Consider the following 235790-nt stretch of genomic DNA (forward strand, 5'->3'; position numbering starts at 1 on the left):
GTAGGTTACTCCAGCATGTTTTCATCTTTCCTTGGTAAACCAGCACCTGCAGATCCATGTTCCTTCCATCCCAAGTTATTTCCAGCATTCCACAGGCCAACATTCCTCTACAATATAAGGTGCTCCCCAGTATCCCACTGACATCACAGGCTACAATTGTCAATCGCTCTCACTCGCTGGACACATATGGGGCGCAAAGGGCTCGGGGTATCTGAAAGTGGGGGATGAGAGCGGCGCTATAGAAATCCAAATTTCGTCTTGGTAGTGTTTTTAAAAAAAAAGTTTCCAATGTCAGTCGCAGTCACTGTCGCCTCCAAATCCCACACACACAAACATACACAAACTCCTGGAAAATCTCCCGCGGCGTCGCTTTATTAATAGCCGGCATCAGAAATAGTTCTTGCTGAGCTGTTTGTTCCTGAGAGGGTTAATTATTAAACAGCGGCACTTGGTACAAAACCCAGCCCCATGGAGCCGAGGGATCCGGACACAGCCCGGAAACTATCTGCCTTATGCCGGCTGCAACTACCAATAAAACATTAAAGCAACTGCAATCAATCTGCAATGAGCAGACAGCGCCCGCCTGCCCGCCTGACACTTGTTGGGAGTACACAAGTCAGGGAGCTTGTTGGTTTGTACTTACTGAGCTGCTTGTCAGCCGCCGCTCCTCGCAAAGGCTGGAGTCCCTGATAAAGAGTACTCGCTGCGACTGAGTTAGCACGTTGAAGTGTGTAACTGCGGACAGCACAGTGATATGGAGAGGCACTGTCTCCTGCCCTCTCTCACACACACACACACACAAACAAGTTCCTCCCTCCCAGCTGTGCACTTTCGGGTTGGGCTGAGAGCAGTCACAAGGTGGGAAGTCTCTCGTATGCAGAACAGTACAACACAGGAACAGGCCCTTCGGCCCAAAGCGTCTGTGCCGAGTGATACCAACCTCCGGCTCAGACGAATCCCCAGTCTGAACAAGTCCCGACGCGAACTGTTGTCAGTCCAATCCCCCCAAGGATGCTGCCTGGGCTAGCCCGGCCCGGCCCGGCCCGGCCTGCTGAGTTCCTCTAGCACTTTGTTTTTTTTGCTCAGGATTCCAGCATCTGCAGTCTCTCCCGTCTCCATTAAACTAATCTCCTCTGCCTGCACGTAATCCAAATCCCTGCATATCTATGTGCCTCTCTAAAAGCCTCTTAAATGCCACTAATATTTGCACCCACCACCACCACCACCTGATCGAGGCACCCACCGCTCTCTGTGTCAAAGAAACTTTCCCCTCGCCCCTTAAAGATATGCCCTCTAGACTTTGACATCTAGTCTTTACATCCTGGCAAAAAAGGTTCTGATTGTCTACCACATCTATGTCTCTCATAAGGTAGATAGAAATGCTGGAGAAACTCAGTGGGTGAGGCAGCATCTATGGAGCGAAGGAAATAGGCGATGTTTGTGAAGACATTATGTCTCTCATAATGTATGTTCTTCTATCAGGTCTCCCCTCAACTTAGAGAATTTGCAGTAAAAACAATCCAAGTTTGTCCCGCTGAGTTACTCCAGCATTTTGAGGGGAATCCGTATCTAGGAGCTGCCAGAAGAAGCTATAGATGTAGATATAATGTAAATTATATTCAAACAAACATATGGATAGGCTTTGAAGGGCTGTGGGCTAAATTCAGGCAAGTGGGACTAGCCCAGCAAATTGGACTAATCAACTTGGTCAGCGTCTACAAGATGGGCCGAAGGACCTGTTTTCATGCTGTGTGACTCTTTGGGGTAAAGAAATTCCTCAGTTTGGGCAGCGCTAGAGACCCTGGTTCGATCCTGACTACGGGGGTTGTCTGTCCAAATTTGTACATTCTCCCTGTGACCACATGGGTTTTCTCCAGGTGCTCAGGTTTCCTCCCACACTCCAAAGATGTACAGGTTTGCAGGTTAATTGGCTTTGGTAAAATGGTAAATTGTACTTACTGTGTAGGATAGTGCTAGTGTACACTGGTTGGTGCGGACTCAGTGGGCTGAAGGGCCTGTTTCCATGCTGTATCTCTAAAGTCTAAAGCCTTGTATTTAAGTTTTCCCATGTCCTGGCCTGTACCAGTTGTACAGGGAGCAAGAACGGCCACATTGAGGGGGAAGGAATTCACCCAAGCTTCTCACTGTCGGGCACTTACCCCAAAGATGTCAAGTGGACTTTATTACCATATGCACAAGTACAATGAGGTCCAGGTGTAATGGAAACCCTTGCTTGCACCAGCTTGCATCACAGGTGCTTAGATTCAGGCAAGCACACAAAAACATAAATGATACATAAAATGAGCAAGTGAAAAGAAAATAACTGCAGGCACAACATGAGTGCAAAACACAACGAGGGAACATGTACCTGGCAGTGCAAGAGGCACTCTCAGTGTCACTTGTCAACACAGGTGATGCTATACTGAAGCTATTTCAGTCGTTCCCCACCACCACATCAGTAAGGTGCACGCCGCTCATGCAGCTGATCATAGAACACACATACAGCAAGGAAACAGGCCCTTCAGCCCAACTCGTGCATGCTAACTAAGATGCCCCATCTAAGACAGTCCCATTTGCCGGCTTTTTGCCCCATCCCTCTAAATATATCCTCTCCATCCATGTATCTGTCCTTTATATACTGTTCCCGAACTGCCTCGACTACTTCCTCTAGCAGCTCGTTCCATATACCCACCCCTTTCTGAGTGAAAATGTTGCCCCTCCGATTCCTGTTAAATCCTTCCACTCATCGCCTTAAACCTTTCCCCTCTAGTTTGTGATTCTCTTACACTGGGATAAAGATTCAATGCCTTCACTTTAATTGTGCCCCTCATGATTTTATACACCTCTATAAGATCATCCTTCAGCCTCCGACCCTCCAAGGAGTAAAGCCCTCATCCTGGGAAAAGACTCTGTGCATTCATCCTGTCTTGGAACATAAGAACGTGGGGGGGGGGAGAAGTGGTTGGAGGTGCTCCTTTAAGGCGTTTCCTTTACTGCAGGAAACACAGGAGCAGGTTTGGCACAACAGGCTTCCCACAAACAGTAATTTATAATGAGCACATCTGTTTATGATCGCCGAGGGAAAGGAATACATTAGTGAGAATGTTCCTCCCCCCCGAAGATTCACCTGAAGGACGGGAGCAGTGGCGCAGGGCTGGAGTTGCTGCCTTCCAGCGTCAGAGACCTGGGTTCGATCCTGACTGGGTTCGATCTCCATACACTTACCTGTGGAATTCTCTGCCTCCAGAGGGCGGTGGAGCCAGCACCGCCATTCAATGTGAACATGGCTGATCATCCCCAATCAGTACCCCATTCCTGCCTTCTCCCCATATCCCCTGACTCTGCTATTTTTAAGAGCCCTATCTAGCTCTCTCTGCACCTATTGTCTATTGTCTATTGTCTACAGCTGCTGTCTGTACGGAGTTTGTACGTTTTCCCCGTGACCACGTGGGTTTTCTCCGGATGCTCCGGTTTCTTCCCACACTCCAAAAACGTACAGGTTGCATAGACTATAGACAATAGACAATAGGTGCAGGAGTAGGCCCTTCGGCCCTTCGAGCCAGCACCACCATTCTATGTGATCATGGCTGATCATTGCAGGTCGATTGTCTTCAGTACAAATTGTAAATTGTCGCTAGTGTGTAGGACAATGCTAATTTATGGGGATCACTGGTCGACAGGGACTTGGTGGGCCAAAGAGCCCGTTTCCACGCTGTATGTCTATACTAAACATAAACGAAACTAGGCAAGAGTTTGGTTTGACGATGCTTGAGTTAGTCAGAGTCCTGCAGTGCGGAGCTCCCTCAGCAACTTGCCCCAGGCATGGATCATGAGCCACACCTTCCCCGTCAGAACACATTAGCACCACCAGAGCTGTAGCCAGTGAGTCATAGAGCTCCTCCGCACGGAAACAGGCCTTTCGGCCCAACTTGTCCATGCTGACCAAGTTGACATTCTGGGCTAGTCCCACTTGCCTGCATTTGGCCCGTGACCATTTAAACCCTTGCTGTCCATATATAAATTGAAGATGAAAGACACCACAATTACTGACCTCTCCACCGTCGAAGGGATTCACAGGAAGTGCTGCCTCAAAAAAGCAGCGAATATCATCAAAGGCCTACACCACCCTGGCCACACTCTCATCTCGGGAAGAACATACAGGAACTGAAAACTGTGACCTCCAGGTTGAAGAATAGCTTCTGCCCAGCAACCATTGGTGTCTTGACCACTGAACAACACTAACCTCAGCAACCATGATCTTCTATGGACTGTGTCTTTGGTTGCACTACAGACATTAATTTTTGCATTATTATGGTTATCCAGTATCATGGTTATAAATGTTTAGTATTATTGATGATTATATATTTATCTGTTGGTTACTGTGTTTACGGGCCTGTTAAGCTGTGGCAAGTAAGAATTTGTAGGAATTTCAGCACCTGATTGTGCGACACAGTTGCGCAAGGGTAGAGTTGTTGCCTAACGGTGCCAGAGACACAGGTTCAATCCTGACTACGGGTGTTGTCTGTACGGAGTTTCTACACTCTCCCTGTGAACACGTGGGTTTTCTCTGGGTGCTCCGGTTTCCTCCCACATTCCAAATACATAGAAGCATAGAAACATAGAAAATAGGTGCAGGAGTAGGCCATTCGGCCCTTCGAGCCTGCACCGCCATTCAATATGATCATGGCTGATCATCCAACTCAGTATCCCGTACCTGCCTTCTCTCCATACCCCCTGATCCCTTTAGCCACAAGGGCCACATCTAACTCCCTCTTAAATATAGCCAATGAACTGGCCCACAGGTTTGTAGGTTAATTGGCTTCAGTAAAATTGTAAATTGTCCCCAATGTGTAGGATAATGCTAGTGTATTGGGTGATCGATCGCTGGTCAGTATGGACTCGATGGGCCAAAAGGCCTGTTTGGCACTGTATCTCTAAAGTCAAAAGTAAAGTAAAGTTCATTACTATGTTGTCGATACGTATATGATAATATGTACTGATATTATTTTTGCCTCTTATAATGATTCAGGGAGGATCGTACTGTGCTGAAAACAAAGTACTGGAGAAACTCGGCAGTTCAGGCAGCATCTGTGGAGGGAAATGGACAATGTTTTGGATCAGGACCCTTCCTCACTTGACTGACATGATTTTTAGTGAATGGGAGGGGCCTGGGAAGTGTTGTACAGCAGTGGCACCCAGCAAGACGAGTACATCGCTCACTGTAGGTGGTGAAGAAGACTTTTGGCACGCTGGCCTTCATCAGTGAGGGCATTGAGTGGAGAAGTGCGGATGTTATATTGCAGAAGAAGGATCCTGACCGACTGAGTTCCTCCAGCACTTTGTGTTTTGCTCAAGGTTCCAGCGTCTGCAGTTTCTTCTGTCTCCAGAGGAATGTGATGTTCTACTGAGTGTTGCCATCTTCATATTACTCCTCTTCCAGACTCCCCCTGTGGATAAACTCTGGTACCACAGCACTGCATCGACCATGGCCAACAAACAGGGAGCAATTCAACATAATACATGTATATCTCCATGGAGGAAGACACAGATTAACTCCTGGAAGTAATGGAGTGGAGTGAATGTGCGCTCAAGAGAATTAGCATCAGTGACATATCAGTACTGGAGAAATCAATGGGAGGAGAAGGGGATGATTTCCCAGATCGACTGACAAGGTTCTGCATGTCCGCTGCTCTGGAAGGTTGGATAACATGGGACCCAGAGCCAAATAATTGGATGCCCCATGGCCCTTTTGGTAGGAAGCAGAGGGTGGAGTTGGAAGGCCGTTTTTCAGCATCTGAAGAAGGGTCTCAACCCGAAATGTCACCCATTCCTTCTCTCCAGGGATGCTGCCTATCCCGCTGAGTTACTCCAGCTTTTTGTGTCTATCTTTGGTTTAAACCAGCATCTGCAGTTCCTTCCTACACAGCTTGTGACTAGTGTTGTGTCTCAGAGATCGGTGCTGGGCTCATTGCTGTTTGTCATCTGTATCTAGGCTGGGTTAGTAAGATCACACTTATCGTCAACAGTGAAGATGGTCGTCAAGAATTGCAACAGGATCTTGATCAGCTGGGCAAGTGGGCCGAGGAATGGCAAATGAAACTTAATTGCAATGAATGCGAGGTGATATATTTTGGACCGTTAAACCAGAGTAGGATCTTGTTTAAGAAGGAACTGCAGATGCTGGAAAATCGAAGGTACACAAAAATGCTGGAGAAACTCAGCGGGTGCAGCAGCATCTATGGAGTGAAGGAGATAGGCAACGTTTCGTGCCATTCGCTCCATAGATGCTGCTGCAGCCGCTGAGTTTCTCCACCATTTTTGTGTACCCCAGAGGAACTTCATGGCAGGACCTCGGGGAGTGTCGGAGGGCAGAGAGAACCAGGAGTATACGTTCACCGTTCCCTGAAAGTGGTGCCACAGGTAGGCAGGTTGGGTGAAGAAGAGTGTTGGCACGCTGGCCTTCATCAGTTAGGGAACTGAGTCTGGGAGTTTGGATGTTGTGTTACTGTTGTACATGGCATTGGAGAGGCTCGACGTGGAGTATTGTGATCAAAGTTGGCCGCCCTGCAGTAGGAAAGATGCCATCAAGCTGGAAACGGTGCAGAGAAGATTTACAAGGATGTGGCCATGACTCGATGGCCTGAGCTACGGGGAGAGGTTGGGCAAGCTAGGACTTTATTCTTTGGAGTGCCGGAGGCTGAGGGATGAACTTATAGAGGTATATATAATATATAATTACCCCTGTTTGCTGCCTGTACATAATTAACCACTCCTGACTCTTGATGTTAGGCAGTAACAGGGCACAATAGAAGCTGTGAACTATGTAGAATTGTCAGTGATTCACCCACAAGTGGCAAAATAGTCTCCAAACGATCTATTTATACAACGATACGTAATATCTTTAGAATAAACACGCAGGTTTGTTTTTAAAATGTCTATCTCGTGGCAACGGCAAAGATTGGAAAATGTTGTTGGTGGAATAATCAGATTAAGAGGCTAAATTCTCAGAAATGCTGAAACTATAATGACTAGCAAGTGGCTGAGATTTGTAGCTTGCCAAGTGAGACTGGCTTAGCAGGTGGCCAGCTGACTGTACAGCTTTCTTTGTCAATAAATTCCAACAGAATTTTCAAAACATTAAAATAAGCACAGGCGGAATAAAGCAGATCAAAGACTTAGCTTCTTAATATCACGTTCTGACATAGAGGTGAGGCCGTGCTGTACATTCTCCTCTTTGGCAACCCACCAGTCATTTAAACCCCCACCCTCCCCGCACCTTCCCCATAACTCCCGGGGTGTGGTGGAGATCCCCCCCCTCAAAATAAGGAAAGGGATCCCACGCCAGTAGGCCACATGAGTGGCAAGGGTGGGGGATAAATTTGTGAAATTTGAGCAATGTATGTAGACTGTATTGAACAATTTGTATAGCCTCCAAAAATGGCGGATGAATTTTTTTGCACGGTTCATGTATTGTGTATATTCATTTCCTGAATAAAGTCTATTTTAAAATAAATAAATAAATAAATAACCACCCCTCCCCCACTCTCCATAACCCCCCTCCCATAACCCCCACCCTCCACTCACCCTCCCACACCCCTCCCCTCCTCTTAACCCCCACCCTCCCATAACCCCCACCCTCCCATAACCCCCACCCTCCCATAACCCCCAGCCTCCAATAACCCCCACCCTTCCCGAACCAACCCCATAACCCCCAACCTTTTCACTCAGAGGGCGGTGTGTTTAGGGAACGAGCTGCCAGAGGTAATAGGTGAGTCAAGTACAAAAACAATTCAAAGACCTTTGGACAGGTACGTGGATAGGAAAAGATAAAGGGGTATGGGCCAAACGTGGGCAAATGGGACTGACTTCGACTGGGCATCTTGGTGGTCGTGGACAAGTTAGACCAAAGGGCGTGTTTCAGTGTTGTAGGACCCTATGACAATAATTCTCTTTGGAAAGCTTCTGTTGAACGTGCCTCCACCACCCTTGCAGGCAGCCCGTCCCCAATCACCGCAACAGAGGGCGGCACGGTGGCGCAGCGGTAGAGCTTTCTGCTTCACAGCACCAGAGACCCGGGTTCGATCCTGACCAACGGTGCTGTCTGTATGCACGTTCTCCGGATGCTCCGATGCTCCAACAGTCCAAAGACGTGCAGGTGTGTAGGTTAATTGGCTTCTGTAAATTACCCCTAGTGTGTAGGACATAGAACTAGTGTATGGGTGATCCATGGTCGGCGAGGACCCAGTGGGCCAGAGGTCCTTTACCACGGTGTATCTCTAAGCTAAGCTCCAACTTGCTTTATTTCCAAGCCCTCTGGCCCTTTTGCCAATCTCTCTGGTTACCAACACTCCAGTTTCTGCAAACACGTTGTCTTTTGCTTCATCGATCAAGTTCCCCCTTGGTTGTCAATGCCCCTATCAAGTATCCTCTTAACCTTCACTGCTGCACGTCACATAAGCAAGTTCTGCATTTACAAAGCTCGCTAAACAAGGTTGGTATTTCTAGCACTTGGGACACTGTTCAAGAACAGGAATTTCTGGCCTGCATACTCAAGATTCTTCCGTGCCATCACTTCTTTGATTGCCCTTCTCTATTTTCGGTTATATCTGCTAATGCAACACTCAGATTTGGGCTGTTGCCATTGAGACGATGCTTTGACCTTCTCCAGCTTTGCAAAGTCAATCTAAGGCGGGAAGAGGAACGTACCAGCAGTTCTCGGAAGTTAAAGCGAAAGTACGCAGCTGGTGTTTACCGCTCAAACAGGTGACTGGAGCTACGTACCAAGGCCAAGAATGTCCACCCATCTGACAATCACCCTCCACGGATCACTTGCCAGACTTTGTCCTGCCCCCACCTCTCTCCTCCAGCTTTCTCTCCCCTTTTCAAATCAGTCTGAAGACCCAAAGGATCACCTGCCCATTCCCTCCACAGATGCCGATGACCCTCTGAGTTCCTCCAGCACGTTGTTTCATGCTCAAGAAGTAGAACATGCTGCCTTAATCCATTGCCATGAGAAGGTAGGAGATTTATTGGAGATTTGATTCAGTTACCCTTAGGAGGAAGTAGCGGGGTAAAGGGAAGGGACTTCCTCAATCCTCAGTGATTGAGAAGGAACTGCAAATGCTGGAAAAATGAAATGCAGACAAAAAATGCTGGAGAAACTCAGCGGGTGAGGCAGCATCTATGGAGAAATGGAGTGGGCGACGTTCCCATAGGGAAAGGACAGAAGAATTGGGCCGATGGGCCACAGGTAATGTATGCTTTACATGAGTCCCTGGCAATGTCTACCTTCAACATGATAGTCTGACCACCAAACCAACCCTCCCTTAGTCCCCTAGCCAGGTTTCCCACCCTCAATGTTGTGGGGGTCACCATCAATGTCCTAGAGGTCAACGTCAACCAGAAACTTGACCGGATCAGGGATCCAGACCCTGTGGGTCAGAGGTCGGGTATCCCTCAGTCAGGGACTCGCCTGACATTCCAATATCATCAAAGTTCACACCACCCTGGCCACGCTCTCATCGTGCTGCTATCACTGGGAAGAAGGTACAGGAGCCTGAAGTCCGTGACCTCCAGGTTCAAGGGCAGCTTCTTCCCAATAACTTCAGGCTCTTGAACACTGCACAACGCTAATCTCAGCAACTAAGATCTTCTGTGGACTATCTTGGGTTGTACCACAAACTTTATTATGGGCACCTAATATTAATACCTAAAATGCATTTCGTTGTTATTCATTCATTGAATCTATTCTTGATTTTTTGCTACTTTACGCTTTAGATTTTAGAGAAATAGTGCGGAAACAGGCCCTTCGGCCCAACAAGTCCACGCCAACCAGCGATCACCCCGTACACTACCACCACCCTACGCACGGGGACAATTTAAATTTTGACCAAGCCAATTAGCCTACAAACCTGTACGTCTTTGGAGCGTGGGAGGAAACCAGAGCATCCGGAGAAAACCCACGCGGGTCAAAGGCGAGAACGTAGAAACTCCATACCGACAGCACCCGTGGCCAGGATCTAACCCGTTTCTCGGACGCTGTAAGGCAGCAACTGTACCTCTGCGCCACCATGCCGCCCTTAAAGCCTTCGTGACTTCAAACCAACTCAGAGCAGTCTCCAGTCAATCACCTATCTTGTCCTGAAGGAGGAAACTTCAGCAAGTAGTTTGCAAACATTTCAAAGTAATGACCAAGTTGTCAGTTCTACAGTCACTCAACCAAAGCATAAATATTGACCCATGTTCAGTGGAGATCTTTAACAGCTTCATATAATAACAATGGGTCTTTCATCCATAACTGGGATACCGGAAGGAGCCATTGCCTCATCTAACAATTCTCAAGCAAAACTAAAACCAATTGTTGTTAGTCTGCATGAAAGACATAGAGCTGTACAGCAGAGAAAAGACCCTCTGGTCCACCTTGTCCATGTCGACCAAGTTGGCATACGAGGCTGATTCCATTTGCCTGCATTTGGCCCTCTAAACCCTTCCTATCCATATGTCCCCTCAAATGTATTTTTTAAAGTCATAAAGGTATCCTCTTCTCCAGCTTCCTCTGGCAGCTCATTCCAGATATGGACTCTCCTCTGTGGTCCCTCTTAAATCTCTCCCCTCTCACCTTAAGCCTATGCCTTTTAGTTTTAGAATCCTCTACCCTTGGTACCCTTGGTAAACGTGTATCCATGCACCTCATGATCTTGTAGACCTCAATGAGGTCACCCCTCAGTCTTCCAGGCTCTGGAGAAAAACATGCCAGCCTACCCAACCTCTCCCTATAACTCAAGCCCGCAAACCTGGGTAATATCTGGCATAGAAAGGAACTGCAGATGCTGGTTTAAACCGAAGATAGACACAAAATGCTGGAGTAACTCTAGAGGGTCAGGCAGCACATGTGGAGAGAAGGAATGGGTGATGTTTCAGGTCGAGACCCTTCTTCGAATATCTGGTGTATCTCTTCTGCACTCTTTGCAGCTTATAGACGGGTGTAGACGGGTGCTCACAATACTCCAAGTGTGGTCGCACTGACCTCCTTGAGGAATCTCGCTACGACTCTAATACAGAATTTTGGCACACGCACATACACACAAACTCACACACACACACACGTACACACACACACACTCACTCACACACACACTCACACACACACACACATACGCACTCACACGCACTCATACACGAACTCACACACACAAATGCACACACACGCGCATACACACACTCACACGCACTCACACACACACATGCATTCACATGCACACACTCACACACATGCACACACACGCATTCACACACACACACACATTCACACACACACACACACACACACACACACACACACACACACACACACACACACACACACACACACACACACACACACACACACACACACACACACACACACACACACACACACACACACACACACACACCCCGGGCTGAAGTATTTCCCAAATTGCCACGCTGACCTCACTTCTGACATACTTTGTTGGCCGTAAGTTCGTTGAGACTTCCTGCAGAGGTTGGAAGATGTTACACAATGTCTCTTAAATTAAATGAAAACTTCTGAACGTGACGAAGATTTTCAGCTCCCTGTAGCCGGTCACAATGTGCTGCAGAATCTAATGACAAATCTCTGAGCAAGCTGATGATGAAGAGAGGTTATATCTGATGAGCCAGGAACTAGCTCACCAAGAAATGCGAATCCTGGCTCAGCATGAACATGGATCATTTGAGGTATCATCAGCATATAAACACATGTTTGGAAGATGAGCCTTCCAGAATGAGTAGTTGTTTTATCTGTCAGACATCACTGAGACCACCCCAGGGAGGTTGTTCGTCAGGCAGATCGTAGTCTCTGGTGAAGTGGGCTGCGTGCCAGGCATTGATAGTAGACGTTGTGGGCCGAAGGGCCTGTTCTTCTGCGGTACTGTTCTACATTGCATGGAGGAGGAGGGCTGTGGTTATTGGAGGTCAATTGACACAGATCTGGGACATCCCTGGGCGGCACAGCAGTAGAGTCGCTGCCTCACAGCGCCAGAGACCCGGGTTCGATCCTGACTACGGGTGCTGTCTGTACGGAGTTTGCAAGTTCTCCCTGTGCTCCGATTTCCTCCCACACTCCAAAGATTGTGGGTTAATTGGCTTCAGTAAAATTGTAAATCATCCCTAGTGTGTGTGTGTGTAGGATAGTGCGATTGTACGGGGTGATCGCTGGTCGGCGCGGACTTGTTGGGCTAAAGGGCCTGTTGCCGCGCTGTATCTCTAAAGTCTAAAAATGTTCTTCAGCTCAGTGTCTTGGCTGAAGGAGTGGGTATCTCTAAAGTCTAAAAATGCAGAGCAGCAGTGGTACAGTGTGGATGGGGACGGGAGATGTGAAGGCCATCCTTCCCCAGGCCTGACAAAACCCTCCCCCTTTCACTCAGTACTTGGTTTTGGGACATTTTCTCCACACAGGGATATAACTTGTTGATGTCACGCGTCTGAGGTTAGACTCCCAGAGTGCAGATCACTGACACAGGGGGTGGAAATCGCAGTCTGCGTCTGTCCCCACGAGAGATGATCTCATTGAAGCAAACACAATCCTTACAGGACTCCAAGTGGGAGCATGTGGAGATTGTTATCCCTGGCTTGCTATCTGCATCGAGCTGCCAGAGGAGGAGGTGGAGGCAGCAACAATAACATCGTTTACCAGGCATCTGTCCAGCAGGTACTTGGATGAACAGAGCAAGAGGAGATTAATGTAGGTAAATGCGATTGGTGTAGATAGACTCAATGGTGTCAGTATAGACACAGAGGGCCGAAGGGCCTGTTTCCATGCTGTACACAACAACATAGAACAGTACAGCACAGGAACGGGCCCGTCAGTCCACAATGTCCTGTACAAGTTGCCAAGATAAACTAATTTCAATTGTGTGGGCATTCCAGTTTCCTCCCACATCCCAAAGACATGCAGGTTTGTAAGTACAATGACCAATGTAAAATTGCCATTGGTTTGTAGCGAATGGCTGATGCTGGATGATAAGGAAAATGTGATAACATGGAACCCGTGTGAACAAGTGGTCGATGGTCGACATAGACTCGGTGGGCCGAAGGGCACATTCCCATGCTGCATCTCCCAAAAAATCTCATCTCTGCCTCTCCATGTGGCCCATGTCCCTCCATTCCCAGCAGATGCTGGAATCCTGAGGAACTCAGCGGGTCGGACAGCATCCCTGGAGAGAATGTTAGCGGTTCAAAGTCAGGGGTCATCCTGGGCGGAGAGGAGAGGAAATCTCTTCAGAAGAATGTGTTGAATCTCGGGAATTCTCATGGCTGCGAGTTCTCACACCCATTGCTTGCGTGAGTTTAAGACGACAATTTTTTTTTAACGTTGGAGGAATCAAGTCAAGTCAAGTCAAGTCAAGTCAAGTTTATTTGCACATACACATACGAGATGTGCAGTGAAATGAAAGTGGCAATGCTCACGGACTTTTGTGCAAAAGACAAACAACAAAACAACCAAACAAATTATAAACACAATCATAACACACATATTCTTTTACATAATAAATAATGGAAGGAAAAAACGTTCAGTAGAGTTAGTCCCGGGTGAGATAGGCGTTTACAGTCCGAATTGCCTCTGGGAAGAAACTCCTTCTCAACCTCTCCGTTCTCACCGCATGGCAACAGAGGCGTTTGCCTGACCGTAGCAGCTGGAACAGTCTGTTGCAGGGGTGGAAGGGGTCTCCCATGATTTTATTTGCTCTGGAGTTGCACCTCCTGTTGTATAGTTCCTGCAGGGGGGTGAGTGAAGTTCCCATAGTGCGTTCGGCCGAATCAGGAGATATGGGTGTAATGCAAGGGTTAAAACATAAGTTGCATTTCAAATAAAGCTGTTTGCTGGCAGCCCCCATGCCAGCCAAGCAAACCTGAGGAAGACAATTGGGTGCTTTGAAAAATAATATTGCTACTTAGACGACAAGCAAATCGTGCAGCTTCAAGGACATGAAAAATGAAGACATGACAAACATTTCTTCCCAGAGAATCATTTAGCTCAACTAAACAGCCCCTGCTCCCATCTCTAGTTGAAGAAACATAGTGGACTGTCGAAAAGACACAAAGTGCTGGTGACTCATCACACAGCATCACTGGGGAACATGTTTCAGTTCAGAAGAAAGGTCTCGACCTGACTCATCACCAACCCTTGTTCTCCAAGGATGCTGCCTGACCCTTCTGAGTTACTCCAGAATTTTGTGTCTTTCGTTGGTAAACCAGACACTCTGGATCTCCTTTGGAAGTCTCCGAATTGGAAGCCATGCGTTCAAATCTTGCAGAAACCAGAAACTGCAGATGTGTTTAAGAAGGAACTGCAGGTGCTGGAAGATCGAAGGTACACAAAAATGCTGGAGGAACTCAGCGGGTGCAGCAGCATCTATGGAGCGAAGGAAATAGGCAACGTTTCGTGCCGAAACGTTACCTATTTCCTTCGCTCCATAGAAGCTGCTGCACCCGCTGAGTTTCTCCAGAATTTTTGTGTAAGAAACTGCAGATGTTTGTTTACAAAAAAGACACTGGAGTGCTGGAGTAGCTCTGCAGGTCAGGCAGCATCTTAAGAATATTTCGGGATCAGTCTGAAGAAAGGTCCCGACCTGAGACGTCACCTATCCGTGTTCAGATGAGATGTTGCCCGACCTGCTGAGCTGCACCAACACTCTGTGTCTGCTTCAGTTCAAATCTTGCTCCTGGGACTTGTTTGGAGATACAGCGTGGAAACAGGTGCCTTCGGGCCAGTGCGTCTGCTCCATCCAACGATCGTCCTGTACACTAGTTCCATCCTACACACTAGGGCCAATTCACAATTTACAGACGTCAATTAATCTACAAACCTGCACGTCTTTGGAGTGTGTGAGGAAACCGGAGCACCCAGAGAAAACCCACGTGGCAACAGGAAGAAAGTACAAACTCTGTACAGACAGCAATCATAGACAGGATCGAACCCGGGTCTCTGACGCTGTAATGCCCCTGTCCCACTTAGGAAACCTGAACGGAAACCTCTGGAGACTTTGCGCCCCACCCAAGGTTTCCGTTCGGTTCCCGGAGGTTGCAGGTGGTTGCTGGAGGTTGCAGGTAGTGGAAGCAGGTAGGGAGACTGACAAAAACCTCCGGGAAACGCACGGAAACCTTGGGTGGGGCGCAAAGTCTCCAGAGGTGTCCGTTCAGGTTTCCTAAGTGGGACAGGGGCATCAGGCAGCAATTCTATAGCTGTGCCACTGTGCTGCCCCGAGAGAAGGTGTGTAATTGTGTAAAATTAACAGTTTGTGCAGAGGGAGTGAAGTGTTGTCCCTTGATCAGTCTTTAATTTGATGCTAGAAGGTACACAAAATTGCTGGAGAAACTCAGCGGGTGCAGCAGCATCTATGGAACGAAGAAAATAGGTGACGTTTCGGGCCGAAACCCTTCTTCAGACTGATGCTTTAATTTGATGCTGTCCAGCTGAATATAAATCTTCCATTGCTTGAAGGATACCGGAGGAACTTGCCCTGAGCCCAGCAGGTGCATGGTAACACCACCACCTGCAGGTTCCTCGTGGAAATACTTTAGCCTTCTCTCCGTACCCCTGCATCTAAAGTCTGGGAATAGTCATAGTCATACAACGTGGAAATAGGCCCTTCGCCCCAACTTGCCCTTACCGACCAACATATCTCATCTTCACTAGTCCCACCTGCCTGCGCTTGGCCAATATCCCTCTAGTCATAGAATGATACAGTGTGGAGACAGGCCCTTCAGCCCAACTCGCCCACACTGGCCAACAATGTCCCAGCTACACTAGTCCCACTTGCCTGTGCCTGGTCCATATCCCTCTAAACCTGTCCGATCCATGTACCTGTCTAACTGTTTCTTAAATAATGGGATAGTTCCAGCCTCAACTCCCTCCTCTGGTAGCTTGTTCCATACACCCACCACCCTTTGTGTAAAAAAGTTACCCCTCGGATTCCTATTAAATCTTTCCCCCTTCACCTTGAACCTATGTCCTCTGGTCCTCAATTCCCCTACTCTGGGCAACAGACTCTGTGCATGTACTAGATCTATTCCTCTCACGATTTTGTATACCTCTATAAAAAACTCCCCTCATCCTCCTGTGCTCCACGGAATAGTGACCCAGTCTATTCAACCTCTCCCTATAGCTCACACATATAGTTGTCTAGTCCTGGCAACATCCTCATAAATCTTTTCTGATCCCTTCCAAGCTTGACAATATCTTTCCAATAACGTGGTGCCCAGAACTAAACACAATATTCTAAATACGATCTCACCAATGTCTTATACAACAGCAACATGACCTCCCAACCTCTATACTCAAATACTCTGACTGATGAAGGTCAAACCTATCCCATCCATGTACCTGTTAAAATGTTTCTTAAACGTCGCGATAGTACCTGCCTCAACTACTTCCTCTGGCAGCTCGTTCTATACACCCACCACCTTTTGTGTGAAAAAGTTACCCCTCAGGTACCTATTAAATCTTTCCCACCCTCCACTCCTCACCTTAAACCTATGTCTGGTTCTTGATTCCCCTACTCCACGCAAGAGACTCTGTGTGTTTGCCCAATCTGTTCCCCTCACGATTTTGTACAACTTTATAAGATCACCAATACTTCCTAAGGACTTCATACCTCAGATCAGCAAGTGGTAGAATTGACGGGAAGGTGGAGGTTATGCCCAGTAAGCATGAGACAGGGGCAGATTAATGAACACGCTGAGACTGATCTGAAGTGTGACTATTTCAATGCAATGACCACAGAAGAGTTTCACCTGGATATCTAAAAGGAGAGAAGACACAAGGTGCTGGAGTAACTCAGCAGGTCAGGCAGCATCTCTGGAAACCATCGATAGGTGCTTTTTTGTCAACAATCCATGTTCTCCAGATATGCTGTCTGACCCTCAGAGTTCCTCCAGCATTTTGTCCTCTTTTGTAAACCAGCATCTGCAGTTCTTTGTTTCTTGCTGTAAGGAGAGGTTCGACAAGCTGGGATTGTTTTCTCTTGAGCTTCGGAGACTGAGGTGAGACCTGTTATGTTTATAAAATTATGAGAGACAGTAGATAGGGTAGATAGTTGGAACCTTTTTCCCATGGTGGAAATGTCAAAGAGGGGTGGCACTGTGGTGCAGCGGTAGAGTTGCTGCCTTACAGCGTCTGAGACCCAGGTTCGATTTTGGGTAATGTCTGTACAGAGATGTACGTTCTCCCTGTGACCTGCATGGGTTTTCTCCAAGCTCTTCGGTTTCCTCCCACCCTCCAAAGGCGTACAAGTTTGTAGGTTAATTGGCTTGGTATAAATGTAAAATTGTCCCCAGTGTGTTTAGGATAGTGTTAATGTGCAGGGATCGCAGGTCGGTGTGGTTCTACTAAACTCCAGGGCACAGCTTTAAGGTGGGAGAAGCACAGTTTACAGGAGATAAGCAGGGCAAATGTGTTTCACACTAGAGAGTGGGGGGTGCCTGGAGTGAACTGCCAGGGGTGGTGGTAGAGGCACTTACATTAGTGGTATTTAAGAGGCTTTTGGATGGGCAGATGGAAATGCAGGGAATGGAGGGATATGGATCAAATGCAGGCAGAAGAGATCAGTTGAACTTAGCAACATGTTTGGCAGAGAGGGAATTGGAATGGAATGAGGGTCGTCAGAACTACAACACAGGAACAGGCCCTTCGGCCCACAATATCTGTGCTGCACTTGATGACAAGTTAAAACTAATCTCTGCTGATCTATATCCCTCCAGGACAAGCCCCTTGGCCTTGCACCTGTCAGTGAGATCAGCTCATTCTCCAGTCCCTGGCCTGTGCTGAGACAGCATGTACTGACCCTGTCACCAAGCCTTCCCCAGTACCTCAGTGCACAGTACAAACCTACAGTCCGTTCAGAGGGCAGTCTGCATTTGGCTGCGAGAGGAAGCTATAGAAAAGGATTCAATTACCACTTTTAAGACATTTGGACAGATATATGGACCGGAAGATGTTACAGGGATATGAACCAAATGCAGACAAATGGGACTAGCCTCTGGGATGCCTCGACATGGACAAGGTCGGCTGAAGGGTTATTGAGCTCAATGTCTCTAGTCTTCCACTATTATAGCGCTGTTTCTGCACCCTTGTCGTTAAGGTGTACGACTTACTGGAGTTTGGGGGGGGGGGGGGGGGGGGGGGGGGGAGAAGTATAGGAAGAACTGCAGATGCTGGTTTAAGTTGAAGATAGACACAAAATGCTGGAGTAATTCAGCGGGACAGGCAGCATCTCTGGAGAGAAGGAATGGGTGACGTTTCAGGTCTGAAGATGGGTCTCGACCCGAAACATCACTCATTCCTTCTCTCCAGAGATGCTGCCTGTCCCGCTGAGTTACTCCAGCATTTGGCGTCTATTTAGGACCCGAAACGCCACCTATCCATGTTCTCCAGAAATTCAACCGGACCCGCTGAGTTATTCCAGCACTTTGTTCTTTTTCGTAAAGCCACGTCTCCTCCAGCATCTTTGCTCCTCTGTCTCTGTCTCTGTCTCTCCTTGAATCCCCGCACGTGGCGCTCCGGGCTCTGGCGGCAGCGCAGCTGATTGGCGGAACGGCCGGCGCCGGGCCAGTCGCTGATTGGCGGATATCGGCAGCGGGCGGGACTGTGATTGGCTGAGGCCGGCGGTGGCGCTGTGATTGGCGGCGACCGGAGGCTGAGCGGGGCGGTGATTGGCGACGGAGCGGCCGGTGGGCGGGGCTGGGTGGTAGCGGTGCGGGTCCCGGGGATGCGCTACCGTTCCCGGCTCCCGCTGCAACATGTCGGGCTCGGGGCCGCTGCCGCTGCCGCTGCCGCTGCTCATCCTGATGCTGCTTGTGGGTCACTCCCGGGCCCTGGTCCTGGCCCCGGAGGCCGGGCTGCGGGAGATGCTGCGGGAGGTGGGCGAGCTGACCGAGGACACGCAGCGCAAACTGCAGGGAGCCGCCCGGGAGGTGCGAACGGAGCCGGGGCGGGGCACAGGTGTTAGCAGCTGTGCGGGAGGGGGTGGGAGTGGGGGGGGGGAGAGGGGGGTGTGGAGTGGGTGCGAGCAGGAGAGAGAGAGGGTGGGTGCGGAGGAGGGGGGGGGGGGGGGGTGCATGTGGGAGAATAAAGGGCGGAAGGACGGGTGTGAGAACCAAGGGATGCGAGCAGGTGGCAAGGTTGTGCTGGAAGGGGGTGCTCTCTGTAGGGAAGGGTGCAGGGAGGGGTGGGGATGTGTGGGGCATCCAGCAGAGGGCAGGGGGTGTAAGATGTGGCTGGAGGGATGGGTGCAGGTGAGACAGGGTGCCAACGTGGGTGGAACGGTGGTGGAGTGGTGGGGACATGCAGGAGAGGATGACGGGGTTGGAGTCTGGCTGGAGGGTGTGCAGGTATGTGTGGGGTGCAATGGATGGGTGTGTGGGTGCAGATGGTGGAGGGTGGGGGTGTGTTGAGGGTTGTGTGAATGGGTGGGTGGGGGTAGTCTAGGGTGTGGCTGGAGCGGTGGGGTTGTGCCGGATGGTGTGCGGGTGAAGGGTAGGATGGTGGACGTGGGAGACAGTTCACAGTGCCCGTCACCCAGCCACAGAGATGTAATGTTGAGGCTCTATAAGGCGCTGGTAAGGCTGCATTGGGAAGACTGTGAGCAAATGTGGGTGGGTCGGTGGTGTGTGGGGTTTGAGTGGCTGGGTGCTGGATTGATGATGTTGGAGTGGCTGGGACTTGTAGCTATGGTGCAGAAGATGTGGGGTTGAGGTTGGGTTTGGGAGCGGGGTGGATGATCTGGTTACTCTGACCTGCTAAGGGGCCTTGTCTTCTGGCCACGGCCACAGATGGACCTGATGCCTGAGAGGCTGCCCTGGGACCAGGAGTCGGTGCCCAAGGAACATCGCAATGAACCCATCACCCTCCTGGGAACCGAAGACCCATCCACATGGGCTCAGCGGGAATCCGGCAAGGTAGGACCCGACCCGACCACCCCAGGGAGGGCGCTGCCCGGGGGGGGGGGGCGCGCATAGTCGGCAGCCTGGAGCTGTCTGCGGGGGTGTCATACTGCAGATGGGGTGTGGGGTGGTTGCTGCCTCAGACAGAAGCAGGCCATTCAGCCCATCTGAAGAGCTGTACGATCAGCTGCCACCACCCATCAGCAGCACCTGTGCTGGGGAACACTCCCCTCGGCTTCTCTGGCACATTCCCTGCTCCTGGTCACCCTCGTCCTTCCAGTGGAGCAACCCCTGCAGTACCAGTACTGGTGTTCCTGCTCCTTCCCAGGGTCGGGGGTGTTGTCAGTCCTGCCCCAGAGACTCCAGCAACTAATGATGACTGGTCCTCTAACAGAGATGCTGCGGGAAGGGTTTGGTGAGGGAGCGCGTTCAGCAGAGGGGTCAGAGCTAGGGTTGACGTAGCTCTGAGGGGGAGGGGGGCTGGCACTAAAAGAGTGCAGTGGTAAAGGGAGGGTCTGCACTGTTGGAGGTTACTTCAGCTTCTTAGCTAGTCCTGCACAACCATTGAGACACTGGGAGCAGTCCCTCTACAGTGAATACACAGAACCTGTTCCTTTACCCACATCCATGAAACTGCTCAGAGTCATCCTCCCGAACCGTGTTTGAGGAGCCTGTTTATAACGAATGGACCATCGCTACCTGTGGTTCAGACACGCTCGCTGGAACGTTGTGAAAAGAAGGGGTGGATTTTAAAACAGAGAACAGGGTACTGCACCAGAATTCTCGCTATGGCCCACAATGTCCGTGCTGAACCTAGCTGCTGCCAAGTTAAACTAATCTCTGCCCGCATGTGATCCATATCACTCCATTTCCTGCAGTTCCATGTAGAAATTTAAAACCCTCTTAAAGGACCCTTAGTATCTGCCTCCACCTCCACTCTAAAATAAAATGTGCCCCCACACATACATTACAGCGGAGGAACAGGCCTCTCGGCACACAATGTCCGAACACGATGCCGAGTTAAACTAATCTCGTCTGCCAGCACACAATCCATATTCCGTAATTTCCCTGCTTATCCATGTGCCTGTCCAAAAAATTCTTAGATGCCGCTATCGTACCTGCTTCTACCACCATCCATATAACCATATAACCACTTAACAATTACAGCACGGCAACAGGCCATCTCGGCCTTACAAGTCCGTGCCGAACACTTATTTTCCCCTAGTCCCATCTACCTGCACTCAGACCATTCCTTTCCCATTCTTGTACCTATCCAATTTATTTTTAAATAATAAAATCGAACCTGCCTCCACCACTTCCACTGGAAGCTCATTCCACACAGCTACCACTCTCTGAGTAAAGAAGTTCCCCCTCATGTTACCCCTAAACTTCTGTCCCTTAATTCTGAAGTAATGTCCTCTTGTTTGAATCTTCCCTACTCTCAATGGGAAAAGCTTATCCACGTCAACTCTGTCTATCCCTCTCATCATTTTAAAGACCTCTATCAAGTCCCCCCTTAACCTTCTGCGCTCCAAAGAATAAAGACCTAACTTATTCAACCTTTCTCTGTAACTTAGTTGCTGAAACCCAGACAACATCCCTGGCAATGTGTTCCAGGCACTCACGAACGCTCTGTGTGTGTGTGTATGAAAAACCTGCCCTGCACGTCTCCTTTGAAGTTTGCACCACTTGCCTTAAAGCTATGTCCTCTAGTCCTTGACATTTCCACCCTGAGGAAAAAGATCCTAACTCTCTATGTCTTTGTCTGAAGAAGGGTCTTGATCCAAAATGGTGCCCATTCTTTCTCACCAGAGTTGCTGCCTGACCTGCTGAGTTACTCCAGCATTTTGTGTCTTATCTTCTATGCCATTCATAATTTTATATACTGACATCAAGTCTCCCTTCAACCTTCCAATGAGGGTCCCAGCTGCAGTTCAAACGGCTCGCAGTTCGTTTAGCGGGACTACCATCCATCATCTCCAAGCTTCCGGCAGCTGTGAGTAACGCCTTGACTACTGGCTGCCGAGGGGTGGAAAATGTGATTCACATCTCTGTGGTTTCCTTCCAATAATAACAGCAGCATTCTGCAGGCCGGAAAGCCACAGGAATGATGAAACCGAGCCATCCCTAGACCAGTAATGTGAGAGAGGCTTCTCTACAATCCCCCACCAACTAAGTAGCACAGCATGGAAACAGGCCCATCATCCCACCCCCTCCACGCCATCTATGTTGGCATATTGGACATCCCATTAGCCTGCATTTGACACGTCACATTGCCTTCCATAATGTTTGGGGCAAAGACCCATCATTTATTTATTTGCCTCTGTACTCCACAGTTTTGAGATTTGTAATGGAAAAAAATCTTGTGGTTAAAGTGCACATTGTCTGATTTTATTAAAGGTTATTTTTCTACATTTTGGTTTCACCATGTAGAAATTACAGCTGTATTTATACATAGCCCCCCCCCCCCCCCCCATTTCAAGGCACCATAACATTTGGGACACATGGCTTCACAGGCGTTTGTAATTGCTCAGGTTTGTTTAATTGCCTCCTTCATGCAGGTGTAAGAGACCTCTCACCACCTAGTCTTTCTTCCAGTCTTTCCATCACCTTTGGAATCTTTAATTGTTGTTTATCTACATGAGGCCCAAAGTTGTGCCAATGAAAGTCAAATTATGAGACTGAGAAACAAGAATAAAACTGTTCGAGACATCAGTCAAACCTTAGGCTTACCAAAATCAACTGTTTAGAACATCATTAAGAAGAAAGAGAGCACTGGTGAGCTTACTAATCGCAAAGGGACTGGCAGTCCAATGAAGACCTCCACAGCTGATGACAGAAGAATTCTCTCTAGAATAAAGAAAAATCCCCAAACACCTGTCCGACAGATCAGAAACACTCTTCAGGAGTCAGGTGTGGATTTGTCAATGACCACTGTCCGCAGAAGACTTCATGAACAGAAATACAGAGGCTATGGGAATGGATGTGCCGGCTAGATGCAAACCACTGGTTAGCTGCAAAAATAGGATGGCCAGGTTATAGTTTGCCAGGAAGTACTTAAAAGAGCAACCACAGTTCTGGGAAAAGGTCTTGTAGACAGATGAGATGAAGATGAACTTGTATCAGAGTGATGGCAAGAGCAAAGTATGGAGGAGAGAAGGACATGCCCAAGATCCAAAGCATACCATCTCATCTGTGAAACAGTGGTGGGGGTGTTATGGCCTGGGCATGTATGGCTGCTGAAGGTACTGGCTCTTCACTGATGATACAACTACTGATGGTACTAGCATATTGAATTCTGAAGAGTATCTGCTCAAGTTCAAACAAATGCCTCAAAACATTGTCCGACAGTTCATTCTATAGCAAGACAATGATCCCAAACATACTGCTAAAGCAACAAAGGTGTTTTTCCAAGCTAAAAAATTGACAATTTTTAAGTGGCCAAGTCAATCACCCGATCTGAACCCAATTGAACATGCCTTTTGTATGCTGAAGAGAAAACTGAAGGGGACTAGCCCCCAAAACGTGCATAAGCTAAAGATGGCTGCAATACAGGCCTGGCAGAGCATCACCAGAGAAGACACCCAGCAAGTGGTGATGTCTATGAATCATAGACTTCAAGCAGTCATTGCATGCAAAGGATATGCAACAAAATACTAAACATGACTACTTTCATTTATTTGACATTGCTGTGTCCCAATCATTATGGTGCCCTGAAATGGGAGGGGGACTATGTATAAACACTGCTGTAATTTCTACATGGTGAAACCAAAATGTATAAAAATGGTCTTTATTAAAATCTGACAATGTGCACTTTAACCACATGTGATTTTTTTTCTATTACATATCTCAAATTGTGCAGTAAAGAGGGAAATAAATAAATGATGGGTCTTTGTCTCAAACATCATGGTGCTTTTGATAATGGGGAGGGCAGTGCACGTTATGGACCAGGCTCAGTTCACCTCTCAAACTGACCTGGGCATTGGCCCCAGTAGGCTTTTACATGAAAACCTCTGTACACGTTATACACTTGTGGTCCCACCCATGCTGTGCTTGCCGCTGTGTGGGTGATTCCTTTTTACATCATGTGCAGGGATCTAGGTAGATCTGGAGCCATTTGGATCTGTCCCCAGTTTAGTTTGGAGATACAGTGTGGACACAATCCCTTTAGCCCACCGTGTCCGAGTCGACCCCTGCACACTAACACTATCCTACACACTGGGGACAATTTACAATTTTTACGGAAGCCAATTAACCTACAAACCTGCATGTCTTTGGAGTGTGGGAAGAAACTGGAGCACCCGGAGAAAACACGCTGTTACAGGAGGAACGTTAAAACTCCGCACAGTCAGCACCCATAGTCAGGATTGAACTCGGGTCTCTGGCACCACTGTTCCGCCCTTGGTGCCAGCATTGATGGATCTCTCTGTCCCTCTGCAGGAATGTATCGTGGATGAGGACTGCAGGGATGACCAGTTCTGTGAGACCAACCCGCTGGAGCCCAAGTGCCTTCCGCGCAGAGGAAGTGAACAGGTTGGTGGGATCGGCTGCTGCCCAGGGAGAGGGATGGAACAACTAACATTCAAGGGAACGTTAAACAGGACAAAATAAGAAATGAAATATTCAGACAGTGGGATCAGTTCCAGCCTATGATGGGTGGAACAGCCTTAACACGTGGTGCGGTTCCATGTAATCTTCCGTAAACCACTACAGCACATGAAGAGGCCCTTCGGCCCGCCTCATTCATGCCAACAACAAAGTCCATCCAGGCTAGTCCCATATCCCTCTACTCCTTTCCTCTCTACACACCCACCAAAATGCCGTTTAAATACTACAGCAGGTTTGGCCTCCGCCACCTCCTCGGGCAGCTTGTTCCTTCTGTGGAAAACGTACCCCTCAGATCTCCTTTAAGTTTCTCTCTTCCTACCTTAAACATGTGCCCTCAATTTCATGAATTCTCTGCCCTGGGGAAAAGGCTATTGATCCCTCGTAATATTATTATACCTTTATGAACCTGACCAGGTTCAAGAACAGCTTCTTCCCACATTAGGCCCTTGAGCTCTGCACAACACTAACCTTAACAAATATGATCTTCTACGGACTGTGCGTTCAGTTGCACAACAGACTTTAGTGTTACACTATTATGTGGTGTACCAGCTCCTGTGTATGTATATTGTGTAAATAGTGTACCAGCACCTCCTTTAATCTGGACAAAATTACGAGTGTACTTGAAATCCCCCTCGGTAGTTCCGCCCCCCACCCACAACAAAATGCAGTGTCATGACTGAGTGAGGCGGCAGATCTTGACCTCATTGGGACAACCTGCGGGTTGAATTTGAACCCTGCAGCCGGGGCTCTGGAACTCCAACCTGGCCGGAGCCGGCACATCCATTCCCACAGCCGACTTCTGCCACCAAAACTCCTATCATCGCCACCTGCAGCCGGGGCTCTGGAAATCCGACCCAGCAGATCCGTTCCCATAACCGACATCCGAGGCAAATTTGCGGGCTTGTATCTCAACTCCCTAGCAGCCAAGACAGAGCATTCCTGTACTGTTCGACTCCTCTCGGAGGCCGTGACCTCTGTAAGAATTTCATTGGTACATTGGACTATTAAACACTTGAATATTGAATATTCAGCACAAGTAAACCATTGATCTAGTCCCAAGCATCTCCAGTTCACCTGCCTCGTCTCAGCCTCCAGTATGTTTCTTCCCTTCATCATAGAAACATAGAAAATAGGTGCAGGAAGTCATTCGGCCCTTCGAGCCAGCACCGCCATTCATTGCGATCATGGCTGATCGTCCCCAATCAATAACCCATGCCTGCCTTCTCCCCATAGCCCTTGATTCCACTAGCCCCTAGAGCTCAATCTATAGAAGTTCATCTTGTTTTCTCTTGGGATTCTGGAACCCGGCCACCATCTTCCCAACAATTCAATGTTTGAACTGTTTAATTTGTCATGGTTTTTAAATAAGAGATTTTGCCTGTGGGTTAACATTTGGTTTTGAATTTTCCCAGAATTGTACCCGTGACGGCCAGTGTACCCGGGGCCACCTGTGCATCTGGGGAGAGTGTCGAGCGAACGCAGTGAGGGGGCAACTGGGCTCCATCTGTGAGCAACAACCACAGTGTGGTCCACACCTGTGCTGTGCCTTCCACATCGGTGAGTTCCCCACACGCAGACGGGACTCGGCTAACTCCATCGTCCACAGACATGACCCCGCAATGGACCACACGTCTATCGCATGCCAAGTTTGTCGTTCAAAAAAGGCAAAACTTCAATAATCTGCTCCCTGACCATTCCGAAATCCCATTGGTGTCGCTCATTCCTGTCATCCAGTCCCTGAATCCTGTGCTGCTTTTAAACTCCTCAAGGCCCCCGTTTCTCACACTCCCTTTAAACCTCTCAGACCCCATTTCCCAAACTCTCTCTAAACTCCTTGGGGCCCTATTTCCCGTATTCACTTCAAACTCGCCGGGATCCCCTTTAAAAGCACTGGGGCCCCATTCACCCGATTCCTTTTAAACTTTGTGGGATCCTGTTCCCTGCCATCCTTTTAAACCCGCCAGGTTTGCTGAAGTGTTTGTTACTGTGTGATATTTCAAAAGGTGAATTAGAGGTGCATTGGAGTGTTCATAAGAAGCCACCTGATAGACTGGACGATCAGCTAGTCCTCTGTGCACCAGATGCACAAAGTCTTGCTGCAGTGGGAATGTGTGGCTATCGGCACAGAACATGAATTGGCTTGATGTCACCTCGGAGGGCTATGGGTGGAAGTGGCCAGGGGGGCGGGGGGCGGGGGGGGGGGACGAGAAGAGGGGGAAATAACAGGAAAACATGGGATGGGAGGAAGTGGGGGGGGGGGGGGGGGGGGGGGGGCATTTGAGCCTATTCTGCAGGTGAAAAGGAGACAAGGGTATCAGATTTAACTGAAACAAATATTTTAGATGTGAATACATTTTAATTTGATGACTGTTTTCATCTCAAAAAGACAAACTCTCATGAGCTTCAGGCCCTGTTATAATTACAGGAACAAGGAAACTCATAATAAACGACTCATGTTGAATGGTTTATTGCCCAAGTGGCATTCCTGGACAGTCAGAAGCACTAATTTAGATCTCTTCATTGATAATGATAATTCATAGTCATTAAGTTGGAAAGGGTACAGAAGAGACTCACCGGGATGCTGCCTTGACTTGCCGGCTTGAGATATAGGGACAGGTTGGATAGGCTGAGACTTCCCGCTTTTGCGCGTAGGAGGCTTTATTAAGGTGTACAAGACCTAAAGTGAACGCTCAGTCTATTTTCCCCCAGGGTAGAGGATTCTACAACTGGAGGGTAGAGGCTGAAGATGAGAGGGGAGAGATTTAAGAAGGACCTTTGGGGCAATCTTTTCAATGAGTGGGTAGTCTGTATCTGGAATGAGGTGCCAGAGGAAACTACAGAAATGGATACGATTGCCACTTATAAAGGACATTTGGACAGATGTTGATAGGAAGGGTTTAGGGCTGTAGGTCAAATGCAGGTAAATAAGGCTGGCCCAGTGTGCCAACTTGGTTTATTTAGTTACTTTAGAGATACGGCATGGAAACAGGCCCTTCGGCCCACCGAGTCCGTGTTTATCCCGTACACTAGCACTGTCCTACAATTTTACCAAAGCCAATTACCCTACAAGTCTGTACGTCTTTTAGAGTGTGGGAGGAAACCAGAGCACCTGAAGAAAACCCAGGCAGTCACAGGAAGAACGTACAAACTCCCTACAGACAGCATCCACAGTCAGGATCGAACCTGGGTCTCTGGCACAGTAAGGGAGCAACGTTACTGCTGTGCCACCGTGTTGCCCTCATGGTTGGCATGGACAAGGCTGAAGAGAATGTTTTAGTGCTGTGCAGCTCTATGACAATGAATATTATTTATTAATTAAAACATCACTAATTATGGTCACCTGGTGCGCAAGTGCTAACTTTGATTGTCTGACGCTGCATTGCCGGCAGGGTCTCACACTGTATTGGTTTTTGCTCAGACCTCTTGTTTCCTGTCTGCACCCCACTGGCTGAGAGAGAGCGGCCATGTCACGACCCTGCCCACCAGCTATTGGACCTCGTCACCTGGGAGATGGATCCGGACGGGGCGTTTGACCGCTGCCCCTGTGCCAGAGGACTGCTGTGTCTTCCAGCAGGGTAGGAAGCTTTGCTTGTTGGCCAGGTCAGCACTGTGGCACAGCGGGTAGAGCTGCTGCCTCACAGTGCTGGACACCCAGGTTTGATCCTGTCCACTGGTGCTGTCTGTGGGGAGTTTGTACATTGTCCAGTGTCCCTGGGTGCTCCGATTTCCTCCCGGGTCCCTAAGATGTGTAGGTGGGTGAGTGGTAGAATCTGGGGGCGGGAAAGTGGAGACAATAAAATGGGTGGCTATAGGTCAACACAGACTTGGTGGGTCCAGGACAAGGGGTCACAGTTTAAGGATAAGGGGGAAATCTTTTAGGACCCAGATGAGGAAAACATTCTTCACACACAGAGTGGTGAATCTCTGGAATTCTCTGCCACAGAAGGTAGTTGAGGCCAGTTCATTGGCTATATTTAAGAGGAAGTTAGATGTGGCCCTTGTGGCAAAAGGGATCAGGGGGTATGGAGAGAAGGCAGGTACAGGATACCGAGTTGGATGATCAGCCATGATCATATTGAATGGCGGTGCAGGCTCGAAGGGCCGAATGGCCTACTCCTGCACCTATTTTTTATGTTTCTATCCCTGAGACTGTGCGCAGAGAAGAAGAACCCATCAACGGGTCACAGCTTCTGACTTAGTGACCCCTGGCTTCAAAACACACTGAAACCCTGACCCAGTGCCAACTCAAGGCATGGCATTAACCTGGGGGCAGCTGCACTGCACTATATCCCTCAATGTGGTCCAACACATCATCTCTGGCCAGCGACATTTTAGATAGATTCAGCATGGAAACAGGCCCTTCAGCCCACCGGGTGCATGCTAGCCACTATCCGCCTATTTATGCTATTTCTACCATCATCATTCCCCCCCATCATCAACACCCCCAGATTGCATCACTCACTCACAATACACAGCAGCCAATTACCCCACTGGCACATCTTTAGGATGGAGTCATGGAGTTGTGCAGCACAGAAACAGGCCCATCAGTCTGAAGAAGGGTCTCGACCCAAAAAGTCACCCATTCCTTCTCTCCAGAGATGCTGCCTGTCCCGCAAAGTTACTACAGCATTGTGTCTACCTTTGATTTAAACCAGCATCTACAGTTCTTTCCTACACACAGAAACAGGCCCTTCAGCCCAACTTGTCCAACCAAGATGGCATTCTGGGATAGACAACATGCTGGAGTAACTCAGTGGGTCTAGCAGCATCTGTGGAGAAAATGGATGGGTGACACTTCAGATCAGGATCCTTCAGACTCAATCACTTTCAAGCATTCTAGGCTAGTCCCATTTGCCTTCATTTGACCCATTTCCCTCAAAACCATATTGTTCCAAATTAAACATTGTAGCTGTGTCCACATCTACAACTTCCTCTGGCATCTCCTTCAGAATACAACTACCTTCTGAATGTAAAAGTTGCCCGAGGTCCCTCTTGAATCTCTCCCCTCACCTTGCTTGCGGGTGTAAGGGCTGAGCAGCAGTGATGTGCTTTATTTTTGTGAAGGCAGTCCGTGGATAAATGTGAAGTTATCCACTTTGGTGGGAAAAACAGGAAGGCATATTATTATCTGAATGGTGTCAAGTTGGGAAAAGGGGAAGTACACAGAGATCGGGGGGGGGTGGTTCCTTGTTCATCATTCACTGAAAGTAAGCATGCAGGTACGGCAGGCAGCCAAGAAAGCTAGTGGCATGTTGGCCCTCATAACAAGAGGAATTGAGTATAGGAGCAAATAGGTTCTTCTGCAGTTATACAGGGCCTTAGTGAGACCATACCTGGAGTATTGTGTGCAGTTTTGGTCACCAAATTTGAGGAAGGACGTTCTTGCTATTGAGGGAGTGCAGCGTAGGTTCACTAGGTTAATTAGGGATGGCGGGACTGTCAATATGTTGATAGAATGGAGCGGCTGGGCTTGTATACTCTGGAATTTAGAAGTATGTGAGGGGGTTTTATTGAAACATAAGATTATTAAGGGATTGGACACACTAGAGGAAGGAAACATGTTCTAGATGTTGGGGGAGTCCAGAACCAGGGGCCACAGATGAAGAATAAGGGGCAGGCCATTTAGAACAGAGATGAGGAAACACATTTTTACCCAGAGAGATGTGAATCTGTGGAATTCTCTGCCAATTTTCTAGATGCTTTCAAGAGAGTTAGATAAAGCTCTTAAAGATAGCGCAGTCAGGCGATATGGTGAGAAGGCAGGAACGGGGTACTGATTGTGGATAATCAGCCATCACAGTAAATGGCAGTGCTGGCTCGAAGGGCCGAATGGCCTACTCCTGCACCTATTGTCTATTGTATTACACGGTAATTGCTGAAATCTTTTCCTACCCCTCATTCTCAGGGACACCTTGATGTCCGTGTGCAAGGACCGCAAGCAAGCAGCGGTCACTAAAGATCTCCCCGACAAGACGGAAATGGAAGACCTCCGTCTCTCAGCATGGGAGGACCCCAATGACAGAGAACATCACCACACGGCGGCAGATAAAGACGAGGAAGCCGAGCTCAGGACTGCAGTGAGTGCCATGTTGGGTTCTATCAGGGAACGCCACGAGTGGGAGAATCCAGAAGGAAGTGAAGAATATGGAGTTGAACAGGTGACAGAGCTAGCGGAGGTGAGGGAAACAGGAGCTGATAGTCACAGCTAAACTTGCCCTTCCGTCCAAACTGGGTCTTTGAACCCTTGCTGCACAGTAGAGAAAGCAAGAAGCACATAGAGGCTGTGTTCCACAGAGAAACTGTTACTTTAGCAATCGCTTGAAAAACATGTAGATTCCTTGGTATTTTTAGGAACATCTTTAGTCGGTTAGTGCTCTGGTAACAGCCACTAAATTCAGCACCAGTTCAAATTCTTTGACATAAGATTGGGTCGCTGGTGATGGATTTGGAGCATCAAAAGCAGGCTGTTTGATTCTTGCTGCAGTCCAGTGAGACATAGGGAGCAATATGCTGCTTCATCTGCACTAACCACACAGTCTACTTCAATGGGCTCCAAGTATGTGCTTAGCCCACTGGCAGCAGCCTGTTGCTTTTTCTAAAACATATTTTGTGTAACATATCTGTTATCAATAAAAAGAACATCATCCGGAGGTCGCAGTGAGACCTTGCGTCATTCATACTTCTGCAAACTATACAGCCCAGAATGGGGTGCTCAGCCCATTATCTCAGTTGCTGCTTAGTAACTTCTCAGGGACACCAGAAGCAGCCATTTGTCCCGTTATTTTTCTCTACTCCCAGGAGAGCAATGCCACGAGTGCCCGGCAGCGCATCTTTGGGATGTGGAGCACCTGGTCTTGGAGAAAACAAGGGGAAACATCAGGATAAGATCAAAGGAGGGCCAAGGCAACAACACTGCCACCTATTCCTCTATTCTATGTGTTTTTCCACCTTTAGTCCACTCCTTAGGGTGACACAGTGGTAAAGCTGCAGACTTACAGCACCAGAGACCCAGGTTTGATCCTGACTACGGGTTCTCTTTGCACGTTGACTACGTGGGTTTTCTCCGGGTGCTCCAGTTTCCTCCCACAGTCCAAAGAAGTACAGGCTGTAGGTTAATTGGCTTTGGTAAAGATTGTAAATTGTCCCTTGTGTAGGATAGTACTAGTGTGCGGGTCGATCGCTGGTTGCCGCGGACTCGGTGGGCCGAAGGGCCTGTCTCGGTGAAAGTCTAAATTCCTGCTATTTCTCCCACAGCCAATCTCCCCAGGAGTTGCTCTTCCTGAATTACAGAGAGAGAGCTCAGCTAGTGATCCAAGATGGTCTACGCAAAGGTGAGAGAGGGAAAGTTTAAAGGAGATTTACAAGGAGTTTGTTTTACAATGGTGGGTGCCCAGAGCAAGCTGCCAGAGAGGCAGTGCAAGCAGATAAGATAGCAACATTTACAAGGCATTTAGACAATCATGCACAGAATGGAGTGGTTTGACCATGGGAAGGGAGATGTGCAGTTGAAGATAGCATGGACATGATGGGCCAAAGGGTCTATCCCCATGCTGTACTGTTCTGTGCACAACATATGCAGAATTTTAATGTCTCACAGCACACTAAACTAAAGCTAGTGTTAACCTTTATCCATCCCCTTACAAAAAGAGGCCAATACTAAACTTGCTTTCTCACTGTGGGCGATAAAATGGCAATCAAATCCTTCAAAGTCTGCTGCTGCCTTGCCTGATTTGAACAAGTCCGTACATCACTGGAACATGCTATAAAGCACAGTAACAGTCACACCTGCGGTGTACTGTGGTGCCAGGCATCATTGTGGTTCTGGGTGTTTAGCACTAGGAGTGAATGTCCTGTTGTACCCAGTGCAATCTATCCCCAAGGGGCGCCTTCCAACTACTCCAGTACCCAACCATTGTCGGGGCTGAACTCAATGTTACTCCAGTCACTGTCATTCCTGGCCCCTGCACATTCAATGCACACATTTTCCAGTTTGAACATTAAACATTAGAGTTCTCCAGAACTAATCTGCTCTCACTCAGTCTGAAATGTAAACCAAATCCACATTCATTATGAGTAAAAAAAACTGCTGGGGAATTCAGTAGTTTAGGCAGCATCTGTGGAGGGAAATGGACAGATGATATTTCAGGTCAGGACCCTTCTGTCTGAAGTTTGCAGCTTGGTTCAGTAGTTTCCAGCATCTGCAGTTTATTGTGTCTCCAGACACTTGTTGTTTGATTCTGGGTTTGAATGGAGCCAATGGTCTAAAAACCACTCAGACAAAATACACCATGACCATAGACAACTTCCCAGCACTACAAAATACTGGACACAGGATCAGATGAGAAAATATAAGCTTCAATGAACAGCGCAGCCTTTCTGGTCTCTCACCTGCAAATCTCCTCCACTCCAAAGTACTGACAATTATCCCCACAGTACAGACCCAGAATCAGACACCATTATGGTGCTGAATTAAGGCACAAACAATTCTAACCCACTAAAATGTTTCATTTGTCAAGTGGAACCATGATGCTGGTCTTCTGCGTCAGGGTATTGAGTATAGGAGTTGGGACAAAACACAAAGTCCTGGAGGAACTCAGTTGGTCAGGCAGCATTTGTGCAGCGAATGGCCAGACAATGTTTCAAGCCAGTATCCTTCTTCAGACTGGTTGGAGTAGGAGGAAGAAAACTGGAAAAGAGTTGGGGGCAGGACAAAATCCAGTAGGGGAATACAGGTGAGGGAGTTCGGACTTTAATATTACAGCCGTACTATATATTGGACATGTCACAATCGGAGTACAGTTCTGTACCTGCTCTCGGTAGGATGTTATTAAACTGGAGGGGGGCAACAAAAAAAAGATTGATGTTAGTGGGTCTGGAGGTTGGATGTGTTGAGTTATTTATCCCTGGAGCATAGGAGGCAGAGGGGGGACGTTATGGAGATTTATAAAATCATAAGGGGCATAGAAAAGATGAATAACAGGTCTTTTCCCCACAGTCGCAGTCTAAATCCAGAGGCCATATGTTTAAGCTGAGAGGCTAGTTTTATTCCACACAAGAGTGGTTGGTATGTGGAACGAGCTGGCAGAGGAAGTGGTGGAAGAGAGTACAATTACATTTTAAACTTCGGCAACTTTGTAGGCATAGACGAGTTGGGCCGAAGGGCCTGTTTCAATGCGGTGTCCCTCTATGACTCGATAACCTCACAACGTGGAAGTTTACACATAAAATATAGACTTGAATAGACGACCGTGGCTTTTCACAACAGGCAATACCAGCTATTAATATCACCATACAGCTTGATTCTATGGCCATAAAATGCAAACTTGAGAATGAAAATAGAATGAATAAATGTTTTATTGGCATGTTACTCATTTATGAACAGCATCGGGTATGAAAAAATATTCACCAAAATGCATTTTTGATGATCCATTTGCCTCATTAAAAACTGGGAACTCCTGCGAAGTTCAAAGGAAAACAGTGGTGGAGGGTTTGCATGGGTGGAGGTTCCACTTCCCTGAACAGTGTTTGACCCGATTCCAACCTTTCAACATGAGTATTGTTTCAACTGCTTCCTTTTCTTTGAGCTGATTGAAATAAATTCACACTTAAAGAGAACGAACTTCCCTATTCTGTCAAGTGAATTAAATACAGCATAAAATGATAATCAATCTACATTTCCTCGTGGAGTAAGATTCACAAACCAATGAAACCATTTGACGCTGGGTCACAAAAGGTTCAGCATACATAATTGAAACCCAAGGTGGATTTAGGAGACGATTAAAACCAAGGTAATTAACAAAGGCAGAAAAGTCATCAGTGTCCAAATATCAACCAAACAGACAAGAAAAAAAACCCGAAAAAACACAGTAGTGAGCAGCCCTGTAGGAGTGCACCACAGGCGGGGTGTAGCATGGTGTGTGTACCTGAGGCAAACAGGGTGGGACATCTCCACCCTGACCGTATCCGCCAAGCTGCAACTCAACATCGGCCAGCCGGATCCTTAAAACCAAAACCGGGGACCAATGAAATAAGTTACAATCACGTCTCTGACAGCACACAAGGGCACAGGTTCTTAAAAACCACAAGCACGGAACTCCAAGCCAAGCAAAAGTCGCGGAGAACACTCATTCATTTGGTTCCGAACCATGCTCTTGCCTCCAGTTCTAATGACACTCCCTCCCTATCCCATATATAGTACGTCTTATTTTATAATTCATCAATGAGAAACGTGCTCAGACGTGAATAAAATAAATGACAAATTCTTCGGACTGCACAGCTTTTATTCAGCTACAAAATCCCTTTTGCGAAGGGGGTCTAGCTTTTCCAGCGAGTGTGTGCATAGCCCAGGTTATATTCAATCTCTTCCTTGTGGTTTGCACACCCTTTTGAAGTTTACAGCCCAGTAGACTACAGTGCACAACATGATTCAGCGCCAGTCTTCCCCATTGGGCTTGTGATTGGTGGGCATTGTGCCATTCAGTGCTGGTGTCATTAGGTAGACCTAATAAAGAAGGGGGCAGCCACAGAAGTTCTACGCAGCAGTGGTGATTCGGTTCCGTTTGATCAGCAGGACTGAGCTGGGCCAAGCCAGGCAGGGTGTCAGTCCTGGCTGGAGTCTTTACTGGGGCCGCTGTCCAAATAGATCTTCAGTGCTTTCTCCTTGCGGGGAGAGTAGTTGACCCGGTGGCCCAACTTCTGCAGGCGGCTGCTCTCTTTCTTCAGTAGCCCGCTGCGTTGCTCTTCCGTCAGGTCCATCAGCTGCTCCGTCTTGTCCCTGGGGAGGGACAGGGGATAGTCAGAGGTGTGGAGAGCACGCTTTGAAACACAACAGGGAAAAGTTGGGACTCGTTTATGTTGACCAAGATGACTTCTCTTTAATTAAAACTACCTCTTTTAATTAAGCAGTTGAACGCATGGTCTTACAAACCAGTGTCAAACACTGCTCTTGTTACCAGTTACTTTTGTTCCCACTTACTCTCAAAATCTGCATTGTCACACCTGAAATACTCTCCAGTCTGAGCTCTGCAGTATGAAATGATCACCAGGCAGATAAGGTTCAAGGGCTTCCTTGAAGGATTGCAATGTAGTGGGGATCTCCACCTTTCAGCCACCCCCTGCTCTGCCTGTGGAAGAGTCTGCAGTCTCCACACTGGCCTCATCTCCCAACCCACAGAACCAGACCGGATGAAAGTCACCCTCGATCCCGAGACACTGCCTGAGAAGAAGAAACTAGCGTGACAGCAAATGCAGATACAAACTGCTGTTGTGTAATAACCTTGCAAACTGAAATACATTTTTATTAATACTTTGTACATAGTTTTTACAGTGATTTGTTCCCATGTGCTCACTCTATAAACTAAAAAACCTTTCAACTTGGCATCAGCGAAATCAGGATGTGAAACTGGGTGGCACATCAACATTGGGGTTCGGTCCAGATCACCAACACTGCCTGGAGGGGTGGTGGAGAGAGTTACACTCACCACAGTTTAGTCGTATCAAGTGAGCTTGAGAAAACATAGAAATCTATTGGACGAAGTCAGGCTCTTACAGAGAGGTGCCTGCTGTCCAGCACCGACAGTGTTCATTGTATATTGTGGGCAAGAGGTGTTGAGAGGATAGATGTAACAGTGTGGGGTGCTGCATCATCCTGCACCACTCACTGAACCCAGGTACCTGTAGAAGATGACTGCTCCGTCGTCACAGATGTAAAGTGGCCAGACATTCAGGGTCGTCACTTTGGGATTCCAGTCCAAATCCTGGTGAACCTCCAGCACTGAAATGTCACAGGGAAATGTTCCCCTGCCCTGCGCAACACAGGATAGAGCACCATTAATAATTATCAACAATGCCTGCTAATTAATTTAATTAAACACATCGGCTTCACAACAGCTCACTGCCTATTCATGAGAGAAGCCTGCTGTGGATGAATCTGCAGCAGAGGGAGTTGGAGTAGATAATTCCTACAGGTAATTTAGCATTTACCATGGTTGTGCACCTCTTCACAGTTCCTTGTGCAATACAACGGTGACATCATATTCCACAATTACCAAAAAACAAAAATCAAACAATTTCTTTAGTCTTAATTTAGTTTAGAGAACCAGTGCAGAAGCAGGCCCTTCGGCCCACCGAGTCCATGCTGACCAGCGATCCCTGAACACTAACACCATCCTACACACACTAGGGGCAATTTACAATTTTACCAAACCAATTAGCCTACAAACCTGTACATCTTTGGAGCGTGGGAGGAAACCAGAGCACCCGGAGAAAACCCAAGCGGGTCACAGGGAGAAGATACAAGCTGTGTGTAGACAGCACCTGTGGTCAGGATTGAAGCAGGGTCTCTGGCGCTGTGAGGCAGCAATTCTACCGCTGCACCACCGTGCCAAGTCAAGCATGTTTAATTGTCATATGTGCCAGCAAATAAAACAATGAAATTCTTAATTGCAGCAGCTTAACAAGCCCACAAACGCAATAACACAGATAAATGTATAATATTCGATAGTACAATAAATGAGTCAACTTAACACTGGGCAACTATAATATTGCAAAATCAAAGTCCGTAGAAGATCACAGTTTCTGCCTTGGTTAATGTTTGATTTAATATAAAAGCATTAACAGAGATAACCTGAAACGCTGTGTATTTTCAGCATGCTTTTAATTAGGTTTTCCAGCACTTTTGATATGTTTTAAAGAACACTCACCTTGGCAAATTCTATATTTTCCATGGGAATCTCACTTATTGCGTGTAACTGTGGGAGACAGAACAATTGGATCATCATCCAAGCAGAACCGGGCACATTACATCAGAACCACACCATGCACGAGACTACTCTGCTTTAACCACCTACCTTGATTATTCTGCAGTGAGCCCCTCAGAGTCACAGTCATAGAGCTACACAGCATGAGAAAAGGCCCTTCGGCCCACCTTGTCCATGTATCTTGGGCATATCCCATTTACCTGCATCTAAACAGCCAATAGGTGAATTGCTCCGGTGATGAGAGGGAATGTGTTGCAAACGAAAGGAAAATAAGGAAGCAGTGAAAGTGATTTATGGCATTGCTCTGTAGGAAGCTGGCATACACCCAACGGGTTGAATGACCACCTTCTATGCCATATTACATTTATGCCATGTCTCATTTATGCCTATAGGCAATAGACAATTTCCCTCAAGTCCTCTAGTTATTCTTCCCAGTGCCAATCCAATTCTCTTCTGAAAGTGATTACTTTTTCCCATCACCCCAATAGGCAGTGGGTTGTAAGATCCAACAGTGATCATTTTAAGCTCCAGCTTCATCTGTAAATTAATATCCAAATCCAAAAAATAGTGAGCCAAGCGAGTTGTCAATTGTGTGAATCTGAGATGACCAGTGTGAAGTAGCATAGACTGACCAAGTTGATGCTGAACACTCATGGGTCACAACATCAAGCCTAGCTTAAAGTCCTGTCTACACATTACGTAGAGTCATACAGCACGGAAACAAACCCGCTGGACACAAACGTCCATGCTGACCAAAATGCCCTGTTTTAAGCTAGTCCCATTTGGCTCATAACCCTCTAAACCTGTCCCATCCATGTACCTGTCCTTTTAATTGTCGATCATGTTCATCATTTATAGGAGCAGAATTAGGCCATTTGACCCAACAAGTCTACTTTGCCATTCAGTCATGGCTGGTCTATCTTTCCCTCTCAACCCAATTCTCCTACCTTCTCCCCTTAATCCATTGTTATAGTATCTGCCTCAACCACTTTCGCTGGCAGGTCATTCCATATACTCACTACCCCTCTGTGAAAAAATTGTCCCAGATTCCTGCTAAATCTTTCCCCTCACACCTTAAAACGATGGCCTCTGCTTCTTGAGTTCCCTACTCTTGGTTGTTAGAACAACAGAGTGGTCCACCCAATCGCAGGGGCTGCGCAGTGAAAGATTTACCAGAATGCAGCGTCAGATGGATGTAAAAGCAAGTGACCGACCTTCTCCTTCAGCTCCTCAACACTGCTGCTTTCCAGGACAACCTCTTGGAAAGGGTCGAGCTTCATCTGCGACGGCTTCCATCGTCTGGTCAGTACTGCCAGCTGGGACAGGGATTTCATCTTCTCAGCTTCTGCGAGGAAGACCGACAGAGTTAGAACAAATAGTGAAGTGGCAATTATTTCCTGCGGTGTAGAAACCGCTCAGTGGTGCTGCATTTGTGGTCACTCACTGGTGAAGTGAGGGCAAGCTTCCCTTCAGTTTACTGATCCACCCCATTCTCACCTGTGTTACTGGCTTACTGTCGCCTCTGTCCTACAGCCGCTGCCTATAGGACGGTAAGAGAAGGCCACGTGATTCTTCCGGGAAACTGGCCTTTCGGCCCAACACATCCCTGCTGACCAAAATGCCCCACCTAGGCTAGTCCCATTTGTTCCTCTTCCTCTAAACCTTTCCTATCCATGTGCGTGTGCAAATATGTTTTAAACATTATTGTACCTGCCTAAATTACTACTTCTGGCAGCTCATTCCATATACCCACCACCGTCTGTGTAAAAAGTTTCCTTTCGGGTTCCTACTTTACACATCTCTATGAGATCACCCCTCAGCCTCCTGCACAAGGGATCTTCGCTGCACTCGTTCCAGCTTAATGGCATGTTTTCTGTAGCGATGTAGAGTTATTCCACTCTATACCAAGTATAAGGCAAACATAATACCAAAGGGCCATTGAACATACTTGATTCTACAAATACTTTGGCAGAAATACTTGGTTCTACACATACTTTAGCAGAGAGTCAATGGCCCACAGAATTACTGCCCAAGTTTCCTACCCTGCGTTGTCATGTTTCTCCACACAGACCTTCATGCCCCTCACGTGTCAAATTAAAATCCTTAGTCTCACAACTCCCCGGCCTGAAACTCTTCCCAACAACTCTCCAATGCTGCAGCTTCTTGTACACGGCTCCCTGTATGGAGGACCAGCCTTCAGCTGCCTCAGAGCTCAAACCTGGAATCTCCTTCCCCAAGCAAGCTCACCATTAAGTGCTTCAAGGAAAACTTCCCAGTTGCTGGAGATGTTGATGTCGTTCTCATAGACGTGATAGTCCAGAAAGATTGTTCCAGGATTCTTCCAGGTTTTCTTCCTCAGTCTAAACCTGTCAAACATATGATGAGAGACGGTCAGCCAGTGTACTCAGGGATGATGCAGGACCGTAATAAGTCCACTTAATAATTAATTGTAATTGATCAGATTAATTACATTGTGCTGCAATCTCTTCAGGTCTACACTCTCTATTCATCCAACGACTCCTGAACTAGACTTACTAGCACTGGGATACAGTCCTTTTCAGACAATGACATGACCACGTTGCAATCGTTCATTGGGGCACGATTGTGGCTCTGGTTCACATGAAGTACGTGATGTCTTGTGTTGGCAGATTATGTTCAGGTCCGCTGGCATAGTTTCCAGATTGCACTCCTTGTGCAGTGTTGAGGTCACCCCTCAGCCTCCTACATGCCAAAGGAAAAATTCCCAGCCTATCCAACCTCTTCCTATAACTCAAACCCACGCCCAGGTAACATCCTGGTGAACCTCTTTTGCATCTTTCCCAAATTAATGACATTCCTCCTCGAGATGGGCAACCAGAACTTCACACAGTATTCCAAATGTTGTCTCGCCAATGACGGTCTTGTCATGTCACTCATTGCAAAATTCTAAGCCGGGGGGGTATATGGATGTAAATCTGGCAGATTAGCAAAAGAATTACAGACGGGAGAAAACAAAATGGACCAGATGACAATGTACTAAATGGTTTAGAAATTGGCACTCTGCTTTAATGTGTTTCATGCCAACCATACCTGTCTATGCTGAGATCCAGCCCACATTGCTCTCTCAGCTGGGGCAGCAGCTCCTCCTTTGACTGACGCACTGTCATGCCTTTAGCAAACACAGCATCGAGGAGAAATTTACAAGGCTGCAATACAAGAGCAGAGTACAGTATAGGCACAACAATCTTTTACACAAGTATGATTCTGGTGTTAAGTTCAATAACGACCAAAGAACATTCAAACATGCATTTCCAGACTAAACTTTAGGTTATCAAGAAATATTTACAAAGCAACTGGGACCATCAGGCTCTTGAATAGAATACAACATTAATCTCAGGAACAGTGATCTCTATGGAATGCATCTTTGCTTGCATTACAAATTTCAGTTTTGCCTTGTTATGGTGTTTACCTAGTATTACGGTTATTTATTTATTGTGTAGGAAGGAACTGCAGATGCTGATTTACACCGAAGATAGATACAAAATGTTGGAGTAATTCAGCGGGACAGGCAGCATCTCTGGATAGAAGGAATGGGTGACATTTCAGGTCGAGACCCTTCTTCAATTGAACATTGTTTATTTATCTGTTCAATTGTGTCACTGAGCTGCTTAAGCTGCAGCAAGTAAGAATTTAATTGTTCTGTTGCCAGTACATATGACAATGAAACACCCTTGATTCTTGACATCATGGAGGTACATACATCCAAGTACTGTCCCAATGTCCAGAGGAATCAGATCTTTGAAGTGTATTTGTTCAAGCAGAAAGGAGTGCAAGTATGTGCTGCCCATCCCATGTTGTCCAGAGGCGTTACTTCACAAAGTAGAATGCAAGGTAAATATAGCCAAAGATCCCCTTTGCATTAGTGAACCCAAGGCTTTTATAGAAAAAATGCAACTATCTAAATGCTGTTTATCATTCCACAATATGCTTGGTTTACTCGGGGATTCAAACTTGCTGCTCATTCAAGACCAAAATTATTGAGTAGCTGTCGTGGAGCGGCATCATTCACTTGCATACGGGTTCCCTTGCCTGCGTACAGAGTGTTCAGTGATTTAGCCGTGGCGAGGCTGGGGTAGTTTGCCCCCTTTGTTACTCTCGCTCTTCCACTCCCCGCCCGACTGCATGCCAACAACCAACGCCCATCATTGCCTGGTGAGGTAGATGGAGCTCTCAAGGACAGCCATGATCCGCAAGGTTTCAAGTGCAGTCACAAGTTGCATCATGAACAGACAATATTTGACAGCACTCGCCAGTGACACTGGATTGTGATTTAACCAGGGACAGTGCGGCTCCCAAATGTAATTGAAAAATAAACTTGTGAAAAACTCTCCCACTCCTTCCAGGGAAAATACTTTATGTATTTGCACAGAAATTTACCTTGACTCAATTTTTACTACCCCAGAGGGAATTGTAAAATGAACCGGCCAAGGTTGCATTCACAAGCTTCTGACACACAGATGTAATAGGTCCCACAAGTTAAATTTCACTGCATTTCAAAACATAGTTTATGAGGTGCTTATAAGACCACCAAGTACAGCCAAAAGTACCAAGACATAATCCAGAAATCACAACCTTTTCAAATTTTATATGGTCAATTAAGATCGCAGCAGAAGTAATTAAATCTGCTTCAGCATATGTACAGAAAGTTAATCCAGCCAAATTTAATTAGTGTTAGTTAGGTTCAGTGCCAAGTTGCCCCCCCCCCCCTCCCCGTTCTGTGGCAACATCAGAGACTTGAGCATAAAATTGGATTCTGGTAATTCAGGGGTTTGCTCAGGCTTGTGACCGAGGTTAGAGTCAGGAGAAGGAGCAGGCCTTACCTCTGGATCATTCACCAGGAGTTGGAAGACTTTAACACGATATTCTCCTTTCCGTAGAGCTCGTCCAAGTCGAATGGTTATCTGTAGGTTTGTTTGAAACAAAAAAATGGATTTTACGCCATAATTTAAAATTAGACGCTACCAATGTCTGCATTCCGCAAAGTGCTGGAGGAACTCGACAGGTTAAACTGCATCTGTGAGGGGAATGGACAGATGATATTTTTGGGTTGGAACCTTCATCAGGGTGATGATGTTGAGTTCCTCTAGTATTATGCTTTGCTCAAGATTCCCGCATCAGCACTTTCTTGCATCTCCAACGTCAGCATTAATAGGCTGACAAAAATTGTAAGCCCATGGGGTTCTGGAATCCAAAGTCTGAATGAATGTGCCTTTAATTAAGTCATATGCAAGGGAAGAATTAAATGGCCTTCAGAAAGCTGTGCTGTGTCACCTTAGTTAACATATGAGGAAGGCGCTCCTGCTCCCACACCAACATTGCATCAGGACAGTGTGCGACTTAGAGGGGAACCTGCAGGCAGTGAGCCTCCATGCATCAGCTGCCTTTGACCTTCCTGTGGTACAGGTTGAGAATTTGGAAAGTGCAGTTGGAATAGGCCACATCCAATGCACATTACAATCACAGTGCAGTGTGATGGAACATTATGGGAGGGGGCTTGGTTTTCTATTAGCAGCTGCTTTAGCCTGGCTGATATTCAGCAGGTTCAGCTCTACCATAGCCCCACTCATCCCGGCAAGGGGAAAGGCAAGGCCTGACCTATTTAAGACCGAGGCAATTGTTTTTTTTACTTGGATCTTTGGAATGCTCTTCCTCAAAAGGCAGTGGAAGAAAAGAATATCCAGCTTCCATCTGGTTCTTATAGCTAGTCCTGTCTGGAAGGTTTTAGTTATCAGGAAAGACTGGATAGCCGGAATAGAGCGCAAGAGACCAAGGGGGTGGTGACCTTAGACAGATGTATAAGATCATGAGGAGCATGGATAAGGTATAGCCACAGTTTTTACCTCAGGGCAGGGGAGTATAAAAGTAGAGGGCGTAGGTTTAAGACTTTAGCGGGGACATGAAGGGAAATTATTCATACAGTTTCAAGGTGGGTAAATGCAACAAGTTGCCAGAAAAATAGCAAAGACGAGAGCAATTACAACATATAAAAAATACATTTATACAGGCTGTAACCTGGGGATGACTCAGATCATTCCCATGTTACAACTGAGTTCCGTTCCTGAGAACTGTTTGTAACCTGAACAGTTTACAGGTCAGATACGTGGCCGTGAACAGAGTTCCCATGTGCAGAAGATGCCTGCAGTTCCCACGGCAGCCAGCAAATTCATCCCAGCCGTCTCCCAAACACCACTCCTATGTATGGGCTGTACTTCTGTCGGGGGTGCACACGCTGTTAATGGACAGAAATAGTCTATAGGGATATATAGTCTAAATGCAGGTGAATGGAACAAACTCAAGTAGTCAACTTGGTCATGGACATGTTGGGATGAAGGCCCCTCTTCCCTGCTGTGTAACTAACTCTGTGAATGACAGGGAAATTTCAAGAGGCTTTAGCACCCTGTTACCACGTCCATTTCATCTATTTTTATGGTCTGGGTTATTCGAATGAGCACAGACAAAAAGCTGGGAATCGAAATGGTTTGGAAATAATGGCCGGTGCTGCAAATGTTTATAAAGCTGGGAACTTAAACTTTAAGAGCTCCATTTTCAATGCAAGGTCAGCAACCTACTGTAAGCATTAATTATCTCTCCACAAATGTTGCCGAGTAGTTGTTCTTCTCTCCCTCAGCACACAGCATTCACTGCTTCTAAACAAGATGGATGCAACACTAGAGGACAAGGCATTCAAGAGTCTTGGAAGGATCTCGAAGTCTGAAGAAGGGTCACGACCCGAAACGTTGCCTATTTCCTTTGCTCCATAGATGCTGCCTCACCCGCTGAGTTTCTCCAGTATTTGCGTCTCCCTGAGAGTCTTGGAACATCGCTTTGTGAAGACTTAATTTGTCAAATATAAAACAGCTAAATGCAACTCAAAAAATCTTGACTCCACAGAAACCAAAATTAAATCAATTTCTCACCTTGTTGTCATCAGAGAATGACGAAAGTGTTTCATTTAATCGGACACTTTCAAACTCCTGGCTATTAGCATAGACTCGGAATATCTTAAACTGGGATGATGGAACTCCAATGTACGGTTCTAACTGTTGCTTGAATGCAGCCAGCGTGATACGCTTGTCAACAAGCACCAACAAATCTGCAAGAAGAAAATCAGTATAAAAAACATGACATCCAAACAGTAATTCTATTGACACTCATTTGATTGAAACCTCTGCGTTCATGTGCACATTACTGAGCGTTTGCGTTTCTGTACAAGCGACAAGAAGTGCCGGAGCAGAACAGGATGTTAGCTGCTCACTGCCATCGTCCGTCATCATGAAGGATTTTAAAGTCTGTTGTACTGCTCTATCTACTGATTTTGCTAAGTCGTGTCAACACTGAGACAAATGTTAAATTGGAAAATACTGATTAAAGGAACTGATCGGCTCAGATTTGGTGATCAGGGTTGGGCAGAATGCATCCCTCACCCTTCAACATGAAAATGCTTTGGTCTGCACCGTGCCGATTATGGTGCAGGGGTGACAGGCATCTGGTTCTGTGAAGATCTCCATCCAGAGCTTTTTTTACAGACAAAATGGTGAACTGTACACATATCATTCCTTGCTGCTGGTGTCTATGGCGGATCATCGTCCGACAAAGCTGCTTAACTTGTTCAAGAACCTGACCACCTAAATTAATATAAATTCTTTAAAAACGTTAGAAATATTTTTGTAATAGTATACAAATTCTAAAATCTAGTTTATAACTTTTTAGAGATGCAGCCATGTGTGTACCATCACAAAAAAGCATTGTCCAGACCAATGGACTATCACAAAATGTTGGAGTAACTCAGCGGGTCAGGCAGCATCTCTGGAGAGAAGGAGTGGGTGACATTTCGGGTCAAAACCCTTCTTCAGACTGATCAGTCTGAAGAAGGGTCTCGCCCCGAAACGTCACCATTCCTTATCTCCAGAGATGCTGCCTGTCCTGCTGAATTACTCCAGCATTTTGTGTCTATCTTCGATTGAAACCAGCATCTGCAGTTCCTTCCTACACCATCTTCTTGATGAAGGAGAATTAATGCTGGTGCAAAGTTTGGATGAAATATATCAGTTAGAATAGTTCAAAGCAGGTACAGAGAGAGAGAGAGAAAATGGAGAATTAAAAAAAATATTCAAATTACTAGCTGCAATGTAGATACTGCAGAAGTTCACCAGTTCCTTTTCTGGGTCAGAGAACATCAGAGACATTGCAATTATAACATTAGTAACATTGAGCCATTAACGACATCCTTAGACCATCCCTCAATGCTGCCCTTAAGTAGCTGTTTTAACTTTCTATGACAAGTTGAATGGAGGATTAATGAATGCTTAAACTTCATGAGATTCACTCAAAGTTGAGGCCATAGCCTCTTGGTTGATAATTCTTGCTATTGACAGAGTGCAGCGTAGGTTTACAAGGTTAATTCCCGGGATGGCAGGACTGTCATATGCTGAGAGAATGGAGCGGCTGGGCCTGTATACTCAGGAGTTTAGAAAGATGAGAAGTTATCTTATTGAAACATATAAGATTATTAAGGGTTTGATCACGCTAGAGGCAGGAAACATGTCCCTGATGTTGGGGGAGTCCAGAACCAGGGGCCACACTTTAAGACTGAGAGGTAAGCCATTTAGAACGGAGGCGAGGAAACACTTTTTCTCACAGAGAGTTATGAGTCTGTAGAATTCTCTGCCTCAGAGGGCGGTGGAGGCCGGCTCTCTGGATACTTTCAAGAGAGAGCTAAATAGAGCTCTTAAAGATAGCGGAGTCGGGGGATATGGGGAGAAGGCAGGAACGGGGTACTGATTGGGGATTATCAGCCATGATCACATTGAATGGCATGGTGCTGGCTCGAAGGGCCGAATGGCCTACTCCTGCACCTATTGTCTATTATGTAATTCACAATTAATTGGGAATCTCTTCCTCTCCACAGATTGATGGACGGTGAATGGTACCAAACCTGCCTCGGTGTGGCCGCAAAACATGGGTGACAAGTACACTGGGTTCTCAGCTGGTGTATTTAGAAGCTTCATTTAATGCACCAATGCATAATGCTGGACTTCCTACTTCAGGTCAAGCTGGTGCTTTTAACCTTCATATTTCCCACGAGGAGAGGTTTAACAGACGTTACCATTATTCTCTAGAGTTTGGAAGAATGAGAGCAGGAGAGAGCTCACTGAAATTTACAAAATTATTTTCAGACTTTGCAAAACAAATGCAGCATGATTCCCATCTGAGGTATCCAATCTGAATAATTTCAGGACCGAGAAGAGAATTCTACCCTAAGAGGGTGGTGAATGGTTAGAACTCTCTACCCTAGAGGAATGTGATTGAATCCCCTGACTTTCAATCTGAAGGGTCTCGATCCAAAATGTCACCTATTCCTTTTCTCCAGAGATGCTGCCTGACTCGCTGAGTTACTCCAGCATTTTGTGTCCACCTTTGGAAGGTGCATACCAGATGCATACCAGTGGCTCAGTCATTGAGTTTTGTTCAGAAACAGATAGTCATATTTCTGGTAATTAAGGACATCTAAGGATAGAGGAACAGTGCAAGAATGAAGGGGGAGAAAAAAAAATCAGCCATCATCTTGATTCATTGTTGACCACATTAAGGGTGATGTAGCCAATTCAAGTCCTGTCTCCAATGCACATCATCCGCAGTGAGATTCTATCATAGGGATACAGTTTTGTAAGTAGCTTGAGGTTGAAGCAAGTTCACTAACTTCTCTCCAGCACACACCTGGTGAGTTTTTTTCTTAATGCTTGACTTGGAGACTAACAGTCACAAAATGAACTGAGCCAAAATGTAGGGAGAAGTCATTCTGAAAATCTGCCAGAAGCAACAAGACAATGTTTTGATTGGTATTTCTCCCATGGACTTATTCTATTTAATTAGACTGTAAGGAAGTTAAGAGTGTTAATCCATCAGTTTATTTTAAACTTTCACATTCTATTGGTGTGTTAAATGTGGATATGGTGAAAATGTGCAACCCAGAGGAAAAAAAATTATAGTATTATACTTCTGACATACAATAATAAAGCAATGAAAAATTTCACCTCTAAGATCACTAACCGCACCTCTCATTAATTCAGTCTGGCAAAGTGGGTATCATGGCCAATAAATACACAAGACAGGAATGAAATTTATGGATTTTGTCACAGGCCATTCAGCCCAACAGTTCTGTGCGTGTGTTTACATACTACACAAGCTTCCTCTGAGCTATCACCATACCCTCTCCTCCCCTGTCCACTCTTCCAGACATCTGCTTAAATCCATCTCTGCTATTCACCTCAACCACATGTTTACCGTTCACAAGAAAGAGAGGCTTTCCCTTGCTGTATTTATATTTATGTTACGCTTATATTTATGGCTTCTGGTTGTGGTCAGCTGCCTTGTGTGGGTTCATGTCTGACAGGTCCAGCTCCAAGTTAGCATCCTCGAACAATGGACTTCTTATTTTACTTCATGGTTTCCACAGTATGGTGTAATAAACTCCAGATGTAATTAAGGGCTGGCAGCCACACTGGAGATGAAAGGGAGCTTTCATTGCTGTGACTGGAATTGTTTACTGTACATTTGGTCAGCGACCAGATGACCCTATTCTATCACTCCAATGTGTGACATTGGGTTTAGCTCAAGACCCCATGATCAGAAAATAATTCACATTTTAAACACCATAAAGTAATTTAAAGCTTCTTTTGAACTGCCACTTACAATCATCCCTTTTTAAGATAAAGACAACATTGTATGTGAGGGAGGCTGATGAATTGCTCAGCATAGTAATATTTTTCAGTGTGGAAACAGGTCCTTCAGTCCACCGAGTCCAGGCCGATCAGCAATCCCCACACACTAGCACTATCCTACACACCAGGGGTAATTTTTACCAAAGTCAATTAACCTACAAGTCTGTACGCCTTTGGAGTGTGGGAAGAAACACAGGCTCCTGGAGAAAACCCACACGGTCATGGAGAGAACGAACAAACTCCATACAGACGGCACCCGTAGTCAGGATTGAACCCGGGTCTCAGGCGGGTAAGGCAACAACTCTACCGCAGCGCCACTGTGCGTCCTTAACATTATAGAGATTTTTAAAATACTTGTCCTTGTTAGAATGGATATAACATAAAGGCAAGAAAACTACCTTAAATAATTCTGGACAACACTCAGGGGTGGATACCAGGACCCTGGTAAAGTGATGGTTTTTGAAATGGTTCCATTCAAGAAAAATTGTAGATATTGATATTAATCTCCTTATGACAGAGATTGTTAAAGGAGGATATTGTACAGCTTTGGTGAAATCTCCAGCGACAGGAGGATTGGTAATCAGAGGATGCAGATTAATGCCATTTAGCAAACGTCAAAGATGAGGGCAGTTATTTTGTTATAGTCATGGCCCTGAAAGCCCGAAAGAGCGTTAGGAGCAGATTCCTCAACAAGTTTCAAATAGGAAAAGACTTCCGAGTGCTTGGAGAAAGGGCAGAAAAGTAGTAGTGCCAGCAAATACCAAGTCCAGGAATGAGGGATAGAATATCCATGTGATTTTTTATGGAGGAGCAATCAGGAAATAGTCTTACAATTTTACCCTGGTTTGTTTCCTGTTAAGTGCTACTTGTCTAATGATTGTTCTATTTCACTGGACAATATTTATTATGTTTTTATTTACAACGGGTTTAGAGTGATTAAGATCCAGAACTCGGGATTCTTAAAATATTTTTCAATTGTATTCATTCAGAATAGTTTGCGGCATCTGTGATTCTACAATGTTAGGTTTCATAACAGAATTCTCAGAGGGTAAGGGAGATGTTCACTTTATTACAGGAACACCAATCTAATTTTGTTTCACAGAAAATGTATTATTCCGTGCCACATACAATTTATGCCTATAAACAACTGGCTTCAAGTAAACACTAGGTCAAGTCAGAGTTTAATTGTTTAGGAAGTAAGGCAGATCCTTATGCAATGTGTGTGGCCGGTGAACCTCGTCTACTGTATCAGAGGTTGAGGGAAGATCTGATAGAAGTGTATAAAGGTATGAGAGACATAGATAAGGTACACAGTCAGGACCTTTTCCTCCAGAGTAGAAATATCAAAGACTAGAGGACATAGCTTTATGGTCAGAGGAGAAAGTTTAAGAGACATGCGGAACATTAAAAAATGTACACAGAGTGGTGGGTGCCTGGAGTGCATTACCAAGGGTGGTGTTGGTGAGGGACGATACGATAGCGGCATTTAAGAGGCTTTTTGATAGGCACATGGATATGCAGGGAATAAAGGAATATGGATCTCGTGCTGGCAGAGATTAGTTTAACTTGGTATCATGTTCAGGCAGCTGAATTATATTGTTCTAGCCAGGAATTATGGCGAATTTTCAATTGAGTGTTAGAAAAATCTAAATAAACTTGGATTGTGTTGAAAACATTTGGAAATAGCTAGAATCAACAGGGAGTATTATTGGGAAATGCCGACTGATTATTATACTGTCCTTAAAGATAAAACATAGTACAGCTGCCAATCAACATTTACCCATGTAATTAGGACATCTCATCATTTACTTATTAAGCAATGTTATCTTTTACTTCCTGACAAAGATCCACAAGCTCAAAGACCTAAAAGCAATGATACATTAGATTGAAAATAAGTACAATAAAGTGGGCATATAATGGGCGTCTATCACAGTGTTTAGTACAAGTTATGAACTGCACTTCAAGCCATTGCAGTGATAAAACACCTCCAAGCCCTGACATTAAATAATAAGAATTAATTCACACCAGTGTTTTGGCCTGGAAAATAAAGCAATGACTTAAGCGTTTAAAAAGAATGACTTCGCAGAATGATAGAGGAGGGGGAGGGGAGGGGGAGGAGCACAGAGATTGCCGAAGGTTCAAGAATGCAATGTGCCTAACTGAAATATCCATGGTCTGCTGACTCTGTAACTGGCAATATTACACTGAAATAAAATGCAGTACAAACAATTGCACAATCCTAGGAGATAGAAAACAAACACATGGACATGACGATTTAAATTTAAAAAAGGATTAGATGGAACAGACTAAATATTTATTTTTATGTATGCAAACTTATTGTAGGAGGAATTGTGTTGAGCAGTGTGAAAGATACATATTCTAGATGCGCTGGGATGCATCCTCAGTGATGTGACCTGGGGCATTGGATATTTCAGATCTCACTACATCAGACGGCCTCGCCCAGGCGACCCAGCCGGGGTTGATCAAGCCCCGACTTGCGTCCCCAGCAGCACCCACCCATGGATCAGCCCTCTTAATCCAAATCCAGAGCAATATCCAGAATCCGCTGATTTTAAACTGGTTCACCGCGAATCAACATTTATCTATTGAAGTACTTCAAGATTTCCACCACCGTCTCTGGAGAAAGCTGGCTCCAATCTGGATTCCTCTTTCATGATGAAAGAACCCTATTCAGTTTCCCCTGATATCTTAAGACCTTTAATCACATTACTTAGTAATTTACAGTTTGCGTAATTTCTTCTCATAATCTAATTTGGAGTTTGCACGTTGTCCCAGAAAATCGATCATGTGGAGCTCAGAAGTCCTCTCAAGTCTCCAGCTATTGTCTAACCACAACTTTGTACAGTTGCAGTCTAATGGGCCTGTCCCACTTAGGCGACTGCAAGAGATTATGCGGTCGCCACATAGTCGCCACATGTTCGCGGGTGGTTGCCGGGGAGTCGCCTTCATGGTCGTGACGAGTTCCTGCATTCTGGGAACTAGTTGCGGCATCATTATGGTCGCCGCAAATTTTTCAACGTGTTGAATAATTAGCAGCGACCAGAATTAAGTCGCCATGGAGAGTAGCGTGGATTCTCGCGCAGTAGGTGTGTCGCAAGGAGGTCGAAGGTTGTAGTAGGTTCTCGTAGATTGTAGCCGGTGCTGACCGGTGAATTTCATTGGCTCATTGGGAGAAAAAAACATAAGCAGTAGTTTTCAGAACCAAGGATAACCGACAGGTAATGTTACTGTTCACCAAGCTTCACAACCGTGTATCTCTGGCTTCTTAAAAGTTGCCTCCACTCCTTCTCCCCCCCACCCTTTAAAGGACTTACGTTCACCTTCCCGTACACTGTGCTTTCACCGTCTTAATTACAGCGCCAACCTTCCTGTTCATCGCGGTGTGTATCTGTATCACATTGGCTTTGCACTGTGTGAATTTCACTCAGACAGCGCTCCCCCCACTTGCCCTGTCCGCCGCCTGAATAACGGGCTGGTGAAGGAAGCGATGTCTGTGTGTATCTGTGGGTGTGTCTGTGTGTGTGTGTTTGTGTGTGTGTCTGGGTGTGTGTCTGTGTGTGTGTCTGTGTGTGCGTCTGTGTGTGCGTCTGTGTGTGCGTGACAGTCGCCTGAAAAATCACCTCTGTGGGACAGGCCCATAACTCAGTGTATGAGGGTTCTCTAAAAGCCAGCATTCCACTAGCCTTTAAGAAATGCTCGACACCTTTCCATGACATTTCAATGACATTTAATCCTCTTTACTTTATAAAATAATTTTATTCTGATAGATTCTGTTCCAAAATGGAATGTAGAATGAACAAATAACAAAGATCAGACTGTTCCAACCCAGACCATGAAAGGTTGGCACCTCCCTGTATCCCTTTGATCCAATAACTGTTCCTTTAGTCTAGTAAGTGCCGCTAACACTACTCTACTTAGAGGAGTATTGGGTCAATGAAAAAGCTCAGCAACTATAGACGAGTATCAAGTAGACATAAAAGTACATGCGTCTGTAATTCAGGAAGAATAAATACTTTTGGCTTTGGCTTTGATTTTGACATCGGGAGAAGAATGGAGAGCAGGGAAGAGACAAGACTTTGCCTTCCATCACAGTGAGGAAGAGATTCACTGTGATGGATGTTTGTGTAAATTGTGTTGGTGTGTGTCCTGGTTCTTTTCTTGTATGACTGCAGAAACCAAATTTCGTTTGAATCTCATGTGAGGTTCAAATGACAAATAAATGGTATTGTATTGTATTTTGAGTGGACAGGGGGAGTCTGCATGAATTTGCGCAGATTGTTATTCCGAACCATATATATTTAATTTAAGTTGACCACAGTAATGAACAGAGGAATCTCTAACTGACATTATTGATAAGAATTGGAGAAGGCATAATATCACATCTCATTAGAGAGCATCAGCTGAAGTTTGTGCTTGGATAACAAAAGCTTTATTAATCTGGTTCAAAGGGGGTCAAAGTAGAGTATATGCTCAAGCGTCTTTAAAAAAAAAAAAAATAGTTGGATGATGGCATCAGAAGTCATTTATTTATGTATGACGCAAAGCGAGACTGCAGTAACTGCCACATCTCTTTGCAATTACTACAGGCATAGCTTTAAAGATAGAGAGGAAAGGTTGAACGATTTATGAGCACTGAGAGTGGTAGGTACTGGAAACATACCGTCAAGTGATATTTAAAAGGCATTTATACAGGCACATGAGGGAATGGAGCGATACAGACCATGTGCAGGCAGGTGGGATGAGTTTAAACTGGCATTGTGGTCAGCGTGGACACAGTGGCCGAAGGGACTGTTTCTGTACTGTCCTATACCCTATGGAACTCATAATAATGACAAATGGACATAACAAACGGTTACAGTACAGGACACCATTTGGCCCATCAAGTCTTTGCCAGTCCTTACAAGATCAGTCACATACACAGAAGACACAAAATGCTGTCTGGCAACTGGCAACATCTCTGGAGGGAAGGAATGGGTTGGGTTTCAGTTCAAAACCTTTTTTCAGTCTGAAGAAGGGTCTCAGCCCGAAACTTCACCCATTCCTTCTCTCCAGAGATGCTGCCTGTCCTGCTGAGTCACTCCAGCATTTTGAGTCTATCTTCGGTTTAAGGCAGTATCTGCAATTCCTTCTGACACATTTAGTCACTTAAGACAGATAAGTTTGAGGTCATTTATCATGGAAAAAATATAGCAGTCTAGAATAATTTTCAAATCATGAGAAACTAAAAAGTGTTGACATTCAGAAAGTCTTAATTGTACGTGGATCACTAATATGTCACAGATAGGTGCAGGAACTATTAAAAAGGCTTAAAGAACGCTGGACACAATTAGAACACAATGTTGTGGCGTTAGGATTAGATAACACCTCCTTAACATTTGTTTTTAGTCGTGGGCAACACATTTTAGGAAGGGTATACTGACCCAGGATGGAAAGCAGTGCATATCTTTCAGAATGTTGCTCAACCCAAAGATTAAAATACAAAGACCGAGTTAGAAGATGAAAGTGTGATGTGATCAAAGCATTCAAGACATCAAGGAGAACTGATAGAGTGACAGAAACTGATTATGCTGGCAGAGTAGCGTATGGAGTAGAGTCGGATACTTCCTTATCTCTGTGTCTCCCTCTCCCGAATCTGAAGAAAGGTCACAACCCGAAACGTCACCCATTCCTTTTATCCAGTGATGCAACCTGAGTTACTCCAGCATTTTGTGTCTATCTAGGGTATGATGGACACAGTCTGACACTTGATGGCAGGAAACACTTCTACACAAATTGGGAGAAATCTAGAATTCTCCTCTGCAAATTGCTGAAAATGCTGGGCTAATTATTAATTCTGAAGCTGAAATTAACCAAATGTTATTAAGGGATTTAGGGTAAAGGCAATTACGTGGAGAAATGTCTAAGGTTGGTGATAAATGCTGCAAGAGCACAACGAGTTACATTGCCTGAAGTGAAAACAGAAAATGTTGGAAATATTCAGAACAAATAACAATTCTGGCCAAAGACCTTTCTTCAAACCCCAAAGTGTTTTCCAAAGCTTCAGAGGTGGTTATTAAATGTAAATTGACACACAAGGATTAGTCAGCAAAAATGTCAAGAACATTGTTAAGGTGGGAGAATACCAGAATTATTGCCTAACCAGTTGAAGGCATTTCTGTTATAAATACTGTGTGCGGATTCAGCTTATGGAACAGTCTCTTAGAAAAATAACTAATGCAGAAAAGTGGAGGTAATTAATTAAATTACTTTGAAAGCTTGATTCTCAATAACCTATTTGTGTCCAAGCCAGCCATAAAAATAAATACCTGCTGATGCTGAAGTGCAATTCAGGGAGTGATTATGCTTGGACAGCACCTTAAAGCAGTCTGACCACTAAAGCAAATTCTAAGAAGTGAAGGCGTATTTGTCCCGTGCAGTCTAAACGTCTGTGGCCCACACAGTTTGTTTAATGCATCAAAAGTATTTTGAACGATTTCCATAATAACTCTTGATGCATTGAAGAACAAAAACAGTTTTGAGGTTTAAAAAAAAAAAAAATGGCATGAATATAAAATAAAATATAAAAACTGTTTTTCTATCCACGGGTGCTACCTGATCTGTTGTGATACTGATATTTTTATAGTTTTTATACCTGCATTCCACGGTAAATATCTTTATTTCAGTGTAGATACACAGGACCATCACTCACCGAGTCCACGCCAACCATTGATCACCCGTTCACACTGATTCTATGTTGTCCCACTTAACCTACACATTAGGGGCAATTTTAACCTACAAACCCACACGTCTTTGGGATGCGGTAGGAAACCGAAACACCTGGAGAAAACCCAGATGGTCACAGGAAGAAAGTGTAAACACTACAAAGTCAGGACCGAACCTAGGTCTCTGGTGCTGAGAGAAGGCAGCTTTACCTACTGTGCCACTGTACTGCCCATTTACAGCGTTTTGAGTCTGAATTTCCCTCATTGGTATTGAAGAAACTGTGGGATTGCCACCTACCTGCAACTGAACTTGCTGCAACCACACCTATCATCCCAAAATCTTACTCCAGCGTCAGCCTATATCTGTCACAAACAATATGCCTTCAGTTATTGCCTTGGCTCTCCAACCACATATTACCCTACAGGATCACTTCTAACTTCAACATTCTCATCACCAACCACACAAGGACCGAGTATCATCTGGGTAGCAAAAACACCACGGTCACATTTGTAATTTCTTGGCTCCAGTTCTGCCATCAACACAATAACTCCAACTAAACTCCTGGATGCAGGACTCAGCACACCTCTCTGCAACTGGATACCTGATATCCTGCCATAATACTGCAGTCACTAAGGAAAGGCAACCAAGAATCCTCCTGGATAATTTTTAGCCGTCCAAGGTTGCATTCTCAGCCTCTTACTACATCCCCCACACACTCACAACTGTGCGGCCAAATTCTGTTCTATCTCTATTTACAACTTTGCAGACGACATCACTGGATCTTGAACAATGACAAGACGGAGTACAGGAAAGAGATAGAGTACTTAGTAACACGTTTTCAACATAACGTTTCTCCCAATGTCAGCAAGACAAAGGAACTGGTCATTATCTTCAGGAAGCAGGGTTGGGGTGCACACCACAGTCTGTACCAATGGTGGAAATGGTTCAGGTTCCTGGGTGAAAGCATTACCAGCTATTTGTCCTGGTCCAACCACATTGACGGTATAGCCATGAAACCACACCAAAGCCTCTGCTTCCTCGGAAGGCTCATGAAATTCTAGTGACCTACAGATTTCTACAAATGACCATTAAAAAAATCCAAACAGGATGCACCGCAGTTTGTTACAGCTCTGCCCAAGAGCACAAAAAAAATTGCAGAGTAGTAAACACAGCCCAGTCCATCGTGCAAATCAGTCTCTCTCCATCTACACTTCACGCTGACTGATGAAAATAGCCAACATTATCAAGGACCAGCGACCTTGGTTCTCTCCCCTCTCCCATCAGGCAGAAAAAAGAAAAAGCTTGAACCACATCCCACCAGACTAAAGAACTGTTTCTCTGTTGTTATCAGACTCTTGAATGGACACTTCATAAGGGAAGAGTTTATGGCCAATTAATATCTGGACTTTATAGCTGCAACACCACATTCTGCATTCTGTTTATTTTCTCTTTTGGCACTACCCATTGTACTCAAGTAAGGGATGATAGCACTCATGTAATGGCATGATTTGCCTGGATAACACACAAACAACGTTTTGCCACTGTATCTCAGTACTGCCTCTGTATCTCAGTACATGTGACAATAATAAACCAAAACCAATTGCAGCTCTAACTTGAAGGTAAGGAGAGAAGACAGTGGCGTGAAGATTGTTGGCAGTTATCACATCTCTACTGAGTGAGCAGATTATCTTTAGGAAAAAGTCTTTGGACTTCAATTTTTAAACAGTAGAACCATTTAAACAGCACAGTAACGGCAACATTGAATACAGCATCCTTCTTAATCCACTTACTCAGTAATTCTGGCATTTTTAAATAAACCAGCACAATTCCTGTGGCATTACTCATGGCAAATTTTACGTAAGCAGGATTACCAAATGTACAATTTTATTATTCTACTGCCAAGATGTGTAATGTGGGTGATCGGTTGTCCGTTGCTAAGATGTACATATGAGGTTCATTTGTTCTGTCAGGAGAATTTTCTCCACAGGTTAGCAACTGCTTTAAGTATCCGTGCCAACATCAAAAAGCTACAGGAAATTACCATTTTTCATTCATTTTTTAACATCCACATTACGAAGAGCAGAATGATTGCTTATACTGACATCAGAAAGAACAGGCTTTAAACATAATCTTAGCTCCAATATTAGTGGGTTTCCAATTTCCTTGTCTGAACTACGTAATAATGGGAGTAAATAATGCTGTGGCGCCAGGGAGGGATGGGGATGGGTGGTGGTGGGGGGGGGGGGGGGGGGGGGGGGGTGGAGATAAAGAGGCAAAGTAGTGGAGGAGGATGGAGTGAGCAGGGAGCAGCAGATGAAGGAGCATCTGCAAACAATTTGCTAAAGGGTGATGTGGTAGAAGCAGTTATGATAGCAATGTTTATGGGACGTTTAGAAGGGTTTATAATCAGACAGGCAGTGGAGAGATACGGACCACGTGCAGGCAGATGGGATTAAATAGATCTGCATCATGATTGACACACAGTGAGCTGAAGGGCCATTTCCTATGCTGTACTGTTGCAAGATAGGGAGGAAAAGCAGCCTATTTGGCCCCTTGAGTCTGCCCCACTGTTAATATCATAAGATAGGAGCAGAATTAGGCCATTTGGCCCATCGTCTGCTTCACCATTCAATCATGGCCGGTCTATCATTCCCTCCCAACTCCATTTCCCTGCCTTCTCCCCATAACCCCTGACACCCGTACTAATCAAAGCCATCACAGCCAATCTTACAGCCTGGTGTCACTTTCCTGCAATAATCCCAGTTCACTCCACTCCGTTAATTCAATGTTAGCACATCTGCAATCAACCTCTTCAAACTGTTTTCTGCCTTTCTCCTCTTTTAAGAAGCTTAAATATTTAAACTTTCATCCAGTTTGACTGCTCTAATATCTCCTTATATGGTGCAAGGTCAACTTTTGCTTGCTAACTATCACTGCTGTGAAATGTCTGGGGTCATAAAGTGCCTCGGACCATTTCCTTATTTTGAAGGGCACCAGGGACGTACAGCACCACCACCTGTGCGTTCCCTCCTTTGCCACCTACAACGATGCCAGTCTTTTTATCATTTTTGAGTCTAAATCCTAAAAGTTGGCAAAGACCACATTTAGAGTACCGAGCGCAGTTCTGATTGCCCAGCTATAGATATTATGTCATTAAATTGAGATGAGTGCAGAAGGGATTCACCAGGATGTTACCTAGGCATGTGGGCTCGAGTTGTGGGGAGAGGATGGGACATTTGGAGGGGAGGAGGCCGAGTGTTGACATTGAAGTGCACAAGATCACGAGGAACATGGATAAAAAGAACACTTACTAGAGGATTCTAAAACAGGAGGACATAGACTCAAGGTGAGGGAGAGATTTAAGAGGTACCACAGGCTCTGCATTTTGGTGCAAGAGGAAGCTGTACAAGCAGAGACAATTACACAATTCAAAAGACTTTTGAACGTGTATATGGATAGGAAGGGTTTAGAAGGTTATGAACCAAATGAGGGCCAAGTGTGACAAACCCAGAATGGTTAAGATAGACTATGTGAACTGAAGGGCCTGTTTCCATGCTGTACTGCTCTATGACTCTTCTCAATACTATTGTCAGACTTTCTTCAAAAAGTACTCTTAGGTTTCAGGCGGCTCACTACCAAGCACAATTTGGACAGGCGATAAATACTAGCTCAGTAACACCTATGTCTCAAGAAGTGAATGTAATGAGAGGTAATAATTATAAAAATGCAAATACAAATTTTCTTTCTGGAACAAGTAATAGCACAATGCTACAAGGGAAGGGAGGAGTTTCACTGCATTTTGGATTTAAATTATTGATTATTTAGCAGGTTGGTGGCGTTAGACGACACGTAATTCTACCAGCAGACAACAGAAAAGTTCCTTTTATAAGCACTTAACACAGGATGCAACATACTTTTCTGTCCATCACCTGATCCATCTTCAGATGTGCAGTGCTCTGCTCTGAAGTAAATGTACCGCGCTAATCCTCGGCACTTCCCATTCTCGTCGTACTCGCTGTCTGTTCCCGAGTCCTCCTCCGCCGTGTCCCAGGTCTCCTTCTTCCCTTCGCTAGCCTTCGAGCGGCGGCTGTATGTGATGCTGTGAGAGTCCAGGCCATTGCTCAGGGAAATGGGGGCCGTGTCTGCGTTGCACAAAGTGTCGCTGCTGTGGCTGGAGCTGAGGATATCGCTATCCACGGAGCTAGTGCTCCTGTCGTTGTTTACGTCCGAATCGGACTTCTCCTCAGACTGCAGCGGGACCTCGGCATCGGAGGAGGGAATCCGGTTTTCCAATTCCCTGTTGTCCACAGAGGCCGACAATTCAGTCTCTTGCGACGGGGATTCGATGGTCTCAAAGTCACTGCCTTCAGCACTTTTCATCCCATCACCATTCCCTCCCAAAGTGCAGGACAACTGTTGCTGGTGCTGCAACAGTGAAAGGTTCTTCAGTCTCTCGGTGCTCTCCTCCAAAATGGCTTCCACGGGTTTCCTGCAAGCAGAAGATGTTCCTGCAGACTCACAGCTGCCTTCTAGATTGACTGGGTCTCCGGCAGCTTTTTGATGCAGCCCTTGGGACACTGGTGATTGTTCTGGCAACGACACGTAAAGCCGAATGGTGTTGGCATGCTGGTCCAGTAGATGCCAGAGCTGTGATTCGGTGAACGGTGCCTGATTATCCTGCGTGTCCAAGCTTTCAACAAATATCTGGAACATAAGATGACCCAGGTTGGTTTAGTTTAGTTAATTTAGAGATACAGCACAGAAACTGGCCCTTCGGCCCACCGAGTTCATGCCAACCAGACACAGACACACACACACACACACACAGACGCAAGCACGCACAATTTACAAATTTAACAGCCAATTAATCTAAAATCTCTAAGTCTTTGGAGTGTGGAAACCGGAGCACCCGGAGTAAACCCACGTGTTCATGGGGAGAACACACAAACTCCTTATGATTTAGGCCAGAAACTAGACAGCACCCGTAGTCAGGATTAAATCCAGGTCTCTGGCTCTGCAAGGTGCGTTAAGCACTCTCACGAATCTATAGTTATGGGTTTTTCATGAATTCACTAAAGGAATACTGGTAGCAATGCTATTTTTTTTGATAAGTTTATCACGAACCATTATCGGTAGAGAGAGAAACACAGCTAATTTTGTAGTTGTTTACAGCAGATTTCACTCCACAGATGCTGCCCAGTCTGCTGAGCAATTTCAGCATTTTGTTATTTCAAAGTTTCAGCACTTTGCTGTCTCCGGCTTTCTTGAATCACCCCAGATACTCGGATGATGGTAATCTCCCAAAGCTGTTGAGGAAGGTACTCCAAGATGATCCAACAACAATGAATGAATTGAGATACATTTTGAAGTCAGGACAGTGTGCTACTTGGAGTAGAATCTACAAGAAGTGGTGTTCCCATGACCTGCTGTGTTGGTGATAAGAGGTTACAGGTGGAGCTGTAGAAACAGCTTGATGGGGATGGATGGGATGCACACTTATGGCATGAATATTACTTTAGACTTTTGAGGTACAGCACGAAACAGGCCCTTTGGCCCACCGTCCACTATCCTACACACTAGGGCCAATTTAAAACGTTGCCGAAGCTAGTTTGCAGTGCACAAATTATGTGCCACATCTGTTAATTCAAAATAATTACATTGTCTGTAAAGCTTCTTGCTATTATCAAATCTCAGTAGGATTGCAAATCTGTCGTTGCCTATTATTCATGATTTGGATCATTGCATGTAGTAAAATTCTGAATGCATTAATGATTTGGAATTAATGATTTCTTGATCTTCAAAATACATCAAAATACACAGGTTATTTGAAGTATAAAGGCTTAATCAATTGGTTCCCCAAAGGAAATAAATTATTTAAACTGAAATATCATATTACACGGACTAAAGAATAATGCCGCACATTCTACTGGGAACATGTTCTTATATGCACGTCACTTACACATGAGAGCATGCACATTCAAGCACACACCTGCATACACATACACACACACACACGCACACGCACACGTGTCCTTCTTATATAATACTCAATTAATCTCACAATTATTAGAGGATCTCAGCGGGTCAGGCAGCATCGGTGGAAGGAATGGACAGGTGGCTTTTCATGCCGGGACCCTTCTTCAGACTGAACCCAAACCAAAACATCACCTGTCCATTCCCTCCACAGTTGCGGCCTGACCACTGAGAGCTTCCAGCAAATTTTGCGCAAGATTCCTGCATCTGCAGTTCTTTGATCTCACAATTAGCTACACAACTGAGATGAGGAAAGACTTTTTCCACAGAGAATTGTGAATTGGTGGAATTCTCTGCCTCAGAAGGCAGTTTAGGCCAATTCACTGGATGCATTCAAAAGAGAGTTAGATAGAGCTCTTTGGGCTAGTGGAATCAAGGGGTATGGAGAGAAGGCAGGAATGGGATACTGATTGTGGATAATCAACCATGATCACATTAAATGGCTCGAAGGGCCGAATAGCCTACTCCTGCACCTATTGTCTATCTATCTATGCAAGTATAGTAGATAGAACTGCTGGCCAACAGCTCCAGTGACTCGAGTTCAACCACAGTCTCCAATGCTGTTCGAGGGAGTTTGTGCGTTCTTCCATTGACTCCTGGCCTTCCCCTGGATGCCCGAGTTTCATCCCATGTCCCAAAGAGCTGGGTTGGTTGGTTACTTTAAATTGTCTTTAGCATAGGCCAGAATATCAACAGGAATTAATGAGCACATGGGAGAGAAAAGGTTACTGAGAAATAAGTGGGTTATTGCTCTGAGAGCCAGCATTGAGTCAATGGGTGAAGTGGCCTGAATCATAAGGACAATAATTTCCCTTCAACAAAATGGTATCTTATAATCTGTATTTAATCAGCTCATATAGCTTTTTAACACCAAAAGGTTTTAACACTACTTGCTTCACTGTTATTAAATCATGCATCACCAGCCATTCAGTTCCCTCGGGTCTTCTCTAAAAATATAATGTAATCCTTTTATAAAATTAATCTTGTACGCTCACCTTGTTACTCCTGAAGAATCCTTCAGCCTTCAGCGTTTTGCTGGGCACATGGAGCAGCCGCAGATCATTGCAACAGCGCTCCAGTACGATGCGCATGTGTTCAGCAGAGAGTCCTGTTGCCTGCAATTCAAAAATGAGGCAAATGGTGTCGATTAGGGAACAGCTTTTCAAAAACAAGCAATTCAATGTAAACGCTATTTTAAAAAAAACATCTTTACTAAAGGGCCACAACCCCTTTCCTCAATTCATTCTCTCTATCTAAACTGAACCACTGCATTTGGCATCCTATTTGATCTTAAGTAGTATTTATTTTTGTTTATTTCCACCATCCCGACAACATTTGACTGAGCCCTTTCCTCAGCTCATTTGTTCATATGTTGCAACTCGAACACCCAGGAACAAAGTCGATCACAGCGAGTGGGAGTTAGTGCCCGGTCTATCACAGGTACTGACTGCCCCTCCCATCTCAGATACCTGCAGCAGATGTTGAAGACAAGGGTTTCCTCTAACATGCCAAAGGTGTGTGGGTTGACAGGTTAAATGACCACTGTAAAGTGTTCTAGTGTTAGGCAGTGGTAGGTTCTGGGGGTGTTGAGAATGTGAAACTATAAAAACAGGATTCATATAGGATTAATGTTATAGCCTACGGAAAAGCGAACGCTCAGTCTTTTTCAGAGGATAGAGGATTCCAAATCTAGCGAGCATAGGCTTAAGATGAGGAGAGATTATAGAGGGATCTAATGAGCACCTTTTTCATTTTGAGGGCAATACGCATCTTGAATGAGCTGCTAGAGAAAGCTGGTGAAACGGATACAATTATGACGTTTAGGACATTTGGACAGGTAAATGTATACGAAGGATTTAGAGGGATATGGGCCAAATGCAAGGAAATGGGATGAGCTCAGTGGGCCAACTTGGTCGGTATGGACAAGATTTAGTTTAGTTTAGAGATACAGCTTGGAAACAGACATTTGGGCTCACCGAGTCCTCAACGACCAACGATCACCCGTACACTAGTTCTATCCTACATACTATTTACAGGAGCCAATTAACCTGCAAACCTGCAAGGTCTTTGGAATATGGGTCGAAGCCAGAGCACCCGGAGAAACCCCACGCAAACTCTGTACAGAGAGCACCCGAGGTCAGGTTTGAACCAGGGTCTCGGGCACTGTAAGGCAGCAGCTCTACCGCTGCGCCATTGTGCCGCCCTTGCGCACTGTCACAATCAGTAAGTTCAGCCCAAATGTTCTCAGAAATGTTTACTGCCAGAAAGTGCTACCAGGAGACTAAACATTCCTGCTTCTGAAAAGTTTTCGACATGTTCTCAGAATAACATTACAACACTAATAAATATAAGATAAACTGCAGATTTATGAGTTAGCTTGCCTCGATAATCTTTATCAGTTACAGCAACATGTAGGACATGCCAAAGTGTCCAAGCACATGACCACTAAAGCACTGAATGATGCATTTATTGATGTTAGAGCCGAGAGCTCCACACTGTGGACAAACACTTATTCAACATGAAGTCAGCACTGGTGAATACTGCTCCGAGTGGCCAAATAACACTCTCACATACATATAAACAAATCGAAAGGAACCAACACATGAAAGTTTGCCGTGAAATTTGATAACTAAGAGGCAACAAGGTGTGGCAGGAACCTGGGAGAGAGATTATCTGGAAATAGAACAAGTCTTTTGCATTTTTCACTGGGAGATAGGATCTGGCACAGCATGTAGACAGCGATAGTAAGGGCAGACACAAATTGCTTGAGCAACACAGCAGCAGCTCGAGAGAAAGGGAATGGGCGGCATTTCGGGTCGAGACCCTTCTTTCTTCCTACACATGATCGTGAGGGTAACTGGATTGAAGAGTGGGTGGGAATAGAGAGCAAGACAAAGGTGCGAGAAATTTAGTTGTAGCTGGCCGTATATGATTGTGGGTGGGTGGTGTGAAGAGAAGCGTTATGTATGGGTCATGTGTAGTTGACACTTGGTCGGGGCACAAGACCTTACGAAACAGAATCTGTCCCGCTGGTCCGATCATGACCTCAATTCAATTTTGTTCACTGTTGTCCATCAATTTCCCTTCAAAGATGCTGCCAGACCTGCACAATTCCCCAAGCATTTTTGTGTTTTGAATCCCAGGTAGCATCCTGGTGAATCTCCTGTCACCAGTGCGGCAAACATATCTGCAGCTCAGTTTTACCTCCATTGTGATTAATTCAGAAACTTGATAAGTTCTATGTGGTACTATTAATGGGAGGGGGGGGGGGTGGGGGTGGGGGTGGGGGAAGGAAGGGGTGAGCATAAAAGCAAACTTGCGCTTAAAATACATGTGCCAATCGAGTACTGCTTATGAATCCGTCTGACGAAGGGTTCCAAACCAAAATGTCGCCTGTCAATTTCTTCCACAGACGCTGCCTGAACCGCTGAGTTACTCCAGCAACTAGTCTAATGCTTATAACTTTGTGTCTTAATTTCAGGTCCCTTGCTTTACAAATCACTCACTCAGCAGCTACGTAAGGGAAAGACAGGAACATTGCAATCATCCACCTCGGTCAGAACTGAAAACAGATTAAATCAACTCACACACATGCATAGCATGAAGGGGCATTGGAATTACAAAACTGTCATCATTGGTCAGCGTAAATGGCCCAATATTAATCTTCCCTGATGTCTGTCAAGTTTGCAGCACTTGGATCTTTTCCGGGCTCCTGAACCAAAATTTAGGTTCCTTTATTCTCTCAAGTGGGGATTTCTCCAACCCATTTTATCCTGTTGATCATTTGTGTGGTGTCGCCAATTAATTAGGTTTTCTTCTCTGTTGAATAACTCCACACATTTAATCCATGGACACCTGTGATCAAATACTCTATTTCCAGACAAGGTTACAGAAATTTAGCTGCTGTTTCAGATTAAAGATGAAGTTTTGACAAGATACTTTCGTCGGATGCTGCCTGACCTGCTGAGCAGTTCTAGTATTTTTTTGATTTCCATTTCAGATTTCCAACGTCTGCAGGTTTTTCTTGCGTTTTCTTTCCAGAAGTCTTATCGTCTTTCCGAACAGCATTGCCCATTTCCAGTATTTATGATTACAGATTGCGCAAGAAACAGATCTCGTCAATTTTCAAGTTTCTCCTGAAGACAACACTTTCACGGCAGAAATTAATCGAGTCAATCTACACTGCACTGAATCCAAGTATGTCGTTCGAGTCAGAGGTCAGAGGTGTCCAAATGTCTTTTAAATGCCCTTTCAGTTCGTATACCCAAGCTAGTCACAATACTGTAGCAGAGTACAATGTTATTTTGTTCACATCACTCCAAACACCTCACAATAAACAATTGCCATCCTAATTGATTGTTTACCTGCATGTTTATTTTCTATGTCTCATGAACCAGTACTTACGAAGATTCTGTACACAAAACACTAGTTTCTCACCATTTTTTTTCCTATTCTTTGTACCAAACCATAAACACATATTTTCCCACAAAGTCCTCCATCTGTCTTCTCCACCATTCACCTGTTTACAATCAATCGCAAACTCTTAACATCCTCTGTAGAGCTCTTTTCCAGCTAGTTTTAAATATCATTGAAACAAGGTAATTTGTATTACCTTTCAATTCAAACATTAATACATAGCGTCAGGTTTGCGATTACAGGACTCTTGGAAAATGTCAACAGGATTAAAGAAAAGTCAAAATGAATGATTGAAAGGGAAATCATGGGGTTTTAGGGTGTAAATGGTCAACTAGATATGGGTGGGGGTACAAAGAACCACATTATCTCTATCCTTTCAAATCCATATGCCTATCCAAAAGACTCTTAACTGCAATTATCATCACAGCAGCACATTCTATGCACATACCACCCTCCATGTAAAATGAATTGCCACGCACATCGTCCTTCACATTTGCCTCTGATACCTTAAAGCTATGCTCTCTAGTTTTTTTTTTATTTTCTATCCTGGGAAAAAGGTTCTGATTGTCTATCCTATCTACCCCTCATACTTTTACACATTTCCATTAGGTCTCCCCGCAACCTCCAGAATTCCAGAAAAGACAATCCACGTCTGTTCAACCTCTCCCTGTAGCTAACACTCCCTAATCCAGGCATTATTCTGGTAAACCTCCTCTGCACCTTTTCCAAAGCCTCCACATCCATCCTGGTGAACAAAACTGCAGGCTATACTCCCAATACGACCTAACCAAAGTCGTATAAAGTTGCATCATGACTTCCTTGACTCTCATGCTCAATGCCCCAACACATGAAACTAAGCATACCATATGCCTTCTTCACCACTCTACCTACCTGTATTGCCACATTCAGGGAGTTATGAACTTGAACTCTATGATCCACCTGTACATCAATGCTGTTGAGAGTCATGCATGAATTGTATATTTCCCCCTTACAATTGACCGCCCAAAGTGCAACACCTCACACTTGCTCAGATTAAACTACATCTGCCATTTCGCCACCCATTTCTGCAGCAGATTTAGATCCCTTCCTCAACCTGCAACCCCAGAGATGTTGGTGTCGTCAGCAAACGTATTAACCAACTTGACCCATTTACGTCCAAGTCATTTATATATATATCACCGACAGCAGAGGTCCCAGCACAGGTTGCTGCGCAACTACAATTGTCACAGACCTCCAGCCTGAATATTGTTCACCACAAACTTCTCCATCGATCAGTCTTCTATCAGTAAGCCAGTTCTGAACCTATACGACCAAGTCGCTGTTAATCCCATGCATTTTAATCTTTTGCATCTGCCCACCATGAGGGACTAACAAATGCCTTACTAAATTCCATGTCAACCCTACCCTCATAAATCCCATCAGATCCTGGGGATTTGTCCACCTCAGTGCTGCACTTACCCTCAACACACCACCACCTCCACACAGAATTTCTCCCAACAGGCCATTCCGCTAATAGTCACTTTCTTTTTATCGGTTGTGTATCGGTTCCTCAGCCAAATACCTGCTTTTTAAATGCCCCGCATTCTCTCGAAAAAAAGCTTATTTTTAATGAATACCTGCTTTTCATTTAACTGTCCCGTTGATATTTCAAAATGTTTTCTCTCAAAAACGTCTCACCAACTCTCTCCTCAATTTTTGAAGATAAAAAAAATCTCCCAACATTTGTGCACCTTCCCTTCCTTTAGTTGCCTGCTGTGTCTCTTCCTCAACCAATCAAATGAATGTTTTATAATTGCCCTGCCAATTTTCCCTTAAGAGTGAGGTCCCAAACTTCAAACCTGCCTCTCTGCAGACATTGGACTTTTTCTCCACAACTGTATCACTACAATGCTGAAAACCATATTCTGCACTCTGCCATTTTTTTCTCTTTGCTCTACATGTGCGTGGTTTAATTTGTAGTCACGTATGGTCTGATCTGATTTAATTGGATAGCACGCAAACAAAAGCTTTTCATTGTATCTCTGTGCGCATGACAACAATAAATGAGTATCAATATCATTTCATACTTGAGCAAAAAAAGCTGGAGTAACTCAGCGAGTTGGACAGCATCTTGAGGACCTGGACAGGCGTTTTTTCAGGTCAGGACCCTTCTCGAGTGCAAATTTGGTCGGTGTGGGTACGGCGAGTCGGCTGCCCTGCCAGCAGCTTGTTCGTTATTTCGACTTTTTTTTGTTTTTTTTGGTGTGTCTAATGTTAGTTTAGGTGTCTCTTGGTGTGTCTTGTGTGGAGGGTGGTGGGGGGGATTGGGAGGGAAAGGGGGGTAACCGCTTTCGGTTGTCTCCTCGACGGAGAGTCGACTTTTTCCATGTTGCCTCCCTCGCGGCCTAACAGCATGGATTGGAGCGGCCTTTCCCGGAATCGGGGCCCGGAGCATCAACAGTAGGTGCAGCGCGGACTTGCCGGGGGTCGCCAGAGAGGAATGCTCCGATCACTGGTCTGGTGACTTTGGCACCATGGGGCTGTGGTCTGCGGAGCTCCTAGCCGCGGGCGTGGCGTGGACTTACCATCTGGAGTCTGGGTTCCCTTGCCGGGGATCGCTAGAGAAGAGCTCCGACCGCCGGCGTGCAGCCTAAAACATCCTGAAGCCGTGGTCTCCGGTAGGAAAGTGCCGATTCGGGGTCTCCAAGTTGTCTCGGAGTGTGTTTGACTGTCCTGACATCAGAGTTTTGATCATCCCAACAAGAGGGTCTGTACATTGGGCCATCCGTAGTGGCGACCACGGGTGAACAAAGGAGGACTGGCTGAACTTTCTTGCCTTCCACCACAGTGAAGATGTGGTGGATGTTTGTGTTAAATCTTATTGTGTATTGTGTGTTCTTTTTCAGTGTATCGCTGCTGACAAATTCATTTCATTGCACCTTCGGGTGCACGTGACGAATAAAATCGACTTTGACTTTGGACTAGGATCGTGCCCCGAAACAGCATCTATCCATTTACTCCAATATTGTGTGTTTTGCTCAAGATTCTAGATCCGCAGTTCCTTGTTTGACTATTTTATACTTACTGCTTGCCCTTCTCCCTTAAAAATCCTTATTACCGCTACTGCCGCCTGACAATAAATATCTCATACCTATCTTTTTCTGTTAGAGCTACATAGGTCAGATGACAACTAAATGGTATTTGGTGTTGGTTTATTATTGTCACTTGTACAGAGTGAAAAACTTTATTTGCATGCTATTCATCAAAATCATATTTATACACGAGTATGATCAATGTACTCATTGTTAACACTGAGTGCTGGGTCACATTTGAAACACATCAGTATACTGCTAATCATATAGAAACATATTCTCTGTTTTGTGCCTTGAGCAAACATTGCTTGCAGGTTGACATTCAGTCTAGCGTGACAACAATGTGTTGTGGGACTCTGTAGATCCAATACAAATAGTAAAACAAACTTCAGAACCAAACGGGACACAGCTCTTACCTGGGAAATGATCTGTTTGAACTCGGCCACAGTTTGGTTGAGGTAGGCCCGAACATTGACGGGTGGAGCCAGGGTTTCTGTCTTCAGGTCAACCACGTGCACCTTCACCATCACTTCTGAACAAAACAGTAATGGGTGAACATGAGATGGGCAAAGATGACAATGACATGTTTGTTCTGCCACTGGCCTTTGCTAATACCATTTTATGGCCTCTAATGGCTATGTTTCAGCTACAAAATCAAGCAAAACAAAATGATATCTTCAGTGGCAAAAGTTCAATATTATTTGATAAATGTCCTTAACTTATGCAGACTGCTGAATACACAATGCCTCTAAAACACATAACTTCATCAGCATTCACAAGGCTAGAATTGTGCTGGTCTTTCCACCTTGTAATCTGCAATTTTAACTTCAAAGACAAGCGAGCAATATTTTTTGGAACTACCCAGAGAAATTCAACTGATGCATGTCCATTTTAAATGACAGGTACATATCTTAAACTTCCACCACTGCTGCTCAGGGATTACACAGTCTCCACCTGTCTAAATGGACACAGCAACATGAGGTACGTATGGAGATCTGTAGGATTCCAAATCCTATTTGCTCCCCTTATTTGCAAAAAAATAAGCAACTCCACACCAAAACATTTACTCTTACACGAGTGTGAGATCCCGAGCTGAGAGCTGGAGCGTGGAAAATAGTTTTACTACAACCAACCCCAAGGCTTCCTCGTGCAGTCTCTGCTGCTAACGGCATTGTGATTACGGTGCTTGCAGTCACAGGAAGAATAGATAAACATAGCAAGGAAGCCACAGGAAAGGGTGAAACATTACTCGCTGCCAGAATGTTTGAGTGTCACTTTACCTCAAAGACACTGTGCTCTGAAGCTGCTTAACTATAAGTCACTAAGTGACACATGGCGCAAGGTAACATGGGGCATTATTTTTGCTCTGCTTCCTTCAGTTACCGGTACTTATAACATACAATACATTCACAAACTCGAGCCTCTAAAAAAGCACAGGTATTTTTTTAAAAACTTTCAGGATGGATTTCATCCGGATGTACCCGGCTTGCAGGCATGAGTTATTGGTAGAAGTGGGATAGGCTGGGATTGGTTTCTTTGGAGCACAGCATTCTGAGGGGCGACATTGTGGGGGGGGGGGGGGGGGGGGCACAAGATCACGAGGCCATGGATAAAGTGAATGCTCAATCCTTTTTCCCCCCATGGTAGAGGATTCTAAAACTTGAGCGTATAGGCTTACAGTGAGAGGGGAAAGATCTCAGGGGCAACTCTTCCACTCAGAGCATCGTCCATATCAGGAACAAGCTGCAAATAAAGCTATAAAAGCGGATACAATTGTGACTTTTAAGAGACATATGGACAGATGTATGGATAGGAAGCGTTTAAAGGGTTACGGGCCAAATGCAGGAAAATAGGACTAGCCGAATATGCTAACTTGATCAGTATGAACTAAGTGGGTTGAAGCATTAATTTCCATGCTGTCCAGTTCTATGACTCCATGACCTCTGAAGTATTAGTTTCTGGATATCAATAAGAATCTCTACTTCAAACTGGGCCCAACTAAGAACCAGGTAAAACTTCCCTTCTAACTTTGATTGGCAACCTATTTCTGACAGACCATGTCGATACCGTGAGGTGTTGGGACATCAGGTTTCTGGATGTGCAAGGAATGTACACAATAATTTTCATGAAGTGGATGGAATTACATTGAAACCAGATGACCTGGCAACATGCCATACCACCCTGACCAGTATTTTTCAAGCAAGGTCACCCTCCGATTTTCTCATGGTATACAACAAAAGATTCCAATCTCAGCACATTTGCCTGATACGGGTTCAATCGTCTGCAGAATAAAGTCTCAGCTCACGTCAATGTCCAAGCAAAGATTGATTGCACATGAACTAAGTGACACGCTCTGCATTTGGCCCTTAACCCTCTAAACGTAACGTGTGATAAATCAAGCAGCTTTTTTTTTCCATTTCCGGTTTTAGATCATCTTTTGGAGAACCAGAAGTTGCCCCGGTGATGTTTATCCAAGATCTGGATAAGATTTCAGACCTACTGAATGCAATCTATATAACCTATTGTTCCAAACTTAATTTAAAAATAAATTTGTTCAAGAAAACTGTTTGGGATCTTAGTGAATCCAACATAATCATACATCCCATATTTGCCTTTGAGACTGAGGTAGGAACAGTTCTCTGCAGTTCTTTTGGTGAAAGCTTTCACACAGTGCTGGGGGGGATGAACATCTGGAACTTAGACAGTGGTGAAAGACTAGCAATATACAAGTGCATGGTTTGAGGGGAAACTTAACAGCATTGATGTGCAGAGCAATCTTGGAGCCCAGGTTCATAGCTCACTACAGGTGGCAGCACAAGCAGATAGGGTGGTAAAGAAGGCATATGGCATGCTTGGATTCATTGCTAGGGACATTGAATCTGAGAATCAGGAAGTCTTGATGCATCTATATAGAACTTTGGTTTGGCTGTATTTGGAGAATTGTGCGCAGTTCTGGTCGTTCCATTATAGGAAAAATGTGGAAGATTTAGAGATGGTGCAGAGGTGGTTTACCAGAATGCTGCCTGGAGTAGAGAGTTTCAGCTACAGGGAGTGGTTGGATAGACTTGGATTGCTTTCTCTGTAACATCGGAGGTTGAGGGGAGACTTGCTGGAAGTTTATAAAATTATGAGAGAGCTAGATAGGACAGTCAGTTTTTTTTTTCTCCCCAGGTGGAAGAGTCCAACACTAGAGGGCAGAGCTACATGGTGAGAGGAGAAAAAAATAATCGAGATGTGCGGGGCAAGTTTATTTTTAAACAAAGGGTGGTGGGGACCTGGAATGCATTGCCAGGAGTGGTCTTGGAGGCAGATATGATAGTGGTGTTTAAGAAGCTTTTAGTTAGGCATCTGGATTTTCAGGGAATGGAGGGATATGAATCACTTTCAGGCAGATGAGAGTAGTTCAGCTGGGCATCATATTCGGCACAAATATATTGTGGGCCCGTTCCTGTGCTGTACTGTTCTATGTAGAATGGATTAAGATGCCTGGCAAAAAAACAGAGGCAGCATAAGAAAAATATTACAGGTGACGACCTGGATCCACTGGTTGAAAAGGACTTTGAAAGTTATTGTTGAATCGCCTCCAATGTTGGTGAGAAACCTTCACAAGGTGGTTTTGGATAGGCCGTTACTTCAGGCCTGGACTCGAGTGCTTATCTACTGCTACATTTCTACGAAATTTCGTTCAGACAATAAAGGAATTCAATTCTATTCAATTCTAAGCAATTTATCAGCAGGTCATGCTAAAATAAAAATTGAATTTGAATACGTTATTTTTCTACAAGTATTTTGAAATGATAACATTGTTTTCACTTTCATAAACACAACACAAGAAACGTACCTCCCGACTTGTACGGTTGAAAGTTCTGCTCCGGCCGCCTCGTCTCCAGCAGCAAGTCAAACATGTACGATGACTTGACTCCACCCAGCAGCATCCCCACAGGGGTCTCCTCTTCTCCCTCGTATGAACGCTCCAGGTAATCGTGAAACTCGTCGTACTTGACCAGCCGGCAGCAGTCGAGCGGAAGCACACCTTCTAGTTCCATCAGCTTCAAGAAAAGGCAGAGGAACAGAAGTTGTTATTCACTGTTAATGCACTATTAACTATGGTGTAACCGTCTTCATGTGCATCACCAAATACTGTATTAAACCTCTACGGGTATACAGTGGAAAGCACACTGACTGGTTGCATCACAGTCTGGTTTTGTAATTCAAACACCCAAGAATGAAGGAGGCTGCAGAGAGTGGTGGACAATACCCTGACATCCTCACTATAAAGGGATTTAGAGGAAGTTTTGCCTCAAGGCGGCAGCTAACGTCAAAGACCATACTGGCTACGGTCTCAACTCACTGCTCCCATTGCGAAGAAGCTACAGGAGCTTGAAAACCATTACCCCCCGGGTTCAAGAACAGCTTATTCCCATTAACCATTAAGCTCTTGAACCACACTGCACAAGCCTATCTCTGCTCTAAACTACTATGGACTTTGTTTAGGTAGCACTACTTCGACTTCATTATGGTCAGTTTACTGCATATTACTGATAAATATACAATAAAGAATGATACAATAAAGTATTTGTTGTGTTGCTGAATTAATGTACCTGTAAAGGCACCACAAGTAAGAATGTAATTGTTCTGCTCCAGGTACATATCTAATTCATGGTTCAATGGTGCTTTATTGTCAAATGCAATTAAATTATTTTTGCATACATCACACACGTCATCATATTTTAGTGCCATTTGCAAGTCCAAAGTCTGGTCCGGGTCCCGACCCAGGTAAGTCCCAGGCTCGTGCAGGGCCCCTTCCGTCGCCCTTGACCGGCAAACTGACGTACCTCTCCTCACCTTTGGGGTGCCTCCTGCAGCCGATCTGGAAGGTGCTGGAGGCAATACCCCGGTTACTCTTGATTCCTGAACAGCCCAGCGGTGTTTGAGGTAAGAAATAGAGAAAGTTTCCCCAAACGGAAAATAAATTTAGTTATTAGCTCTGGCAAAAGACTGGTTAGTTTAAGCTCTTTCCTCATCTTCATACCTTGTACGCTATCTCCACAGCTTCCCGTAACGTTTTGTCCTTGTGGACCTCCAGTTTGTTCTCCATCATTGTCTGTCTCATGGGGTGAATGCAGAAAATCTTGATCTGTAACAGAAAAATTACATGAACCATGAGAGGATTGACCAATGTTCTGTGTTTTTGAGGATCTTAGATCAGCATTGGCCAACAGAAAATGCTGCTTAATGTAAGATGAGGCTGCTATTAAAAGAAAAAAACAGTAAATGCTGGAGTAACGTAGGTCAAACAGTATCAAGGGAGGGAATGAACAGATGACCTTTCAGGTCAGGACGCTTCTTTAGATGGGTCCTGACCTTCTCAAAAACCCTACTCGAGTACTGCAGGGGAACATTCTTCACAGGTTTCCATTTATGTAAACCCATCTCATACCACAGGCTCCCAACACCACAAATTTGAAAGTCCTCTTTATTATATAACTCCCAACATCCTCATTCCAGAGCTGCCAAGTTTTGTTAGAGCATTTCAGTATTCTAGTACCTGAAAATCAGTATTTTGCTGAGGAAATCAGTATTTTTACACGGTGCCATATTGTTGAAAAAAAAATTGTTTTTTATGTGCAGTCATACCGATGTGAGAGTACAAGAATACATAACGTTGCTACCAATTGACATGTCTTCTACGCACCTTACTTGACAGTGCATTCATTGCCATCTCTTTGTATACTCAGCTTTTAGCACCAGATGATGATGTAGAAGCCATTTTGGAAGCCTCCCTCTCCCTACCTCGCTCCCTCCCTCTATCTCCCACCTTCCATCTCCCCCCCTCCCCTCCCATCCCTCCATCTTTCCTTCCAACCTTCCCACTTTTCCTCCTTTTTTTCTCCCTCTCTCTTATTCCCTGCATCCCTCTCTCATTCTCCCTTTCTCTCTCCCCTCTCCATCCTCTCCCTATCCCTCCCTTTCTCCCCCTTGAGCCCACCCACTGTTCTGTAAAATCAAGGCCAATCCCAATGTAACTGCAATCCCACTGGTAACCTTTCACCAGTAGGCTTAACCAGAATTCTACCATTGCCTGAAAAATAATCAAAGGCTCAACTTCCACTGAGAAAGAATTCCAAAGACTCATTGTTATACGAGAAATTTCCTGAGCCGTCAGTGACCCATAGTGCTGTGGCCATAGCGCATTGTGTAATGCCCAAAGCGCTATGTTTAAAGCCCATAGCACTCCAGCCGGTAGCACTATATTTAGAACCCACAGCGCTTCATTTAAATTCCCATGCGTTAAACTGACAGCGCTCTGTTTAAACCTAGAGCGGGACAGGCAGCGACTCTGGAGAGAAGGAATGGGTAACGTTTCTGGTCGAGACCCTTCTTCAGACTGAACAGAACGCCGTATTTTAAATACGTATTCCATAATACAAAATCGTACATCAGTATTCTAATCGCATTTCCGTACAAAAAACGGAAAATCCGTACTACTTGCCAGCTCTGTCATTCCACTCCCAACTCCTCCAATCCCCTTGTCCTGCAAAACCATGCATTCTTCCAGTCCTGGCCTCCTGGTTATCTTAAATGAATCCAGGCCACTCATGGCTATGTTTTTTATTTTGCATTCGACGCAAGCTCAAATTCCTTCCCTACCTCGCGTTCCTCAAAGGCACTTAACATCTCGCCCTTTGTTCTAGCTTTTAGTCAACAGCCCAAATATTTTGTCACTCAGGGTGAAAATTCAGTTACTAATCATCTCTGTGACAAGCTTATATTTCATTATGTACAACTCAACACTAATGACAAATAACATCCATAAGCTCGGATGCAGTCCTGATCTGTTAATCTATCTCCTATTCATTGTTGAACTTTTTCTCTCTAACTGTAATGCTACAATGCCGTATCTCTCGCTCTATTTTGCCCACTGGCATTTTTCTTTTGGCATAACATGTTGCACTTGTGAGGAAGTGATTTGAGGAAGAACATTCTTGCTATTGAGGGAGCGCAGCGTAGGTTTACAAGGTTAATTCCCAGGATGGCAGGACTGTCATATGCTGAGAGAATGGAGCGGCTGGGCTTGTACACTCTGGAGTTTAGAAGGATGAGAGGGTATCTTATTGATTGTTAAGGGATTGGACACGCTAGAGGCAGGAAACATGTTCCCGATGGTGGGGGAGTTCAGAACCAGGGGCCACAGTTTAAGAATAAGGGGTAAGCCATTTAGAACGGAGACGATGAGACACTTTTTCTCACAGAGAGTTGCGAGTCTGTGAATTCTCTGCCTCAGAGGGCGGTGAGGGTGGGAGATTGCAACCATCACGTGGTCCGCCCTGTTTTGACGAATGCAATCAATCTGGCGTGCACAATCAAGTAAGATCAAATAGAGCAAGTTGTCGTACAACTTTAGGCTGTGCACGCCATATGCAAGAAGAAGGCAGTGGAGGCCGGTTCTCTGGATACTTTCAGGAGAGTCTAGATAGGGCTCTTAAAGATAGCGGAGTCAGGGGATATGGGGAGATGGCAGGAACGGGGTACTGATTGGGGATGATCAGCCATGATCACATTGAATGGTGGTGCTGGCTCGAAGGGCCGAATGGCCTACTCCTGCAACTATTGTCTATTGTGCAGGGCTTGATTGAACTCATGTGATATGATTTGACTGAATAACAGTAAGATGATTTTCTTTGCGCTTCTCGGTACATGTGACAGTAGTAAAACAACACCAATACCAAATGTGAAGGTCTTAATTACTGAAACACTGTTCAGCACCGACAGGATAGTGTAGCCACCTGAGCCTCTAGATTCACACTAGCACGGTTTCACTTTCAATTATTCATCAGCGTGTTTAAATAGCTACTCAGGTGTACAAAAGCAAAGCCAAGGCGGATGGGCAAAAAAACGGTTTTGTCAGCAACACCTGCAACCAGTAATCAAATATTTAGAAAACGGCAGTTACACATTTAAGAACAGGGATGAAGTGGAGGCATTATAAAGAGGCTGGTTATAGTTATTGACTGCAAGGGGTTGGCTTAGGTTATAGGTTAGGTGAGGTTAGACAGGTTGGGAGGTTTTCTTTGGCACGTAGGAGGCCAAGGGATGACCCTATTGAGGTGTATAAGATCACAAGGGGCATGGATAAAATCAATGCTCAGTCTTTTTCCCCATGGCAGAGGATTGTTAAACTTGAGGGCCTAGGCTGGAGGTGAGAGGGGAAAGATTTAAGAGGGACATCAGAGGCAACGTTTGCACTCGGAAGGTCGTCTATACCTAGAATGAGCTGCCAAAGCAAGCTATAAAAACAAATACAATAATGACTTTTTAAAGATATTTGCACAAATAATGATACGGAAGTCTATGGGTGAAATACAGGGAAATGGGACGAGCCCAGAATGCCAACATAGTTGGCAGGGACAAGGTGTGGCAAATGGCCCGTTTCCGTACAGTATAGTTCTTTGACTCTAGAGTCAACGTAGAAGTATTTAAACTGGAATACAGTGCACATGGAACAGGGGATTCAGTAATGTTTGCTGTGAATGGTATTGCCAAAGCTTAAACTTCCTCCATCCTATGACCTTCGTGAGATCTCCTGTTTCAAATTGCTTGTACAATCAACAGTTATAGTCATGGAGGTATACAGCACTGAAGCAGGTCCTTTAGCCCATACTCATCCATGAGGTCCAAGTGACCTAACTAAACTAGTCTCACTTGTCTTGCATGATCCATCATCGCTCCAAACCTTTCCCACACATGTACCCATTCAAGCGTATTTTAATTGTACTCGTCTCCACCATTTCCTCTGGCAGTTCCTTCCATGTACCCACTACCATCTGTATGAAAAGGTTGCCCCTCACTTCCTTCCATTCCCCCACCTGCATCCATATCTTCTGCTGCCTGCATTGTACAGAGCTCCCCCCTTGCGCCTCCATCATATTAAAATCTACTTATGATCGGTCTTTTGGTTATTTACTGAAGTTTTTTGCGTAGTTTGATATTTTTAAAACCACACTTCCATCAGTGTTTCCCACAAGCAATATATTATGTACTGCTGTGATGTTCTCTTCAATCAATAACACAACACTCCCTGCACTCTTACCTTCAGCCTTAACATGCTTGTAGCACCTATACAACAGAGCATTGAGCTGCCAGTTGGACTCAGCCCTCCACCATGTTTCTGTATTAGCAATAATATCTCAGTCCCATGTACCTAAATCAATGTCCTGAGGTCATCTGCCTTAATTGAAAGATTAGCAAAAAAATGATTTGTTGAAGTTGAAACAGACAAGATGTTAAGTTTAATGTGACTAGTATAATACCTTGCATGTATTGCGTTCAATTTCTTTCTGTCTTTTTTCTTGCTCTTCTGATTCCTTCTCCTTTTGGACCAGGTGTTGAATATGCTTTGGAAAATCATGCACCTCCAAGAACTCTACCAGAGAGAAAAATTAATCTCTACATCCCAAACACAACAATGGCTAAACATTCAAGATGTACTAGTCACCTTGCAACAAAAATTAAGTTTTTAAAAGATTATTTGCAGCAAACAAGGGAATGTAGAGCAGCACGAAGTGGGCCTTGCGATGTCTCGCTGGATGGGAAACTCAATCCCTCGATATATCCCCAAATTTCCAAACTACCTTGTAGCAGCCCTTGTACTTCAAAATATCTATATTATTTAGTGTCTCTTTCACTTCTCTCTACTTTCATTTTAAGCTAATGCCCTTTAGTTTTAAGAATGGTCTACCCCGAGAAAAAGACTGAGCTTTCACTTTATCCATGCACCTCATAATTCTGCACACTTCAATAAGGTAACCTCGCACCCTCTAATGGTGCCATGGAAAATATCCCAGCCTAACCAACCTCTGAAATGCACCTTCTGAAAATGCAATGACTGTTTGTAAAGCAGAAAGTTAGTGATTATCTGCAAACAGCAAGCTCCGTTAGTGATTACCACGTTTGCACTTGGTCAATGACAAATATTAGTCTGAATTATGGAGGTCAAATGCAAGGGGAAACTATACAATTAATGGCAAGACCCTAAACAGCATTGATGTACAGAGGGATCTTGGGGTCTAATCCATAACTCCCAGAAAGTGGTAATACAAGTAGGAAGAGTGGTCAAGCTGTCTAATGGTATGTCTGCCTTCATGAGTCAGGGCATTGAGTAAAGAGTCAGGCAGTCATGATGCAGCTCTATAGGACTTTGGTTAGGCTGCATTTGGAGTATTGCGTGCAGTTCCGGTTGTCTCATTATAGGAAGGATGTGGATGCTTTGGAAAGGTTGCAGAGGAGGTTTACCAGAATGATGCCTGGACTAGCAGGTATCAGTTGCAAGGAGAGGTGGGACAAACTTCATTTATTTTCTCTGGAACACCAGAGCTTGAGGGAAGACCTGATAAACGTTTTCTTTTATTATGCGATGCTGGATACAATAGATAGTCAGAACCTTTTTCCCCGCAGGGTGGAAATATCAAATATTAGAGGGTGCTGCTTTGTCGAGAGAGGTAAATGTAAAAGGAAATTTGCTGGGCAGGTTTTTTGTTTTTGTTTTTTTGTTTTGTTTTTTTTTGTTTGGTGAGTGCCAGGAACACACTGCCAGGAGTGGCAGTGGAAGCAAACACGACAGTGGCATTTAAGAGACTTTTGGATAGGCACGTGGATACCCAAGGAATGGAGGAGTATGTTCAGGCAGATGGGAGTTGGTCTTGGTACCGTGTTTGACACAGACATTGTGGGCCCGTTTCTGTGCTGTGCTGTGCTATGTTCCAACACCAAACTATTACCCTGCACGACTCAAAATAATTGTATGGGATCATTTGTGCCCACCAAAAAGGCAGGCCTCAGTTTACTACCGCATTTGAAATAGCTTCCCTCGCAGCACAATTCAATCAGATATCTGGCCAGTTCAGGCTCGCTTGCCTTTTTTGGGAAGAACATTAAGTACAAAGGTTGGAACATCATGATGCAGCTGTACAAGTTGTCGGCGAGATCATACTTTGAGTGCATATCCTGGTTGCCCTGCTAGGAATGTCATTAAATTGGAAAAGGTTCAAAAGAGATTCACCAGGATGTTACCTGGGGTTTGCAGACTTGAATTCATAGGGAAAGGTTGGATAGGCTGGGACTGTTCTCCTTTGGAGCATAGTCGACTCTGAACTGACCTTACTGAGGTATACCAGATCATAAAGTACATGGATAAAGTGAACAGTCTTTTCCCCCCAGGGTACAGGTTATAGAGGGGATAGGGAAGATTTAGAGGGCCTTGAGCCAAATGCAAGCAGATGGACGAGCCCAGAATGTCAACTTGGTCGGTAGGGCCAAGGTGTGCTGAAGGGCCCGTTGCTGTTCTGTTTGGCTTTATTACTCCAATAGTTCAGGCTGTCCAATAATTTACATTTCCATTCTCTGAGATTGACTGATGACTGAATGAAGGGGGCTAGGAATTGTGCTTCTCTCATCAAGGTCAGTACAAACATGGGGAACCATCCGTGTGCAGAGATTAAACCTTCCAACAAACAATGGGAAAATACTTAAGAACATCCTTGCTGTAAACACCAAAAGTGACTCTGGGCTGCATTAACTTTACACTTGCATAAAATAAACTCACTCACTTGCATTCTTCGTCGACTCCTTTTGTCTGTAAATTAACATGTACGCGTTGGTTGAGCTGGTGAGAGAGAAAGTCAGCTGTTAACACAATTTATTCCTAGCTCAGAATTTCCCACATTCACTAGCAGATATCGTTCCAGCTTTATCCCTTACTAAATATCTGTGCACGCACATTAGATGCACATTTGCTTTCGGCACATTTTGAATTCCTTACAAATGCACTCAGAAATCTAAAATAAAAACAAGGAAGAGAAAATCTCTGCTTAAGAAAATGCATCTCTGTTCACATGCAATGAATACAGCTCGGTAGAAGATGGCACAAGAGTAAAAACATTCATTCTAACAAAATGATCAATGTCTAAACAAAAGTCTAAAGACTAAAATATTGAGTTTTCTAATAAATAGCTTGATTTTTAAATTAAACCTCAAAATCTTCACTTTGATGTTTCTATTACAACAGCAGTGTGTGCAGGTAGCACAATTAACACAGCCCAAAGAAGTGCCAAACACGATTTGACAATGAGGTAAAAAAAAAAAAAGCTGCTGGTGAAACTCAGCAGATCAAGCAGCATCTGTGGAGGCAGAGGTTGATGTCTTGGGTCAAGACCTGGAAATCACTATTGGGACCAAATCAAAATTACAACCTCTACAGCCCCACACATTTCAAAGTTTGGTACTGAGTGCGTAAAAACATGGGGCACGAGGCGAAAAGAGTTTTAATAAATGGGAAAGTCGGCAACAAGGCTGAGGGAGGAAACTCCGGACGCTAAAGCTAAGGTGGTTAATGGCATGGCTGCCGATGATGGCCTGATAATATTCAGGAATGGTCGAGGGCTGGAACTGAAAGAGCTTCAGATTCACATTGTAGGTTTGTATTACTGACAAGGAAAAAGTGAAACAATGAAACCATGGTGAATTTGTATTGTTTTCTAAATATTGAGGAAAGGCAGTGAAAGAGGCAGATTGAATTTAAAAATTGTTTCCCAAAAGACAGGGAGGAACTGAAAATGCTGAGTCTAAGTATTGATCAGGAAGGATATAAATAATCACGGCTAAATGACATTCAGAAATTCCTGTTGATCTTACGGTTCTTGAAAACAGAAACCAGGGCAATAATTTACCACAACAGAATCTGCCAATGTTAATATTTACATCCAACAGTCCCAAAGGTCCTCAGTGAATCATGTTTAGTGTATGCCATATAGTCACCTAGCAAAGGCGCTGGAGTAATAGCCTCTGGTCACTGGAGAGCCGCCGTAGGTTTTCCGAATATCATCTTGAGTAATCTGAAAGATAACAAGTTTCGTTATTACAATCAATTAAAGTAACCAGAAAATCTGGCTATCCAAGGAGAAATGTCGCATCTGGAAGTTGCTTGAATTTGGGAACTTTTTTTATACAGTGCTCTCCATAATGTTTGGGACAAAGACCTATCATTTATTTATTTGCCTCTGTATTCCACAATTTGAGATTTGTAATAGAGAAAAATTGCACGTGGTTAAAAGTGCACATTGTCAGATTTTAATAAAGGCCATTCTTATACACATGTAAAAATTACAGCAGTGTTTATACATAGCCCCCCCCCCCTAATTTCAGGGCACCATAATGTTTGGGACAAGGCTGTGTCATGTGAATGAAAGTAGTCAAGTAGTCTTGTTTAGTATTTTGTTGCATATCTTTTGTGTGCAATGACTGCTTGAAGTCTGCAATACATGGACACCACAAGTTGCTGGGTGTCTTCTCTGGTGATGCTCTGCCAGGCCTGTATTGCAGCCATCTTTAGTTTATGCTTGTTTTGGGTGCTAGTCCCCTTCCGTTTTCTCTTCAGCATATAAAAGGCATGCTCAATTGAGTTCAGATCAGGTGATCGACTTGGCCACAGAAGAATTTACCATTTTTTAGCTTTGAAAAACTCATTTGTTGTTTTAGCAGTATGTTTGGGATCATTGTCTTGCTGTAGTAGTTTTGAGGCATTTGTTTGAACTTGTGCAGATGAGATGCGTCTATACACTTCAGAATTCATTATGCTACTGCCATCAGCAGTTGTATCATCAATGAAGATAAGTGAGCCAGTACCTTCAGCAGTCGTACATGCCCAGGCCATAACACCCCCACCACCGTGTTTCACAGATGAGGTGGTATGCTTTGGATCTTGGGCAGTTTCTTCTCTCATCCATATTTTGCTCTTGCCATCACTCTGATACAAGTTAATCTTCGTCTCATCTGTCCGCAAGACCTTTTTCCAGAACTGTGGTTGCTCTTTTAAGTACTTCTTGGCAAGCTGTAACCTGGCCATCCTATTTTTGCGGCTAACCAGTGGTTTACAACTTGCAGTGTAGCCTCTGTATTTCTGTTCATGAAGTCTTCTGTGGACAGTGGACATTGACAAATCCACACCTGACGCCTGAAGAGTGTTTCTGATCTGTTTGACAGGTGTTTGGGGGTTTTCTTTATTATAGAGATAATTCTTCTGTCATCAGTTGTGGAGGTCTTCCTTGGCCTGCCAGTCCCTTTGCCATTAGTAAGCTCATCAGTGCACTCTTTCTTCTTAATGATGATGTACACAGTTGATTTTGGTAAGCCTAAGGTTTGACTGATGTCTCTAACAATTTTATTCTTGTTCCTCAGTCTCATAATGGCTTCTTTGACTTTCATTGGCACAACTTTGATAAACATGTTGATAAACAACAATAACATTTTCCAAAGGTGATGGAAAGACTGGAGGAAAGATTAGGTACTGAGAGCTCTCTTATACCTGCATTTAAGAGGCAATTAAAAAAAAAGAGTAATTACAAAAACCTGTGATGCCATGTGTCCCAAACATTATGGTGCCCTGAAATGGGGGACTGTGTATAAACACTGCTGTAATTTCTACATGGTGAAACCAAAATATATTAAAATGGCCTTTATTACAATCTGACAATATGCACTTTAACCACATGTGATTTTTTCCATCACAAATCTCAAATTGTGGTGTACAGATTCAAATAAATAAATGTTGAGTCTTTGTCCCAAACATTACGGAGAGCACTGCGCATGGTTTGTTTTTCAGAAATCTGTTGAAATTTTTGTTCAACGTTATTTCAATAGACAGTCAGACCTTGAAGGGTTAGTGCAAATGGTGTCGGAGTGAAAGATCAGCTATGTCTAAGCAATGCAGTCAGTAAAAGCAAGAGGGACTTGGAAATCAGACCGAGGAGCAATGCTTAATTTGTGCATAATTGGAACAATATGTAAGGCAGTCCAAAACAACACAATGAGTTGCTTACCCTGCTCACATGTTGATCATTGAAACTATACCACTGTCCGTCACCGAAAGATTTTATACAGGCGTAGTAATGTCCACCAGCAGCGCTCCCTGAATGAACCATTACCGAGAAGAGTTCGTAGATCCAACCATTCTGAAAGTATAACAATGGCAAAAAATAGAGCAGGGAATTATCTTAAATAACTAATTTGGCAATATAATATAATTGCCTTTCACCTTCAGGCAACACATTCTAAATCGCAGTACCCAGCAGAATTCTCCCCACCCTCTGGTACTATCACCAAACAGCTAAAATCTTTCACCTAGTTACCAAACTTTTCTGAAACTAATACCAGTTCCACCTTACTCTACAGATGCACTTTAATGCATCGACATCACTGGCAACCCAAAGTTGTTGCCTTCATAGTGATGCAGTGCAATTGTCTGCCAGAATCTGCAGAGTGGTGAACAGAGCTCAGTCCATCACAGGCTCGTCATTTTCTTCCATCTTTGGAGCGTTGTATCAGGAATGCCTGACATATAGTCAAAGATGCCTGCCAACCTGACTGCTCCCTTTTCTCTTCTACTTTCTGGGAGAAGATAAGGATCTTGAAAGCTCAGAAAATTTGTTTCTATTACAAATCTCAAATTGTGGAGTAGAGGCAAATAAATAAATGATGGGCCTTTGTCCCAAACATTATGGAGGGCACTGTATCTTGAATAAACTCCATCTGCTGTTTCTCAGCCCATTGCACAAACATATTTAGAAGGAACCAATATTTAATTCCCATTGTAATAAACCCCAGAGCAATGTTGCTGATCATACCATGTACCTTTTCGTTCCCTGCCTTTGATGTCTTATCACTGGTACTGTTGCTGTCCAGGCAGATCCCTTCATCCACAACATCATCGTTTGAGAAGTCATTGCTCAACTGGTCACTGTGACAGCTCCCTTCATTTTCAGCACCACTGTCCGTGCAGCTCTCGGTCTGAGGAGATTTCTGTAAAACCAAAAATGTCCTGGGTCAATCACAGAATTCGCCTGACGTAGGTAAAGGAAGTATTGGCCATCCTTGCGCAAAGTATAAATTATCAATACAGATATGATCAGAATAGGCCTGATGATAATATGTACATCATCCCCACTCCCTTCTTCCAACTTTCCCTTCAATTCGCTTCCTATCTTAGGTGTGTGGTCTTCACCTATCCTTAACTCTTCTTCACCTATCCTTAACTCCTACTGCCCATTGTTTGTCAGTCTATTCATCTTGGTTTAATATGAAATTTCACGTGGCTCTTTTGACACTCTCTTTCATTCTACTTTCCGTATTTCTTGATCTCTTGGACAATTTCTTTGTCTATACCCTTCGTGATTTTAAATACCTGTTGAAAGCGAGGAAACAGGCTCTTTGGCCGACCAAGTCCATGCCGACCAGCAATCACCCATACACTGGTTCCATCCTACACACGAGGGACAATTTTTACAAAAGCCAATTAACCTACAATCCTGTACATCTTTCGAATGTAGGAGGAAACCAGAGAACCTGGAGAAAACCCATGTGGCCACAGGGAGAACGTACAAACTCCGTGCAGACAGCACTCGTAGTCAGGATCTAATCTGGGTCTCTGGCACTGTAAGGCAGCCACTCTACAGCTGCACCACTGTGCCACCTTTCTGACCTCTATCAAGTCTTCTTCTAACCCCCCCTTTGTTTCAAAAAGAATATCAGATTCAGTCATTTGCTACATTGCCCAAATACACATCCCTTAAAGCATTGGAATTTTTTATCTACACCCTCTCTAAAGATTTCCTAAAGTCCAACACCCAGAACTGAACACAATCGTCCGCTTGTGGCCTATCCAGCATTTACAAAATGATTCATCGCAGCTCCTGTGCTTTTGTATTTTCTGGCCATTTATGAGGCCTTGTATTCAATTAATATTTATGGGGTTTAGGATCCACATGTTTGTTTGTAATCAATTTCTCAACGAGCGCTACCAACTGTTCTTCTTCCCCCTCTATTTTCTACAATCACTTCCCACTCTCGTCATCATAACATCCCACTGTGTTTCTCAGAACATAACTGCTCCCTATCTTCCCACTCCATCGCCATTAACATCTTTATACCCATTATTACATCAATTCACTAAGGATACAAGGAAGTCATCTGTGGATTGTGAAATTGTGCTCTGCATATCCACAACTAAATTACTGGTGCATATTAAAACAGTAGTCTTAATACCAATTTCTGGGACTCTCCACAGGAAACTTCCTTTGAGTCCAGGAAAGAATCTCACTATTATTTACCCGCAGAGATTTGGCATTAATTTCCCCACCATTCCCTTTCATGAAATTTACCTAGACTAGCTGAAATACATTTTAAAGCACTTCCATTATTCCAATTTAATTGGGCTGGCTCTGTTCTCTCATTTACACAATTTTCTCAAAACATTAAGTTCAATAGAATTAAACTAGATCCTCAGGCAAAAGAAAACATCAAATCGCCATTGAAAAGCAGCAAGACCAAGCGCAGAGTGAATCAGAGCTAACGTTTCGGACCAACAATAATTCTGATTGAAGGACATCAATCTGAGGCATTAACTCTCTCTCTTCAATTTCTGGCCTGCTGAGTGTTTCAGCACCAGTTGTGGTGGCAGGTCCCTTAACACTGGTTGCGCAGCTATTCTCTGCAGGGATGTGCAATAGTTGGAAATGATCAGATCTTCAAATATAACCCCCCCTCAGCCAAAGTTGATTGTTGCTGAACGCGAGAAGTTTGGAGAGTCCTGGGAATTTGCTAATTTCCAGTTATGTGCCAGAAAAAGGGCGATATTTTTGTGCATTCAATATAGGATTGTAAACACAAAATCAACTGAGATGTCCACCTTGGTGCTATTGTTCCTCTTAGAACTTCTCCCATTCGCCTTATCACACCATCAACAATTTTTTTCAGTTCCTTACAGAAACAATACAAATACACAGCCTATCAGGCAAAACTTTCAGATCAAAGACTCATCTTTCACCTGATCTGAACGTAAAATATAATCCCTCAGCTCTCTTTTAAATCTTTCCTATCTCACAACTCTGTGCCCTCTAGTTTCAGGTTTTCCTACCCTTGGAAAAAGATTAATAATAATAATAATTAAATTTTTATTTATGGGCGCCTTTCAAGAGTCTCAAGGACACCTTACAAAAATTTAGCAAGTAGAGGAAAAACATGTAAGCGGAATGAAATAAATAGTAGAGACATGACTAGTACACAAAGTAAAGACAGAATTCAAATCAAAACACAATATGAGACAATTCAAGCACAGATGAAAAGGGAGGGGGACGTGGGGCTAAGGATAGGCAGAGGTGAAGAGATGGGTCTTGAGGTGGGACTGGAAGATGGTGAGGGACACGGAATTGCAGATCAGTTGGGGGAGGGAGATCCAGAGCCTGGGAGCTGCCCTGGAGAAGGCTCTGTCCCCAAAACTGCAGAGGTTGGACTTGTGGATGGAGAGGAGACTGGCTGATGTGGATCTGAGAGACCGTGAGGGTTGGTAGGGGGAGAGCAGGTCAGTGAGATATGGGGGGGGGCCCAGATGGTGGAGGGCTTTGTAGGTGAGGACCAGGATTTTGTAGGTGATCCGGTGGGAGATGGGAAGCCAGTGAAGTTGTTTGAGGACTGGAGTGATGTGATGCCAGGATTTGGTGTAGGTGATGAGTCGGGCGGCTGCGTTCTGGACCAGTTGGAGTCGGTTGATGTAGGTGGAGCTGATGCCAAGGAGAAGTGAGTTGCACTAGTCCAGTCGGGAGGAGATGAAGGCATGGATGAGTCTTTCAGCAGCGGGAGGTGTGAGAGAGGGTCTGATTTTGGCGATGTTGCGGAGGTGAAAGAAGGAGGTTTTAATGACATGGCGGATGTGAGGCTCAAGGGTGGAATCAAAGGTCACGCCAAGGTTGCGGGACTGGGGAGATGGGGAGACAGTGGTGCCGTCGATGGTGAGACTGGGGTTATTGATTTTGCTGAGTGTGGATTTGGAGCCTATGAGGAGGAATTCTGTTTTATCGCTGTTGAGTTTGAGGAAGTTATGTTGCATCCAGGTTTTTATAGCTGACAAACAGGAGTTGATATGGGAGGGGGGGGGGGGGGGGGGGGGGGGGGGGGGGGGGGGGGGGGGGGTTGTGGGGGGATTTGGTGCCGAGGTAGATCTGGGTGTCATCGGCGTAACAGTGGAAGTCCAGGTTGAAGTGGCGGAGTATCTGACCAAGGGGGAGGATGTAGATGATGAAGAGGAGGGGGCCGAGTACGGAGCCTTGGGGAACGCCTTGAGTGACTGTGGCTGTAGCAGAGGTGTGGTTATGGAGAGAGATGAAGTGGGATCTGTTGGAAAGGTAGGAACAGAGCCAGCTGAGTGCAGAACCATCAATGCCAAGGTCCCCAAGTCTGGTAAGCAGGATGTTATGGTTCACTGTATCGAAGGCTGCACTCAGGTCGAGGAGGATGAGAATGTTGAGGGAACCAGTGTCAGCAGAGGTGAGGAGGTCGTCAAGGACTTTGAGGAGAGCAGTTTCTGTGCTATGGAGGGGGCGAAAGCCAGATTGGAGGGGTTCGAATAGGTTATACGCAAGGAGGTGGGAATGAAGTTGTGATTGTGACCATCCCCCTTACCAGTGATTTTATAGAGCTCCAAATGCCACCCCTCAACCTCCAATCCTTCATGTAAAAAAGACCCAGCCTGTCGTAACTCACACCTTCCATCCTGATATCATCTTTGATCATTTTTTCTGCACCTTTTTCCGCTTAATAACATCCTTCCTACAGTTGGGCGAACAGATATGTGCACTGTACTCCAAGTGTGGACTTAACAGATTGTACAGTTGCAACGTAACATCCCAACTCCACACATTCTGCCTGGCATGCTGAAAGTTTCCAGCAGATTGCTTCTTTTTCAGATTTACAGCACCTGCAGCGTTTTGATTTATCTTTCATTCCTTTGTCGCTTAAGCTCTAGCTTATTAATACTTGGGGTGTTGGTACACAGTTCCATCAAAGTAGCCAACTCAGGTGTACAGGGAAGTGAAGGCAGCATTTGGCTTGCCAGAGTTGGGATATTATGTTGTAACTTACAATTTGTTGGCAAGTCCACACTTGGGAATACAGTGCATATTTCTGGTCAGCTAAATGGATGAAGGGTATTATTAAACAGGAAATGGTGCAGAAAAGATTCATAAGGATGATACTGGGCAGAAAGTTGGGAGTTACAACAATAGGTTGTGTCTTTTTTTAAACTGAAGGAAATTTCTGAAGGCCGGGGAGTGGTCTTTGGAACTAAATAAAATCATAGTTTAAGACAAATGGTCATAATCATTTTCCCAGGGCAGGGAAGGCTAAAACTAGAGGGCACAGATTTGTAAGAGAGAAAATATTTAAAAGAAAGCCACGAGTCTCTATAACTCAGAGCTGAGAGGAATCCTTTTCCACAGAGGGGTTGATATATGGAACAAGCTGTCAGGGGAAGTAGTTGAGGCAGTACAATTACAATGTTTAAAATACATTTAAACAGGTACATGGGTAATAGAGAGGGATTTGGACAAAACTCAGGGAGATGGGATTAGCTCAGATAAACATCTACTTCAACAATGACGAGTTGGGCCATAGGAGGTGTTTCTGTGCTTTATAACTGTCTCTAAATGAATCCATGCTGTTTGCTTCTATAAGCTTACATTTTGTGGCATGTCTTACAATTTTGTTGAAGAAGAAGAAATCCAACACCTATCATATATCTAACATCTAGACGCGATCCATTTATGAACTCAATTTAGCTTGAGTTTATTTGTTTTTGCCTTGTCCAAGGCTTATCTCAATTCCAAAGTAGATGCAAACACCATCCTCTGTGCTTTCAGTGTTAGACTAAAGAGGGCAGCCCATCGAGCATCCACTTTTACATTAATCCGACCTAACCCATTTTATCTTCTATCACATATCCTTCAACACCTTTCAGATTCTACCAATCATCTATACACAGGAGACAATTTACCTCTGCCCAATAATCTCCAGATCTTTGGGAGGTTGGAGGTGGAAGGGCATCCAAATCAACACCCACACGGTCACAGGGTGAACATGCACACTGCACAGACAGTACCGAGGTCAGGATCAAACCCAGGTAACCGGAGCCATGAGGCAACAGCTCTATTATGTGCACCACTGTTGCATTTCTTTTCAAAGCCTTTGGATGGGTTAAAGGACGACACAACATTTAGCATCATAACACATTTCTTGTAATGGTCTGAATGATTACAGGATTAGGGATCTAAATGCTCCATTTATATTTTATAGAAGCTTTAAATTATTCATCCAACATCCAGTGACTGTCGCATTATGTTTGTGTGAACTTGTTGTGCAGGTGTCGACTGAAGAAGTATCTGACGGGACAGGTAGCGTCTTTGGATAGAAGGAATGGGTGACGTTTTGGGTCGAGACCCTTCTTCAGACACTTACTCAGGCTGCTCGGTCCACATACCAGCACATTGTGAAAAAGTTGCCCCTCAGGTTCTTATAAAATCTTTCCACTCTCACCTGAAACCTTGAGTTTTTGCTTCCCCTACCCTGGGGATAAAGACTGTGCATTCACCCTTTCTATTCACCTCATGATTTACACACCTCTATACAATCACAGCCGCCTGGGCTCCAAGGAATAAAGTTCCAGGCCGCTCAACCTTTCCCTATATCTTAGGCTCTCAAGACCTGGCAACATCCTTGCAAATCTTCTTTGCACTCTTTCCAACTTCATGACATCTTTCTTATAGCAAGGTGGGGAAAAAAACTGAACTCTAAGTGTAGCCTCGTTGACGTGTCGTATAACAAATTGCTCCCAGATATCCTGCAGCTTGGATATTTAAAATAAATAAAAGCCCCGTTTATCTTTATTGCCTTTATTCTAACTGTCCTGCCACTTCTGCAACTGGTAGCTGAACCAAGAACTGGAAATCAGTTCTGCCTCATTCGTGGATTAAGGGGATCAAAGTATAGCTCATGTGGATCTTAAGCAGAATTGAGCTTACTTCATCTTCCACATCTATGAAAGGACTCATGTCCAGCTCGGCAGGAAACGTCATCCGATCATTCAGCTTTATTCGGTGCATGGTGGTGTAGTCAAAATCAAACCGCTTAAGTTGCAGTGTCAGTAAGTATGGGAAATGCAGGAACTTCAGTCCCTACAAAGAATCAAAAACAAAAAATTCAGATTTTGTACAATTAAAAACACCAACAAATTTCCATCACCCTGAACAATTTACCTTGCGTGCATCACATTTTTTCTTGCAGCGTTCACAGAAATATTGGTTGGGTCCATGCAGAGTCTCAGGCTGGACAAATGCTTGCAAAGCTTCTTCCTGGGTGTGGGAACAAGAGCAAAATAACACCTCTGCACACCAACAGTACTCCAATCACACATCCTTTCACCCAACAACTTTAGATTTATAGGATTATGAGGAATGGAAAAGAATGTAATGCAAGGTTTCAATGATATTATTCAGAAGCAGCTGCTCCAGTTGTAATTTATTCGGAGTCAGGTGGAGTTACAATGCCAGGAATGCTCAATTCTTGGCCATGGTGGATCTCTCAGCAACAAGCTGTCATCCCATGGCACAGACTCAGATCCACGACCTTTCTGACGAGGATAGACATCAACTTAGTTTTGTTTGGAGCTACTGCGTGGAAACAGGCCTTCATCCCTCCGAGTCTGCACCGACCAACGATCCCTGCACTACTTAACACTATCCTACACAGACTAGGGACAATTTTACACTTAAACCAAGCCAAGTAACCTACAGACCTGCAAGTCTTTGGAATGTGGGAGGAAACCAAATATCTTGGAGAAAACCTACGCTGTCTCAGGAGAACGTACAAGCTCCGTAAAAATAGCACCCGTAGTCGGGATCGAACCCGGGTCTCTAGAGCTGCAAGCAGTGTAAGGCAGCAACTCTACCGCTGTGCCGCCCACTGTTACAAAAGCTATGTACTTCAGGGCCAGGAATATCTTGGGTCAGTTTTGATCGCCTGCTTTTGGTTGAGATGGAGTGGTGTGTGCTAACACATCAAGAACTTCAGGTTGGATGAAGCAGAAGATCGGCTTCACACATCTAATTGTTCAGCTAGATCAATTCACAGTACCAGACATGAAAGATTAGCATGTATGCTGAATTTTGATTCTTGGCAGGATAACTGCAGAATCTCTAACCCTGCTTCAAGCGAAATATTAACCACAAAATTGTCATCTTGGCTCAGATAACAAGTGTGTAATTAAATGATTGCGGCTCCAGCCTGACTGCAATAAAATATGAGCTAAGCAGTCACTACAGTACCGAACTGTTGAAACACTACCTTCTCTGAATTGCCTCTTTCTTTGGATCCAAGGATATGTCTGGTTGTTCAGCAACTTGACAGTAAATTCTAACCCAAAGATGCGCATGACATATTTTGCCTTGGATTACGTATTATTTGAAGAGGGGCGATCTCATGACATCCAGCTAACATTTACCAATCAACTAACATTGCCATAATAATTCAGATCTTTAACACGATGCTGTTCAGGATCTTGCCATGTGTTTGTCTCTGACCCTTGTCAAACACCAACAATAGTGAGGACTAAAAATATCAGCGCAGCATAGCAGTTAGCGCTGCTGCCTCACAGTTCCAGGGAACTAGAGTTCAATCCTGACATCAGCCGTTATTTGGGCAGGGTTTTCCCAGTAACAAGGTAAAGTGCTCCCATCCCCTCATATAGCCTAAAATAACTTGCTGCAGTAAATTGGTCTCTAGTGTAGATAAATGGCAAAAGAATCAAAGGACTGGGGGGCATGCAAGAGAGAATATGTTGGAAGGAGGCAAAGAAGTAAAGAGAGGAGAATGATGAGATTGCTGCACTGGAAGCAATCGTGGACTCAATTATCTGAATGACCTTGTGTCATAATGATCAACAAGTTACTTCAGTGAAGTTATGCTTGCGATCAAAATAGCATTAGCAAATCCAAATAATTTCCACTGTCCACCTATATTGCATGACCTTTAGTGATGAATACCTACCACACTGTTAAACGCCAGGCTGGAACCATAAGGTCTGATCACCAGTGGGATATCGAGGTACGTATCGATTCTCCAGCTCTCGTAGCCACACTCAAGACACCTGACGTAATCCTTCAATTTTCCTTGGTACAGCTGGTTAATGAGGTCAGCCTGAAAGAACAGGTAATAGATTCATTCAAATGAGCAACAAAGCAGTACGCAGTATGACCAATACCACCACACCAAATTACAAAGCAAAGATGCATGTAACACGTCGTCCATTGAACCCAACAATTAGTGTTTTAAATCAAATTTTGATCTTAAGATGACACTTTGCTTCAGGATAATCATCAGCTCTGGCCCTTCAACAAAAGGTACAAAAGCTTGAAAACACATACCACCAGATTCAGGAACAACTTCTTCAGTTATCAGACTACTGAGTCCTCCCAACCTACCTCAATGCAACCTCTTTCTCTGTAACCACAACATGACAAAGCTGCAACACTATATTCTGTACTCTGGTGTTTTTCTCTAGCTGTGCAACTAGTCCCCCCCCCCCCCAACAAAGGAAACCATTCCCACCCACACTCACTGTGGTCCGTTATAACGAGGATTTACTGTATTTCTTGAATAAGTGGGATATAACTAACATGGACAAAGGGGGAACTAATTAATGTGTAGGAAGGAACTTCAGTTGCTGGTTTACACCGTAGATATAAAATGCTGGAGTAACTCAGTGGGTCAGAAAACATTTCTGGAGAAAATAGGTGACGTTTCGGGTCGAGACCTTGAGACTGAGGGCCAGGGGAGAGGGAAACTTGAGGTATGAAAAGGTACAAACAATGTTGTATACTTGGATGTCATAAAGCCACATAATAGGTTCCTCTCCAAGGCAGCAATATACTGATATCTGTAGAGTGGTATATGATGAAAGGCAGGAGGGATATCATTTTCATCCGAGCAATGAGACTGTAATATTAATTACCTGTTCCGTTTGCTTCCATTTTTGCTCGAGTGCATCAAACATAACTCTGCACAGTTCTTGAACGTCATGCTGCTGCCAGGCTAACAAGAGGAATATGATCTTAATTAGGCCTTAATAAAGCACCTGAAGAACAAACCATTAAAACATTGGGAACACATTCCCCCATACTGCTCACAGTGTGTAGCTAACCTTCACTGCTATCCCAACCAAAGCTCCGGGTCACATCTGTTGTTTCCACTGCTCTTTTTTTACTCGTTTGCAACAAAACAAAGAGTCTTTGGAGTTGGTATGGAATGTTGGTCACCCGATCTTCCTCACATTCTTCAAACTCCCACCTGTGAACACATCCACATGAGCCTAAATTAGTTGAAGATATACCAGCCAAATAAAACTATTGCCAGCAACCGTTAAAAAACATTAGGTCACAAGATTCAGAGCTCAGGGTTTGACAGCAAATGAGAGAATGGCTAAACAACTCCCAAGAGGAAGTTACAGTCTGGGAAGACATCATCCTTCATTGTATCACATACTGGATTATTGACTAAAGATAAATGCTGATTAATAAAATATTTTATTCTTAATTCGATAATACAAATAACAAGTTTACAACATTATAGTCAGGCTAGTCAATTACAGAGTTTCACTATATTTGGATAATAAAATGAAGAATAATGCGTTGGAATAGTGGGGGACTATAACTTTCCAAATATTGACTGGGACTATCACAGTGCTATGATTTTCGATCGGGTAGAATTTAAGTGTGTTCATGAACGTTTTCTTAATCAATATGTCGATGGTCCTTTGAGAGGAGCAAAGCTCAGCCTCCTCGTGGGAAATAAGGCAGGATAAGGTTACTGAAGTGTTAGTGGGGGAGCACTTTGGGAGCAATCATCATCATTCTATTCGTTTTTAATTATTTTTAAAAGCATAAACATACATAAGCAGAAGAGTGTAACGATTGTAGTATAAGAATAGTAGAACACCGAAGCAGTACACAGAGAGTTGCCACTTTTCAAGGGTCATCCTGGGCCCTTCAAGTTTTAAAGATTTTTACGGTACACCTTAAATGTACCTTAAATGGCCATTGCCCTGGAGACAGCACTGGGTTACAGGGGTTGGCCTGGCCTGGTGATCCGTCAATGTCTTCACTGTTGCTCGGCAGTTCTGTGCCACTGCAGGCTGCACTCAATCCCTGCTATGTCCCTCCCTGTCCACTGAACTTGTTCTCTAAACTTCATTAATTGCTTCAATCTTCTCATCTGCCTCACTACTGCTTTGGGTCATCCCCTGCAAGACGAATGTAAACTCTCCTGTGTAGTTCTTACACATCCCCCGGACAGGATATTGATTCTCTCTCCAGTTCAGGTGCAGCCCACCCATCTTATACAGGTCATCTTTAGCCTAGACCCTAAATCATGGATCCCTGCACCAGTTCCTCAGCCATGCATTCTTCTTTTTTTCCACTACTCTTACTATCATGAGGCACTGGAGGTAATACAGAGCTTACTACCCTCAAAAACCTTTTAATTTTTAATTTAAAAAAAATAATAATTACATGTTGTCGGCTTGCAATGTTAAAATTTCACTCTTATTTATGCTCAGCAAATAGCAGAATAAAAGTGAGTGAAGACTGATGTTTTCCCAATTGGCTTTCTTCATATTATTCCGCTCCCGGACACAAGTGCGAAAGCTAGATATTCAAACCGCAGTTGATGAAGCACTGTGGCTCCACACGCCTCCATGCAAATTGCAGCTTTGTAAGACTTTGGTTCGGCCACATTAGGAATATTGTGTACAGTTCTGGTCCCCTCCCACCTTCCTTCCCTCCTCCCTCCAATTACAGGAAGGACATAGATGGTATGCCGAGGGTACAAAAAAGGTTTACTAGAATGATGCCTGGATTAGAGGGTATTAGTCAGGAGAGGTTGGACAATCTTGGATTATTTTCTCTGCAGCATCAAAAGAGACATGATAAAAGTATATAAAAATTATGAGAAACATAGACAGGGTAGACAGAACCTTAATGCCCAGCTAGCAATATATCAGATTAAAAAGCATAACTGTAAAGTGACAGAGGCAAAGTTCAAAGGAGATGTGCAGTGCAGGTTTTCTTTTCAAAAAACACAAAAGATGGTGGGTGGGTATCTGGAACACGCTGCCAAGAGTGGCTGGTGGTGGAGGCAGATATGTTGGAGGCATTCAAGAGCCTTTGGATGAGGGACATGGCTGTGGATTAGGGACATGGATGAGGGACAGGGAATGGAGGGAGATTGGTCACATGCAGGCAGAGGAGATTAATTAAATTTGGTATAATGTTTGGCACGGACACAGTGGGGCAAAGTGCCTGTTCCTGTGCTGGAATGTTCCACGTTCTATCTTTACCCCAGAATCTATAAATATGTCACCTAGGAGGCCAAAGTAACCTATTCTATTGTCATGTGGAGCTCTGTAGAACTGGAAGTTTAAAGGACAGATTCTTGACTCCATGGATAAATCTTATAGATTATAACTGGTACTGCACTTGTGATGAACACTGCAGAGACTAATTTAACAACAATGCATGGAGTTCCTGAGAATCCATAGCACGTGCCCAAAGGGCCTGGGATCATGAAAGTTTCAGGTCTCTATTTCAGTGAAAGTGCAGGAGCAAATTTAAATGAAGCTTGAATTACAGATGGGCGTTTTAATTTTTGTTTTCCACCAAAACAGCACGCTCGTTTCAACATGTCCGATATTTCATTTCGGAAATACTAACTTTAAATTGGACATTACCTGTATAGTGCATTCCTAAATTCTGGAGTCATAAAGAGCGTCTGCAGCAAGCTGTTCAGATAGCAGGTCATGGCTTGATTTACCAATCCCACATATCCTGCAGGAAGAAGAAAACTTTAAAATATTTTGTTTCAGACAAGAACCAGCTTACTAAGCTATGCAAAATAAGCTTTTGTTTAATGAAGCAGTTATTTGTCATGGCTTGTGGAAACCTATAATAAATGGATGAGGTATATTATATATTGCAATGGTGATTACTCCTCAAAACATCTTAATGTATTATCCAGTGGTTGTGAAAAGTGCCGTCTTTGCTCATTCCTGGAAATTCAGAGTGTCAGTCTTTTCCGCGGGGTAGTGAATTTTAAAACTCATATGGCATAGAATTTTAAGGTGAGGATTTAAGATGGACCTCAGGGACAACTTTTTGTACCCAGAGGGTCGTCAAGATCTTGAATGAGTTGTCATAGGAAGTTATCGAAGTGCATAAAATTACAACTTTTAAAGACATCTGTACAGATATATGAATAGGAAGGATTCAGAGAAATGTGGGCCAAATGGTACAAGCGCAGCATGTCAACTTCTGTGCTGTACAGATCTCAAACTCTCTTTGCTAGTTCCAGAGGCAGGTTGTTCCATGTACACACTACCCTTTGTGTGAAAAAGTTGCCTCTCATCAGTTTCAAATATTTTCCTTAAGCCTTTGTGGTGGGCTGAAGGGCACGTTTCCACGCTGTATCTCTAAAACTAAAATAGCTGATATTCAAGATCTATACTTATTTAAAAGATGTTATAAAACCATTGCCACCACCAGATGATGCTCTCACTTTATAATAATAAGTTAAAAATAATAAGTTAATAATTAAAAATAGTGCCAGTACTGCTTGGAGGTTTTTATGTGTGTTTAATTTTAGACAGTGTTGCAAGGGGAGGTCAGCTACTCGGACCTTTGAGTTCTTGGACTAAAACAAAATAGAAATTCATATGATGCATCATCCATTAATAGCCGGGACAGGTGCTAACCCGATCATATTTAAATTGGATTCATAAATATTTTCAAATCAGTGAAGGATTCCTTTATAATTCCAATGGAATTTTATTTATGGAGCGTCTGGGCAGGCCAGGAATTAATTATTTGTAGTGCAGGAGATGGAGGGACGATCTCAGATGTTTATAAAATCAGGACGGGAATAGATAGGGCCAATGCAAAGACTTTCCAGATTTCTGAGATGGAGCTTGTTTATCAAGCGAGATTGACTGGACTCAGCCTTTACTCCCAATTTAAGACAAACGCAACGCGATTTCATAAAACGAACAAAATTCTTACTGGTCTTTGCTTGTAGAGCTGATGTTCCCATTTGCTCGGGTGTCTAGAACCAGGGTCCACAGTATTAACAATAAGGGGTCAGCCAGTCAGGACATAGATGAGGAGAAATTTCTCCACTTAGGGGGCAGCAATTCGCTGGAATTCATCATGTGGGCTGTAGCAACTTAGTCAGGATACATACAAGTTTGAGTTTGATAAACTTTTAGATATTAAGGAAATAAAGTATGTGATTAGTGCAGGGGTATTATGAATAGCGGGTATTATGAATAGCCCTAACTTTAATGAATGGTATTAAACTCTGGTCTTAAATGGTAAACCATGTTAATGGTATTGGTGCATTATTGTCATGTGTACCAAGATACACTAAAAAGTTTATCATTGCAAGCTATCCAATTAAATCATATCATACACATGTACAAAATAACTTCTCAAAATGCACAGCAGTGAATGAAATGAAGACATATTACAAAGGTATGGCTCTGGGGCAGAAGACATCGACTGTGCACTGCTCACTCACCGGTTTCTGACTTCCCCAGGATGGGAGAGTACGAGTAGCTGTGATTACTGTAATCTCCACAGCCCACAGAGCTTTCCCTCAGCTGAGGGCCAATGATCCTCTTCTGCGTGATGTCCTCCTGTCCACTGCTTTCTGCTGTACCAGATTCATCCTGTGAAGATATTGCAAACACAAGTGTCACATCCTCCTGGCCTACAGATGATTAGAGATGTTTGAAGGGGGCCTTAGAAAATAACTAAAGTACTATTAATAAAGTAGGCCCATAATTGAAAATTTGATGAGGTCATTTTTTTTGCAATCAAAAAATTTCTATTGCTCGAGAATTCCGTAATTCAGTGGTTCCTATCTTACGTCTCTGATCTTCCAGTCAGTACTAATATTAATTGATCAATCAATTGGATAAACTGCTGCTAATTAATGGAGTGCCTCAGGCTAAGAGCCATGATTTTTGTGTGGTGGGTTTATTCCCCCTAGGACATGGATGCACAAGGTGAAAAAAAAAAACTATTTTCTATTTTTCCATCTTTCCTGCCGCCACACTCGAACTTTAATGATATTCTTGAACTACCTCAAAAAAAATCCCCTTGGTTTGATTGATATTAGCAACATCAATGTTGCAGATGCTGAATGACCTGCTAATAATTTTGCCTATTACCTCAAGATCTCTCCAGCACCCAATGTGTCACACACACACAACAAACATTCTGAAGTGGCTGTAAAGCTTACTTGTTCATATTTGCAGAGGAGTCTCAAAATTCACTGAAGTGGGACCTACACGAACCAGAAAGCGAATCAATTCTAAATATTATTCAGCTACGATGACAATCTACCCCTTGTCGAGGGCAAGGCCACCTACCGATGCAAATTGGGGCTGCTCTCCATTTTTATCTGTAAGTTGAAGGAAGTTTTTCTTTCCTGGTTCAAATCCAGATTCAGTGAGAGATTTTTCACTGGTGTAATCCAGGGGGCACTGGAACAGAAAGTTTTACATTTACACAACACAAACTAAAATAGTATATATTTTTAAAAGAGCACAGGAACAAAGAGACTACATTGAAAGTTAGACATTGCCCGGTCCATCACAAGTACTGACTTCCCCAGAGGAGGCACTGCCTTGCAGAGGCAGCCAATACAAAGACCCTCAGCACCCTAGCCATGCTGTAATTCACTATTACCATCAGGAAGGTAGTATGGGACCTTAAAAACCGGGATGTTCAAGACCCCCCCCCCCCCACGGCTGAACATGATCCAGGTAGACCGTGGCCTGCAGTGGGTTGCCAAACATGATGCCAAGTTAAATAATCTCCTCCACCAACACGTGCTCCATATTCCTCTACCCCCTGCATATCCATGTGCCTATCTAAAAGCCTCTTCAACGCCAATATTATATCTGCCTCCACCACCACCCCACAATTAGAAACCTTGTAAAGCTAAGAAAGTATCGATTCTGCGGCTTGGCTATTAGCTTGCAGGGAGATTCCATTTGCACTTTATTTCCTTCTCATTTCCCTGATTGTTGTTGCTGGAAGTCAAACTAAGCACGCGATGAGTCTCCAAGGAGGAAGTGTTAATTCTTAAAATTACCTGGTCAGGGTTGTTCAGACCATTGCTCCAGACTAACTCGAAGGTGGCATTGATGTAGCCTGCTTTAGCCGAGACGTCCTCGAACAGCTGTTTGAGTGGAGTTGATGCAGGAAGGTTAAGAGTGAGCCGCTGAGTGACCACCTTGGCATTAGTGGTGTCCTGTATGATACACAGCACCCGTGGTTCATCCGCTGCCGTCTCTGACTGCAAAGATACGGGATTTTGTTTTAATTGAGCAGCAGCGATAATAGAACAAAAGTTCACCACGCATTCAATATGACTGCACCAGACTTGTGCCTCTGCCAGTTACTCCACCAGTTATAATAAAGCAGAAATAACATAACTTATATTTGTCGCCCAAGACTGTTACTGACGAGAATAGAAACAGAAATCCAGAACAAACAACAGAGGTTAACGGAAATCATTTGCCCACATCAGAAACTGTGTAAAAGATGCAGATCTTTAAATCCATGGAGTCCACATTACCAGAATGTGGAAGGCCAGCTCCCCATACTGAAGGAACATCTGCAGTGGAGTTACAGGGTTGGTACGAGGATCACTGCTTTTAGACAAGCTGGAGGAATGGACTCAGAGGTAGCAAAATAAATTTAATGTTGAGAAACATGGTCTTAGATTTGGTAGGGAGGACGAAGATCATGTCATGCAAGCCTTTCAACCCATCTTATAACACTGATGATTTATCCTTCTGTCACCACATTTACCACACATTATTTGAAATTCATATGGTCTCCAATTCCTTGCCACAGGGTGTTTTTTTCCTGTCTAAAGTGCATAATGGAGAGAAATAAATCCTTCAGAAAAAACCTCAACATTGTGGCTCGGATCTTTAGGTCAGTGGCAGACTGAAAAGGATTTAGTGGCTCCAACATCACGCCTTTGCTTCATGGCAATACGAGTTTCACTTTGAAATCTTCTGGAGTGTCCAACAGGTTGCCCAGCCATTCAAACTGAAGAATTCACAGGACAGTGATATGGGAAAATCAATGGTAAGATTAAATAACACAAAGACAAGAAATAAAATTGTACAAGAATGTGAAGGATTTTCACTTGAAGTTAGATAACAATTGTTTTGAAATACAATTCAGATGGAGTTACACTCTACACTTTAAAAAAGGTTTTAATGGATCAGAGATTATCATGGTCGAACAATGATTTTTTTTTTTTAAAACAGTCACGTAATCCCAGGGTCCATTGCTGTTTCTACAACACTCTCCAGCCCAACATTCCCAGCATTGACATTCCGCTGACTATGTTAGGCGGGCTGCATCATTTGTGTGTCTGACACAGTGTGTCCTGAAACAGGCAGACACTCTATTCAGAGCTCTGGAACAGGAAGTCATTACCAGGAAAACAGGTGATGGGATTCAAGGATGTGCTTAAAGCTTCCTTGATGAACTGCAACATCCCGGCCGATTCCTGACAAGCTCTGAAACATGATGGCATAAACTGCAGAAGAAGCATTTAGGATGGAATTGTGAGCCTTGAGCCAATGCACTGAGAGCACAAAGGGGCTAAATGTAAACGACTGACGTGCAACACCTCTCACGCTATGCATCAGCCTGCCGTGCAAGGCTTGTACTAACCCATCGGTGGAAGAGTCTGCACTTCCCACATTGACAGTGATCCCAAAGCATGTTTGAAGTCACCCTTGACCCGGAGTGCCTAAGAATGGTTATTAGCCATAATTGTGCAAACTAGTTCATGTCCTCACCCAGCACATTAAGCTCATTCTTTCTTCCCCGTTCACTATGCAAGCCCCCATTTTCACAACACATCTTTCTCTTTCAACCCTTCCTGAACAATTCAAGATATTAACCCACAACTTGAGAGCAGTTCCCCTTCCACCACAAAATATGGCAACTTTTCCTTTACTCCCCCCCCCCCCCCCACCATATCTCCCACTCTCATGTTCTGTGTCACAGTCTATTTTCAAAGAGAACGTAACAGTCACATTGGCTCTCTCTCATATTATTGGCATGGAAAACTGAACAGCTGCAGCAGTCAGACGGGTTCGTTTATGGCTGAACCCTGACAGAAAGCACAGCTCCATATGGAGATTAAGGACTAGTCTAGGCAACCCTGGAAACTGGCCAGGCCTAACCAGCAGAATTTGCACCAAATGCACTTCCACATATCCTCTTCAATGTATTCAATCTATCAAAGTGCATTGCAGCTACTAAATTCTTGGCTTTGTAGAATAGCTTGTCTGTACCTAGTTCATTATTCACATCTAATACAACAATCATTCCATACTAAGTAATAAATGAGCATGGTTTTATTCAAAATAATCTAAAATTAACTAGAACATCCAAATAACATCACTTTAATTTAGATACAGCGTAGAAACAGGCCCTTCGGCCCACCGAGTCCATGCTGACCAATGATCACCCATACCTTAACCTATACACTAGGGACAATTTACAGAAGCAAAAACCTACAAACCCACGTCTTTGGAATGTGGGAGGAAACTGAAGCACCCGGAGAAAACCCGCGTGGTCAAAGGGAGAAAGTACAAACTCCATACAGACAGCACCCATAGTCAGGATCGAACCTGGACCTATGGCATCATACATCAGCAACTATACCGCTGTACCACCCATTACTCCTTTTGAATATTCTCCTAACCGGACAATAAGTGAGTGAAGCTTCAAACATTTTTACCATAGATACATCTCTAAAATATTGTGAGTGGTATTGGGTTTATTACGTGTCATGATATATCGTGAAAAGCTTTGTTACTACTGGGGAAAAAGAGAAAGATTTAACACAATATCTCAGAATTGTGATTATTTTATTCTGAATGTAGTATTGCAAAAGCACAAGAACCTGGCTACCCTGGATAATGCTGAGTGCAAACTTAAGAGTATGCCACACAGGGTTGTGAAGATATTGGGTTATATCCATGGTCCAAGTATTCCCACCCTGAATCAAGACACAGGTCGTCTTTCCAACATGCCAGACATTCTTCACAGCGTTGGACTGAATAGCCTAATTCTGCTCCTATCACTTATGACCTTGCCAAAATATTTACCAGTAAATTGAATTGTTTTCGTAAAATAAATATTACCGACACCAATAGTTCACTTGAAATCTGCTCTGAAAGTAATTACTACAGTGTACATCCCCTTTTTACACTGGGAAAATATACAATTTATGAAGGCAAGTGATACCCATTTAATTGGCATGAATCCATTTAGTTTAGCTAGTCAAACAGCCAGCTTGTTAAACCATGAAAAACACTGTAAAACATTAATATATTTGTTAAATAACACTGGTCAACAGTGAATCAAGTGACAGTGAAGTAGGTGCTGTCAACATTTCTGTCCAAGCATGCAACTCCAGATGACTCATGCAGTGCTGTTTTTGAAGAGTAGGTAGTGCAACAAAACTGACACAAAATAGGAAAAAGAAAGCAACCAACCTAGCCTAGGAATGCAAGATGATTTATTTTTACTTCAGCCAACTGGGTTTGATGGCCTCGTGCTTGTTTATGTCAAAACAAGTTCAAGCTACATCACATCAGCTTTGATCATGTTGGACAGCTGCACGTCTGAAAAGCTTGGGAAATGTAAAACAGCATTCCTGTTCAGGTGGATGTCAACAGTCCCATATGATCTGAAGAGATGCATGAAGGCTTCACACCATTCGTGCCACTGCCTTCTATCACCATCACAAAGAACACCCATGTCATTGCTGTTTATGGGAGGCTCCTCTGTGTACATTGGCTGCCACTTGTGTGCACAACAGGCTAGGCTTCCAAACACAGATTATTTATATGAAAGGCAAGGCCCCTGTGTATGTACAACCTGTTCCTTTGTGTATGCCAGTTGGGAAATACCTTTTTCAATATTTCAAGAAACAATGAGTATCCACATACTTTTGTGCTATGATAAAAGCACATTCAATAAAACAAGTTCAAATTCAATTTCCACTAACTGGCAAATGTAATAAATGATAATTTACCAGCTTCAAGTATTTGGAATTACACTCTGCCCATTACTCAGAGTTGCAGATGACAGAAAATACTTTCTCTCCATCACACAATATACCCATATTTTAGGAATAGCAAGCATGAGGTTCCCAAACCTGAAAATAACACTCAAACCAAAGGTCTAAACACCAAGCACGTCAACGCATCACTAGACACCCAGATTCATCGTAGAACATATTCTACTAACACAAAGGTAGTCACTAGTCAGGATTTGAGATAATTGAGATGCAAAGCAGAGGAGCATTAAAGAGGAAAACTTCATAATTGCAAGATAGGACTATATCAAAAAGGAGAGAAAAGTGGGAGTCGTTGGCATATAGAGAACATTGACAAATAGGGCCAAAAGAGCCTGATGCTGTGCTGTATATTTTAAAAGGAACTATCAAATCCATATGCTGAAAATGTTATATGCAGCTGACAACACAATAGTAAAGGGGATATGGGGAGAAGGCAGGAACGGGGTACTGATTGGGGATGATCAGCCATGCTCACATTGAATGGTGGTACTGGCTCAAAGGGCCAAATGGCCTACTCCTGCACCTATTGTCTATAAAGGACTCGCTTATCGACTAGTTATAATCAAGGGAGGAAAGATATTTTGACCAGTACATTGCAACATATTCTTTCAGGTAATTTTATTTGGGTGAATGAGGGAATGTATTGTTTTAAATAACAGTGTGCTTGGAAATTCGAGCTGGACACAAAATCAGGAAGCAGCCATGAAATAAGTAGCACATAGCATTAAACTGAACTCAATATCCTCAATATGTGCAGGGACAGATCCTTTGCACTGTTCATCCATTAACCTCCAATTTAGTTACCAAACAGCTTTGAAGATATTTAATCAACCACCAATATCTCCTGGCATCCATACTAAAGAAATTAAACTCCTGCAGAGCCACTTAATTGGCTGATTGATGTACCAGCAAACAAATGTCAGAACAGCTAGATTCTGATACAAAGTATGTAGTTCGTGTCCCAATGGTGGAGCCAATACGGTGGTAAAATTACACTTCATTCCCACCAAGGCCAGTATATCCATCCTGAGGTGGGGCACCCAGATCTGCTTTCTGTATTCCTTTCAAGATCTAAATCAGGGCTTTACCCAGCTGTTTCACGTTGCAATCTTGTACGATCTCTTGCCTTGGTGTGGAAATCTAAACTACAGTAAACACAACACGTAATGCAGCACTTGTGGAAAGATAAACAGAGTTAATGCTTCAGGTTGAAGTCAAGTTGAAAGTCTTCAACCAAAATCTAACTGTTTCGTTTCTACGTCAGATGCTACCTAACCTGATGAGTATTTCTAGCATTTTCTTTCCACTTTTAATCTGGTTTAATTGTTTATCCTTACCATGGAATTTTAATGGATTACACGCAAAGATCACAGCCCCCAAAATTCCACAAGTCTCTAAAAACTTCCACTGCTTCTAACAAAAGTAATTCAGTTTATTCAACCAAGATACATCATGCTTAAATTCTCTGTTACCTCATCCTAAAAGGTAAATGCTGTAGGGAACATCAATTCGCATGCAAAATGTATGAATCTGCTTAGTGTAGTGACTTGTTGATGGGCAATGTGTAATGTTGGAAATTCACCTTGATGTATCTGAAATGCACAGCATGTGTATTTAAGAAGTACAGCATCCCAACACCACATTCTAACTAGCTCTGGGGGGTTTTCTTGTCCTGGATAAGGATAGAATATATTTAAATAAAGGTTCTACTGCATGTTCAAAATGGCTCCCGCTATATCGAAGAGATGAGAAAGCAAACAGAGTATTCAAAACCACAAAAGCCACCACGTAATAGTGAGAGAGAGAAAATTACGAGCACTGCAAGTTTCTTTTTAAGAAGATACAGCACAAACATCTACCACTAGAGAGCTAAGTATCAACATGCTGAGAAGAGAATGGTCCACAAGTGGAGGAGCACCAGGTGTTATTGTGTAGATGCGCAAAATTCATAGCAAGTAATTCAACAAGACAGGAGCAAGGGTTGTCACTAGCCACTATTCTTTTCTTTTAAATGAACAGCACAGAGATTCTTAGTTACAAATTAACTGAAAACATAACCACAATATGGCAGATAACACAACTTTAACAGGAAAAACAAGGTTTAGGTTTGTTATTGCAACATATACACCTAGATATAGTAAAAAGTTGTGTTTTGCATGCCCTCCAATCAAATCAGATAATACTATACATACATATAATCACCCCAACCCAAGCACAATTGGAAGATTAAATGGAAAGATACAGAGTGCAGAATATAGTTCTCACCACTTCACTGCACCAGATCCAGGGCCATAATGGGGGAAAGACGTGCAATCCTCAACTATTTCCACTTTGGCAACGTTGATGCCGATTGGGGCATACACTCTAGCACGTTTCCTGAAATTGATAACTAGCTCCTTTGTCCTCCTGACACTCCAACTCCATTTGCCATTTTGTTAGTCCTGCTTACGATTACTGCAGCAAATGTCAAACCAGGCCAAGCTTTGTTATTGCCAAACCATCTGAGTCGCATGCCAATCAATTGCTCACAGGCGGTTAATATTTTCCAATCAATGCAACACCAATGCTACCTGAGAGAATTTCTTCTTCATTTCATCAAAGATACTTTGTCTGCAACTCCAAAACATCCCCTAAGATATACAAAAATAAAATTGTACATTTTAATCTGATGAAAAATAACCAAACAGGGTAGCATTAGAATATAGGAATCAAGATGCTTAAGAGTGGACAGAGACCAGATGGTTACGTACAATTCAAAAGAAAATTGTAAATTTCTAAAGATAGGAAATTGAAAGAGAAGGAAATCGTTGCCACTCAGGCTTCAACGGGACAACACTTTAAATCACAGGAGAATGTTTGTCCTTGTAACCACACAGATGGCTATAAAAACTGCTGATTCTTGCATACAGGTGCTCCACCAGCAAAACCACGCATGAAAAAGAACCCAACCAAGCTGCTTTCCTGAAGAAGTATTCAATACAAGCGCTCTTCACATCATTGCCATCTCCAAATCCTTTTGTATGTGAATATAACCCAGACTTTTCATATCCAAATATTTCCCAGCACAGACTGACCGTTAAACATAGCAATGGTGCAGAAGTGAAAAAGGGTTCATTGTGCCACAATAAAATGTTTAAGCACTAAGTAGCACAGGATGATAAATGGATACTTTCTCCAATGGAGTATTCAGTTTGGTGGCTTACCCAGGCGTTTTGTTAAAGAGCAGGAGACTGAGCACATAGCTGAGGTGCTCCTGTGTGGAACGTTATTGAGGTATCACCAAATTAGACTGATTGTAATCTGCGATGTGGAAACCGAGGGCCCAATTACATAGGGTAAATGAAATATGCAATGCAATTAATTTTCAAGCTCTCTTTGATAAATATATACACTAGAAGCTGCGTATCGATTTGTAGACAGAATTGATACGATCTACAAGGTGTATGTAACAAAAGACAAAGCTTCAGTTGGCCAATAGCTGCGATCTTTACACAAGTATCATTGGAAATTGCGTTCTTTTTACAGGCAACAAAATGATGCCACACGGTTCTTACTCCACACCCCCACTTGCATCAAACACCATTTTGCGGAGCTTTATTTTTGAGTGGAAGAGAAATCGGGTTCTTCAAAAATGTCCTTTTTTATCAATCAGACATACCTTTACAGGACCCAGAACATCCCTGTGAAATATTGATTATCCATGTGGTGTAATTTATTTAAAGAATTAAGATTTTCTTGATTTTGAGGCAACATCGCGTAATACGGTGCTGTCCAAGCAGTCCCCTGCTCTATTCTTTGTACAGCCTGACACAGCTGCAGCAATGCACAACACTAACCTCAGCAAATACGATCTTCTACGGTACCTTTGGCTGCATTGTGGACTTCGGTTTTGCACATGGTTGCCGAGTGTTATGGTTATTAAATTATTGTACTATTGGGTATTATATATTTATCTGCATGCTATTGGGTTTAGAGGCCTGCTCAGCTGCTACAAATAAGAATTTCATTGTTTCATTACTAGTCCATATGACAATTAAATATTGATTCTTACCCCTAAATAGGCAAAATATCATATTTTCCAGAGATGCTGCATGATCCACTGAGTCACCCCAGGATAGTTACTCCAGCATTTTGTCTTTTTTGAAAACCGGCATTTGCAGTTCATTGTTTGTTTGTTAATTCCATCAGACAAGTTGAATAGCCAACTAACTGACCACATTTTATCCACATCTCTTGCAAAAAGTTGAGCAATTCATATAATTTATCCAATCAGAATAAATCATTTTTGTTCCGTTCTGATGCATAAGAGGTTTGTTACTCAGACAGCAAAACTATACTGTGCTTTACATTGGTCCGATCAATGTACAACCTGCTTCAAACGTCTAATTATATATCTTCAGAACACATGCCAGTACACATTCAGCATGTTGTTGACAGATTCAAACCTCCTAAATTTTCAGTGAATATTTAACATCAAAATTAAATGTTTTCCACCTATGTCAGCAACAAAGATTACTTACATCTCATGAAACATAGAAACATAGAAACTAGGTGCAGGAGTAGGCCATTCGGCCCTTCGAGCCTGCAGCGCCATTCAATATGATCATGGCTGATCATCCAACTCAGTATCCCGTACCTGCCTTCTCTCCATACCCTCTGATCCCCTTAGCCACAAGGGCCACATCTAACTCCCTCTTAAATATAGCCAATGAACTGGCCTCGACTACCCTCTGCGGCAGAGAGTTCCAGAGACTCACCACTCTGTGTGAAAAAAGTTCTTCTCATCTCGGTTTTAAAGGATTTCCCCCTTATCCTTAAGCTGTGACCCCTTGTCCTGGACTTCCCCAACATCGGGAGCAATCTTCCTGCATCTAGCCTGTCCAGCCCCTTAAGAATTTTGTAAGTTTCTATAAGATCCCCTCTCAATCTCCTAAATTCTAGAGAGTATAAACCAAGTCTATCCAGTCTTTCTGCATAAGACAGTCCTGACATCCCAGGAATCAGTCTGGTGAACCTTCTCTGCACTCCCTCTATGGCAATAATGTCCTTCCTCAGATTTGGTGACCAAAACTGTACGCAATACTCCAGGTGTGGTCTCACCAAGACCCTGTACAACTGCAGTAGAACCTCCCTGCTCCTATAACTCAAATCCTTTTGCTATGAAAGCTAACATACCATTCGCTTTCTTCACTGCCTGCTGCACCTGCATGCCTACTTTCAATGACTGGTGTACCATGACACCCAGGTCTCGCTGCATCTCCCCTTTTCCTAGTCCGCCACCATTTAGATAATAGTCTGCTTTCCTGTTTTTGCCACCAAAATGAAGATTACTTGTCATGCATTTGTACTAATCTCCCATTCTTTGACTCAACCATATAAATTGTCCTAGTCTCTTTGAACGTCACTCATCACTCATACACTATCCAACTGGCAAAGAACCCTTCTATCTTTGTAAAAAAAAAAAACTTGTTGGTGCGAACTCGGTGGGCCGAAGGCCTGTTTCCATCCTGTATCTCTAAACTAAACTAAGAAGGTTATCTTCCTTGCTTTACAATCCCTCCGTGCTCTTGCCCTTCCCAATCTCTTACCGACATCTGAAGGTTTCGCCGTTCAACTGCCCGAAGGAAAGTGGATAACCAATTTAGAATTTTTTTTCTAGCTCAATCAGGGGGGAAAAACATTAATAACATGGATTAAACCCTTCATGACCTGCAGAAAAATAAAAGAGCACAACTGGTGGTTATAACCTTTAGCATCTTTAAAATAGCAAAGAAATTCACTGAAACATTACCAAACAAAAAAAGTGTGAACCGTCTGAGAAATTGGGCAGAGAACGTTCTAAAAATAATGAAGTATTATACACAATATTTCAGCTTTGAGCTTTAATGCGCTCCATGGGAATCTAGCTGTATTATCAGCTTAGGTATATTTTTAAACAAGAGATAATGGTTATGTATTGCTGAAGTGGACACAACATAAATTATCTGTTTGCTGACAGGAATTCTAACCTACAGGATAAATTCTTAAATGCACTTCCAGTTGCGGAAATATAATTATACCATTATTAGGGTAGTGTCGTAGGGCCCAACTACCCACTGCTGTTTCAACAACCTTCCAATCACACGGTCAGAAATACGACTTTTCTATAACTGTACAATGCACCATTTGCAACTCTGAAAATGAAGCAGCCAACATCCAAATGCTTCTGCTCCACTGTTACCAGTGCTGAGGTATGGTACAAATTGTGTAGGAAGGAAGTGCAGATGTTGATTTACACCGAATATAGACACAAAAAGCTGGAGTAACTCAATGGGTCAGGCAGCATTTCTGGAGAAAAGTAATGTGAGATGTTTCGGGTCAGGACCCGACTGGGTCGCACAGTTTTTCCACTGTATCTTGATACACATCATAATAATAAGCCAACATGAAAATGCAACAAGGCCTGGACTATATCCAACCTGAGCTGCTTGGTGGCAAGTAACATTTGTACCACTTCAACCTGGACTTCCACTGTTACGCTGATGACACCCAGATCTACCTCGGCACCAAATCCCCCCACAACCCCCCCCCCTCCCATATCAACTCCTGTTTGTCAGCTATAAAAACCTGGATGCAACAGAATTTCCTCAAACTCAATAGCGATAAGACAGAATTCCTCCTCATAGGCTCCAAAGCCACACTCAGCAAAATCAATAACCCCACTCTGACTATTGACGGCACCAATGTCTCCCCATCTCTCCAGGCCCGCAACCTTGGCGTGATCTTTGATTCCACCCTCTCCCTTGAGCCTCACATCTGCCATGTCATTAAAACCTCCTTCTTTCATCTCCGCAACATCGCCAAACTCAGACCCTCTCTCACACCTCCCGCTGCTGAAAGACTCATCCATGCCGTCATCTCCTCCCGACTGGACTACTGCAACTCACTTCTCCTTGGTATCAGCTCCACCTACATCAACCGACTCCAACTGGTCCAGAACGCAGCCGCCCGACTCATCACCCACACCAAATCCTGGCATCACATCACTCCAGTCCTCAAACAACTTCACTGGCTTCCCATCTCCCACCAGATCAACTACAAAATCCTGATCCTCACCTACAAAGCCCTCCACCATCTGCCCCCCCCCCATATCTCACGGACCTCCTCTCCCTCTACCAACCCTCACGGTCTCTCAGATCCACATTAGCTGGTCTCCTCTCCATCCACGTCCAACCTCCGCAGTTTTGGGGACAGAGCCTTCTCCAGGGCAGCTCCCAGGCTCTGGAACTCCCTCCCCCAACTGATCCGCAATTCCATGTCCCTCACCATCTTCCAGTCTCGCCTCAAGACCTATCTCTTCACCTCTGCCTATCCTTAGCCCCACGTCCCCCTCCCTTTTCATCTGTGCATTAATTGCCTCATATTGTGGTTTGTATTGAATTCTGTCTTTACTTTGTGTACTAGTCATGTCTCTACTATTTATTTCATTCCCCTTACATGTTTTTCCTCTACCTGCTAAATTTTTGTAAGGTGTCCTTGAGACTCTTGAAAGGCACCCATAAATAAAATTTATTATTATTATTATTACCACACAACTGCTGGGAAAAGATAATATTTAACCTTCAGCCATTTCATTAATCACATTTAAATCTTTTCCACCTCTGCTCAGAAAGAAAGCTTACTCTCATATCTTGAAGATTACTTGTGGTGCGTTTGCACTAATCTCCCATTCTTTGACTCAGCAGTTTAATTTGTCCGAGTCTCTTTAAATGTCACTCATTCACTAACCAACTGGCAAAATAGCCCGCTACCTTCTGCAATTTCTACCTTCACACAGAAATGGTGTATCCAAAGGAAGGGATCATAGACACAAGAAATCTCCAATAAGTGTTTCAGCGACTTCAGTGAAATTACTACAACCTGATCAGCAAAGCCCTGCAACAAATAAAAGATCTTGATCATAAAATCCACAGGAACCTTTTAACAGACTCAATGGGTGCTATAACTGGCATATAATTAAAAAGCAATTACACTATTAAAGAACACAAATAAAAATACAGAACATTGAATATTAAAATAGTAAGAAACATCTTCAACAGTAACAACTTTGATGAACCAAAGTTAGCCAAATGATGTGAACAATATATTTGTACATCTACCATGAAAGTACATACAAGGTACAGAATTGAGTGTATTAATTCTCAAGTTGAAGTACAATTACTGGGCAGCATGCTTTAATCCTGAAAAGCAGGGCCAATTTACCGTCAAATTTGAAGCAGTATGTCAGACTATGAATTTTTCAGTTTTAACTTAAAAAAGGAGATGAAACATCCTAAATGTCTCCATCGAAATGTTTTACCCATTGATAAAATTCACATTTTACACTTAACTTTCTAAATGCCGCAAATGGCTTTCAAAACATGCATTTAGATTTATGACTGATCACTTTTGGCCAAGGGTTGCACTGATGCTGTTAAAACCACAGAGTATTGGTGAAAAAGGTGTGATGTGAAAAGTAACTTGCCAAACAATGCGACAGCTGAACTAGACTGTAAAGATGTAGAAACGAAGAACTGCAGATGCTGGTTTGTACCAAATATAAATTAAGTGCCCTCCATAATGTTTGGGACAAAGACCCGTCATTTATTTATTTACCTCGGTACTCCACAATTTGAGATTTGTGATAGCAAAGAAATCGCAGTTAGATTTTATTAACGGCCATTTTATACATTTTGGTTTCACCATGTAGAAATTACAGCAATGTTTATACTGTCCCCCCATTTCAGGGCACCATAATGTTTGGAACACATGGCTTCACAGGCAATTGTAATTGCTCAGGTGTGTTTAATTGCCTCCTTAATGCAGGTATAAGAGAGCTCCCAGCACCTAGTCTTTCCATCACCTTTGGAAACTTGTATAGCTGTTTATCAACATGAGGACCAAAGTTGTGCCAATTAAAGTCAAAGAAGCCATTATGAGACTGAGAAACAAGAGGTCATGCAGCATCTCTGGAGAAAAAAAGGATAGGTGACAACCCCTTCTTTCTAGTAATGCTGGTTGTAAAGATTCCTAACATAACATAAACTCCGCTAAATACGTTTAACAACTAAAATTGACAAATACTAATAAATCACAAAAAAAATTAAGTTGCCCACATTATTCCTTTTTATTAAATCCTTTCATCCATATTTTTAAAGGGATTGGCCTTCATGCTCTCATTACGTGCAGCTGTGCAAGTGATTGGTAAGATGACACTTGGAGTAGTGCATACAGTTCTAGTCACCCCGCTATGGTAAGGACTTCATTAAGTTGGAAAGTGTGCAGAAGTGACTCACCAAGATGTTATCTGGAATTGCAGACTTGTGTTATGGGGAGAAGATGGATGGACTGAATGTCAACTGGGTCAACATGGACAAGGTAGGCCAAAAGACCTGTCTCCATCCTCACTGATTAATTATACTGACTATGAGTGGACAGAGATATAGAGTCAGTAAAGTCAAGAGCAGTAAGCATAGTCCATGAAATAAAGAATTGGCTTTTTTTGAAAAAGGTAGAAAGCTTGGGAACATAATTAAACCAAGTGATTGGCCAACAAATCCAAAGCAAAATGTCTTCTCAAATGAAATCAATGAGGTTTGGTGAGCTGTTAAACCTAATTTAAAACGTGCCATACAGCAGAAAATGATATAGCTATATCATATCCAAAACCATCACTGACTGATGCATTTGCTATCTACAAATAAAACTATGGGCCATTTGGATATAATTTCCCCGATGTTACTATGATCTCCTGATTAATCTTCCACCCTGTTGATTTAAATATCTTGCTGTCAATATCCCGACTTGCAAAAAGGTCCCATTAACCAATCACACAGAGTTGCACTTGACTTTGGAATTTTTTTATTTTTTTTAAATAAAATAACCCGTTCTTTTGCATCAATGATTAAAACTCTTCAACAGTACCTTCACCAAATATACGAAAACAGCAACTTTTCATATATCCTTCAGCAGTAACCAAGTTTGTCTTCATCCACAAGATACATTCCTGACCTCCATTAGCACAGGAGTGTGATGTTACTTAGTATACAGGTGGACGTATTACATATCCCAAGCACTAACAACCTTCATTGTGATTAGCTCAAAATCATCAGAATTTCCATAATTAAGCCGTAGGATCTGACCGTGATTACCTAAACTAAAATGTTTATATAATAAATAACATGATGCAAAGCTGAATGAGTGCAGAATTTTGTTCTGCTCATCCTAACCACAATCACACCGTTGACAATTAATAACATGTACCAGCATTTCATTAGTTTTTTCCATTTCAAAAGTTGTTGTTTACTGTTTCCAACCAGCATGACTCTGAAAGTAGTAGAACAAGTTGTTATGGTGGTTAAAAGTAAAACAAGGGATATTTGGTCACCATCCATCTTAGTTCTTTACCCTCACCCAATAAAAAAAAGTAACAATGCACAAAATTCTGGAGGAACTCAATGGGTCAGGCAGCATCTGTGATGGGAAATGCACAGGCCATATTTGGCATCAAGACCCTTCTTCAGTATGATCTTCTGAGCTTCTCCACAGCGTGCGGTTTCTTGCATCTCCAAAAATGTAACAATGCCTGAAACAGAAGCTGGTATTGATCTCCTTAAAGAAATACATTTCAAGCGGTGTTCAAATTAAGAAAAGGCATTTCTAATTTCATAAGTGTCAAATAAAGAACGAATAGAGGGGTAAAATAATTGGCAAAACAGAGAAGCAAGAATTATTTTTAAACACAAATTGCACCTATAAATTCTGCTTTCAGGTCTTGTATTAGGACCAAACCATGAAGATGACCGAGGCTGTACATCCAAAGTGGACAGTTATCATTGTTCGTGAGTGGGAGCAAACACATAAAAGTATCCAAAGTGCCTTCCTGGGATTTCAGTAAAAGTGAGAACAGTGCAGAGAGCTATAATCAGTCTGAAGAAGGGTCCCGACTCGAAAGTTCGCCTATACGTTTTCTGTACAGAGATGCTGCCTGACCCGCTGAGTGATTCTAACATTTTGTGTCGATAATCAGTCAAATTTGGACTGATCACTAACCAAATACAATCACAAAACTGATTCTTCAGAATTGAAGATTAACCAAATACTTTATCAGAGCTCACATATACGATTTTAAAGGACATGGAATGGGGACCAATTTAGGGAGGAATTTCCAGAGATTAAGTCCAAGGAAACAAAAAGTCAGAGCTAGCATTGATGAGGTAACAAGACTAAGGAAATGTTACATTTTGAAGTATGGTAGGTCTTGTCAACAAGGAGAAATGGCTTAGTACATCCAAGCTGATCATGTGTTTGTAGAAGGTACACAAAAAAGCTGGAGAAACTCAGCGGGTGCAGCAGCATCTATGGAGCGAAGGAAATAGGCAACGTTTCGGGCCGAAACCCATGTGTTTGTAGACATGGGTAGATGTGGTGGCCAAAGGCAATCCAAAGAGGAATTGAAAGTTGGAGATGGATGCCATTGCTAGAATACATAGATAAGACTCAAGTGAGAGTAGGACTTCAGAAGAGAGGCACAGAAAGTCAGAAGATATTACAAATACAAAAAAGATTAAATAGAAACAGAAAACAGTGGAATTGCAATGCAGCATCTATGGACAGAGAAACTGTTAATTGATTTGATTGAATGTAGAAACATGGAACTGCAGATGCTGCTTACAAAAAAAGAGACACAGAGTGCTGGAACAATTCAGTAGGTCAGGCATCTTTGGAAAAGCTGCCTGACCCGGTCTGAAGAAAGGCCCCAACCTGAAACAGTACCTATGTTCTCCAGAAATACTGCTTGAATTGCTGAGTTAATGGCACGTTGAGTCATTAATTGATTAGGTCAATAACCTTTCAATAAAATAAAGCAATCAACGTGAAACAAGTTAGTGTATACGAGAAAGATCGAACACCTGGTTGAGTGGTGCCACAACAACCACCTCTCGCTTACCATCACAAAACCAAGGAACCGATCTTTGATTTCAGAAAGGAGAAATCAGGGAACCACTCTTATTATTAGTGGGTCAGTGATGAAGAAAGTTAGCATTCACATCTCAGATGACCTATCCTGGGTTCAGCACAGATCCAATTATGAGAGGCATGTCAGAGCCTTCATTTTGAAAAGTTTAAAAGATTCCAAAGTATCCTAACTGGTTGCACCATGGGCTGATACGGCAATTCCAATGCACAGGAATGCATATTCTTCTAAACCTTTTCTATCCATGGACCGGTCCAAATTAAGGAAGCACTTGAAGCCTGGTGAAAAGGGAACTACCCTTTATTGCAATTTGCAACTCGAAAAGGAACTCACTACACTGAATGAAAGTAGAACTGTATTGTGAGAGCAAGCATAGTTAACCATAGCATCAATGCAATGTGGAGAATGTTGTACTTGAAGGTGAGGCAGCATCCATGGGGGGAATAAATTAGTTGACTTTTTAGGACAACTTAATTTAATGATTTTGCAAAACACTGCATTTCATAGTGATAAATTGCTAACACTATTATCTCTTCATCCTTGTGGAAAATATCTCAAATAACTCTTAAAACAAGTTCAATGACCCCTATTGCAAGTACAGCAGTGGCATGGTCTACAATCAGGAGCACAACCAGGAAGTCATTCAACTCCTCCAGCCTATTCTGCCATTCAATTCGAACAAGCCTGATGTGCATTTCAAATCCACTTTACATTTTGAATCAATCTTTCAACCTGGCCTGACAAAATAAAATCTACTAAAGGATATTGACATTTTCAGTGGTCCACAACCCATTCAGTATTATTTAGGAAGATAAGTTGGGAGGGTTTAAGAAACATCATGGCAAATACTGCAACATTTTTGCCTTCCATCGGAAGATATCTCCACACGTGTATTCTTTATCCGTAACTTTCATAGAATGGGAAGGAAAGCTTGGTTTGGCAATTGCTCTGCCAAAGGCCCCCAAGAAATTACAGAGTTGTGGACAAAGCGCAGTCCATCGCGCCGCAACTACACTTCACGATGCCTTGGAGAAGCAGTCAACATAACCAAGGAACACTCACTTTCCTCTTTCTCTCTTATCCCCTCAGGCAAAAGATTCACAAGCTTGAAATCATGTACCACTGATTCAAGAAGTTTCACTCCTACTGTTATCAGACGTTTGAGTGGACCTCTCATATTGCAAGGCTACATTCCCGAATACTCAATCATCCTCATTGGGGCTTTTGCATTTTTTAAAATCTTTTTTTACCATATTCTTTTATCTTTTCTTTTGCTCTACTTTCACAAGCAGCCTACAAAACAAATTGTTCACTGCATGACAATAGAAAACCAATACCCAGCAGATCTGTGAAAATTCTCGTTGTGTCTTAATTAACATTTTATAATTCCAATCATGTTTGCAAGGAATCTCGTAGATGTTTGCAAATCCAACTAGGTCTAGAAGTTTCCAAGTGGCCAAAAGAGGCTTTATCTTTTCCTACGGAGAATATCAACAGAAAATGAAACTGACAAAAAACTGGGAAACGAGACCAACTCAGCATCTTGCACTTCAATTTTCCCAACCCATAGACTTACCACACGTTCCACTACACGACCTTTCTTTCCTTTGATTTTGAACGACAATAAAACATCCCCAAAAATCTTGAACATCTGTAGTCCACAGAGCGAGATTCCGCTTGGATTCCCAGCTTTCCAATTCAAGAGAAATTATGACCACCAAGTCTATTGTGCAATAGAGGCTTGAATTAAGTTGAAGGTCACAATAGAGTCTCCACGGTTGAATGGCATCTGTAGCAGGTTTCAGCAACAGCATTAACAAAAAATATGGATAAACATTTCACGAAACCTTATTTACATCCATATTCCTTCAGCAGGATCATTAAATGAAGCAATACTAGAGATTTTTAAGAAAATAAAACAGAAAGTTGACGCAGCTGCCAGGACTGGTTCACCTTACGAAATTAAATACACAGTGCTACTTCCTTGTTTCAAACCAGATTGTTTTTTTCTGGCCACTTCCTGCCTCACAGGCCAATAGAATTTTCTTTTATTTGCATATCACCAATCAAATGGAAACCTCAGTTCCTTCAGTATTAGCGTTGGCTCGCTGCAGTTAAACTGTTATTTGTGAAACACGGAAATAAGCAACAACTTTGGTTGAGGAGTAAAACACATACAGGGTGTGTGATAACAACAAAGGTCAGTAATTGCACTCTTATGCCAGCATCAGATAATATTGGCAGACACGACATGGCAATTCTAAATGATGAGATAGTGAACCATGGCTGTCCGCCTGGTCAGATGAACCAAAGTTCCCTTGGTATGATTCTAAGCAAAATGAAGGATTTCTAACATTAGTTAGGCTAGTTGAAAGGGAAATTAGGATCCACTTTCTTGACAGAAAGTGAAAATTTGAAATCAGTTTTGCCCAAAAGATTCCAGCTGATTGGACAAATGGAACGGAGAAGAGTGGGATGGCTAGATTCCCATCAGGTTCGGGCATCGAGGGGAATGGTTCTGAATCTGAGAAGAGTCGCTTACGTAACCACAATCTAACTGAATGCTCATTCAGCATTCTTAAAACTTATATGTCGTGTTACCATAAGATCGTTCTGAAAACATGCATGATGTGTTTGGCTGTATGAAACAGTGGGTGGCTAACTTGAATATTTCATTGACTGTGATGTTTTAGGACGTGAAACCTGCTGAATACACTGTTTTCCTTCTATTCATTCTAATTTCAAATATAACTAATTAAAATATTTTACAATGCAATCACTACATTATTTGTGCACTTGTTAGCACTGCATCCAATTTCTGGTGCAGAATAAATATATAGCATTAAGTATATCCTGAAACACAATGCAAATAATGGTCACATTACCAACTTCATGTTTCCATGAGGATGTCATCACAAATCAGCTGACTAGAGTGCACTGACCTTCATCCTGTCAAGGACACATTTTAGAAAACATAAGTGTGTCCTAAATAACAGGGCACTGCGTTTCCCCCGTATAATTTGTGTGTGAAGATGGTGGGGGCGGGAGAGAAGACAATGAAGACAAGAAATGCCAGGATTCTTTTACAGTTGCTAAAATCTGGAGAAGGAAATCTGGAGAAGGACAAATTTACTGGCCACTAGACCAAGTGGGAACCATGTTCACACGGGAGGGCTGGTCCCCCCCCAATGCAATATTCCACCCCCCCCCCAACTCCAAAATTGGTGGCCCGTGGGGGGGGGGGGGTCACACACAGACACACACTCCATCACACACACACCCTCCATCTCACACTCACACACACATACACACACTCCATCACACACACACTCACACCCACACACTCACCCCCCATCTCTCACACCCTCCATCTCACACGCACACACACCCACACCCTCCATCTCACACACACACAAACCCTCCATCACACCCAACCTCCATATCACACACACAAACCCTCCATCACACATTCACACTCACCATCACTCACACCCTCCATCACACACACTCACACACACATATACATGACAGTAAAACTCTTTTGAATTTACTCACGCGACTGAGTGCGGCCTCCGGACTTCCGGATTGAGCGGGACTTCCGGACTGAGCGGGACTTCCGGACTGAGACGCCTATGGTAGGGGCTACGGACTATAACTAATTACCAGAGTAACCCCCCCCCCTCAACCGGGACTACCGGCACCTCTTTAGCTAATGAGCTGAACTATTTTTATGCACGATTTGTGGCGGGCAACAACTTTCTTAGCTCTCTTGCTAACAACAACATTGTCAGCACGCTGGCTAGCGAGGCTGGAGTGATAGGGCCCCTTTCAGAAAGCATTTGATAAGGTTCCACATAGGAGATTAGTGGGCAAAATTAGGGCACATGGTAATGGGGATAGAGTGCTGACATGGATAGAGAAGTGGTTGGCAGACAGGAAATAGAGTAGGGATTAACGGGTCCCTTTCAGAATGGCAGGCAGTGACTAGTGGGGTACCACAATGCTCTGTGCTGGGACCACAGCTATTTACAATATACATCAATGATTTGGATGAAGAGATTCAAAGTAACATTAGCAAATTTGCAGATGGCACAAAGCTGGGTGGCAGTGTGAACTGTGAGGAGGATGCTATGAGAATGCAGGGTGACTTGGACAGGTTGGGGGCGTGGGCAGATGCATGGCAGATGAAGTATAATGCGGATAAATGTGAGGTTATCCACTTTGGTAGCAAAAACAGGAAAGCAGATTATTATATAAATGGTGTCAAGTTGGGAAAAGGGGAAGCACAACGGGATCTGGGGGTCCTTGTTCATCAGCCTATGAAAGTAAGCATGCAGGTACAGTAGGCAGTGAAGAAAGCGAATGGCATGTTGGCCTTTATAACAAGAGGAATCAAATATTGGAGCAAAGAGGTCCTTCTGCAGTTATACAGAGCCCTAGTGAGACCACACCTGGAGTATTGTGTGCAGTTTTGTCCCCTAATTTGAGGAAGGACATTCTTGCTATTGAGGGAGTGCAGCATAGGTTCCCGAGGTTAATTCCCAGGATGGCGGGACTGTCATATGTTGATAGAATGGAGTGGCTGGGCTTGTCTACTCTGGAATTTAGGATGAGAGGGGATCTTATTGAAACATAACATTATTAAGGGCTTGGACACGCTAGAGGCAGGAAACATGTTCCCCATGTTGGGCGAGTCCAGAACCAGGGGCCACAGTTTAAGAATAAGGGGCAAGCCATTTAGAATGGAGATGAGGAAAAACCTTTCCACACAGAGAGTTGTGAATCTGTGGAATTCTCTGCCTCAGAAGGCAGTGGAGGCCAATTCCCTGGAGGCTTTCAAGAGAGTTAGATAGATCTCTTAACGATTGCGGAGGCAGGGGATATGGGGAGAATTCAGGAACGGGGTACTGATGACGGATAATCAGCCATGATCACAGTGAATGGCGGCGCTGGCTCGAAAGGCCGAATAGCCTACTCCTGTACCTATTGTCTACTGACATTTTTGACAATTGCTGCGTGCTCCAATCGTAGAGGTCCACTGTCAAAATGCCAGGATGATTTAGGTAAACAGTGGAGACGACAAGGAATCATGCCAAAAAACATTAGTCAAAAATTCAAAGAGCTTAACTACAGGTTGAAAAAATATGATATCAATAGTCAGGTTAATTATTAAAGATGATTGAGAAATCTAGGTCATACATAAAATATTTGCCCGCTCTTTTTCTGACTAAAAGATTGAATTTTAAGCTAATCTTAAACTTTAATCTAATTAACACTACCACTCATTAACCTTAACACAATTAACACTCTATGGGACTATTTTTAACTTACATGTACACCACGTCCAATAAGTAGAATTCTTCACAACTGTCAAAAATGTTGATAGCTACTCTAGCAGGTGGCCTTCCCAGTGAACTGTCCAAACCTTTAATCACTTCACTAATTTTGAAAAGCATTGTTAAAAACTGCAGTGAACTTGGCAAGAAAGTTGTGTAGGAAAGAACTGCAGATGCTGGTTTACACCAAAGATAGATAGAAATGCTGGAGTAAATTAGTAGGTCAGGCAGCATCTCTGGATAGAAGGAATAGGTGATGTTTTTGATCGAGACCCTTCTTCAGATCTTAACCTCATTTTGTCCACAATACCATTCATGAATGTGCATCTTCAACAGGTAAACGAGGTACAGGTGCACAACCTTCTATCCGAAAGCCTTGGGACCAGACACTTTTCGTAATTCAGAATTTGTCGGCCTTCGGAATGGAAATTTTTTAGCGTAGATTTTAATGGCTGGCTCAGTGGTAGAGTGCTCGGCTCATATCCGCAAGATCGCGAGTTTGCGCCTTGATCCCGGCAGTTACTCGGTCGCGAGTTTGAGTCTTCAATGTCGTTTTTTCTTGCAGAATAAATGTTTGTATGAAATGCAGTGTAGGAGAGGTGTACTGACTGTGTGGGCAGAACTTTGGAAGTGATTGCCCACCAGTCTAAAAAGCCGCTGTGTCCCCCTGTCCCTAGGATAGCAGGGGGCGATCAAACAGCACAATACCCCCCTCCCCCTCCAACTCCAGAGGAATCTGCTCCCCGATGGGCCGCTACGGCGACAAGTGGCAGTTTGCCCACAGCCCGAGCTGCGCGACCCCAAGAACAAGACGTACCTTGCACACCATCAGCTTCTGCCCCTATGTGTTCCTCTGGAGTTGGAGCGGGGCTGGGCTGGAGTTGCTGCTGGCTGTGGGTCTCTGGGATCTCCGTGCTTGCGGTGGGCCTGGGGGTTGGTGTCCCGTTGGTCCTGACGTCTCCGGCCACCCCCCTGGACTGGAGCTGAGACTGGGAACTGTACCGCCCTTGCCCCCTCCCTCTGCAACTGCAAACAACCCCACTCTCCTGCAAGGGTGGTACAGTTCCCGGAGGATGGCAGGTGGCCGGAGACGTCAGGACCAACAGGAACCCGCTCCCCGATGGGCCCCTACGACGCCCTGAGCTGCGCCCCGTCATCCGCAACCCAGGTTCCTCTGCAGTTGGAGCGGGGCTGGGCTGGGCTGCTGTTGGCTGTGGGTCTCTGGGTTCTCCGTGCTTGCAGTGGGCCTGGGGGTCGGTGTCCCGATGAGGGGGCGCAGCTCGGGGAACGGCTTCTGATGGTCCTGACGTCTCCGGCCAGTTTGCAGTTTTCCTCTGGAGTTGGAACGGGGCTGGGCTGCTGCTGGCTGTGGGTCTCTGGGATCTCCGTGCTTGCAGTGGGCCTGGGGGTCGGTGTCCCGTTGGTCCTGACGTCTCCGGTGACCTGCTAGCATCGCCGACGTGAAGACAGTGCAAAGCCCCCACGCCGGTGCAATGAGCGGGGAGCTGGAGAGGAGAGGGAAGGGGTCACACACATGGCCGGGAAGCAGAGGGGTGTAGGTGGGGTGAAACTGAAGGGAGCGACAATTTGCTGCTGCCTGCCCGCTGAGTTAAAAAGTTCCCACGCAAGACTCACGATACATTGTGTATCGTGAGTCTACCGTGGTAACTTTTAACTCAGCGGGCAGGCAGCAGCATATTGTCAATTATTAACCCTCCCGCGCAATATACCCTCACCTTGTGGCAGTCCCTGGGGGGTAGGCCACTCCTTGGATCATCCCCCTCGACGATTGAGGGACAGGGGCGTTGGTCTGCCACGGGGTTTACCGGTCGACTCCCGAGGGGTAGAGATAAGGTGTCGGTGTGTGTTCTTGAACTGTTGGAATTAAAAAGCTTCTTTTGAATCCGCCTGGCGTCCGGTCTTTTCCTGACCTTGACCAGGCCACTACACTGGTGACCCCGACGTATATAGATATCGATCGGCCGGCGCTGGTAGCACTGCCCCGTAAGCGAGGGCGACCTCTGTCTAGGGTACCTCCTCCTTTGGTTACTTCGTACCCCGCACTTGTTGATCAGGCGCCTGTTCCGGGTCCGAGCGTAGTCTGCACCCGGTCTGGCCGTCGTGTACGCCGTCCTGTCCGTTTTGTACCTCGGGTACTTGGGGAGGGTCCTGTGGCGGTCCCTGGGGGGTAGGCCACTCCTTGGATCATCCCCCTCAACGATTGAGGGACAGGGGCGTTGGTCTGCCACGGGGTTTACCGGTCGACTCCTGAGGGGTAGAGATAAGGTGTCAGTGTGTGTTCTTGAACTGTTGGAATTAAAAAGCTTCTTTTGAATCCTCCTGGCGTCCGGTCTTTTCCTGACCTTGACCAGGCCACTACAACCTCCTCTTTTATGAATGGGGATTTAGTTCCCTTTTCTTCGAGGACCGACCGGAGGTTCCGCTGTCACCTCTGCGGGCCGCCCTCGGTGAACGTTTTCAAGGACCTTACTTCAAGGACCGAAAAAATGTCCGCTATTCGGAGGTTTTCGTTATTTGGATCTTCGGATAAAAGGTTGTGCACCTGTACCAAGAAAACACTTGGAAAATACATTTATTAATGTAGTGTTTTGGCCATGTTGAAGATCTTCAGAAACAAGATAACAATAAAGTTTTGTTGTTAGGCAAGTTAATCATTGGTCAAGACACAAGGGGAAATGAACAACTCTTATAAACAGTAAAGAGTTCTTCCTTTCTACCCGAAAAGCTTGCATATTAACAAAACAAGTACTCTGACCCCACTGAAAAGGATCTACACAGCAACTGAGACACACAGCACCAGTGCGTGGTCAGTACAATTTGCACACTATGCAGAATGTTGGTGAAATTGAGAAAATCTAGATCAGAACTTCAATTAAGTAGAGTCAGTGTTAAACTCCACAGACCAAAACTCCCCACAATAAACCAAGAGTGGTTTAACCGCAACACTATTGCAGTCAAAATAAAAAATACTTCAAAAATATTAAAAACTAATTACATTCATCATCTTGGCAATTAGATCACCATGGCAACAAGATCATCCAAATCAGAATGCTTTCATTAACTATAGTTTATGTCTTCAACACCATAATACTGAATAAGCTCATGCCTATACTTCTCAACCTTGGCCTTCAGATCTCCACCTGTAAAACTGGTTTCTGGACTCTAGATCGGCAGACGTCAGTCATTTAGAATTGGTCATAACACTTCCTCCACCCTGGTGCTTCTCCGAGTCGTGTGCTCAATCCCTATCTCTACTCCATGTATGCTCGTGATTGTGCGGCCCAATGCCAACTCAATCTTCATGTTCACCGATGTTACCACTGTCGTCATCAACAGAACTGCTGCAGAGGCAGATTCAAGTTCTCCGGCATCCATTTCACTAGCAAACTAACTCAGTTCCTCCATACTGATGTGGTGATCAAACAAAGTGTGTCAGTTTTATTACTTTCTCAGGCACATCCATGAGGATTCTCTCGACCTTCTACAGATGCTCTGCAAAGTATTTTGATGAGATGCATCTCATTCTGTTATGGCAAATGCTCTGAACTTGCAGGGTGTTGAACACAGCCCAGTCCAACATAGGTTTGTTACTTCCTTCTATCCAGTTCATCTACATATATGTTGCATTACGGCAGCTGGAAGTATCGCCCCGGATGCCTGCCAACCCGGCCAGTATCTCTCTACAGGGCTCGAAATTAACGGTTGCCCGGGAGCCAATGACCACCTTAAGTCCCGTCGGGCAACCTAAAATCCGTGCCATTTTGCCCGGCTTGGCAAGCACCCGGGACACCTGCCGTTCAACTCTGAGCGGGCCCCCCTCTCTATCTCTCTCCGTCTCCGCCTGCCATCCGTGTTCCGGCCTCCGGGCCGCTGGGTCTCCGCTCTCTGGCCGCTCTTTATCCACCGGCACGGCCAGCCGCCTTCCACATGCGCACTGCCACAACCTGCACATATCCCCCCCCCTGCACATGCGCACACTCACGGCCAGCACATGATCGGCCGCCCCACACATGCGCACTGCCATGGCAACTGGTCGGTGCCGGGCACTTTCTCCCTCCCTTTGCATTGTGGAATATCTGGCTGCCATTGCTGGCCAGTCGCCACCTCGCCACAAACGCTGAAACCCAACACAGAATCATTCCACGGAGCTGGAGAAACTCTCTGGAGTAACTCTTGCTTCTTGGTTCCTGGTCCTCCAAAAATATTCCAATGGAATTTAAACTGGAGGTGGTGGATGGTCCACCACCAAACGCCAAACTCTGAACAATAACAGCATATTGCACTTTTTCTGTTTATTTATATGGTCTATGGTATATAGACACACTGAACCTTTATCTCCTGTTCAGTATTATGTTTACATATTCTGTTGTGCTGCAGCAAGCAATAATTTCATTGTCATATCTGGGACACATGACAATAAAACTCTTGACTCTTGACTTGGACAAGCAAAAATAGTATAGTGTAGGCAAACAAAATATAGTGGCACAGCTGGTAGACTTGCTGCCTCACACGCCAGAGATCGGTGTTTGATCCTGTCCTTGAACATGTTGAAATGTCACCTATTCCTTTTCTGATGTTGTCTGACCCGCTGAGTTACTCCAGCTTTTTGTGTCTATCTTCGGCTTAAACCAGCATCTGCAGTTCCTTCCTAAGCCCTTTTTATCATTTCTCCCTTCTGGGAGAAGATAAGAGTTTGAAAGCCCGGAAGCCAGACTTAAGAACAGCCTCTTCCCCACTGCTATCCAACTCTAGAGGTGCTGCCACGTACTCCCACTCTTAACTCTACCTCATTCAGTGATTCCATTATTCTACTTTAATATTCTTGTACAATAGTCGGATTTTGCACTGCAATCAAACACCACCCTGCTGTGCTGCACTGAATGTGTTTATTGTCACAAACAGTTCTCAGGAACAGAACTATTATAACTGGGGACTGTCTGTAATTTTATAATTATAGAAGACTCACAAAAATGCCTTGTAAACAAAACTAATTTCGTACAGTTGTTATTTTAGTACATCACACATTAAAACAAGAATATCAGTGTACAAGGACATTCCACTTCCAGCTCTTTTCTATCACTCTTTGCAACAAAACTTCCAAAGTAACATATGCTGTCTTGCTTTTAAAATCTACAACACTTTCAGTTACACAAGACAATATTTTCGCACCACATTTTATCATGGTACATTTTAATGACCATCTTTTCACAACTTTGAAAAGAGTATTTGTACCACTTTAATGCTTCATCCACAGTCCCAATACATTGTGCAAAAAAATTACTGGAGGAACACAACATGGCAGGCAGCATTTGTGAAGCAAAAATGGGCAATCAACGTTTTATGTTGAGACCCTTCATCTAGCCTGAAAGAGTGAATGAGTCATTTTGGGAATGGGGATGGGAAGTGAAATATCACTATCTCCACCCCTCCCTCCTCCACCTGGTCCCATTTACCAATCCACCATTTCTCACTTGGATCCACATTGCTGGCTAGTTCTTGCTCTGCTCCCCTCAACTTTTTATACATGCTGTACAATTCTATATGCTGGTACAATATTGCTACAATAGCTGACCCTCATGTCATGGATGGTAATCCTGAAAAGCAGTCAGTAACACAAAGTCTTGGCTTCTGCGTAGGTTGAAAAAAATGAGTTGAAAAGAAAAGCATAGTGTTACAAAGACACACAAATTATGACCATGCAAGTTTCATCCTATTATAATTTTTTGGATACACTAAATCTCAACCCCCTACCACGACCCTCAAATTTTATCAGTCTAAACCTTTCTCTCATAAGTTAGACCTTGTATGATTTTAAATACAAGAGAATGAACGGCATTCAAAATTTAAGGAAACCTGGTTAGCTTAGTTAACAACAAACCAAATGATGCAGCGTTCCCAGATGTGGAGAAAATACAATAAGTGCGATATGTGCAAACAGACTAACCAAATTCAGTATTTAAAAGCAGATATAAAATTCAGTGATGTACATATTCCACATACTCTATTGAAACAGCAAAATAGTTTTACACACCAACAACATTTTAAAGGAAAATTAGTGCCAAACTCAGGTACTTTGTTAAGATCACATGGATTTACTTGGATTCTATGAAAACCAGCCTCTATTTTCATGGTTTATCTGAGATACAGTGAATAGTGTGTTGGATTGTCTTTTGGACATTATCTAGGATGGGCATCCAATCATCAAGCCTCAAATATGGAGCTTTAACTTAAGGAACAGACAGCTGTGGTAGAAGTGGGAAGAAAACATAAGAAAACATAGTCAACGTCAGAATAAAAACACTGAATTCAAAAATGCGGTCATTGTACACAATTAATTCCTGGTTTCAACGCACCCTGGAAAAATAAAGTAAATCACCATGGATTTGTAGCTGGTACAAAGAGGCAATTAATTAATTACAATGCTAAATGCGCACAGACACACAAACTATTTTTGGGTCCTGTGACTTTCCGTCCACAAGGAACAACTGACTCCCCAAGCCAACACCCGTATCCAATTGGCAAAACTAAGAAAAAGGCCCACTCCAACCAACGAGTCCTGCAGCCTACCGGCCCAACGTGTCCACTCAGAAAGAGAATATGCCACACGAAGCAGTAGACATCTCATCCAGATCACGGGACCTGACAGAGGCCCAGCCTCCCAACCGGGTACCAATAAGACCCGATTGCTGATCCTGGAACAGCACTGCAGGAGTGGGCAACCTACTGACCTTTTGAAAGACCAACCTAGACAAGCACTCTGATCATCGAGAGGGGTCTACCTCACAACTTGACCCAGGCTAAGAATCTGACCTCGCAGAGCACCAAACACCATGAGCCAACTCAGACCAGCTACCCACCCATCTCCTGGAATGGACAATTCCACACACTGACTTCCAGCCACTTACCCAGGAAGCAAGGACTCACACTGGGCTGCACACAAGACTGAAACAGCATGGTTTCAAGTTCCACCATATTGCTGGAAAACATCCAGCTGATGAACTTGGACACCTAATCATGAGGACTGCTGTTTGCTCTGTTTTACAGAGACATGGTTCACCCCAGCTTCACCTAACGGTGCATACAATCTGAGGGCCTTTTACTTCATCAGATCGATATTATGGCATCCTAGGCCAAGGTTAGGTGAAGGGGTGTCTGCTTCCAAATCAACTCCTCGTGGTGGTTAGACGTAGTGGTCCTAGCGAGCGCCTGCTCCTAGGACCTGGAACATCTAACAGAGAAGTGCGTTCCCTACTATCTGCCAAGGGAATTCCCTTTGGCTATCTAACTGCAGTTCACATCCCACCCCATGCAGATGTGAAAGTTACACTGGGTGCATTTTACACCGCTACCAATAACCCATGGTCTTGTTCATCATAGCTTCAACCAGGCTAACCCTCAAGAGCATGTTACCAAAACACATCAGCACTTCCCCCATCCCTCCAGAGACCCAAACACCTTAGCCACACAATCAAAGATGTCTACCACTACATCCCCTGCCCTTATTTTGAAAATCTGGCCATCTGGTTGCACTCTTACACTCTACTTACTAGCAGAAACTGAAGTGTGAGGATCGGTACAGAAAGCCATACCGTGTTGACCGGTGGAAACAGACAAGATTGCTTTGAGTCTGGGGACTGGTCCAAATTCAAGGACTCAGCAGCCAACCTAAATGAATCACAAACTTCATCAGTAAGTATGTAGAGGTTTGTGTATTAAAGTAAATCAGAGCATTCCTCAACCAGAAATTATGGATGAACTGTGAGAATCCACTCTGCAGTAGAGATCAAAGTCTGAGGTGTTCAAGTTGGGTGATCCCACCTGTACAGGAAATCTATTTACGACTTCCACAAGCAATTTCAGACCAAGCTAGCGTCCCAGACTAACCGCATAGACATCAATCAATTGTGGCAAGGCTTACATACTGTAACAGGTTACAAAGATAAGTTGGCCAGAATCACTGCCACTAACACATCCCTGTACAATGAGCTCAATGCATTCTGTGTTTGTTTTGAACAGAAAGTAAAGACAGACAAAATATCCTCTCTAATACACATTTTTATCCCCTTACTATATTCCCCATACACTCATGACTATGTGGCCAAATTCTGCTCGAAATCAATTTACAATTTTGCACATGACACCACCGTAAAAGACCAAATCTCAAACAATGACAAGACAGTACAGGACGAAGATGAAGAGCTTAATAACATGGTGTCATGACAACGATCTCTCCTCAAAGTCATCAAAACTTCAGTATGTGCACGCTCTGCTGCATCTGTATCTACGGTGCTGAAGTGGAGATGGTCAAGAGCTTCAAGTACCTGGGTGTAAATATTACTGACAATTTGTTCTGGTCCAACCACACTGGCTACGACTAAGAAAGTACACTAATGCCTCTACATCTTCAGAAGGCTGAGTGAATAAGCATGTCTCCAGTGACTCCTACCAATTTCTGAAGATAACCTATAGAAAGTCTCCTATGCAAATGCCTTATAGCTGTAGTGCAGCTTGCATGCCTTCACCTTGTACAAGACGAAACCTGGTAGCACAAGGCCTGGATAGAGTGATATTTTCAGTTGTGAAAGAGTCTGGGACCAGACAGCACATCCTCAGAATACAGGACGCACTTCAGAATGGGGATATGGGGAAATTTATTTAGCCAGAGGGTGGTGAATCTGTGAAATTAATTGCCACAGACAATGGAGCAGGTCAAGTCTTTGCGTATTTTTAAAGCAAAGATTGGTTCTTGATTAGTAAGGGCTTCAAAGGTTACGGGGAGAAGGCAGGAGAAAGAGTTTGTGTGAAATAGATCAGACATCATCTATTGACAGAGTAGATTCGATGGGCTGAATGGCCAAATTTTGCTCCTATCTTATGAGCATGGTCTTCAGTGGCAACAATGCATCACTTCCGGCTCAATGCCTTTTATGCATGCTTTGAAAGGATGAATGATGACATGCCTATATGAGCCAGAACAGCCCACAACTACCCAGTGCTCTCAGTCTCTGAGGCCAACGTCAGAGTGTTCTATGTAAAGCATCCAGCCAGACAACGTACATGGCTGAATGCTAAAGACCTGTACACACCATGGGCTGGAGTATGCAAGGATATCTTCAAACTTTTACTTCTGCTGTTTGATGTTCCTGTCTGCTTCAAAAGGACATCTATTGTACCACTGCCCCCAAGAAAAGCATGGCAACTTGCTTCAATGACTATCATACGGTAACACACAGCCATAACAACAAAATGTTTTGAGAGGTGTGTTCTGGAGCAAATCAACTGCTGCTTCAGAAATGACCTGGATCGCTTCAATTTGCCTATCGCCGCAACAAGTCAACAGCAGAACCTATCTCACTGGCTCCATGCTCTGATCTGGACCATCTCAATGACAAGAGCACATACATCCCGCACACCTCCACTACCGTCTGTAAATTAGATGACGACACCACTGTTGTTGGCCAAGTCAGTGAACTGGAGAGAGACAGAATACCAGGTTAAGTTGTGCCGCAATAACAATCTCACTCAACGACAACAAACCATGGATCTAATTGCTGATTTCAGAAAGGGGATGCAAGAAGACAATGTGCCAGCTTTCATTGGTGGTGGAGAGAATTTACAATTCAAATTCCTGGACTTATATATCGAATGACTTAGCCTGGGCCCACCGCATAGCTCTATTACAAATGGTTTTGAACTTAAAGAAAGGTAACTTTGAGGGTATGAGACGTGAATTGGCCAAGATTGACTGGCAATTAATTCTAAAAGAGTTGACGGTGGATATGCAATGGAAGGCATTTAAAGACTGCAAGGATGAACTATCAAAAATTGTTCATCCCAGTTTGGCAATAGAATAAATCAGGGAAGGTTGCATCCTATACAAGGGCAGGGATGTATCAACAAAGGAGTGTCAAACTGTACCACTGGGGTTGCAGCAGAGGATGGCCTGGCTTAATTGGAAAGGAAAAATGGATTTGCAAAAAACACTGCAAAAGTTTTTAAGATATGGGGGTGTTAGAGTCCTTGCAGGTGGATCTCAGCCATCGGATTGAATACTAGCCCTTCACTATCATCTGCCGAGAGCATCTGGAGGAACATGAAACGCAGTGCCTGGGATTGGTAAAGGCATGATCCAGGTCATAGGTCCTCCTCAGAGTCAGCTCCTGCATTAGTTTCTTTCAAAACTCCAGTAGTTCCAGAGGAGGTATAAAAGCCTGAAGTCGCACATCATTAGGTTCAGAAACAGCTACTTTCCTACAGGTTAGGTCGTATGGTCATGTGATAGGAGCAGAATTAGGCCACTCGGCCCATCAAGTCTACGCCGACATTCAATCATGGCTGATCTAACCCCATTCTCCTGCCTTCTCCCCAGAACCCAGGGATCTAATTGCTGGTTACAGAAAGGGGATGCGATTGGGAAAGGGGGAGAATGGTACACCAACGTGCCAGCTTTTCAAGAGGATTTGATAAGAGGGAGGTTCTATAGGTCAGGTCTTGGGGCGCGGCTAGCCAGTCTCCCCTGAGGAATCAGCAGTGCGTGTGTTCGACTGATTCCTTTTTTCAGGACTTATTTTTTTTATTTTTTTAGTATGTCCCAATAAGGGTTGTGTTTTTAATGTTTTCTCTGTATATCTTTGTGTGGGGGCTTTTTTTAGGGGGGTAAGGGTGAAACCGCTTCAGAGGGGTCGCCAGTTCCTGACCCTCCATGGGGGAGAGGTACGGGACTTTTTCCATGTCGCCTCCCTCGCGGCCTAACACAAAGGATTGGTGCGGCCTTTCCCGGAGACGCGCCCGGGGCTTCAGCCTCTTTCACCGCGGAGCCTCTTTCACCGCAGAGCAGGCGAGCCCTCGCCGGGGGTCGCCGTAAGGGAGCACTCCGTTCGCAGGCCCGCGGCAGCCTGAAGCCTCAATCTGCGGAGCTGCCCTAGCAGCAGCGTGCGCGGCATCTGGAGTATGTCCCCTGGGATCCCTCGTGGGGGCGGGAAAACCCCGGTCGAAGAAGAGCGACTCCGACCGCCGTCGTCCGCGGACTACACAAAGGATTGGTGCGGCCTTTCCCGGAGACGCGCCCGGGGCTTCAGCCTCTTCATCTCTACCGCAGAGCAAGCCGCAGACTGCGTTGCTTCCAGCTGGCGGGCGTACGGAGCCTGGGATCCCTCGTTGGGGACCCCGGGGAAGAGCTCCGACCGCCGGCCCGCGGCATGCTTCTAGCTGGCGGGCGTACGGAGCCTGGGATCCTCGTTGGGAACCCCGGGGAAGAGCTCCGACTGCCAGCCCGCGGCATGCTTCTAACCGCGGGCGCGACGGGGATCCCTGGAGAACAGCTGTGACCTCCGGCCCTGAGGCGCGGAGGGGACTTTAGATTTTCGACCGCCAGCCTGCGCCATACACCATCTTGAAGCCATGGTAGGGAAGCACCGATTCAGGACGTATCTTGTCTGAACATCTGGCGGCCCACAGCTGCGACTGCGGAGGGTTGTGGTCCCGACCACGGGGGAAAATGTAGGAGGACTGACCAAATTTTGTGCCTTCCACCACAGTGATGAATGCTGTGGTGGATGTTTGTGTTAAATTTTTTATTCTGTATTGTGTGTTCTTTTTTTTTCCAATTGTACCGCTGCTGACAAGTTCATTTCACTGCATTTTATGTGTACGTGACGAATAAATCTGACTTGACTTGAACCCTTGACACCCATACTAATCAATGGGATCTTGGACAATACAACCCCAATCCTACTTCAGCAACAGAACATGACTACAGAAAAGTAGACCACCTTTTGCACTACCATGAACTTATTTTCTAATTGTGTACCTTTGCACAAATGTATTTTTCACTGCCTTGTAGAATTTGAGTAATTTATGTATAATTTACATGTAATCCATTTTTCTGTCATGCAGTAAGTTTTTCATTTTGCCTGTACCTCATCATAATTGCACATCTGACAATAAACTCTTATTCGGCAGGCAACCACTCTGCCCAAGACTTCAAGAAATGAACACAGTCCAGTCCACCACACAAACTAGTTAGTCTCAAGCTTGAAACCACGTAGCAGAAAAATCTGGAACAATTTCTTCACCGCTGTTATCAGACTCTTGAATGGGCCACTGGTACGGTAACAAATGAATTCCCTATCTCCCTGCCTCTCGCGATAGGCCTCGGCATGTTTTAATCTGCTTTTCCTTGTGACTGTAACATCATATCCTGAACTCTGTTTATTTTCTCTTTTTACATTGTCGCATGTACTCATGTTGTGTACGAGTTGCCTAGATAGTATGCAAAATAAAGTTTCTCCACTCTATTTCAGTGCATGTGACAATAATCCTATACATTGATAAAAACAAGACACATTTCAGGCAGACATGTTGATGACTCCTGACAGAATGAAACTGTATCCGACCCAAGGGCTTCTCCGCATGACAGAGCCTATGCCTCCCAACCACCTCAAAGAACAAAGTGCAGAGCAAAGGGCGTGCCAGCAACACAGCTCACGCAATCAATCAACTGCAAGCTCTGGACTCTGTGTTCTTTTTTTTTAACATATACCCCAACATAAATAGGTCCAAAGATAAATAGACATGGCCACATTTGTAATAATCCTCAAGTTCTGGGTACAGAGGAAGATCAATAAAATCACACCTTAAATCAGAGCAGCACAGCTCGCACCTCCCCATCCCAGAAAGGAACAGCATAGCTCCCATCATTTAATCAAGGACAACATGAAAAACAAAAAACTAATCCAAATATCTTCAAGTCAGTCTTCAAGCTGGGAAGTAGTGGGAAACAGGGATAATGTCACAGCATTCCTATACCAAGACCCACAAAACCACCTCTTCCCTAGCACATCCAAATTTTGGCTTTTGACATCTAACTCACTTCCCCATCTCTCAGCTCTGCCACCTCCTTCCCCATTTGTCCACTCAAACCAACACGCATATACCAAGTTCCCCCTTTGCCCTCTCCCCCATCTTCTGTATACTCCATATACTTCCCCCACATACTACACCATACCGTCCCCTATATGTTCCTCTTCAACTCACACCACCCATCTTCCTCCACCCCTTTCTCTTCCCACAACAATGCCCATCTTACTGCACTGCTACACCCACTTCTCTTCCTCTTGTACCCTCTGCACTTCTCCATTCCTACCTATACCCTCCAACCTCTGGCACCCCTCACCCTCTCCTGTCCCCTCATCCAACTGAACCCCTCTCTTATAACTCCAGTCCTACCACCATACCTACCCGCCCTTATACCCTTCCTGCCCCCTTCCTTCATCCACCTATACCTCTCTCCCAGCCTCTCCCAGCCCCTCCCCCCCTCATGTGCCTACCCCCCCCCCCCTGTCCCCTCCTTCTCTACCCGCCATCCTCATGTTCCTACCCTCATGTCCCTCCCCCCTTATGTCCCCTCCCCCCCCCCCCTGTGCCCCTCTCCCCCTTCCCTCTACCCACCCCCTCTCATGTTCCTCTACCACCCTCATGTCCCTCTCCCCCTTATGTCCCTCAACCCCCCCCCCCCCCCCCTCCCCCCCTCCCCCCTCCTCTCCATCCCCCTCGTGTCCCTCGACGTGTCCCTCGACCCGCCCCTCTCCCCATATCCCCCTCTCCGCCCACTAGCGGCCTCACCTCCCGGGGTAGCAGCTGGTTCTCTTCACTGGGCACCATGTCTCGGGGGGCGGGGCGGAACGCCAGTCCGGGTGCTGAGGCGGCGAACTTCTCAGGGCTGACACATGTTCCAGACGATGTACCCCGAGGCCGAAATAAACTCAAAAGAGAATCAAAACAAAGATAAGCCGGCGCTGCTGATGGGACGACCACTCGGTCCGGGAGCCCGGGCAACAACCAAAATGGCGGACGCGGCGGTGGCGTGCTGCGTCATCCGCGGGGGCATCGCTGACGTCACCGCGTTGCGCCCCGCCCTCCTGCGCAAGAGAACTGTCGTGGTCACCCTATTGCGCATGTTCGGCCTCAAGGTACAAGGCAACTTGGGGAAAAGGAATGAAAAGCAGTCGTCCCAACTTGTGCAAAGGAAAATAGGTGTTGGAGGACTCTCATCTCATCCCAGCCCCTGCATATCTCCAAGGCAACGTCCTAGATACAACCATCTTCAGCTGCTTCAACAATGACCTTCCTTTCATTATAAGGTCATGGGGACCAGAGCACATTGTTGAATCTCATAGTCATAGAAACATTAAAAAATAGATGCAGGAGTAGGCCATTCGATTCTTTGAGCCAACACTGCTATTCAATATGACCATGGCTGATCATCCTAAATCAGTACCCCATTCCTGCTTTCTCCCCATATCCCTTGATTCCATTAGCCTTAAGAGCTATATCTAATTCTCTCTGGAAAACATCATGAAACAGACCCTTCGGCCCAACTTGCCACCACATGTCCAATCTACACTAGCCTACCTAGCTGGGTTTGTCCCATAATCCCTTCTAACCTTTCCTATCCATGCACTTGTCCTAATATTTCTTAAACAGTGTGATAGTATTTGCTTCAACTTCCTCCTCTGGCAGCCCGTTCATATGCCTGCCACACTTTGTGTAAAAAGGTTGCCCCTCATATTCCTAACATCTTTTCCCCCTCACTTTAAACCTTTGTCCTCTGATTCTTGATTCTCCTATTCCGAGTAAAAGAGTCTTTATTTACCCTATCTAATCTTCTCATGATCTTATACACCTCTATAAGATCACCCCTCATCCTCCTGTGCTTTAAGGAATAAAGTCCTAGCCTGCTCAAACTCTCCCTATAGCTCAGGCCCGCGAGTGCTGGCAAGATTCGTGTAAATCTGCTCTACACCCTTTCCAGCTCAACAACATCTTTCCTATAATGGGTGACCAAAACTGAACACAATCCTTCAAATGTGGCCTCACCAATATCCTGTACAACTGTAACACGACCTCCCAACTTCTACACTCAATACTCAATGATGAAGGTCAACGTGCCAAAAGCCTTAACCACCCTATCTACTTGTGATGCCACTTTCAAGGAACTATGTACCAGCAATCTTAAATCCATCTGCTCTGCGACACGGCCCAGAACCTTGTCATTCACTCTGTAGGTCCTGCCATAGATAGAGACTTCCCAAAGTGCAACACCTCACACCTCTCTGTATTAAACTCCATCAACCCTTCCTCAGCTTACCTGCTCAACCGATCAAGATCCCGCTCCAATTTTTGACAACCATTTAATCTATCTACAATACTACCCACTTTAGTGTCATCTGCAAACTGTGTTTAGTTTGGTTTAGTTTACTGTACTGAGGTACATTGAAAAGCTTTTTTTGTTGTGTGCTATCCAGTCAGCGGAAAGGCTATACATGATTACAATCAAGTCGCCCACAGTGTACAGATACAGGATGAAGAGAATAATGTTTAGTGCAAGATGAAGTTCAGAAAAGGTCAATTAAAAATAGTCTGAGGGTCTCCGATGAATTAGATGGTAGGTCAAGAGTCAAAGTTGTTTTATTATCATATGTCCCAGATAGAACAATGAAATTCTTATTTGTAGCAGCACGACAGAATATGTAAACATGGTACACTGTAAACAATATAAGAAATGAGAAAAAAAAGTTGACAGGACCACTCTCTAGTTGGTGATAGTGGGTTCAGTCCCATTTTCATCTAAATCATTGATATACAGCAATGGTTTCATCAGTGAACCTTGAGGCACACTGCTATTCACAGGTCTCCAATCCAGAAATCAACCTACCACCATCACCCTCTGCTTCCTTCCATTAAGCTAACTCTCATTGGATCCCAAGTGATCTAACCTTCCAGAGCAGCCTACCATGCGGAACCTTGTCAAATGCCTTGCTGAAATGCATATGTACGTCTTCATCTCTGCCCTCATCCACCTTTTTGGACACATCTTCAAAAAACTCAATCAGATTCATGTGACACAATCTCCCACAGCCAAAATCATGCTGACTATCCATAATCAGCCCTTGCCCATCAGACAAGACAGTCCATGCAGCAAATCATAGATAACATTCGGAGATACAAGAAATTGCAGAATCTGGAATGCTGAGCAAAATGCAAAGTGTTGAAGGAACTCAGTGGGACAGTGGGTTGAGACCCTTCTTCAGACGATAATATTCAATTGATGTCTGATCAGTGGAACATGTCTGGCAGCAATAATTTCCTACAAAAATATAAAAATACCTACACTTGATATTCAATGGCATTATGAATAAGTTGGAAAGAGTGCAAAAAAGATTAACCAGGATGTTACCTGGACTTGAGTTATAGGGAGATGTTGGAGATGCCGGTACCTTTTTTCTTTGGGGTGTAGGGGGCTGAGGGATGACTTAGTGAGGCTGGAGAGATTTAAGTTGGACTATTTACACTCAGACGGTAGTCCATATTTGGAAAGCTGCCAGAGGATAGCATGCATGTGCAATTCTGACTATTACAGAGATATTTGGACAGATATATGGATGGGAAGGATGTAGAGGGATATGGGCCAAATGCAGGCAAATGGGACTCGCCCAGAATGACAACTTGGTCGACATTGACAAGGTGGGCCGAAGGGCTTGTTTCCATGCTGTCTTGCTCTATGACAGCATGATCATGCGTTCCCTCCCTCCATCAATGTTCATACCAACTCTGGATCAGCCACATCGATACATTGTCTTGGCGGGAAGCTGAGAGTCCAATAGTGAGTTCCTCCCTTCCATCACCCCAAAATCTTTCCACCCTCTACAAGGCACAAGTCAAGAGTGTAATGGAACACACTCCAATATCTAGATGAACGCTGCTCATACAGCACTCATACAGCTTAGCACCATTTAATTAGTAAGGATGTCAGAGATGGGGAGAAGGCAGAAGAATGGGGTTGAGAAGGAAAGATAGATCAGCCATGATTGAACTGTGGAGTAGACTAGATGGGCCGAATGGCCTAATTCTGTTCCCAGCACTCATGAACCATTGCAAAGCATCTTCCTTCACTCCCTCCAACACCAGCATGCAGTGGCGACAGTGTCCAAAGTTCTTATTTGTCATATGTACTGGATATGAAGTACAATGTTTAAATTCTCACTTAATGTGTTTTACAGGCACATGAAACAGCAAAATAACAATAAATATACAATAAATTATCAGTTTTTGCAAAGCAACTGGACTGTGATACTGCAAAAAAGTCAAAATAAAAAGGCACAATCTGCTTATGGCACTGATTTTGCATGATTAGGCTACTGCGATAGCACCTCCCAAACTTATGACCTCTTGCACAAAATGAAGCGAGACAGAGAGGGTGCATGGATATACCACCACCTGCAGGCTCCACACCAAGCCACACACCCCTCCTGATATAGGCATATTCTATTCTGATTCAGAAGCACAAGGGTGGCCCAGTAAATCACAGATGACATCCACATAAACAGCTTTCCCTCAGGTTTCAAAATGAAACAGTGAAGTGCACAGTGTCGCCCAGAGTGACGGGTAACCTTGATCTGACAGACCAACAATGTAGTTCCTGACTGTGGTCAATGTTTACAGGAATTTACAGATTTGCGAGAAGATGTGTTAGTTGCAGCCGGATCTCCGATGAAACCGATTTGGAAATCACCAAGATGTCCAATTCACCAGCAGGGAATCTTTTCCTAGTTTTATGTTTGGGAAATAAAGTTTACGTGCTGACCACAGGGACATTGTTTGTGATATTTGGTGAAGTACATTCAACCCCAAAATACATTTTTAACACCTCATCTATTATAGAGTTATACAGCCATTTGGCACAACCTATCCACGCAGACCAAGATGTCCCATCTAAGCTAATCTCCATTGACCACCACATCGACACTTAGTTTATTTATTTCCTAATTTAACCCCTTCTTTAACTTTACTATGTTCAAATATATGATGATCAAGTAATACAATAGCTACACACAGTGGTGCAGCTGGTAGAGCTGCTGTCTCACAACGCTAGAGACGGGGATAAATAACAACCTTGGGTGGTGCCTATGTGGAGTTTGCACATGCTTTCATTCAGATGCTCCAATTTCCTCACCCAAATCCCCAAAACGTGCAGGCTCATAGGATAATTGGCCACCGTAAATTGCTGAGTGATAGAATCTAGATGGGCAGGCAGAATGGACGAGAATGTGGGATTGAGCTAGGGTTAGTCTAAGTAGATATGTGGGTGTTGATGGTTGTCATCAACATTTTGGGACTGTTTCCATTCTGTGTATTTTCAGCTTAGTATGTTCTGAATCAGAAAGTTATGGGTTCAAGTCTCCTTTTCATCTCTAGCCTTTGTCACTTACTCTACCCATCGGTCAATCACCCCCTCCCCTCACCTGTATCCACCTATTACTTATATTCTTATATTACATACTTATCTTATATACTTAGATTACATTCCTTCTCTCCAGAGATGCTGCCTGTCCCACTGAGTTACTCCAGCATTTTGTGTGTACCTTCCACCTATTACTTGCCAGGCTTTGTTTCACCCCCAGCTCTCTTTTCCACCTTTCTCCCTCACTACTACAATCAGTCTGAAGAAGGGTCTGGATCTGATACGTCGTCTCTCCATTCCCTCCAAAGATGCTGCCGGACCCTCTATGTTTCTACAGCACTTTGTGTTTTGTTATGGGGAGAGATTGGATAGGCAATACTCTTTACTCTTTTTCTTTGAAGCATAGGCAGCTGAGGGGTGATCATGAGAGGGATGGATAACGTGAACGCTCAGTCTTTTTTTCCAGGGTAGAGGATTCTAAAGCTAGAGGACATAGGCTAAGCCGACATGGGAGAGAATTTAGAGGGATCTCATGAGCATTTATTTTCACAAGGAGTGTAGTCCCTATCTGGAATGAGCTTCCATTTGGGCGGGTATATGAATATCATGGTTTAGGGAGCTATGAACCCAATGCAGGCTAACTTGGTCAGGTGGGCAAAGGGCCTATTACCATGCTGTAGGGGATCATGACAGAAGCCTCCTCATGGTGATCCCCGGAAACGACGACACGATGCACTCAGTGACGCATCGAGCGACCAATTCTGTCAACATGTTTGACGACGACGGAAGCTAATAGCGAGCAATGCGGTGTCTGACACACGAGCGAACGAACCGTGCTATACAATTCTATGACTGTGACTCCCTCCCCCCTCTCTCCCTTTAAAGATATCTACTGGAGTGTTAACCAAAGATAGACACAAAATGCTGGAGTAACTTAGCGGGACTGGCAGCATCTTTGGAGAGAAGGAATGGCTGACGTTGCAGGTCGAGACCCTTCTGCAGTCTGAACAACAACATGCCACAACAACTTGCAACAGTAGGGCAGCCTGGGTTACGACAACAACTTTCATCTGTAGGGTGGCCCCAGTTACAACAATATGCATCAATAAGGTGACTCTGGTTTTCTGCACCCTCTCTAGTTTAATGACTTCCTTCCTATAGTAATACAACGAGTACTGCACACAATATTTCATATATAGTCCAACCAATATCCTATACGGCTGTAACATGACATCCAACATCTGTACTCCACGTTCCATCCAATGAAGGCAAGCATTCATCATTTTGAAGTCCGCCCTACAGATGCAAGTAGTTCTTCACCACCTTGTCTGCCCTGTACCCAGGGAACCATGTCTTTATACTCCAAGTTCCCTCTGTTCCACCGCACTCTTCTCTGCACCCTGTCATTTACTATGCTACACAGTCAGTCACACCACTGGAACAATGACCAGTCTTGCACCCTGAACTGATGTGATTGTCCAAAAGGCCGTTTGATGAAAGAATTCAGGAAACAGCAGGAGTGGATTGGTCTCTGTTCCGTGACCTTTTGGAATTCCTCTCCCATTGAAGTCTCACAGCATCTCCAGTCTCTGATCTCAGGCACATCACAACACAGGCTGGGGATCGTGCAGTGAGTGACTCACCTTCCGACCCCCCCATAGCCATTCCACCATCATGTCAGGAATCATACCGCATAGACAGCAATGAAACTTCCTGCTCTTGCCTGGGTGAATGCAGCTCCAACAACTCTCAAAACTCAACACAGACTGACCCTTCTGCCCTAGGCCACCACCACCACTGTCAGTGAAGCCAAGCGTAAATTGGAGGAACAGCACCTGCTATTTCGCTTGGGCAGCTTACAGCCCAACGGTATGAGTATTGATTTCTCTAACGTCAAGTAACCCATGCATCCCCTCTTTCTCCATCCCAGTTGTCCTTCTAGTTTCACTGTCGTCCTGTTTAGTTTCATTCGTCATCACCTTCTCCTCAGGCAACAATGGACCATTGTGGGCTCCAGCTTGATCGTCGTCACCGGCTTTGATTTGTCCTTTTGCATATATTTTATTCATTTGCTCTTTGTATCTTTTCATACCCTCTACTACCCCTCTCCCCTGATTCTCAGTCTGAAGAAGGGTCTTGACCCAAAACATCACCTATTCCTTTTCTCCAGCGATGCTGCCTGATCCGCTGAGTTACTCCAACATTTTGTGTCTTTTTTCCTCAAAACAAAGCAGCTTGCTTGATCAGGCACACTATCGCTGCAGTTTAAAAGATCAACTTCAAAACACCAAGCTTCTGTCACTGTAGCATCTAAACCCGTGACATTAAATAGCAACAAGAGCAGCAGACTCAGGGAAACTTTGAGGCACAAGAAACCGCAGAAACTGGAATCTTAAGCAAAACACAAAGTGCTGGTGGAACTCAGGCAGGCAGCATCTTTGGAGGGAATGGATAAATTACATTTCAGGTCAGGTCCTTCTTCAGACTGAGGTTCCCCTCCGGGGCACACATCATCACAAATATTGTCATTCCGTCATTGTGGCTTGCTCCAAATGTTGGCACTGAGGGATGACCAGTGCAGCTCAGAGCCTGGGTCGAGCAGTGTCTGCACTGTGCACCTTCTGCAAAATACACAGCGGTTCCTCGCCCAGGGTATTCTGACAGCACTCCCAAACCGATGAACTTTACCTTCAGGACGTTCGAGGGCAGCAGGCGCAGGGGATCTCCACCACGTACAGGTTGCCCTCTAAGTCACGCGCCATCCTGAATTAGAAATGCATCGCCATTCCTTCATCGTCACAGGGTCTAAATCCTGGAAATCCTTCACCAGCAGCAAATTGTAAAGGATAGAAAAGTACCTGGACAAGTACATTGGAGAGGGAAGGTTTGCAGAGATACGGGCCAAATAAAGGCAAGAGGGACGAAGTCAATTAGGCAACGTGATCGGCATGGACAAGTTGGGCCAAAGAGCCTATCTCCGTGTTTTTGACAATGTTTAAATGGTAGTTGATTTGTCATATGTACCAAGGTACGGTAAAAAATATTTTTTGGATCAAGAGGAGGCTGATGGGAGATCTTATAGAGGGGCTTCATGAGAGGAATAAATAGGGCAAATGCTGTCTTGTACTCGGAATATGGGAATCAAGAATGAGAGTTCATAAGTTTAGGGTGATGGGAAACATTTAATAGGAACCTGGGGGTTAGCTCTTTTGCACAGAGGGTGGTGGGAATATGGAGGAGGTCATTGAAGCAGTACCACAGTATAACAACATTTAAAAGACATTTGGACAGATACATGGATGGGAAAGATTTGGAGGAGTACAAGCCAAATGCAGGCACATGGGACTAGCGTAGATGAGGCAACTTAGTTGGCATGGGAAAGTTGGGCTGAACGCCCTGTTTCCGTGCTGTAAGACTATGGCTCCAACAAGTTAAATATAAAAGTGTTTCACTTATTAAGTATTTCTGCCAGTCACGATACCACAAACTGACTGGATTCTAAATGCGTGCAGATAATTTCACAGTGAGTAGGAAACCTGAAACGTAATGTGATCTTGCCAATAACGTCATCAGCTCCCCAATCAACTGGCCATTCAATCACCTCTCGTGTGCAACAGTTGATAATGAACCTGAACTGTAAAAATAGCTTTGGTCTTTAACCTGCTAATGCCGAGGGTAGATTAAGCAGCTAAATGTTTCCACATTTAAAGGCTTACATTTATAAAACTATTTCATGACTTCAGCACACCATGAAGAACCTGTGCATCAAAAGCAACCGTGCAGCATCTTAACATCTTGCTTGGACTATCCAGCACTGGAGCACACTATCCACATTCTGCTCTTTTGTCTCAGAGCGGTACAGCATGAAAACAGGCCATTTGGCCCATCAAAGTTGAAATATTGGGATAGTCCTAATTGCCTGCATTTGGCCTGTATCACTTTAAACTCTTCCTCTCTCTCCACATCTGTCCGAATGTCTTTTAAAAGTCATAATTGTATCCAGTATGTAGCTTCCGCTGGCAGCATTTTTCCAGATACAGACTGAGAGTTTCCCCTGAAGGCCCTCTTAAATCTCACGTCCTCTCACAAGAAGACTATGCCTTCTAGTTTTAGAATCCTCTACCCTATGGAAACAAGACCATGAGTGTACATTTTATCCATGCTCCTCATGATCTTGTACATCTCAATAAGGTCACCCCTTAGCTTCCTACGCTCCAAAGAAGCCCAACCTCTCCCCATAACTCAACCCCGCACATCCAGGTAACATCCTGGTGAATCTCTTCAGCACTCTTTCCAACGTAATGATATGCTTACAGTTCTCTGGCATTCCCTTGGGATCAGCGGTGACTTGCCTCTACCACGGTTCTCTGGGATCTGACAAGGCCGATGTTGGGTCCACAGACTCTTTGTTAGACAGGGCTGAGGTGTTGGAAAATAGTTGGACCAGGAGTTGAGGGAGCTCCTTCCTTGGTCCCCACCGGGTGCTCCCAATGCTCGGATTTATGGTGTTCATCCCAAATTGTCGGAATACGATAGGATTGGTGCCAGATGTTAGGCTGGGATTGGGAGCTGGAGTCTGGTACGCAGCAGAGCAGGAATAGGCTTATGGATTGCGCACAGCTGGGATTGGGGCCAAATGTGCAAACATAACACTGCTGGATTGGACCCAGTGTGCGGGTAGAGCACAGCTGGATCGCAGATAGATTGAAGATGGAGCACAGCTGGTTCGGGTACGGGGATAAGGATCGGTCACAGCTGGCTCTGGGCTAGGTGTGTTGACGGAGCACAGATGGATTGTGGCCAGTTTGCAGATGCAGCACAGCTGGATCGGGCCCTTCTTCTTGCGAATGAAAGACAAACCAAAGAAATAGTTAGATCTCAAGCTGGGTGTTGAGCAGCCAGGTTGTCGTCTCTGCGTCAATGTCTGCCAGGCCCTGAGCCCAGGTATGTGTGACTGCATGTGGAATCTGGTCCAGGATGGGACGTGCAAGCAAGCACCCGCTGTGGGAGGTTCTCCCAGTACTGCAGCAGGAATGTTGACCCACATCCTGGGAGCGGGATTCGAACCAGCTGGATGAGAGCGCTCCCACTGAGCCTCCTCCTCAACCTGACACAGTGGGTTCTAAAGCAAGATGTTGAGGTATGTAAAGAAGAAAAGTTGGCTGCTCACAAAGGTCAAAATCAGCTTTGAGGCGGTTTACACCTGGGATGGGGCTGGCGGGGAGTGTCGGTGCAGAGGCACCACTCACTACCCACCCCGTTGACTGTGAGAGGATGGCGGTGACCCTTTGTAGAGTGTAGGTGTGGGGCCACGCCATTTCAGTGTGCAGAATCACCTTTGTTTGAAACAAGGTGCTGTGCAGATGGTGGTTAATACACAAAAGGATACAAAGTACGAAAGTAACTCAAAGGTTCGCTTCGTTCAGGTGATGTTTCAGGTGGTGACCTTCTTCAGACTGATTCAGAGGGGAGAGGCAGAACAAAGCGTGGCAGGGAACAGGTAGGTGGACGCAGGCAAGGAGGGCGTTTGATAGGCAGATGGTTGGAACAAAGGGCAGAGATAAAAGCAGAGGTGTGAGATGGGGTTGAATATTTGGGCATTGGGAAGCCAGATGAAGGTAAGTAGCAGGGGGAAAGGTGATGCAGATGGGAGTCTAGATGGCGAACGGGGGGAAGGAGAGAAAGGTGGTGGGGGTGGAGGAGTGTGGGGGGATTTTAGTTAAAGGAAATTGAAAAATTCCATGTTCATACTATTAGGTTTTATGCTGCCCAAGCGGAATTTAATGTGCTGTACCTCCAGTTTGCATTTGGCCTTACTCCAGCAACGGAGGAGGCCCTGGACAGAAAGGTCAGTGTTGGAATTGGAATAAGTTAAAGTGGTTAGCAACTGGGAGATCCAAACAGCCTTGGTGGACCGAATGCGCGTGTTCAGCAAAACAGTCGCTGAATCAACGCTTGGCCTCGCCAAAGTACAGCTCACATTGGGAACACCAGATGCAGTAGACGAGGTTAGAGGAGCTGTACGTAAACCTCTCTCACCTGGAAGGACTGCTGGGGTCCCTGGATTGAGGCAAAGGAGGAGGTTTTGGGACTGGTGTTACATCTCCTGCGGTTGCAGGGGAAAGTACCCACGGAGGAGGTGGTTCGGGTGAGATGGAATGAGTGAACCAAGGAGTTGTAGTGAGAGCACCCTCTGCAGAAGGCAGAAAGGGATGGAGCTGGGAAGAAGCAACTGGTGACAGTAATGTCAGAGAATGACATGGATGCAAAGGCTAGCGTTAGCTGGTTAGTCCGTTGGTCCCACTCCCCTGAAGGTCTAGGAAGCACATACCACCAGATTCAGGTACCACTTCTTCCCCTCTGTTATCAGACTTTTGAGCAGACCTCTCATAAGCTAAGATTGAATTCCCAATGCCCATATCTACATCACAGCGGCCCTTACATTTTCTTTTTTATTTGTGCTTTCTCTATAGCTGTAACACTATATTCTGTACACTGAATATTTTGTCTTTGCACTACCTGATGTATTCATGCATAGTATAACCGGACTGGATAGCACACAAAGATTTTAGTATTGTCTCAGTACATGTGGCAACAATAAACCAATACTATCGGGGAATGAGGCACGGACTTTCAAACATCGTTTGGGTATAGGGAGAAAGTACTTCTGGAAAAGATGATTGAAATTTAGAGGCCTGGAGGGGTGACATTGTGGCACAGCTGTAGAGAAGCTGCCTTGCAAGCCAGAGACCCGGGTTCAATCCTGACTACGGGTGCTGTCTATACGGAGTTTGTATTTCTCCCATGACCATGTGGGTTTTCTCTGGATGCTCTGGTTTCCTCCCACACTCCAAAGACGTATAGGTTTGTAGGTTAATTGGCTTCAGTAAAAATTGTTAATTGTCCCCAGTGTTGGTCTATGGGATGATCACTGGTCGGCGCAGACTCGGTGGGCTGAAGGGCTTGTTTCCTCGCTGTATCTCTAAACTATCTCCCAACTTAGCTAAATATTTATGGTTCCTCTCGGATATCCCCCACGTGATGCCAGAGGAACTCTCTCCCCAAAATCTGCAGAGTCTCTCGTTGTCCTGGCTTGGCTCCAGTATAAGCGTACAGCATAAAACCTCAGATGTTATCTCCACACCCCAGCCCTCTCCCATGGAAAGAACAATCATAAAACAGTCAAACTGTTGAAATAAAATCAGAGATTATTGCGTCAAACTGCTTTTTATTTAACGGTGAACACTGCAAGCAGGAACAAGTGTGATTGTGATGTCTACAGGAATATTAGAATGGTTGACTGCTTGATGGTTTTTGTGACAATCTGCTGCAAGGAAATGAGCCCAAGGCCTCCCACGACGATCAATGTCCCTTCGCATGCCCACAGTAAGGGAACCTCCCCAGGGATTGCCCCTCCGGACATGCCAACCTGCTCTACTGGCACCGAAATGAAGACCTGGCTGGCAACAGTGCAGAGCAGGATCCCACAAAATGTAACGCAATAGAAATCTGATCGTAAGTTCTGGTGATGTTTTTGTTTAGTGTTAAATATTCGACCTGGGGGCAGGGCAGCAACAACTCTGCTGCTCTTCAAAGTAGGGGGCTTGGCATCTCTCTACTGTAAGAGGACGCAGGGATTTCAGACAAAATCACTGAGTACCCCCTCGGTTATGGACTAGAAGTGGCAGCTGAAATTAAGGGGCAAGAATCCACAATCTCTTGATTCAGGCTGAATATGAATCGTCATTGAGCAGAGGGCAAGTGGAAACGCAGACTAGGGTTGCGGGGTCCAACACATTGTCATCTGACCAAGAGTAAGATTTACAGGGCCACGAGATGCCCTGACTTCGACTGACATCAATGCTAGGGAACATGGGGAAAGACGGAAAACAAACACCGCACAACATCGAGAACCGAGTCAACCAAGGACATCGTCAAAGCACAACGTGCTTGAGGAACTCGGCAGGACACGCAGCATCTGAGGGAATGGGCAATGTCTCAGTCTGTCTGAAGAATGGTCCCAACCTGAAACATCATCTGTCCATTCCCTCCACGGATGCTGCCTGACCCACTGAGTTACTCCAGCACTCAAGGTTCCAGCCCATCTGCAGGTCCTTGTCTCAAGGACATTTTCGATCCCCACAACCAGGAACACGCACACAAGGGGTTAAACACGACTAACCAATGATAAAGTTCTTGACCGGAAACTCAGGGCTGCCGCCCTGGAACAAATGAGTGTTTTTAAGATGGGACTAGTTGTGCCTGAAGAGTTTGATTCCCATCCAGTTCCACAGGTGGAAGAACACGTAGACAGGGATGGTGATGGGGAGCAAGAGGCTGTAGAAGCACACACTGGCGGCACTGGTGCAGCCCCGGGGAAAATCCTTGTCGAACATCGCCGAATACAGCAAGCCGCCGAGAGACAGCAGAGGAACCAGCACTGTGAGAGTCGAGAGGTGCACTGACATCACGGTACAGCTGGCGGAGCGGTTCAAACACACAAATCTCCGTCTCTACGAAACCCTCCCGTATCCTAGGAGCCACCCCCCTCACTGCTGGGAGCTTTCTTCCTCCTTGCTGCCCTCTTCACTTTTCTGGATTCGTTGGGCCTCCTGCGGGATCATGTTGGGAATACCGTCGATGATCGGATAGGCTATTCCAAGCTCGTCGTTGATCAGCTGGTTGGTGGATTCCTCGTACCTACAGATGCACAGACGCAGGTTTGAAGAGTAAAGAGCTGAGTTGGAACAGAGAGAAATGCTTCATTCTTTTGAGTGTAAAATAAACCGTTGTACAAGTTATTGGTGAGACTACACGGAGTACTGTGTGCAGTTCTAGTTGTCCAGCGATAGGAAGGGTGTGATTAAGATGGAAAGGGTGCAGAAAATATCCACAAGAATGTGACTGGGACTCGAGTGCTCGAGTGCTTATGAGAGGCAGGTAAACTTAGTACACTTTGCCCTGGAGCATAGTGGGGGTGTGAGGTATACTGAAGGAGGTTTATAAAATGATGAGGGGCATGGATCACATGGTCAATCTTTTCTAAGGATATTCCACAGGGTAGGGGGAGCCAAGATTGGAAGTGCACAGATTTATGAGATTTAAAGGGGACCAGAGGGGAAGGTTTTTCCAGAGGGTGGTGGGTATGGAATGAGCTGTCGGAGTAAGTAGTTGAAGCAGGTACAATAACAGCATTTAAAAGACATGGATATAGGGATATGGGCAACATGCAGACAAATGGAAAGGGGGGTGAATCTCTGGAACTCTCTGCCACAGAAGGTAGTTGAGGCCAGTTCATTGGCTATATTTAAGAGGGAGTTAGATGTAGCCCTTGTGGCTCAAGGGATCAGGGGATATGGAGAAAAGGCAGGTACGGGAGGGATACCGAGTTGGATGATCATATTGAATGGCGGTGCAGGCTCGAAGGGCCAAATGGCCTACTCCTGCAAATATTTTCTATGTATCTATGCAAATGGGACCAGCTCAGGTAAGGTATCTAGGTTGGCCTGGACAAGTTGGGCCAAAAGACCTCCACCCTGAAGAAGGGTCTTGACCCGACAAGTTACCTATTTCCTTCGCTCCATAGATGCTGCCTCACCCATTGAGTTTCTCCAGCATTTTTGTCTCCCTTCAATTTTCCAGCATCTGCAGTTCCTCCCCTGATGACCTTACGTGCAGCCTCCCTATAACCATGGTCTTCACTATTGACCTCAAACTGGCCTGTGACCCCAATAACTATGACCTTCACGAGTGACCACAATAACAACGACATTCACCACGGATCCCAATATCCATGGCCTTCATCATTCACCCCAATAACCATGGCCTTGTGCTGAGCCCACACTCTGCCCTTCTAACCAGCCCCTCTCCTCCCTCTTGACCTTGCCCGCAGCCTCCCCGCAGCCGCACCGACCTCAGGCGCCGCCGGGACAGCGGGCAGACCAGGTAGGCCAGGAGCTCGGGGTCTGGCGCTGGTGCGGGCCCGGGTCCGGTGCTGTGCCGGTGGGGACTGCGGCGGATCCCCCGGCGGTTGCCCGCTGCAGCTGCGGGCCTGAACCGCGCCAGCGCCATCATTGCGGCCCTCAGCATCGCGCCACTACTCAACTCACCGCCCGCCCGCCCAGCCGGCCGCGCCGCCCCTTTCCGCCTCCGCCCAGCGACGTCAAAGCGCCAACCTCCGCCACCGCCCCCCACAGGCCGCTCAGCCCGTCTAGCCGAGCCTCTACAGGCCATTTAGCCCCTTTAGCCCGTCCCACATGCATTCAATCCCTCTAGACTGTCCCGCCAGGCCACTCAACCCCTCGAGACCGTCTTTCCAGGCCATTCAGCCCCTCTAGATCGTCCCTCAGGCCATTCAGCCCCTCTAGATCGTCCCTCAGGCCATTCAGCCCCTCTAGCCCATTCTACATGCATACAATCCCTCTAGTCTGTCCCGTAGGCCATTCAGCCATGCTAGATCGTCCCCCAGGCCACTCAGCCCGTCTAGACCGTCCTGCCAGCCATTCAGCCCCTCTACCGGTACCACGCCAGTCAGCCCCTCCAGTGCATCCAGCCAGGCCATTCCGTCCCTCCACGAACTCCCTGCAACCCCCCCGTCAGACTCAAGCCCAACCTGCCAGGCCCCGTCAGACTCTCTAGCCCAACCTGCCAGGCCATTCAGTTTCTCTAGCCCATTCCGACCCTCCAGGCCATCCAGCCTATCCCGCCAGGCTATTCAACCACCCTAGACCATCCCATCAAGTCCTCAGCCCCCCTAGCCCATTGTGCAAGGCCATTCAGCCCCTCCATCCAGCCCCTCTAGTCCATTCAGCCCCTCCAGCCTGCTCCGCCAGGTCATTCAACCCCTCCAGTTCATCACGTCAGGACATTCAGGTTCTGCAGCCCATTCCACAGGCTATTCAGCCCCTTCAACCCATACTACCAGGCCACCAGAGCATGGCTGAGCCTGTAACTAACTGTATGTTATTTTTGTTATCACGAGAAGACTGGCAGAAATGGAGGAAATCCAGGCAAATTGTATTTTGCTCAAAATTCCTGCATCTCTTATTCTCTTATATCTCCAGACCAGAAGTTTAAAGATATTTGACTTCAGCTATACAAGGAGCATAGCTGGTGAATTGGGTTCAGTTCTAGACTCCCCACTTAAAAAAAAAGATGAGCTATATTGTTAAATATGTATCTCTCCCACAGGATGTTCCATCCAAGCTAGTACCATAAGCCTGTGTTTGGCCCATATCCATCCATCTTTCCTCTACATTTACCTGTCCAAATATCTTCTCGATGTTATTGTACCTGCTTCAACCATTTCCTCTGGCAGCTCACTCCATTTACCCACCACTCTCTGTGGAAAAGGTTCTATCTATACCCTCTAGTTCTTGATTCCTCAACCCATGAAAAAGTATCTGTGCATTCACCCTTTCTATTCCACACATAATTTAATACTCCTCTGTACGGATCATCCCTTAGCCTCCTGCCTTCCATGGAATAACGTCCTAGCCTGCATAACCTCTCCCTACAGCTCAGACCCTTAAGTCTAGATAATATCCTTGTAAATCTTCTATGCACTTTTTCCAGCGTAATGACACCTTTCCTAAACCAGGGTAACCAAAACTGAACAAATTATTCCAAGTTAGACAAAAATGCTGGAGAAACTCAGCGGGTGAGGCAGCATCTATGGAGACACGAAACGTCACCTATTGCTTCGCTCCATAGATGCTGCCCCGACACGCTAAGTTTCTCCAGCATTTTTGTCTACCTTCGATTTTTCCAGCATCTGCAGTTCTTTCTTAAATTATTCCAAGTGTGGTTTCACCAATGTCTTGTAGAACGTGCTACACAGTGGCGCAGCGATAGAGCTGGTACCTTACAGAGCTTGCAGCGCCAGAGATCCGGGTTCGATCCTGACTACGGGCGCTGTCTGTCCAGAGTTTGTGCGTTCTCCCCGAGATCCTCGGTTTTCTCCCACACCCCAAAGGCTTACAGGTTTGTAGGTTAATTGGCTTGGTATAAGTGTGTAAATTGTCCCTAGTGTAGGATAGTATTAGTGTGCGTGGAACCCTGGTCAGAGTGAACTCAGTTGGCCGAAGGGCCTGTTTCCGCGCACTGTATCTCTAAACTACAAGGTAAAATCCCAACTTCTATACCCTGTTGTGTAGGAAGGAACTGCAGATGCCAGTTTATACTAAAAATGGATAGGCTCCTGCAATCCCCCTCCCCTTCTCTCCCCCCCCCCCCCCCCCCCCCCCCCCTCCCCCCACCCCCTCTCCCTCCCCCCCACCCTCCCTCCCCCCCCACCCTCTCTCCCTCCCCACCCTCTTTCCCCCCCTCCTCCCCCCCCTCTCCTTCCCCCCCATTCTCTCCCCTCTCCCCCCTCTCTTCTCCCCCCTCTCTCCCCCCCCTCTCTCCCCCATTCTCCCTCTCTCTCTCTCTCTCTCTCCCCTCTCTCCCCCCTCTCTCCCTCCTCTCTCTCTCTCTCTCTCTCCCTCTCTCTCTCTCTCCCCCTCTCCCTCCCCCCCTCTCTCTCTCTCTCTCTCCCCCCCTCTCTCTCTCTCTCCCTCCCCCACCCTAAGCATCCTACTAGTTCCACTCGCATCCTTGTATCCCTGTCACATCTTCCCCAACCAACATTGGACCATTATTGGACTCCACCCTTCCTGATGTCATCTGTTGCCAACCATGTTTTGACCGGGCCTTCTCTATCTTTCATTCTGAAGAAGGGCTCCGAACTGAAACATCACCTATTCTTTCTCCCCTGAGATGCTGCCTGACCTGCTGAGTTACTCCAGCATTTTGTGTCTATCTTCTGTACTCTATTCCCTGGCTGATGAAGACCAGCGAGCTAAAGGTTTTTGCCATCAGACTGTCAGCCGGCGATGCTGCTTTCACATTTACAGCATCTGCAGTCGATTGATGTTCAAAGCTCAGTAGATTTCGAGTTATTATAGGAATTAAGGCATATGGAGCGTAAATCAATGTTTGATGTTTCGGGCTGTTGAGGTTTGGTAAACTCTGAATCATAATTGTTGCACTTGGGCCCTGAGCCCTGGAATTCCCTTTAAAGCTCCCTCTTTGACCGAGCTTTATGATACCTGGGCTGTTTTACTTGATCAGATTTTGAAAACATTGTGGATGCTGTACAAAAGGAAGTTGCTAATGTTGATGGGGGAAACAGCAGTAGATGGCGCTGCAGGCCTGAGTCTCGCACTTGGCTGGGGCAGACACACAAAATGCTGGAGTAACTCAGCGGGTCCGGCAGCATCTCTGGAGTAAAGGAATAGGTGACTTCTTCAGACCCGAAAAGTCACCTATTCCTTTTCTCCAGAGATGCTGCTTGGCCCGCTGAGATACTACAGTTTCTGTTTAAACCAACACCTACAGTTCCTCCCAACACACCTGGACTGGGACCCATGTCCAACATACAGTCGCGGGAGAGTGAGACATGTCCTACTGATCCCGTGTCTTGCAGAGCAGTTACTAGCAAACTTCCTGGCGGCCTGTGGTGAGTCAATCCTGCACTGATTGGCCCACTCAATGAAACTTGCACAAATGCAATTCACCGGGTTACAGGTTTGGAGCAGGATTAGTTTAGTTTAGTTTACTGCGCAGAAACAGGCCTTTCGGCCCACCGAGTCCGCGCCGACCAGCGATTAACGCCATCCTACACACTAGGATACAATTTAGATTTCTTACTAAAACCAATCAATCTACATACCTGTTCGACTTTGGCGTGTGGGAGGAAACTGACGATCTCGGAAAACACCTCAGGGGGAGAACGTAAAACTGACAGCACCCGTCATCGGGATCGAACCCGGGTCCCCGGCGCAAGGCAGCAACTCTACCGCTGCGCCACCGTGCCTCCTTTTCTCTCTCTCTTGCATCCTCTCTCTCTCCCTCTCTCCCTCTCTCACCCTAGTTGTGGTACAAATTTTACTATTGTCCTGTTGAGTTCCTCTGTCTGTACAACTCGTTATTGTCATCTATCCCATAGCCAACAGTGGCCTATTGTGCGCCTGCGCCCCACATCTCCTTGATTATCGTTGCTTTTTGCATATCTTCCATTCATTTCTCATGTACCGTCTATCTCTCTCATTCTCCTTTCCCCTGATTCTCAGTCCGAAGAAGGGTCTCGACCTGAAATGTCACCTATTCCTTTTCTCCAGAGCTGCTGCCTGACCCACTAAGTTACCCCAGCCTTTTGTGTCCGTCTTCGATTTAAACCAGCATCTGCAGTTCCTTCCCTACACATTAGTTTGTCCAACCTCTCCTTATGGTTAATATCCTCTAATCCAGACACCATTCTACTGAACCTCTTCAAACCCTCTTCACAGCCGTACCACGTCCTTCCTGCATTGGGAACCTCAACATGCACCAGAGATTCGTTCCGTCACAAGAGAGAAGTTATTCCGGTCTCCGAAGCAATGCTTTTTAGATTAATTTTGATGACAGTTTTAATCTTCCCCATGAGCAGAAACATTTTGACATCCAACCACTCGTACCTCCTGGAGACAAATGCTGGAATCTGAGCGAGAAACAGTGCTGGACTAACTCAGCAGGTTTGTGGAGGGAACAGACAGACAGACCGAGGAAGGGTCTCACCCCGAAAACGCCATCCCTAAAGACATTTGTACATTGACATAATTAGAAAAAAAAACAAGTCCATGCTTGTGCAAGATGTGGCCTGTAGTGTTCTGTTGCCGAGCTGGGATTAGGGTTGTGCAGGTCGGTTCAAGAACCTGATGGTTGTAGTGAGGTAGCTAGCTGTTCCTGAACCTGTTGGTGTGGGACTTCAGGCTTCTGTACTTCCTCCTGCCTGATGGTGGCAACGAGAAGAGGACTTGGCCATATGGCCAGGATTCTTGATGAAAGATGCCATCTGCCCGAGACAGCGTCTCGTGTAGATGCTTTAGATGATGGGCAAGGCTGTGCCCATGATGGTCTGGGCTGAGCCCACCACTCTCTGCAGCCTCTCCTATTCCTGTGCGTTGGAATTACTGTATCAGCCACGATGCAAACATGAAGCAACATGACAACTGGTCCAACCTCTGAAACCAGGTTCTGAATCAGATGGTGACTCAAGAATATTGTTGGTCTCTCTCGGGGTGGACCTGTTGTGAATCAACATGTGAGAGTGATAATTATGATGGTCAAACATTTCTGGAACTCCACAGCACAGATTGAAAACCATTCTTAAACTGTCCACAAGCACCCAACAATGTATTTATTGATCTACTGCATTCAGATGTTTTTACCTAATTGGCCAGAGTTACATTTTAATTTAAAGGGGAAAAGATTGGAACAAAACATAGTCTTCGTGTGATATTTAGTGTTGGTGCTCAAAGTAGATCCATAAAACTTCCTGAAGCCCCACAGCACGGAAACAGGTTGCCTCATTAGTGCATCCTGCCTGTCGGCGGCGCTCCCTCAGACCTGCCCCTCCCACAGTGTGGCGCTCCCTCAGTCATGCCCCTCCTACACAGTGTGGCGCTCCCTCAGACCTGCCCCTCCCACAGTGTGGCGCTCCCTCAGTCATGCCCCTCCCATAGTGTGGCGCTCCCTCAGTACTGCCCCTCCCACAAGGAGGCGCTCCCTCAGTACTGCCCCCCCCCCCCCCCACAGTGCGGCGCTCCCTCAGTCATGCCCCTCCCACAGTGCGGCGCTCCCTCAGTACTGCCCCTCCCACAATGAGGCGCTCCCTCAGTACTGCCCCCCCCCCCCCCCCCCACCAATATCGCGGCGCTCCCTCTCCAGCTACGCCAGGGGGACGGGACGGGCGCTGTGCAAACGCTGCTGCGGCCGGGGAAGTAGCTGATTCCGCCCGCAGATGGAGCCCGTTAACCGGCCGCTGCCGCGGACTGAGCCCGGTGCCGGCACGGCTCGGCTCCATGCCCGGGAGCGCTGGAGGGGGAGCGCGGCGAGCCGATGTGATCCGATCCGGCCGGCATGCTGCACCGCTGCAGGAAGGGCTCCTGTCTGATCCTCGGCGCCGCCGCCAACCTCCTCACCCTGCTCTACATCGCCTGGCTGGTCAACTACCTCAAGGTGCAGCCCCCGCCGGCCGAGCTGCCCCCAGAGTCGGACAGCCGCCGGCTGGATCAGAGGCTAGAGCGTCTGGAGACACTCGTCAGGCACCACTTGGAAGGTAAGGTCTGGGGCTCCAGACCTCGGACCAGAGGCGGGTCACCTTTTGCCCCAGAGATGTGAGTCTCTGACTCTGGGGCCAGACCTCGGACTACGGACAGGTCACCTTTAGCCCCAATGAGATGTGAGTCTTCAACCTCTCATCCCAAACCTCAGACTACAGATGGGTCACCTTTAGCCCCAAAGAGAAGTGAGTCTTCAACCTGTGGTACAAGACCTCAGATTAGGGAGGTCATCTTTTGTCCTGATGATGGAAAACAGTGTTAATCCAACTCTCCTCATACCCCATCATGTGTTTAAAAAAATGGTTCTGACTGCCTCCACTATCTATGCCTCATTTAATTTTATATGGATCTTTCAGGTCTCCCTGCAACTTCTGACACTCTAAAGCAAGCCCTGCATAAGCCCAGGGAGGACATCTATGGAGTGACTGAGAATATTTCCCAGAACTGGAGGGTTCAAGTTATGAGGAGAGGTTGGAAATGTTGGGGATGTTTTCCCTGGACCACAGGAGGCTGAGGGATGACCTTATGGATATATATAAAATAATATAGGGCGTGGATTAAGTGGATGGTCACCATATTTTCCCCAAAACTGGGGGATCAAGAACTAGAGGATTTCTAGATTTAAGGAGAGAGGGGAATGTTTTAATAAGATTAGACAATAGGTGCAGAAGTAGGCCATTCGGCCCTTTGAGCCAGCACCGCCATTCAATGTGATCATTGCTGATCATCCCCAATCAGTACCCCGCTCCTGCCTTCTCCCCATTTCCCCGACTCCGCTATCTTTGTGGCAACTATTTCATGCAGAAGGTGGTGATTATATAGAACAAACTGCCAGAGTAAGTAGTTGAGGCAGGTACAATAACAACATTTAAAAGACATTTGGACAGGTACTTGAATAGGAAAGGTTTAGATGGATATGAGCCAAATGCAGGTAAATGGAACTAACTGAGGATGGCGCTGTGCTAGGCATGGTTGAGTTGGGCTGAAGGGTCTCTCTCTGTGCTGTATATCTGTACGAGAGGAATGAAGGGGGTGGGCAATGAGCCAGAGGGAAGAGGAGGGAGTTGCGATGGTCTGGGACACAGTAAATAAAAGGAAAGTAGGATTGGGGAGAATGGTTGACATGGACTTGGATCTGTGCAGTATCTCTCTGTGACTATAATGTTGGCTGAAGGGAAGCAGAGAGTACAGGGATGGATGGTGAGTGGTTGTTAGGGGACATGTTCTGTTACCGATGGGCCTCTGAGTGTCACAACTTGGATTGTTTCCTGTGGAAGTCAAAGGTTGATGGGAGACTTGATAGAACTATGTACAACAACGGGAGACATAGATGGGATAGGCGATCTGAGCCTTTTTCCCAAGTTGGGAATCTCAAGGACTAGAGAGGACAGATTTAAAGTGAGAGGGCTACATTTAAAGGAGACGTGCAGGGTAAGTTTTCCACATGGAGTGTGGACGATGCCTGGAATGTGGTTACGGTGGTTGGAGGCAAATACGGTAGTGTTTCAGAGGCTTTTAGATAGGCTCATGAATATGCAGCAAAAGGAGGGATATGGATCACTTGTCGGCAGAAATGATCTGGTGAGCTTGGCATCATGCTTGACACAGGCACTGTGAGCCAAAGAGCCTGTTCCTGTGCAGTACTGTTTTATAATGTAATAAAAATGAACCGCAGACGCTGGTTTATACCAAAGATAGACACAAAATTCCATAGTAAATCAGCGGGCCAGCCAGCTTCTGGAAAAAATGGATAGATGACGTTCCCGGTTGGGATCCTTCTTAAGTTATTTAGATCTCTTAAAGATAGCGGAGTCGGGGAAATGGCGAGAAGGCAGGAATGGGGTACTGATTGTGGATGATCAGCCATGATCATATTGAATGGCGGTGCTGGCTCGAAGGGCTGAATGGCCTACTCCTGCACCTTTTGTCCATTGTCCAAGAATCTCTTCAGTCCTGTTCTGTGTTCTATGTTCTCCTACTTATAGGCTTGTGACTCAAGCTTCTCAATTCCATCTCTCGTGCTCTGTCTCCACATTGAGCGGTCATGGAACAGGGATTGGGTTTTGCACTATTATAGTTACCTCGTTAAACTGTTATTAATTTATGGTATAATTGATTATTATGTATTATCGGTGCGTGTTATTGCATTTATGAGCTTGTTGAGCTGCAGGAATTAGGAATTTCATGGTCATGTTGTCGGTAAGTATGACAATCAAACATTCTGGTCCAGTGAATTGCCAGCAGTCAGTGAGAATGTCGTATTTTATTCAAGGAGGCTTTGAGGAATCCTTAACTCTATTCCGCCCCACTTTATCATTTTATGGGGTGCTCTGTATTACAGTGTTGTGACTGCACCATCTTATGTTCCCAAATGTAGGAGGGTGATGGGGTGGGGGAGATCTATTTGCCTCTGAGTACCGGGATGTATGGGCTTGACTTACAGGGAGAGTTGAGTTGAGTTTAGTATGTAGTCACGTGTACCATGGTATGGTGAAAAGCTTTCGATGTGTGTTAACCGGTCAGTGGAAAGACAATACATGATTCCAATCGAGCCATCTCCACAGTGTAGAGATACATGATCAAGGGAATGACGTGAATAAGGTCCAGTGGACTTTTTCCTGAGTGTTTTCTTTTCAGCCTGGGAGACTGCGTGTTGACCTTGCTGAAGTGTACAGACCACGAGGGGCGTGGATAAAGTGAACACTCACTATCTTTTCCCCCTAGGGCAGAGGACTCTAAAAATAGAGAGCACAGGATTAAGATGAGAGGGGTGAGATTTCAGAGGGACCTCAGGACATCTTTTTCATTCAGAGGGTAGTCTGTATCTGGAATGAGCTGCCAGAGGAATCTATAGAACTGGATACATTGTTTTAAAAGACATTTGGCTAGATATATGGATTAAGAAGGGATTAGAGGGATATGGGTTTAATGCAGGCAATTGGGATTAGCCTAGGATGCCAATTGTTTGACCTGGAAAAGTATGTACATAATGCTGTGCAGCTCTATGGCGCTAGCCATTCATCCGCCCTAGTTCCTGCTAGCCCATTGTCCCTGTTAAACCTGTTCACTCCACCCGACTCGTTGACTCGTGGAAGTGACCCAGGTTCTGGTGCAGCCACTAATGCCGGTGGCAGCACCGCCCCACTGCTCCCAATCCCCGGCGCTGCTTGTGTGGAGTTTGGACGTTCTCCCAGTGATCGCGTGAGTTTCCCCCCAGGTGCTACAGTTTCTTCTTCTATAGATGGTCGGTGGGGTAATTGTCCACTGTAGGGTGCCCCTACCATGTGGGGGTTGGGCAGAATTTTAGAGAGGTTAATGAGAGTGTGGGGAGAATAAAAGTGGTCATTGTGTGAATAATTGACGGTTGCCAGACACTGATGTGCCCAAGAGCCTGTTTATCTGCTGTGTGTCTCCCTAGAGTTCTCACTCCCACACGATGAATCTACAGCCCGGAGCTCTCCATGTTCCCCGCTGATATTGGTATTGGTTTATCATTGTCACATTTACCAGGACACAGCAAAAAATTTTGCATGCTGCCCGATCAAATTGTACCAAACATGGGTACAATTAATCCATGCGCAAGTACAACAGACAGTGCAAAGAGTAAAATACTAGAGTGCAGAATATAGTGTTACAGCATTACGATATTCTGGTTACAGAGAAAGTGCAGATAAAAGAGTGCAAAAGCCACAATGAGGTAGGTTGGTGAATCAGGAGTACACACTAGCTTATGAGAGGACCATTCAGTCGTCTGATAGCAGCGGGGAAGAGGCTGTTACTGAATCTGGTAATACATACTGACATGCTTTTGTATCTTCTGCCCAAAGGGAGAATGACCGGGTTGTGAGTGGTCCTTGATTATGTTGGCTACTTTGCCAAGACAGTGTGAAGTGTAGGTGGAGTCGATGGCGAGGAGTTTGGTCTGTGTGATGAGCTGAGCTATGTCCACAACTCTCTGCAATTTCTTAGAGTCTTTGGCAGAGCTGTTCCTAAATCATACTGTCATACATCCCGAAATAATGCTTGCCATGGTGTAACTGTAGGAGATGGTAATAGTTGTTGGATCATGTCGAACTTCATTTGTCTTCTGAGGAAGTAGAGATGTCGGTCCACTTTCTTAGCTATAGCTTAGATGTGGTTGGTCCAGGATGGATCATTGGTGATATTTACTGCCAGGAAGGTGAAGCTCTTAACTATCTTCCCTGACGTATATTTCAGAATGTGTAATTTCTTGTCAGCAAGGGGGACAAAGTGACCAGTGGAAGTTAGAATATTGTCCAACAAAGCGAGGTGCTATGAAGGGGAATTTATCAGCTCCCAGCATTGTCTCAGTTCTGAACCTAAATGGATAACTGGGGCGGCACAGTCGTGCAACGGTAGAGTTGTGCCGTGTAGCGCCAGAGACGCGGGGTTGAGCCTATCACCCTGTGACCACGTGGGTTTTTTCCGGGTACTCCAGATACCTCCCACACTCCGAAGACGTACAGGTTTAGGTTAATTGGCTTTGGTAAAAATTGTAAATTGTCCTGAGTGTGTAGAATAGTGCTTGTGTGCGGGGGGTGATTACTGGTTAGTTAGGACTCAGTGAGCCAAAGGGACTGTTTCAGCACTGTATCTCGAAAGTCACACTCCTTATTTTTTTTAGCAGTGACCCTAGTTCTAGATCCTCTCACTTTAGGAAACATCCTCTTTCCCCGTCCATTCACTCAACGTCGTTCAGAATGATATTTGTTTTATTCAGGTCCTCTCCCACTCTGCTAAACTCTGTGGGGACAAGCACAAGCCTTCCTGGTGAGCTGAACCCACATTTCTTGGCTTCCAGCCCTCTCTAAGCTGTTTCTGTTGGCAGCAGTCCCAGAAGGTAAAAATGGTCAGGCCTGTAGGGAGAGGGGCAGGGAGTGGGGTGGATTGGAGAGTTCTCTTTCACGGAGCTAGGATGGGCTTGGTGGGCTGAGCGACCTCCTCCTATGTTAAACCACTGTGGCTCTCAGCAGGATCAGGACAATTTGGCCCATCGGCTCTGCGTACTGCAGGAGCGATGGGGACGTGGTCAATGGGAGAGCGTGTGATCCAGGTGCGCCGTTGAGTAAGGTCTTTATTCAAACTATTGAGTGTTTCCCTCCCTGTTGCAGTTGTACGCGCTCCGCTTCACAGTGGAGCTTTGTCGAGCAGGGAAACAGTCACACAGGGTCTACACAGATGGCTGTAGCTCCCCAGGCATTAATCAGAATGGAGACTATCAACGTCGCAATCTCTAACATCTTGGCTGAAATAAATTCTCTTGGGATTTATGAAAACCTGGAGGAATGTGAAGAGAATTAATTAATGCCGGAATGTTTCACCAGCCTTCCGAACGTGATGCAGGGTGTGGGGCGATGGGTGGTGAGGGAAGAGTCCCTGGAACCTCTCAATTGCTGCATAAAACACTTTAACTATGATTGTAACCAGCAGATCCCATTGATCTAGAATTCACGACGCACAGCTGGGAATTAGAATCATAGTCACACTTTATGCCAACAGGCCCTTTGGCCCAACTTGTCCATGCTGACCAAGCAGGTCCCATTTCTAGTGTCGCCATGACTCTGACAGATCGATCCATGTACCCAAATGTTGCCCCTTGGCTTCATATTAAATCTTACGTCTGGTTTCCCCTGCCCTGGGAAACGGTCTCTGTGCATCTTCTACCCTATCCATTCCCTTCATGATTTTATACTCTTCAGAAAGATCTGGACAAGTATAAGGTGCAACAGTACTTTAAAAATAAATGCTGTCAGGATCTGGTAAGGGGGGGTGAAAAATACGAAGTTGGTATATCCCTTTTTGCGCGGTCTTCACAATAAAGCTTTTGTTCCTTTTTCTTTTTCTTCATTTCTATAGCCTATTTTTTAACTTTTTTCCCTAACTCTTTGCTCAATGGGTCTTTCTTTTTGATCACTCTTTCACAATACCACGACTTTCTCTCACTTTCTTTACTTTCTTTATTTCTCTCTCTTTTTAAAGCTTAAAAAATGAAGTGGCACAATAAATGTAACAAGATATGTTTGGCTTGTACTATTGTAATGTACTGTACTAATAAATAAAATTATATTAGAAAAAAGAAAGATCTGGAGGTCGGGATCGAAGCTGGAGGTTGTGAGGCAGCGGCTCCAGCCCTGCTCCACCGTGCTGCCCTGGATTCCCCCCAGCGTTCCTGAACAGGTTGTAACATATAGGGTGGAAATGCATGAGGAGGGGCAGCAGGTCATGTTTCCGCCTGTGGATGGAGATGAAAGGCAGGTGCTGAGGGTGTGTCTGCTGCTCGTGCTGCTGAGAGGAACGCAGGGTGAAGCGCGTTTGGTCTTGCAGTGGATCACGCTTGCCGGAGGCGTGTAGATACAGAGAGGTGGTCCTCCGATTCTGCAAGCCCACCACACCAATGTAACCCAGGAAGGGCTGGGTAAGGTATTGCCGTAGGCTGTGTGTTGGTGTCGAGCCTGCCTGTTGCCGTAGTCCTTTCCTTAACCCCCTTTTGTATCTTTGCCACGAGCATGAAGTTAACATGAGCAAAATACAAAGTGGTGGAAGATCTCAGCAAGGTCAGGCAGCATCTGTGGACAGGTGGCGTTTTGGGTTGGATCACCTCTTTAGGCTCTTTGGAGGGGGAGAAAAGCCAGAAAAGAGAGGAGATGATGGGACAAAGCCTGGCAAGTGATAGGTGGATACAGGTGAGGTGTGGGGGTGGAGGGTGGGTGATAGGCTGATGGGTGGAGCCAGTGAGAAAGGCAAAAGGGGAAAAAGAGTGTCAGATGAGGAGGAGAAGTGAAATGTAAAGCTGGGCGGAGGTATATGGGTGGAAGGGGAGAGTGAAGCGGAGAAAGAGGGGGTATAAAAGGGAATTGAAGGACTTGGGGACAGGAGGTGCGTGTACAATGGAGAAGGAAGGAACGGGTTGCCTGGGGTTCTGGAAGATGGTGGGAGACATGCGTGACATAGGGATGGGGACGGGCAGGGGGAAGAGAGGAGTGGGGTAAATTTCATGATAGAAATACCAGGGATTAAAACCTTCTTTCCAGCTTTCTGCCCCCTACTCCGTCAGTCCGAAGAAAGGGTCCCGACCCGAAACGTCACCTGTCCTTTCCCTTTGCAGATGGTGCCTGATCCGCTGAGTCCTTCCAGAGTTTGTTGTTTGCTCACGATGCCAACATCTCCAATCTCTTGTACTCTCGAATGACATTGAGTTTGCTGGCTTTTGATGAAGGGAAATCATTTTGCGTTTGGAGTTGCTACATTTTATACAGAGTGAGTTACTGTCATTGCGGCCGACGTCATCATGATCAGGTTTAATCTGCTACATCGAGATGTCAGGGCAGTGCGATGTTTCAGTCCGGGAAGTAAAACTAAGCAGGACATTCACAGTGAACAGTAAGGCCCCTGTCCCACTTAAGAAACTTGAACGAAAACCTCTGGAAACTTTGAGCCCCATTCAAGGTTTCTGTGTGGTTCCCGGAGGTTTTTGTCAGTCTCCCTACCTGCTTCCACTACCTGCAACCTCCGGCAACCACCTGCAACCTCCAGGAACCGCACGGAAACCTTGGGTGGGGCGCAAAGTCTCCAGATGTTTCCGTTCAGGTTTCCTAAGTGGGACAGGGGCATAAGACCCTGGGGAGCATGGCAGAACAGTGGCACCTAGGGAGTACAAGTACAATCACAGGTAGAAGGGGTGGTGAAGATGGTGTCTGGCCTGGTGCTATTCATCAGTCGGGGAACTGAACATAGCATTTGGATGTGTGTGACAGTGGTACAAGTCATAGATGGGGCCACGCCTGGAGTATTGTGTTCCATTTTAGTCACCTTGCTCCAGTATAGGCGTGATGAAGTTTGAAAAGCATGCAAAGAGGATTTATGAGGAATGTTGCCAGAACTCTAGGTTCTCAGCTTTCGGTTGGGCTGGTTAGGACTTTATTTGTTGGAGCTCCGGAAACGAAGGGGTGATCTTACAGAGGTGTAGAAAATCATGATGGTGACAGACAGAGTGAATGCTGGATAGGGGAATCAAGAACTCTGCGGCATGGGTTTAGAGTGAGAGGGAAAAGATTTAATAGGAACCCGAGGAGGAACCTTTTCACTCAGGTGGGGGTGGGTGTAAGGAACGAGCAGCTAGATGAGGTAGTTGAGGCAGGTGCAATGACAACATTTAAAATATTTTGTATATAGTAATTCAAAATTAAACTTTATTCAGAATGCAAAATACTAACAAAACAAAATCCATGCAAGACTCATCATGCATTTGCAGAGTCTAACCATGAAATGCTTTTGAATTCAGTAGTGGCCTCACCTACCATTAGACATTTGAAAGGGTAGATGGAGAGGAAAGGTTTAGAGGGAAATGAGCCAAATGCAGGTAAATAGGACAAGCCCAGGTGGGACACCTTGGTTGGCATGGACAAGTTGGGCCGAAGGGCCTGTTTCCGTGCTCCATGACTTTATGACTGTAATGTCCTTTCATTTCCCTAAAGATATTTGACCTCTGGTTCTTTCATTCAGAATTGCAAAACAAAATGTCGGCCAACTGCTCTGAAGTCTGGTGTGCCTCGACATGTTCACACAGCCTGCTCTTCTCATTCATTAGAGGATTAAAAGCTCTGTTGCTCCTTCTTTTCAGTGTATCGGCGAGGAATGCGAGCCAGCTCTCTGCCAGGTTGTGCGGGGATACGCAGGGAGAAGGCTGAGCCTGTGGAATGTGGCCCTGATTACCCCACATTAGTGCTGCCGCAGGGTTCCTGCTGTCATCCTGGGCCGCTGAGGAGCCGTGCATCAGACTAGCAAATGCCCGCGGCGTAGCTTAGCTTTACATGGTTTTATTTTACAAAAATAAATTTGATCAATTATTTACAATAATTGGTACGGTGGCGCAGCGGTAGAGTTGCTGCCTTACAGCGAATGCAGACGCCGGAGACCCGGGTTCGATCCCGACTACGGGTGCTGTCTGTACGGAGTTTGTACGTTCTGCCCGTGACCTGCATGGGTTTTCTCCGAGATCTTTGGTTTCCTCCCACACTCCAAAGATGTACAGGTTTGTAGGTTAATTGGCTTGGTAAATGAAAAATTGTCCCTAGTGGGTGTAGGATAGCGGTAATATGCAGGGATCGCTCGCTGGTCGGCGCGGACACGGTGGGCCGAAGGGCCTGTTTCCGCGCGGTATCTCTAAACTACACTAAACTAAAGAAAACAATAATATGTACAATACAAAATAATACAAACAAACCCAACACCATCATTCAGAGTAAACCAAATATTCTGACAAAACGGAATATTAGATAACTATAGATAGACACAAAAAGCTGGAGTAACTCAGCGGGACAGGCAGCATCTCTGGAGAGAAGGAACGGGTGACGTTTTGGATCGAGTCCTTCCTCCAAAGATGCTGCCTGTCCCGCTGAGTTACTCCAGCTTTTTGTGTCCATCTTCGATTTAATCCAGCATCACCAGTTCCTTCCTACACATTAGATAGTTATATCCTTGTTAAGGATACATTCCACCCCCACCCCCCCCCCCCCCCCCCCCCCCCCCGGAGTGCCCAGCGTTCCAAGACACCCCCCAGGGTGCCGTGGACACCGCGTAGACCCTTTCTAAAACCACCCGAGCGCAGACAACCAGCTCAGGCAGAGCCCTCTTCTGCCTGGCATCGCGACTCGTGGATGGCCAGCTTGGCCAGGTCTAGGAATAACCCAACCAGGACATCCTCTGCTCTACCCTCTCCCCTTTGCACAGGGTGACCAAAGATGAGGATGGTGGGTGTGAATTGCAGCCAGAAGGCAAGGAGCAGCCCCTTTAGATATTGGAACAGAGGCTGCAAACTCACACACGACACACTCCATGTATGCATGATTTACTGGCAATGCTAGAGTATGCGTGTGAGCACGACTGTGCACGTAGAAATATGTGGCCACATGTCATTTACTTGATAGACACAAAATGCTGGAGTAACTCAGCGGGACAGGCAGCATCTCTGGCGAGAAGGAATGGGTGACGTTTTGGGACGGGACCCTTCTGCAGACTCTTTTACTGGTCATTTATTGTCATTTACTGGTGTATGATCTGCTTGTTCATGTATGGCCACAAAAAATTGTACATACATACATGTACAAAAATGCATCCTTGAAATGATTTCATAAACCACCAGGGCAGCAGGTGGTGCATGACAAGAAAGTTGGACTTTCTATCAGATGTGGTCGTACAGTGATGTAGCAGTTTAGTGCAGAGTTAGTGCAGAGAGAGGCGCAGCAATGCAGCAGTTAGTGCAGTGATGCACAGTGTTGCAGCTGTTTGTGCAGTGATACAGCTGTTAAATCAGAGAGATGCACAGTAATGCAGTAGTTCGTGCAGAGAGATGCACAGTGATGCAGCTGTTAAGACATAACTGGATATCGCCTGAGATTGTTTATCCACTTCCCAGGAAACCTTGTAAATAATGACTTAATTCCCGCTTAAATACTGACGCATTCCCCGGGACCCATGTTAATACCGACACACTCCACGGGACCCCTTGTAAATACTGGCATAAACCTGACGCTGTAAATTCAATTCCAATGCAGGGACATTTTTTTTCTAAAAGTTGTATTTCTATATGTTTTTTGTTGCTACAATCTCGACACCAGCTACAGTAATGGTCATTAATAGTATTGCAAGGCATGGCTATAAGGCGTAATGCAGGTGTGAATGGTCCTAATCATCTAACCTCCTGAAAATGCCAGGACCCTGTAAATATCAACACACACGCAGGGACCATTGTAAATACATACACACTCTCCAGGATTCCCTGTACATACAGGCACACTCCCAGGAACCCACTACAAATGCCGCTACAGTCTCATAGACCCATTATGAATAATGAATAATGACACAGATCCCCAGGACCCCCTATATACAAATATAATCCTCTGGACCCCCTGTAAATACTCACACGTTCCCAGTGAACCCCTGTGAATACTGAAACACCCCCAGCCACCCTCAGTAAACGCTGATCTACTCCCTGAGACTGCCTGTAAATGCGAACACAATCTTCGGCTTCCCCTGTAAATACTGCCACACTCCTGCTGATTCCTTGTTGGATGAAAATCTCTTGGATTGCGAAGTGAAAGATTGTTAGAGTCAGAGAGATTCTCAGAGTGTTGAAACAGGCCCTTCGGCCCAACTTGCCCACACCGACCATCATGTCGTAGCAACACTAGTCCCACCTACTCACGTTTGGTCCGTATCCTTCCAAACCTGTCCTATCCATGTACCCGTCTGTTTCTTAAATGTTGGGATAGCCCCAGCCTCAACGACATCCTCTCACAGCTTGTTCGATACACCCACCACCCTTTGTGTGAAGAGGTTACCCCTCAGATTCCTATTAAATCTTTTCCCCTTCATTTCAACCTATGTACTCTGGTCCCTGATTGACCTACACTAGGCAAGAGACTCTACCTGATCTATTCCTCTGATGATTTTATACACCTCTATTAGATCACTCCTCATCCTCCTGCGCTCCAAGGAATAGTCCCAGCCTACTCAACCTCTCCCTATAGCTCAGACCTTCTAGTCCTGGCAACATCTTCATAAATCTTTTCTGTACCCTTTCCAGCTGAATAACATCTTTCCTATAACATGGTACCCAGAACTGAACACAATACGCTAAATGTGGCCTCACCAACGTCTTATACAACTGCATATACAACGTCTATACTTATGATCTCCCAACTTCTATACTCAATACTCTGACTGATAAAGACCAATGTGCCAATGTGCCTTTTTGACCACCCTGTCTACCTGCGACTCCACCTACAAGGAACCATGCACTTGCACTTCTAGATCCCCAGTGGCCTACCATTTACTGTGTAGGTCCTGCCAATGTTAGACTTCCTAAAATGCAACACCTCACATTTCTCTGTATTAAATTCCATCAACCATTCCTCAGCCCACCTGGCCAATCGATCAAGATCCTGCTGCAATTTTTCACAGACATCTTCACTATCTGCAAAACCACCCACTTTTGTATCATCAGCAAACTTGCTAATCTTGCCCTGTACATTCTCATCCAAATCATTGATGTAGATGACAAACAGTAACGGGCCTAGCACCGAATCCTGAGGCAGACCACTAGTCACGGTTATAGTTGCTGTTCAAGTTTCTGTGGAATCAAGACCACGCGGGAATCACGTTCTGTTAAATTGAACGACTAGAGTTCATTCAGATGTAGAAAACAGCCAAACTGTGCTTATAATGCTGCAAATGATTGCTGCAAGAACAGGTGAAACACGGCATGTTTTTAGGTTAACCTGCCTGTCCTTAATGAGTTCCTGCACTTGTTGCTTTTGAAGTTGGGCGTCTGGTTAGTGTCCATCGTGAGTAATTGCCTTCACATCTGGAGTCACAAGCTTCACATCTGGGCAAACGTGGCTACATGTTCGGTGCTGGTCGACGCTACCAAACCGACTGAGCTTCTGAAGCTGGAACTCCAAGTTTCTGGCCATTCTATCTCCCCTACCCATTCCCGTACCGACCTGTCCATCCTTGGCTTCCTCCACTGCCAAAGCGAGGCACTCAAGCTGGAAGTACGACACCACACTCCACCTGGGCAAGCTTACAACCCAACAGTATGAACATTGAATTCTCCAATTTCAGGTCTATCCAGTTCCCCTCCCTACACACACACACACACACACACACACACTTCGTTCCACTCCCCCTGCCCTTGTTACCCTGTTACTTTTCCCTTTGCCACTTAAGGTTATAAGTGATAGGAGTAGAATCAGGCCATTTGGCCCATCAAGTTTACTCCGCCATTCAATCATGGCTGACAATTCAATTCAAACATCCTCTCCGCATCCACTCTACACAAGCCTCTCAATGCTCTGTATTGTTTCAATGAGGTCCCCCTTCATTCTTCTAAACTGCAGCGAGTACAGGCCCAGTGCTGACAAACACTCATCATAGGTTTTCCTACTCATACCATACACTTCCTCTATCCGCTCATCTCCCACTCCTCCCGACTGGGTCCACCCTTTGTAACCCCCCCCCCCCCCCCCCCCCCCCCTCCGGTTCCCTTCCACCACAATCCCTCCCTCTGAATCTACATTTCACTCTCCTGCTTTTCTCTCTTATCAGATTCCATAGAAAATAGGTGCAGGAGGAGTCCATTCGGCCCTTCGAGGCAGCACCGCGTTTCATCAGTTGAACCCTTTTGTCTTCTCCACTTATCACCCCTCAGCCCCAGTTACTCTCTCCACCCTTTTATCCCTCACCTGACCCATCCACCAATCAACCCCCTCCTCACCTGGATCCATCTAGCACTTGCCAGCTCTTTTGCGGTTAGAAATGCAGTGCGGGGAAACAGGCCCTTCGGCCCACTGAGTCCGTGCCGACCAGTGATCCCTGTCCCACTTAAGCGATTTTTTTTCGGCGACTTGCCGGCACCCATCATAATCGCAGCAGGTGGCCGAAAATTTTCAACAAATCCAGCGGTGACTAGAACAAGGTATTACCCTTTGGGCGACTACTCACGACCATACAGGCTTCACCCAGCGACATGTCGCCAGGGTGGCGCCTGTATGGTCGTGTCGTCTCCTCAGTCGCCCAAAGAGTCGTAGCGTCTTTCTGGTCACTGCTGAATTTTCAACCTGTTGAAAATTTTCGGCAACCTGCAACGACCTATGACGGGTGCCAGCAGTTGTCTCACCCCTTCCCCTCACCTCTATCTACTAATTTTTACCCCCTACCCCATCAGTCTGAATTTGGCGCCAATTGTGTTTCCTTTTGTCGGAGTATTCATTGGTTGTGGATCCTGCCTCTTGGTGTGATGCAGAAACCTAAGTCCAACTCATCCACGCCGACCAAGATGCCCCATTTAAGCTAGTCCAACGTACCCATGTTTTCCCCATTTCCCTCCAAACCTTTCATATCCATGTACTGTCTAAATGTCTTCAAATGCTGTTGTTCACCTGCCTCAACTGGCAGCTTGTTCCATATACCCACCCTGCATGCCAACAGCTGCCTTCACCACCCTGTGTGCCCACGATGGTCCTGACACGAAACATCACCTATCCATTTTCTCCAGAGATGCTGCCCGTCCCGCTGAGTTATTCCAGCATTTTTTGTGTACTTTTGTGTATACTAGCATCTGCAGTTCCTTGTGTCTACCTGCAATGCCACTCTCAGGGAAATATGTACCTCATTGACGGAGTTGTTTTAGCTGAAGGCTTGGATTTGAGGAATTGAAGGAGCAGCGTGTGATGTGACAACAATTCTCCATCTCTGGCACTGCTTAGCTCAGATGGTTTCAGAGGGAGAGAGTGAGATAGGGGGATAGAGAGAGAGAGATATATATATAGATAGAGAGATATTCATATGTGTGTGCACGTGTGAGCTTATTTATAGATAGAGAGGGAGAGGAAGAGGAACCAGAGCTCGATGCTAGGGGCAGGTTCCACTCGCTGTGCTTTGAACTGGACTCACGAGACTGCCCACAGAACCTGAGCCCAAGTTAATAAATTGTGAGGATCAGTGAGTGGTGCGTTCATGGTTGGGGGAGGGGAATGCAGGTTGGGGGAGGGGAGTGTGGAGGAGGGGGAGGGGAATGTTGGGGGGAAGGGAGAGCATGGGAGGGGCATGCGGGGGAGAGTACAGAGGGGAGGGGAGTGTAGGGGGTTTGGAGGGAGGGGAGTTGGAGGTGAGTGGTTTTGGGGGGTAAATGGGGAGTGGAGTGCAGGGTGTGTAAGCGCGGGGGAGGGTTTAGTGCAAGGGGGGGCAGGGCAGAGGAGGGGAGAGCGTGGAGAAAGAGAGTGCGGGGAGGGCGGGGAAGCAGGGGAGATGGGAGCTCAGGGGAGGTGAGGAGTGTAGGGGAGAGGACAGCAGGATGAGGGGAGGGGAATGCGGGTGAGGGTACTGCGGAGCGTGGGGTGATACACTGTAACTACAGAGAAGACTCATTCACTCTCAGTTGCTCATCAGTGAACTTGACCTTCAAACTGTTGGTTCATGTCCAAACACACGGAACATGCATCACTGCGCCCCTGCTCTGACTCTCGAGCTACATCAGTGTTGCACGCCTGTGGCCCTGCGCTGGATTGAGATCTTCCTGGGTACTGGCACAGCCATGCAAACAATGTTGTGGGCTTTTTGGTTCATGGTTGAGAAAGGGAGTTGTCGACCGGCCAAGCACGGAGCGGTGGGAGCGGCTTGCGGGGCCAGGAACAGCATCACAGAGCTGACGGGCCACATGGCCCTGGGCTGGCATCTGTGAGGTTACCTCGTCCAAGCTCCGGAGAGATGCATTCACCCAGGCTTGCCACGCTGAATGTACCGGAGGAATGTGGAGTGAGTCGTTACCAAGAACCAGAGAGCAGACCTGAGCTGCGATCCATCTCATTGGAGACCCTCGGACTATCTTCGGTCGGTCTTTACTGGACTTTAGCTTGCACTAAACATTATTCATGTTATTCTCTTCATCATGTATCCGTGCAGCATGGATGGCTCGATTGTACTCATGTATGGTCTTTCCGCTGACTGGGGTTAGCATCCAACTAAATCTTTTCACTGTACCTCGGTACACATGGCAATAAACTAAATTTGAGTGATCAAGTCCATGAGGTTTAGGGTGGGGGGGGGGGGGGGGGGGGGGGGGTGAGGAGTTTTTTTATGGGCTGGTTCGAAGGCCCACTCCCCTGGCTGGGACAAGAGAGCTAGTGAGGGCGGGGGAGAACAGTGGGCAGGTTCACAGACAGGATTCCTCTACAGAGCTGAACCTGGGGACGAGATTCTCAGAAACGTCTATTCCCCCCCCCCCCCCCCCCCCCCCCGTGTGTGAACCTAGATTCCCAGAAACCTCCCCCCCCCCCCCCCCCCCCCCCCCCCCCCCCCCCCCCCCCGTGTGAAATGAGCAACTGCTTGGTTGTGGAGAGTCTGTTGTTTCTGACGTCCAGCCAGAAATCGTCACACCCCCACCACTTCCCACCACCCCCGAGAATCTCACAGAACCCAGAGGCTGGGAAAGACCGGAGCAGTTCAACACCAACCTGAACCAGTGCCAAAGGTCAGCTCACTGATGCCAAGTGTTCATCTCGACTGTTGATCTTCCACTCAGCGCGACCCACCATTTCCAAGGTTGTGCAAAAACACAAAATGCTGGAGGAACTCAGTGGGTCAGACAGCATCTGTGGAGGGAATGGACAAATGACATTTTGGGTCAGGACCCTTCATCAACCAGTACCTTCTAGACCTCGCACATTTACTTCCAAAGTTATGCCTGACAGTAGTTCCTCCAACAGTCTGTTCCTTGCTCCAGATTCCAGCATCTGCTTTTCTTGTATTGTACCTGAAATCAGACACTTCAATGTTCTGTGTTTCTAGTTACTCTACAGATTCCGGCTTTGCATTTTTGCAGTTACTTGGTATTACTGTTATTAAGTTAACGTATTAATTATTATATATTTATCTGTGTGTTATCGCATTTAAGGGCCCGTTAAGCTGCAGCAAGTAAGAACTTTATTATTCTGTTACTGGTATTTATAACAATTAAACACTCTCGATACTCTGGGATCTTATGGACAACTGGAGAAGGGGGTGAGGCGGTTTTATTTGGGGTTGGTGTCAGTCATTGTATGCATGTCTGAGGAAACATTTTCTTGTTTTCAACTGCAGCACATTGCAGGGTGAAAGACAAGTGGGCTGGGGATTGAGGTTGCCTGTTTCTGCAACGTGGCTGAAGGTGTATCCAGAAACCACATTAAACCCTCTGAGCTTCCAGTCTTGGAATTAGGTTCAACGCAGACATTATGGGCCGAAGGGCCTGTTCTGTGCTGTGCTGTTCAATGCTCCATATTCATTTTATTCCCACACTCTGGGCATTGCTGGAGAGCCCACCCATTACTAACCACCCTTCATCACCCTTGAGAAGGGCTGGGTGGGCTGTTTTCTTCGGGTTACAGAGCCACAGAGCCTCAGAGCCTCAGAGCTACGCAGCCTGGAAACAAGTCCTTGTTGTTTCCATGCTCTACATCTTGTCCATGCCAACCACATTGGCATGTTAGGTTAGTCCAAGCATTTGGCCCACAGCCCTCAAAACCCTTCGTATCCATATATTTGTCCAAATGCCTTTTAAAAGTCACATTTCTAAGCACTTCTCCAGCTTCCGGGGAAAGTACACGCGGTCACAAGGAGAACACATCAACTCCGTTCAGCCAGCAACTGTAGTCAGGATTGAAGCCGTGTCTCTGGTGCTGTAAGGCAGCAACTCTACCGCTGCACCACCGTGCTGCCTCTATGTTTACATCTGTCTGTTGCTGCGTTAGAATCTCATTGTTCTGTTTTGGAACATATGACAATAAAACACTCTTGACTCTTAAGGTTTCCCATGTGCTTCTTGATCCAACCCCTGGCTACCTACCCTAGATGTGGCCCTCGTGTCTCAGCAACTCTCAGCCATCTACGCTCAAGAGAACACAAATCCAGCCTCTCCGATCTCTCCTTGCAACTTATGCCTTCCACTCCTCGTCAATCTTTCCAGAACCCCATCCAGCTTCATCATCCCATTCCTGCAGCATTTCTTGCCTCTTCATTGCCCTGGTGTAACCTAGAGAGACTGGGCTAGCGACAGACTGGGGATAAAATGGTCAATGTTTCATCAGCCCTGGCTCAGGAGGCTCTTTCATCGACAGGCTGTGAGCTTTCTCTCCACATCTTGCAACAAAACAATAAAGCCCAGAGACAGCTGTGCGGCACAGCTGGCCTGACCTCCCACCTCTACAATCCTGCAGTTCCTGACCCAGAACCATTGCTTGTCATGTTTAGGGAGTGAAGAAAGGGGCTTTCCTTAAGTTTACATGCAAGAGTTCGCAATAAATTAAATGGTACTCAAAGCTTGCTGGAAATGTTAAAATCAGAGGGGGGAAGTTTAAAGAAGATGTTTGGGAAAATTAGTCTTAGCACAGAAAGAGACCCTTTGGCCCTTATCCATACTGACCAAGTTGACATACTGTGTTAGTCCCATTTGCCTGCACCTGGCCCATATTCCTCTCAACCACTCCTATCTGTATTTCGGTCCAAATATCTATCAAAAGTCTTTTAGTTGTGAACATTGTTTTGCTCGGACAGTAATAGAGGAGCGGGGGTTGAGAGAGAGAAAGAGAGAGCAATTAGAAAAGGGAGAAAAAAAAAAATGATGATGAAAGGATTCAATTTATTGTCATTGTCAGTGTACAGTACAGAGACAACGAAATGCATTTTTAGCATCTCCCTTGAAAGGGAGACACAGGGCGTCACGGTGTGCCCGCGCCTGCCGCCGTAACATTCCATTACAGGCAAAGGTGGGTGAAGTGTCTTGCCCAAGGACACAACGACAGTATGCACTCCAAGCGGGATTTGAACCGGCTACCTTCCGGTCGCCAGCCGAACTCTTAGCCCATTGTGCTATCAGAAGAAATGAGTAGTGGGAAATTACTGCAGAATTTACTGGTCAGCATGGACATGGTACACAAAAGGGCCTGTTTCTGGACTGTATGACTGACGTTAATGCCCACATGGTCAATGCAGATTAAGAAAGTGATAAAGCATAATTAATCAGGTTCTTAGTAGGGCCATAGTGTGGAAACAGGCCTATCGGCCCAACTTACCCACACCGGCCAACATGTCCCACCGACACTAGTCCTAACTTGACTGCGTTTGGTCCTAAAACGTTCGTAACTGTCACTGTCATTCGTAACTATCACTGTATGTCATGTTGTTACTTGTGGGCAGAGCACCAAGGCAAATTCCTTGTATGTCAATACTTGGCCAATAAACTAACTTACTTACTTACTTAATTACTTAAAGCTGGGGTAACTCGACCCAAAACGTCACCCATTCCTTCTCTCCAGAGATGATGCCTGTCCCGCTGAGTTACTCCTGCTTTTTGTGTCTATCTTCGCTTTAAACCAGCATCTGCAGTTCCTTCTTACACTATCCATGTGCCTGTCTGTGGAGTTTGAAGATTCCACTTGTCACAGTGATCAGACAATTTGTTGTCCGGTGATAGATCTAATTTAGATTCCTTATTTACCTTTGCAAAAGGAGGCCAGTCTGCTTCCAATCAGAATCTGCATCTGTGGAGATAAAGGATGGGTGACGTTTCGGGTCGGAACCCTTCTTCAGACTGAAAGTAGAGGGGAGGGAAACGGAAGTAGGAAAAGGCCAGAACAAAGCAGGGACCAAGGAAGGGTGGAGCCCACAATGGCCCATTGTTGGCTGGGGAAAAGGTTACAATGGTAATAGGGACGTGAACAGTGGAACTAGTAGGACAATAACGGTAGGGGGGTGGGGGTGGGGGGGGAAGGGAGAGAGGGAATACAGGGGTTACATGAAATTAGAGAAATCAACATTCAAGACTGCTGGGTTGTGAACTGCCCAAGTGAAATATGAGGTGCTGATCCTCCAATTTGCATGTGGCTTCACTCTGATAATGGAGGAGGCCCAGGACAGAAATGTCAGTATGGGAATGGGAAGAGGAGTTAAAATGTTTGGCAACTACACTGGCTTCACACTTCACAGTTATTCAGATCAGCTCTTTGAAGAAGGGTCTTGCGTCGCCTATTCCTTTTCTCCAGAGGTACTGCCTGACCCACTGAGTTAGCCCAGCTTTTTTTGTGTCTGTATTCGGTTTAAACCAGCATCTGCAGTTCCTTCCTACACTTAGTAACTGCTGTGTTGTGTTAGACACACCACCTCGTTACCAGTGGCAATCCTTTACATCAGAGGAGGCAGGCAAGATCGGTCAGCCGCTTGTAGACTTGCCCTGACCCTCAGCCACGCCATCTGACCAGCTTGTGCCTCTCTCTCTCTCTGTCTCTCTTTCTCCTTGAGCACATTCCCCAGAGATAATGCATGGCGGGGACACGGAGCAGAACTATGCATCTTTCTCCCAACAATAGGAGATGTCTGGAACCCAGGGGGTGGGCACTCAGATGGCAGAGAGCGGGCTTGGAGAATCAGTGATGCACAGGCAGCGATTCATCATGCTGAAAGGATTATCCATCAGTCCCAACCCCCACATCCCTGCACTGTTCATTCCTTTCACCAAGGTACTGCACTCTGTCAGTGAGCTCCTGTTGAATCTGCTTCTATCATCAGACCATGCAGAGAGACATTGTTCCCTTCCAGCTATGTTGAAAGTTATCTTAAATTTGCATCCTCTGCGCACCGATCACTGTCAATTATCTTGTGATCTCGTGATCTTGGATCCCTATTTACCGTTCCGCACTCCACCAGCCTCAACTGTCAGTGAATTTCCAGGAATTCTCCTGTTGAATCTGCCCTTCTACAGGCTCATCAGACCATGCAGACTTGTTGAGACATTGTACTTCGGTGGCCTTGCCAGCAGCTATGTATCTTTTTGAGATTTATCTGAAAAGTGTGTTTTTTTTGTGTTTTTTTTGGTGTTTTTATGTGGGGGAAGAGGGCCTCTGTGCACTGATCACTGTCAATTATCTTGTGATCTCGTGATCTTGGATCCCTATTTACCGTTCCGCACTCCACCAGCCTTCAACGGGGAGAGCATTCCCAAAATCCTCCCGCCTTGTCCCGGGGAATTTCCAGGAATTCTCCCACGCAGCCTCCCCAAGAGGCTGCAGACTACGACAGCGGGAACTCCGCCCATCAGCGTTCCACCACAGGGCCTGCTCGGGCCACCCGGGGCCTGCGGGTGCTGCCCCGACCACGGATGCGGAGGGGAGGCTGGCTGGACTAGCCTTCCTCACCTGGGTGCCATTTATGTTATGTTGTGGACTTTATGTGTTTGTGCTTTTTTTAAATTTTTAATTCAATTTCAATTTTATTTTTAATATGTTTTATTATTTATTTATTATTTATTATTTATTTTTATTATTTTTCTTGTGATTTTTTTTTTAACGATACTGCCTGTAAGGAAAATTCATTTCGTTGTCTCAAATTGAGACAATGACAATAAATTGAATACAATACAATACAATACAATACTCGATGTGAATTCAGAACATTCCCAGTAGGGTGGGAGGTCCATCACTGTGGGGGGGGCAGTGCTGAGGGAGCGCTGCACTGTTTTGTTTTTAACCAGAAATAATTGAATCAATTACTTACAATAATATTTACTGTACAAAATAAGTTAAATCAGAATCCACCAGTATAATACGTCAAACAAATATACCAAATAGACTACTGTACAACTATATCACCATCCTTACTGAGGATGCATTTCCACCTCCCGCGGTGCCCAGCGTTCCCGGAAATCCCCCAGGGCGCCCGTGGACAGCGTGTAGTCCCTCTCTAGTAGCACCCGGGCGCGGACGTAACCCCGGAAAAGGAGCAGGCAGCCGGCTTGGGAAGAGCCCCCTTCCGCCTGGCGCCGTGACTCACGGATGGCCAGCTTGGCCAGGCCTTGCATCAACCCAATCAGGACATCTTCACCCCTACCCTCTCCCCCACGCACAGGATGTCCAAAGATGAGGATGGTGGGTGTGAAGTGCAGCCGGAAGGCAAGGAGCTGCCCCTTTAGGTATTGGAACAGAGGCTGCAGCCTCACACACTCCATATACATGTGGAACACAGACTGTTCCAGCCCGCAAAAGTGGCAGGCAGTTGGCGAGTCTGTGAATCGCGAGAGAAACGGGTTGCATGGGACCTGTGGGAGGGGGAGCACTGAGGGAGCTCCACACTGTGGGAGGGGGAGTACTGAGGGAGTGCCTGTTTCCGAACTGTACTGAAACTCCTATCATGCAGTATTTGCTGCTGTTTCATTGACTGAGGTACCACAGTGGTGGCTATCAGACTGCTCTTATACACCTCTATAAGATTGCCCCTCAGCCTCCTGTGCTCCAAGGAATAATGTCCGAGCTGCCCAACCTCTGTCTAGAGCTTAGACTCTCGGGTCCTGGCAGCAGCATTGTAAATCTTCTCCGCTCTCTCTTCAACTTAATGGCATCTGTCCTCACTTGGTGACTGACCGAAATAGAACAGAATACTCCAAATGCAGCTTTACAAACATCTTGAAGAACTATAACATTATGTCCCAACTTCTGTGCTCCGTGCCCTGACTGATAAAGGCCATCGGGTCAAAATTCTGTAACATGCTGCCAGAGGAAGCTACAAAAGCAGATACAATCGTGACTGTTAAAAGACATTTGGACAGATAATGGAGCCAATGTGTTTAGAGGGGTATGTGCCGCATGCAGGCAAATGGCAGCAGCCCAATACAGTCCAACTTGGTTGGCATGGAGGAGGTGGGCTGAAGAGCCTGTTCTGTACATCGCACATTACAAGTCAGGATCAGTTCGGCTGCATGAACCTATTGTCCCTGCAGTAGCAGCTTCGACCCAGAGTCAAACACGCAAGGACACTGCGTGGAGGAAGGAACTGCAGATGCTGAGTTATACAGAGGATAGACACAAAATGCTGGAGTAACTCAGCAGGTCAGGCAGCTTCTCTGGAGAAGAAAAAATAGGTGACGCTTCGAGCCAGAACCTTTCCTCTGACCCGAAAGGTCAGGCATTCTTTTTCTCCAGAGACGCTGCCTGAACTGCTGAGTTACTCCAACATTTGGTGTCTATGCAAATGTATTAGTCAGATCAGCAGAGCTAAATTAGTATAACTCTGGCCTTGATACTAGGCCGGGAAGAAGGAGTACGTTTTTTTGATTGTTTGTACTTGGAAGATTTTACAAAGATCTTGCATTAGTGCGTTAATCACCCCAAAAATCAGCAGGAGTAACTCAACAAAAAACCTTTCCTCAGGCTTCCAACCTGAAACGTCACCTATTCTTTTTCTCCAGTGCTGCCTGACCCACTGAGATACTCCAGCACTTTTGTGTTCATCTTATGCAAGGACACTAAGCGGGCGATGGAGAGGGTCGGCGAGGCTGCAGTGTCCTATGTGAGAGTGCCACCCTGCGTTTGGTAATTGACGTACTCTCTCTGTTTGTGCTTCAGAGTCTCCACCGAGGCAGGAGGATGATGAGGGTGGCGAGGCGGTCTCGGACTCCCCGCTCTTCGCGCACTGGGGGCACGACCTGCCCCCCGACACGCGGCGGATTGCGTGGAAGAAGTTCCAGTACTACGGCTACAACAGCTACCTCAGCGACCAGCTCCCTCTCGACAGGCCCATTCCTGACTTCAGGCCCGACGGGTAGGTTGGAAGCTCAGCAGACAGAGTGAGGAAGGAGCTGGGATGCTGACAATGTCCCTGACAATGTCCCTGACATCGGGACATGTATTTGTGAGAGGACTCGTCCAGAGTCTTGAGTTGTACATCACGGAAACAGGCCCTTCAGCCCACCATGTCCATGCTGCTCATTTTGCCATCTACACTGGAATCATAAAGCTGTACAGCACAGAAACAGGCCCTTTGGGGCCCCTGTCCATGCCCCTGACCAAGGTGGCACTTTGGGCTGGTCCCACACACCTGCATTTGGTCCATTGCCCCTCTAAACCCTTCAAATCGATATACCTGTCCAAATGTATTTTAAAAGTTGTAATTGTTTCCGCTTCTATAGCTTCCTCTGGCAGCTCATTCCAGATACATTCTACTCTCTGCGTGAAATAGTTGCCCCATTTGCTCCTATTAGGATCATATTTGTTCTATGCCTTGGCTGTTTAAGTGTGTGTGTCTAAATGTCACTAAAATGTGAAGGCAAAAGGGCCTGCGGATGCTGGGATCCGGAACACAAAACAATTGTTGCCTGATCTGCTGAGCCCTTCCTGTTGAAATTCAACTTAAATGCAGTGATTGTGCCTGATTCCACCACCTTCTCCACAACGGCTCTCTGTGTGGGAAAACTTTCCCCTCACATTCCCCCCAAGAACGGCACGGTGTTGCAGCTGTGGAGCCACTGCCTTACAGCGCGAGAGACCCGAGTTCGATCCTGATTACGGGTGCTGTCTGTAAGGGGTTTCCACATTGTCCTCATAACCGCGGGGTTTCTCCATCCGGATGCTCCGGTTTTCTCCCGCACTCCAAAGATGTACCGGTTTGCAGGTTAATTGGCTTTGGTAAAAATTGTAAATTGTCCCTGGTGTGTAGGATAGCGTTAGTGTACAGGGATCGCTGGTCGGTGCAGACTCGGTGGGCTGAAGGGGCTGTATCTCTAAACTCAACTACACTAAACTAATCATAGAAACATAGACATAGAAATTAGGTGCAGGAGTAGGCCATTCAGCCCTTCGAGCCTGCACCACCATTCAATATGATCATGGCTGATCATCCAACTCAGTATCCTGTACCTGCCTTCTCTCCATACCCCCTGATCCCTTTAGCCACAAGGGCCACATCTAACTCCCTCTTAAATATAGCCAATGAACTGGCCTCAACTACCTTATGTGGCTGAGAATTCCACAGATTCACCACTCTCTGTGTGAAAAATGTTTTTCTCATCTCGGTCCTAAAAGATTTCCCCCCTTATCCTTAAACTGTGACCCCTTGTTCTGGACTTCCCCAACATCGGGAACAATCTTCCTGCATCTAGCCTGTCCAACCCCTTAAGAATTTTGTAAGTTTCTATAAGATCCCCCCTCAGTCTTCTAAATTCTAGCGAGTACAAGCCGAGTCTATCCAGTCTTTCTTCATATAAGTCCTGACATCCCAGGAATCAGTCTGGTGAACCTTCTCTGTATTCCCTCTATGGCAAGAATGTCTTTTCTCAGATTAGGAGACCAAAACTGTACGCAATACTCCAGGTGTGGTCTCACCAAGACCCTGTACAACTGTAGTAGAACCTCCCTGCTCCTATACTCAAATCCTGCCCATTCACAAAGACAACGGGACCCAGCCTGTGAGCACGAAAGAAAGGGCTGAAGCGCTCACAACCACATTCAACTTGTGGGCCAGCATGGACCAGATGGGCCAAAGGGCCTGTTTCTGTGCAGTACAACATCAATATCTCCTTGACTGAGTGTCACTTTGAACACTGAGTCCCATGGTCCAGGCCACTCCCACCCACCCGAGGGCCAGACGAGGTGTTAAAGGAGTCCATGATCCCAACGGTAAAGGCAGTTGTCCAGGAAATCAACGTCGCCATTAATTAGTGACCATAAACAGCCTGCAGCTCCCCCTGCCTGGGGTTGTGAGTGTGGCTTATTCCCCTCGACCCATTCGGTGTGGATGTCTCAGTGACTCTCATGACTGCAGATTTAGAAATTAATTACTTTCGATATTTTCAGTAGCTTTCTGAAGCTTAAATGGACTCAAACACAGCGAAGAATTTATTCTCAATTAACTGGCAGTGTTGCTGAGTGGATCCTTTAATTCTTCCAGTCCTCTAAATATAGATGGCTTTGGTGTGAGGTTCATTAGTTTTGCCACTTGCACCACTCTGATCTGGTACCTTCAAGTCATAGATTCGTTAAGATGCAGAATTGCTTGACCCACTGGTGCTAGCAGGTATATTTTATTGTTTGGATGGATTGTTGTTTGGATAGAAAGGGTTCAGAGAAAGATGGTCCATGTGTAAGCAAATGGAAACTAGCGTCTCCTCACAAAGCCCCGTCTGAAACAGTGTCCATCCCCCCTGACACATTATCACCTTCTCTCTCTTCTCCATAGAGTCCTGGTCTTGATTGCATCCATATCCCTCGATCCCAAGCCTGTTCATGAATCTGGTTAAATGCCTCAGAAAAGGTGATACGATATCTGGCTACACAGGGAGAAATCTAGGTAGGCTAAATTGCTGGAGAAACTCAGCGGGTGCGGCAGCTTCTATGGAGCAAAGGAAATAGGCAACGTTTCGGGCCGAAACCCAAATATAGGTGGCTGGAGGGGGATATAGAGATAGAGAGGGGTGTAGGGACTGGAGGGGGGCATGGAGATGCCGAAGGCAGTAAGGTCTGGAGGGGATTATAGAGACAAGGATGTCGGGGCTGCATGCGTATACGGAGACTGGGGGGGGGGGGGAGAGGATTTGGGGGCCAAAGGGGGTTTGAGAGGTAGGGGGTGTTGCAGCAAGTTGTTGAGGGGGTTAGGGGTGGGTGTAGGAGCTGGAGGGGGGGTCACAGAGACAGGGAAGGATATAATGGCCAATGTGGGTTACGGAGCGGGATATAGAGTTAGAGAGGGGGTACATAGAGAGAGGTGAATAGGCTGCGGGGAGGTTACAGAGGGAGGGAGGGAGGGATGCAGGACAGAAAAATGGGGTTACAGAGATAGCGAGGATTGTAAGGGCTGGGGAGGTTACAGAGAAAGGGAGAGGTGTAGGGACCAGAGGGGGTTACAGGAGTGGAGGGGGTTACGGCAGTGGAGGGGGTGACAGGGAATGGAGAGGGTTACAGGGAGTGGACGGTGTTACTGAGCTCCAGAGGGGTGGGAGTGCCGAGGGAGTTGAACACGAGGTTGATTGTTCTAAAGCAGAAGCAGTATTTCACCGGGGGCCAGCCTCTGACAAGGGGAAAGATGCGATAGAAACACTAATCCATCCTCTGTGTTTCTGAAGCCATTCTCTCCTACGATGATCAATTGATCTCAAAGTTTCATGTTTCCTTTTTTTGTGCTGCTTTAAACAGAGGACTGGGAATGAATGAGCTGCCCAAGGGAGTGGTCGAGGGAGTACAGTAACAACACTTACACAACCGGTACATGGGTAGGAATGAGAAAAGTGCTTGAGAAACTCAGCGGGTCAGGTAGCATCTAATAAAGGGAATGGACAGACGACATTTCAAGTCTGGACCCTTCTTTGAACTGAAGCGCCTTTAGTCTTTAGAGATACAGCGTGGAAACAGGCCTTTCAGCCCACCAAGTCCATGCCGACCAAGATCACCCCATACACTAACACTGTCCTGCACACTTGGGACAATTTACAACTTCACCGAAGCAAATTAACGTACGATTGCACATATTTTGGAGTGTGGGAGGAAGCCCGAGCACCCGGAGAGACCCCATGTAGTCACAGGGAAAACGTACAACCTCCGTACAGACAGCACCCGTAGCCAGGATCGAACCCGAGTCTCTGGCGCTGTGAGGCAGCAACTCTACTGCTGCACCACTGTGCTGCCCCCTACCTGTGAGGGCCGGGCAGTGTCTAGCAGTCTTTGTTCCTGAGTGTTCAAGAAGGAACTGCAGATGCTGGAAGATCGAAGGTACACAAAATTGCTGGAGAAACTCAGCGGGTGCAGCAGCATCTATGGAGCGAAGGAAATGCTGAAGTCTGAAGAAGGGTTTCGGCCCGAAACGTCGCCTATTTCCTTCGCTCCATAGATGCTGCTGCACTCGCTGAGTTTCTCCAGCAATTTTGTGTACCTTTGTTCCTGAGTGTTTGAGTTGCCAAACCTGGCCGTGATGCAACCAGTCAGTGTGCTCTTTACCATGCACCTGTAGAGGTTTGATAGAGTATTCAACGAACTTCCTCAAACCTCTGAGGGAAGGTGTTTCAGGCATGGCCCCTGAAGCCCCCATCCAGGGATCGATCGGTGAAGTCACGTTGCTCTTTCTGCTTGTCTTACTGCAGCTGCAGGAACCTCAGCTACCCGACCAACCTGCCCCAGATCAGTGTGGTCTTCATCTTCATGAACGAGGCCTCCTCGGTCATCCTGCGCTCGATGCACTCGGTGATGTCCAAAACCCCCCGGCCCACCTGCTCAAGGAGATCGTGCTGATCGACGACAACAGCAACAATGGTGGGCAAGTTGGCGCGTCCCTGGGGCGTGCAGCATCTCTGTAACATCGGTTGTACCTTGTAACCTTGTACCCTGCGCGGAGAGCTGGACAATTCCTCTTCCCTCTATGTACGCCTGCCTGCAAAACTCACCTGCTCACGTCTGAATCCCTGTTCCAGTCTTCCCTCGTAATGTTCCAAACGGAATTACTGAGCGATGCATCATTTGCCCGATTACAGTGCACTCAGTTTTACAAGGTTGCGAACATTCTGCCGAACACAGCCTGCGTGTGTGCGTGCGTGTGCGTTTGGATGTGTGTCTGCATGAGTGAGTACTTGTGTGTGTTTGGACGTGTGTGTGTGTGTGCATGAGTGAGTACTTGTGTGTGTTTGGACGTGTGTGTGTGTGTGCATGAGTGAGTACTTGTGTGTGTGTGGACGTGTGTGTGTGTGTGCATGAGTGAGTACTTGTCTGTGTATGGAACGGCTGTGTGTGTTTGTACGCATGATGAGGGATTGTGTTCAGTGTGTGTATACAGGAAAGATGCATGAGTGAAAGTACTTGTGTATGTATGGGACTCGTGTATCTCTGCGTAAGGAAATGTCAATAATAATGCATAAATTTTATTTTGTGTGCCTTTCATGTGCATGTCAGCTTACAAAGATTGTGAAAAAAAACACATATAGTGGTGAGTGTAAATAATGACATCGTTCAGCGCGTTTCTCCAACTGCGTTATGGAACGGCTTGGTTTGTTTGGTGAGGCCGTGCATGAGGGATTGTGTTCAGTTTTGTTCAACCTGCTACAGGAAAGATGCCATGAAGCTGGAAAGAGTGCAGAGAAATATTACTGGGACTCGAGGGCCTAAGCGATAAGGAAAGGTTAATAATAATAATAATAATAAATATTTATTTTCGGGCGCCTTTCAAATCTCAAGGTCACCTTACAAAGATTAAACAGAAGAGAAAAAAAAAACATATAGTCAGAGAAAAATAAATAATAAGGACATCATCAATGACTACACCTCTGTATAAAGATAGAAATCCCGCTCCAATGGACCTGTCTGCAGCAAATCGTTAAAAAATGCATTAAAAAAGCATTCACATGATGTGATTGGCGAGACGAGGAGACTATTCCACTGATCGCAGACTAGTACTTCCTTGGATCTCCGAGGGCACTTTAACTCCCCTTCCGATTCCCACAGACTTTCCTGTCCTGGGGGGGGGGGGGGGCCACATGGGGGGGAAGCACTTCAAATCTTGAGTAGGGAATAGATTGAATTTTCCAATTTGAAACACTTTTCTCCCTCTCTTTCTGGTGCCCCTCCACCCTGATGTGGAATTTGAGCACTATCCATCCCCTTCCCCACCCCTCCTTAGGTGTAAGGTTCGTTGATATCAAAGTCTGGCTGTAATTTGGGAACCTCTGTAGAGGCAACCTTTTTTCTCATAGAAACATAGAAACATAGAGGTGCAGAGTAGGTGTGGGGTGGGTCATGGTGGAACTTAAATGGCGCCAATGACTGGCCTCAAACTGTATTGTGGGTGATTCATGTTGCGCACGGACCTCGTCCTGCCTCTGATTGCTGAAGGTGCTCCTCATGTTGACCAGTAACTGTCCTGGAGGAACTGGGTGAGCTGTATTGTCCAGGATGCTCAGCAGTTTGAGGAGTTCTCCTCATCCTCCCCTCCTTAAGACAATCTCCAGTGAATCCATCTACCTTCCAAACCCCTTCATGAGTTTTTGTTGTTCCTAGAGAGTATGGCGTCTTTGCATAAGCCTTCGCATCCCTCAGTCTGGTGACCTTCTCTGCAGCACTACGGCAATAATGCAGAAGACCAAAAATACGGCTCCAGGTGTGGCTCACCAGACCCGATACAACTGCAGTAGAACATCTGCTCCTATACTCATCCTCTTACTGCAACAGCCATGCTTTTGAAGCTGAATGGAGCCTACCTCAAAAAGTACCAGCCAGGTCTCGCTGCATCCCCTTTTCCCAATTGTACCGTTTGCCTCATCTGCTTTCCGTTTTTTGCCACCAAAAGATAACCTCATATTTTATTAAACTGTGCCCATTTGCCCACTACACCTATCCAAGTACCTTGCAGTTGTAGCTCCCTGGTAAACTGCCCCCCAGCTTCCACACCGCAAATGGAGATATTGGGATTCCCTCATCCAGGGGTAAATAGCTGGGGGGAGCCTTGGGGGGGGGGTGGGTTTTCTGCCTCCTCCTAAGGTGAACCCCCACCATTTCCTTAGTCTTGTCGGTGTTGTTGAGTTGCAGGTGATTCAGCCCACACCACTCAACAAAGTTGTCCCCCTATCCACGCTACTAGTTACACCTCTGTATAAGATTCTCGTATATATACCTTTCGTAAATCCATCTATACATCCATGGACCCTGTCAAATGTGCCTTTCCCCTTTTAAGGCAGAGGTTCCCCACCATGTTAGGCTAACTGTAATTCCCCGTTTTCTCTCTCATCCCTTCTTAAAAAGCATTACGTTTGTACCCGCCATCCTCTGGAACTACTCCAGAATCTAAAGAGTTTGGCGAGACACTATTTCTGGAGCTACTTCCTTCCACTGCAGCCTATCTGGCCCTGGGGATTTATCGGCCTTTAATCCATTCAATTTACCCAACACCACTTGACTAACCTGGATTTCACCAATCGCTCCACCACCTTTGACCCCGGTCCTTCTGCTATTTCCGGCAGATCATTTATGCTTCATTAGTGAAGACGGCCGCCTCCATTGGTCCGCCAGAGTGGTTCCCCATGATCAACTCACTGTTTCTGACTGCAAAGGACCACTTTAACTAATCTCTTTCTTTTCAGTATCTATAAAACTTTTGCAGTCACAGTATGTTCCCTGCCACTTTCATTGAATTTTCCTTTTTAATTAAACCTTCGTCCTCCTCCTGGTCTGAATTTCTCCAGTCCTTCGGTATGCTGCTTTTTGGCTAGTTTGTACACATCATCCTTTACTACTACCCTGATTTGTGCATCCATGGATGCACTACCTTCCCTACCACTGGGATATGTAGTTCATCCATGCAGCCATTAAATGCCTTCCATTGCATATCCACCGTCAACCCTTTTAGAATTAATTGCCAGTCAATCTTGGCCAATTCACGTCTCATACCCTCAAAGTTACCTTTCTTTAAGTTCAAAACCATTGTTTCTGAATTAACAATGTCACTCTCCATCCTAATGAAGAACTCAACCATATTATGGTCACTCTTGCCCAAGGGGCCACGCACAACAAGACTACTAACTAACCCTTCCTCATTACTCAATACTCTCGCCTTTGTCTGCCCACCAGCCAGTCTCATGTATCCACCTATCACTCGCCATGCTTTGTCTCTTGCCCCACCTCTGTAGAAACAAGGAACTGCAGATGCTGGTTTGCTTAAAAGGTCACAAAGTGTTGGAGTAACTCAGCGGGTCAGGCAGCATCACTTAAGAACATGTATAGGTGACTTTTGCATCGAGACCCTTCCTCACACTCTTTGCTGGATTAAGTCATCCCCTGCTGCGTCCTAACCAGGCAGTGGAAAGACAATGCATGATTCCAATCGAGCCATCCACAGTGTACAGATACAGGATGAGGGGGATAATGTGAATAACGTTTAGTGCAAGGTAAAGTCTGGTCAATGATGGTCTCCTTTGAGGTAGGTGCTGTATCTAACGGCAGTCGTGTCCTCAATTGCAGATGAGCTGCGGCAGGAGCTGGGAGCGTACGTGCAGGAGGTGAACGCCCAGCAGCCGGGCTTCATTCAGGTGGTCCGCCACACCAAACAGGAGGGGCTGATCCGCTCCCGAATCAGCGGCTGGAGAGCGGCCTCTGCCCCCGTCGTTGCCCTGTTCGACGCACATGTTGAGTTCAGTGATCAGTGGTAGGTTCAATCACTCACCCCCCCCCCCCCCCCCCCACCCCCACCCTCCTTCTCCAAGAATATTGAATTTGTATTTATTATATATTATCTATGTATTGTGTTTACAGGTTTAGTTTACAGAGAGGAAACGGGGTCTCAGGCCCACTGAGTCCGCACCGACCAGCGATCCCCGCACACATTAACACTGCCCAACACACACCAGGGACAATTTAACATTTTACACCAAGCCAATTTAGCCACATACCTGTACGTCTTTGTAGTGTGGGAGGAAACCGAAGATCTCGGAGAAAATCCACTCGGTCAAGGGGAGAACGTACAAACTTCGTACAGACAGCACCCGTAGTTGGGATCGAACCCGGGTCTCCGGCACTGTAAGGCAACAAAGCTATCGCTGCACCGCCGTCCCACGCTATCTGTTATGGGTCTGTTATGTTGTTTTGTTCAGAGATGCAACGTGGAAACAGGCCTTTCGGCCCTAGAAGAGGGTGATAAGAAAAGGTGCAAAAACAAAAACTAAAGTGCAAAACGCAATTAGAAAACAGGTCTATGGTCGAGCAAGAGGCGATCTGCAGTGTGTAAGAAGGAACTGCAGATGGTGGTTTACACCGAAGATAGCCAGAAAACTCAGCGGGTTGGGCAGCATCTGGGGGGGAAAGGAACAGATGAGGTTTCGGGTCGAGACCCTTCTTCAGACCCACGAAGGTCTCGACCTGAAGGTCTGTTGCCTAGGCTGGATTGAGGTTGAACAGGTCGGTTCCAGAACTGATGGTTGCAGGAAAGTAGCTATTCCTGACCATGGTGGTGTGGTTTGTTTTTTGCTTAAGATTCCAGTATCTGCAGTTCCTTGAGTCTGTGATTTCTAAATGCTTTTTAATGTGAACAGATTGTTTTCCCCCCCCCCCCCCACACCGTTCATTCCCAAAGATTTTACTGTCTTCTAGTGTGATGACAGATGATAGAAAGCATGCACTTATTTTTCCTGCTATTTTTGTCTTGGTTTATAATTTTCCTGTCACTGCCGCTGAGAGACCCACATTTACTGTCAGGTATCTTCAGAAGCTTTACAATCTGTTTGCATTACTTAGTGCTTGACACTCATATGTTATTCTTCTTCCCACCAACTCAATTGTACGACATGCTGGCGAGGCGCCGCTTGGAGCATTGTGTTCCGCTTTGGTCACTCTAGCTATAGGAAAGATGACATTAAGCTGGAATGAATGCAGAGAAGATTTACTCGGTTGTTGCCAAGACTCCATAACCTGAGCTACAGTGAGAGGTTGGAAAGATTGGGGGACCTTAGTCCTTGGAACGCAGGAGCCTGAGGGATGACCTTATAGAGTGGTATAAAAACACGAGGGGAATAAATAGGGCGAATGCACAGTCTTTTCCCCCAGGATAGCGGAATCAAGAACAAGACGGCATAGGTTTAAGATGAGAATGGAAAGTGAGAATAAGACCCTGACGGGCAACTTTTTCCACACAGAGGGCGGTGGGATATGGAATGAGCTGCCAGAGGAAGTAGTTGAGGCAGGTAAATAACAACATTTAAAAGACATTTGGATGGGTTCATGGATAAGGAGAACTTTGAGGGATATGGGCCAAACTCGGGCAAATGGGACTAACTAAGATGAGGCACCTTGATTGGAATGGGCAACTTGCACTGAAGGGCTTGTTTCCCTGCCATGTGACTCTAATTCCTTGGAAGTTCTTTACACGTTTCAAGAATCCTCTGAATTTTTGGAATGTTTTTGATTATATAACCTTTTACATTTGTTGACTGTCAGTGTGCAGCGTGACCGCAGTATTTCACTCCAATAGAAACATATCCCTTGACTCCACTAGCCCCTAGAGCTCTATCTAACTCTCTCTAAAATCCATCCAGTGACTTGGCCTCCACTGCCCTCTGGGGCAGGGAATTCCATAAATTCACAATTCTCTGGGTGAAAAAGTTTTTTCTCACTTCAGTCTTAAATGACCTCCCCTTTATTCTAAGACTGTGCCCCCTGGTTCTGGACTTGCCCAACATTCGGAACATTTTTCCTGCATCTAGCTTGTCCAGTCCTTTTATAACTTTATATGTTTCCATAAGATCCCCCCTCATCCTTCTAAACTCCAGTAAATACAAGCCTAGTCTTTTCAATCTTTCCTCATATGACAGTCCCGCCATCCCAGGGATCAATCTCGTGAACCTACGCTGCACTGCTTCAATCACAAGGATGTCCTTCCTCAAATTAGAGGACTAAAACTGTACACAATGTAGTGTATATGGTCTCGGCATTGTGCACTCTGCTTCTAAACGTTTATCCACACCCATCAGGAGGGCCAGAGTCCATGTGTGTACATGTTGGAGAGGATAGTGGGAGGCAGAGTGAATCAGAGACATACAGAGGCAAGTAAGAGGCCATTTTATTTTTGCTTTGGCTCATAGGAAGCTGAGAGGTGATCTTATCGCGGTGTACAAGATCAGGAGGTGGCATGCATAACGTGGACACTCACAGTCTTTTTCCCAGGGTGGAGGATTCTAAAAAAATTGAGCTGACCCAAGGGTCTCGACCCGAAATGTCGCCCATTCCTTCTCTCCAGAGATGCTGCTGCCTGACCCGCTGAGTTACTCCAGCATTTTGTGCCTACCCACTGAATGTCTGTCCATTCCTCTCCAGGGTGGAGCCAATCCTGTCGCGGATAAAGGAAGATCGAAGGCGCATCATATCTCCATCCTTTGACAACATCAAGTACGACAACTTTGAAGTCCAGGAGTATTCCCTTTCAGCCCAAGGGTTTGACTGGGAACTGTGGTGTCGTTACCTCAACCCTCCCAGGGAATGGTGGGCTTTGGAAAATGCAACTGCCCCAATCAGGTAACCAACTCGAGATGCCCCCCCCCTCATCTCACTGTCGCTCAGCTGCTCATATCTGGCCATCTCACCTCACCTCGTGTCCACATCAGCTTAATGTCATCTTTCCAACAGCAGGGTGACCCAAACTCAACATAATACTCCAAGTGTGGCCTCTCCAATGTCACGTCCAACTGTAACACAATTTCTGTACCCAATTCGCTGATTGATGAAGACTAGTCGCAAGAGGCAGTCTTCACCATCCTGTCTATCCGCGACAGCAATTTCGGGGAACTGCGTACTTCTACTTCTCGATCCCTCTTCTGGAAGATCTTTGACAAGTTCCACATGGGAGACTGGCCTCACTTTGTTGTCCACATCTGGCTATCTTACCTCGCCTGTGTCCACCTCTGGCCACCTCATTTCACACTGTCATCCACATCTGGCCATCTCACGTCTCACTGTTGTTCACGTTTGACCATCTCATCTTCCCCTGTCCACTTCGGGGCATCTCATCTTACCCTGTGAGCACATCTGGTCATTCACTTTACCTTGTGTCCACATCTGGCCATCTCACATCACCCTTTTCACATCATGCCTCCTGCATCCTTTTGCTATGAATGCTAACATACCATTCGCTTTCTTCACTGCCTGCTGCACCTGCATGCCTACTTTCAATGACTGGTGTACCATGACACCCAGGTCTCGTTGCATCTCCCCTTTTCCTAATCGACCACCATTCAGATAATCGTCTACTTTCCTGTTTTTGCCACCAAAGTGGATAACCTCACATTTATCCACATTATACTGCACCTGCCATGCATTTGCCCACTCACCCAACCTATTCAAGTCACCTTGCAGCCTCCTAGCATCCTCCTCACAGCTAATACTGGAATGGAACGGCACCGTCTCAATGGGCTGAAGGGCCTAATTTCCTTGCAGCATCCCTTGTGTGTGGACCAGTGCTCAAGGTAGCATGGCGTAGAACAACGGAGTGCAACAAGAGAGGACTTTGCTGGGAGATGCTGAGGCTCGTGACAGGTTAGGTGTTCCTCTTGTGGGAGAGTCTACAACTAGTGGTCGCTGTCTAAACCTTAGAGATCGCCCATGGGAGACAGAGAACTGGAAACACACAATGCAGATGCTGGAATCGTGAGCAAAACACAAACTGCTGGGTGAACTCAGCCAGTAAGGCAGCATCTGTGGAGGTCATGGACAAACCATGAGGGAAATGAAATCCAGAGTCTGCTTCAACCTCAAAAAAATTCTGGGTTAAGTTGAACTGGTCACAGAACTAATCTAATATCTGAATCGCTTCTGGAATCTCAGGAACCTTCGCTGAAGTATTTTTCTATGTTGGTTTGCAGAAGTCCTTCTCTGATTGGCTGCTTTGTGGTGGACCGCCAGTTCTTTGAAGAGATTGGATTGCTGGATGAGGGAATGGAGGTGTACGGAGGCGAAAACGTGGAGCTGAGTATCCGGGTAAGTGGCGCACACATTGCCCCTCTCCCCTATCCCCAGTCCTGCCCCATTCCTGCTCCAGTTGTGTCGAAGGTTGGGTTTGGTTTGGTGAACTCTCCAGTGACGGGACCCGTAGGGCAACGATTTCACACAGACGCCGGTGTGTAAATGGAACAAGCGACCAGAGGAAGTTGAGAGGTGGGTAAAATCACAATGTTTAAAAGACATTTTAGCCGGTACTTGAGGGATACGGGCCAATGCAGGAAAACCGGGCTAACTTGGGTAGACATCCTGAGAGGCAACTCTTTTACACAAAGGATGGTAGGCATAGGGAACGAGCTGCTGGAGGAGGTAGTTGTGGCAGGTGTTAACACAAATTTTTTTAAACATTTAGATAAATGGATAGGATAGGTTTAGAGGGATATGTCAAACACAAGTAAGTGGAACTAGTGTAGATGGGGCATGTTGGTCAGCGTGTACATATTGGGCTGAAGGGCCTGTTTCCACGTTGTGTGACTGTCTCTCTCTCTGTCTCTCTCTGTCTCTCTCTGTCTCTCTCTCTCTGTCTCTGTCTCTCTCTCTTTTTGTCTCTCTCTGTCGCTCTTTCTATCTGTCTCTCTCTGTGTCTCTCTCTCTCTGTCTCTCTTTCTGTCTCTCTGTCGCTCTTTCTATCTCTCTGTACCTCTGTCTTGTCTCTCTCTATCTCTCTCTCACTCTTTCTTTCTCCCTTTCTCTGCCTGTCTCTCTTCTCCCTGACACACAGACACTCATATAGACACACGCATAATTGCCCCCACGGACAGGCACACATACACATGGACACACACACACACACATTCTGCCACTTTCTTGAGGGAACTGTCTCCTCTCAAACGGAGTAATTCAGATTCAGAAGGGCTTTGCACAGCTCCTAGTTTATAAGCACTGACTTAGCCCTCCAGACTTTCTTGTGGAGTGGGGCTTTCTTTAAATTGGGTTGCATTATTTTTGCAATAAATATGTGAGAAATGTCAACGGGGCTGCAGTAGGTTGCCCGGAGGAAGGAGAGTTTTAAACGTGTGAATTCCTCCAACGCCACTTTCTTGAGGCAGGCAGCGGACGTTCGTTTTTACAGGATTCTCCAGCCAGTAATCAATAGCAAGGCCAGGGAAGCCTTTCCCAGTCGCAAGGATAATAGATCACCATGGTAACCAAGTATTTATGCAGCCAATAAAATCGGGGAGATTTAGTACTTGATGTGAAGCCTGCCATAAAATATTCTCAGCATGAGGCTGTCGTGGACAAGGCCAGCATTTATCCTTAATCCCTAATTGCCCTTCGGAAGGTGGGGGGGGTGAGCCGGCCTCATGAACCACTGCCCTTCTTCTGTTGAAGGTGCTCCCACGCTGCTGGTGGGGAGGGAGTTCTTGGGATTTAGATCCAATGGCGATACATTTCCAAGCAAATCGCAACGGGCCAGGCAGCTTGTGTGGAAGGAATGGACAGATGACCATTCCGGTTGGGACCCTTCCTCAGACTGATGGAGTAGCAGGGAGGAAGCTTGTGGAGAGGTGGGGATGGGACAAAGTCTGGCAAATGAGGGGTGGATATGTGTGAAGGGGGGAGGGGTTTGAATGGTAGGTGGGTGGAGACAAAGGCTAGAGATGAAAAAGAGACAAAAGGGAGTCGGAGAAGGAGACAAGGGGAGTGAAATGTAAAGCTGGAGGAAGGGATATGGGTGGAAGGGGATGGGGTTGGGGGAAGAAAAAGGGGTGGGCCGGACCAGTGCACGGCTTGGATGTGGAATTGGTGGATGATGGTGTTCCCCTGTGCCTGTTGCCCCTGTCCTTCTGGGTCGCTGAGGCGGTGGGTTTGGGAGGTGCTGTTGGAGTAGCCTGGGCGAGTGATCGCGTGGCATTGTGTAATGTTGTGTTTACATGGATAGGACGGGTTTGGAGGGATATGGGCCACACGCGGGGAGGTGGAATCAGTATAGCTGGGACATGTTGGCCGGTAAATTGGGTAAATTGAGCCGAAGGGCCTATTTCCACGCTTATCATCACTCTATGATTCTAACTTGGGAGAACGAAGGACTGCTCAAGGATAAAGGAGAGAATTTATACTTGGAATCAAGGGATGTACGCAAGGCACTAAATGAGAACTTTGTACCAGTATTCATCAATGAAAAGGACATGGAGATCAATGTGGAGAATACTAATATGCCAGGGCAGTTTGAAATTAAATAGGCAGTGGTATTGTGGCTCTTGAAGTGCATTAAAGTGGATAAATCACTAGGACGTGATGGGATCTATCCCAGATTATTGAGAGAGACAAGAAAGGTGATCTTGCCTTGATGAAGATCTTTGCATCTTCTCTAGCCACAGGCAAGGTCCCAGAAGGCTGGAAAGTAGCCAACGTTGTTCCTTTGTTTAAGAAGGGAAGTAGAGAATATCTAGGTAGTTAGAGGCTGGTGGGCCTCACAACAGTTGCAGAGAAGCTATTGGAGAGGATTCACAAGGGTTGGATTTGCTCGCATTTGGAAGCGAATGGGCTAATTAGAGTCAGTGAGTATAGTTTAGTGCAGGGTAGGTCATGTCTTGCAAACATGGTTGAGTCTTTTGAGGAGGTGATGAAGGTCATTGATGAGGGTGGGGCAGTGAATGTTATCTACATGGATTGTGGGAAGTCCCTCTGTAGGTTGGTCCAGAAGATTACGATGCATGGGATCAGTGGTGACTTGGTCGTTTTGATTTATAACTGGCCAGAGACCCAGAGACACAGAGGACGGCATGGTGGCGCAGCAATAGAGTTCCTGCCTTACCGTGTCAGAGACCCGGGTTTAATCCTGACCACAGGTGATGTCTGCACAGAGTTTGTACATTCCCCCCATAACCGCGTGGGTTTTCTCCGGATGCTCCGGGTTTCCTCCCACACTCCAAAGCCGACAGGTTTGTTGTTCAATTGTCTTCAGTAAGAATTGTAAATTGTCCCTAGTGTGTAGGATAGTGTTAGCGTGGGGGTGATCACTGGTTAGCGCGAACCCGGTGATCCGAAGGGCCTGTTTCTGCATTGTATCTCTAAACTAAAAAGAGGGTTGAGGTGGAAGGGTGTTCTTCTGACTGGAGATCTGTGACCAGTGGAGTTCTACAGGGATCAGTTGTTTGCAAAATATATATATAGATGACTTGGAGGTGTATGTAGATGGGTTGGTTGGTAGGTTTGCAGACATGCAAGATTTGATGCCAGCGTTGTCTCCCCAGGTCTGGCAGTGTGGAGGTAGTGTGGAGGTCCTGCCCTGCTCCAGGCTGGCCCACATCGAGAGGGCTCACAAACCCTACACGGAGGACCTGACCGCACACGTACGCAGGAACGCACTCAGGGTGGCCGAGGTCTGGATGGACGAGTTCAAAGATCACGTCTACATGGCCTGGAACATCCCCAGAGAGGTGAGCAGGGGGAGCGAGGCGGAGGCCTCTGGTGTGGAGTCACCCTCAGCAGAGAGGCACGACAATGAAAGGACACGGAATAGAAACAGGGAGGAGAAGCAACCTTCCATGACAGGTGGATGGGGTGAAGAAGGCGGCCTTCGGTACGCTGGCCGTCAGTCGGGGAAGTTGGGACGTTATGCTACAGTTGTACGAGATGTTGACGAGGCTGCACTTGGAGCATTGTGTTCAGTTTTAGTCATTCTACTATAGGAACGGTGCCATTAAGCGGGAATGGATGCAGAGCGGATTTACAAGGATGTTGACAGGATCCGAGGGCCTGAGCTATAGGGTGAGGTTGGCCAGGTTATTCCTTGGAGAGCAGGAGGCTGAAGAGTGATTTAAAGTCCTAAGGGGAATAAATTGGGTAAAGGCACAGAGTCCTTTTCCCACGATAGGGGTATCAAGAACCAGAGAGCATAGATTTAAGGTGAGGGGGGGAAGATTTGATAGGAAACTGAACAGCAACCTTGTGGGTAGTGGGTTTGTGGAATGAGCTACTGGATGAAATTGTTAAGGCAGGTGTAATAACAGTGTCTAAAAGACATTTGGGCAGGCATGCAGATGGCAGGTTTGGAGGTTTAGACGGTGGGTAAACGGGACTAGCTTAGATAGGGGATATTGGTTAACTTGGGCGAGTTGGGCAGAAGGGCCCGTTGCTGTGCTCCATGAGTCTATGGGCCTCAGTATTGCTCAAACAATATAGATGGTTGGTGAGACCACACGTGTGTATTGACAACTGTTTTGGCCAGACACTCCCAGTCCTCTCCAGCTTTGTTGTAAAGCTGTGGGACATTATTGATCCAACAGCGGTGATGTGGTCAGCAGATGTATAGATGGCATTGTAGCTGTGTCTGGCTACACAGTGATGGGTACAGAGAGGGTAGAGCAGGGGGACTGAGGTTCCCCTGATGACCCGCGGTTGGACCGTACCTGCGATTGTGTTCTCTGTGGCGTTTAGAGCCGACATTAACGTCTCTACACTTCACGAGCATTGTTTTCCCTCTTCCCGACTCCCCAGAACTCCGGGATTGACATTGGGGACATTTCGGAGCGCAAGGCGCTGAGACACAGGTTGCAGTGCAGGAGTTTCAGATGGTACCTGAACAACGTCTACACACAGATGAAGAAGTATACGGACACGTTGGCCTACGGCATGGTAGGCACAGGCAGAGAGCTCACTTTCCTGTTGTAAACAGAGGAGCCCAAAGGGGAGGTGGCTCACTGCTCCCGCACCCACCCGAGTGGCTCAACTACACGGAGACTGAATATCTGATAAAGTACCGAGGGTGGGGGGTGGGGTTATGGAGCGAGCACCGCACTGTGGGGGGAGAGTACTAAGGGAGCAGAGCGCTGCACTATGGGAGTGAAAAAGTAGCCCCTGAGGTCCTCCTTAAATTTCTCCCCTCTCAAGTTAATCCTATGCCCTCTTGTTTTGGAATCCTCTACCCTGGGGAAATGACTGTGAGCATTCACTTGGTCCATCCCTCAGCTTCCGACTCAGCCTCCCTATAACTCAAGCCTGCAAGCCCAGCTAACATCCTGGTGAATCTCTTCTGCACCCTTTCCAACTTAATGACATCCATCCTATAGCCGGTGTGACCAGAACTACACACAATACTCCAAGTGTGGTCTCACCAACAACTTGTACAGCTGCATCATGATGCCCCAACGTTTGTACCTCAATACCCTCCCCAATGAAGGCAGGAGTGCTAAACGCTGCTTTGCCCCACACTGTTCACCCGACCCACCTCTTTCAGGAACCGTGCACCTGTGCCCCCAGATCTCTCTGTTCTACAACACTCTGCAGGGCTCTAGCCTTCAGAAGTGAAGAGACAAGAGAGTACAGGAGAGAAAGAAAGCAGCGAGGGAGGAAATGGCTTTGTGATTCAGGGTGATGGACGTGATCCTTCCCCGGGTGAGCGGGAGCTGGGCTGGCAGTCCGGGGATGAATGAGGAAGGAGTTACCTGATCCACATCGCTTGTCTACCTGTGTGTTACAGCTGAGGAACGCTCTGAGGAGTGACCTGTGCCTCGACCAGGGTCCGCAGTCGGACAACATTCCCATCGTGTACATGTGTCACGGGATGACACCACAGGTACGTCGGCGTTCCGGGTCTCGGCACGTGCACTGACCATGGTGGGATCTTGGGAACATGAACATAAATGAGCATCAGGAACTGGAGCCAGGGAAGCCCTCGAGCCTGCTCTATCATGGCTGATCCCATGCCTCTTTTCCACCCCAACCCCGTCTCCTTGATTTCCTGGTGCAGAGGCCCATCAATCACGAAGGGAGAGGGAATTCCGCAGGTTCATCACCCTCTATGTAACACTTTCCCCTCTCACCTTAAACGTATGCCCTCTTCATCTTGAATCTTGAATCTAGTTCTCGATTCACAACCCTGCGGAAAGGTTTAGTTTAGTTAGAGATACAGCGCTGAAACAGGCCCTTCGGCCCACCAAGCCCGAGCTGACCAGCGATCCCCACACATTAACACTATCCTATACACACTAGGGACTATTTACACATACACCAAGTATTCATTAGTCCACAACGGCCCCTCTTTGTTCTCGGAGACCCCCCACCCCATGCCGGGTCCCCTCTGTTCTTGACGTCCCCCCCCCAAGCCGAGCCCCTCTTTGTATGTCCATGTGGAATGACCACTGTCCACCTTCCTCCTCCAGGCAGTGTACTACATGAGCAGCCAACAGCTACACGTGGGGGTGCTGAGCCCCACCCTGGACGCTGTGGACAACAGGTGCCTGGTGGAGGTGAACGGCCGGCCTCGGCTGCTCGAGTGCGGCTATGCCGAGAGCAACCAGATGCGGCTGCACTGGCAGTTCACGCAGGTCAGTACGTCAGCGGGACCTCGCCACGCACCATCCACAGGGGCAGACACACACCCACAACCAGCACTCTCAGCACTTTCGGCTCACTCGCCCTGAATCACAGGCTTGTGCAGGGTAGAAGGACGCCCTTCTGCCCTTTTTGCCTGGGCTAGCCCAATTATACGTAATCAGCTCCATCTTTGTGCACATTCGGTGGTGATTAACAAGATTTGCAGCCAGATCTTGGATCAGCTGGGCAAGTGGAACGAGGAATGTCAAATGGAGTTTAAAGCAGATAAGTGCGAGGTGTTGTATTTTGGGAAGTCAAACCAGGGCAGGGACCTGTCCCCAGTGGGTGTAGGATAGTGTTAATGTGGGGGGATCGCTGGAGGGCGCAGACCCGGTGGGCCGAAGAGCCTGTTTTCGCGCTATATCTCTAAACTAAACCTTCACAATGAATACAGGTACATAGTTTGCTGAAAGTGATATCACAGGTAGGTAGGATGGTCATGAGGTTTTTGGTACAGTCAGGGTATTGAGTATTTACGTTGGGACATTAAGTTACAGATGTACAAGACGTTGGTGAGGTTGCGTTTGGAGCATGGTGTTCAGTTTTGGTCACGTTGCTGTAGCAATGATGCCAATGAGCTGGAAAGAGGGCGGAAAAGATTTACGAGGGTGTTCTGCGCTGTAATATTCATCTCCCCGCACTACCTGATGTACTTGTGTGCGGCCTGATTGTGCTCATGTACAGTATAATTTGCCAGGTCATCAGCTCCAATGGCTGCGCCACTGCGTCACCCTCAAAGTTCCTCCAGCACTCTGTATGTTTTGCACAACCAGCACCTGCAGTTCCATGTGTCTCAGTTCTTGTCTCAGATGCTCAGACCTGATTTAATACCACGGAATTTCCGTCCATTGATGTTTAGAATTTCCCATTATCTCTTTCAGGGCGGCTCAGTGCGGAATCGAATATCAAAGAAGTGCTTGGAGATTGAGGAGAATAGTGAAGGTGTCTATGGATACCAGCTTTTACTCCGGAAATGCAGCGGTCAAAAGTGGACTATCTCAAACATCTTAAGGAAGATGAATTCCACATGAAGAGCTTTCCTCACCCACTCCCAGTGTAGCTTCTTTAAGCATCTGCTCTATTTATTGTGTCTCAGGTCTCTGGGAAGAAGGTTGTCTCTGCTCATCTTTGAATGGAGCTGCCGTGGGTTTTAGGTACGGTCGCGGTGATGGAGGTCAGAGTAGTGATATATTTTGTACGTGTAAATAGGCATTCAGGAGATGGATATACTTGTTATGCTTGTCCCGTGGAGACGGAACAAAGTGATATCGTTCCTGCCTTAGCACATGTGAGGCTGTTTTAGCAGTGGCTATTCTGTGATGTAGGGTCAGTGGGATTATGTAGGTGGTCTGTAATCCATTTAGGCAAATGTAGTAAATCTCCATTGATCCAGAAGGTCACTCAGTGGCAAATCCCAGCAGTGTTTGACCATCTAATCTTCTCTGGTTGGAAAAGGCTTTGTTGACTGTGCAACGCAGTGTGGTTGGGTGGGCAGAGTGAGTCTGGTGCTGATACCCCCGTAGTTATCTCTGAGACCCCTCCAAATCTGCCTCCGTTCAAAACCCAACGGGAGTTTGGGCTGAACTGCTCCTGGACGATCCCACAGCCGCAAGGGTGAAGAGCGTTTAATGTCATATGTACCGGCAATGAAACTCTTACTTGCAGCAGCTTAACAGGCCCGTCAAAGCAATTCCGCGCAGATAAATATGAAATGATCAATAATACAAAAAAATTAAGAACGGTAATATTTGGTAACCTTAACGGTGCAAATCCAAAGTCTGTAGTGCAACCGATGACAGTCCACAGAAGATCGTAGTTTCTGAGTGTTGTGCAGTGGTCAACAACCTGATGGTTGCTGAGAAAAAGCTGTTCTTGAGCCTGCAGGTCACGGTTTTCAGGCTCCTGTACCTTCTTCCCAATGGTCGAAGTGAGATGAGAGCGTGGCCTGGGTGGTGTGTGGGTCTTTGATGATATTGGCTGCCTTTATGCGGCACTGCCTTCCAGTAGATCCCTTTGATTGTGGCGAGATCAGCACCTGTGATGGACCAGGTCGTGTCTACCACACCCTGTAGTCTCCTTCGAACCTTTGAGGATCACGATGTTCTGTGTGTGTGACTGGGCTCTGAGTTTACCTATGACTTCAGTAACAATCCTGAAGAATCATTTAATCCATTTGCCTGCAATTGAGACATTGGAGGGTGTCTCTGATTCCAAATATGTCGATCCAAAACAAATCTTTGTATTTTAATCACCCCTAAATAATGGGTTAGTGAATTTCCAATGTCTTTTAATTTTTTTAATGATTTCTATTCTTGTTTTGAACAATCCTAAACCATGGTGTGGCTCAAAATAAAACCATGAGAAGATTACTTGTGCTTTTGTGTTAGTTTGTACCTGGCATCAGCTGAACTTGCTTGCGGAAGTACAGGCCTCTTGCTGTGTGAACTTCGATTTTACGCGGAGTAGTCCTCAGAGCCAGTGATCACTCCTGATGAAGTCGTTCCCATGGCGATACATGCTCGTGTGCTGGGCTAATCCTAAAATGGCTCCCAGTGCCTCTGGTTCGACAGAATGTAGGGCAGCCCACACTGCAGCCGCTGTGGAACAGTCCCCGTGCAACCAGAAGCATACCCTACTGTTACAGCATAGAACAATCCACAGCAACAGGCCCTTCGGCCCACAGGATCTGTGCCAGGCACGTGGCCTAGTTGGATAATCTCTTCATCCTCCATGTGATCCATATCACCTCCATAGCCTCAATTTCCATGTGCCCATCTAAAAGCCTGTTAAACATCTGCCTCCACTACCAACCCTGGCAGTGCTTTCCAGGCACCCACCAGTCTCTGTGTAAGAAAACGTACCCCTCACATCTCCTTTAAACTTTGTCCCTCTCCTTCAACCTTAAGATTGTTCTCTCTAGCATTTCCATCCAGGGAAATAGCTTCTGACTGTCTACTCTATCTATGCCTCTCATAATATTATATACTTGTATCAGGCCTCCGCTCAACCTTCCAGGCTCCAGAGAAAACAATCAAGTTTGTCCGCAGTCTGGAATCGGGAAGGATGTGGAGGATTTGAAAAAGTGCAGTAGTGGTGTTGCCTGGATTGGAGGGTACTCGCTGTAGGAGGAGGTTGGGCAAGGGCCTGGTTTCGCACTGTATGTCTATACGACTTCTGATTACTGGCGGCTCAGGGGAAATTGCCCGACACCTGTGCAGTCCTGCAGTGATCGGAATGGCCAACAATGGGATGCCTTGGGATGCAGGGTAAACCCATCAGTGAAGAGCCCTCTCCTGCTTCGATCTTACGCACTCATATTGTGCCCAAGGAAACGGTGCACCGTCGAGGCGGTGCGGAGGTTAGTGCTGATCTGTCAGGGGGAACATACTGAGTGGGGAGCACCCTGTCAGGGATCCTCTGAGATTACTTTAAATTTGATACAGGGCTAAGGAGGGAGTGCAGGGCAGTGGGATTAGTGTGGGATTGATACGAGGCTGTGGGTCGAGAGCAGGATAATGGGGTTAGTGTGGGATTGATACGAGGCGTTGGGGAGAGAGCGGGGCAGTGGGATTAGTGTGGGATCAATGCGGAGCTGTGGGGATACAGCAGGGCAGGGGATTTGTGTGGGTTTGATGGGGAAAGAGCGGGGCAGTGGGAATAGTTTGGCGTTTGGTACAGGGGTTTTGGGGAGAAAGTGAGGCAGTGGGATTAATGTAGGTAGACACAAAATCCTGGAGTAACCCAGCGGGACAGTTACTCACTGGAGAGAAGGAATGGGTGACATTTCGGGTTGAGACACTTCTTCAGACTGATTAGTGTAGGATTGACGTAGGGCTTTGGGGAGAATGGGAGAGTGGGATTGAGGGAAGGGAGCGGGTCAATGGGAATAATTTGGGGATTTGATATAGGACAGTAGGATTTATACAGGACTGTAAGGAGAGAACAGGGCAGTGAGATTGGTGTATGGTTAATTTTGTGCTCTGGGTTAAGGGCAGGGGACAAGTTTAATATTCGATACAAACCCACGCTTAACTGTTGATGGAATGTCCTCCTCCTGTGCCGCGCGATCTCCCAGTGGCCAGACATTTTAACTCCCCTTCCCATTCCCACTCTGGCCTCCCTGTCCTGGGCCTCCTCCACTGTCAGAGTGAGGCCACACGCAAATTGGAGGAACAGCACCTCATATTTTGCTTGGGCAGCTTACACCCCCAGCGGTGCGAATATTGATTTCTCTAATTTCAAGTAACCCTTGCATTCCCTCTCTCTCTATCCCTCCACCACCCTTGTCGTCTTGCTAGTTTCACCGGTTGGTTGTATGCCTTAATTATCACCCACAGCCAACAATGAACCATAGTGGGCTCCACCGTTCTTGAGTCTTCAGTGCAGGCTGTCATTTGTTCTGTACCTTTTCATACCTCTAGTTTACCCCTCCCCTGACTCTCAGTCTGAAGACTTTCAGTCTCCACCCGAAACGTTTCTTCAGAAATACTGCCTGACGCACAGGGTTACTCCAGCATTTTTGTGTCTATCTTCAGTGGAACCCAGCATCTGAGGTTCTTTCCTTCACACTGTAAAACGTTGTGTTTTTCTGAACGTCAAGTTTGGTGCGTCACGCCTTGAGCAACACTCCAAGTGCTTTGATCTCGAGAGTGTTTCAGATAATTTCTCTGAATGCAGAAGCATCGGATCATGGAATGAACGTAGGGGTGGGAGACGAGCGGGGCCGTTTCTGTCCAAGATAATTGACCATTGATAGAGCTACATCAGAACCCTCAGTGACTTTCTCCCTGTTCGACCTCAGACCTTTCTGCTGCAGAATGAGCCTCGGATTCAAAGATCTCCGTTGAAGATTTTTTTTTTTTTGCTTGGTTGCCATAGCAACCCGTTTACGAGTAACGTTGTTTTGGGAAAACATGGGGTTTTCCTGGAGCTCATGACTCCGGGTCGCGACTGCACTGTGACTGAAAGTTTGGGCCGTCTGTAGCAATGGTGAACTGTGTGTGTGTGTGTGCGAGAATCCCAGGCTGTGGTCCAGGAATTCATAGATCATGGCCTTCTTGTGACCCGCTCTCCCCACTCCGAGATTCACACGGATATTACAGGGTGTGGAAAGTCTGAGTCAGAAAGAGAGGTTGGATCTTATTTCCCCAAGAGTGTAGATGGCTTAGGGGGTATAGAAAATCCTGCGGGGGTTTAAATAAGGTGAATAGACACAGTCTTTTCCCCATAGTTTGGGGAGTCTAAAACTAGAGGGCATGTTTGTGATGAGCGGAGAGGGAAAGATTGAATAGAAATCCAAGGAGCAACATTTTCCACACAGAGTGGGGCAGTACGGTGGCGCAGCAGTAGAGTTGCAGCCTTACAGCGCCAGAGACCCGGGTTCGATCCTGACTACAGGTGCTGTCTGTACGGAGTTTGTACGTTCTCCCTGTGGCTGCCTTTTTTACCAGTCCTTTTTGTAAAAAAAACTCCCTTTTTCCCGGGTGCTCCCGTTTCCTCCCACACTCCAAAGACGCACAGGTTTTAGGTTAATTGGCTTCTATTAAACATTTTTTCTTTGTCCCTCGTGTGTAGGATAGTGCTAGTGTACAGGGCGGTCTCGGTGGGCCTGTTTCCACTTGTCTAAAGAGTGATGGGTATGTAGGTTGAGGCTTGTATAATAACAACATTTTAAAGTCATCTGGACAAGTGCATGGATGGGAAAGGTTAAGGGGATACAGGCCAGGAACGGGCAAATGGAATAAGCTTGGTTGGACCATTTGGTCAGTTCGGACAAGTTTCTGGACGAAGGGCCTGTTTCTGTGCTGTGTGACGCTATAACTGAAAATTGAAGATTATGGTCACAGGGAGAACGTGGAAACTCCACATGGACAGCACCCGCAGTCAGGATTGCACCCGGGTCCCTGGAGCGATGAAGCAGTGACTCTACCCACTGCACCACTGTGCTGTTCATGGTCCTGGTACTGGCTGAACATCCGGCAACTGATTTCAACCTTCATCGGGCAGTCTGCGAATGTGTCTCAATTCATGGCTGATCTTCTCTGACAGCACCACTTCCAAGCTCTTCTAACCCCTTCTGTGCGAGTTAAGTTTATCATCATATGTCCGAGTACAATGAGGAACTGGAATAACGAAAAATCTGGCTTGCTGCAACTTCGTAGCCACGTCGACTCGGACAACCCACCAAACATAAATCATGCATTAATACTGCAAGACCATGAGAAAACAAAAATGCGCAAAGAAACAAGACGTTTATGCAAAGCACAATTCGTAACATTGTAGTGCAAGAAATGATTAATGTTTTTATATTGCTGAGGTAGGATTAGGGTTGTTTAAGAAGGAACTGCAGATGCTGGAAAATCGAAGGTACACAAAAATGCTGGAGAAACTCAGCGGGTGCAGCAGCATCTATGGAGCGAAGGAAATAGGCAACGTTTCGGGCCAAAACCCTTCTTCAGACTGATGGGGGATGGGGGCGGGGAGAAGAAATGGAAAAAGGAGGAGGAGCCCGAGGGCTGAGGGAGAGATAGGAAGGGGAGGAGATAGCAAGGGCTATCAAAATTGGGAGAATTCAATGTTCATGCCCCCAGGATGCAGACTACCCAAGCAGAATATGAGGTGCTGTTCCTCCAATTAGGGTTGTACAGGTTTGTTCAAGAAATTGATAGTTGAAGGAAAGTGGCTGTTCCAGAACCAGGTAGTGTTCTACACCTCCTGCTTAATGGTAGCAGCGAGGAGAGGGCATGGTGGGATCCTTGATGATAGACACCGCCCTCTTGAGGCAGTACCTCATGTTGAAGCTTTCGATGGTGGGTAGAGCTGCGTCTGTGATGGACTGGGCTGAGTCCACCACTCTCTCGACTTCTCGCTAGAATATACTGAGTGACTGAGCTTCTGAGTTCTACTTGTGTGGAAAATTTCAAAGTTCTCAGTGCCACCATGTCTTCTTGTCCCTGCCCTGGCTCTCTGAGCCCTGATACTGAACCATCGTGGTTGTTCGAGGGACATGTTGTAGGAAGGAACTGCAGATACTGGTTTAAACCGAAGATAGACTCAAAATGCTGGAGTAACTCAGCGGGACAGGATGCATCGCTGGATCGAAGGAATGGGTGACTTCTCTGGTTGAGACCTTCTACACATCATTCCTGCTCACTTCTCCGTGCACACCTGCCCACCAGCGCCCTCTGCAGGGAGCCTCCTGCCAACCTTTCCACATCCAACAACTGAGAATTAGACATGAAGTGCTGGAGTAACACAGCCGATCGGGCAGTATTTCAGGAGAAAAAGGATGAGTGACGTCTCAGGTCGGGACTCTTCTTCAGACTGAAGGCCCAGGACCCGAAACATCACCTATTCCTTTTCTCCAGAGCTGCTGACTGACCCGCTCAGTTACACCCACACTTTGTGTCTATCTGTGGTATAAACCAGCATCTGCAATTCTCTGTTTCTACCGGGAAGTAGAACCAAGGAACTGGAGTAAATTACTGGAGTAACAGCGGATCAAGTTCCCGTAGGTTCCCGACCTGAAACGTCACATAATCCATGTTCTTCAGAGATGCTCCGCTGAGTTAACCCAACACTTTGTGTTTTCTCCAACAACCGAGCCTTGATTCCAAAGAGGATTAACTTTGATTTCAATTCTTGACCAATTCCGTTTAGTGTTTTCTATGCATTCTTGCCTCAGTAAATAATCTCTTTGCAATTCCTTCCTGTGGGTGAAAGTTAAAAGTCTAGAGACAAGGAGCTAAAATGGACAATCATACCTGTATCTGATGATCTGATTACTCTATAAGCGAGTTCGGTATTCCGAAAAACAAAAGGAATCATGGGATTTGTCAAAGGTCGTAAGCTATAACGGTAAAAAGATCTCAGCCCTATAGGTACAGTGAGGGTAGACAAAAATGCTGGAGAAACTCAGCGAGTGAGGCAGCATCTAGGGAGCGAAGAAAACAGGCACCGTTTCGGGTCGAGACCCTTCTTCAGACTGATGTGAGGGTGGGAAAAGAAAGGAAGAGGCGGAGGCGGTGGGCTGAGGGATAGCTGAGAAGGGGAGGAGAAAGCAGGGACTACCTGAAATTAGAGAAGTCAATGTTCATACCGATCGGCTGTATACTGCTTAAGCAAAATATGAGGTGCTGCTCCTCCAATTTACTATGGAGGAGGCCCAGGACAGAAAGGTCGGATTCGAAATGGGAGAGGGAGTTGAAGTGCTGAGCCACCGGGAGATCAAGTAGGTTAATGCGAACAGAGTGGAGGAGTTGGGCAAAGCGATCGCCAAACCTACGCTTGGTCTCACCGATGTAGAGCAGCTGACACCTAGAGCAGCAGATGCAATAAATGAGGTTTGAGGAGGTGCAGATGAACCTCTGCCGCACCTGGAAAGACTGCTTGGGTCTTTGAATGGAGTCAAGGAGGGAGGTAAAGCGACAAATGTAGAATTTCCTGCGGTTGCAAGTGAAAATGCCAGGAGAGGGGGTGGTTTGGGTGGGAAGGGACAAAGTTACGGAGGGAGGGGTCTCTTCGGAAAGCAGACAGGGGAGGAGATGGGAAGATGTGGCCGGTGGTGGGATCCTGTTGGAGGTGGCGAAAATGTCGGAGGATTATTTGTTGTATGTGACGGCTGGTAGGTTGGAAGGTGAAGACAAGGGGGACTCTGCCCTTGTTATGAGTGGGAGGATGGGGAGTGAGAGCAGAGTTGCGGGGTATAGAAGAGACCCTGGTGAGAGCCTCATCTATAGTAGAAGACCTTCGCTCCATAGATGCTGCCTCACCCGCTGAGTTTCTCGAGCATTTTTGTCTACCTTCGATTTTCCAGAATCTGCAGATCCTTATTAAGCATAGATGCAGTGAGTATACTTTTGATCCGATTTTTTGTCTTTTTTCAGTGGGAGACCGGGCAGTGGCGCAGCGGTTAACTTGCTGCCTTACAGCACCAGCGCCAGCGACTTGGGGTTCGATCTTTACTATGGGTGCTGCTTACGGGTGCTGCTAACAGAAGGCAGCTAACAGAAGGCAGATTACTATCTAAATGGTGTCAAGTTGGGAAAAGGGGAACTACAATGGGATCTAGGGGTCCTTGTTCATCAGTCAATGAAAGAATAAGGGGTAAGCCATTTAGAACGGAGACGAGGAAACACTTTTTCTCACAGAGAGCTGTGAGTCTGTGGAATTCTCTGCCTCAGAGGGCGGTGGAGGCCGGTTCCCTTTAGTGGATACTTTCAAGAGAGAGCTAGATAGAGCTCTTAAAGATAGCGGAGTCAGGGGATATGTGGAGAAGGCAGGAACGGCGTACTGATTGGGGATGATCAGCCATGATCACATTGAATGGCGGTGCTGGCTCGAAGGGCCGAATGGCCTACTCCTGCACCTATTGTCTGGGGTCTGTACATTCTTCCTGTGACTGCGTGTGTTTTCTCCGAATGCTCTGGTTTCCTCCCAAATTCCACAGATGTGTGGGTTTGTAGGTTAATTGGCTTCTGTAAATTGTTCCTAGTGTGTAGGGTAGAACTAGTGCACGGGTGACTGGTCAGTGCAGACTCGGTGGGCCTAAGGGTCTGTTTCCACGCTGCCTCTCCAAAACTAAAACTAAAGTGGCGAGACTGATGGAGTCGTTGCTGTTTACGCTGACCTGAAATGTTGACCTCAGAGGCTACCTGACTGGCTGAGTTCTTCCAGTATTTCTGTTTTTGTGAACAGTAAGGATCTATGTGTTTGCAGTAAAGTCAGTGAGACGACAACACTGAACGTACGGGTCGAGGGATCGAAAGGAAGGAGATTTTCAGTAAAAGATGAGGTATGGAACTCACTGCCTGAGAGTGTGGGGCAGAGGGAATCCCTCCCCACGTTTAGACAATAGCCCTTGTTGATCATCGAGTCGGGGAGTTACGCAGCAGGTAAACAGGCCCTTTGGCCCAACTCGTATGCCATTTAAACAAGATAAACAAGGATCCATCTGCCCATATCCCTCTAAACCTTCCTATCCATGTATCTCTCCGAGTACCTTTTAAATGCTGCTATAGCACCTGCCACCCTCTGAGTGAAAAATTTTGCCCCTCAGGTTCCTATTAAATCTTTCCACTCTCACGTTAAACTTTTGCCCTCTGGTTCTTGATTCCCCTAATTTGGGTAAAAGACTCTGTGCATTCACCCTATCTATTCCCCTTATCATTTTATACAACTCCGTAAGATCACCCCTCAGCCTTCTGCACTCCAAGGAATAAAGTCTTGATTTCCCCAATCTCTCTCTGTAGCTCAGGCCCTCAAGTGTTATCCTTGTTTATCTCAGCGGGTGCAGCAGCATCTATGGAGCGAAGGAAATAGGCCCGCCACCCCCTATCAGTCTGAAGAAGGGTTTCGGCCCGAAATGTTGCCTATTTCCTTCGCTCCATAGATGCTGATGCACCCGCTGAGTTTCTCCAGCTTTTTTGTGTACCTTTGATTTTCCAGCATCTGCAGTTCCTTCTTGAACATCCTTGTTTATCTGCTCTGCTAATAAGTTTATTGTAAATTGTTCCTTGTGTGTAGGATAGTGCTAGTGTATGGGATGATTACTGGTCGGCACGGACTTGGTGGGCTGAAGGGCCTGTTTTCCACGCTGTATCTCTAAAGTCTAAAAGTGAGATGAATTCAGATCCTCTTTAAAATCAAGTACGTTTGGGGGACACAAGAGACTGCTGATAATGGAATCTTGAGTAAAACGCTTAGAGCTGGAGGAACTCAGTGGCTCAGGTAGCATCAATGTGGGGAGTGGACAGACAGACACATGAAGGAATCTGTCATCCTAATCCGCCTGGACTCCCATGGGACTCCAGACATACCTTCACTGCTCCCTGAAGCGACACAGACAATAGTCTGAAACATTTGCCAGCGGCTCCTGGAGGCTGCTCAGCCTCCTGGTCTGGGTGATTTATGAAGGGCGATAAATCCCTTCACATACACACCCAGCGACTGTTTAAACCAGGCTGCAGGAGCTGGCACAAAGGAATGAGCATTTCTAACCCCCTCCCTCTGGCTGAATGTTTTTATCATCTCTCCTGCATCTTCCAGTTGCTTCTTCAATTACAATTGAATTCAAGTCTAGAGGGTTTAAATGTCACGTTGTTAATTAATTGTATTATTGATTATTATATATCATCTTATGTTAATTTGCAGCCTGTTAAGCTGCAGCAAGTAAGAATGTTGTTCTTCTGTTGCTGGTACATATGACAATTAAACACCAACGATCCTTTATGTATTTGCAAAGGAACAATTAAAAACTTAATTGCTGCAACTTAAAAAGCCGGTAAACACACAGATAAATATATAATTGTCAATGATACAATAAATTAATAATCGTAATACTGAGCAACCATAACAGTGCAAAACTGAAGTCTGTGGCGCAACGAAAGACACAGCCTACAGAAGATCATAGTTGTGGAGGTCAGTGTTGTGCGGTGTTCAGGAGCCTGATAGTTGCTGGGAAAAAGCTGTTCTTGAACCTGATGGTCACGGTTTTCAGCCTTGTGCACCTCCTTCCCGATGGTAGCAGCGAGATGAGAGCATGGCCAGGGTGGTTGTGTATCCTTGATAATCTTGACTGCCTTTTAGAGGCGCCTCCTAATGATCCCTTTGCTGAGGAACTTTAATTGAACAAAGCGTAACATATGCTTGCAGTAAATCCGAGCTCTTTTTCACCCGTACCAGTATTCCTTATGTGATCCATTATAGAAATTGGTTTGTCAGCGAGGACCTTGAAAGAAGGGTGATTAGGCAGAGGCAGATTAGATTTCAGGTTCAATCATCATGATGAATCAAAGTGGTTCGGAGCAGATTATCTACTCGTTAAATTGACAGGCCAGGTTTACACTGAAGATTAGACACAAAATGCTGGAGTATCTCAGCAGGACAGGCAGCATCGCTGGAGAGAAGGAATGGGCGGTGTTTTGGGTCGAGATCCTTCTTCAGACTGGGAGTCAGGAGAGAGAGAAACTAGAGGTATGAAGGGGTACAAAGAAAATGAAAGGTGTGAAATATACAGATTAAAGCAGATGATGATCAAGGAGATCTAGAGGCACACAGGAAGTGCTTGACTTCACAATGAGTCATTAACATCTGGAACACATTAATTCAACATCTCAAGGGTCTGAAGAAGGGTTTCAGCCCGAAACGTTACCTATTTCCTTCGCTCCATAGATGCTGCTGCACCCGCTGAGTTTCTCCAGTATTTTTGTGTACCTTCGATTTTCCAGCATCTGCAGTTCCTTCTTGATAACTCAAGGGTTACTCACCCCCTGAAGTTAAAAACTGGAAGTACTCACTAGGAAAGAACCAATATTTTTTTTGCGCTTTACTGGCGTATTATGGCAACAACAAATCAAATGAATATACATACAAAAATTCAATAAATCACCAGTTATGCTAGGTAACCAGACCATAACAGTGCAAGCTGAGGTATATAGAACAACCTAAACAGAGGCCCTAGTAATTAGGTACCAGGATGGGGGTGTGCAGTGTTCAAGGGTCTGATATTTGCTGGGAAGAAGCTGCTCTTGAACCTGATGGTTCTTTGACTCCTGTACCTTCTTCCGAATGGTAGCAACGAGATGAGAGCGTAGCCAGTGTGGTGTGGGTCATTGAAGCAGCGCCTCATGTACATCCCTTTAATAGTGGGGAGGTCAGTACCTGGGCTGGACCAGGAAATGTTCACCATTTTCGACAGCCTCCTTCGTTCTTGGGCATACTGAATCAATGTGCTCTCTGCCGTAAACAGTGGTCAGTGTTAGGAAAGACACCGTAATTTGTCTCCATGAATTTGCTCTCTAACTTTAGGCGTGACATCCATCGTTTGAAAATAGGAATTGACTTGGGGTGGTAAGAGTTGAATCCCAAGTGTTTGTTGTGTGGCCCCTTTCATTTAGGGACAATCCTTAAGGCTTCATTGATGGACGGTTCCTAGGTCAGCAGCCTCCAATCAGAGATGGTCTGAGCAGAGTGTGGTCGGGCGACAGGCATGCCGAAAGGTGCGGGGCCCTGGTGACGTCAATGGGCGGGGCCTAGTGACGAGGAAGGGCGTGGCATTGCGATGGGGACGGTGCCTGGTGACGTCTGTGGGCGTGGCCACGCCGGGGACTCCCTCACAGGGGGCGTGGCCAGGTCCTTCAATCCGCAGTGCGGCTGCATTGAAGCCGCCGTCCAATCAGCGGGCGAGGAGCCGGGCCCGCACGGCCTGATTGGCGGAGGGGGCGGGCTGTATCACACAACGGAGCAACGTGGCTGGTGCGGCGCGGTGTCAATCAGCGTGACGTTGGCCGTTTCACGTTTGGTTGTGGCTAGGCGCGCACGCGCGGAGGAGGGGGGGGAGGGCGAGCAAGCGGAGCAAGGAGGCGCGGCGCCGAGCCGGAAATAAAGCTTGGTTGCAGCACGCGGCGCGGTGCATTGAGGGTAAGAGAAGCCATTCGGCTAACTGACGGTGACGGCGGCGGCAGAGCTCCGCTTCTTTGTCTCGCTCGTGTACGGTTCCCGCCTAACGCTGCCATCTATGTGGAGCGGGCGCGGTCGAGTGATAATTTAATGACCGTTTTCACTCCCTCGTTTTGTTTTTTTTCATTTTTATTTCGGTTTGGAGGCGGCGAACAACCTGCGGTGCTGACTGGGGCTGCGAGGCCGGCGCGGTGAGTGGCTCGGCAGCCCAGGGCGGCGCCGCCATTTTGTGGCTCACCCGGCCAAGTTGCACAAAATGGCGGCGTTAGGCCTCGAGGCCTGGGTCTCGATTTTTTTATTATTGCGCGGGAGGGGAGGGGGGTTTGTCGTTGAGTGCGGGACTGTGAAAGGGTTACTTTTATTTCCCTGGTATATCGATGCGGACGAGTTGTGCCCTGTGGGGGTGGGGGGGAGGAATTATTTTTGTCCCCCTGGTGCAGATCTCCCGGCCCCGTCCTCCCTCGGGTCTGTAGGGGGAGACGGCGACACTTGCCGCATGTCGGGTGTTGGCTGATCTCCGGCCGCCGCCTCCCTCTTCCCCTTCCATCCACCGCCACTCTCTTCGCCCCTGCTTCCAAACTCTCCTTCCTGGTCACGACGCCGGCATCTAATCCGGTCTCTTCCTTGTTCATGTTTAATCGTCCATTTGATAGTCAAGGTTTCGCCCGCCCCTGGTTTTGTTCTTGTGATGTTGTCGAGCCTTCCTTTGCGCTTTAGGTCTGGTGTTTCCTTGCTTTCGCCGGTCTAATTGCATCTCGTTTCCTCTATCTGATCCACTGTTTGTCCCGTCTTCTTCCTGCCTCTGATTCTTTTTGTGCCCCGGATCGTGCTCCTTCTTCGTCTGCGATGCCCACCCTAATTCCCCATTCTCATTGTCTCATCCCACCCTCTCCGGTAGATGGAGAAGTAATCCTGCTTTTAATTGCCCTGCGTCATTGTTAGTCGATCAAAGACAAGCCAAAAATTTCCTGCATTTCCTCAGCCCTGGGCGGTGCGGCCATTTTCCCCTTTGTGCAATGTTTTTTTCCTTTGTGCGTTGGACTGGGTGGAGTAGGCCGGTGATTCATCATCGGAGAAGATGTCGTGTTAGATCACAAGGTTTACTGTTCTATTCTCTCCTAGGTAACTCATTTCCCTACCCTTCCCAATAATATTCTTCTTTTGGAAGTTTTTCGTTTTGTCAAGCCGCCAAAGTGGAGAGTGTGATTACAGAAGGGGTTGCTTCTCGTTTCAGGTATCTACTTTTGTGCTCTTATTTTTTTTTTAGTTGCAATTCTGTAATTTTGACAGTACAATAACTGATATATGGTATCCCTGAAGTAGTGATCTTTTAGTACATAATTGTATGTTTTCTGGAAATTCTCTAATTTGTTTTAAAATCTGGATCATGTCCCTGCACTTTTGAAAGTGGATATAGGATTTTGGCTTCACTGGGTCATTTGGATTAAGTTGCTAACACAACGGTGTGTTTACTTTCGAACAGCCTTTTAAATATTTTTTCTATCCACATGATTAGTAATCAGGGCTAAGTTTCCAGTTGTAGGTGCCCTTTTGAGTGTTTTTGCACAACATCTGATATGGGGGATTTCTGTTTAACATGTGAAAGATGGTACCTCGGGGAGAGCATCACCCGTTCAGTGTTGCACAGAAAGTGGCAGTATGGAGTGGAAATCCGTACCGGGGCAGTCAACCATGGCATTCCAACACGTGATCAAGAACCATCCATTTTTTAGCCGTCCCTGTCTCTAATTTTATACTAGGCACTAGATGTAGATACAGTGCTGGTGGAACTCAGTGGGTCAGCGTCATCTCTGGAGAACATAAATATGTGATGTTTTGCATCAGAACCCCTTTTTATCAGAAACCTGTATCCGCAGTTCCTTATTTTTCAATTTTACTGCTAGAAGTATGTGTTTGGTTAACTTGAGGATAGGCTTAAGTTATTTCTGGTTGTCATGTCAATAGTCAGTTTTCTTGGGGGAAAATAGGGGTACTACCCTGGGCTCCATTGTTAAAAATATGTACATTAGTTAGTACTTGCAATACGAAGTGTGAATTTGTGGCAATTAAAGTTGTGAAAAAAGTGGGTATAGATTTTCACCTAAAACATTTTCACATCTTTAGTGCTTCTTCGGGCGGAGGAGGAGGTAGGGGTGCGCCTCAGCACTATCCCAAGACTGCCAGCAACAGGTAACTATTAACTTTTTGAAGGGCCATTCATAGCTTCGCTTTAATTTTAAAATCTTGAAGCTTAACATTGTCATTAAAATGGACATTGATCTTGGATGATAAATGAAGTAACTTCTACAGCTGCAGCACATCTTGCTGCCAATTAATCTGCCCTGTTATAGGCGGACTGTAGTGCAATGTTTTCCGATGCAAAAGTGGATAGAATGTTGGGAGATTTTTCTTAGGGTCATTAAAACTAGTGACTGCATATACGGCCATTAATAACTAATGTTTATTGAGTCTAATTACTGTGTACAAATATCTATTAGCCATCACAGGTAATATATAATTTAGGTGAATAACCACCGTGTTTTCCACATGGTAGGGGAGTAAAGCTAGCGGGCATTGTTTTATATGTAAGAAAGAACTGCAAATGCTGGTAAAATCGGTAGACACAAAATGCTGGAGTAACTCAGCGGATGAGGCAGCATCTATGGAGAGAAGGAATTGGTGACGTTTCAGGTCGAGACCCTTCTTCAGACTCGTAGTTTTATGGGGAGAGAGGAAAGATTTAAACATACGTTGAACAAGCTGACAAAGGAGTTAGTACATGTGATACTATGAGAACATTTAAAAGATAATCGGACATGTATGTGGATAGGAGAGGTTGGAAGAATTTGGGCCAGATGCAGACAAGTGGAACGTTATCAACTTCGACGATTTGGGTAGTAGGTCTAACATTCTCGGAACGTGATTGAGAAAGTTGGGCCTGTGCTCTACTGAAATAAGCTGCTCCCTTTTTCCTTGAGGGACTGTAGAACAGTGCAACTTTATTACCCTGCCTATGTTGTCATGAGTAAATCATGCAATGTAACCACTGCTGTTAAATTGCTAGATTCTGAAGTTGTAAATTAGAAATCTGTATCCATTTATTTCTGTGGTGCATGGACAGTTCCCCTTGATTGTTAATATTGAAAGATTTCAGCATTTATGGCATTTTCGGCATTAACACAGTTTACCGTTATGTGGTCTTTGATTGTAGCCAACTAGCAGTGTACATTGAGTATTTAATCTGAGTTCTTTAAAGCAACCATTATTACACCTAACCTTGACAATGAGCTGTTCATATATAAATGTTGATGAATTATTTTGAGCAGCTGCTATAGACTTTGTTCCTATCTCTCAACAGCTGGCCCCTGTGTGGGTGGGGGAGGGGGGGAATCTTCCCTCTCCCACCTTCAGGGCCTAGCGTTCAGAGATGGGTTCCTTCATAAAGCACTAAACGAGATGTCAACTCCTTGAATGAGAAAGAACGGCAAGATGGAATCTTCAGGAAAGTCAGAGGGTAAGTTTATGAAAATGGTGACTCTATGGTGGTGAATGTTTGGATTTGGACGGTGTATAAATCCACAATCCATAATTGTTGTGGGGAAGAATAGACCTGGCATTGTTTAACAATTTGATTGCATATATTTGCCACACATACTCTTGAGTAAAGGGTAGTTGATGTTATAAATCCTCTAGCTTCTAAAGGATTCGCACAAGTACACACATTTTTCTAGTTAGTCTAAACCTTGAATTACCTGGTTTTGAAATGTACGTTATGGGTGTCTGGGCAATGAATCTTGCCCTTGCCAAAAATAAGCTGATGACGGTTTAAATTTTAAAACTAGGATTTAAATTTATTTTAATTGAGGATGATGGGGCTAACTGGAAATGACAATAATCAGAACCAGAATGAATTTGGAGAGCTTTCACACACTAACTACCATGACAGATGTCTCCTATCACAAACACGAGACTTATCCTGTCCCATCAGCAGGATATACTCCCTGGAGAGACAGCAGGGTGGTTCAGTTGAACAATTAACCCTGGGAGGTATTGGTGATTTCAGATTCTCGTGCACCATATACATCGGATGGATATTATATTGCATTCAACATTTGCGTTACTCATATTTCCCACTTACAGTGACAACCTGTTCTTATAAGATTATAATATGTGGGCTGTAAGGGAAATTGCCCTGATCTTACTCGATTTAGGGAACCATTACTTTAGACAGGGGATGTGCTCTTCAGTTTCAGAATGCAGATAATTTGATGATTTGTGGAGTTAGCATGAAACAATTCACTGCACCTCTTTGTTTCAAAACATTATTTAGTTAGTGATGGAAGTGGCTTTACTAGAACACAAGTATCTAATGTATCTAATACACAGTGCATTCACTTTGCATTAAGGAATGGTTGACAATTTTTCTTTTTACATAATGACATAATTCTACTTTGTGAGATTTGCAGGATCTAAAAACCAAAATGCCAGAGGAAGGATTAGATGGAAAGGAGTCATCTTTGTAAATTGTTTTAATCTGGTTATGATTAGCCATCCTGGCTGCTTTGGCCATTATATCATAAAATGCATTTGAACTAATTTGTTTAATTGTCTCCGAAACCAGTGGGCGATTGAGTCTTGGTAATGTTATAATGTCTGCTGGATACATATTACAAATGAATTGGGCCGAAGGGCCTGTTTCTGTGCTTCATAACTGGACACAGTTCAGTGGGCCATCATTCTGGCGTGTTCTCTGTTATAGTGTAAAATCTGGTTTTCATCAGGATCATCTGGACATCAAGCTGTGAGCCTAACTTGACAGTAGTGGCCACTGAATTTGTCATTAAATTCTGATTATTCTTGCATGAACAATATTGCCACAATTGCATTGATAGATTCTGGCTCTGGACAGAAAATCTTCCATTTTTGCTCATCACTACTCCAGCCATGTGAATTATTCTGAGCTGTCATGTGTGATCCTTGACTACAGTCTGATGAGATGTGTCCTTGTGACAGATTATCAGTCAGGCATGCATTACAACAAACGATGGTGGCAGGAGTGACTTTGCATGTCCTCCAGACATGTCCTGCAGCTACTGAATTTTAAAGTGTTTCTCTTTGTAACATAGAATTAATTCTCTTAAACTTGAGAGTGAATGGTATAGAATTGGGAAATCCTAAAATTAAATTATTGGATTAGGTAATTTGCCCCCGAGTGGCCACCTCATCCCCAACAGTTTCTAAAGCGGTTTGCATGTTTGAGAGGGCAATAGACTCAGAGATTAGTGCACTACGTGCCTACTTCTCGTGACGGATACCCATCTATCTGGCTAAACCTTTGCTGTGACCATCTCCCTTAAACTGTCTCTAACCCTCCTTGCCTCGTGTATGCTCCTGACCAATCCATCCCTTCTGAAATAGCTGTAATTGGATGCACTCCTTGACTTTCCACATCTGACAGGAGGATGATGCCAGTCCATTGCCATAACTGATTTCTTTTGCACACATTAAACGTAAATCTAGAATACTTAGTCCATGCCTTATCCTATCCTTGGTTCTGCTTTCCCTCCTCAGAGGTTGGCTGCCAGTGACTAGTGGAGTTCCGCAATGGTCTGTGTTGGGGCTGCTTCTCTTCACCTTGTATATTAATGATTTGGATAAGGGGATTAAAGGCTTTGTGGCCAGGTTTGCAGATGACGAGAAGGGGCAAGCAGTGTAGAGGAAGCAAGGACTCTGCAGAAGGACTTGGACAAGTTAGGCGATTGGCAGATGAAGAGGACTGGAATATAAAAAACAGATGTAATGCTGAGGCTCTAAGGCACTGGTCAGGCCGAATTTGTTGTATTGAGAGCAAATTTGGGCCCCATATCTGAGGAAGGAAGGGCTAGCTCTGGAGAAGGTCTAGAGGAGGTTTACAAGAATGATTCCAGGAATGAGTGGGTTAGCATATGATGAGTGTTTAACAGCACTGGGCACTCATGAGTTTAGGTTGAGGGGGAAGGCCTCAGTGACACTAACAGAATAATGAAAGGCATAGATAGAGTGGCTGTGGAAAGGATGTTTCTTTAGTCAGAGGGCAGTTAATCTGTGGAACTCCATGCCACAGAGGACTGTGGAGGCCAAGTCAGTGGATATTTTTAAGGCAGAAATAGACAAAATCTTGATTAGAATGGGTGTCAAGGGTTATGGGGAGAAGGCAGGAAAATGGGATTAGGAGGCAGAGATCAGCCATGATTGAATAGGCTCGTTGGGCCGAATGGCATAATTCTACTCCTATAACTTGTGAGTCTGTACTATTGATCTGTCAGCAGCAGTTTTTGGGTTGGATACAGTGCAGCACTTCAACCACAGGGGAGCCTTTGCCAGAGCTGCCAAATAGTACGTTTTTTTGGTATTTTGTACAGAAATGTGATAAGGATACTGATGTACGATTTCATTAACTTACTACTCGCCAATGGAAAAATAATAGCCCACTGTCAGTTTAACTCATTGGAATTTAAACGAAGAGCTGTCGGCTACAGTGCTATGGGTTCTAAATATAGCCCTACGGCTGGAGCGTTATGGGCTTTAAACATAGCGCTATGGGCTTTACACATAACAGACTGTTCGGGAAAATTCTCGTATAACAATGAGTATTTGGAATTCTCTTTCTCAGTGGAGCCTTTGCTTATTTTTCAGGCAGTGGCAGAATTCTGGTTAAGCCTAGTGGTGAAATGTTACCAGTGGGATTGCAGTTACATTGGGATTGGCCTTGATTTTACAGAATGGTGGGTGGCTCAAGAGGGAAGGAGTGAGGGAGGGAGGAAAAAAAAGGAAGTGTGAGAGGGAGGCTTCCAAAATGATTTCTACATCATCATCTGGTGCTAAAAGTAGGAAGCAGCCGTTCAAACAGCAGTATACAAAGATATGGCAATGAATGCATAGCTTAGAAGAAGACATGTCAATTGGTGGCAAAGTTGTGAATTCTTGTACTCTTACACGAGTATGACCGCACATTTAAAAAACCAAAACATTTTCAGCAAAATGGCACCGCATTAAAATTCTAATTTCATCAGCAAAATACTGCTTTTCAGATACTAGTATACTGAAATGCTCTGACAAAACTTAGCAGCTCTGCTTTGCTTCTGAGCAAATTAGGAAAAGCAGTGCATAGTTGGTGCATTGGATCTGTTAATGGTGATTGGCTGATCTGATAAACTCCTTGTTTTGTCACGTGAAATCATGATAATAGTGATCATGAGCTTTGTGGTTAATTTTGGGAACATGCTTTCCTTCGCTAATGAATGATTATAAACAACTTGATTTTAAGACTAGTCCCTCTTGAAGAAAGTATATTCAAATGAGCTAAATGTGGTGCTGTTCTCTTGCCATTGAAGTGCTTGGTAAATTACTGCTTGTCCAATTGTGGTTAAGATGTTGCCATTCAGTTTTGCTTCTGTTTTCATACCATTCTACAGCCTGCAATTGCAAAACGTTGTCAATTTGCCCCATTGTTTATGACTGCCTTTAATAGTCAGTCGTACGACACAGAAGCATATAACTTAATGAAAAATGGCATGTGATAATGGAAGTTGTCCTATCAGATTCTGCAATGAACAACTTTGACAACATGGATCCATTCAGAAACTAGTATCTGTTCAATCAACTGTAAAATACTGTGTCTTGCACTTCATCTGATGAAAAACGGCAATCAGTTTTTGGTTTAAATCCTTTGTTTTGACAACAATGGGCATTTTTAATTTGATGCTTTGTAGAATTGTTTCGATGTCGTGGAATTTCTGTTCTTGGGAAAGGTCTCTCATGGTAGCAATGTCATAATCGGGTATCATAATGAAATTAGTCACTGTTCGGCTGAAAATGCCAGTGTATAATGGTACTGACTGTTGAATTTAAATATATTAATTCTCTGATCTCTCTTTCAGCATTTTGAACAAGCTTACTCCAGAGAAGTTTGACAAGCTATGCCTTGAGCTCCTCAATGTGGGTGTAGACTCAAAACTGGTCCTAAAAGGGATCATTTTACTGGTGAGTTTCTTTGAGTTTAAAAATTGCTTCACTTTGCTTATCATAGATTTATTACATACAATTTTCAAAAATAGGTCATTTAGACTTGATCAGAGCAGGTGTTTATGTTTTGTTTAAGAAAGAACTGCAGATGCTGGAAAATTAAAGGTAGATTAAAATGCTGGAGAAACTCAGCGGGTGAGGCAGCATATATGGAGCGAAGGAAAAGGGCAACGTTTCGGGCAACGTATCTTCAGACTGATGTGAAGGGGGGGGCGGGAAGAGGAGGAGCCAGTGGGCTGAGGGAGAGCTGAGAAGGGAAGGAGAAAGTAAGGAATACCTGAAATTAGAGAAGTCAATGTTCATACCGTTGGGGTGCAAACTGCCCAAGCGATATATGAGGTGGTGCTACTCCAATTTACGGTGGTCCTCACTCTGGCCATGGTGGAGGCCGAGGACAGAATGGGAGGGGGAGTTGAAGTGCTGAGCCACTGGGAGATCAGGTTTATGTTATGTGCTTGTTTCTTTGTTATCCACTTTGGTATTATTATTTACTGATGTACAGTGAAAAATTGTGCCATATGTGATGACATTAGGCAGTGTTAAAGGAAAAATAGTCAGCAGCATATAGTATTAATATAGCTACAGAAAGTGCAGATATAGAAAAATGCAAAGGCTGTAGCGAGGTAGAGGCAAGGAATTATCCTGTTTCCCACTTGTATCATGTATTTGCTTTCTTCTCTTTTCAAAAAGTTGTAAAAGTATCAGAGCTGCCAAGTAGTACGGATTTTCCGTATTTTTTTTAACGGAAATGAAATAAGAATACGGATGTACGATATAGCTTTGTTAAATACGGATTTTTTTTAAATCTGCCCAACTTCCTGTTTCATCTTGCTGCTTAAAAAATGCAAGGATATAAAAAGTATTACTGTACCTCTAAAAATTATAGCATATTAAATCTATTAGTATTTTACATTTCAAGATCTGGATTATTTTTGTAAACTTTGATCTGCCTGTCCCGCTCCAGGTTTCAACAGCACTGTCATGTTAGCGCGTGGGAATTTAAACGACGAGCGGTCGGCTACAGCTCTATGGGTTCTAAATATAATGCTGCCGGATGGAGCGTTATGGGCTTTAAACATAGCGCTATGGGTCACAGACTGTTCGGGTAGTGGGGGAGAAAAAAAGGAAAGGGTGGGAGGGAGAGAGCGAGGAAGGGAGTGGGAGGCTTCCAAAATGGCTTCTACATCATCATCATCTGGTGCTAAAAGCAGGAAGCAGCCGTTCAAACAGCAATATACAAAGAGATGGCAATGAATACACTGTCAAGTAAGGTGTGTAGAAGACACGTCAATTGGTAGCGAAGTTTGCATTCTTGTACTCTTACATGGGTATGACCGCACATAAAAAACAAAAAAAAAATCAGCAAAATGGTACCACGTAAAAATACTGATTTCCTCAGCAAAATACTGATTTTCATGTATTAGAATACTGAAATGCTCTGACAAAACTTGGCAGCTCTGAAGTATACGTGTGCCTTGTACAAGTGTCGAGCAGATTTGATGGGCAAGATATGGTTTTCCTGCCATATCTTTCTCTGCCAAGCTATGACTCCTTCTCTGTTACCTGAATTTTGGAAGTCGGATGAAATAAAACCTTGTGCTCAACACTCACGGTATGTAGATTTGATTTGGAATCTTTCACTGTTGTAGATAGTAGACAAAGCCCTTGAAGAGCCCAAGTATAGCTCGCTATATGCACAGTTATGCCTGCGTCTAGCAGAGGATGCTCCTAACTTTGATGGCCCATCTCCAGAGCTGCAACACCACAAGCAAAGTACGGTAAGCAGAATCTGTTTAAATTGGGGTGCTATTGGTTTGTGTATGTGTGCAATTGATAATTTCATGAGACCTTATTTTTGAAAATCTGTACCCTCTTCCAGACATTCAGGCGCCTTTTGATTTCGAAACTTCAAGATGAATTTGAAAACCGTAGCAGAAATGTCGATAGTAGGTGCAGTTTTATAATATTTGTTACCTTGATGTGATTTTGCAACGTGGTTTCTCACTAAAGACTGTTTTGTGTTTTAGTCTACGACAAGCATGATGGCCCCCTCTCAAATGAAGAGGAAGAGCAGCGGGCCATTGCGAAGATCAAAATGTTGGGCAACATCAAATTCATTGGAGAGCTTGGCAAACTTGATCTTATCCACGAATCTATCCTTCATAAGTGCATCAAAACAGTAAGTGGCTTGGACGGTTACTGCTTTCTGGGTGTTCTGTGTTTTCTTTTGAGCAAACAGGTTTTGGACAAAATTACTTGCTATTGCTATTGAAACATGGGGGAAAAAACAATATTTGGGGGCTTTGATTGATGGGAGTTGGGTTGCTGCAACATGTGACAGTGTTGATGGGAACATTTTTCAAAGTGGATTATGCATTTTCGTTCTGAATTGGCATGAGGCAACCATAATGGTTTAGAAACATAGAAAATAGGTGCAGGAGTAGGCCATATGGCCCTTCGAGCCTGCACCGCCATTCAATATGATCATGGCTGATCATCCAACTCCGTATCCTGTGTTAAGAGGGCCACATCCAACTCCCGCTTAAATATAGCCAATGAACTGGCCTCGACTACCTTCTGTGCAGAGAATTCCAGAGATTCGCCACTGTGTGAAAAATGTTTTTCTCATCTTGGTCCTAAAAGATTTCCCCAAGATCCCCCTCAATCTTCTAAATTTTGTATGGCAAGAATGTCTTCCCTCCGATTAGGAGACCAAAACTGTACACAATACTCCAGATGTGGTCTCACCAAGACCCTGTACAGCTGCAGTAGAACCTCCCTGCTCCTATGCTCAAATCCTTTTGCTATGAATGGTTTTCATAAATTATTCCATGGCTCAATATGCAGACTATCTTTTGCTTTCTTGATTTAACAGACTAGATTAAACCAAGCATTAAACACCGATATATGTCTGGCTGGGAGCATATGCTTGGATCCATCTGTGTGCTTATTCTAGTGCCCCTCCTGGCTTCTGAGCTCATAACTTTGCCATACTGTTTTCGTGTTTGACATTGGACCTCAGAAGTTAATAATTGTTAATTCATAACCTAATCCTGTGATGTCTTTGTTTTGCCAGCGTCTGTCAACTCTCTGGAAATGTAGTTTATTTTATATCCTTATCTCCCCAGGACTTTTTACTCACTTCATCTTTGGACTTCAATACTTTTATGCTCATGAAGAGAATTTACGATTAATTATAAATCTTTTTTTCTTAGCTTTTGGAAAAGAAGAAGAGAGTTCAATTTAAGGATATGGGGGAGGATTTGGAGTGCCTCTGTCAGATAATGAGGACAATAGGACCTAGACTAGACCATGAAAAGGCCAAGGTAAATCAATGAATTCTGCATACGTTTTATTTTTAGGCAAAGCCGGGCCGATTGCACATTTTGAGCTGCAAGTGAGATCTATCCCGACAAGAATTTGATGTTTTGGTGTTCGTGGATTTTTTATACTGTTCCAACTGGTCTTACCTGCCACTCCTGTGTTGATCCCCTTTTGCTTGCTTTGAGCGGAACAACTTCGAAACGGGCTACAACTCCTTGATTTGTACGAGTATGACACTGCTGGTGTTCTGAAGTACAGTTAAAAAGTTATGGCTTTGAAGTGTTTGACAATCGTTTGAATTTCATATGATATGTACTGTATTTTCCCGGCAATGAAGACGCATCCCCAATTTAAGTTGTTAAATTTTGGAAAAAGAATGGCGGGACATGATCAAGGATTTGTTTTAGTCCAGGGGTCGGCAACATCACCTACGTGCCCCGGACTGGCTTCAGTTTACAGATCCCACGCGTCCCCTGGACTGGCTGCAGTTCCCAGGTCGCCTGCGAGTCCCGGGGCTGGCTGTAGCGCCCAGGTTGCCTACCCCGGGGCTGGTATAGAGAGAGAGAGCCTAGGACGGAGCAGCCAGCCTTCCGCCCAGCGCCTGTGCCGAAGGATACCGTGGCTGGCGGGCAGGAGGCGCCGAGGTGGTGGCAGATTCTGCTGTTCGGTCCCGGCGGCCGCTCACAGCCACCCGAGCTATGTCTCTCCCCGGCCACAATGCGGTGGCTCCGCGCCCAGAGGGCAGCAGTAAGTGAGTTGCTGGCATAATCCCCAACCCCATCCTAAACGCAACTTTACCCCTGGCGGCCCAGCCTAATTATGCAGCACAGGCCATGCTGACCCGGGCCAGACTCCCCACATGCTCTGAAAGGAGCTCTTTCTTCCCTCCCCCTCCAGCGGCACTGTCCTTCTACAGCAGCTTCCCATCAGCTGCCGGCAATGGGGGATACACTTGGCTATCCCTCAGTACAACCTCGTTCTTGATGTTTCTGTATTGAGGGATAGCCAAGTCTATCTTTCTTGGCTAACAACCTGACCTTCGGCCTCCCAAGGCGCAGGTACATTTTTGTGCATTATTTTTGGGTTAAAAATAGCGTCTTCATTGCCATGAAATACGGTAGTTTAAAAGGCCATTGTTGGTAAAGAGCATGTTAAATGCTGAACTGTTCACTGTCCGCGTTGGGCCACCCCATTTAATTCAAGATCTTATATGGATTTTTCTGCTCTTTCTAGTCTCTAATGGATCAGTACTTTGCCCGGATGCGTTCCTTGATGCAAAATAAGGAATTGCCAGCTAGGATCCGTTTCATACTGCAGGTAACTTGTTCAGTTCTGAAGACCTTTTTCTTGTTTTTACAACTAATTAATGTGCGCTGCTGAACTACTCTTTCTTCCCCCTGCGATATAGGATACTGTGGAGTTGCGTGAGCACCGCTGGGTTCCTCGCAAGGCTTTTAATGACAATGGACCAAAGACGATAAACCAGATTCGTCAAGAAGCAGGAAAGGTGGGTTACTACCAACTTTGAGCTTAAGATCAAGAGATTTCTTTGAATCCTGGTTCAAACGGTTCTTGTCTTGTATTCAGGATTTGGGAGTTTTTATTCCGCCGTCAATGGCTCATGGAATGAGGAATGACTTCTTTCTGGAGGGCCCTTTTATACCACCTGGAAGGAAATTTGACAGAGACCCACTTGGGGGGCTTGCTGATATGTTTGGACAAATGCCGGGTAAGTAATGGACCCTGAATTTGAGAGGCAACTTGGGTGTGTTTAATATAATTCCTGACAGTGTTTTGTTTTGGGTTCGAAGGTAGTGGAATTGGTACTGGTCCAGGAGTAATTCAAGACAGATTCTCACCTACCATGGGGCGACATCGTTCCAACCAAATTTTTAATGGCCATGGTGGGCATGTGACTCCTCAGTCTCAGTTTGGGGAAATGGGAAGCAAGTCTTTCCTTAAATCTAACCAGGTAAGAGATGATACCATTGCATCCCCATTAGAGCAGTTGGATAAGTCATGTTTTTTTACAGCAAACAAACCCATGTTGGATTATTTTTCCAACTACTTGATGAGCACAGTATGGCCCATTGAGAAACCGGTGGTGGGATAGTTTGTCTTTAATTGCAGCCTTTGCTTGTCGTAAAAACATCTGAACCCCGTTCCTGCTCTCCCCATATCTCTTGATTCCGCTAGCCCCAAGAGCTCTATCTAACGCTTTTGAATGCATCTAGTGAATCTGCCTCCACTGCCTTCTGTGGCAGAGAATTCCGCAAATTCACAATTCTGTATGAAAGAGTTTTTCCTCATCTCGGCTCTAAATGGCCTACCCCTTATTCTTAAACTGGCAAGCGAAATGGAAATTTCTGCAGTGGATAATGCAATTTTGAAATGTGATCAGGCTTTGATTGCCCCAGTGTGAAGGAGGTAAGTTGTTTGTTGGTCGTGGCCTTGCTATTCATGGTCATATGCAGTTGATAGTCAGCTGGAATTTAATGCCAGTAGGTTACAGTTCAACCACCCTATTGAATGTTTGGGTATTGACAACTGCTTGTTATGTCTAACACAATCAAGCTTAATTGAAACAAGGTGAGGTTTTAGTTTAGTTTAGAGATACAGTCCCTTCAGCCCACTGAGTCCGCACCGACCAGCAATCCACACGTATTAACAAAATCCTGCACCCACCAGGGACAATTTACACTTAGAATAAACCAATTAACCTACAAACCCGGACAGCACCCGTAGACAGGATCGAACCCGGGTCTCTAGCGCTGTGAGGCAGCAACTCTACCTGTGCCGCCCGAGGGAGTTACTGAGTGAAATGCCTTGATGCAGCTAACGTGCAATATTTGCAGCTTTTTTGACCTTCTGGTAGTAGTGAACTGAAGCAGTGCTGCTTGCTGTTCTTCCATTCATTCAATGAATTATTAACGACTGCATGCTAGGGCTAGTGAGAGAAACCTGAGAAATACTCGTATGAAAACATTTATTTTTCTGTCTTGAATTGTTGATTATTTCCAAAGCAAATAACCCGGTTTTAAATTTGAGGTTTTAACTGAGATGCACATCTGCAATTCTGCTTGGTGAGCAGTGAGCTGCTGACATCGCATTATGGTTGCAGGGCAGCTGAAGTCTTGCAGAGTGCATGTTCGAGGGTGTCCTTTATTTTCTGTGTTGAGTCTGAATCGAGCCGTGAGACTTCCTGCGCTTGGGATGTGCCTGTCTCTGGAAACAGCCCCTGGTTGCTGGTGGACATGAAAACACCTATTGGAAAGAGTAGAGTCCAGGACCTACTTGGCTATTCGTTGAGTGTGTCTGTCCTTTTAAGGCTGAGGCTGGCAGCAGGTAGTGTTGGCACAAGGAAGTGACAGTGTTCTATTACAGGGACAGAACCAGCATTACCATGGACAAAACCAGGGACACTCATCCCAGCAAACAACTCAATCCAAAGGCATGCCTCCTCGGTTCATAAAGAAAGGACAGATCAATGCAGATGAGGTAATCTGAATCTGGACATATTCAATGGTTCGGTGCCCAATGATTAAGGAATGACGCGTTATTGCGAGGGCTAATCTGGCAAGCCATTTGACCCACTTGACATCTCATGCCAATCTTTGCCCCCTCACTTCCTTTTTGCTTTCCTTTTCCCCTCTCCAACTGTCACCGATAGCTGGCCAGTGTTCTGTGAGCGTGATTAAGAAATGAGGACAGCCACTCAAGTTTGAACCTGACAAAGTAACCAGATGTTCTTCAGATGTTTGGATCTGTATTAAACAACTTATTTGAAGTGCTACCTAGTACTAACTGTGAAGTGTGAAGTACTAGTATGGGTATTGTAGATGGCCAATGACATTGCAGTTTGCTTGTTTCATTTACAGATCAGTTTGAGGCCTGCACAGTCATTTCTGCTGAATAAAACTCTAGTGCACAAGCTACAACCGCAAACACCAACTATGATCCCACCGAGTGCACAGCCTCCTCGTACTCAGACACCACCCCTTGGGCAGGTATGTTTTTAACCCCTGCTAGGCATAGTTCTGTTTTAAATTGTCTCCTTCACAGGTTCAGCAGATTTGTAATCCATATAATGTTGAATTATGAGTGGCCATAACTTGCTGTAAAGGGCAACTTCAATGTTAGTGGTAACGAGTGTTTCTTTGTCAGCCCCCTCAACTAGGTCTCAAAACAAATCCACCCTTGATTCAGGAGAAGCCTGTGAAGAACAAGAAAGCACCTTCCAAAGAAGAACTGATTAAACTGACCGTGAGTTACTGGATTTTTTGGGGGGGGGGGGCAGCGGAGAAAATTAAATCTAATCCTTCTCAGTAGCTCGGATGTGGAGTAAAGTAAAGGTTCTGTTGGGACCGTTGGTTTGGTTTCGAGGGACAACTTTGCTCTGTGAGGGAAATTATAATCCCTTTGCTTGGTCAGTGGAGTAAATGCTCGTGTGACACCAATGAGGTCTGTAGTGGTGCACACTTTCGAACAGGAATACTGCTTTTAATTATGATTAGGCCAATGAAGCTCAATTATTTCCTTTTAGTACCTCACTGCTGTTTCACAATCCATTCTTTTACAGGAAACTATCCTAACAGACTACCTGGCTAATGTTAACGTAAAAGATGCTGTTAATGGAGTGAAAGAAATGAGGGCACCAAAGCCTTTCCTGCCAGAAATGTTAAGCAAGATGATTGTGCAGACTCTAGATCGCTCTGATGAGGACAAAGAACAAGCCAGCTGTCTGATTGATGCACTCAGGCAGGAAGGGCTCATTACGGGTGAAAATTTCATGCAAGTAAGTGGGGTTTACAGTTTTAAAGTGGAATAGTTGGGATTATTTGAATTTTTACTTGTGATATTTGTTTGGATTGGAGGCCTGAACTGAATTTATTATTATTCCAGTCTCCAGTACTGAAATATGGTTTAGCATGTTAGGTTGTCTATTATCATGGAACTATCATCTATGTTACTAAATTTGACCTAGACTGCCAAGTCAGCTTCATGTAATGGGAAATGTTCTGATTTGTTTGCAGGCTTTCCTCAACGTATTGGACCAGTGCCCCAAGCTGGAGGGGGATATACCGCTGGTGAAATCTTATTTGGCCCAGTATGCAGCACGCGCCGTTATGTCTGAGCTTGTGACCCTCTTGGAACTTGCGCAGCCCTTTGAAAATGGAACCCAATTCCCCTTATTCTTGCTTTGTCTACAACAGCTTGCCAAATTGAAGGATCGAGAGTGGCTAACTGACCTTTTTCAGCTGAGCAAAGTCAACATGCAGAAGATGTTGCCAGGTTTGTGACCCTTGAAATTGAAAGTTATTGAGCCATACTTTGGGTTGGGATCTTTAATGGCCAAGAGCATTGAGCTATGGGAGTTTGTTGAAGGCGATGGAGTAGGGATTACCAGTTTTCACCAATTATAACTAAACCAGCCTGGTATATGATACTGGCTTCATTTGTGTCCTTTCATTACTTTTTCACTTTGTGGAGTTTTGGTGGTGCCATATAGTTATAAACATGGAAATGGCCCTTCAGTGCAACTTGTCCAGTGCAACCAAGATGCCCCATCTAAGATGGTCATATTTATTGCAGTTTGACCCATATTCCCCAACTTTTCCTGTCTATGTATCTGCATTTGTCTTTCTTTGGTAAACCAGACTCTGTAGGTTATGTTATTGTACCTGCCCCGACCACTTCCTCTGGCAGTTCATCAGTCTTATCCATCAAACCTCCGGCATTGAAGTAAATTTAATTTAATCCAATATTTTTCCTTGCTCCCTGTGGTATCCTGTTTGTCTTGTCACTGAACTTGCTGACGTGGAATCCTATATAAACTTCTAGTCTCTATCTCCTTGAACTCCGTTTCTAAAATTTGGCAGCTTTTCACTGGATAAGAGATGTTGATGCTGGGACACCTTAATGTAGGTCCGGTGACGATGTGCGTACCTTTGTTCAACCTACGTCTTTTGCAAATTCATCATCAAGCTTCCAGTTACCTGCCATTTTAATTTTGACCCATAATCACGATCTGCTCCCATCTCCTTCCAGTGAAGCACTTTGACTAACAATGAAAACTGCCCATCCCTCGTTGCTCTTATACATCCTTGAGTTACTTTGAACCACTTTGTGTGACATAGACAGCACCCCAGGTCAGGATCAAACTGAGGTATCCTGTGCTGTGAAACAGCAGTTCTACCAGCTGTACCACTGCCGCTGTTATCAATTTCCCTCCTGGGATAAATAAGGTTCTATTGTACCGTATTATAGATAAGAGTCCGCCTATCAGGCAGACTGCTATGTTCTGTTGGTTCTTGAGCGTTGTAGCTGCCCAGAGTGGGGAGTATTCCATTGTTTTCTGTTTAAATGTTGATATAATCTGACTGCTTCCCAATTGAGTTTGCAGTGCTTTCATGTGTGATTCATTCATTTCTTTCAAGCAGAAATTGACCAAAACAAGGATCGCATGTTGGAGATACTGGAGGGCAAAGGTCTCAGTTTCTTGTTCCCGCTTCTGAAATTGGAGAAAGAGTTGGCAGAACAAATTAAGAATGACCCATCCCCTCAAGCCATTTATAAGTGGATCAAGGATAACATTTCTCCCAAATTACACACTGATAAAGGATTTGTCAACATTCTTTTGACCAGGTATATATATATATATAGCAATCACATCTTTTTATACTGAAAATTAAATATTCCCTGTCTTTAAAAACAAAATGACTCTTGGTAAAAAGGGATGTTTGTTGACAATTTCTGTTCAATGGAGTCCCAGAATTCTATTTTACTATTGCGAATGTTTGGCTGGATAAACTGCACAATCTCTGAGGCAACAAATTGCTGGATTAACTCGGCAGGTCAGGCAGCATCTGAAGAACATGAACAGGTAATGTTTTAGCTCAGGACCCCCCTTGAGATTCGGAAGGGTCCTCACCTGAAACGTGTTTTCCCAGAGATGCTGCCTAGCCCTCTGAGTTACTGCAGCGCTATTTCGTAAATCTGCATCTGCAGTTCCTACTTTTGTCATCTTTGAGAATAAATCTCCAGCAAATGGAGAGATGTTAAGAAATGGATTAAAGTTGAATTGCAGTTGACTGGGATGTTTCCTCCTCTTGCAGCTTCCTGCAACATATTTCTAAGATGGCCCCAGCTGAAAGTGCTGACCCAACAGGTGTTCCTTCCAAGGAAGTGTTAGAACTTGAGAAGCAGCTGCTCCTGTCCTTCAAGCCAGTAATGCAAAAGTTCCTGCACGATCATACAGAGCTACAGGTTAGCGCCCTATACGCATTGCAGGTGCACTGCTACAATCACAACTTCCCTAAAGGTAGGTTCCCACCAGCAAATTCTGGCTTGTGTTCTCTTGCGACGTGAAAATTATATGAAACTGGATTTATATATTTGTATACGTATTGGAATTGGTAAGTGACAGTTAAGTTGCATCCAGTGTACTGTGTGTGTGTTGACCTTTGAACTGCTCCATTCATAGGTATGTTACTGCGCTTCTTTGTGAACTTTTACGACATGGAAATAATAGAAGAGGAAGCCTTCTTGGCGTGGAAAGAGGATATCAGCCAGGAATTCCCAGGGAAAGGCAAAGCTTTGTTTCAGGTAACTGTACTATAGTGCACGTCTTATAACCATATAACAATTACAGCACGGAAACAGGCCATCTGGACCCTTCTAGTCCGTGCTGAACACGTATTCTCCCCAAGTCCCATATACCTGCACTCAGACCATAACCCTCCATTCCTTTCTCGTCCCTATAACTATCCAATTTATTTTTAAATGATAAAAACGAACCTGCCTCCACCACCTTCACTGGAAGCTCATTCCACACAGCCACCACTCTCTCTGAGTAAAGAAGTTCCCCCTCATGTTACCCCTAAACTTCTGTCCCTTAATTCTCAAGTCATGTCCCCTTGTTTGAATCTTCCCTACTCTCAGTGGGAAAAGCTTATCCACGTCAACTCTGTCTATCCCTCTCATCATTTGAAAGACCTCTATCAAGTCCCCCCCCCTTAACCTTCTGCGCTCCAAAGAATAAAGCCCTAACTTGTTCAACCTTTCTCTGTAACTTAGTTGCTGAAACTCAGGCAACATTCTAGTAAATCTCCTCTGTACTCTCGATTTTGTTGACGTCCTTCCTATAATTAGGCGACCAAAATTGTACACCATACTCCAGAATTGGCCTCACCAATGCTTTGTACAATTTTAACATTACATCCCAACTTCTATACTCAATGCTCTGATTTATAAAGGCCAGCACACCAAAAGCTTTCTACTCACCCTATCTACATGAAATTCCACTTTCAGGGAACTGCACAGTTATTCCCAGATCCCTCTGTTCACCTGCATTCTTCAATTCCCTACCATTTACCATGTCTTGTTATCAGTTCTTGTGCTGGTGGATTCTTCTGGATTTCTGTAAATGCTCATCATTCTTTAAGGCCTTGGAATTGTCAACTTGTGTCAAAGCAGGTATATCAAGGATGATATAATGGGGGTATTTTGGCATGCACTGGTTGCTTTAGTGTAAGTGAATGTGGGCTGATTTGGTGTGATTGCCAACAATAAATGAGCAAGCTGAGGTTGGAACTATCTTTACCTGCGGATGTTGAAACCCATCCATATGGTCTTCATTCTGCATTCCAGCCTTTGGCTAGAGTAAGTCCCCGTTGAATTGATAATGGATTTTTTTTTTAATATTTGCAGGTGAATCAGTGGCTAACCTGGCTGGAAACTGCAGAGGAGGAAGAATCTGAGGAGGAAGAGGGTGACTGAAATCGGCCAAAGCCTTAAACTTGTGCAAATATACTGTTGCTGTGATGTAACTACGTTCATCCCAACCACTGCAGAGATTCATTCCACTGTTGCAGTATTTAGCGCAGGAGCATGTTCATGGCTCAACTTCTGCATAACCTTTAGTGTATGTCTTAAGCGTAGTGTACCATTGAATCGTAAGATTACAGTACCTTTTTAGGCAACTTCATGACCTATGAATAGCATGCAATAACTGAACCCTAAATTTACTCGGTGCGAGCGGTAGTTATAATGAAGACAATGCTGTTGGCTGCTGTTCTACATTGGTTATTTTAAAAACTGAATAGCAACACCAAGACACTGTAGAAATGCACTTTGCTCAGCAAAATACTTGAGTCGTTGCAATATTTGATTTCTTTTCCCTTGGATTGTTTAAAAACAAAATAAATTGGAAACTGTAATCAAGGGGTTGCAGCTGTAACTTTAATTTGCCTGTATTTCTATCTCCACTTTTTGGGCTTTAAGGTACATGCCAGGGTTAACCATGCTTAAATCCTGTAAACTGGGCAAATGCAAGTCTTTAATCTCATTTACTTGCACAATGCTAGCGTGCCCTGGTAAAGGACTTTAAAGTGCTTGTTAAGACGGGGGGGGGCGGGGGGGAATTCAATGGTGAAATTAATGGAACTAACTTTTCTTTGACCCCTCGTGTGTGATAGTAACAAAATGAAGCCTACTTAATTTATCAAGTTGTTCACTACTTGTTCACATGCCCTGATTTTATATACAGTAACTTGTATCTATAATAAACATTGTGATACTTGATGGCTTATTTTCCTGTTGATTGTTTCTTGTATAGAAGTTGAAGGATAAGACCAGCTATTTGCTTGTTCCATGTTCTATCTAAGGACATCTCTAAAATTTGGGCAGAGCATGTATCTTATGGTATAGGAGAAAATCTCCAGTCAGATCTGTGGGAGGTGGGTGTGATGGTAGCTTACTGGCTTATTGTGGCTGCAGATTTGACTAACATGCTGTTTAAAATGCATTTCCGTGGTTGATGCACGTTGCTTTACAGTTTTGGATTGGTTTTGGTGTGAGACAGACCGAATGAAGGCTGTGCTTGGTGTATGCGTTTGCCAACTTTTGCATGTCTGCCAAGATTGGGAAAGGGAAGTAATAAATGCATCGGATCAAGGTATTTTTGAATGTATTTAAATGCAAGTTTTTTTGCAATTTAATAAAAACATTTGCTTGGCATTGACATTAAAATTCCTAACATCAATGATTCAATAGTACTTTATTGTCACATGTACCCAAGTTCACTAAAGTTGTTTGCATACATATCAGTGACAATCCTATACATTAGGCACATTCATACCAAGTACAATAGTGTAAGACTGGCTATACGGGTCATCACCTTTCAGGATTGTCTCTTCAAGTCCAAAGTTGTTTTAAAAAAAAAAGGAAAAAAAAAAAATTAAGTCTTGGCCATAAAGGCTTGTTGTCCTGGCAGCAGCACTGGATCAGAGTTGCAGTGGTCAACCAGGCCAGGTGATATGTTGACATCCTCTACTGCCACTTGGAGCAGTGCCTGATGTAATGGACCCCTGGGCTGCTTCAGGGCCTCCAGCGGCCCACTCTGCTAACTCGACTGTTCAAGAACATGGTTTCTGCCTTGAATTGTTTCCACTTGCAAGCAGTCTGAAGCTCCATCTTGCATTGTTGATGATTGTCTGGTGAAATGCGCTGATGCGTGTGCAAGACTCACAATCTGAATTTGGAGGGAGGAAGAGACTCGTTCCTTTTTCAGAAATTAGGTGAGCTGTATTCGTGGACAATTTCATAGAGCACATTGGTGCACTAAAGAATTTTTATGGTTGTCTGTTAGCCTTATAGCCACTTGATTTTGTTTTCCATTTAATTTAAATACCAGAACTGTCATGGTGCCGCTTGAAATTTTCTGGGTTCTTAGTCCAGGCTTATGTCTGCCCTTCCACCCATGGTTTTCAATCCATCCACTTAGATGATAGAATTCGAAGGTCCAGTGCTGACCCCACTAGAACAGAAGGCTATCCTAAAATTGATCATTTTATTCCAACTCGCCTTCAATGTATCTTCTGGTTGTATGCTCTGTTTTATGAAAGACTTGTATGCAGGCACCTTCCAGAAGGTTCTGCCTTTGCTGCTGTCTCTTAATTGTGATCTTCAGCTGGAAGCCAAATGATATGTTGACATCCTCTACTGCATGGCCACTTGGAGCAGCGCCTGATGTAATGGATCCCTGGGCTGCTTCAGTCTCTTTCCTGCTGTCACTTGCAGGGTCACAGAAGTAACCTCTTCATCCCGGCAGATGCCAGGCACTGGTATACTCAAACTTTCCCTTGTTAATCTCCAAGGAAACCTTGCCTGGGACAACACCAGTGGGCTAAAGTTCACAATAAAATGTGCTATTGGTTGAGAGCTTGTTATGTCCATGTGTTATGCAATTATTTGCTGGAGAGGCCCCAGTTAACAATATTCCCCAACTATCAGCTGCTGCAGACTTGTCTGTGTTGACTATAATTGGAAGCTAGTTCCAAGTGCCTGCATGTGGTTTGTATTCCTCAACATCTTTCCTATCCACATACCTGTTGTTTAAATGTTATTGGACCCGCTTCAACTGTCTGGCAGCTCATTCCATAATTCCCATTATCCTCTGCATTGGAAAAAATTGTCCCATCTGCTTCCTATTAAACCTTTCCCTTCTGATGCCCTCGAGTTCTTGATTCCTTTACCGAGGCAAAGATGCACCACAATAAAATCACCCCTCAACCTCCACAAGATTCCTCTGTACAATACAAAATATCACACTTCCTCATTGCTTTGACAGCCTTCTACACTGCCCACAACTCCACTGATTTTGGTGACATCTGTAAACTTACTAAACAACATTAACGCCCAAATCCTTTATCACAGAGGTCTTGGCACAGATCCATGCGGAGCTCCACTAACAACCCTCCTGCCAGAATAACACCCTTCCACCACAGCCCATTGCCTTCAAAGAGTAAACCAGTTCTGAATCCAAATGACACAGCCACTGAGGATCCCATGCATGTTAATCTGCTGGATCAGCCTGTGCTGAGGGACTTAAACAAAGGTACACAAAAATGCTGGAGAAACTCAGCGGGTGCAGCAGCATCTATAGAGCGAAGGAGATAGGTAACGTTTTGGGCCGGAACCCTTCTTCAGACTGATAGGGGGTGGCGGGGAGAAGGAAGGAAAAAAGGAGGAGGAGGAGACAGCCTGAGGGGCGGAGACAGCAAGGGCTAACAAAATTGGGAGAATTCGATGTTCATGCCTGCAGGATGCAGACTCCCCAAGCGAAATATTGGGTGCTGTTCCTCCAATTTCCGGTGTTGCTCACTAGCAATGGAGGAGACCCAGGACAGAGAGGTCGGATTGGGAATGGGAGGGGGAGTTGAAGTGCTGAGCCACCGGGAGGTCAGGTAGGTTCTTGCGGACCGAGCGGAGCTGTTCGGTCGAAGCGATCGCCCAACCTCCGCTTAGTCTCACCGATGAAGATCAGCTGACATCTAGAGCAGTGGATGCAGTAGATTAGGTTGGAGGAGATACAGGTGAACCTCTGTCGCACCTGGAACGACTGCTTAGGTCCTTGAATGAAGTGGAGGGGGAGGTGAAGTGACAGGTATTGCATTTCTTGCGGTTGCAACAGAAAGTGCCCGGGGAGGGGGTGGGAAGGGAGGGAGTTGCGGAGGGAGTGGTCTTTGCGGAAGGCAGACATGGCGGGAGATGGGAAGATGTTGAGAGTGATGGGGTCACGTTGTAGGTGGCGGAAATGATAAGAGGATTATTTGTTGTATGTGACGGCTGGTGGGGTGAATCAAATGCTTTACTAAAATCATAGACAGAATCCACTGCCCTCATCGATTATCTTGTCACTTCCTTAATACTCAAATCAAGTTTGTAAGACACACAACCTGCCATGGACAAAGCCATTCTGAATGTCCCAAATGAGGCCAGTTTGATCAACAGTTGTGCCTTAAGATCCTATTCAATCTTTTCCCCTTCACCTTGAACCTATGTCCTCTGGTCCTTGATTCCTGCTTTACCCAGACAAACTGGGACATATTCGAACACCAGGACCTGGAAACTCTCACAGAATCGGTGCTGGACTATATCAAGTTCTGCATCGGAAATGTGACTGTAGACAAAAACATACGGGTTTTCCCAAACCAGAAACCCTGGATGTCCAGTCAGGTCCGCACACTCCTCAGAGCCCGCGATGCTGCCTTCAGGTCAGGTGACAGAGCTCTGTACAGGGCTGCTCGAGCCGACCTGAAAAGTGGTATTAAAAAGGCCAAGGCGGATCACAAGAGGAGCATAGAGTCCCACTTGTCCAGCAATAATACACGGGAGGTATGGCGGGGCATACAAGACATTACCAACTACAGAGGCTGTGCCACAAAGTCAGAAGACCTGAGTGCGCCGCTGGCAGAAAAGCTAAATTGCTTCTTCTCCCGCTTTGAAACATCACAACAGCAGCACTCACCTGCTACAGCCCTGTTCCCACCCTCACCTGGCTCCTGTACTACCCCACTCACTGTCGGGGAACACGATGTCAGACGGGTGCTCCTGGCAGTGAACCCCAAGAAGGCTACCGGCCCAGATGGAGTCCCTGGTAAGGTGCTCAAAGCGTGCGCCCACCAGCTCACTGCCATCTTCACCAGAATTTTCAATCTCTCCCTGGCCCAGGCAGTTATTCCGTCCTGCCTAAAATCAGCCACAATCGTCCCTGTGCCGAAGAAGTCTCCCATCACCAGCCTTAATGACTACCGTCCTGTTGCCCTCACTCCGGTAATCACGAAGTGCTTC

The 235790-nt window shown here is 45.5% G+C and overlaps 6 protein-coding genes, 1 long non-coding RNA gene and 1 other non-coding gene across 13 annotated transcripts; 5 read left to right on the forward strand and 3 right to left on the reverse strand.

The window, feature by feature from the left end:
- The first annotated feature begins 18743 nt into the window (after positions 1–18743).
- dkk3b (dickkopf WNT signaling pathway inhibitor 3b) lies at positions 18744–46946 on the forward strand. Of its 3 annotated transcripts, XM_055649339.1 has the most exons (8): positions 18744–18975; positions 19834–19959; positions 24385–24477; positions 25965–26109; positions 27971–28127; positions 30458–30629; positions 31807–31883; positions 46258–46946. In XM_055649339.1, exons 1-8 carry the CDS (start codon positions 18802–18804, stop codon positions 46313–46315), a joined length of 1002 nt encoding a protein of 333 aa, XP_055505314.1. In that variant the 5' UTR covers positions 18744–18801; the 3' UTR covers positions 46316–46946. The 3 variants fall into 3 exon arrangements, with proteins under 3 accessions (XP_055505314.1, XP_055505316.1, XP_055505315.1); XM_055649341.1 differs by lacking the exon at positions 31807–31883 and having other exon boundaries at positions 18746–18975; XM_055649340.1 differs by lacking the exons at positions 31807–31883; positions 46258–46946 and having other exon boundaries at positions 18747–18975; positions 30458–31202.
- Positions 33889–134641, reverse strand: usp47 (ubiquitin specific peptidase 47). Of its 4 annotated transcripts, none has more exons than XM_055649336.1 (29): positions 134401–134641; positions 105996–106055; positions 99397–99600; positions 98669–98782; positions 97813–97963; positions 95972–96068; positions 93389–93534; positions 93200–93279; positions 92236–92385; positions 90447–90542; positions 90213–90365; positions 83998–84165; positions 83187–83318; positions 81127–81203; positions 79920–79975; positions 77625–77737; positions 73346–73450; positions 72155–72362; positions 68730–68845; positions 61822–61941; positions 58723–59497; positions 44267–44442; positions 42170–42250; positions 40380–40495; positions 39558–39676; positions 38525–38655; positions 37254–37301; positions 36226–36356; positions 33889–35326 (listed from the first exon to the last, which is right to left on the reverse strand). In XM_055649336.1, exons 1-29 carry the CDS (start codon positions 134437–134439, stop codon positions 35152–35154), a joined length of 4137 nt encoding a protein of 1378 aa, XP_055505311.1. In that variant the 5' UTR covers positions 134440–134641; the 3' UTR covers positions 33889–35151. The 4 variants fall into 4 exon arrangements, with proteins under 4 accessions (XP_055505311.1, XP_055505310.1, XP_055505313.1 ...); XM_055649335.1 differs by having other exon boundaries at positions 58708–59497; XM_055649338.1 differs by lacking the exon at positions 105996–106055 and having other exon boundaries at positions 58708–59497.
- An 11585-nt stretch (positions 134642–146226) lies between these two features.
- Positions 146227–147486, reverse strand: LOC129705660 (phosphatidylinositol N-acetylglucosaminyltransferase subunit Y-like). The gene has a single exon (XM_055649344.1). The coding sequence runs from the start codon at positions 147484–147486 to the stop codon at positions 147271–147273; it is 216 nt and encodes a 71-aa protein (XP_055505319.1). The 3' UTR covers positions 146227–147270.
- LOC129705659 (protein preY, mitochondrial-like) lies at positions 146227–149152 on the reverse strand. Its single transcript, XM_055649343.1, has 2 exons — positions 148932–149152; positions 146227–147718 (listed from the first exon to the last, which is right to left on the reverse strand). The coding sequence occupies exons 1-2, from the start codon at positions 149105–149107 to the stop codon at positions 147568–147570; spliced, it is 327 nt and encodes a 108-aa protein (XP_055505318.1). The 5' UTR covers positions 149108–149152; the 3' UTR covers positions 146227–147567.
- A 5675-nt stretch (positions 149153–154827) lies between these two features.
- On the forward strand, positions 154828–199679 carry LOC129705661 (polypeptide N-acetylgalactosaminyltransferase 18-like). The gene is given in 12 exon segments (XM_055649345.1): positions 154828–155156; positions 178110–178305; positions 182612–182726; positions 182729–182780; positions 186471–186654; positions 189315–189512; positions 190856–190970; positions 194189–194374; positions 195435–195572; positions 196417–196512; positions 197099–197263; positions 198194–199679. Coding segments are annotated over 12 exon segments (1794 nt in total). The 5' UTR covers positions 154828–154957; the 3' UTR covers positions 198344–199679.
- On the forward strand, positions 158421–164352 carry LOC129705662 (uncharacterized). The gene is made up of 3 exons (XR_008724939.1): positions 158421–161596; positions 162287–162438; positions 163802–164352. It is a non-coding gene; the product is annotated as an uncharacterized LOC129705662 (long non-coding RNA).
- Positions 199680–210746: 11067 nt separating the features above from the next.
- LOC129705663 (eukaryotic translation initiation factor 4 gamma 2-like) lies at positions 210747–232200 on the forward strand. The gene is made up of 20 exons (XM_055649346.1): positions 210747–210961; positions 211893–212004; positions 214216–214284; positions 218690–218792; positions 220484–220612; positions 220714–220780; positions 220862–221013; positions 222050–222160; positions 223392–223475; positions 223567–223665; positions 223746–223887; positions 223970–224130; positions 226037–226165; positions 226323–226421; positions 226738–226953; positions 227192–227450; positions 228599–228803; positions 229274–229479; positions 229642–229763; positions 230868–232200. Exons 7-20 carry the CDS (start codon positions 220930–220932, stop codon positions 230934–230936), a joined length of 1986 nt encoding a protein of 661 aa, XP_055505321.1. The 5' UTR covers positions 210747–210961; positions 211893–212004; positions 214216–214284; positions 218690–218792; positions 220484–220612; positions 220714–220780; positions 220862–220929; the 3' UTR covers positions 230937–232200.
- On the forward strand, positions 225689–225869 carry LOC129706030 (small nucleolar RNA SNORD97). The gene has a single exon (XR_008725001.1). It is a non-coding gene; the product is annotated as a small nucleolar RNA SNORD97 (small nucleolar RNA).
- Positions 232201–235790: the final 3590 nt, after the last annotated feature.

Source organism: Leucoraja erinacea, chromosome 18 (assembly GCF_028641065.1).
Source record: "Leucoraja erinacea ecotype New England chromosome 18, Leri_hhj_1, whole genome shotgun sequence".
NCBI lineage: Eukaryota > Metazoa > Chordata > Chondrichthyes > Rajiformes > Rajidae > Leucoraja > Leucoraja erinaceus.

Coding starts and splice junctions, on each gene's coding strand:
- dkk3b (XM_055649339.1), top strand. CDS start 18,802: ATGTCGGGCTCGGGGCCGCTGCCGCTGCCGCTGCCGCTGCTCATCCTG. Junction 19,960..24,384: donor CTCAGCGGGAATCCGGCAAG/GTAGGACCCGAC, acceptor GTCCCTCTGCAG/GAATGTATCGTGGATGAGGA. Junction 24,478..25,964: donor CGCGCAGAGGAAGTGAACAG/GTTGGTGGGATC, acceptor GAATTTTCCCAG/AATTGTACCCGTGACGGCCA.
- usp47 (XM_055649335.1), bottom strand. CDS start 134,439: ATGGTGCCCAGTGAAGAGAACCAGCTGCTACCCCGGGAG. Junction 98,783..99,396: donor GTCTGAACAACCCTGACCAG/GTAATTTTAAGA, acceptor TTTCTGTTCCAG/TGCCCCCTGGATTACACCAG. Junction 92,386..93,199: donor AATGGAAGCAAACGGAACAG/GTAATTAATATT, acceptor CTGTTCTTTCAG/GCTGACCTCATTAACCAGCT.
- LOC129705660 (XM_055649344.1), bottom strand. CDS start 147,486: ATGTCAGTGCACCTCTCGACTCTCACAGTGCTGGTTCCTCTGCTGTCT.
- LOC129705659 (XM_055649343.1), bottom strand. CDS start 149,107: ATGCTGAGGGCCGCAATGATGGCGCTGGCGCGGTTCAGGCCCGCAGCT. Junction 147,719..148,931: donor CTGTCCCGGCGGCGCCTGAG/GTCGGTGCGGCT, acceptor GTGCATCTGTAG/GTACGAGGAATCCACCAACC.
- LOC129705663 (XM_055649346.1), top strand. CDS start 220,930: ATGTTGGGCAACATCAAATTCATTGGAGAGCTTGGCAAACTTGATCTT. Junction 228,804..229,273: donor GTCAACATTCTTTTGACCAG/GTATATATATAT, acceptor CTCCTCTTGCAG/CTTCCTGCAACATATTTCTA. Junction 229,480..229,641: donor CAATCACAACTTCCCTAAAG/GTAGGTTCCCAC, acceptor CTCCATTCATAG/GTATGTTACTGCGCTTCTTT.